The following is a 202,213-nucleotide window of genomic DNA, read 5'->3' on the forward strand; positions in this document are numbered from 1 at the left end:
CCTCCATTTTGCATTTAATCTTCCACAGACCTTCTCTGGGTCATTCAGTCTAGTCTGTGTCTTGCTAAGGGCAGGAATCCAGTCTGATAGTTTTTTTGTGTGGCCCACAGAATTTATCCAATATATTCTCATTGGCTGAAATTATTAACAAGTTGAGAGAACACTGGTTGCATCCTCAGCAGGAAGGTTGGTGGTTAGATAGCAAGGTAGACTTCCCACATGGAAGGGGTATTAAGAAAAGAAAATGGAAACCCCATAAAACATGGGAGAGAGGGTGGCGCCTGTGGCTCAGTGAGCAGGGCGCCGGCCCTATATACCGAGGGTGGCGGGTTCAAACCCAGCCCCGGCCAAACTGCAACCAAAAAATAGCCAGGCGTTGTGGCGGGCGCCTGTAGTCCCAGCTACTCGGGAGGCTGAGGCAGGAGAATCGCCTAAGCCCAGGATTTGGCGGTTGCTGTGAGCTGTGTGACGCCACGGCACTCTACCGAGGGCAATAAAGTGAAACTCTGTCTCTACAAAAAAAAAAAACATGGGAGAGAAGGCTCAGCTGACTAGGACAGATGGAGAAGGGATCCTCAAAGGAGATGGTGGAGATAACCTCTACAAGGACCAGCCTGCTTGATAGGGCACACTTAGTGGCAGCCTCCTGTGTCTCTCTTCCTATAGGCTCTGACCGCAGAGCTGTGGAGGAACTAATATTAGAGGTATGCCCCCATCCCCTGGTGATAAGAGGGCTAAGGATTGCTTGGGGGAGACACAGACAAGCACACAGTCCAGAGGATCCACCCCCCTCATCCCTCAGCCTCCATGTGAACCCTAGATTCGAGTGGGTTACCTTTCCTGCCCCAGAGCCAGGGCTGTGTGTGTGTACGCACTCAACAACTCAACAGGGTCCTTTGTTCCCCAGGTGTAAAACTAGGAGCCTGGCTCATTTGTGTGTGTGTGAGAGAGAGAGAAGTGAGAAAGAGAGATTCCAGTACCTAACAGGAATTATTTTTGGAATTATCTGCTGTCCATTTAGAATGATCTTATTTCAGCAAGTCAAGATCTGGAACTGACTTCAAGTGCCTCATGATGGGTCAGAATCTCCTCCAGTGCCTGGCACATCCCTTACAATGGGAAGTGGTTGGCTGAATGAATGAACATATAAATAAAAATTAATGAAGACTACAATCTGGCTAGAATCAACTGCACAGGGAGAGGAAATAACATTGCTTGAATGCTTAAGAAGAGCAGCCACTGTACTAAGGACTTGGCTTATTATCACCATCTTGGAGATGAGGAAATGGAGGCTCAGCAGTTAGTGACTGCCTAATGCAGTGGCACAAGGAGCATGTTTGTCTCCAGGGCCTGCTCCTTCCTCTTACACCATGAGTCTTTAAAATGTCATTGTAGGCCAGGGCGGTGGCTCATGTCTGTAATCCTAGCACTCCGTGAGGCCGAGGTGGGTAGATTGCCTGAGCTCACAGGTTCAAGACAAGCCTAAACCAGAGTGAGACCTCATCTCCGAAAAATAGCCGGATGTTGTGGCGGATGCCTGTAGCCCAGCTACTTGGGAGGCTGAGGCAAGAGAATCGCTTGAGCCCAAGAGTTTGAGGTTGCTATGAGCTATGACACCAAAGTACTCTATAGAGGGTGATAAAGTGAGACTCTGTCTCAGAAAGAAAGAAAGAGAGAGAGAGAGAGAGAGAGAGAGAGAAAGAAAGCAAGAAAGAAAGAGAAAATGCCATTGACTGAACATACCTTTACAGGTGTCAGCTCTGGGTAGGGCTTTGTGCTCAGCACTAGGCAGCTAGGGTGGGGGACAATGATAAAGGCAAGAGATGTAGTCCCAGCCTTCAAGGTCCTGAAGGGGAGAGATACGTCATCTATGCCATTCTGGTCATAGGCAGGGTGGGAAGTATTGTGTAAATAAGGCCTTCTGCTCTGGTAGTCATAATTCTAGATTTGGCGGGCAGGGGCAGCAGGGAAAAGGGGAACCCATGGACCTAAATCTGTAAAAAAGAATGACCTGTGAAAACCCCATCCTGAGAACCTAGTTCCTCAAGTTACCTGCTCTGGGCTCTTCTACACCTGGGCACTCCTCCACATGACCTCCAGGCACCTACTCCCATGTGTACACCATGCCACACACTCAAGCACACTCACACACACACCCTGCCCTCTGGGTGCTAGGTTCATATGCCTCTTCTGCCTTAGAGAGTGTTTGGAGTCCCAGTGCACTCTGAGGGTGGACATTAACTTACCCAGAGGACTGATTCACCCTTGTTACTGGATCAGTGATGTGGATGCAATAGGGACTCTGCCTCCTCCATCCAGCCTGCTCCCTCCCCACTCACACAGGCTGGTTTCTGCCCTTTGTTTTCTCCCCAGGCCAAATCCCCAAGGCTTCTTTGGTCATTAACCTCCTGCTTTAATTAGCTTGGTGAGGAGGGAGGAGGAGGCAGGGACAATTCAGGGTAGGTATCTGAAGAGGAATCTGATTTCAGTGGGGACAGGAAGGCTCAAACCAGCTAGTAGCTCCACAAAAATGCCTGGCACACAATAAATCCTATGCAACTGTTTGCTATTTCTGTTAATGTGAAAAATAGTCACCTGGTCCACAAAGTAGGAACCTTCCCCCAAAGAGAGCCACATGGTCCCTAGTACTACAGTTTCTCCAATCCAGGGTCCTGGGGCAGACGAAAGGGGACAAGAGGTAAGAAACGGCCCACTCTCCAGGGCCCTTTCTCTCCAGTTCTTTCTCTTCCACTCTTGCTTGATGGCAGGAGCACCCAATCCCACAATAATGTTTATTGTTAATCTTATGTTAAATCCCAACCCAGGAAGGCACCCCCCCAACTATGGGGCCTTCTGAGGCTTCTCAATCAAGGCTCTCTTTCCCAGAATCTTCAGCCTAGAAAAGGGGGAAGAGCCCTGCATTGTGCCATCAACCCTCTTCATCTCCCCCCATGCTCAACTTAGGTTGCAAATTCCCTCTTTCCAAGAATCAATTTAGGAAACTAGGCTCAATCATTCAGCCCTCTTGGCCTCACAGTGCTAGGTCTGGGAGGTCATCTCATCCATTCTCCTCTAAGCAGAACTTTACCTCACAAACTAGTTCAGATTTTCGGTCTCCAGGGCACTACAGAAAAAGACTGCTCACAACTGTGTTTCACCCACCCACTCTCACAAAGCTCTTTGGGGACTTTATTCTTTTATTTTTAAATAAATTTTTTGTTTAAACAATTCAAATTTAATTAGTTGATATATGTCTGTATTTAGACAAACACTAAAATTCTACAACAGGGACTTTATTCTTAAAGTCTAACCTCAAGCCTTCAGGTTGCAGTGCCATCCCGTCTTCTGGGAAAAACTCAGATATAAAATGGGTGACAAAAGAAATGCTGAAGGTGTGGTGTAAGGGGAGAAGAAAAGATTGCATTACACCACAACTTTCCCAAACTCCTTCTCAAAGTGCCTAACTGTCCAAGCTTTAAGAACTTATTTTCATTCTCACCAAACACACTTCCTGAGCCAAAGGTCTGAATTAATAATGGGTTTTCAATAGGAGAGGGGTGGGAGAAACAGAGGATGACGACGGGTACTAAAGAACAGAAGACCTCTTCCTGTATCCAACGCCCAGCCTGAAAGCAGTCTGGCTCCCCAGGCCATGCCCATCTCTCCTCCCTCCTTCTGTCACACCAAAGCTGAAGGCTCTCACCACAGACGCTCGAGTCACACCAGACCTTTAAGACTTTTCTTACCTCCCCATTCTCTGACCCCCACTCTCTCCACCTCCCCACCTCACCGCCCACGGCCTCCGCCCGCTTCACTGATCCGAAGACATAAACTCACCTCCCAGTCGGTGCCTCCGAGATCTCGAGACTGGAAGGCCAGGGAGTGAGGGGGATAGCTTGCCGTTTAGGGAAGAGGGGACCCCATCCTTTGCCGTGGGGTCCCACCCCCAGCCCAGTAACCCCTCCTGGCCCGTAAGCGGCGCCGCGCCGGGCTCTGCTCCCATCACGACTGCGGCTTTGTCTGCTCTGCGGAGCTCAGTCCCCGCCGCCCGCCGGATCTGGTGGTGGGGCGGTGGGCGGGGGGGAGCACAACGGGGAGGGGAAAGAGGAAAGCTAGCGCCGCAGTGAGGGAGCGGGGACCGCTGCCTGCCCCGGCCCCCTCATTACCATAAGAAAGCGGCCCCCAGGACCGCCGTGGCAGGAGGGGAGCCGGGCTTAGGAGGGGGAGCCCAGTGTTAGCTGTTTTCACGCGGGTTGAGTCTCTGCTCTTGGCCTCCTTTCCGGGAACCGCCCCTCAAAAAATTAGAGACCTCGACCTACATCCCACACCTAGCTTAGCCTCGGAGCTGCGGTAAACACCGCAGGGCACAGCCCTGTCCTCCTCGGGTCGCTGAATGCGACTCCGCGCCCGGAGAGCGAGAAACTACAACTCCCGGCATGCCCCGGGCGCCCGGCGCGCCCCCTCCCGTCAGTTCCATGCTGCTCCATCCAGTTCATTTAAAACAAAAGAGTTTGAGCGCTGGAAGGGGCTGGGCTCTACTGGGGGCCACTTAGCGCTGCTCCAGGACTGAGGCTTGGTGCGGGAGCCTGACGGGGGCGTCTGGACGGCGGGGGCTAGAGACTTCCAGGGCCGAGGCGGGAGGGTGAGGGCAGAGATCCCGCAGCCCCCCGCCCCCCGTCACCCCCGGAGAGGAGAAGAGATCTGCTTTCTTGGTTTTTCTTCTCTTTCCCCCCACCCCCACCCCGGGGGCTGGGGCGAGGGGAGTCAGGTTACAGGGTGTTTGGGGAGGGGGGCTTGGGGGAGGGTCTATCTTTCTATCTCGCTTTCTTCCCCCCTCCCCAGTTCTTTGTTCCCCCCTCCCCACACACACCCCTCCTCTCCTCTCCCCTCCCCTCCTCTCTCCTCTTTTCCCTTCCACCACCTCTCTCTCTCTCCCTCTCTCTCTCTCCCCCAGCTTTTGTTTCGCCATGCCTAGTCTAGTGGTATCTGGAATAATGGAAAGAAATGGGGGCTTTGGAGAACTAGGATGTTTCGGGGGAAGCGCTAAGGACCGAGGGCTGCTGGAAGACGAGCGCGCCCTTCAGCTGGCTCTCGATCAACTCTGCCTCCTGGGTTTGGGGGAGCCCCCCGCCCCCACGGCGGGCGAGGACGGGGGAGGTGGGGGGGGCGGCGCCCCCGCGCAGCCGGCCGCCCCCCCGCAGCCGGCCCCGCCGCCGCCGCCCGCGGCGCCCCCGGCAGCCCAGACGGCGGCCCCCGCGGCGCAGACGCCCCAGCCCCCCACCGCCCCCAAAGGGGCTAGCGACGCCAAGCTCTGCGCTCTGTACAAAGAGGCCGAGCTGCGCCTGAAGGGCAGCAGCAACACCACGGAGTGTGTACCCGTGCCCACCTCCGAGCACGTGGCCGAAATCGTGGGCAGGCAAGGTAAGCTGGCGCTGGGACCACTGAGAGGGACTGGAAGGGGGGGGCACCCTGTTCCCGGCGCGTAAAGTTCATTTCTTTCCTCCTTGTCGGCCTCCAGCTCTGTCCTTTCCCCACAAAGGGGGACCCGCCACCTATCCTGATTTCTTAAGTGCCACAAAGTTCCCTACTACCCCTTGTTGGGACGGTTGTCCAGATCCTTCCTCACCCAGGGCTCTATCCTTAGACAAAGAAATAACCCTGCTCTGGGAGAGGGGAAGGGAAGGAGGTTCGGTCTCTCAACCCTGGGAGGCTGTCCGGAGGGGGTGTCCGCTCCTAGTCAGAAAAACTGATGGAATTCCTTCTGGAGTTCCTCAGAAGCCGCTACTCCGTATCTGATCATGGGCTGGGGAGGGGGCACCCCTGGCACCCCCAGTTGCTTGGAGTTACAGACTTTGGGGGAGACCTGGCTGGCAAAGCCAGACTTGAGTATCTGTCTCTTTGTTGGGCTGAGTATAGGAATGGAAGGGGGTGTGGCCCAGGGGAGGGTCCCAGCCAGCTGGAAAGGTTGTGAGGGGGGCCACTGGGAGGAGGGGGTCCTGTGGTCACCCACACACCAAAGTTGGACTGTCTGTGGGGTTTTGGAAGGGGTGTCTCCAAGGAAGCCCAAAGTCCTGGCATGGACCTCTCCTCCTCCCTCTCTGGCTTTTGTTCTGGGCTGGCCACCGCCTGGGGCCAGAGGCCTAGAGAGGGGTCTGTGGCAGTGAAAGAGCAGGACTGGGCAGGAGGGGGCATGCCTGGGGGTGAGAAACTGCACCTGGAAATTCGGTGGAGGATGTGAGTCTGGGGGTGTTGGGGGAGTAGAATTAATCCAGTGTAGTATGTCTGATACCACACCCTCATTGGCTCTAGCATCCCCGGGTGGGTGGGTGGGAGTATTGGTAAGGGTCCAAATTGAGCAGATAGGATCTTGGGGACCCTTCCCTCTCTGTTTCCCAAGGGGAAGTGGGGGGGGGCTTTTGGAAATTACAAAGGGGCTGGGTTGGGGATGTGTGGGGTGGAAGAGGAGTGGGGGAGGAGCTGTCCCACGGTGGGGAACAATGGAGGAACTGCATTCCGGCTGGGAGGGAGGAGGCCAGCTCCTGTGGAGGAAAGGGGGAGGCAGGCTGGGGGCCTACTCCACATCACTCCACATCGCACCTCATCCACCCAGAGTGCTAGTGGTTAGGGGGTTTTGCCTGGAGATACAGAATGGAGGAAGGGAAGATGCCACTCCCCTGTGCAGCCCTCACCCCCTGGGGCACTCCATCTCTTGAGATTTTTGTTTTAGAAAGTTGGATTTCCTCTTGTTGTCGGAAACTGGGGCTCTAAAGCTCTGGAACTAGGCAATAACAGACATTGATATCTTCTCTTGGGTGTGGGGGTGGTCTTGGGAGGCCCCGGGATTTAATGGAGTCATTCTTTCCTCTTCTGCCTCCTCATCAGATTGGCCAGTCTCTCATAAAAGTAGGAAGATTTCTCCTGTTCAGAGAAGATACGCCTCCCCCTCATTCCTTAAGTATATGAAAGTCCTCCCTCTTGTCTAATCTCCCTCCTCCTGCTGTAGTGTTAGTACTCCTCTATTTGACCTCTAGGAAGGTGAAGCCCAGTGGGTCATCCCTTCAAGAGATGCTTCTTCACAGTTGCAGAACCCAGGAGGAGGTCTACCACCACTTCTGCATCCCCAGGCCTCTAGCTTTTCTCTTTACTCTTATGCCCTGGCCTGTCCTCCTCACCCCAACCTCCACAGATACCTAGCTCTCACTTAAGTTTATGGACCCAAAACTTAAGGCTAGATCCCAGGTGTCCATCAGATAACATGTCTGAGAGGGGACTTAACTGTTTCTCAATCTCCTGTGCCTCAGAAATACAATCATTTACCTTACCAACATTAAAGCAGCCAGGATGTGGGCCTGACAACAGGTAGGACTTCTTAAGTACCAAAAAGTTTGAAGGGGGGAGGAGCAAATTCTCCTTCCTGAGATTCTTTTTGTTGTTGAGACAGTTTCACTTTGTCACCCAGGTTAGGGTGCCATGGCATCAGCCTGGCTCACAGCAACATCAAATTTCTGGGCTCAAGCGACCCTCTTGCCTCAGCCTCCCAAGTAGCTGGGACTATAGGTTCCCCCTCCCCCCCCATGCCCAGCTATTTTTTAATATTTTTAGTAGACACAGGGGTCTGGCTCTTGCTCAGGCTGCTCTCTTAACTCCTGAGCTCAAGTGATCCTCCTGCCTTGGCCTCCCAGAGCTTCCAGAGGTTCCTTAAAGGTGAAGAGAGTGGACCCCTATCCTTTCTCACCCCTAAACCGGCTGAGGTTGCAGAAGAAGTCATCTGGAGTGGAGGAAGGAGGAAAAAAATGAATTCACCTCAGGCCTGTGGTTGGAAGGTTGGGGCAGAATTGTAAATATAGGACCACTGGATTTTGGAGAGGTAGTGTGTTAGGGAAGTTTGAAGGAACAGTGAGAGGGCTATGGATGCAGCTGTATGTGAACAGGGGCAGAAGTTGTGAGTATGTACAGGAGGGTGCCGTTTGTGTGCTGGGGAAAGTGTGGATGGAAAAGGGTGCATGGAAGACTATGTGAAAGAGGTGTATGGAAGTGTGCATGAGGCTAGTTCACAAGTATTGTACATCACAGCTCTTAGGTACGTGTGTGCAAACGTACGTGTGGCATGTGTGCTTGGAGAAGGGGTGTAAATCTCTGAGGCTCGGTGTGAAGCTAGGGGCTGACAGGAAAGGAGGAGTGGAGCTTGTCTAGTCACCCATCAAAGTGTGCAGCCTTTAGAGACTGTGTGGCCATCCCAGCCTCCTTCACTTTTCTATCTGCCCTTCTCCCTCTTTCTCTCTTTGTCTTGCTTTTCTTCTTTCTCTTCTTGCCTTTCTCCCCAATCTCCCAGCTTTCTTTAACCTACATTAGAGCAGGAGCAGGGGTCCAGAATACTGTCATCCTACTCAGTCCCTAGCCCATCTCAACTCTTCTGTCCCCAGGGGACAGGAGTGACATGGGGTTGGGTGCTGCTCCTTCACATGGCATTTTCTTTATCTTCATACTCCTTACTTCCCCTTCTGAGTCTCAGACCCTTCCAGTCTCCTATACTCCACTAGTCACTACAAACTTGTTCTGAATTTGGAGCTCACTGAGAGAGACTACTGGGTGGAAGACATGGGATAGACAAAGCAGGTGGAACCAGCAATCCCTGAGTAGTTTAGAGGACACTTTTTTTTTATTTTATTGTTGGAGATCCATTGAGTGTGCAAGAAACCAGGTTACACTGATTGCATTTGTTAGGTAAAGTCTCTCTAGAGGACACTTTTAATGATTTAGGGTCAAGTAAAGAGATTGTGAGGTTTCTGAGCACATTGGGGTTCTGTGGAAAGATTGGGGTTGGGGACAGATGGGGAGCAGTGGCTAATTTGGAAATTTGTGAGCAGTCTGGAATCAGTAGAGAAACTGAGAGAATAGCAAATGTATGGGGAGGAGTTTATACAGAACAGATTTGTGGTTAGCAGCTGTATGGGAGGGTCAGTAATTATTTGGGGGTTTCAAGGAGTGAATGAATTTAGAAGGTCCTGAATGAAACTCAAGAGAAAGTACATTTTAAAATCGGTGCTGGACAGAAACATGGGGTAGACCTGAGGTCCGATGAGTGGACCGTGCATGTAGTAGTGGTGGTGGTTTCTAAGGGTGCCCTGGAGGGTTCCCTGGAGGCCAGGAGTTTGGGTAAAGATTCGAGTTTGGGTAAAGATTCGGAGCTTATTGGTCCCAGCACATATCTTCTTGCCTGTGAGTTTCTTTCTCTCTCCTCCTCCCCAACCTATACCAGGCTGCAAGATTAAGGCTCTGAGGGCCAAGACCAACACATACATCAAGACACCAGTGCGGGGTGAGGAGCCAGTGTTCATGGTGACAGGGCGGCGGGAGGACGTGGCCACAGCCCGGCGGGAAATCATCTCAGCAGCTGAGCATTTCTCAATGATCCGCGCTTCACGAAACAAGTCAGGTGCTGCCTTTGGTGTGGCCCCTGCTTTGCCTGGTCAAGTGACCATCCGTGTGCGGGTTCCTTACCGAGTGGTGGGACTGGTGGTGGGCCCCAAAGGGGCAACCATCAAGCGCATCCAGCAGCAGACCAACACGTACATTATCACACCAAGCCGTGACCGTGACCCGGTGTTTGAGATCACAGGTGCCCCGGGCAACGTGGAGCGTGCGCGTGAGGAGATCGAGACGCACATCGCAGTGCGCACAGGCAAGATCCTCGAGTACAACAATGAAAATGACTTCTTGGCTGGGAGCCCCGACGCCGCACTTGACAGCCGCTACTCTGAGGCCTGGCGGGTGCACCCGCCGGGCTGCAAGCCCCTCTCCACCTTCCGGCAGAACAGCCTGGGCTGCATAGGCGAGTGCGGTGTGGACTCCGGCTTTGAGGCCCCACGTCTGGGAGAGCAGGGCGGGGATTTCGGCTATGGGGGGTACCTGTTTCCGGGCTACGGAGTGGGCAAGCAGGACATGTACTACGGCGTGGCCGAGACCAGCCCCCCGCTGTGGGCGGGCCAGGAGAACGCTACGCCCACCTCTGTGCTGTTCTCCTCCACTTCCTCCTCCTCCTCCTCTTCCGCCAAAGCCCGAGCAGGGCCTCCCGGCGCGCACCGCTCTCCTGCAGCTTCTGCGGGGTCAGAGCTGGCCGGACTCCCTAGGCGCCCGCCAGGAGAGCCGCTCCAGGGCTTCTCTAAACTTGGGGGCGGCGGCCTGCGCAGCCCCGGCGGCGGGCGGGATTGCATGGTGTGCTTTGAGAGCGAAGTTACTGCAGCCCTGGTGCCCTGTGGACACAACCTGTTCTGCATGGAGTGTGCAGTACGCATCTGTGAGAGGACGGACCCAGAGTGTCCCGTCTGCCACATCACAGCCACGCAAGCCATCCGAATATTCTCCTAAGACCCCTGCCCCATGCCTCCTAGGCCTGCACCCCAAGGGCCGGCCCTGGACCTGTTTTCCACAAGGGCCTTTTGGAAATCAGTGATTGGAGGGGCAAGGTGCTTAGAGATACTCGCTCTCTGGGGAGAGGGCAAGGGAGGCTGTGGTGGCTGAGAAATGGGCCATTTTCAGAGCCTCTGGTCACCTTGTCCTGGAAAAATTGGGAGGGGCCAGACTGAAAATACTAGAGTTACAACTCTGATACCTCAATACACCCTTAAATCTGGAAGCAGCTAAAAGAAACTTTTGTTTTGCCAGAGGTGGTCACTAAGGCATCGTGACCCCCTCTGCCCACCTCCCAACCGTGTCTCACTCTACCCCATCCTCTGTAGGGGGTAAGGCAAAGGGGGAGGGAAAATTACCACCTGTATCTAGAGGTGCTCTTTACAATCCCCAAGCCCTCTGGTCCTGACCTCTGACCTCCTAACTTGACCCTTTGGCTCCTCTACCCCCATGTCCTGTTTGGGAAACTGTTCCTGATTTCCCACAGTATAGGGGAGTTGGAGCTCTATCAGATACCTGTACAGATCTTCTGGGGACGGGGTGGGGAGCACGATGTTATTGGATAAAGGGCTCAGAATTCATCTGTCCCCACAAAGCTGGGCTGGAGGACTTTAGAGAGGGGTGCTTCTCTCTGTTCCCATCAGCATTTCCCTTCACTCCCTTCTCCCCATCTCTCCTCCCTTCGGGATTTCCTGATTCCTTTGCTCTTTACTTTTCTTCCAGTTCTTTGCTTTGCTTTCCCTTGGTGGCTGTCACTCCCTACCCTGTCTTGCTGTTTCTTTTAGTCTTTCTTCCCTTCTCCCCCATCACTCCTGCCTCTCCAGTCCAGCTTTGGGGACATCATCCCCCTGGGGAAAAGTAGGGGGAAGAACATTTTGATGGTCTCTCCCACTCCTCTTCAGGCATCTGGAGGCCCTCTCCCCACTCCTCCAAAGAAACATCTCAAATTGTTAATGGAATGTATCCCCATTCTTAGTGAAAATTTGAGGAGGAGGGGACTAATACTGGGGTACATAAAGGGTCAAACCCCCACCTTCATCATCTATGGGCATTATATTTAGGGAGCAGTTCTTGGGCTGGATTTTCCGGTTGTAGAAGAAGGGGAACCAGGGTAGTGTGTCTGCTATTTTAAGGAGCAGGAAAGGGCCTGAGGCAGGAGGAGAGAATGGTGGAGGGAACAGCTGCTGCCCCACACCCTGCACCCCTCTTTGGACTTGACCCAAACCTTAATTGAATCCTTATTAGTGTGCAAATCATGAAGTCTCTGTCCCACCTATTATGGTTGAGAAGAGGCCAGGTCTTCAGAGGGGTCAGCCCAGGGCAAAGCAGGACTGGGGCATAGCAGGGCCTGTTTGAGAATCACATATTGTTATAGGCCTTGCACCTGCTTTGCTGCTTCCCTACTGCTTGCTCACTAGAGGCTGCCACCAGCCTCCCACCCTCCTGGTTCCGCTGGCCGGACCAGGAGAGAATGGGGGATGGGAGTCCTAGGGAGTCCCAGGAAATCCTTGTATATAATGGGGTGGGATTGTTCTGAGTGATTGTGCTCAGGAGTCCTTCCTGGATGGAGAAGTGGTGCAGGGATGGAGGTGCAGAGGGGATTTACTCCTCTCCTTTCTCCTGCTAGTGAGTTAACTCACCTCTCCTCAGCCTTCCCCTCCAGACCACCAGCCAGGGAGGGGAGAGGAAGGAGATCACAGCCAAGCAAACTGGCTTGTGACAACTTCCCTCCTTCCCACCAATGTGAGCCATCCTGAGATGTCTGTACAATAGGAACCAAACCAAATGGGCACCCTTGGTGGGGAGGGGGGTGGGAAGAAAGGATGTCTGTCTGTTGATTCCCCCTCCCCCTCTCCACTCTTTACCCACAAAGGCGGAAGACTGTTAGCTAGGGGCTCAGCAAATTCAATCCCATCCATAACCAATTGAGCCAATCCTAGAAACAAACGCAAAACACACATACTGAGAGATAAAATAGAGGAGAGAAAGAGAGCATGAGAGGGAGCAAGACAGGCGACCAACACAGAGGAGAGAAAACAAAAATAGCAAAAAAAAAGCAGTTCTTTATAATTTAATATTCTATTTTAATAAAGGCATTTATTACCGTATAAATGTAGCAAAGAACCTGGGCTAATATGAAAAAAAGACTTTTTATTAGGTAATTTATTATATGAAAAGGATATTTTATTTTATGATAAAGTGATCCTTAAAAAAATAAAAAAACTTTAGAAGGTTTAGAATATATGTAGGGAGAGAAGAAGAAAAAATACATTTGTATTCAGAGTTAAATCTTAAAAAAAAAGTGTTTTTAATATATGTTCGGGTTTACATTGCTTTCTTTCCCCCACTTTTTTTTGGGGAGGAATGTCATTTGCTTTTCTTGGGGGAACATCCTAGGATGGATGGTGGAGAGAGGGGATGGTGGAGCCTGGTCCCTTCTGGGGCCCTGCAAGTAGATTGGATTTCACTCCCTGGGCTCCCCTCCCCCTCAGGGGAGTCAGCAGAGCCAAACAAAGAAAGGGATTAACAAGAAAGGGAGAAACTGTGGGACTAAGGACTGAGGATCCTGGGGTGTCCCCCCCTTTCCCTTGGCCTGTCCCAGGGGCAAGTAAGGAGGGGAAATCCAGAACTGAGGCTTAGCAGGCCTAGGGAACCCTCAGAGAGGTGTGAGATTTAAGAGAAATAGATTTTTTTTTTAACCAAAAAGAGAGAAAGAAGAAAAAGAAACCGAGGGGTTTAAAAGAAGAAAATACTACAAAATAATAATAATTATTAATAATAATTCAAATTTATTTCATATAATCCTAGAGAAAGAAAGAAAAGAATTACTAGTTAGTAGATGATATTCAGATAGCTTAAAGTTTAGTAGCATTGAGGGCCCCTGGGTCCAGTAGAATGTATAAAAGTTGTAAGGAAAAGATAAATAGAGGAGAGAAGTGGCTGAGTCCGCCCTGAATCGCCTCATCTTCAGATATCAGGGTTGGAGCAGGTTGATAGTTAAGATTGGGAGTATCCAGTCTGGTGGGGTTGATTCTGAGAATCCTTGGATTTTCAAGTTGTAGGACAAAAAGATGAGGGGCTCAGTTCCCGGGGTCTTTGAAAAGATGCACGCTGATCAGTGTAATCAAACTGGGGGTGGCAGAGAAGGCTGTGCACATCTGCCTGCACTCTTTCGGTGGGGGTAGGGGGGCTGGCCAACCCTCTTGTCTCTGTGGGGCAGCTCTCCCAGGGCTCTCAGGGAGGATGGAGGCTGCTCAGCTCAGGCCTCCTAAACCGGCGTCTCCCAGTCTAAATGAGGAAGTCCTTCTTGCAGTGTAACCTCAGTCCACTTAATTACAGATTGATTAATGAGCCTGGTAAGGTATTCCACAGATGCACACTTCTCATCTTCAGAGCTTCAAGGGCACTGAGGGGACCAGTCCCTCACCCCTGTTACCATCCCACATTCCATTTGCTTTTGACCTCCATGACAGCAGTGGTTGTAACGATCTCAATAATTGTTCCTTAAAACTGTGATGTGCTTTACAGATTTGCAAAGTGCTTTATTGTCTCATAGAACTTAAAATTCCAAGAAGGACTTCCCACCCAGGGGAGTGGAGTGGAAACACTGTCCTTGAAGGCCTGGGAGAAGGGGACCCCTAAGGGTATGGAGGCAAGGAAGGGTGCAGGGACCTTGGGTGACCCCCAGGAAGCTTTCTCTTCTCCAGTCCACTTTCATCTGTAAGTGTGCAGGTAGGGGTCATCCACTGTGCCCTGGCCTGGAGGCACATTGTCCTCCCCACAGAACATTGGCTAACCTGGTTTTGCATGTCAGAAATCAACATTTCTTAAGCACTTGCCTTCCACCAACCTCAGCTTGCAGCCAGGGTCAGTTTACAGCTGGCCTTTCCTCCCCCATCCAAGGGGTGAGGAGGCCCCTTGGCTCTCCTTTTGGCAAGAGGAACCTGCTCCATTACACCAATGACTCTGCCATGCCCCTCCCTGGCCCTAGACCCCAAACACGTCTCCCTCTCCCCAATTTACTCTTCTTGCCCCACCTAGGGAGAGATTTCCCCCTGCTCTTTTTGTCCTAGAAACCCCGCTAGTTTGGGATGGTAGAGTCTGGGGTGGGGAGGGCTTCCCCTTCCCCACTCGAGGGTGCGGGTGGGGTGGGGGGGGGTGGAGACAGCCCTGGGGCAGGGGGATGGTCTCGCCACTGTAGAAAGTAGAGTAGGATTGTGGTCAGACTTAATTTGAGGCATCTAGTGAAGACATGTACGAATCCACCGAGGAAAAAGATTTCAAAAGCAAAATAAAGGCGGGAAATAAAATGGACCCATGAATAATCCAGTCAAAGTGATATTGCACAAAATGCAGAGAAACCAAGAAGGGGGAGGGTTAATGTATTAAATGTGCTATTAAGAACTTAATTTTATTAAAAGTATTATTACTTAAGGCTCTGTCTTTTTTTTCTTTTTTTTTCTTTTTGAGACAGAGTCTTACTCTGTCACCCTGGGTAGAGTGCCATGGCATCATCATACCTCATAGCAACTCAAACTCTTGGGCTGAAGAGACCCACCTGCCTCAGGCTCCTGAGTATCTGGGACTACAGGCACCTGCCACAATGCCCAGCCAGTTTTTCTGTTTTTAGTAGAGACAGGGTCTCACTCTTGCTCAGGCTGGTCTTGAACTCCTGAGCTCAGGCAATCCATTGGTTATAGGCATGTGCCTCAGCACCCAGCCTTAAGGCTCTGTCTTCTTTCTCTGCATATAAGTCTGTATCATCTTGTGAGTGGGAGGATCTGGATGGGGACTGGACTGTAGCTTGGGGTTTTCTTTAGTGCCACTCTGAGTGCCCTTATATACCTTGTGGGAGGTAGATGTCGCCAGAGTTCCCTGCCACATTTGGACTCCCCTTCTCAGCTTTCCACAGCTCCCTGCTTGAGTCTCCAAGCTCTCGATCTCCTGATTTTTACTTTTTTTCCTTTTTTGGGGGGTCAGAGTACAGTGGCCTCATCATAGCTCACTGCACTCAAACTCGTGAACTCAAGAGATCCTCCTGCCTTAGTCTCCCTAGTACCTGAAACTACAGGTGCATGCCATTACACGTGGGTAATTTTTCTACTTTTTGTAAAGACAGGGTCTCAGTTCTTGCTCCGGCTGGTCTTGAACTCCTGACTTCAAGCAATCTTCCTGCCTCAGCCTCCCAAAGTTCTAGGATTACAGACATGAGACCCCAGAGTCACACCCCTGCTTTTTTCTTCCATTTACTCCCTTCACGTCTTTGGAAGTATGGTCAGGGCTTCTTCCACACTGCCCTGCAAAACAGGGGAAAGTGAGGCAGGGTGACAGAAACTCTGCCTAGGCAGCCATCTCCTAGGCTCCAGGGAGAAAGGGCAGAGAGCTAAGAGACAGACCCTCTCCACTCACTCCACCAGATTCAATCTATTCCTCTTTGGGGTAGGAAAGAAGCCTGGATGAAGAATTTGGACCTTCCACCTCCCAGGCTTAAAAACCCCTTCTCCAGCACTGGCCCTAACTTTTCCTTGTCCTTGCATCTCCCCTTGCCCCTGGCATTGGAGTGACCTCAGTTCTTGGCACCAGGGCCCTGGGCACCAGATGGTGCCCGCTGATGGTTTCCTTTGTCTTGCCTTCCAGATACCCCCTCCCCTCTATGATGTCTCTCCCTCCCCCACCTGCCTTGGGGTTTGGCAGGCACCTCCCACCCCCTTGGCACTGTCCCCAGACCATAGGACTCCAGAGACAGCTGGCCCTGCGGGGCAGTGAGTATGGTAGGGAGGACAGAGGAAGTGGGGGAAGGGCATCAGTGACTCAGATGAGGGGGCCAAAGGGGGAGGCACAGACAGCAGTATGGCCTGGCATTAATACAAAACACAGCTTTATTTGAGGGTCCTCAGTTGTGAAGGGTAGAAAGATCACAGAGATATGTATAGTGGGGCATGAAGGCCTCAGGTCTCTGGGGGCTATGAACAGGAAACCAGACACTCTATTATCTAGAAACAAAGGGCAGGGAAGGATCCAGGAGCTGGGGTGGGGATGAGAGGCACCAGAAAGCCAGTGCCGGCAGGGTTGGTGCTGGTCAAGGTTAGAGGCTGATGCAACAGGCCCTCTTCTCCCCAGGGCCAGGCTCCTGCCCAGTCTGGGCACTGCCCAAAGAGATGGCATTGCTTCGAGCGCTGTTCTGTCTCTGCTTGGACACCTTTGCAAAGATCTCTGAGGAGGCAGAGGGCAGTGATCAAACCAGGAGAAGATTTAGCACCCAAGTCCCCCTCCCCATGCCCCTTCTGAGCACTGGGGTAGCCACACCTGCTAGAGGAAGGAAGTGGCATGTTAATCCCTGGGTCCTTTCTACTTACTTGTGTGGAACAGGAACCAAGACTGAGTACCCCAGGAGGTATGGCTTGCTTCCTTCCCTAAGCTCCATGCTGAGTTGGGAAAGAACTGAGGGGGCTAAGGGGATAAGTAGGGGTGCCATGCCCCACAGAGGAGCTGGGGAATTGCTGGGGTGAGAGCTGGTGTCTGCATTCCTACAGTTGCCTGCAGAAGCCATAGGTATGGAATGGGAGTACCAAATGGAGACAGGCTCTAACCTTTGAGGACAGTCTCAAAGGCCAGCTCAACATTGGTGGAGTCCAAAGCTGAGGTTTCCAGGAAGAGCAATCCATTGTTTTCTGCCAAGAAAGGAAAGACATCATTAATTGTGGGGGGCATCAAAAGCAATACTAATAATATGTACTTAATGTTTACTACGTAAATTTGCTATGTGCTAAACCATTGGCATGTAATTGCTCATTTGATCCTTAAAACAACTTATAAGGTAGGTTTAGTTGGGAAACTGAAATCCAAAAACACAAAAAAGAACAAATAAGGAACTTATTTACTTATTTGAACCATGTTCTGCATCTAGTAACTGGCCAAGAGGAGATGGGAGGCTGGGGTGTGGGACTCCTAAACCTGTAGGCTTAGTCACCATATTGTGATGCCACTAAGCCCAGCAGACTCCTGGGGACAGTGTGACTGCAGAAGTTCACCCTCTACTTGGGATCTTTGAGCACCATGGGGTGTGGCTATCTTAAACTCAACAATGAATAATTAATTATTGATGAAGGCAATCTCAGGGCAAGTGGTAGGTTGGACATCTCCAGAGACACAAGGTCCCAGGGGGAAGAGCTAGGAAATCCTGAATAAGAGGGAATGGAAGAAGAGGACTGCATGGAGGAAGCCCAGGTTGGGAACACAGAGGTGGTGCAGGCACTGGGGAAGCTGGAGTTGGGGGCTGTGGGCAAGCTTGAAGGAGCCAGATTGGGTGATAACAGGCTCTCACCAGCGAACATGCGGGCCTCGTCAGTGGGCACCTCCCGAGCCTGGCCGAGGTCGCTCTTGTTACCCACAAGCATGACGACAATAGTGGCTTCAGCATGGTCATAGAGCTCCTTCAGCCAGCGCTCCACCACCGAATAGGTCTGGTGCTTGGTTAGGTCAAACACCAGGAGGGCCCCCACCGCACCACGGTAATACCTGGGTGAGGGTGGGAGGGATGGACAGAGACAAGGTCAGGGCCATTGGGCCCCACACTAGAGAAAAGCCAGCAAGCCAAAACACCCACTAATAGAGTAACAGAGATCTGGAAATCTGAGGTCCAGGAATCCAAAGCCCAACAGGGCAGCCCAAAGCTCCTGTGCCCTCCGGGGACATTGGTCTTGGAGCTTCTGAAGCCTCACCTCCCTGCTCTAAAACCTGCACTTCTCCCTTAGAGCCCCTCTGCTCCTCAGGGCGTTACTCCTGGGGTCAGCCCTGCCATCTGCCAACGTACATGGGGGCTCTGGCCAAGTCTGCCTCCTGGTGCCCTGCCTCTGAGACCTTCCTCAAGTGCTCCTCATGAGGCTCCTCCTCTCTTGTGGCCATCTCTCTAGGACAATCAGATGTTTGCTATTGCAGCAGTCCCTGGCCTGACCAGTCAAGGCATCCCTGCAAGCATGTGGCCTTCTATTGGAGTTGAAACAAGGTGTTACACACTGGTGATGTCTAATTATTCTCAATTTATTGATGAATCAACCAAAGATCATAAGAGGTCAAGTGACTAGGAGTGCTAAGTGTGTGTAACTGAAGCCCCAGATTCCCACTTCCTGTGCCTGGTCCCCACCCACAGGCCACCTTTCATATATTTGGGTCTCACACTAACGGGGAGACCCTTGGGATGGGGTGTCAGGGGATTCAACATCTTCTGAGTTCTCTTGAGTCCTCATAAAATGCTGAGGCCAGGTCTAGCCCTGGCATTTGTGGTCAGATGAAGGCTGCCACGTGCAGGGCCACAGACCTGTCTGTCCAAGCAGCCTGCTCTCTTGCCAGCTCCACCCATATCCAGCCAGGCCTATATTTAATCAGGCACTAATCACAGCAGGTGCTTCTACAGCACTTTAAGGGTTACATAAAATGCCAAAACTACAAAGTGCCTGCACCTTCCTGGGCACATGGCAAAGGCTTGGGGAGGCTCGGCATGCAACATGCTCCTTTAGTCCTCCTGGGTAGGGTCACTATATCCTGTTCACAGCTCTAGCGCTTCCCTCTCCAGTGACACGCCCCTCCATGTTTCCTGGTCCCCTGCCATCCGCCCTTCTCTTCAGGAGGCCCTCCCGAACTTCTCTGGGATTCCCACCACCCAGCAGCCCCCCAGGCCCGGGCTCACGCTGAGGTGATGGCTCGGTATCGCTCCAGGCCAGCAGTGTCCCAGATCTGAGCCTTGATGGCAGCGGTACCCAGCATCACAGTGCGGGTGGAGAACTCCACCCCGATGGTGGTACGGCTGTCGTGGCTGAACTCATTTCGCGTGAATCGGGACAACAGGTTGGTCTTCCCCACGCCTGATTCACCAATCAGCACCACTGAAGGAGAGACAAGGACTGAGTGGCAGAGTCCCAGCAGCCCTAACATAAGGGTCTGTTCCTCCGAAAAGGGGGACCAGGGGCAGGTGAGGTGGCTCATGCTTGTAATCCTAGCACTCTGGGAGGCTGAGGAGGGTAGATTGCCTGAGCTTACAAGTTCCAGTCCAGCCTGAGCCAGAGTTGGTTTTAGCCATCTCTAAAAATAGCTAGGTGTTGTGGCTGGTGCCTGTAGTTCCCACTATAGAGGCTGAAGCAAGAGAATTGCTTGAGCCCAGGAGTTTGAAGTTGCTGTGAGCTATGACGTCAAGTCACTCTACTGAGGGTGACAAAGTGAGACTCTGTCTCAAAAAAAAAAAAAAGAGAAAGAAAGAAAAGAAAAAGAAAAATAAAGAAAAGAAAAGGAGGACCAGATCCAGAAAGAGGGGGCCAGCACAGCTCAGGCCTGTAATCCTAGCACTCTGGGAGACTAAGGTGGGTGGATTGCCTGAGTTCAGGAGTTAGCAACCAGATTGAGCAACAGTGAGACCCTGTCTCTATTAAAAATAGAAAAATTAGCCAGGCATGTGGCAGGTACCTGTAGTCCCTGCCACTTGGGAGGGTGAGGCAAGAGGATCACTTGAACCTGAGAGTTTGAGGTTTCTGTGAGCCGTGACATCACTACTCTACCCAGGGCAACAGAGTTAATCCCTGTGGAAGGAGGAGGAGGAGCAGGAGAAGGAGAAGTAGTAGTTAGGTTCTAGTTCTCCCTACAGAGTAGCTGTCTTGCATGGTTAAAAAAGTTAAGTAATCTCCCTGAGTTTTCCTATGAAAAATGGGAAAATATTAGCATCTACTATATGGATTATTGTTTTTTTGTTTTTTTGCAGTCTGGCTGGGGCTGGGTTTGAACCCGCCACCCTCGGCATATGGGGCTGGCGCCCTACTCACTGAGCCACAGCCGCCGCCCCTGTATGGATTATTGTTAACAATAGAAGATGAAGGCTCTGACTTCACCACAATACAGTATATCAATGTACCAAAATTACACTTGCATCCCATAAGTACATATACAAATAAAAAATAAATTTTAGCACTCCGGGAGGCTAAGGTGGGTGGATTGCCTGAACTCACAGGTTCAAGACCAGTCTGAGCCAGAGAGAGGCCTCATCTCTAAAAATAGCTAGGCATTGTGGCAGGCACCTGTAGTCCCAGCTACTTGGGAGGCTGAGGCAAGAGAATCGATGAGCCCAAGAGTCTGAGGTTGCTGCGCTATGATGTTACAGCATTCTACCAAGGGCAACAAAGTGAGACTCTGTCTCCAAAAATAAATAAATAAGTAGATGAATAAATTTTTAAAAATGAAATTGAAGAGTTTGAAATAAAAAGGAGGAAATGAGATATTGCCCAGAACACTTACTGGTATGATTGTTGGCAGCCCAGTGCTTAGTTTTTGAGTTTTTAGCACAAGGATCACCAGAGGAGCCCTGAAGATGCTTCAGGCCAGTAGGCAGCATCTGGGGCCTGGCCTTAGCCACCAGGGTAAGCTGGAGGCTGAGGTAGAGTATGGGGAGCCCACGTAAGTACACCCCAAGTCTAAAGGAGGCGACCAGCATGGTTCTGGAAAGGAGAGCTAGCAATAAGGCCTGGGATCCACGTGTGTAGGGTATGGCCCCTGCTTAGCCTCAGACTAGCTGTGTGAAATTGAACAAGTGGCTCACTTTTCTGGGTCCTACTTTCCTTGTTTATACAATCTATAAAGAACTCTTCATGCTTTAAAAATTCCTTATTTGGGGCTCAGCACCTGTAGCTTAGTGGCTAGGGCACCGGCCACACACACTGGGGCTGGGGCCTGCCAAACAACAATGACAACTACTACAACAACAACAAAATAGCCGGGCATTGTGGTGGGCACCTGTAGTCCTAGCTACTTGCAAGGCTGAGGCAAGAGAATCACTTAAGCCCAAGAGTTGGAGGTTGCTGTGAGCTTTGATGCCATGGCACTCTACCAAGGGCAACATAGTAAAACTCTGTCTCCAAAAAAAAAAAAAAAAAAAAAATTCTTTATTTGTGTAGGGCAAAGTATGGGCACATGTGGGTAAGAGGATGTGCACGTGCACATGTGTATTCCTGGTTCTTTCCTATGGGGAGCATTCTCTGTCATCTCTTCCAGTGGGTGGACTTTCAGCCCTATCCTCAGACCCCAAAGGTGCTCAAGGAAAGAGTCTTGGAGTTTGGGAAACTTAGGTTTGAATACTACTGACTTTGTGACCTTTTCTAAGCTACTTACTCTATCTCTAAGCCTATTTCCTCATCTGTAAAAGGGAGATACTAATGGTTGATATTTACAATGTACTGAGTGCTCACTGTGTGCCAGCCATTGTCCTAAAGGCTTTAGATATATAACTCATTTAATCCTCATAACAATGCCATGAGGTATGCAACATTAATATTATCCCCATGTTGGAGTGGTGTCTGTGGCTCAACGGAGTAAGGCTCCCGCCCCATATGCTGGAGGTGGTGGGTTCAAACCCAGCCCTGGCCAAAAACTGCAAAAAAAAAAAATATATATATATATATAAATTAATATTAATATTAATTAATATATTAATATTAATATAATATATATAAAATATATATTAATATATTAATATAATATATATTATATTAATATATATATTATCCCCATGTTGATGCACTTGGGGGTGTCAAATGACTCACCGAAGATTACATGGCTAGTATGATAAACTAGAAATGTGCTGTCCAAAAAACCTTTTTTCTCATTTTTGTTTTATTAATCAATTTAATAATAATTATTTATTTTTTTTTAGAGACAGAGTTTCATTTTATCGCCCTCAGTAGAGCGCTATGGAATCACAGCTCACAGCAACTTCCAACTCCTGAGCTTAGGCAATTCTCTCGCCTCAGCATCCCAAGTAGATGGGACTACAGGCGCCCACCACAACGCCCAGCTACTTTTTTGTTGCAGTTTGGCTGGAGCCAGGTTCAAACTTGCTACCCTCGATATACAGGGCCAGTGCCCTAACCACTGAGCCACAAGCACTGACTAAATAATTTTTTTTTTGAGACAGAGTCTCACTCTGTTGCCCTTAGTAGAGTGACGTAGCATCACAGCTCACAGCAACCTCAAACTCTTGGGCTCAAGAGATCTTCTTGCCCCAGCCTCCAAAGTAGCTGGGACCACAGGCACCCAGCACAGCACCCGGCTATTTTTTGTTGCAATTTGGCCAGGGCCAGGTTTGAACTCGCCACCCACAGTATATGGGGTTAGCATCCTACTCACTGAGCCACAGGCGCCACCCACACCTGGCTATTTTTAGAGACAAGGTCTCACTCTGGCTCAGGCTGGTCAGGAACCTGTGAGCTCAGGCAATCCATCCACCTTGGCCTCCCAAAGTGCTAGGATTACAGGCGTGAGCCACATTGCCTGAACCCTAAACATTTTTTTATTTCAGATTAATATAAGGGTACAAATGATTACGTTACAATGTTTGAGTTAGGTGAGGTCCCTGTTGTAGTTGTCCTGCACCCAGGAGATGTGCCATATATCATTACATTGTGCCCATTAGGTGAGAACACACCAATCCTCCTCCCTCCTCTTCTCTCTCCACTTCCTCCAACCAGAATTAAATTGAGCTTTTCTTTTGTGTGGGTGTGTATTAATTCATCTATGGGCTTCATATTAGTATTGAGTACATTGGATATTTGCCTTTCCATTCTTGTGAAGTTTACTAAAGAGAATGTTCTCCAACTCTATCCAGGTTAATACAAAAAATGTAAAGTCTCCATCTTTTTATGGCTGAATAGTATCCCATAGTATACATATACCATAGTTTATTACCCCATTTATGGGTTGATGGGTACTTGGATTGCCACATCTCCATGATTGTATTTTCTTTTCTTTTTTTTTGGAGATAGAGTCTTAAGCTGTTGCCCTCGGTAGAGTGCTGTTGCATCATCACAGCTCACAGTGATCTCAAACTCTTGGGCTTAAGTGATCCTCTTGCCTCAGCCTCCCAAGTAGCTGGGTCTACAGGCACCTCCCACAATGCCCAGCTATTTTTTTGTTGCAGTTATCATTGTTGTTTTAGCTGGCCCAGGCTGGGTTTGAACCCTCCAGCCTCAGTGTATGTGGCCAGCCCTACCCAGTGAATTATGGGTGCCGCCCAAATCTTGATGATTGTAAATTGAGCTGCGATAAACAATCTAGTGCAAATGTCCCTATGACAAAATGATTTTTTCTCTTCTGGGTAGATGCCTAGCAATGGGATTGCAGGATCTAATGAAAAGTCTACTTTAAGTTCTTTGAGGATTCTCCATACTTCTTTCCAGAAAGGCTCTATTAGTTTGTAATCCCACTAGCAGTGCAAAAGTGATCCCGTGGCTGGGTGTGGTGGCTCACACCTGTAATCCCAGGACTCTGGGGGGCCGAGGTGGGTGGATTGCCTAATTTACAGGTTGGAGACCAGCATGAGCAAGAGCAAGACCCCATCTCTAAAAAAGCTGGGTGTTGTGGCAGGTGCCTGTAGTCCCAGCTACTCAGGAAGCTGAGGCAAGAGAATCTCTGGAGCCCAAGAGTTTGAGGTTGCCATGAGCTATGATGCTATGGCACTCTACCCAGGGCGACAAAGTGAGACTCTGTCTCAAAAAAAAAAAGGGTTCTCCCTTATCTCCACATCCATGCCAGCATCTGCAGCTTTGGGACTTTGTGATGTGGGCTTATTAATTTTTTTTTTTCTTTGAGACAGAGTCTCACTTTGTCACCCTCAGTAGAGTGCTGTGGCATCACAGCTCACAGCAACCTCAAACTCTGGGCTCAAGTGATTGTCTTGCCTCAGCCTCCCAAGTAGCTGAGACTATAGATGCCCACCATAATGCCTGGCTATTTTTACAGACCAGGTCTCACTCTAGCTCAGGTTGGTCTCAAACTTGTGAGCTCAGGCGATCTGCCCACCTCAGCCTCCCAGAGTGCTAGTATTACAGGCATGAGCCACGGCGCCCGGCCCTTTAATTTATTTTTAAATTGAAACAGGGTCTCACTGTTTGCCTAGGCATGAGGGCAGTGGTATGATTATAGCTCACTGCAACCTCAAACTCCTGGGCTCAAGTGATCCTCATGCCTTAACATCCAGAGTAGCTGAAACTACAGGTGGGCATCACCAACCCCAGTCCAGATCCACCTTTAAAGAAGGACTTGCCCCTCAACTGCATGGAGTGCAGACAACAGACAGGCTCCAGCTGTTAGCTTATATTCTGGTGCAGACAGTGGCCTCACTGGAAGTCATGTCTTTTCTGGGCAGCCCACATTCAGTGCCTCAGCAAGGTGAGGCTATGACAGAGCTCCCCACCCTTGACCCAGGCTTTGTTACGGCTCTGTCTGACTTCTCCTTCTGCCCAATTTAATTTCCGCCCTTTTCCTTTCGCAGGTGTTGATCCATAAAAAACATTGAACATCCCAAATTCTCATTGCCTGCTCTGGCAACCTCAATATGCAACAATTTGTAAATGGCAGAGCTGGTATCTGAACTCAGTCTAGCTCCTGACTACTTCTCAGAATGGAAGATAACTTTTCAGGGTTGTTATGGTAATTAAAGAGATAGTGACTGATACATGGTTAGGGTTCAATAAATGTAGGTAGTTACTAATATTATTCCCAAGACAGTTGCTAACCCTCTCTTTCCGGGGAAAGATACTGGGAGTACAGGTTCCTCAGCTCAAGGGCAGGTGCTTAAGTGAGAGTCCCAAGGAGGGTATGGCCCAGGCTGGGAGAGGTTGTGGGGTGGGGTGGCTGGGAGTGGGGGAATCATAGCTCTACCAGTCCACCCTGCCCTGAAGGAGGTACAGAGGTGGGGGTGGGCAACAACAGAGGGGACAAACATAGGGGGTGAGATAAAGAAGCAGGAAAGATACATAGACCCTCTGGGACAGCCTTGAATCTAGTGCCTAGATTCCAGGTCCAAGGAGTCTGCCAAGGGACTGGCAGACAACAATATAATCCCAGGAGTAACTGGATTCTGTCAGACCCTGCTCTAAATTAATCTTCCCTCTGTCTTCCCAGTATACTTATTACTCAGTCCTACAATGGGATAGGTGTCTCCTTTCTCTCCTGTCCTGTACACCTGACCAGAAAGATGACTTTCTTCTTAAATCTGTTTGTTTCTCCCTCTTCTCAGGAGAGAAGTCCTTTCTGAAGTCTGACCTCCATCTCTTATGCTGTAGTGGCTATTCCTAGGAATTTGAGCTTCTGTTAGAAACAGAAGGGAAGCCTGACTCTAAGCCCAGTTCTTAGCACTGTGAAGAGTACTCCTTGTCATTATTTACAGCAGTAGAGCCCTCAGTTGTTCCCAGACTCTTCCCTATAACCAGCGCCCTCTCCCCACTTTCTTCTTTAACCAGAAGGAATGATGAGCCCTGAGAGGTCATGTTAAAAGTTAAAAAACAGGAGGAGTCCTATCTGTCCCTGCCAGCCTTTCTGGGTCTTTCTCAGGCTTACTCTAACTTCAGGGACCCCAACTCACCCTTGAAGACAAAGTTATAATCTTCTTCAGTTCTATTCCCCATCTTGGCTCCGCATGGAGAGAGCAAGTGTCTTCCCGGGCAGAGGTGACAAGTAAGTACGTTGGTTCAATGGCCTCAACTCTTAGCTCTCAAGAGACCAGAACCCACACTTCCTCTCATTGGGGGTAAGGAGACTTCTGCAGCCAGAGGGATTGAGGGTCAACTTAAGGCAGGGCCTAAGGAGGCTAAGCGGAGTGCTATAAGGAAGCTGAGAGGATGGACGGAAGCTGAGAGGACGGACGGAAGCTGAGAACAGGAAGAACAGGCAGCTGGAGACCTGGGGCCCAGGTGGGTGGAGAGATGATGACGTCAGACAGGTTAGACAGGTTGGGTGTCTGCTCAGCCTGCGCTCTGGTAGGCATGAGAGTCAGCTCCAGGCAGGGGGATAGGGGGAGGGCTAGGACAACAGGGACAATAGGCCGAATGTGCAGTGCTGGGCTCCTGGGGTCTGTGGTGAGAGGTGTGGGCCTTGCCACTAGTGAGTAATAGCCCCTGAAAAACCCACTTGGCTTCCTGCTTTTTCTTTAGAGTCTCCAGTGTGGGGTATGCTGGGGGCACCACCACTCACCCTGCAACAATCAATCTGCTGCACTGCAGAGCTGTGGGAGCTGCATCTTGGCCACAGCTACTTCTACTCCCCAACAGCTCAGGGCCTGGGATGGGCAGCATTTCTCATCCTGGGTGGAGCTGGGACTCACAACCTACCAACCTCCTTGGGATGAGTTATTTTATTTAGTATTTTATTTTATTATTTTGAGACAGAGTCTCACTATGTGCTATGGCATCACAGGTCACAGCAATCTCAAACTCTTGGGCTGAAGTGATTCTCTTGCCTCAGCCTCCCAAGTAGTTGAGACTACGGGGGACCGCCAAAACACCCGGCTTTTTTTTTTTGAGACAGAGTCTTGCTTTGTCACCCTTGGGTAAGTGCCGTGGCATCACAGCTCACAGCAACCTCAAACTCTTGGGCTCAAGCAATTCTCTTGCCTCAGCCTCCCGAGTAAGTGGGATGACAGGCGCCCACCACAATGCCTGGCTGTTTTTCTGAGAGGAGGTCTCACTCTGGCTCAGTCTGGTCTCAAACCTGTGAGTTCAGGCAATCCACCCACCTGTCTCCCAAGTGCTGGGATTACAGGTGTGAGCCACTGCCACTGGCCCCGGTTACTATTATTTTTTTTTTTTGCTGTTGTCAATGTTTTAGCAGGCCCAGGCCAGGTTTGAACCCACCAGCCCCAGTGCATGTGGCTGGTGCCCTAACCACTGAGTTATGAGTGCCAAGCCAGTCCCTTCTTGTGGCACTGGGGACAGAGGCTGGTAGCTTCCTATATAGACCTGCTCTACGGACAACGGGAGACCTGAGGCAGAAAACAGCCAGAGGGATGGGTGGTCTAGAGAGAGAATCTGTAGATGAAGCCATCTGAGAGGCCTGGGTTTCTTCTACTCCCTGCCTAACATCTGCTGCCTCACAGCAAAGGGCTTCAAGATCTATAGAGGGTCCATACAAGTATATGAATAGAAAAAGCAGCACCTTTCCAATGCCTGGAGTCAAGGTCACTGAACTCCCACAGGCCTATATTCTCTTGGTCGAACATGGCCCTACTTGGTGGGGAATATTTTACGGAGTGGCAAGGGCTAAGGTGAGGCCACACCCCTGGAGGGGCTAAAGGAACTAGGGCATCACTACTAAGAACCATTTGGTGGTGGGAGGGTGTGGTGAAGAGGGTAGAAATCCGCTCTTGTAGAACACAGGATTCCTATGAGCAGTCCCTGTGCCTTCCTATTTCCTGATTCCTCTCATCCAACAAAGTACCCAAGACACAAGATAGGAGTTGAAGTTTATTCTGGGAAAAAATAAAGTCCCACCCTCCCCTCATAGTCCAAGAAGATTTTCCCAGGGGGCTCTGCCCCTCCAAATGGTTCTCTGTCTTCTGACCCCAGCTTTCACTAATGCCCATTAAGACGCTGCTACTTGGGTGAGGGGCTCCTCCAGGTACTGCACCAAGGCCTGGGCCTGTAAGAGGGAAAGGAGAAGTCAACCCCACACATGGCCTGCCAATAGAGGGACTCCAAACCCGTCTATTCTCAGTGCCATACTGAACAACCAGTCTCCAGGGCCCACCTGCTCTTAGGAATTAGCCCACACCAGACACAGACTAAGCAGACATGAGGATTCCAGAAACAGGGTATGAGTAGGAGCAGACACAGTCATGGAACATGAAGACTGGGCCCAGGACTGTATCAGGATGGGCACATACACACCTTGGCCTTGAGCATTCCGAAGCCCACGGTCTCCTTGGCATACATACACAGCAGAAGGTTGGCCACTCGGGTGATGGCTACACGGCCCTCCTGGTGGGGATGATACAATGGGGTGTGATGTTCTTTTTTATTTTTTTGGAGAGTCTCACTCAGTTGCCCTGGGGTTGAGTGCTATGGCGTCAATAGCTCACAGCAACCTCAAACTCTTTGGGCTCAAGCGATTCTCTTGCCTCAGCCTCCCCAGTAGCGGGGACTACAGGAGCCCACCACAGCACCTGGCTAGTTTTTAGAGATGAGGTCTCACTCTTGTTCAGGCTAGTCTCAAACTGCTGAGCTCAAGCAATCTATCTGCCTCAGACTTCTAGAGTGCTAAGATTACAGGTGCGAGCCACCACACCTGGCCTGGAGTGTGATGTTCTGCTTAGCACATTTAGCTCTGGAATCTCTCTGGCTCTTCTAGCCCCAGAGAGATTCCATCTTCTTTCTATACCCTTGGCATAGCAGTAGGTCCACAGCCCTGGAGATGAGGTTCTTTTTTTTTGAGACAGAGTCTCAAGCTGTCCCCTGGGTAGAGTGCTGTGGCATCATAGCTCACAACAAACTCCAATTCTTGGGTTCAATTAATCCTTTTGCCTCAGTTTTTCTTTTTCTTTTTTTTTCGTAGAGACAGTCTCACTTTACTGCCCTCAGTAGAGTGCCGTGGCGTCACAGCAACCTCCAGCTCTTGGGCTTACGTGATTCTTTTGCCTCAGCCTCCTGAGAAGCTGGGACTACAGACGCCCACCACAATGCCCGGCTATTTTTTTGTTGCAGTTTGCCTGGGGCTGGGTTTGAACCTGCCACCCTCGGTATATGGGGCCGGCGCCCTACTCACTGAGCCACAGGCGCCACCCCCCCTTTTTTTTAAATATTTATTTATTTATTTATTTTGAGACAGAGCCTCAAGCTGTCGCCCTGGGTAGAGTGCTGTGGCATCACAGCTCACAGCAACCTCCAACTCCTGGGCTCAAGTGATTCTCCTGCCTCCACCTCCCAAGTAGTTGGGACTACATGCACCCGCTACAGCACCTGGCTATTCTTTGGTTGCAGCTGTCATTGTTGTTCGGCAGGCCCAGGCTGGATTCGAACCCATCAGCTCAGGTGTATGTGGCTGGCGCCTTAGCTGCTTGAGCCACAGGTGCCGAGCCTATTTATTTTTTCTGACACAGAGTCTCACTATGTTGCCCTTGGTAGTGCTGTGGCATCACAGCTCACAGCAACCTCCAACTCCTGGGCTTAAGCAAGTCTCCTGCCTCCCCCTCCCAAGTAGCTGGCACCATAGGTGCCCACCACAACACCTGCCTATTTTTTGGTTGCAGCCATCATTGTTGTTTTGGCGGGAGGGGCTGGATTCAAACCTACCAGCTCAGGTGTATGTGGCTGGTGCCTTAGCCGCTTCAACCACAGGCGCTGAGCCTTTTTTTTTTTTTGAGACAGAGTTTGACTTTGTCGCCTTTGGTAGAGTGCTGTGCCATCACAGTTCACAGCAATCTCAAACTCTTGGGCTCAAGCAAGTCTCTTTGCCTCAACCTTGCAAGCAGCTGGGACTACAGGCGCCCGACACAATGCACAGCTAAGGTTTTCTATTTTTAGTGGAGACAGAGTCTTGCTTTTGTTCAGGCTGGTCTTGAACTCTTGAACTTAAGCAATCCACCTGCCTCAGCCTCCCAGAGTGCTAGGATTACAGGCATGAGCCACCATGTCTGGCCTGGACATGAGGTTCTGAGCCCAAGTTCCAGCCTCGGCATAGCCACCTACTAACCCAGTTATCCTAGGAAACTCCCAGAAATTTAGTTTCTCCTTCCATAAAACTTACCTCACCCCAGTCAGTGAGGGTGCTAATACACATAAGAGTTTTGTGTTTGGGGGGCACCTGTGGCACAGTGGGTAGGGCGCTGGCCCCCATATACCGAGGGTGATGGGTTTGACCTGACCCCGGCCAGCTAAAACAGCAGTGGCAACTGCAACAAAAATAGCCGGGTGTTGTGGCGGGCACCTGTAGTCCCAGGTCTCAGGAGACTGAGGCAGGAGAATCACCCTAGCCCAAGAGCTGGAGGTTGCTGTGATCTGTGACACCACGGCACCCTACTGAGGGCAACAACAAAAAAAAGTTTTGTGTTTGCCAAGGACTGTCCAAATAGGTGTTGTTATGGGTTAACCCCAAAGACACTGAGAAGGGTGAAGGAGCAACAACCCAATTAATTTCCCTTTTCCCATGGTAGTGTGAATTTGATCTCATGCCTAGGAGATAAATTCAGAAGGTTGATCAGTATTTTATTTTACTTTTTTTATTTTTGGAGACAGAGTCTTACTTTGTCACCCTTGGTAGAGTGCCATAGCATCATAGTTCATAGCAACTTCAAACTCTTGGACTCAAGTGATTTTGTTGCCTCAGCCTCCCAAGTAGCTGGGACTACAGGTGCCCGCCACAACGCCCGGCCATTTTGTTTTTAGAGACAGGAGTCTCACTCTGCCTCAGGCTGGTCTCAAACTCCTCGGCTCCATCAATCTACTTGCCTCAGTCTCCTAGAGTGCTACTTGGATTATAGGCATGAGTCACTGTGCCCGGCCTGATCAGTATTTTTTTTTTTTTTTTGAGATAGAGTCTCACTTTGTGGCCCTCAGTAGAGTACGATGGTGGGGGTCTGTAATCCCAAGTCCCAGCTACTTGGGAGGCTGAGGCAGGAGGATTGCTTGAGCCCAGGAGTTTGAGGTTGCTATGAGCTATGATGATGCCATGGCATTCTACCCAAGGCAACAGAGTAAGACACTGTCTCAAAGAGAAAAAGATAAAGAAGGGTGGCACCTGTGGCTCTGGCCCCATATACCGAGGGTGGCAGGTTCAAACCCAGCCCTGGCTGAACTGCAACAAAAAAATAGCTGGGCGTTGTGGCGGGCGCCTGTAGTCCCAGCTGCTCGGGAGGCTGAGGCAGGAGAATTGCAGAAGCCCGAGAGCTAGAGGTTGCTGTGAGTCCTACGACATCATGGCACTCTACCAAAGGCGGTAAAGTGAGACTCTGTCTCTACAAAAAAAAAAAAAAAAAAAATAGAAAAAGATAAAGAAGAAGAAGAAATGAAGACATTGCATGTAGCAGGGAAGTACTATTTCATGATACTTTTGTTTTGTGGGTGTATGTGTGTACTGGGCTCCAGCTTAAAATGAATGCCTAGCCTACAGTCTCAACTGCTGAGGCTAAGATGGGAGGATCATTTAACCCGAGGAGTTCAAAGCCAGCCTGGACAACACAGCATAGATCCCATCTCTAAAAATAAAAAAAGTATTTCTTTTTTTTTTTTCAAAGCTAAAAAACAAGATTTTTACTATGAATCAGTGCTACTATTACCCTTCTGAAAGTTATATTTTAATGTGATGTAAAGGCAACATTGAAAGTTCTTTAAATTAACCACCTAATTTATCCCTAAAATTACAAAGAATCAAAGTCTTTTACAGATCAAGTGCAGTAAACTAAAATGTTCTCTCAGCACAAAGCAGCACTAGAAAAAGTAACAGTTATAGATGGGAGTAAAAAAAGTATTTCTTATGGTTGGCTTGTGGTCAAAACGTGTGAAAGATATTGCCCCATAGCACCAACTCTAGGCTAGGACTCTAGTTAGGAGAATTATCTGTTGAACCAAAATGGCATTGGTTGGGTAGAGGGTAGAGAAGAATGGGTAGCTGAGCCACAGTGGACATCCTTCCTGCAAAGTCCACCCTGACAGCCTATTTGATCTGGTTTGGCAAACCTTTGTCAGGTAGCCATTGCATGCTGGGAACCAAGCACTGCCTCTCAGGCCTCCCCCATTTTCATATAACTCCAGCCATACTAATCATTTTCATCCTTGACCAGGCATCATTCTGCTTCAGGGCCTTTGTACTTGCTGTTCTCTCAGAAATGTTCTTCTTCCATATAGCCAAATGGCTTGCCCCAGATTTTTGATCAAATGTCACCTGCTCAGTGAGACTGTGCCTGACAGATGCCATCCCCTACCAACTCTCACTTCTCTATTTTTTTTCCTCTGTATTTTCAATACTTAAACATACTATGTATTTTACTTATTTTAAAACATGTAAGACTGTAAGCTTCATTAGGGCTGGGAGTTTTGTCTGTCCTGTTTGCTACTTTTTCCCTAGTCCTGAGAATATTACAGGGACCTAAATACTTGTTGACTGAAGAGACACAAAGGTGATACAGTCCCTGTTTCCACAGAGTTCACAGTCTACTTCCTCTTTTTGGACTTCATTTCCTTTGTAAACTGAAAGGGTCTGACTAGAGTCTGGAAATTCTGCTAAGATTCTGTGAGTCAGTGAAGTGGGAATGACAATATTCTGTGTTTGTACTTTACAGTTTATATCCATTCTTTCATTTGATCTTCACAGCAACCCTGTGAGGGGAAGGGTTAAGTTATTGCTTCCTCCTTAGAGAGGAGGCAAGGAAATTCAGAGATTAAGTGACTTACCCAAGGTTCTACATTGATAAGCGGGTGGCTGAGACCAGAACCCAAGGAGGGCCTAAGTCCTCAGCTCCAGGACTCCTTCCTCACCACCACTTGATATGTAAGGTCCTCGCCTATTACAAATGCTGCTGTAGCTCAACTTTTAGTACTCTTCTGCATCCTGTCCCTGCCCCTCCAACCAGGATGTGGTCCAATTTGCCCCTTGGGATTCCCTTGGAGGACAGGGGAAGTCTAGCTCCCTTCTCCATACCATGCAGTCCATGAGGATAAATTTGAGATTGTCTTCATTAAACGCTTGGTTCCCGTTCCTGTCGTAGGCAGCCCAGATGTTACTGGCGATGGCTGCGGTGACCCGAGCATCGGTGTCCCCATAACCCGAGTAGGCCAGCAGCGATCCCTCGTTATTCAGCAGCCTGGCGAGAGAACGGGAGGGAAATCAATGTTTTCAGGATAGGGGGTAAAACGCCTGGGTTCCATTCCAAATCCCGCCAGTGGCACTTCCAAGAAGGAAGGCTGACTGTGTCCTGAAACGTGCCCCGAACACCCAGCACGCTGGCTCCCAGGACTTCCCGTTGGGTTCACCCAGCAGCTGCCCCTTCCCTTCTTGGCGTTCCTTCTCCGTCTCCCGCCCGCCCCCCAGAGAGGCGCGCACCACCAAGCAGCAGAACTCGCCGTTCTGGTTCGCACTCACAAGGTGCTCTGGACGCCTCCGGTGTTAGCTTGGCTTAGCACCTGGGTCAAAGCCTTGGGACGCAGCATGCCTGTGACTCCTAACCCTGAACTGTTACACCCAGATCTTCCGAGCTGCCTCCTGCGGGCTGCTGTCAGCTGCTTGCTCCCAGTAGTCCAGCCAACCAGCTTCCGAGCGCCCTGGGAGTTGCGGTCCCGGGCCTGGCTGCTGTGGTTCCGACTCAGTCCCGCCCCGCCGCGGAGGGCGCTGGGAATTGTAGTTCCTGTGGCCCTCGCAAGGCACCCTGGGAACTGTAATTCGCCTTTCTAGTCCGCCCACGAGGCAATGGGGTGGAAAGAGCGGGAGAGGAAGGACAGTGACAGTGGTGGAACGACTTTTAACTCCTTCGTGGAGAGGAACGTCATCATGCCCGTTTGGCAGTCTACGATTCAATAAGAATTAAATTGCTCGAATTTGTCAGGCACATCTTTTGGGTGTTTTCAAAACTGTTTCTCGTTACGCACAATTCTGTGAGATGAAGCGGGAGGTGCTATTATTTTGAGAGACCACAGCTCAGAAAGGCCACGCGGGCAAACGCAGGGCTCTGGACCGCACTTACTAGACCAGGCCACGGCCCTCAAAGGAACCGGGTCAGTCCTAGAGGTGAGATCTGAAGTAGACGCAGGGCGGCGGGAAAACCCAACCTCTAAGTTCGGAGGGGCCGCGGACCTGGGAGCGACTTGGGCCTCCTAAGAAAGACCAAGTTATCACAGGCAGGCAGATAAAGCGGCAGCACAGAAAGTCCTTTGTCCCAGAGCCGGGAGTTAACAGAGGAGGGGGCGGGGAGGCTAGGCCCGAGGGGATAGCGGCTCCAGCCCACTAGGATGCTCCCGGCCCCCGCCACGAGGGACACACCCTCCCCGCGTAGGGCGCCTCGACAGCACCGCCCCGCGAGACCCCTAGGGGGCTCGGGACCCGGGCTCAGCCCTGGGCGGCCCCCGCTGCAGTGGCCCCCCCAGTCCGCCCGGGGCGCTGTGGCTGCGGCTGGTCCGGAGGGGGCGGCGAAGCCTAGGGAAGGGAGGGGGGGAGAAAGGGGAGTGTTGGAGGCGCCAGAGCCGAGCTGGGCCGGCTAGGCGGGCTGGGAGGAGGAGCCGGGCGGGCTGGCGGGCGGCCGGGTGGCGGCGGCATGGCGGAGCCGAGCGCGGCCGAGACGAGGCCCCCCATTCGGGTCACCGTCAAGACCCCCAAAGACAAGGAGGAGATTGTGATCTGTGACAGAGCCTCGGTCAAGGAGGTAGTACGACTGGCTGGGAGGCGGGGGTAGCGCGAAGGAGGGATGTATGAAGAAATGGGGGCCTCGGTGACGCTCTGGTGTCCCGGAGGGCCCCTGGGCAGGAGCGGGGGCCCGCTGGGACTCGGCGAAGCTGGAGGGGCGGACAGGCGGATGGGGGCCACCTTCCGAGGGTAGATCTGGGGAACATGGCGCGTGTTGGGGGGCGGGTTTTGCCTATCCGCCAGGGCTGGGGGCGTGGTGGAGCACAGGAGGGAACACCTTGTGCAGGGGAGCCGGGAGAACGGTGGGTTGGAGGGGAGCATGCAGAGTAGGGGTCCTGGGCAAGGTGCGGACCCGGAAAATGGTGTAGGGGTAGCGGGGGAGGATTCCCTTCAGCCTAGATCTGTAAACGAAGTGGTTACATTTGCGTCTCAGTTCTTGGGAGATCTACCGGTGTGCAGTAGGTGCTCAATAAAATTGTGTTGAATGAGTGAAGGAGGACTCTTGGTTGGGTTCTTCACTCACTCCCTGAGGCTGCTCCAGAATTTCACAGAGGCGAGGCTTGAGGTGGGGAATCTGGTTGGAAGATCTGGGGCTGCATTTGCTTAACAAGTGCGCTGTTTAATTAGAGTGTGCATTTCCTTTTGTTTTGTTTTGGAAGGGCTGATAGAATTCAAGGGCTCTAACTCTCCCCAAGCAAGCCCTTGGCGCCATTACTGCTCCCTCCTCAACCACAAAAAAATAACTAAATTTTAAAGTTTAAATTTAGTTATTTTAAACTTATTTTAAAGTACAGTGCAGGATACTCTGCGCTGTACTCTGCAAAGCTGAATTTGAAAACAGTTCTCATTGAGAGGCAGCATGCCTGGTTAAAAGCCTGGACTTTGGTGTTAAGACCTGTTACTTAACCTGTCTGTTCGACCATTTTCTCATCTTTATTTTATTTTATTTATGTTTTTTGAGACAGAGTCTCACTTTGTCACCTCCCAGTAGAGTGCTATGGCATCCCATTTCACAGCAACCTCAGACTCTTGGGCTCAAGAGTGGGGGGATTCTCTTGCCTCAGCCTCCCAAGTAACTGGGACTTCAGGCACCTGCCACAACACCTGGCTATTTTTAGAGATGAGGTCTTGCTCTGGCTCAGGCTGGTCTGGGATCTGTGAGCTCAGGCCATCCACCCACCTTGGCCTCCCAGAGTGCTAGGATTACAGGTGTGAGCCACCACTCTGGGTCCATTTTCTCATCTTTAAAAGGGAGATAATAATATACTAGACCCTTAACTAATGAATAGTGCTCAGTAACTAGGATCTTGCTTGAGGTGGTTGTTGTTATGAGAACACTGGGAATAGAGAGGAGAGAGATTTGGGTCTGAGAAGAGAAGGCTAAAGGGAGAGAGGGCCTGGGTCCAAGGTTGTTGATGGAGCTGGGATGTGGAGGGCTGCTGAGGCAGTACCCTTACAGGGAACTAGGTGGAGGAACTGAAGCTGGTGGCAGATAGCAGCAAGATATGTTTAAGGTGGGAGAATATTGGATGAAGCTGAAAGAAGAGCCTCATACTGGTCCATCTCCTTGGTTAAGAAAGGAGATGCTAGCTGGGCACTATATAGCTCAGTAGTTAGAGTTCCAGCCCTGCAAGCCAGGGGGGCAGCAAATTTGAACCTTGCCTGGGCCTGATTAAGATGGGGAAAAAAAGAAAGAAAGAAGAAAGGGGATGCTTATTGCATCTGGAGGGATAGAGTTGAGACTGCAGAAAGGTCTTCCATGACTAGAGATGGGAGCAAGAGAATGCTGAGGCTCTTAAAGAAGAGGCAGGGTCCCTGATGAATGGATACTAGCAGTCTCCACAGTGACCTCTGCCTCTTCATCACAGTTCAAAGAGGAAATCTCCCGGAAGTTTAAGGCTCAGCAGGATCAACTAGTCCTGATCTTCGCAGGCAAGATCCTCAAGGATGGGGACACACTGAATCAGCATGGAATCAAGGATGGGCTCACTGTCCATCTGGTTATCAAGACCCCTCAGAAGTAAGTTCAGGAGAGGAGAAGACCCAGCTCCCCCATGTGATGCTTTCTCACTCCTTGTTCCACTGTACCTAGAGGGCCTGCCTAGGTCCAAGTCCAGGGAGGTGGCTTCTGGGTGGATATGATATCATCTCCTGGGGTAGGGAACCTGACTTACCACTCCCAGAATAGCCTGAAGACATATGACCCTGGCTTCTTTCTCCCTCTCCCTGGATTACTGACTGCCCACCAGCATCACCCGACCCCAGCCTTGAGGTTGCTCAGGAGTGGCTTGGGTTAGCCAGTAGTTGCCCAGCACTTAGAAATCACTGTGGTATCTTCCCTTTTCTTGTGCTCATTCCAACTAAGATTCTTCTTTCTCTGTTCTCAGGGCTCAAGATCCAGCTATCGCCACTGCTTCTTCCCCCTCCACTCCTGACCCTGCCTCAGCACCCTGCACCACACCTGCTTCACCCACCACCCCTGCCCAGCCTTCCACCTCTGGCAGTGCTACTTCAGATGCTGGCAGTGGAAGCCGGAGGAGCAGTGGAGGAGGTCCCTCCCCTCCAGCTGCTGGGGAGGGACCTCCCAGTGCTACTGCATCCATACTCTGTAAGCCAGCAGGGAGAATAGCACAATCTTATATGGTGCTGGGCAGAGGGGGAGAGCCAAGAAGAGGGAGAAACATTGGCCCCTGCTCCTGGTCTGATGGGGACAGGGAACCTTTCCACATAAGGTTCCAGTCTTTGGTACTTGAGCAGAGCTGGGGAAGAAACCAGCCTGTGAGGACTCCCCAGAGAAGGGGAGTTAACATAGTTGTGTTAGGAGAGTGAGAGCAGAATTGGGGCTGGAGGTGTGGAGAACCCTGATTGAGTGAGGAGATTAGTAGACCTGTGAGTTGTAGCATAGTGGTTCTGGCACCAGCCACATACACTCAAGCTGGTGGGTTCAAACCTGGCCCGGGCCAGTTCAACAACAATGATAACTGCAACAAAAAATAGCCAGGTGTTGTGGTAGGCGCCTGTAGTCCCAGCTACTTGGGAGGCTGAGGCAAGAGAATTGCTTAAGCCCGAGAGTTTGAGGTTGCTGTGAGCTGTAATGCCATGGCACTCCGAGGATGACATACTGAAACTCTGTCTCAAAAGAAAAAAAAAAGACCTGTGAGTATAAGGAAAAGGTGATCCAACAGTAGGCAGATGGGAGCATTTACTCACTTAAATTAGTAAGGCCATCACTGTTGCCTTCTCTCTGCCTAGTTCTGCCTGGCTTACCCTCTGCCATCAGAGAAGTCTCAGTCTAATGGGCTCACATCTCTGCCAACAGCAGCTGTGGGAGTGATTGGAAGAGGGAGTAGTTGGGGCCATCTTGGATTCAGTGGCTCTGGCTAGGTGAGGGAAGTGCTCTTGTGGCAGACTGTGACCCTGCTCCCTCCTCACAGCTGGCTTTGGGGGCATCCTGGGGCTGGGCAGCCTGGGCCTGGGCTCTGCCAACTTCATGGAGCTGCAGCAGCAAATGCAGAGGCAGCTGATGTCCAACCCTGAGATGCTGTCACAGATCATGGAGAATCCCCTGGTCCAGGATATGATGTCTAACCCTGACCTGATGCGTCACATGATCATGGCTAACCCCCAGATGCAGCAGCTGATGGAGCGGAACCCTGAGATCAGCCACATGCTCAACAACCCTGAGCTCATGAGGCAGGTGGGTATGAGGGAAGGCTGGATGGGGGAGGATACCTGGCACCCAGCCTGGCCCTGCCCTTTGCTATCATATCCCACATTAATTTGCTCATTCATTTATTCATTCATTCAGTAGCTGTGTTTAGAACACTGGGCGTATAGTAATGAAAAGACTAGCTTTTCAGGAATTCCTGGTGTCAGAGGGAAGTGGGACAAGTAAATAGGCAACTAATTATAATACCATGCGTTCAGTGCTATCATAAGAGTAATCACAGGATCTGGGAGCATAAAGGCTCCTGCCCTACCCTGGGGCTTAGAGGATGCCTTCTGGAGGAAGTGTCATCAAACCGAGATCCAAAGAAAGAAGACAATGAGCCAGGAGGAGAAAAAGGAAATAGTGTTCAGGGCCAAGGGATGGCAAGTGCAAAGGCCTGGAAGTAGAAGTAAGGTATTTGGGGAGTGTTATGTCTCAGCAGGGCCCGGTGGGGGAGGGAGACCCATGGCAGACCATTTTGGTGTTAGTTTGCAAGCGCCATTTCAAGGTCCACTCCACCAATGGAAACAGATCAATGACCTCCCCAGCAAAGCTATGAGCACCAGTGCTGGCCTCACTGGAAGGATTCAATTTTGTAAGGGTAAGGACTTTTGAGCTTTTTGGTGACTGTCTCGAACAGTGCCTGGTACACAGTAGTGATGCCTGTAATCCTAGCACTCTGGGAAGCTGAGGCAAGGAGATTGCTTGAGTGAGGCCAGGGGTTTGAGACTAGCCTGAGCAACATAGCAAGACATTATCTCTACAAACAACAGACAAAATTAGCTGGGTATTGTGTTGGGTACCTGTAGTCCCAGGTACTTGGGAAGCTGACACAGGAGGATCACTTAAGGCCAGGAGTTTAAGGTTGCTGTGAGCTATGATGATGCCACAGCACTCTAGCCTGGGCAATAAAGTGAGATTTTATCTCCAAAACAAACAAACAAACAAAGAAGAAAGAAGACAAGAAAACAGATGAGAATCTTGTGAAACTGGGTGTATCTGTCTGTAAAGGTATCTTAGATGAGGGACATGTGGAGCAGATTTGGCAAGAAGGAGAGGGAAAGTGTTCCAGTTTGGGAGGGAACAAGTAGATACACTCATTTTTTTTTTTTTTTTTTTTTTTGTAGAGACAGAATCTCACTTTATGGCCCTCGATAGAGTGCCATGGCATCACACAGCTCACAGCAACCTCCAACTCCCGGGCTTAAGCGATTCTCTTGCCTCAGCCTCCCGAGTAGCTGGGACCACAGGTGCCCGCCACAACGCCCAGCTATTTTTTGGTTGCAGTTCAGCCGGGGCCAGGTTTGAACTCGCCACTCTGGGTATATGGGGCCGGCGCCCTACCAACTGAGCCACAGGCACCGCCCCACTCATTTTTTTCTATCATGAACTCCCCTGGGATTGACACAGATTACTCTTATTTTTTTTTCTATTCTTTTTTCACATTATCTAATTTTATTTTTTTTATTAGATCATAGCTGTGTACATTAATGCGATCATGGGGCACCATACACTGGTGATTACTCCTTATTGATAATGAATCATTGGCTCCAAAGAAGAAAGTACCCCTCCTCAGTGTTTCTCAAGATTTAGCCAGACTCAAGACCTGGAGGTGGCTGGTTGGAGGGTGTGGGTAGCATTGTTCCAGCTTGAGTCCTTTCCCTTCCCAATTCATACAGGTGTCCTCAGACTTTTTTTTTTTTATTGTTTTTTTTTGTAGAGACAGAGTCTCACTTTATGGCCCTCGGGTAGAGTGCCGTGGCCTCACACAGCTCACAGCAACCTCCAGCTCCTGGGCTTAAGCGATTCTCCTGGCTCAGCCTCCCGAGTAGCTGGGACTACAGGCGCCTGCCACAACACCCGGCTATTTTTTGGTTGCAGTTTAGCTGGGGCCGGGTTTGAACCCACCACCCTCGGTATATGGGGCCGGCGCCTTACCGACTGAGCCACAGGCACCGCCCGTCCTCAGACTTTTTAAACAAGGGGCCAGTTCACTGTTCCTCAGACCGTTGGAGGGCCGGACTATAGTTTTTAAAAAAAAAACTATGAACAAATTCCTATGCACACTGCACATATCTTATTTCGAAGTAAAAAAACGAAATGGGAACAAATACAATCACACCGCCTCATGTGGCCTGTGGGGTGCAGTTTGAGGACCCCTGAGTAGGATCCCAGTATGGTTTTGGTTAGACAGACCAACCTGGCCTTGAAACCTGTCTCTACCTCTAGCTGACTGTGTCCGAAGGCAGCAAGTCAACTAATACCTAGACCTATTAGAAAAATAGGGACAGAAATACCTACCTTGGATAGTTATGCGAATTACATGACTTGAGTTCTGTAATGAGTTGGCCCAATTTCCATATGTATTAGGTGCTCAGTAGGTGTTAATTTTTTTTTCTACCACCATTCTCCCGGGTCAATTTCTTTGTGCTCCCTGGTACTTCTTTGGACTGCCTGAACATTGTCCTCCACTAGAAGAAGACAACCAAATACCCATGGGAGGCAGGATTGGAGCCAATATTATAACAGAGCTAGGAAGGCCAGTTCACTCTATTCCTGGCCACTGACTCAGACACCCTCTCAGGGCCCACACCCTCTCAGGGCCCACCCTTTTCCCAGCTTGGTGCTCCCTCCAGGGCTCATCCTATCTCTCTCCCTTTATCAGACAATGGAGCTTGCTCGGAATCCAGCCATGATGCAAGAGATGATGCGGAACCAGGACCGAGCCCTGAGCAACCTCGAGAGCATCCCTGGAGGGTATAATGCCCTCCGCCGAATGTACACAGACATCCAGGAGCCCATGTTCAGTGCTGCCCGGGAACAGGTGGGGCCAGGGGCTGGAAGAGGAGTAGGGGCTGTCTGGGCTCAAGATTCCCTGCCCCAAACCCAGGCAACTATGGTCTACTCTTTTTCTTCCTCAGCACCCTCAGGGGTGGGCCTGGGCTTGAAGGTAATCCTCAGCAGTTATATCCAGGGTGGTCCAACTTGGCAGGGACAGAGGCATGAGGATGGGAAGTGGGTGGGATATAGTATCCAAGGGACTTGACATCATCCTTACAAACTTCTCACACTAGGGGCTTAAAGGTTATGTAGCAGGCCTGGGGTCAAACATCAACTCTAGTACAGCATGACTCAAATGTGGTCCATGGGTCACCTGCATCAGGATCACTTGGGAAGCTTGTTAATAATGAGAGTCCCGGGCAGCGCCTGTGGCTCAGTGAGTGGGGCGCCGGCCCCATATGCCAAGGGTGGCAGGTTCGGACCCAGCCCCGGCCAAACTGCAACGGAAAAATAGCCAGGCGTTGTGGCGCGCGCCTGTGGTCCCAGCTGCTCAGGAGGCTGAGGCAAGAGAATCACGTGAGCCCAGGAGTTAGAGGTTGCTGTGAGCCGTGTGACGCCACGGCACTCTGCCCGAGGGCGGTACAGTGAGACTCTGTCTCTACAAAAAAAAATAATAATAATAATGAGCGTCCCAATCCCCACCTTTGAGCTGCTTAATTTTTTTCTTTATTATTTATTTATTTATTCATTTATTTTATTTTTATTTATTTATTTATTTATTTATTTACTTGAGACAGAGTCTCACATATTAACCCTCGGTAGAGTGCTGTGGTGTCACAGCTCATAGAAACCTCCAAATTCTTGGACTTAGGCAATTCTCTTGCCTTAGCCTCCCAAGTAGCTGGGTATTTTTTATTATTTTTAGAGACAGAGTCTCACTTTGTTGCCCTCAGTAGAGTGCGGTGGTGTCACAGCTCACAGCAACCTCCAGCTCTTGGGCTTCGGTGATTCTCTTGTCTCAGCCTCCCACGTAGCTGGGACTACAGGTACCCACCACAACGCCTGGCTATTTTTTGTTGCAGTTTGGCCAGGGCCGGGTTCCAACCCACCACCCTCGGTATATGGGGCTGGCGCCTAACTCACTGAGCCACAGGTGCCACCCTGAGCTACTTACTGGGTCAATCTCTGGGGTCAGGCCCCAGGATTATGTACTTTTTAAAAAGCTTTATGAATTCTATCCCCATATACAAAAAATATAGATAAAAATATAGCATTCTCTTGGCTGGGTGGCCATATCTCAGTGGTTAGGGTGCTGGCTACATATACTGGAGCTGGTGAGTTCCAACCCGGCCCAGGCCTGTTAAACAACAATGACAACTACAACAAAAAAATAGCTGGGCATTGTGGTGGGTGCCTGTAGTCCTAGCTACATGGGAAGCTGAGGCAAGAGAATTGCTTAAGCCTAAGAGTTTGAGGTTGCTGTGAGCTATGATTCTACAGCACTCTACCGAGAGCAGATTCTGTCTCAAAAAAAAAAAAAATTTATATATAACATTTTCATGTATCTTTGTTGCCATGTATAATTTAAATGCTTTTTTACTGTTGTTGAGACAGAGTCTCAAGCTGTCGCCCTGGGTAGAATGCTGTGGCTTCATAACTCACAGCACCCTCCAACTCTTGGGCTTAAGTGATCCTCTTGCCTGAGTATTTTTATTTCTCTTTTTTTAGTAGAGGCAGGGTCTCCCTCTTGCTCAGGCTGGTCTCAAACACATGTACTCAAGCTGTCTACCCATCTCACCCTCCCCAAGTGCTAGGATTTCAGGCCTAGCCACCATGCCAGGCTTAAGTGCCTTTTTTAGTTCCTTTTTAAAATTTAATTTTATATTAAACACATTATACAAATATATGTTTCAAAATTCAGAAGTTACACAAAGCAGCCAGGCACCATGGCTCACACCTATAATCCTAGCATTCTAGGAGTCCGAGGTGGGTGGATCTCTTGAGCTCAGGGATTCAAAACTAGCCTGAGCAAGAGCCATCCACTGTCCCTACAAAAAATAAAAATTAGCCAGGTGTGGTGGTGCGCAACTATATTTCTAGCTTCTTAGGAGGCTGAAGCAGGAGGAATACTTGAGCCCAGGAATTCAAGGTTGCAATGAGCTATGATTATGCTATTACACTGTAGCCTGAGTCACAGAGCAAGACTCTCAAAAAAAAAAAAAAGTTGAAGAAGTATACAAAAAGGTTTCTAAAAACTATGGGAAAGTCAGCTACTCAGGAGGCCGAGGCAAGAGAATAGCTTAAGCCCAAGAGTTTGAGGGTACTGTAAGCTGTGATGCCACAGCACTCTACAGGGAGGGCGGCAAAGTTAGACTGTGTCTCTAAATAAATAAAATAAAATAAACTATGGGAAAGTAAGGTATATAATCACAAGAAGGTATATAAAAATGATCCCTCTATTTCCATCTCCCAACCACCTCTTCTATATCCCATTAGTAACTAATATTGCTAGTATTTACTATATTTTTCTCTTTCTTTCTTTTTTTATTTTTTATTTTAGAGACAGAGTCTCACTTTGTCACCCTTGGTAGAGTGCTGTGGTGTCACAGCTCACAGCAACTTCAAACTCTTGGGCTCAAGCAATTCTGTTGTCTCAGCCTCCCGAGTAGCTGGGACTACAAGCACCTGCCACAACGCAGGGGGGCTCTTGCTCTGGCTCAGGCTGGTCTCAAACTTGTGAGCTCAGGCAATCCACTGGCCTCGGCATCCCAGAGTGCTAGGATTACAGGGGTGTGAACCACCACACCCAGTTTTTTTCTTTTCCTTTCTTTTTTTTTAAGTATTATTGATTGATTTTTTCTTTCTAGATAGAATGAACAAATTTTTGTTTCTCTCTCAAAAGAGAAATTTTTGTTTCTCAAAAGAGAAACAAAAATTGTTTGTTTTTGAGGCAGAGTCTCACTTTGTCACCCTCAGTAGAATGCTGTGGCATCATAGCTCACAACAACCTCAAACTCTTGGGCACAAGGGAACCTCTTGCCTTAGCCTCCTGAGTAGCTGGGGGTACAGGCCCCCACCACAACACCTGGCTATTTTTAGAGATAGGGTCTCACTCTTGCTCAGGCTGGTCTTGAACTCTTAAGCTCAGCCTCCTAGAGTGCTAGGATTACAGATGCAAGCCACCAAGCTGGCCTCTTCTTTCTTTTTTGGGGGGTGGGGGAGGGGATAGAGTCTTCACTCTGTTGCCTGAGTAGAGTGCTATGGTGTCATAGCTTGCAGCAGTCTCAAACTCTTGGGCTCAAATAATCCTCCTGCGGCAGCTTCCGGAGTAGCTGGGACTACAAGCACCACAACACCAGGCTCATTTTTCTATATTTATTTATTTTTATTATTATTATTATTTTTTTGCAATTTTTGGCTGGGGCTGGGTTTGAACCCGCCACCTCCGGCATATGGGGCCTGCGCCTACTCCTTTGAGCAACAGGCACCTCCTCATTTTTCTATTTTTAGTAGAGACAGTCTTGCTCAGGCTAGTCTGGAACTCCTCAGCTCAAAAAAACCACCTGCCTCAGCCTCCCAGAGTGCTAGGATTATAGGCATGAGGCAATACTCTTGCCTAAGCCTCTGGACTAGCTGGGACTACAGGTATGTGGCTGCCCCCCCCCTTTTTTTTTTGACAGTCTCACCCTGTTGCACAGGTTAGAATACCATGTTATCAGCCTACCTCACAGCAGCCTCAAACACTTGGGCTCAAACAGTCTCCTGCCTCAGCCACCGAAGTAGGACTACAGGTGCCTGCTACCATGCCTGCTAATTTTTTTTTTTTTTTTTCTATTTTTAGTAGAGACAGGGTCTCACTCTTTTGCTCAGGCTGGTCTCAAACTCCTGAGCTTAAGTGCTTCCCCTTCATTGGCCTCCTAGAGTGCTAGGATTACAATTGTGAGCCAGTGCACCCAGCCAGTTTTTTCTTTTATTAATGATATTGGTGTCATGTCGAAGTAATCTTTGCCTAACCCAAGGTCACAAAGTTTGTTTTTTTTTTTGTAGAGACCGAGTTTCACTGTACCGCCCTCGGTAGAGTGCCGTGGCGCCACACGGCTCACAGCAACCTCTAACTCTTGGGCTTACACGATTCTCTTGCCTCAGACTCCCGAGCAGCTGGGACTACAGGCGCCCGCCACAACGCCCGGCTATTTTTTTGTTGCAGTTTGGCCAGGGCTGGGTTTGAACGCGCCACCCTCGGCATATGGGGCTGGCGCCCTACTCACTGAGCCACAGGCGCAGCCCCAAAATTTTGTTTTTAATTTCATAATATTATGGGGGTACATTTTGTGTATTTTTCTAGATATATAAGAGAGTTTTACCCTTCAAGTAACCCCTCTCAAATACTATTTTTCTTTCTCTTTCCAGAGGTAACTACTATCCTAAAGTTAGTGTTTATCATTCTGATTGTTTTATTTATTTGAGACAGGGTCTTGCTCTGTTGCCCAGGTTGGAGAATAGTGGTATTGTCATAGCTCACTGCAGCCTTAAACTTCTGGGCTCAAGCAATACTCTTGCCTAAGCCTCTGTACTAGCTGGGATTACAGGCACATTTTTTCTTTTTTAGACTCACTATGGCACCCTTGGTAGAATGCCATGGTGTCACAGCTCACAGCAACCTCAAACTCTTGGGCTTAAGTAATTATCTTGCCTCAGCCTCCCAGGTAGCTGGGATTACAGGTGCCCGCCACAACGCCGGGCTATTTCTTTTTTGTTGCAATTGTCATTGCTGTTTAGCTGGCCCAGGCTGGGTTTGAACCTGCCAGCCTTGGTGTATGTGGCCAGCGCCCTTCCCACTGAGTTATGGGGACTGCGCTAATTTTTTTATTTTTTATAGAGATGGGGTCTCACTGTGTTGCTCTGGCTGGTCTTAAACTCCTGAGCTGAAGCAGTCTCCTGCCTCAACCTCCCAGAGTGCTAGGATTATAACGTCTACTAGGCACTGTGCGAAGTTGAGATTCCTCTATTATCTATGTATATACCTATGAACATCTCTAGTAATGTTTTGCATATTTTTAAACCTTATAGAAGTGATACCATGCTATTCATATCATTTTAACCTCTCTTTTTTTTTTTTTTGAGACAGTGTCTCACTCGCCCTGGGTAGAGTTCCGTGGTATCAGAGCTTACAGCAACCTCCAACTCTTGGGCTTAAGCGATTCTCTTACCTCAGCCTCCTAAGTAGCTGAGACTACAGGCATCCACCATAACAGCCAGCCATTTTTGGGGGTTGTAGTTGTCATTGTTGTTTGCAGGCCCAGGCTGGATTCGAACCCACTAGCTTCATGTATGTGGCTGACGTCCTAGCTACTAGCTAACAGGTGCTGAGCCTAACCTGCATCTTTTAAACAACCTTTTAAAAATGTTTTATTGAAGAATAATGTAACTACCAAAAAGTGCCCAAATCATCACCGTACAGTTTTGGTATCTTGTAGAGTGACTCTTAACCTTATTCTTCAACATCATCATGGTGGTTATTAGCATTGTTTTTATAAATTGCTTGTAGGGATCAACTATGAATTTTTAAGGGAATTTTTGTATTTTAAGTATTTATTTGTTTTTTTTTATTTATTTATTTATTTATTTATTTGAGACAGTCTCACTTTGTTGCCCCTGATAGAGTGCCTTGGTGTCATAGCTCACTGCAACCTCAAATTCTTGGGCTCAAGTAATTCTCTTGCCTCAGCCTCCCAACTAACTGGGATTACAGATGCCTGCATGCGCTTGGCTATTTTTAGAGATGAGGTTTTGCTCTGGTTCAGGCTGGTCTCTAACTCCTAAGCTCAGGCAATCCACCTGCCTCGGCCTGCCAGAGTGCTGGGATTATAGGCATGAACCACCACATCTAGCCTTATTAAAGTATTTAATAGAAATTTTTTTATCCAAGTACTGTATGCATCTATTTAAAAAATTTAAATATGGGCTCGGCGCCTGTAGCTCAGCGGCTAGGGTGCCAGCTACATATACCAGAGCTGATGGGTTTGAATCCAGCCCGGGCCTGCCAAACAGCAGTGACAACCACAATCAAAAAATAGCCGGGTGTTGTGCCAGTCGCCTGTAGTCTCAGCTACTAGGGAGGCTGAGGCAAGAGAATTGCTTAAGCCCAAGAGTTGGAGGTTGCTATGAACTGTGATGCCACAGCACTCCACCCAGGGTGACATAGTGAGACTCTGTCTCAAAGAAAAAAAAAAAAATTTAAACATGGGCAGCGCCCGTAGCTCAGTGGGCAGGGCACCAGTCACATACACCCAGGCTGGCGGGTTTGAACCCTGCCCAGGACAGCTAAACAACAATGACAAGTGCAACAAAAAAATAGCCAGATGTTGTGACGGGCACCTGTAGTCCTAGCTACTTGGGAGGCTGAGGCAAGAGAATCACTTAAGCCCGAGAGTCTGAAATTGCTGTGAGCTGTGACACCATGGCACGGCACTCTACCCAGGACGACAACAGTGAGACTCTGTCTCAAAAAAAAAAAAAATTTAAATGTGAGCCAGACATGATGGCTCATGCCTATATTCCTGTTACTTTAGGAGCCAAGATGGGAGGATCACTCGAGACCAGGTGTTCGACAACAGCCTAAATAACATAGTAAGACCCCATCTTTGGCTCGGCACCTATAGCTCAAGTGGCTAAGGCGCCAGCCACATACATCAGAGCTGGTGGATCCAGCCCAGGTCTGCCAGACAGCAATGACAACTGCAACCAAAAAATAGCCGGGTGTTGTGGCGGGTACCTGTAGTCCCAGCTACTTGGGAGGCTGAGGCAAGAGAAGTGCTTAAGCCTGGGAGTTGGAGGTTGCTGTGAGCTGTGATGCCACAGCACACTACCCAGGGCAACAGCTTGAGGCTGTATCTCAGGGGTCCTCAAACTGCGGCCCGCAGGCCACATGAGGCGGTGTGATTGTATTTGTTCCCATTTTGTTTTTTTTACTTAAAATAAGATATGTGCAGTGTGCATAGGAATTTGTTCATAGTTTTTTTTTTAAACTATAGTCCAGCCCTCCAATGGTCTGAGGGACAGTGAAGTGGTCCCCTGTTTAAAAAGTTTGAGGACGCCTGCTCTCAAAAAAAAAAAAAAAAAGACCCCATCTCTATCACCACAAAAAAAAAAGTGTTTAAAAAAATTAGCTAGGCAGGGCGGCACCTGTGGCTCAGTGAGTAGGGCACCAGCCCCATATACCAAGGGTGGCGAGTTCAAACCTGTCCCTGGCCAAACTGCAACAAAAAATAGCCAGGCATTGTGGCGGGCATCTGTAGTCCCAGCTACTTGGGAGGCTGTGGCAAGAGAATCGCCTAAGCCCAAGAGCTGGAGGTTGCACGCAGTGGTACTCTACAGAGGGCAACAAAGTGAGACTCTTGTCTCAAAAAAGAAAAAAAAATTAGCTAGGCATCATTGCATGCACCTGTAGTCTTAGCTACTTAGGAAGCTGAGGTGGAAGGATAGCATTAGCCTAGGAATTGGAAACTGCAGTGAGCTATAATTGTACCACTGTATTCCAGCCTGGGTGACAGCAAAACACTTTCTCGATTAAAAAAAAAACAAACAAGGACAGTGCCTATGGCTCAGTGAGCGGGCGCCTGCCCCATATTCTGAGGGTGGTGGGTTCAAACCCGGCCCTGGCCAAACTGCCACAAAAATAGCTGGGCACTGTGGAGGGCACCTGTAGTCCCAGCTACTTGGGAGGCTGAGGCAAGAGAATCACTTAAGCCCAAGAGCTGGAGGTTACTGTGAGCTATGACGTTACAGCACTCTACCAAGGGCGACTAAAAACAAACAAACAAACAAAAAAACCAGTTGTATGAACCAAAGTACTCCAGCTAATTCTGATGCATACACAGATGTGATACCACTGGTTTAGCTAAAAATAATGTAGCACTTGGCATCAACAAACCTGGATTGAGATACCTGCTCTGGCATTTCCTAGTGGTGGGATTTTAAGTGAACTGCTTAACCCCTCTGAGTGTTAGTGTCCCTGTTTTCAAAAATGGAGGTAACATGGTAGTTGTTCTCAATCTTTTTGATCTCAGGACCCCTTTATACTCTTAAAGTTTAGGGAAGGTCCTAAAGAGCTTTTGTTTGTGTGGGTTACAGCTATCAGTCAGTATTCACTGTGTCAGAAATTGAAATGAGGGAGGCTGAGGCAAGAGAATCGCTTAAGCCCAAGAGTTTGAGGTTGCTGTGAGCTGTGACGCCACGGCACTCAACCAACGGCAACATAATAAGACTCCATCTCAAAAAAAAAAACATCCAGCCAGGCGCAGTGGCTCATGCCTGTAATTCTAGCACTTGGGAAGCCAAGGCTGGTGGATTGCCTGAGCTCACGAGTTCGAGACCAGCCTGAGCTAGAGCGAGACCTGGTCTCTACTGACAATAGAAAAACTAGCCAGGTGTCATGGCAGGCACTTGTAGTCTCTGCTATGGAGGAGGTGGAGGCAAGAGGATCGCCTGTGCCCAAGCGTGTGAGGTTGCTGTGAGCTAGGCCAATGCCATAGCACTCTACCTGTCTGAAAATAAATCAATGAAATTAAAAATCCATTACAAGTTTACATAAATAACGTTCTTTTGAGAAATAACTTCATATTCTAAACAACAAAATTTAGAGGAATATAGCCTTGTTTTACATTTCGCAGATCTCTTTAATGTCTGGCTTACTACAAGACAGATGGCTTCTCAGATCTGCATTCAGTTCATTTCAGTGTCACGTGTCATGTAGCCTTCGGGAAACTCCACTGTATCCTCATGAAGTACTAAGATAAGAGCAAATTAATGTCTTAGAATTATGAAAACAGTTTTAAACCTTGCATGGGTCATAGAACCACAGTTTGAGAACTGGTGTATTAGAGGCTATTAGAAGCATTAGAATAAATGTTCAGACACATAGTAGGTACTCAATATTATTATTGTAGGTAGTTTAGGAAATGAGATTTAGTCCTTAGGGCATACCGAGAAGAACAAAGCAGGGCCCCAAACTAGAGGGGGTGAAGTGCCATACAAGTCACCAGAACAGGAAATCTGACACAGAGACTGAAACCATGGTGTGTGGAACTATGAGCCCCATTATCTGAAGAGTTACCTACCTGGTAAGGGACAAGGGACTGTCCCCTGACCTACTTCAAATAAATAGGAAAAGTGACCAGATATGAAAACCTCATGTTAAGGAGGAGCCAAGGCTGCTCAGTTATCTCCTGCTGAGGTCAAGACCACCTGGGAGCTCAGAAGAGGAAGCTGGGAGCTCTAGGGCTCTGAGGAAGTCTGAGCAAGAGAAGGGAGGTCTGGGCCTCCTTTAGCAGGCTTGGCCTGGGTGTAGCTCTGACCTGGTGCTGAAAGGTCCAGAGGGAGGAGGTTCCAGTTTGCCTTTGGGCAGCATCCCATCTTACAGGGTACAGCCCTGAGATCCTGGTCCTTCTGGGGAGAGGGGGATGGCAGGGAACTCAGTCTTGTTCAGCTAAGTAGCCAGTGTGAGGAGGTAGGCTGTGGGGCAGGAGGGAAGGAGACCTAGAGAGGGTGACTCCATCCAGAAGTGTGCCCCATGGTGGTATGCCCAAATGAACAGAGAATACCCCTAGGGGACCTGAGGAGGGAGAAAGAGGGTCTGGGCACTTAGCACTAGACCAAGGAGGCTGGCAAAACATGCTGGGCTGGGCACAGTGGCTCACACCTGTAATCCTAGCACTCTGGAAGGCCAAAGCAGGTGGATTGCCTGAGCTCACAGGTTTGAGACCATCCTGAGCAAGAGCAAGACCCCCGTCTCTAAAAATACTCGGGCGTTATGGCTGATGCCTGCAGTCCCAGCAAGTTGGGAGGCTGAGGCAAGAGAATCTCTTGAGCCCAGGAGTTTGAGCTATGACTCCATGGCATTCTACCAAGGGTGACAAAGTGAGACACAGCCTTAAAGGAAAAAAAAATTTGCTGGGCTGAAGGAGACCCCCAGGCCAGAGTGCCCATACCCATCAAGCCATTAGTTACTTACTGAGCACTTAACTAGTGTGAGGGCTGGGTGTGCAGAGGCAAATCTGACATTGTCTCTGCCCTCAGAGCTACAGGAGGACAAATATGTCTCTGTACAATGGTAAAGGTATGTGTGAAGTGCTGTGGATCACAGAGGAAGCAGCGGTTAGAGACCAAAGATTTAGAGCTTTCAGGGGAGATGGGAAGTTTACAAGTTATCTGAAATGTTCATCAGCCAGCTCCCACCTGCTGTGTGAGGTGGAGCTGTCCCTTGGGGGCAGAGAGCTGCACTGGGTACCTCCAGTCTTAGATTGCTCTCCCTTTCCTGGGGAAGGGGAGGCTGTTAGGTGAGAAGAGAGAAAGGGCCTAGCCCTTGTCCCTGATTTGTTTCAGTCCTTAACCCAAAACCTTTCCCTCCTCCCAGTTTGGCAACAATCCATTCTCTTCCCTGGCCGGGAACTCCGACAGCTCGTCCTCCCAGCCTCTGCGGACTGAGAATCGAGAGCCCCTCCCTAACCCCTGGAGCCCCTCGCCCCCCACCTCCCAGGCCCCCGGGTCCGGTGGGGAGGGCACCGGAGGATCGGGGACCAGCCAGGTGCACCCGACAGTCTCGAACCCCTTTGGGATCAATGCGGCTAGCCTGGGGTCAGGTATGTCCTAGGGTGGAAGGAGCTTAGTTGGGTCACCAGGGAAGCCCCTCTGCCCCAGGACAGAATGGGGTTCACACTGCTCCAGGATATTGAAGACAGAGGTGAGACTATTGAAGCCACAGAGAGGCTGGAGTAGTAGCCTAACCCTTCAGAAGGGGCTGTTTCTGGCCATGTCCTGATGTCCCTAGGAGTGACCTAAGTAATGGCTCATGAATAAACCTCTTAATCTGTCCACAAGCACCTCTAGTACTATCTGGTATAAATAGGTCAGACTGGTGGGGTGGGGCAGGGCAGAGAGGACAGGCAAGAATGAGGCTGGGGAAGGGCTGTGGAGTCTGCCCCATGCAGAAGCGCAGGTGGTGCACTATGCAACTCTGGGGGATACCCCCTCATGTGGACTATAGCCACACACATGGCCTTGGGGACATGTACTCTGAGGAATGTATTGACTGGGAAAGTTCCTTCCCTTCTGTGAGCTTTAGTTTCCTTGTTTATAAAATAAGGACTAGGGTGGCACTTGTGGCTCAGTGGGTAGGACACCAGCCCCATATACCGAGGGTGGCGGGTTTGAACCCAGTCCTGGCCAAACTGCAATAAAAAATAGCTGGACGTTGTGGCGAGTGCCTGTAGTCCCAGCTACTTGGGAGACTGTGGCAAGAGAAATCGCCTAAGCCCTGGAGTTGGAGGCTGCCGTGAGCTGTGATGCCACAGCATTCTACCAAGGGCAACAAAGTGAGATTCTGTCTCCAAAAAAAAAAAAATATATATATATATATATATATGAAATAAGGACTAGAATTTGATCGATGGTTTTAAAGTTGTGCTGAGTCCTTGGTGGGGGGAGTCTTCATCTCCAGGATGAGGGAGTAGCAAATGAGAAAGGCTCCAGACTTCCTACCCCGTCTCCAATCAGACCATTGACATACTGGTGTCTGAGGGAGATTTGGCTTGAGGAAAGGGTCTCTTCTGCTAAGTTTGAAAACCATTGATCTAAGTGATATTTAATCAATCCTTTGCAATTCAGACATAATCTGAGCTTGTGGCAGGAACAGTCCAGAGGGGCATAAATCAGTCCCAGTTTCTAGCTGATTTGTCCTTAGCAGACTAGATGGGAAAGGGGCCAGGCCAGAGCAGGATGAGATGACCTTGTTTAGGAAAGACTTGGACCCATGTCACAGTACTTGGGTGCCCACTGGCCATGGGCTTTCTGAGTTTGTAAACACTTGGTGTCTAAGGTAGATTAAAGTGAGGCATCTGGTTTCCATCTGGACCCTTCTCTGTTTTGTTTTTTCCTCTTTATCCTAGGGGTGTTCAACAGCCCTGAAATGCAGGCCCTTCTGCAACAGATCTCGGAGAACCCCCAGCTAATGCAGAACGTGATCTCGGCACCCTATATGCGCAGCATGATGCAGACACTTGCTCAGAACCCTGATTTTGCTGCTCAGGTATGAAGCTGGCATAGGGGCATGTTATTGGAAAGAGAGTTCCCTATATATAGGAACAGTTTCTTGTGATGGTCAAACACTCTGGGTGGGACACAGTGGCTCACGCCTGTAATCCTAACACTCTGGGAGGCCAAGGCAGGTGGATTTCTGGAGCTCAGGAGTTCTAGACAAGCCTCAGCAAGAGCGAGACCCCTTCCTTAAAAAAAATGGCTAGGCGTTGTGGCGGCCACTTGGGAGGCTGAGGCAAGAGGATCACTTGAGCCCAAGAGTTTGAGGTTGCTTTGAGCTATGACGCCACAGCACTCTACCCAGGGAGACAAAGTGAGACTCTGTCTCTAAAAAAAAAAAAATGGCGAGGGCAGTGCCTGTGGCTAAAAGGAGTAGGGCGCCAGCCCCATATGCCAGAGGTGGCGGGTTCAAACCCAGCCCCTGCCAAAAACTGCAAAAAAAAAAAAAAAGTGGGGGGGGGTGGCACCTGTGGCTCAGTGAGTAGGGCGCCGGCCCCATATACAATGGTGGTGGGTTCAAACCTGGCCCTGGCCAAACTGCAACAACAAAAAAAAATAGCTGGGTGTTGTGGCAGGCACCTGTAGTCCCAGCTACTCGGGAGGCTAAGGCAAGAGAATCGCCTAAGCCCAGGAGTTGGAGGTTGCTATGAGCTGTGTGATGCCATGGCACTCTGCCAGGGCAATAGAGTGCGACTCTGTCTCTACAGAAAAAAAAAAAAAAAGATACTCTGAAGCCATTCTGCCTGGGTTTATGCCCCAAGCTCTGCTACTTCCCAGCTGGGTGAGCTATGAAAGTTATTTAACCTCCCAGTTTCCTCATCTGTAAATGATAATAACAATGGTTCCTTCATCACAGAGTTGTGAGGATTAAATGAGTTAATACAAATAAAATGTTTAGAACATAGCATGTCACAGATGGACTTGGAAATGTTAGCTTTTTTTTTTTGATATAGTCTCACTTATTAACCCCCGGTAGAGTGCCATGCTGTCACAGCTCACAGCAACCTCCAAATCCTTGGGCTTAGGTGATTCTCTTGCCTCAGCCTCCCGAGTAGCTGGGATTATAGGCACCCGCCATGATGCCCAGCTACTTTTTTGTTGCAGTTTGGCCAGGGCTGGGTTTGAACCCACCACCCTCGGTATATGGGGTTGGCACCTTATCCACTGAACTACAGGCGCTGCCCAAATCTTAGCTTTTCTTTTCTTTTCTTTATTTTGGGACTGCAAGCATAGAGCAGAAGTTAACTGTTGTTATGCTCATCGGAGCAGCCTAACTCCTAATAACCTTCACTGCCCAGAGCATAGTTCTATTTCTTCTGGCTATCTCTCTTAGGCCTTCAGGATGCTTTCAGATCTTTGGAGAAGCTGGCCAGATTTCCATAGTGGTAGGGTTGCTGAGGGTCTGAGGGGATTCTTAGGGTGGGAACGCTTAAGGCTCCTACTCCCTTCCCCCTGCAGATGATGGTGAACGTGCCGCTCTTTGCGGGGAACCCCCAGCTGCAGGAGCAGCTCCGCCTGCAGCTGCCTGTCTTCCTACAGCAGGTGAGTGAGGAACCTGGCAGGATGGGCCCTGGAGCCAGGTGGTGGACATTGAAGTGGGGGCGGGGCCGGACTCTGGACTGCAGGTTTAGGCTGCCCCTTCTCCTGCCACTCCCATTGCCTTTCCCCTCTTATTTCCCTCCAGATGCAGAACCCAGAGTCACTGTCTGTCCTGACCAACCCCCGGGCCATGCAGGCACTGCTGCAGATCCAGCAGGGACTGCAGACTTTGCAGACTGAAGCCCCTGGGCTGGTTCCCAGGTGAGAGTGGGGACAGATGGGCAGCAAGTTTGGGCCACTCCTCCCTGCAGCTTTTCTCTGCCGCTCTCTGAGCAGCCTTTGTGTCTCTGAGGGTGTTTTCCTCTTTCCTCCAACTGCTTTTCTTCGGGATCTCACACTGCTGTGCCTTTCTTGGACACCATCTCCCATATCCTGGTCTCTCCTGCCTACAGCCTTGGCTCCTTTGGGATGTCCCGGACTCCAGCACCTTCAGCAGGCAGCAATGCTGGGGCTATTCCTGAGGCTGCCACCTCCTCGCCAGCCACACCAGCCACATCCTCCCTAGCGGGGGCTCCCAGCGCCCAGCAGCAGCTTATGCAGCAAATGATCCAGCTTCTGGCTGGAAGTGGAAACTCCCAGGTGCGTGAGCATGGGGCATGGTGCTGGGACCACCATGAGTGCCCTGGGCAGTGTCAAGGGTAACAACAAAGTGGAAGCAGCAGGGCAGGCTTTGAAGATAGCTCCTGTTCTGCCAGTTAGTGCCCTAGGGCAGGTTACCAGTTCTCTCAGTTCAGTTTATATATAAAATGTAGATGAGGCCACTGATGCAGTTACCATGTGGTGGGTGCTGTTCTGAATGCTTCGTCTATGAGAGCTCACGTGCTTACTTCTCACAGCAAGCAGCCTTATGAGAGGCTGTTATTATCTCTGTGTTACAGGCAGGAAAACTAAGGCCCAGACAGAGAAAGGGGCTCACTCATTTACTGTAGCCAGTGGGGAGTGGAGCTAAGATTCAAACCAGGTGTTCTGCCTCCAGAATTTACAATTTACCCACCATGTTATATTGCTTACTTAAACCAAAGGATCCTTTTGATAAAACAGCCCCCATCTCTGAGACTCTGGGGAGGGAGATTCTGGGAGATGAGGTGACTAAGAGTCCTGGGCCACAGAATCAATACCAAAGGGTTGGGAGGAGCAGAGAAGACATCAGTTGAGTGTTTTGTTTTAATCTTTCTGGGACCTTCATGCCTTATCTGGAAAACCCATTCAACAAAAACATGCATGTACTCAGCCCTGTGAAAGGCATATGCAGAGCTGGCCCATGACTGCCAGCCTAGGCCCAGTCTAGCCTCAACCCTGGGGGCTGCCATGAGAAGCAGTGACGCAGGGGGAGCCTTTGCATGGCACTTTGGGGGACTTGGTGGCTGACTTGTCATGTGACTCTAAGTAAATTCTTTCTTTCTTTGGATTACACCAGTGCAAGGTAGACTGTGATGGCAGGACTCCTTCTAGCTGAGGCTTTTGTTCATGATCTAGGCTCACATTAGATGTTTGCCAAGCATACTTTGGGAAACGTTTCCAAGAGATGTTTATTGGAGTGTCAAGAATGAAAATCCTTTTCTCTTGGCTCAGCATCTGTAGCTCATCGGTTTGGGTGCCAGCCACATCCGCCAGAGCTGGCGGGTTCAAATCCTGCCCTGGCCTGCTGAACAACAATGACAACTACAACCAAAAAATAGCCAGGCATTGTGGCAGGCACCTGTAGTCCCAGCTAGTTGGGAGGCTGAGGCAAGAGAATTGCTTAAGCCCACAAGTTTGAGGTTGCTGTGAGCTGTGACGCCATGGCACTCTACCCAGGACAACGTAGAGAGACTGTCTCAAAAAAAAAAAAAAAGAAAGAAAATCCTTTTCTCTTATAAATAACTGTGTTTGGTGATCAGTTAAATAAAAGTAAAGAGTTTCTTTCCTGGGAACCTTCTCTGGCCTTTAATGTGGCTGTATGTGTGCTGAGTGTCAGAAGGGATGTGCAGTTCTGTTTCTAGTATGGATCTTATTTGACCAAAGAGCGTTTGGCTCTTGGAGTGCCTATTAAAATCTCCACTGTGTTAATAGAAAGCAGTTAGTTCCAACCTCAGCTGAATGATTTAAGGAAAAAAAAATAAAGTAGGAATTTAAGCTGGCCTAGGTTTGTGAAATTTGAAATTTTAAGAAAGCTGACCTCCCGCCCTACCTTATTATCACACAGTTACTGAGTGACTTGGGACCTGGGTTTCTTTTTTTTTTTAGAGACAGGTTTCACTTTATCGCCCTTGGTAGAGTGCTGTGGCATCACAGCTCACAGCCACCTCCAATTCCTGGGCTTAGGCAATTCTCTTGCCTCAGCCTTCCGAGTAGCTGGGACTACAGGGGCCCCCCACAATGCCTGGCTATTTTTTGTTGTTGTTGTTGCGGTTTGGCCGGGGCTGGGTTTGAACCCGCCACCCTTGGTGTATGGGGTCGGTGCCCTACCCACTGAGGCACAGGCGCTGCCTGGCACCTGGGTTTCATGGGCCCTACTTGCAGCTCTCTCCTCTTCCCCACCCCACTGATTGACTCTGAGGATAGTAAAGAAGACCCACTGGTTTGTTTTGTTTTTTTTTTTTTCGTAGAGACAGAGTCTCACTGTACGGCCCTCAGTAGAGTGCCGTGGCGTCACACGGCTCACAGCAACCTCTAACTCTTGGGCTTACGCGATTCTCTTGCCTCAGCCTCCCGAGTAGCTGGGACTACAGGCGCCCGCCACAACGCCCGGCTATTTTTTTGTTGCAATTTGGCCGGGGCTGGGTTTGAACCCGCCACCCTCGGCATATGGGGCCGGTACCCTACTCACTGAGTCACAGGCGCCGCCCGAAGACCCACTGGTTTTATAAACCCTAAAATTCAGATGGGCCCCCAGGGTTGGTCCTGTGTCCACTTCACAATACCTATCCCCCTCTAGGTGCAGACGCCAGAAGTGAGATTTCAGCAGCAGCTGGAGCAGCTCAATTCCATGGGCTTCATCAATCGTGAAGCCAACCTACAGGCCCTAATTGCCACGGGAGGGGACATCAACGCAGCCATAGAGAGACTCCTGGGCTCCCAGCTCTCCTGATCCTCAATCTGTGCCTCCTACCTCTCCCTCCCTGCTCCTTTGCAGCTTGAGGTCCCTTCTGCCTTCTTCCTTATCCTCTCCAAACAGCAAGTGACTTGAGAGGAGCTGCTACATCAATAACAGGGTGTTCCGTCCTCAAGCAGAGCTACTTAAGAAGTTTTCAAGGTTTAGTTGATTGGCCCCACCTCCTTGCCCCACACAACCATTTGCAGTCTTCAGATTCCTCAGTGGCAGTGCAGAGTTGAAGTGCAGATGTGACCAATACCCTATCCAGGTCACTGGAGTGGTCCTTCACCTGTGCCATGCGGGTTTACCTTGTCTGGTTTAGTTCTGGTAACTCTCTTCCTTCTTCTCCCTCTCCCTAGCTTCACCCCGACCAATGCTAGAATTTTACACTTAGAAGGAGAGGCAGGCAAAGAGGCTGTGGCCTTCCTCTTCAGCCTGTCTGGTCCCTTCATCCTGCACTTTTTCACAGACTCCGTTGGGACTTCCAGGGTAGAAGGAAGATGCCTGTTCTCTCTGTTGGATGGAGCAGAAAAGACACAGCCCTCTAGTCGGGAATTAACAAGTCCTAGGCAAGCCAGATGGAGACTGGTGTGGAAGAGAGAATGAGATTTTAGGGGGAAGGAAATGGGGACAATGGCATGAGTTAAAGGCTTGTGATTTTGAGTTGACAGCTGGGGAGTAGAAGCTCTGATAGCTCTTTGAGGTAGGAGAGGCCTAGCAGAGCAGACTGGGGGTCTAAAGGAATTTGAATTGAAGAAAGGCTCAGTGACAGTAAGCAGTATGAACCCCAAGGCTCGTTGACCCCATTTCCTCAAACACACATGCTTATGTGCACACACACATTTCCATGGACCCAGGATCAGCTTGTGTCCCCAGGTACCAGTAATTTGAGCCCCCTCAGAAGACAGGAAGGGGGATGAGGTCTGTCTGAGCAGTGAGTTGGGCAGGGAGTGGGTTCTTCGTTGGTTTCTTTTGGGAACTCTCTCCCCCAGAGACAGTCATGTAAAGTGAAGAATAGGTAGACACACCTGCAGGAGAGCTAGCGCCCTTGGGCTTCTGGATGCTGTACCCACAGGTAGTGTGGGTCCCCTTTTTGAAGCTGTCGGATGTGACCAATACCCTATTACACTTCACTGGGGGGAATAGTATAGAGGTTTTCCCTCCAGAGACCCTGGTTGTTGGCATTCTAGCCCCTGCCCTTTTAGTTCTTCACTATTTCCCTCCAGGCTAGAAAGTTCTATTTGAGAAAGAAGAGGGTGGCGATGAAGCCTTTGATCTGGAACTGGACACTCCTTTTTGATCTTCTCTGGAGCACAGAGGAGGCTCAAACCATCTCTTCCCTCTACTACTCGGTCGAGCTGCTTGGAGGACCCCATGGCTGAGAATGTGGAGGCAGAAGGAACAGATTCTGCTCCACATGGGAGGGTCCCAAACAGTCCAGATGACGTCTGAGTGGCTTTCCCTCCCTCCCTTCCCCAATTCCCACACTGGCCTTTGTAAATAAATGGTATGGTCTTTATTGTGAGAGTGTGTTGGTTTTTATTCTGAGGAAGAAGAGGCTGGTTGAAGATGACTTCTTGTTTTTAGAAGGCATAAGATAAGATCTAGAGAAATTTGAAGTTGGGTTCAGTTACCACAGGTGTGAGGAAATATTGCAGGTTAAGGAATAACTGGTCTGGCTCGGTGCCGGTGACTCAGTGGTTAGGGTACCAGCCACATACACCAAGACAGGCGGGTTCAAACCTGGCCTGGGCCTGCTAAACAATGACAACTGCAACAACAAGAACCAAAAAAAGGCTCGGTGCCCATAGCACAATGGTTACAGCGTCAGCCACAAGCACCGAGGCTGGTGGGTTTGACCCAGCTCCAGCCAGCTAAACAGCAATGACAACTGCAACCAAAAAATAGCTAGGCATTATGGCAGGTGTCTGTAGTCCCAGCTACTTGGGAGGCTGAGGCAAGAGAATCGCTTAGGCCCAAGAGTTTGAGGTTGCTGTGAGCTGTGACACCATGGCAGTCTACCAAGGGTGACATAGTGAAACTCTGTCTCAAAAAAAAAGGCATAATTGGTCATGGGGTATCAATAAAAAGTGGTTTAGGAATGGGGAGGACTGCATTGTTTCATTCTTATCCCTAAACCATAAAATATCCGAGATCTGAGCGGTGCCTGTGGCTCAAAGGAGTAGGACGCCAGCCCCATATGCCAGAGGTGGCGGGTTCAAACCCAGCCCTGGTGAAAAACTGCAAAAAAGAAAAAAAAAATCTTGAGATCTCATCTTCCTATAAGTCAGGTCTGGGAGAGGAGTGTGTGAGGTGCTGGGACAATGCCTAAGTCATTACTACCATCCTCTTATCTTTTGGCAAGACTGCCACTTCTTACCCTAGGTGAAAAAGTAAAACAAAATTAACCCTTGTATCTAGGTCATATACAAGTGAAGTTTAGTAGTTATTAGTCTTGAACTCTGAGATTAAACTTGGCTCTACCACTGAATATGAATGTAAGGAAGTCTCTCACCTATAAGGTTTTGTCTTTTTTTTTTTTAAGAAAGAGTCTCAAGCTATCGCTTGAGTGCCATGGTGTCATCATAGTTCATAACAACCTCCAACTCTGGGGCTCAAGTGATCATCTTGCCTCAGTTTCTCTGTTTTTAGTAGAGACATGGTCTCACTCTTGCTTAGGCTGGTCTTAAACTCATGAGCTCAAGAAATCCACCTGCCTCAGCCTCCCAGAGTGCTAGGATTACAGGCGTGAGCCACCACCACTGGCCACTAAGGTTTTTTTTGTTTTTTTTTGGTAGAGACAGAGTCTCACTTTACCACCCTCGGTAGAGTGCCATGACGTCACATGGCTCACAGCAACCTCCAGCTCTTGGGCTTACCCGATTCTCTTGCCTCAGCCTCCTGAGCAGCTGGGACTACAGGCGCCTGCCACAATGCCCAGCTATTTTTTTGTTGCAGTTTGGCTGGGGCTGGGTTTGAACCCACCACCCTCGGTATATGGGGCTGGCGCCCTACTCACTGAGCCACAGGTGCCGCCCTAAGGTTTTGTTTTTTATGCAGTTGTAGTTACAACTGTTGTGTACTACAGCTCTGTGATACATGAATAAACTGTGACTGGGACTCAGTGCCTGTGGCTCAAGTGGCTAAGGTGCCAGCCACATACCCCTGAGCTGACAGGTTTGAATCCAGCCTGGGCCCGCCAAACAACAATGACAGTTGCAACCAAAAAATAGCTGGGTATTGTGATGGGTGCCTGTAGTCCCAGCTTCTTGGAAGGCTGAGGCAAGAGAATGGCTTGAGCCCAGGAGTTGGAGATTGCTGCGAGCTGTGATGCTATGGCACTCTACCCAGGATGATAGCTTGAGGCTCTGTCTCAAAACAAAACAAAACAAACAAACAAAAAAAAAGCTGACTAAAGGTAGACTAGGGTGTCTCAGATCAATATACTCATTAGAAATTTTTTTTGGGGGGGGCGGCACCTGTGGCTCAACGAGTAGGGCACTGGCCCCATATGCCAGAGGTGGTGGGTTTGAACCCCACCCCAGCCCTGGCCAAAAAACTGCAAAAAAAAAGAAATTTCTTTTTTTTGGGAGGGGGCAGAGTCTCAAGCTGTTGCCCTGGGTAGAGTGCTATGGCATCATAGCTCACTGCAATCTTCTACTCTTGGGCTCAAGCAATCCTCTTGCCTCAATTTTTCTATTTTTAGTAGACATGGGGTCTTGCTTTTGCTCAGGCTGGTCTCGAACTTGTTAGCTCAAGCAATCCACCTTCTTCGGCCTCCCAGAGTACTAAGATTACAAGTGTGAGCCACTGCACCTAGCACCCCAAAATCCGCATTATGGCTTTCAAAAACAAAATCTCTCATTAGAAATTTTTAAAGCTGGGTGAAATATGAGAAAAATCTAAAAAGCATCAGAAGGCCAAAAAGATTGGTTGGGAACCCACAGGGGAAAGAAAGCTCTAAAGCAGTGTTTCTCAACCTTCCTAATGCCACAATGTATTTTCATTGTTAAAAAGGGATCCCGACCCACAGGTTTAGAACTACTGCCCCAAAGGCTGCCTTTGACCTGGAGGCTTTGACCAATTGTGGAATGGTTGTTGAGAAGCTCAGCTGCCTTTTTGTTTAGTGGGGGGGCTGGTGTTGTTTTGTTTTGTTTCGAGATGGTGTCTCACTCCCGTCATTCAGGCTAGAGTACAGTGGCACATGATCATAGCCCACTTCAGCCTGAACTCTTATGCCAAAACAGTCCTTCCTTCTTAGCTTCTGGAGTAGCTGGGACTCCAGGTATGAGCCACCTTACATTGCTGAGCTGTGATTTGGGGGGCTTTGAAGGAGCTACAGGGGCAAAAAGTTGGAATCTGGGGACATGTAAAGATAAGAACCTAAGTGACAGCCAGCCTTTGGGACAACTTAGGATAAATCTGGAGTAACCAGCATACTGGTTTATTCCCGCATGTCCTGCAGCCTAGCCTCCCACCACTTTGAGTAGTCCAGAAATTCTCAAGCCTCGAACTTGGAATAAGATAATAACAGATTGCTAGCATCTCTGGAAGCTCAGTAAAAGCACACAAAAAGTCTCTAGAGGATGGTAGCATCATCCTAGACCTAAAAGGATTATAATATTATTATTTTTTAATTTGAGACAGAATCTCAAGCTGTCACCCTTGGTAGAGTGCTGTGGTATCATAGCTCACAGCAACCTTAACTCTTGGGCTGAAGCAATCCTCTTGCCTCAGTTTTTCATTTTTAGTAGAGATGGGATCTCATGCTTGCTCAGGCTGGTCTTGAACTTGTGAACTCAAGCAATCCACCCGCCTTAGCCTCCCAGAGTGCTAGGATTACAGGCATGAGCCACCACGCCTGGCTATAATAATTTTTCAAATATGACATCCCACCAACACAGAACCTAGCCAAGCACTTACAGACATAAGGCAGCATAAGTGACACCAAACAGAAAAACAGCAGACAGACCTGCAGAAATTTGACGTGTTGGAATTGAACTTAGTACTGCAAGGGCATAAAAGCCAGTGTGGGAATTTCAGCAGAGATCTGAAATTACAGAAACAGACAAACCACAACTGGAAAAGGACTAAATAGGAATTTTAGTTGGAAAAATACAATAAATGAAATCAAGATTCCCAGCTGGGGGCAGAACAAGGTGACTCACGTCTATAATCCTAGCACTCTGGGAGGCTAAGGCGAGTGGATTGCCTGAGTTCACAAGTTCAAGACCAGCCTGAGCCAAAGCAAGACCTCTTCTCTAAAAATAAACGGGCATTGTAGTGGGTGCCTTTAGTCCCAGCCATTTGGGAGGCTGAGGCAAGAGAATCGCTTAAGCCCAAGAGTTGGAGGTTGCTGTGAGCTGTGACATCATAGCACTCTACCGAGGGTGACAAAGTGAGACTCTGTCTAAAAAAAAAATCCCGGGGCGGTGCCTGTGGCTCAGTCGGTAAGGCGCCGGCCCCGGCTGAACCGCAACCAAAAAATAGCCGGGCGTTGTGGCAGGCGCCTGTAGTCCCAGCTGCTTGGGAGGCTGAGGCAAGAGAATCGCCTAAGCCCAGGAGTTGGAGGTTGCTGTGAGCTGTGTGATGCCACAGCACTCTACCAAGGGCCATAAAGTGAGACTCTTGTCTCTACAAAAAAAAAAAAATCCCAAACTGTCTGAGGGTCCTCACACCTGTAATCCTTGTACTTTGAGATGCTGAGGAGGCAGCAGGAGTTAGAGATTAGACTCAGCAAGAGTGAGATCTCACTGCTACAAAAAATAGAAAAACTAGCTGGACATTCTGGCAGGTATCTATAGCCTCAGCTATTTGGGAGGTCGAGGCAGTAGGATCAGTTGAGGCCAGGAGTTTGAGTTTAATGCAAACTATGACACCACTGCCCTCTACCCAGGATAACAGAGTGAAACTCTATCTAAAAATAATAATAATAATAATTCCAATCAATCCACAGACTCATGAAACCCAAAGAATTGAGGGTTTCTGCAAAAAGGCAAAAGCAAAGAAAAATATTCTTAAAGCAACTAAAGAATAAAGACACTTTACCCTTAAAGGAGCAATAGACTGTCACATCTCATCAACAAAGCTGGAAGTCAGAAGAATAGGATGACATTTTTCCTGTGCTCACAGGTGATAAATGCCATTTCACCGGGCCCACTGAAAATAACTTTCAAAAATGAAGGTGAAATAGGACACAAAGAGATGTAAAGTTCATTGGAAATCAAGAAGTGGGAAGAGGGAGAGGAGAAGAGGGGGGAAAAAACCTAACTATTGAATATAGTGAACACTAGGTGGGTGATGGGTGCATCGAAGGTCCCAGTTTAGAATGAGTATTATAAAAGGTATCCATGTTAAAAAAAAACCCTCGGGTGGCGCCTGTGGCTCAAAGGGGTAGGGCGCCGGTCCTATATGCCGGAGGTGGTGGTTCAAACCCAGCCCTGGCCAAAACAAAACAAAACAAAAAAACCCCTCTAATATTTAAAAAAAAAAAAAAAAGGCTTAGCACCTAACTCAGAGGTTAGGGCACTGGCCACATACACCGAGTCTGGTGGGTTTGAACCCAGCCCAAGCCTGCCAAACAACGATGACAACAACAACAACAAAAAAAAAAAAAAAAAAATAGCTGGGCGTTGTGGTGGACACCTGTAGTCCCAGCTACTCCAGAGGCTGAGGCAAGAGAATCACTTAAACCCAAGAGTTTGAAGTTGCTGTGAGCTGTGATGTTATACAGCATTCTACTGAGGGCAACATAATGAGACTCAGTCTTGGGAAAAAAAAGCTAGACCCGCCCAGTGGGTGGTGAGTGGCTCACACCTGTAATCCTAGCCCTCTGGGAGGCCAAGGCAGGTAGATTGCCTGAGTTCACGAGTTAGAGACCAGCTCGAGCCAGAGTGAGACCACCATGTCTAAAAATAGCCCAGTATTGGGTGGCACCTGTGGCTCAAGGAGTAGGGCAGCGGCCCCATATACCAGGGGTGGCGGGTTCAAACCCAGCCCTGACCAAAAAAAGAAAAAGCCCAGTATTGTGTCAGATGCCTGTAGTCCCAGCTGCTTGTGAGGCTGAGGCAAGAGAATCACTTAAACCCAAGAGTTTGAGTTTGCTGAGAGCTAAGATGACAAGGAATTCTACCGAGGGTGACAAAGTGAGACTTTGACTAAAAAAAAAAAAACGTGGCCAAGAATCTAATAGACATTTCTCAAAAGAAGACAGACAAATCGCCATAGGTATATGAAAAATGCTGGCTGGGCATGGTGGCTTGTGCCTGTAATCCTAGCACTCTGGGAGGCCAAGGCAGGTGGATTGCCTGAGCTCACGAGTTCGAGACCAGCCTGAGCAAGTGCAAGACCCAGGCTCTAAAAATAGCAGGGCATTGTAGTGGGTGCCTATCGTTCCAGGTACTTGCGAGGCTGAGGCAAGAGAATCACTTGAACCCAAGAGTTTGAGGTTGCTGTGAGCTATGATGCCATAGCAGTTTACCAAGGGGAACAAGGTGAAACTCTGTCTCAAAAAAATAAAACAAAAAAAAATAGCCAGGCATTGTAGGAGGGTGAGACAAGAGGATCACTTGAGCCCAAGAGTCTGAGGCTGCTGTGAGCTGTGATGCCATAGCACTCTACCCAGGGTGACAGAGTAAAACTCTGTCTCAAAAAAAAAAAAGAAAATGAAGGTTGCTTTGAGCTGTGATACTACGGCACTCTACCCAGGGCAATAGCTTGAGGCTCTGTCTCTAAACAAATAAATAAATAAATAAAAATGCTGAACATCACTAATCATCAGGGAAATGTAAATCAAAACCACAATGAGTGGGTGTCTGTGGCTCAGTGGATAGGGCGCCAGCCCCATATACCGGGAGTGGCAGGTTCAAGCCCTGGCCAAACTGCAACAAAAAATAGCCAGGTGTTGTGGCGGGCCCCGGAAGTCCCAGCTAATCGAGAGGCTGAGGCAAGAGAATTGCCTAAGCCCCAGAGTTGGAGGTTGCTGTTAGCTGTGATGCTATGGCACTCTACCAAGGGTGACAAAATGGGATGCTGTCTCAAAAAAATAAAAAAATAAAAACCAAAACGAGATTATCATCTCACTCTCATTAGAACGGCTGCCATCAAAAAGATAAAAATAACAAATGTTGATAAGAATGTAGAGAAAGTGGAATTCTTTTTTTTTTTTTTGAGAAAGTGGAATTCTTACATACTAATAATGGGAATCTGAATTAGTATAGCCATCATAGATAACAGCACAGATATTCCCCCCACAACTAAAAAATGTGATGTCATGCACTTTACAAGTACATACAGGACATTTACAAACATTAAATATACTGGGAAAGACCAGTAATATCAGCGAATTCCACTAGCCACAGTTCTGGTGACTGCCCAGGCTCCCTGTACAACCTCGCTCTCACTGCTGTGAGATCCATCAGCTGCTCACATCTCATAGAGGGCCCCTTAATTGTAGAATTGGCTCAGCCAACAAGGAAGCTGCCTTACTGGGAAAGTTATGGGTATTCCCTAACCTTGGGCCACTTGCAGGCAATAATTAACTGATATGGTCTTACAAAAGACCTCAAAAGTAGGCCCTAGGATCAGGCCAAAGCAGGTTCTAACTGTGGCCACATCCCTCCTTACCTTCTTCCCCTGCCCTGACAAAATGGGACTCACTCCCCTTCTAGGAACATTCTCCCAATAAATTACTTGCATAAGCACCTCCATCTCAGGGTTGGCCTCTAGAAACCTGAGCCAAGACAATTATAGGTCCCAAGCTCCAAGATTCCTTCTGAATTATTAGTGGGGAGTGCAGTTGGGAAGGCTATGGGGGGCTTTTTTCTCCTTTATGAAGGATGAGGAATGAAATGAGATACTATAATATAAATTGAGGACCCCGTCCTTAAACTTTGTTGTTGGGCAACCACAATCTTAAATTGTGGCTTTTAAATTCACTCTGGTCCCGCAGCTCCCGTAGCTCAGTGGGTAGGGCGTCGTCGGCCACACACGAAGGCTGGCAAGTTTGAACCTGGCCCGGGTCAGCTGAAACAACAACCGCAACAACAAAACAATAGCCAGGCATTATGGTGTTAAGCCCTAGAGATTGAGGTTGCTGTGAGCTGTGACACCACCACACTCTACCCAGGGCAACAGACAGCTTGAGAAAAAAAAAATTAATAAATAAATAAATACATTCACTCTGGTCAAATAGTTTTTCTTCTTTTCTCACTGTTTGCTATAACTAGAAGCTAAAAAGTTTTGCTTTATTGTTGAGAGTTACTAGGAAGAAAATGAAGCAACTCAAATGGAAAACCTACTAAATTATGCCTCAAAGTCTCTCCCATTGGTTATCTCCAGATTCTTGCACTTAAGGTTGTTTTTCACTTTTGGGGGTTCCATGTCTCATGGGTTGAAAAAGCCTTCTTACCCCTCTCAAGGTCTTTTCACACGCTGGCCCATCTCCTGGAGATAGAGTTTTATGCAGAGCCAGAAAGCAGGAGAGGTTCAGAGGGGTAAGAACAGGCAAGGGGGAAATGAATACATCTAGAAAAAGAAACTCAAGAAAGACAGAAACTTGGAATCATCAGGCTCATATATAGTACAGGCCATTCACACACACACACAAAAAGAAATTGCTTTTTTTTTCTTTTAAGTGTAAAACGAAGTTTATTGAGGAAGCAAAAGAAAGGTTCACAGAGTAGAGCAAGATAGAGTTACAGAGCAAGATAACGTTCACCATAGACAGCCAACAGGCCCCCTTTGTGGCGTGTAAGGAAAAGGCCAAAATTTGCTTTATTTGCAAGCTGAACCATTACACGCTGTTATCCTGGCATCTGGCTTCCTCCCAAGACCTTGCCTTGGAGACCCTTGGAGCTCCGCACCATCTCTGTTACTGGAGCTCCTATCTGAGACTATCTTGCTCTGGCTCTTGCTTCCTCCTGAGCCTGATGGCTTGTTCTCCCCCACTGGCTTCTGCATCCTGCAGCAGCTACAGAAGTACTGAGAAAACATGGCCAACCTCCCACAGTACAACTTGGCCTCATCCCCGCTAGATGTGCTCAAGCTGCTCTCCAAGTCACTGGACTGCGGCTTGCTGTGCCAGAGTGAGGGGATCCTTGAGTACAGGAGTTGCCACTGTTTTGTCCTAGGTGGTTGCAAAGAGATAGGGGGCCCTTCTGGCTCATCCTCCTCATCCACTTCTTCTTTCAACTGATTTCTCCTCATCTGAAGAATGGAAATCTTGTTCCGCTTCTGCCTCCTGGACTGCACATGGCTGGGATCTTCTTCCTTGGGGAATCCGAGAGCAAGGAATGAAGTGTGCTCTCCACTGACCCATCCCATTACAGATGGGACTCACATCTGAAGTGGGGGGAGGGGAAGCGAGGCAGAGAAGGACTGAGGTCAGAGGGCAAGCATAAACACAGCACCCCACCTATGAAGACAGAGCAGGAAGCACAGATACAAAAGACTGACCTGACTCAGAAGAGATTTTCACTTACTATTATAAAGAGAAGTTACAAACCAGTATCTACAAAGAATCAGAGGCATATTCCTTTTATTTATTTATTTTTTTTTGAGACAGAGTCTCACTTTGTCACCCTTGGTAGAGTGCTGTGGCATTAGAGCTCACAGCAACCTCAAATTCATTGGCTCAAGTGATCCTCTTGTCTAAGCCTCCCAAGTAGCTGGGACCACAGGCACCCAACACAATGCCCAGCTTATTGTTCTATTTTAGTAGAGATGTGGTCCCGCTCTTGCCCAGGCTGGTCTAGAACTCATGAACTCACACAATCCACTTTACCTTAGTCTCCCAGAGTGCTAAGATTACAGGTGAGAGTCACTGTGCCTGGTGTCTCACAGGCATATTCTGAATACATTAGAAGAAAGCTCATTCTTTTTACGTTGGATAAAGACTCATTTTGGATAGCCAGGCGTTGTGGCAGGCGCCTGTAGTCCCAGCTGCTCGGGAGGCTGAGGCAAGAGAATCGCGTAAGCCCAAGAGTTAGAGGTTGCTGTGAGCTGTGTGATGCCACAGCACTCTACCTGAGGCGGTATGTGAGACTCTGTCTCTACAAAAAAAAAAAAGACTCATTTTGGAGGCAAATAATAACTCTCAAATTTATCTGTTTTAGAAATCCTGCTTGTGCATATTTAAAGGGTATCGGTATGTTTATTATTTTCATTGTGCTGAGAGTTTCATGAGTATTTACATGTCAAAGATGATCAAATTGTATATTTGAAATATGTACAGTTTATGTATATCTATTAGAGCTCAATAACAAAAACATAGCTATCTAGTGTTTAAATCATCTCTAGGCCAGGTGTGGTGACTCACACCTGTAATCCCAGAACTCTGGGAGACCGAGGCAGGTAGATCACTAGAGCTCAGGAGTTCCAGACCAGCCTGACCAATCTGTACTAAAACAGAAAAATTTGGAAGGCAGAAGTGGACAGATTGCTTGAACTCAGGAGTTCTAGACCAGCCTGAGCAAGAGTGAGACCCTATCTCTAAAAAAAAAAAAAAACTAGCCAGGCATTATGGCAGGCGTCTATAGTCCCAGCTACTTGGGAGGCTAAGGCAAGAGGATTGCTTGAGCCCAGGAGTTTGAGGTTGTTGCGAGCTATAATGCCAAGGCACTGAACCTCAGGGCAACTGAGTGAGACTCTGTCTTCAAAGATAAAAATAAATTAAAAAAAATAAAAATAGAAAAATTAGTGTGGCAGGCACCTGTAGTCCCAGCTACTTGGGAGGCTAAGGCAAGAGGATTGCTTGAGCCCAGGAGTTTGAGGTTGTTTCGAGCTATAATGCCAAGGCACTGAACCTCAGGGCAACTGAGTGAGACTCTGTCTTCAAAGATAAAAATAAATTAAAAATAATAAAAATAGAAAAATTAGTGTGGCAGGCACCTGTAGTCCCAGCTACTTGGGAGGCTGAGGCAGGAAGATCACTGGAACCCAGGAGTCTGAGGTTGCTGTGAGCTATGGCACCACAGCACTCTACCCAGGGCAACAGAGTGAGACTCTGTCTCAATTAAAAAAAAAAAGAAGGAGAGAAGAAAAAGGCTTGGAGCCTGTAGCTCAGCAGCTAGGGCTCCAGTCACATCACTGGGGCTGGTGGATTCAAACCTGGCCTGGGCCTGCCAAACAATAATGACAACTACAAAAAAAAAAAGCCATGTGTTGTGGTGGGCGCCTGTAGTTCCAGCTACTTGGGAGGCTGAGGCAAGAGAATCACTTAAGCCCAAGAGCTTGAGGTTGCTGTGAGCTGTGACACCATGGCACTTTTCCAAGGGTGACATAGTGAGACTCTGTCTCAAAAAAACAAAACAAAAAAAACTAAAACTTCTCTGAAATAGACAAATAAGAAATTCACATATCTAGTGTGTTTAATGGAAATATTTAAAGGATATAATGTGGACAGTGCCTGTGGCTCAAAGGAGTAGGGTGCCGGCCCCATATGCCAGAAGTGATGGGTTCAAACCCAGCCCTGGCCAAAAAAAAACTGCAAAAAGAAAACTGAGAGGCAGTTGTGTGTGAACTCTTGAGTCAGAGAAACTGACTCAAACTCTACACGTCTGCTTTCTTTCTTTCTTTCTTTTTTTTTTTTTTTTTTTTGCAGTTTTTGGCCGGGGTCGGGTTTGAACCAGCCTCCTCTGGCATATGGGGCCAGCACCCTACTCCTTTGAGCCAGAAGCGCCGCCCTTCACCTCTGCTTTCTACTTGTGTGATTTTGCAAGAGTTATTTAACCTGCTTGTGCCTCAAACTCTTCATAAGAAAAATGGGGATAATAATAGTATGTGTCTTATAGGGTTGTTAAGAGGTTTAAATGGAATATAAATTATCTTTTTTTTTTTTTTGAGACAGAGTCTCACTTTGTCGCCCTCGGTAGACTGCTATGGCATCATAGCTCACAGCAACCTCAAACTCTTGGGCTCAAGTGATTCTCTTGCTTCAGCCTCCCGAGTCTCTGGGACTACAGGCACCTGCTGCAATGCACGGCTATTTTTAGAGATGAGGTCTCACTCTGGTTCAGGCTGGTCTTAAACCTGTGAGCTCAGGCAACCCACCCGCCTCAGCCTCCCAGAGTCCTAGGATTATATATAAATATCTTTTTATAAATGCTTATAAAATAGCACACAGTAAGCTGTAATTACTATTAGTGTTGTTATTTTTTTCAAGAAGGAGTAAATTTGAGGATGTTTGATAAAATTATAAATTGGAAGGATGTAAAGAAGGCATGTAATGTTGCCACAGGAGGGTCTTAGTGAGCTAAAATGCCCAAATGGTGGTAGAGCAAGAGGTTCAAGGCCCTAGAAGCGGGAGGATGTTGGGTAGGACACTTACACTGGTCAGCTCCTGGCTCCCTTGGTAGTCTAAGTCATTAGTGAAGCTGGAGATGGTGGACGTTAAGGAGACATCAGTGGTGTTAAAGGACGGATTTTCTTCTGAAGTTCCCCAGCCTTCCTTGATCTCCTAAGGGAGAGAAGAAGGGGAGGTCAATTACGAGTGGACAGTTATGAGTTCCAGCAGAGCAGAACTTCAGGAATTACCCTGCCCTTGCCCCTGGCTGTGTCCCTTTTACTTTGACACTCGTTAAAGACCCTTTCTCCTTCCTCTTCATTATCATAAAGCTGTATAATCACTAATGGGAGCAGCTGGCATGCCCTCATCTCCCCACACACTCACAATTCCTAGTCCCCATGTCCTCACAAAAGTGGTTGTCATAGCAACAGGAGGATGTCCCAGGCCCAAGGTTTGAAGAGGGCTCCTCTGGAGGATGTCAGAGGGAAAGAAATATAGAGCCCATTCTCTCACTTTGCCCCCATGGATAAGTCCATTCCTGCAGGATCTGCTTCCAGACCCAAACACCTCCCTGCAGGCCCCACTTCTAAAATTAGGGATCAAATTTCAACAAGAAATTTGGAGTGGACAACAAACATTCAGACACGGCAGATACAGATTCCAGAATCCACTTTGGAATCCTTATCTATTGGGGAGAAAATTTTTTTTTTTGTAGAGACAGAGTCTCACTTTACTGCCCTCGGTAGAGTGCCGTGGCGTCACACGGCTCACAGCAACCTCCAGCTCTTGGGCTTATGTGATTCTCTTGCCTCAGCCTCCCGAGCAGCTGAGACTACAGGCGCCTGCCACAACACCCGGCTATTTTGTTGTTGTTGCAGTTTGGCCAGGGCTGGGTTTGAACCCACCACCCTCGGCATATGGGGCCGGCGCCCTACTCACTGAGCCACAGGCGCCGCCCTATTGGGGAGAAATTTGGCAAAAAACAGAAAACAATCCACCATCACCTTGGGGTGGCCAGGTCTGTCTGAGATTCTCAAGGACATAGAAGGGACCCTTCAGGGCTCAGCGCCTATAGCTCAGCGGCTAGGGCATTGGCCACGTACACCTGGGCTGGCAGGTTTGAACCCAGCCGGGCCTGCCAAATAACAGTGACAACTACAACCAAAACATAGTTGGGCATTGTGGCAGGTGCCTGTAATCCCAGCCAATTGGGAGGCTGAGGCAAGAGAATCGCTTAAGTCCAAGAGTTTGAGGCTGCTGTGAGCTATAACACCACAGCACTCTACTGAAAGCGACATAGTAAGAGAAGAAGAAAAGAAGAAGAAGAAGAAGAAGGAGAAGGAGAAGGAGAAGGAGAAGGAGAAGGAGAAGGAGAAGGACCTTCAGGATATGTCTCAGGAGCCTGAGTCCTGTATGCTCCCCTTTCTCTTCTTGACTTCTCAGGAGCCAATATTCTATCTTCCATATCTTTTTCTCTCCAAGTTCTTCCTAGGAGAAGCCCATTGGGTTTAATCTAAACATATTCATGTGTGTGTGTATGTATTTTTTTTTTTGAGACAGAGTCTCACTATGTCACCCTCTGTAGAATGCAGTAGCATCACAGCTCACAGCAACCTCAAACTCCTGGGCTTAAGCGATTCTCTTGCCTTAGCCTTCCAAGTAGCTGGGATTACAGGCACCTGCCACAATGCCCAGCTATTTTTTGGTTGCAGTTGTCATTGTTGTTTAGCTAGTCCGAGCTGGATTCGAACCCGCCAGCCTTGGTGTATGTGGCTGGCACACCATAATCACTGTGCTACAGGTGCCAAGCCTAAACATATGTATATATTTTTTGAGACAGAGTTTCAAGCTGTCTCTCTGGGTAAAGTGCTGTGGCATCACAGCTCACAGCAACCTCAAACTCTTGGGCTTAAGTGATTCTCTTGCCTCAGCCTCCGAAGTAGCTAGGACTACATGCGCCTGCCACACGCCCGGCTATTTTTTGGTTACAGTTGTCATTGTTGCTTAGCAGGCCCAGGCCGGGTTCGAACCTGCCACCCTAGGTGTATGTGGCCAGCAGCCTGACGACTGAGCTATAGGTGCTGCCAAAGCCTAAACATATTTATTAATGAAATGCAATGCTCCTTGATTGGACTCCTGGATTTTGTTTTTGAAAGCTATAATGCAGATTTTGGGGGTCCAGGTGCAGTGGCTCACACCTGTAATCCCAACACTGTGGGGTGCCAAGGCAGGTGGATTTCTTGTGCTCAGGAGTTCGAGAACAGCCTGAAAAAGAGTGAGACCCTGTCTCTAAAAATAGCCTGGCATCATGACAGGCGCCTGTAGTCTGCTTAAGAGGCTGAGGCAAGAGGATCGCTTGAGCCCAAGAGTTTGAGATTGTTTCAGAGGAAAAGCAGGGAAAAGGCTTTCTGAGTAACAAAACCCTAGGGTTTTAGATTTCAAAGTAAAAGGGCTAAAGAGGCGTCAGAATATACTAGCCATATGTGGCTATTCAAAGTGAAGTTCAAATGTATTAAAATGAAATAAAATTAACAATTCAATGTCTTGGGCAGCGCCTGTGGCTCAAAGGAGTAGGGCACCGACCCCATATGTGGGAGGTGGCGGGTTCAAACCGATCCCTGGCCAAAAACTGCAAAAAAAAAAAAAAAAAAAAAAAATTTGATATCTTAGTCTGACCAGTTATACTGGTCATGTAAAGTACTCAGTAGCCACACGTGGCTGGTGGCCGCCATAATGGATGGTGGAGACATTACAGAACATCTCATCACCACGAGTTCCACGGGACAGTGCTGCATTAGAAAGAAAGGCAGGGGTTTGTCTGTTTTGTCCACTACCCTCAGGCCTGGAACAGTGTCAAGTACGTGGAAGTGTCATCAGCAGATTTTTGCTGGATTAATACTAGAGAAGATAAAGCCAGCTTTCCACATATCTTCCTCCTTCACCCAATTGATTTCAAATGGATGAAGTTTGTCCAAAGTGAGGAAGAAGGAAAGAAAGAGGAGAGAATAGGAGAGAGGAAAACAATCCAAATAGGCTGATGAATCCAAGAACAAAGGCGTTTATGCCTGTTGCCAAAGAGGACAAACATCTCCCCATACCCTGACACGGGCACAGGGGCATAGAGTAGACCACACTGGAGGGTGCCCAGGTAGGGGTCTGAGACACATATTCTTTTTTTCCTGAAACGCTTTTTAAAATTTCTGCTCATGCCAGATCCCATCCTGGTTTACAGAATTGAGGAATGACTTTGAGTGGCATGTGCCATCACTCCCAGCTAATTTTCCTGTTTTTGTAGAGATGGGATTTCACTCTTGCTCAGGCTGGTCTGGAACTCCTGGCTTCAAGCAATCCTCCCACCTTGACTTCCCAAAGTGCTAGGATTACAGACATGAGCCATCACACCCCACTAGACATCTAAGTTTGCATTCTGATAATTAAATCCACCATATTGTTTGATTTTTTCAATGATAATATAAGCATGTATTATTTGTGTAAATGTAAATGAATTTATTGCATGATTCCATTTATATGAGGTGGAATCCACTTTCTTTTTTTTAAGACAGAGCCTCAAGCTGTTGCCCTGGGTAGAGTGGAGGTTGCTGTGAGCATCACAGCTCACAGCAACCTCCATCTCCTGGGCTTAGGCAATTCTCTTGCCTCAGCCTCCCAAGTAGCTGGGACCACAGGCACTCGCCACACCTGGCTATTTTTTTGGTTGCAGCCGTCATTGTTGTTTGGCGGGCCCAGGCTGGATTTGAACCCGCCAGCTCAGGTGTATGTGGCTAGTGCCTTAGCTGCTTGAGCCATAGGCACGGAGCCTGGAATCCACTTTCTACAGTAGTCAAATTCATGGAGACAGTAGTGTTGCTAGGAACTGGTAGAGAGGGTCATGGAGAGCTGTTTAATGGGTAGAGAGTTTCAGTTTAGCAAGATGAACACATTGTAGAAATGGGTGGTGGCAACGGCTGTTCAACAACGTGAATGTAACTAATACTACAGAGCTGTGCTCTTAAAAACCATTAAATTTGTGTTGTCTATATTTTATCACAATAATAAATCAATGTAAAAGAAAAAGAAAAATTCTTCATGCAATATTACTTCAATAGCTTTTTTTTTTTTTTTTTTTAGACAGAGTCTTACTTTGTCACCCTTGGTAGAGTGTTTTGGTGTCATAACTTACTGTCTCAATCTTGCTCAGGCTGGTCTCTCAACTCCTGACCTTAAGCAATCCACCCAATCCGCCTCCCAGAGTGCTAGGATTACAGGCATTAGCTACCCTCCCTTCCCTGGCCATTAACTGCTTATTAAAGGGATGTTAAAGGCAGAACTCTTCTTCATCAAAAAAACATAATTAAAATAACGGGGAAAAAACAACCAAAGAGTGGGAAACCACATAGTTCTGTCAAAGCACTTAGAACAGTGTCAAAATAATCTGTTTATGTATATTCCCCAGCAGATTATAAATTCTTCCAAATCAGGTGGTGTGTCTTATACCTATTTCTTTCCTTAGAAACTAGCATAGGGCTTGTAACAACATGTAGTCAACAAAGATTTTTTTTTGAACTTCAATAACTTGTCCTAATCAAAGATCTTAAAGTGAGAACGTGGGGAAAGGGAGTGGGTGGTTTGGCTGAAACAGAAGGGAATTAGGGAATACAGTGAAGGGTCTTAACTAACCCACAAAGGAATCAGATTTAATTCCATTGACAATGGGAAGCCACTGCATTGTTTTGTTTTGTTTTTTTTTAGTTTGTTTGTTTCGTTTTATTTTTGAGTTGGAGTCTCAACTTTGTCATCCTTGGTAGAGTGCAGTGACATCATAGCTCACAGCAACCTCAAATTCTTGGGCTTAAGTGATCCTCTTGCCTCAGCCTCCCAAGTGTTTTTTAAATTTTTGAGGAATGCTTGATATCTCCTTTGCCTTTTCATTATCATCAGGACTATCTCAACGCCATCACTAAGTTCTAACCCCCATGAGGGCAGACACCATATCCCATCTTGGTATTCCCACAGTGACTATCACGGGGCTTGAAACATAATAGGTGTTCCAAAAATGAATGATAAATGTACAGATAAAGGAACAAGTGACTCAGGAGATGGGTCAATGTGTAAGTGTGCAAAGCGAGGATGGAGATATATTTCTCTTCTGAATCCAGAAGTGGCTATTTTGTAGAGTGTTTGGACAGTATGTGCTGAAGGTATACCTGTTCTGGGTGCAATTGAGTCTGAAAAACAAGAACACTTACACTTTATATTTTTCCAATACCGGAGAAATTACTATAGAAAACAATCTTTGAGGCTCGTCATCCGTAGCACAGTGGTTATGGAACCAGCCACATACACCGAGGGTGGCAGGTTTGAACCCGGCCCAGAGCGTTGTGGCGGGTGCCTCCAAGCAGGGAGGCTGAGGCAGGAGAATCGCTTAAGCCCAGGAGTTGGAGGTTGCTGTGAGCTGTGACACCACAGCACTCTACCCAGGGCAACATGGTGAGACTCTGTCTCAAAAAAAAAATAAAATAAAGGTGGCATCTGTGGCTCAAGGAGTAGGGCACCAGCCCCATATGCTGGGGGTGGCGGGTTCAAGCCTGGCCCCAGCCAAACTGCAAAAAAAAAAAAAGAAAGAAAGAAAACAATCTTTGTAAAGAACATTCCTCCAGTCAGCAGGCATTTCTCCAGTGCCTCCTATGTGCTTAGCATTGCTGTAGAGCTTCTGGATAAGTGTGCACTAGTGAAATAGGACTTAATCTTTAAGATACGTTTTTTTTTTTTTTTTTTTTTTTTTTGGCCGGGGCTGGGTTTGAACCCGCCACCTCCAGCATATGGGACCGGCACCCTACTCCTTGAGCCACAGGTGCCGCCCTAAGATACGTTTTTTTCCCTCCCCTTCCCTCCCCTTTCTTCCCTTCTTTCTTTTTCCTTCTTTCCCTTTTCCTTTTCCCCTCCTTCCTTCCTTTCTTTCTTTTGATAGAGTCTGACTTTATCACCCTTGGTAGAGCGCTGTGACGTCACAGCTCACAGCAACCTCCAACTCCTGGGCTTAGGCGATTCTCTTGCCTCAGTCTCCTAAGCAGCTGGGACTACAGGCACCCACCACAATGCCTGACTATTTTTTTTCTTTTTTTTTTTTTTGTTTGGCTAGGGCCAGGTTCGAATCTGCCACCCTCCGTATATGGGGCCAGCGCCCTATCCACTGAGGCACAGGCGCCGCCCATTAAGGTACATTTTTCAAGCCAGAAACAAGTTGAAGAAAGCATGAAATTGTGATGCTGGAAAAGATCAAGCAAAGCCAAAGAAGAATTCCCAGAGGGAATGAGATTGGACAGGATCCTGAAGGTTGGTTGGATTTGGATAGGAAAGAGGGCCAATTGGGCATTCATTTCTTGGAAGCCAAACACAAAGCCTGAAGTAGGAGCAGCTTGGAGGTTGTATTCGGAGAAATCATTATTACTCATTCTTGGTCTGCCTCTTGTGTGCTCAGGCATGACACTAAGCAATGGAAAACAGACAAACTGGACAGTCTGTCCTCAAAAAGCTTCAGTCTCGGAGGTATAGAGTGAGGGTACAGATACTAAAACAAATACAGGTGATGTGTATTACTCCACAAGAATGTAAGCCCCCAGAAAATAGAAACCTCATCTGTCCTGTTCATCACTGAGTTCCCAGTACCGACAGCAGTTCCAGGTATAAAGTAGGTTTTTTTTTTTTTTTTTTTTAAGAGACAGAGTCTCACTTCATGGCCCTCGGTAGAGTGCCGTGGCCTCACACAGCTCACAGCAACCTCCAACTCCTGGGCTTAAGTGATTCTCTTGCCTCAGCCTCCCGAGCAGCTGGGACTACAGGCGCCCGCCACAACGCCCGGCTATTTTTTGGTTGCAGTTTTGGCCGGGGCCGGGCTTGAACCCATCACCCTCGGCATATGGGGCCGGCGCCTTACCGACTGAGCCACAGGCGCCGCCCCATAAAGTAGGTTTTTAATAAATGCATACTGAATGTAGGATGCTAGGATGGAGATATGGATAATAGTACTACTGATAGTTACCAATAACTTAGCCAGGCACTGTTCTAAGAGCTTTACTTACATAATCTTACTTGATTCTCCAACTTTTTGTTTTGTCGAGACAGAGTCTCATTCTGTCGCCCTGAATAGAGTGCTGTTGTGTCATAGCTCACAGCAATCTCAAACTTGGGCTCAAGTGATCCTCTTGCCTAAGCCTCCAGAGTAGCTGGGACTACAGGCCCCCACTACAACGGCTAGGCTATTTTGTAGAGACTGGGTCTCCCTCTTGCTCAGGCTGGTCTCCAACTCCTGAGCTGCAGCAGTGCTCTGGCCTGGGCCTCTCAGTAGGATTTTGGGGGTGAGCCACTTGGGCCCTGTTGTATTCTCCAACTTTTTGAAAGGACTATATAATGATCCCTACTTCACAGATTTGAGAACCAAGGTGTTAAAGGTAGTATAAGTGGCTCGGCGCCAGTAGCTCAGCAGTTAAGGTGCTGGCCACATGCACTGGGGCTGGTAGGTTCCAACCTGACCCAAGCCTGCTAAACAAACAAACAAACAAATAAACAAACGAACAAACAACAAAAATAGCCCAGCATTGTGGCAGGAGCCTGTAGTCCCAGCTACAAGGGAGGCTGTGGACCTTCAAGAGAATCACTTGAGCTCAAGAGTTTGAGGTTGCTGTGATCTGTGATGCCATCGCACTCTACTGAGGGTGACACAGTCTGCCTCAAAAAAAGAAAGATAGTATAAGCAACACCTGTTTCAAGTTTGCCTAACCAGTAAGCAGCAGCACGGGGGCTTTAATTTTTTTTTTTTTTTTTTTGAGACAGAGCCTCAAGCTGTTGCCCTGGTTAGAGTGTTGTGGCATCACAGCTCACAGCAAATTCCAATTCCTGGGCTCAAGCGAGTCTCCTGCCTCCACCTCCCAAGTAGCTGGGACAACAGGTGCCTGCCACAACGCCTGGCTATTTTTTGGTTGCAGCCGTCATTGTTGATTGGCAAGCCCAGGCTGAATTGGAACCCACTAGCTCAGGTGTATGTGGCTGGCGCCTTAGTCGCTTGAGCCACAGGCGCTGAGCCAGGAGGCTTTAATTCTTGACTGCGCACTTCAGAGCTCATCCTCTGAACCCAGGGCCTATGGTTGGGAATGCTGTTTGGAGAAGTTTGCCTAAGTCTCCTGAGTAGCTGGGACTACAGGCGCCCACCACAACGCCCAGCTATTTTTAGAGACGGCTATTTTTCCAATGATGGAAAGTGCGGGAAAAGACATAAAGAGGGAGACTGCTAGAGCAAAACCAACAAGCATAACGAACATGGTATCGTCGGAATGGAGAAGAAAAGACCTACTTTCTGGCACTTCTAAATGAAGCTCAGGGCTAGGTGACTGGATGGAGAGGATGATTGCGTTCCTCCTCTGGATGGAACAGAAAGAACGGTAAAAATAATTCTTCTTGGGGCCGGGTGCGGTGGTTCAGACCTATAATCCTTCCACTCTGGAAGGCCGAGGCAGGTGGATTGCCCTGAGCTCAGAGGTTCGAGGCCAGCCTGAGCAAGAGCAAGACCCCCTCCCCCTCTCTAAAAATAGCCGGGTGTTGTGGCAGGTGCCTGTAGTCCCAGCTATTTGGGAGGCTGAGGCAAGGGAATCGCTTGAGCCCAATAGTTGGAGTTTGCTGTGAGCTGTGACATCACAGCACTCTACGGAGGGTGACAAAGTGAGACTCTGTCTCCAAAAAAAAAATGACTTTTCTGAAATTCCCAGTTGGACAGTACGCTTGACTTCCTGACCAACTGCTAGGTTTGCTGGTTTGCCAGAGTGCTTGATCAGTGCGAGTCGTGCATGATAGTGACAAGCCAGCTTGAAGAGCTAGTGAGGTCCTGGAGCGCCCGCGCCTGGCGGCGGCACACGAAAACTACAACTCCCATAAGACACTAGGGCAACGCCGATTTCCGGCGGCATCTTGCTTCCGGTGTGTTGAGTGCTGACGCTTTCTTCCGGTCTCGGTGGTCCTCCGGGAGGCGTTGGGGATGTGCAGGGTGAGCCTGTGGGTTTAGCGCGTGTTAGCGGGAATGGCGTAGCCCAGTGGCCTGGGTGGCTCCGGGACGGCGGGAGGACGCGAAACCTGATGAGAGGGTGAGGGGCGTAGGGGACCGAGTCCTCGAGGAAACTAGAAAGGGAGGTGGGGTGAGGTTGCAGGCGGCCCCGGGGGATATGCTAGGAGGCTGGGTACGGGAACGTTGAGAGGACTCCGCGGGCGCGCGTGGGGTCCGTGATCGGCCGAAGTCAGCTACCCTAAGGAAGCCCTATTGGGCTCCATGGTGTCCTTTCGGGAGACCCCACCAGTTAAGAGAGAACCCAGAAGCCCCGACGGGAAGAGAAGATTAGGTTGGGGCTAGGGCTGAGTTTGTAAGGACCGCGGTGGGATAGCAGCAGAGTCTGCAGAAGGGTCTGGCTGGTGACTTAGGTATTGCTCTGTCGAAGGGGCTGCTGCTTTGATAGGATCAGAAGAGCTTTGCAGACTTGTTAAGGGAAGGTTGTCGTAGAAGGATTTTGGTGGTGTTTATATGCTTATGTTGACTGCTAACTTTGCTTTTTTCTCCAAAGATGAGGCTGTTGGAATTTGCGGTGTTGGCTCTATTTGCTGTCACTCAAGCAGAGGAAGGAGCCAGGCTTTTGGCCTCCAAATCACTGTTGAACAGATACGCTGTGGAGGGACGAGACCTGACCTTACAGTACAACATCTACAATGTTGGCTCAAGGTAAGGAGGCCTGGGAGTAACAGATTACGCCCTTTTCCGGATTCATTCTCGGATGGTACATAGTGATTCCTCCTTGGGGGACCTCCATCATCAGGTGTCTTGAGTGAGTGAATATACAACTGGACTTACTTTTGGAAGAGGAAGACAGTCATACCCAAGGTATTTACAAGAAGCCATCTAACACTTTTTGGATTGGAAGAATTTCTTTTTTTTTTTTTGTTTGTTTGTTTGTTTTGGCAGTTTTTGGCTGGGGCAGGGTTGAACCCACCACCTCCAGTATGTGGGGCTGGTGCCCTACTCATTGAGCCACAGGCTGGATTGGAAGCATTTCATAGTAGGGAAGAAGCAAGAATTGTGGAGAAACAAAGAGGTGAAGATGGAGACGGAAGATATACAATTCCTGGATCAGCACTTATAGCACAGTGGTTACAGCACCAGCCACTGGTGGAAGCAAGAGAATCACTTAAGCCAAGAGTTTGAGGTTGCTGTGAGCTGCGATGCCACGGCACTCTACCAACGGTGACATAGTAAAACTCTTGTCTCAAAAAAAAATAAAAATAAATAGAAAATGTGGGCGGCGCCTGTGGCTCAAGGAGCAGGGCGCCAGTCCCATATGCCAGAGGTGGTGGGTTCAAACCCAGCCCCCGCCAAAAAAATAATAATAATAATAATACTAAATAAATAAATAGAAAATGTATAATTCCTTGTTACCTCTAGGGTTTAAAATTTCAGCTTCCTTCTTTCATTAGCCTGGGAGCATTTTTGTTGCCTTTCTTTTTTTTTTTTTTTTGTAGAGACAGAGTCTTACTGTACCGCCCTCGGGTAGAGTGCCGTGGCATCACACAGCTTACAGCAACCTCTAACTCTTGGGCTTACGCGATTCTCTTGTCTCAGCCTCCCGAGCAGCTGGGACTACAGGCGCCCGCCACAACGCCCGGCTATTTTTCTGTTGCAGTTTGGCCGGGGCTGGGTCTGAACCCGCCACCCTCGGCATATGGGGCCTGCGCCCTACTCACTGAGCCACAGGCGCCGCCCTTTGTTGCCTTTCTTTTGAGTCCATTTTATTTTCTCTTCCATATTCCTCTTGCTTCTCTCCCCACTGCCTCCATACACATACACTCACATTCGCAAAGGCAAATTGAGGCAGGAATGGATTTGTGCCTGTTCCCTCCTAGGTACTTAATTATTTTGGTGCTTCTAAGCAATAGAACCCAGTCCTTGACCTGTATTCTTCAATGCAGTGGCCCTGAATTATATTTGACACACACCTCTCTTCTGCAGTTCTGGTTTTGTAGGACAAGCAGGCTGATTTGATTAATTTTATATCTCTTATGAACTAACCCTTTTTGTTTCTTCCATTTCCTAGTGCTGCATTAGATGTGGAATTATCTGATGATTCTTTCCCTCCAGAAGACTTTGGCATTGTCTCTGGAATGCTCAATGTCAAATGGGACCGGATTGCCCCGTATCCTCTTGGCAGTAAATGACAAAGGGTGGGAAGTTGGGGAGACTTGCCTGCAAAATACTAGGGGCACTTCAAGTAGGCTGTCTGCGCCTGACTGTTCTCCTACATCTCTCTGGATAAGGGCAAGAGCGAATAATAGAAACTATGTGACCATTATTAGAGTGGACTTGAAGAAGGAGGGTCCTGACGTTCATATTACAAGGCCCTGAGACATACTGTATTGAGAAGATGTAGACACTTAAAAAAGTATTTGCGACTGGGCGGCACCTGTGGCTCAGTCGGTAGGGCGCAGGCCCCATATACCGAGTGTGGCAGGTTCAAACCCGGCCCCGGACAAACTGCAACCAGAAAATAGCCGGGCGTTGAGGTGGGCGCCTGTACTTCCAGCTACTCGGGAGGCTGAGGCAAGAGAATCGTTTAAGCCCAGGAGTTGGAGGTTGCTGTGAGCTGGGTGAGGCCACGGCACTCTACCGAGGGCCATAAAGTGAGACTGTCTCTACAAAAAAAAAGTGTTTGCGACTAGGCAAGGATATTTTAAGGTGTTTTAAAAAGGAATTCAGTGGGATGGCTGGGCACCCGTAGCTCAGTGGGTAGGGTGCCGGCCACATGCTCCGGGGCTAGTGGGTTTGAACCCAGCCTGGGCCTACTAAATTAAAAAAAAAAAAAAAAATAGCCGGGCGTTGTGGCAGCTGCCTGTAGTCCCAGCTACTTGGGAGGCTGAGGCAAGAGAATCACTTAAGCCCAAGAGTTTGAAGTTGTAAGCTGTGACACCATGGCACTCTACCAAGGGTGACATACTGAGACTGTGTTTCAAAAAAAAAAAAAGAAAGGGCGGCGCCTGTGGCTCAGTGAGTAGGGCGCTGGCCCCATATACCAAGGGTAGCGGGTTTGGACCCAGCCCTGGCCAAACTGCAACAAAAAAATAGCTGGGCGTTGTGGCGGGCACCTGAAGTCCCAGCTGCTTGAGAGGCTGAGGCAAGAGAATCGCGTAAGCCCAAGAGCTGGAGGTTGCTGTGAGCTGTATAATGTCATGGCACTCTACCGAGGGTGGTAAAGTGAAACTCTATCTCAAAAAGAAAAAAAGAAAAAGAAATTCAGTGGGATGCTAGCATGGAAAGTCATAATGACCTTTTAAAGTTTCTTGTTCGATGAGTCTCCTGATCTATGGGTTATTTCTTGAGTATTGCATCAGACACTATTCTTTCTTTGTGAATTAAAGTATATTTAGATTTTCTGGTGAGGGTAAATGTTGTCTTTGTATTTTTTTTTTTTTTTTGTAGAGACAGAGTCTCACTTTATGGCCCTCGGTAGAGTGCCGTGGCCTCCCACAGCTCACAGCAACCTCCAACTCCTGGGCTTAAGCGATTCTCTTGCCTCAGCCTCCCAAGTAGCTGGGACTACAGGCGCCTGCCACAACACCTGGCTATTTTTTGGTTGCAGTTTGGCCAGGGCTGGGTTTGAACCCGCCACCTTCGGCATACGGGGCCAGCGCCTTACTGACTGAGCCACAGGTGCCGCCCCTCTTTGTATTTTTTTGTTATTTATTTTATTATTTTTTGTTGTTGTTGGAGACCAGAGTCTTACTTTGTCACCCTTGGTAGAGTGCCAGTGGTGTCACAGCTCACAGCAACCTCAAACTCTTGGGCTTAAGCAATTCTCCTGCCTCAGCCGCCCAAGTAGCTGGGACTACAGGCCCATACCACAATGCCCGGCTAATTTTTGGTTGTAGTTGTCGTTGTTTGGCAGGCCTGGGCTGGATTTGAACCCGCCAACTCTGGTGTATGTGGCTGGTGCCCTAGCTGCTGAGCTACAGGTGTCGAGCCTTTTTTGTTATTTTTTATTGTATTTTCAAGAACTTCCTTCAGTTATAGTCAGTAAAAAATTCTGTGAGCTTAAGTAATAAGATTTTTTACTCATAACGTATGTTGCAAAAAATACATATATATGTTGCTTAAAATTTTTGTTTTATATCTCTTATGAACTAACTGTTTTTTGTTTCGCTCTGAGAGGCCAAGGTGGATGTATTTACTGAGCTCAGGAGTTTGAGACCAGCCTAAGCAAGAATGAGACCCCTTCTCTACAAAAACATAGTTAAGCACTGTGGTGAGCGCCTGTAGTCCCAGCTAGTCGGAAGGCTGAGGCAAGAGGATCACTTGTGCCCAAGAGCTTGAGGTTGCTGTGACCTATGATGCCATGGCCCTCTACCCAGGGTGACAAAGTGAGACTCTGTATCAAAAAAAAGAAAAAGCCTATGTATCAAAAAAAAGAAAAAGCCTATGTATTGGCGGCACCTGTGGCTCAGTGAGTAGGGCGCAAGCCCCATATGCCGAGGGTGGCGGGTTCAAGCCCAGCCCCGGCCAAACTGCAACCAAAAAATAGCCGGGCGTTGTGGCGGGCGCCTGTAGTCCCAGCTGCTTGGGAGGCTGAGGCAAGAGAATCGCGTAAGCCCAAGAGTTAAGAGGTTGCTGTGAGCCGTGTGACGCCATGGCACTCTACCCAAGGGCGGTACAGTGAGACTCTGTCTCTACAAAAAAAAAAAAAAAAAAGAAAAAGCCTATGTATTTTTTTCATTCCAGCAGAGTATTGTACATACGAAATCAGCACAAGTTGGCAACTGTTTTGCACATGCTACAATTAGTCTACAATCTGAAGGGTTGTTAAAACTTAAAAGCTTGATCTTTTCCTTTCCTTAACTCTGGCCAGTGCTAGCAATGTCTCCCATACTGTGGTCCTGCGCCCTCTCAAGGCTGGATATTTCAACTTCACCTCAGCGACAATCACTTACCTGGCCCAGGAGGATGGGCCTGTTGTGGTAAGTTGCCCCAGCTCCTTAGCTAGATAGGGCTTGGATCTGCCTTTTCTTTTTTTTTTTTTTTTTTTTTGAGACAGTCTCACTATGTTGCCTCGGTAGAGTGCTGTGGTGTCACAGCTCACAGCAACCTCAAACTCCTGGGCTTAAGCAATTCTCTTGCTTCAGCCTCCCAAGTAGCTGGGACTACAGGTGCCCACCACAATGCCCGGCTATTTTTTTGTTGCAGTTGTTTAGCTGGCCCAGGCCAGGTTCAAACCTGCCACCCTTGGTGTATGTGGCTGGTGCCCTGCCCACTGAGCTATGGGTGCCACCTGGATCTGCCTTTTCATAAAAACTCTTAGGAAAGGGGGAAGGGAGGGATGAAGAAGTTTATTAATGGGTACTCTTATTTCACTCTTATTTGAAAGCTACTTGGGTTTAGTGATTACGGTGCCAACCTGCTTCTCCTGAAGCAGGAGAATCGCTTAAGTCCAACTCTTAGTGGAATAAGACCTAATGTTTGATACTTCAGTAGGGTGATTATAGTTAACAGTAATCTGCATATTTCAGAATAGCTAGAAGAAAAGAATTTTTTTTTTTTTTTTGAGACAGAGTCTCACTTTGTCACCCTTGGTAGAGTGCTGTGGTGTCATAGCTCACAGCAACTTCAAACTCTTGGGCTCAAGTGATTCTCTTGCCTCAGCCTCCTATGTTTTAAGATGATAGATTTTTCTAGTTGCCCACTTTGATCATTACACATTATATGAATGTATGCACCTCCAAAATATGTTCATCTATTATGTATCAATTTAAAAGTACAATTCTAGGCTCAGCGGCTATGGTGCCAGGCACATACATGGGAGCTGGTGGGTTTGAACCCAGCTCGGGCCTGCCAAACAACAGTGACAACTACAACCAAAATATAGCCGGGCATTGTGGTGGGCACATATAGTTCCAGCTACTTGGGAGGCTGAGGCAAGAGAATTGCTTAAGCCCAGGAGTTTGAGGTTGCTGTGAGCTGTGACACCACGGTACTCTACCCAGGGCAACAGCTTGAGACTCTTGTCTCAATAAAATAAAAATACAGATTCTAGGCTTGGCATGGTGACTCATGCTTATATAATCTTAGCACTGTGGGAGGCCAAGGCAGGAGAATCCCTTAAATCAGAATTTTGAGACCAACCTAAGAAGAGTGAGACCCTGTCTTTACTAAAAATAGAAAAACTAGCTGGGTGTTGTGATGAGTGCCTGTGGTTCTAGCTACTCTGGAGGTTGAGGCAGGAAGATCACTTGATTGTTTTGATCATTGCTGTGAGCTATGATGCCCTGGCACACTACCCAGGGTGATAGTGAGATTTGAAAAAAAAAAAAATAACTTTTTTTTTTTTTTTTTTTTTGCAGTTTTTGGGTAGGGCTGGGTTTGAACCTGCCACCTCTGGCATATGGGGCTGATGCCCTACCCATTTGAGCCACAGGCGCCACCCAAAATAAATAAATTGAAAATAAAAATAAAGGGGGCGGCACCTGTGGCTCAAAGTGGTAGGGCACCAATCCCATATGCTGGAGGTGGTGGGTTCAAACCCAGCCCTGGCCAAAAACCACACACACACACACACACACACACTAAATAAATAAATAAATAATCAATTTAAAAAATAATAATAAAAATAAAAATACAGGGCTGGGTGCGGTGGTAGATGCCTATAATGCTAATACTCTGGGAGACCAAGGTATGTGGATTGCCTGAGCTCATGGGTTTGAGATCAGCCTGAGCAAGAGCAAGACTCCGTCTCTAAAAATAGCCGGGCATTGTGGCAGATGTCTATAGTCCCAGCTATTTGGGAGGCTGAAGGTAAGAGAATCACTTGACCCCAAGAGTGTGAGATTGCTGTGAGCTATGACGCCAGGGCACTCTACTGAGGGTGACAAAGCAAAAGTCTATCTCAAAAAAAAAAATAGATATATAAAAATAAAATACAGATTTAGACTCAGCGCCTGTAACATAGTGATTTTGGTGCCAACCACATACACTGAGGCTGGCGGTTTTGAACCTGGCCCGGGCCAGCTAAACAACAATAACAAATGCAACAAAAAAATAGCCGGGCATTATGGCGGGCGCCTATCATCCCAGCTATTTGGGAGGCTGAGGTAAAAGAATGGCTTAAACCCAAGAGTTTGAGGTTGCTGTGAGCTGTGACACCAGGGCACTCTACCAAGGGTGACATAGTGAGACTCTGCCTCAAAAAAAAAGGACAGATTCTAGACTGGGTGCATTGGCTCACACCTGTAATCCTAGCACTTTGGGATGCTGAAGTGGGATGATAACTTGAGCCCAGCTATTTGAGACCATCCTGAGCAATATACAAGACCCATCTCTATAAAAGGTAGAAAAATTAGCCAGACTTGGTGGCACATACCTGTAGTCCCAGCTACTTAGAAGGCTGAGGCAGGAGAATTACTGAGTCTGTGAGTTTGAGGCGGCAGTGAACAAAGTGATACCCTCCCTATAAAAAAAAAGCAAAAATAGGGTGGCGCCTGTGGCTCAGTGAGTAGGGCCCCGGCCCCATATACCGAGGGTGGCGGGTTCAAACACAGCCCCGACCAAACTGCAATAAAAAAATAGCCAGGCATTGTGGCAGGCGCCTGTAGTCCCAGCTGCTCGGGAGGCTGAGGCAAGAGAATCACTTAAGGGCAGCGCCTGTGGCTCAGTCGGTAAGGCGCTGGCCCCATATACCGAGGGTGGCGGGTTCAAACCCGGCCCCGGCCAAAACTGCAACCAAAAAATAGCCGGACGTTGTGGCGGGCGCCTGTAGTCCCAGCTACTCGGGAGGCTGAGGCAAGAGAATCGCTTAAGCCCAGGAGTTGGAGGTTGCTGTGAGCTGTGTGACGCCACAGCACTCTACCGAGGGCCATAAAGTGAGACTCTGTCTCTACAAAAAAAAAGAGAATCACTTAAGCCCAAGAGCTGGAAGTTGCTGTGAGCTGTGTGACGTCATGGCACTCTACCGAGGGCGGTAAAGTAAAACTCTGTCTCTACAAAAAAAACAGACAAAAAACTTCTTGCAGAAAGTTTCCACGGTAGCCACTAAATTCTGAGGGAGATAAGATTGACCAGAAAGGGTGGTGCCTGTGGCTCAGTGAGTAAGGCACCGGCCCCATATACCAGAGGTGGTGGGTTCAAACCCGGCCCCAGCAATAAAAAAAAGATTGACCAGAAAACTGGGTATTGTCCTAAGGAAGGATGTTTCAAATTGTAAAGTTTCAGAATTGAACAGTTGAAATGGAGAGAGAGCAGCGTGGTAGCATTCTTTTCGTCTTCATTCCTTCCGCTTTCCTTTTAGTGTGGAATGTGTCATTTGCTGTCTGGTTTATTGCCATTCTTACCTTTCCAATCTACCTTCCATGTCACTGTTGATTATTCCCAGTCTCCACTCTGCCTTTCCCTTGTGTGCAATGCTCCTGCTCACCCCATCTAAGGCTGCGATTTTCTGCCTCTCATTGCACTTAGCTGTTCTCTGCCTCCCTGCATCCCCAGCCACTCCTGGCACTTACCTTTCCCCTTTGCTTTGGTCTCTGTCTGAAGCTCTGAGCTACCTCTTACTGTTTCTGTCTTCTGCAGTTCACATTGTTCTTTCCTATTCATTCTTTCAGTAAACATTGACCACATCAAAACTTCTATAGCTCTTACAATCTGTGCCACTTGAACTTTTTAAAAATTTTTTTTCTTATGTTTTTTTATTGACACAGAGTCTCACTTTGCTGCCCTCAGTAGAGTGCCGTGGCGCCCACCATAATGCCCGGCAGTTTTTTTGGTTTGTTTTAGCAGGTCTGGGCCAGGTCCAAACCCATCAGTCCTGGTGCATGTTACCAGCACCCTAACCCCTAAGCTATGGGCGCCCCTGAACTTTTTTCTTTTTGAGACAAAGTCTGACTGTCACCCTGGGTAGAGAGCCTTCACAGCTCACAGCAATCTCAGACACCTGTGTTCAGCCTATCCTGTGTCAGCCTCCTAAGTAGCGGGGACTACAGGTGCCCACCCCAATGCCAGGATAATTTTTTCTTTTTTTTTTTTTTTTGAGACAGAGCCTCAAGCTGTCACCCTGGGTAGAGTGCTGTGGCATCACAGCTCACAGCAACCTCCCAACTCCTGGGCTCAAGCAATTCTCCTGCCTTGGCCTCCAAGTAGCTGGGGCTACAGGCGCCTGCCACAATGCCTGGCTATTTTTTGGTTGCAACCGTCATTGTTTGGCAGGCCAGGGCTGGATTCGAACCCACCAGCTCAGGTATATGTGGCTGGTGCCTTAACCGCTTGAGCCACAGGTGCCGAGCCAATTTTTTTCTATTTTTAGTAGAGACATGTAAGTAGTAGAGACATGGTCTTATAGTCTCCCTCTTGTTCAGGTTGGTTTCAAACTCCTAATCTCAATGGATGCCCCTGTCTTGGCCTCCCAGAGGGCTGGGATTACAGGTGTGAGCTGGTGCCTGGGTCACTAAAATGTTTAATTACTTACTGTTTTCAGTAGTTTTTTTTTTTTTTTTTTTTTTTTTTTTTTTTTTTGAGACAGTCTCACTACTCCACCCTCAGTAGAGTGCTGTGGCATCATAGCTCACAGCAACCTTAAACTCTTAGGCTCAAGTGATTTTCTTGCCTCAGCCTCTGAATAGCTGGGACTACAGAAGCCCGCCATAACACCCTGCTATTTTTAGAGATGGAGTCTCTTGCTCAGGCTGGTCTGGAACCTGTGACCTCAGGGCAATCCACTGGCCTTGGCTTCCTAGAGTGCTGAGATTACAGGCATGACTCACTGTACCCAGTGTTACTTGGACTTATGTATGTGGCTGCAGTCATCTACAGGCTTGAATGGAGCTTACAATCAAGGATGGTCCTACACCTTTGGTAGAATGCCAATTGTAATATCTTAGTTTCTATCCACACATTCTGTCCAGGATGCTAGCTTAGCCTTGTTAAGATAGAAATAGTATTCCAAGTGGGCCAGAGTAGAGAGAGGTTTGAGTAGTTTGAGAGTTTCTTCTTTTTTTTTATTTTTTATTTTTTGAGAGTTTCTTCTTTTTATCTTCTTTCTTGAGACAGAGTCTCAAGGTGTCGCCCTGCGTGGAGTGCTGTGGTGTCACAGCTCACAGCAACCTCAAACTCTTGGGCCTAAGTGATTCTCTTGCTTCAGGCTCCCAAGTAGCTGGGGCTACAGGTACCCAACACAGCACTCGGCAATTTTTTGTTGCAGTTGTCATTGTTTAGCAGGTCCAGGTTGGGTTTGAACCCACTTGCCTCAGTGTATGTGGCTGGCGCCCTAACCACTGAGCTACGGGTGATGAACCAGTAGTTCTTTTTCTTATTGTAGGTCTTCCCTTCCCCAATCCTCTACCTCCCAATTTAATTATAAACTCCTTGAGGCTGAGGACTTTGTCTTAGATTTCTTTGTTTCCCATACAGTACCAAACAACCTACTAATTGATTGAGATAAAGGTCAGCAGACATTTATGGAGCCCCTACTATGTGCTAGACTCTGGGGAATAGAAGGAAGATTAAGATACTTTGCCAGCCCTCAAAAAGTTTAAGTCATAAATGCATAAAATTAGATAAATTTATAAAGCTAAAATGTCCGGCTCTCTGATAGGATCATATAATCAGCCTGTAGGCTAGTTAGTACACAGTAGGGAAGGGACTTGACACAGTCAACCACAGAACTAAAAGAAAACTAAGATTCTCTGTCACTCAATGTCCTTGGTAAATTTCCTTTCTTTATAAGCCACATGGAACTGTTTTCTTATAATCCCAGCTGTGTTTTCGCATCTTGTGTCATTTCTGCTTTCCAAACCAACCTCAGGACTCTTTGGTTCTACTTAGTACTCAATGAGTTAATACACAGAAAATCAAAGGCTCAGCTGCCACCTTAGAACTAAGTTGTTTGTAATGTGCTCCAAACTCTTTGGCTTCCTCTCCAAGACAAAGGAATGTGGGCCAGACTCATCCTCTCTAGTAATGTACACTTGGGTAGGGCATTCCACTTCTCCAAATCCTTCTCATTTCATTCGAGCCTCACGTTAACCCTGTGAAGTAGTGTTTTCTCTTAAGGACTGAGTAAATGATAACCAAGGGCAGTTGTTTCATTACAACTGGCTCTCTGAGGGACCACAGTTAGTGGACAAGTTCACTCTTTATAGAGTCTGAGGCTAAATGTCCATGATGTGGCATTTCTCAGGTCTCCTGGCTCCTAATTTACTCCTCTTTACAGCACACTAAGAGAATCATCCAACTCTCTTGAGTTCAAAAGCTTTGCCTCATTCAAAGCTCTTTTGGGCACTACGGAACTAAGAATCTAATGCTTAGAATTGGGTTGATTGGGACTGCTGCTCTTCCTCAGATGAGAGAAATTGGGTCGGGACTTGCCTTAATGGGATTTTTTTTCTTTTTTTCTTCTTCCTTTTTTTTTTAATGGGATTCTTTTCTTTGCAGATTGGCTCTACCAGTGCACCTGGACAGGGAGGAATCCTGGCTCAGCGAGAGTTTGATAGACGATTCTCCCCCCACTTTGTAAGCTTTCTGGGTTTTTTGCTCAACATTTTTCTGATATGAGAAATGCCATTTTGGTTCTGAAATCTCTTGGCCTCCATAGAAGATTTGTTCTGTTGGTTGGTTCATTTTTTTTTTCCTTAAGCTGTTGCCCCGGGTAGAGTGCTGTGGCATCATAGCTCAGAACAACCTCTAACTCTTGGGCTCAAGCGATCCTCTTGCCTCAGTTTTTCTATTTTAGTAGAGATAGGGGTCTCACTTTCGCTCAGGCTGGTCTCAAACTTGTGAGCTCAAGCTATGCACCCGCCTCAGCCTCCCAGAGTGCTAGGAGTACAGGCGTGAGCCACCGCACTCGGCCTATTGGTTGGTTCTTGCCTTATCTGTTTTTTTAGTTTCTGATATACATAGCCTTCTCATATATCCTCATTTAACCATGCCCAAAGAGTTTTGGCAATGAGATCACAATTGCCAGAACCCAAAACCAGCCTTGTTTCTCTATTCAGCCTCGAATAGAGGCCCATCTGAGAGTCCTAGGTCTATTTTGAGTTTTTAAAAAGTATCTGATTAGATTCAGAGGGTCATGGAGCATTGGGAAGGGTAAGTAGGAACTTTGTTGTGGTCTACTAAAAGAGAAAAAAAAAAAATTTTTTTTTTTTTTTTGTTTTTTTGCAGTTTTTGGCCGGGGCTGAGTTTGAACCCACCACCTCCAGTATATGGGGCCAGTGCCCTACTCCTTTGAGCCACAGGTGCCGCCCAAGAGAGAATTTCTTTAACATTTGTCTAAAGTACTGAATGAGAGAATTCATTCATTCAGTGAAAGTTCTGAATTATATGCTCATTCTGTGTTCTACTTTGGGAAAACAATGATGAATAAGACATTCCTTTTCATTAAAGATCTTCTGAGCTCATAGAGGACTCAGAACAAGTAAACGGATAAGATGTTGTGATGAGGTCATATACTGGGTGCTGGAGAAATATGAGTAGGAACATTCAATCTGTCTTCGAAAGTCAGAGAGTGTTTTCCGGATCCCAGCACTCTGGGAGGGCAAGCCAGGTGGATCACTTGAACTCATGAGTTCCAGACCAGCCTGAGCAAAACGAGACCCTGTCTCTAAAAAACTAGCTGGGCATTGTGGTGGGCGCCTGTAGTCCCATCTACTCGGGAGGCTGAGACAGAAGGATCACTTGAGTCCAAGAGTTTGAAGTTGCTGTGAGCTATGACACTACACCACTCTAGGGGCAACAAAGTGAGACTGTGTCTTAAAAAAAAGAGGGAGTGGGCAGTGCCGGCCCCATATGCCAGAGGTGACCAGTTCAAACCCAGCCATGGCCAAAAACTGCAAAAAAAAAAAAAAGAGTGTTTTCTGAAGGAGGCAAGGAAGACCAGGCATTCTAGGAAGGGACATGCGAAAAGGCATGATGTGATCCAGGAACTCAAGTGGCTCATCAGGCTGGAGTGCAGAACGTGAGGTGGAGGAACAGAAGCGAGGAGGCCTGAAGTGTAAGCAGGAGTTAGGCCATAGGCAGCTTAGCTATAGGGGCAAGACTTGGGCATCTGCATTGTCAAAGACTGCCTGGAAGAAAGAAGATTCTTTCCCAGTCTGGGTTGGGTCAAGTGAAGCCTTTTGCTTCACAGCTTGAAAGATGGATTAGTCTTTAGACAGCTGTTCTGTATCATGAGTTTTACTTAAAACTGGGCTGTACTGTTCCCTTTCTCAATAGATTCATTCCTTCCCTGTCTTCTCCTGAGCCTAATCCAGACTTCTAAGCAAGGCCTTTGTTTTCCTTGACAGCTGGACTGGGCAGCCTTTGGGGTCATGACACTTCCATCCATCGGCATCCCCCTGCTCTTGTGGTACTCCAGCAAGAGGAAGTATGACACCCCCAAAGTGAGGAAGAGCTGAGTGGGCGTTCCATGGCCTCCTTTCCCCTGAAATCCAGGTGCTTTCCAGACTCCAAAGGATATCTCAGATGCAGTCTCTTCTCCCTTAGCCCTTGGCCACCTTCTCCTGGATCCTGATCTCAGCCAGAGTGAAAGACCAGGTCCTGAAGTCCACAAGAGCCTCCTCGGTTACAGCATGAAGCCATACAAACAAGAACATCTTTGGCAACAGCCCTTGAACCTAGAGGCCCTCTGGTGCTCCAATGAGCTGCTGCTGTTAATATTGCTGGCAATGAATTCTCTCAGGGGTCCAGAGCATGGCGTGGGGGCACATAAGAGATTGCTTGACACTACCCCATCCCCCGCCTTCCCCTCTTAAAGAGGGTAGAAGATGAAATGAAAGCTATGGGACTCTCAGAGGCTACCCAGTCTCTGTTCGGGGTTGGGGAGGTACTTACTAATTGGGATTTTCTAATAAAAACAAATGCCATACAGACTTGTCTGTCTTCCTGGCACCTAGGTAAGCACAGGTTGTTGGAACACAGGCCTCAAGTGTCTGGGCCTCCTGGGCAAGTGAGCTGAGCTCTGGCCTTGGCTGTAGGAGTCATGAGTCCTGTTTCCCCCTTTTGAATCCTTTGCTGCCATCTTATTTCCCTCTCTGCTCTCTTCACTGCCTGTCAGTCCCTCTCACAGCTCAAGAAGATGGGCTGGGGAAAGACAGCTTGCAGAGGTGTAGCTATTCTCACGCCCTGGGAGTAATTCTGATGTTGTTTACTGACCTTTTTTTTTTTTCAAAAGTTGCCCTCGGTAGAGTGCTGTAGTGTCACAGCTCACAGCAACCTGCAGCTCTTGGACTTAGGCAATCCTCCTGCTTCAACCTCCCGAGCAGCTGGGGCCACAGGCACCTGTCACAACCCCCAGCTATTTTTTTGTTGCAGTTTGGCAGGGGCCGGGTCCGAACCCACCACCCTCGGTACGTGGGTCCAGCGCCCTACTCACTGAGCCACAGGCACTGCCCCTGACTGGGCATTGGAAAAGCTATATCTTCTCCCTGATTCTAGCCCTTTCTCTGATTAAGATCTACCTATGGACAACCACATTGATCCTAGCACTTTGGGAGGTTGAGGTATAGGAAGATCACTTGAAGCCAGGAGTTGGAGACCAGCCTGGGCAATAATAAGACCTTGTCTGTCCAAAACCTTAAAAAATTAGCCAAGTGTTCATGCCTGTGGTCCCAGGTACTTGGGAGGCTGAGGCAGGAGGATCATTAGATCTAGGAGTTTGAGGTTGAAGTGAGCTATGATGATGCCCTCCAGCCTGAGCAAAAGTAAGACCCTGTCTCAAAACAGGACTACCTTTTCTTGAGCTTGAGTTTACTTTTAAAAACACTGCTTTGAGCCCAGGCCAGGACGAAGTGCCTGGACCCTCCCCCCCACCAAATTGGACCCTAAGCATGGCCTATAGGGAGGCATTGACTTGGTGCTGCAGCAGAGGGGAGAAGCCAATCTGAGCTGACTGTGTCCAACCCAGGAATGCCGTGGTCCGAGAACAGCCTCCCTGGCAGCAGGGAAACCCAACAAACACCGCCTTTGTTCCTGCCACAAGTTTCCCTCTTTAGATTCTGCTCCCCCAGCTCCCCTGCTCAACTGGTTTAACCTTTCCTTCCAAGAGGCAGTTGGAGCCTCTGGGCCCAGGGGATGAAAAGGACATGGAGACAGAGGGAGGCTCCGAGTGGAGCAGCCCTCCACCAGCTCACATCTCTCTTTCAGGGACTACAGCTTGGACACCCCAGGACTGGCCAGGTCAGAGGCAAGGAGGATAAATTTATTTGCTTGTGTTGTGTTCCTGGTGGGAACCTGGGACTTGCTCAGAAGAACAGGGAGAACAGGGTGGAGGGTCCGAGGCCTGGGGTTGAGGACAAGCATAGGGATGGGAAAGGGAACTAGTTCGATACATGTCATCTTGTTCTCTGGGACTATGAAATCTGGAAGAGGAACACACTGTTCCATCTGTATAGTCTCCACTGAAAGTCTAATCTGTTAACTGTAGGAGGAGGGGTTCTGATTTAGAGGATAGGATAAACTTCATAAGTCTAGGAGATAATACAGATTCTCCTTGACTTACGATGAAGTTATATTCTAATATGTTTATATGATATAAATAATGCATCAGGATGTAACCTCGCTGTCAATTAAAAATGAGTTGAAGGTGGCAGCAACCTGTGGCTCAAGGAGTAAGGTGCTGGCCCCATATACCAGAGGTGGCGGGTTCAAACCCAGCCCTGGCCAAAAACTGCAAAAAATAATAAGTTGAAAATTCATTTTAGGGCGGCGCCTGTGGCTCAAGGAGTAGGGCGCTGGTCCCATATGCCAGAGGTGGCGGGTTCAAACCCAGCCCCGGTCAAAAACCAAAAAAAAAAAAAAAGAAAAGAAAATTCATTTTAATATACTTAACCTACCAAGCATCATAGCAGAGCCTAGCTTACCTTAAATGTGCTCAGAACACTTAACATTAGGTTATAATTGGGTAAAATTATTTAAAACAAGTATTTTATAATAAAGTGTTGAACATGTCATGTAATTTATTGAATACTGTACTGAAAGTAAAAACCAGAAGGGATATATAGATACTTGAAATATGGTTTCTATTGAATGTGTGTCATCTTTGTACATCAAAAAGTTGAAAAATCCTAAGTCAAACCATCAAAAATTGGGGACTGTCTGTATAAGAGATTTCTTCCTCAGTCTGAACTCTGGGAGGTGTTTCTTTCCCAGAAGCTGGGGGAGTCTTTACCTTTCCTTACACAACTGGGCACTTCTGTCCTGACTTTTGTTATGGGGAAGGAGCTACTAGCAGGGAAACCCAGGCCTGATAACAGATGGAAAGAGAAGCATCGTGAAGGCAGGTGGTATCCCAGGCACCCTGAGAAAAGGCTAAAGCCAGACACTTCATCTTTCAAGAGATCAACTTCTTTGGAGTAAGGATGGAACCCAAATCTCTCTTAAGTAGCAGTATTGGAGAAGGTAAGAGCTCCTAAATTCTTTTTTTTTTTTTTTTTTTTTTTGGCCGGAGCTAGGTTTGAACCCGCCACCTGCGGCATATGGGACCGGCGCCCTACTCCTTGAGCCACAGGTGCCGCCCAGAGCTCCTAAATTCTATAAACAGACTTAGCTGGAAGTCTTTTTTTTTTTTTAAAGACAGTCTCCATCTGTTGCCCAGGCTACAGTGCTGTGGCATCATAAGCACACAGCAACTTCAGACTCCTGGGTTCAAGTGATCCTTCTGCCTCGGCCTCCCGGGAAGCTGGGATTACAGGTACCCACAACAATGTCTAACTAGTTTTTCTATTTTTAGTAGAGATGGGGTCTCATTCTTGCCAGGCTGATCTCAAATTCCTGAGCTCAAGCAATCCACTCGCCTTGGCCTCCCAGAGTGTTGGGATTACAGGGGTGAGCCACTGGCCCCTGCCTAGGATTGAGCCCTCTTAACTTGAGATCATTTAACAGGAGGGGGAGTGGCAGACTGCACTCCTCCACTCTAAATGAAAGAGGGAGGTGTGGACCTGTGAAGGGTGAGAGAAAGTGGTCACTGACTCCTTATCCTTCCTGCAAGGTGGACACCCAAACCACAGCTCCACCCTAAAAATATACAGACAGTAAGCTGGCCACCAACATGTTCCAGTTCGCCCCGCCCACTGGGGACCAGCCCTCTAGCCTCCCTGGTCATCCAGACTTTCAGCTGGCATCTGCTCACTCACACTCCCAGCCCTGGTACCAGAAGGAGATAGCGGCCTTGATTTTCATTCCCTTTCCATCCTGGGTTTTGACACTCTTTTTGAAGCAAGTAAATGGGAAGTGAGTATAAGAATTTCCACAAAGCTGAAAGTCATGGAGTGATCCAGCAAAAGGCTGGGCAGTTGTCCAGTCTACATTCCTTGAGCCAGCAGATCAGGTGGGAGAAGCAGTAATGGCAGAGGTGGAGTGCTAGCCAGCCCAGCACAGCCTCACCGCCCGCATGACCTCAGGCAAATCACTCCCTTCCAGGAACACATTCTGAATCCCAACAATCCCGAGATTGCCTCATTAGAGGAATTCTGAGGACTCCTCACAGTAAGACAGGGCAGGCATCTCCACTGTATTCATATGAAGCAAGAAATAGCCACTGTCACTTCCTCATCGTGTGGTTTGGGACCCAGCCAGGTAGGGAAGGGGACACAGTTGTATACCTGGCAGCAGCTGCCTCCTCCTCTCACCCAGACAACAAATTTTAGAGCAAGAATAGACCATAGCTCATCCCATTCAATCCTTTCATTTAACAGATAAGGAAAGGCAAGGTGATGTGGCTTATCCAAAGTTACCAGCGAGTGGCAACTGGCAAGTTTATTAACCAGTGTGGCCCCAGCATCACCTATGGTCCACCATATGCACAAATCTCACTTAACACCCCAATTTTAGAGGGGAGGGGATGAGGCTAATAGGTAACTCCTCCACGGCCCCATTACTAGCAAGTTGTCAGAGCTATCCACCATCTTCCAATGCCAACAAGCCCTTTCTGCTGGACCTCAGGGGGAGCAGAGGGCTCCCCATTACCTCACAGGAAGTCCAATGTCTGTCCAAGCTGTTCCCTGCCCCAATGGAAGCAGTGAGCGTGAGTCAGCCCCCTTGAAAAGTTCTTATCAAAGAAGGTGGGGGCTGGTCGAATACCCTGCTGCCTGGTATCCACAACAAGCTGTGAGGCCTGTGTGTGCTGCGTTGCTTAGTCACCCTCCTCCTGTTGGCTAGAGAGGGCCCTCCTCAGATGCAGCTGCCCTTGTAGCTCCTCCCTTTTGATTACAAAAAAATATAATCTTTCTTCCTCTGCTGCTGTAACCTGCCTCTTAAAGGAACCCATAGCAGTTCTGAAGCCAAATTTGAGAAAGGGCAAGGGACTTTGCTGACCCCATGAGGACCCTGCTGTTAACTAGGTTTCCAGCTGTGGGCTCTTTCCCTGAGATGTCCTCTTTCTCCACTCCTTAGCTTCTTCCTGTCCTGTTTGGAGGGAGGATATAAGTTCCCTGGGATGTTAGGTTCCCACAAACTCTCCTTTCAGGGTGACTCCAGCTTGGCTTCTTGCACCTGTTTCCACATGAGCCTGAATCTGCGGCCACCTTTTGTTCAGGGAATGCTGAGGACAGAGGGACCCAAGAGTCCTCAGGATTAGTAGTGGCACTGAAGGGGTTAAAGGCCTGGGCACAGCACTGTCTGGGGTGTTTGAAGTAGGGCGGGGAAGGAAGGGCTATAGGAGTTCAAGAGGCAGCTGGTCTGGACTGGAATGAGTCCCCCTTGTCCCCTGTACAAACTTCTGGACCATGATCAGTTCCCTTGAAAGGACCAGGAGAGAAGACCCCAAGGAGGTGCTGGACTGGACTCTTACAGGGACCACCTGAAGCAGGACGTTTTCCTGCACTGAAGTCTCCAGCTGAGGGGAGGAACAGGTCACCTATCTTTGGGATATTTCCCAGGGCTGGTGAGTTTCCCTCTTCCCTTTCCTAGGTCCTTACCCTGTGAATGGGGATTCCCCAGAAGTAGAGATCTCCAGGAACCTCTCAGCACCCCAGGAAATAGAAGAAAAATTCAGAGTTTCTTCCAACCAGCCGTGTGTGTGAGAGTGTGTGTGTACATAGGCAAGTGCGTGTTGGTCACAATAATGACCAAAGTTAATTAACACAACTTGTTAATGATGCTAAACCCTGTTAATGTGTTCTTTCTTAACCCCACAATCCTATGGTGCTGACATACTATAATCCTTATATTAAAGATAAGGTTTAGTTGGGCGGCACCTGTGGCTCAAGGAGTAGGGTGCCGGTCCCACATGCTGGAGGTGGCGGGTTCAAACCCAGCCCCGGCCAAAAAAAAAAAAAAAAGATAAGGTTTAGAAAACTAGAATAACTAACGCATGTTACTTAAGAGGTAAATTATAGACTGAAGTTCAGACTCAAGTTCATCTGACACCAAAGTCCATTGTGTTGTCTTTTGATTTTTTTCTTCCTCAGGATATATAGGCACCAAGAATGAGTCTGGGTTCTTAAAACCTTGACATCGGCTGAGTGCAGTGGCTCATGTCTGTGATCCCAATAAGATTGGCCTGAGCAAGAGCCAGACCCCATCTCTACTAAAAATAGAAATAATTAGCAGGCCATGATGATGGACGCCTGTTATCCCAGCTACTTGGGAGGCTGAGGCAGGAAAATTGCTTGAGCCCAAGATTTTGAGGTTGCTATGAGCTAAGCTGAGGCCACAGCACTTTAGCCCAGGCAACAGAGGGAGACTCTGTCTGAAAAAAGAAAAAAAAAAGAAAAAAAAGAGGGCTTAATCCTAAAGCCAACTATTTCAGCTAAGTCTGTCTATAGATTTTATTTGTTTATTTATTTGTATTGAGACAGAGTCTCACTTTGTCACCCTCAGTAGAGTGCCGTGGTGTCACAGCTCATAGCAACCTCAAACTCTTGGGCTCGAGTGATTCTCATGCCTCAGCCTCCCAAGTAGCTGGGACTACAGGCACCTGCCACAATGCCAGCCATATTTTTTTTTCTTTTGTTTTGTTTTGTTTTGTTTTAGCAGGCCCAAGCTGGTTCGAACCCACCAGCCCTGGTGCATGTGGCCGGCACCCTACCCACTGAGCTATGGGCACTGCCCATGTCTATAAATTTTTGAGGTACTCTAGTCCAGATGATACAACTTGACTCCACTTTAAAAAAAAAAAAAAAAGAAAGAAAGGTGGCGCCTGTAGCTCAAGCGGCTAAGGTGCCAGCCACATACACCAGAGCTGGCAGGTTCAAATCTGGCCCAGGCCTGCCAAACAACCATGACAACTACAACCAAAAAATAGCCAGGCGTTGTGGCAGACGCCTATAGTCCCAGCTACTTGGGAGGCTGAGACAAGAGAATCACTTAAGCCTGGGAGTTTGAGGTTGCTATGAGCTGTGACGTCACAGCACTCTACCCAGGGTGATAGCTTGAGGCTCTGTCTCAAAAAAAAAAACAAATAAATAAATAAAATCTTGACATACTAATTCACCCAAGATCTCCTTTCTCTTATGCCTAACATTGTTTCTCTTATTCTAAAGGATTAATTGTGAGATTTAAAGGGGTACCAATTCATACCTGAGAGCCAAGGACTTTCAGAGTTTGGATTACCCCATCCATCAGATTAGGGGTTCCCTGCTCCCCCCAACTATTTTTAGCTATTCCCTGGGATCCAATGGGTTAATTCCCTGGGCCACAGTGGCCAAAGTCTTCTTAGGTGTGTCCCTCTAAACCTCAGCCCCTCTCTTGCCCCACCCTCTGGCATAACACCCAGAACTCATGCCAAGACACTGGCTGGAGGAAGAAGAGGACTGGTTGTCATGCACCTTTTGTTCCCTGTCCCCCACAGATAATGGACTAGTCTGGGCCTCCAGTCCCTGGTAGAATAAGCATACAGTTACAATCCCAGTGAAGAGGAAAGGGGCAGGATCGCTAAATTCAGTGTGCCAACTAATTAAAAAAAACAGGTGATTGCAGTTGGAAGAACAAAGCAGCAAAATCCCTGACTGTGGAGCCCAGTACACCTAGGAGGTGGGGACTGCAGAGCTGGTCTAGGTGTACAAGGGGTCCATGGCTGCAGAGCAGAGAGGGTTGTGGCTAGATTAGGGTGCTGGGGATGCTTGATAGTCTTCCCAGAACTTCCAGAACTAAGTACTGTCGATAAAATTGGTACCTCTGCCCATGGTCCCTGGAGGGAAGTGGATGCCTCTCAGGAGTCAGCCCAGAAGCTGATGGGAAAGCTGAGGGCTTCTGCCCATCCTGACCCATGCCCCACTAGGAGACAGTAACACCTCAGAAGGAGTGTACTGTTCTTGTCACTGAATAGGCGCTAAAGGAATGTTTGCTGAATAAATGAGTCCTCTGTCCTTTATCTTCCTTTTCCTTTTTGGAATTGTGGTACTGCTCTCTGGCAGTTGACAGGGAAGTCAGGGAAAGAGAGTGAGTTTCAGGGTGCCATGTTCAGCCAAGTATGGCTGATGCGAAGCAGGGCAGTATTAGAGATGTGGGTGCTCCTGCATAGAAAGGGGTGTCCAGGGAGCAGACTGAGCAGGGGCTGTGGTTATTGGGGCCTTCTCTGTCTGAGACTGACAGTACTTGAATTAGCCTTCTTTGCGTGGCACTGGATTAATGGTTTACTTTCCATGGGAGAAGAAGTAGGTTAAATTTTGAACCATCAAAGGGATTCCTGTGACCCTGTTCCCCAGTGTCAGGAGATAGGAAGGGGAGGCCAGCAGACTGTCATCTGGCCCTTCCCACTTCTGTCTTTATTATCTGGTTCTTTTGTGTCATCTCCATTATTGCCCACCTCGGTAGATTTAGGGCCCCACAGCCAAACTCAGGAAGCCTCCCAGACTGCCTAGGAGCTGCCCAGGTACCCCAGTCCCTGAGCATGGCTGTCAGCAGTCCCTGCCCCAGTATTTGCTGGCCCCACCCGCTCATTCAGACTTCTAAGGCAATAAAGGGAGTAGAAAGGACAAATCTAACTTCTTTGGAACCCCCATGTAATTTTTTTTTTTTGGAAGCTGCTTTTTTTTTTTTTTGCAGTTTTTGGCCAGGGCTGTGGAACCCACCACCCCTGGTATATGGGGCCAGTGCCCTACTCCTTGAGCCACAGGCACTGCCCAAGGAAGCTGCTTCATTTCTTCGGTCAGGGAGGTGGAGGCAAGGAGGGCTGAATAACAGTGTTGTCAGATTTCCCACAAAGTTAGCCTCTTGCTGTCTTTGGGAGCTTACTTTCTGATTTCAGAGAAGAGCTCAGGCTCCATAGTGTGACAGGTCACTTTGAAGCTCCTCTCTACCTTCTGTTACCCTGTGACCTCCAGCAAATTACTTAAGTTCTCTGTCCTGCCTGTTTCTTCACATGTAAAGTAAAGACAATGATGCCTATTTTAAGAAATGGTTGTGAGGGGCGGCGCCTGTGGCTCAGTGAGCAGGGCGCCGGCCCCATATGCCGAGGGTGGCGGGTTCAAACCCAGCCCCAGGCAAACTGCAACAAAAAAATAGCCGGGCGTTGTGGCGGGCGCCTGTAGTCCCAGCTGCTCGGGAGGTTGAGGCAAGAGAATCGCGTAAGCCCAAGAGTTAGAGGTTGCTGTGAGCCGTGTGACGCCACGGCACTCTACCGAGGGCGGTACACTGAGACTCCGTCTCTACAAAAAAAAAAAAAAAGAAATGGTCGTGAGGGGCGGCGCCTGTGGCTCAGTGAGCAGGGCGCCGGCCCCATATGCCGAGGGTGGTGGGTTCAAACCCAGCCCCGGCCAAACTGCAACAAAAAAATAGCCGGGCCTTGTGGCGGGCGTCTGTAGTCCCAGCTACTCGGGAGGCTGAGGCAGGAGAATTGCCTAAGCCCAAGGAGTTGGAGGTTGCGTGAGCTGTGTGATGCCACGGCACTCTACTGAGGGCAATAAAGTGAAACTCTGTCTCTACAAAACAAAAAAGAAATGGTGTGAGGATCACTCTCCTCCTGTAAGCTGCAGATGACATTTAGGAGATGGGTATGGTGGGTCTCAGTGTCTCCTCCCTCAAACTTGCTGCAGAGTGCCTGGCTCCTGCACAGTGCACCTTAATGCCCCTCTTTGATCTCTTTTCTCCTCCTCCCTGAGATTTTGAGACCTAGTTTCTGGCCAGATCAAGTCTGCAAACTCTTTCTGTGAAGACCTACATAATAAATGTTTTAGACTTTCTGGGCCATGCAGTCTCTGTTGCAGCCACCAACTTTGCTGTCATTATGTAAAAACATCCATAGACAAGTATGTAAATGAATAAGGATCTCTGTGTTCCCCCCAAAATTGTATTTATGGGCACTGAAATTTGAATTTCATATAATGTTTTTGTGTTTCAAAGTATTTTCTTTTCTTTTTTTTTTTTTTTTGTAGAGACAGAGTCTCACTTTATGGCCCTTGGTAGAGTGCCGTGGCATCACACAGCTCACAGCAACCTCCAGCACCTGGGCTTAAGCGATTCTCTTGCCTCAGCCTCCCGAGTAGCTGGGACTACAGGTGCCCGCCACAGCACCCGGCTATTTTTTTTTGTTGCAGTTTGGCCGGGGCTGGGTTTGAACCCGCCACCCTTCGGCATATGGGGCCGGCGCCCTACTCACTGAGCCACAGGCGCCGCCCCAAAGTATTTTCTTTTCAACCATTAAAACAAAAACGACAGCACCCGTGGCTCAGTGAGTAGGGCACCGGCCCCATATACCGAGGGTGGTGTGTTCAAACCTGGCCCCAGCCAAACTGCAACAAAAAAATAGCCGGGTGTTGTGGCAGGTGCCTGTAGTCCCAGCTACTGGGGAGGCTGAGGCAAGAGAATTGCTTAAGCCCAGCAGTTTGAGGTTGCTATGAGCTGTGTGAGGCCACGGCACTCTACCGAGGGCAACAAAGTAAGACTCTGTCTCTGAAAAAAAAAAAAAAAAAAAAAAATAGCATGACAGGCCCAAGGGCAGTGGCTCAAGCCTGTAATCTCACTTGAGGCCAGGAATTCAAGACTAGTCTGAGCAACACAGCAAGATCCTGTCTCATCTTTTCCTTCTTTCCTTCCTCCCTTCCCTCTTTCCTTCCTTCCCTCCCTCCCTCTCTTTCTTTCTTTCTCCCTCATCCCTTAAAAATAAAAATAATAATGAAAAAAGATACTTGGGAGGCTGAGGTGTGTGGATTGCCTGAACTCATAGGTTCGAGACCCGCTCGAGCTACAGCGAGACCTCATCTCTAAAAAAAAAAATAGCCGAGTGTTGTAGTAGGTGCCTGTAGTCCCAGAGGTTGCTATGAGCTATGACGCCACTGCACTCTATCAAGGGTAACAAAGTGAGACTCTGTCTAAAAAAGAAAAGAAAGAAAGAAAGAAAGGAAAGAAAAAGAAAAAGGCCCTCTCTAAAAAAATAATAATAAAATTAGTCAAGCATAGGGCCGCGCTTATGGCTCAAGGAGTAGGGCGCCAGTCCCATATACGGAGGGTGGTGGGTTCAAACCCAGCCCTGGCCAAAAACTGCAAAAAAAAAAAAAACTTAGCCAAGCATAGTGGCACATGACTATCATCCAGTTGAGACAGCAGGGTCACCTAAGCCTAGAATTGAGAGGTTACAATAAGATACAGCTGAGCTGCTGCACTCCAGCCTAGCTAATAGAACAAAACCTTATCTCAAAACAAACAAACAAACAAACAAAAACAGAAAAAAAAGAAACAGATAGCAGGAGGACAGATTTGGCCCATAGGCTATAGTTTGCCAACCCCACCTCTAAATTACTAGAGGCCATTCTATCCCCTTCTTCTCTTCAAAGAGATAAGGCTGTCAAGAGCTCATCAGGGTCCCAAAAGACAGAAAACTATTTCTTTCATTTGTATGTTTGCTTGTTTGTTTGTTTGTTTGTGACAGAGTCTCACTGTCACCCTGGCAAGAGTGCAATGGTGTCAGCCTAACTCACAGCAACCTCAGACTCCTAGGCTCAAGCAATACTTCCTTAGCCTCCCAGAGTGGTAGGATTACAGATGTCAGTCACTCTGCCCGGCCAAAAGATATTTCTTTTTTTTTTCTTTTTATTAAATCATAGCTGTGTACATTAATGCAGTCATGGGGTACAATGTGCTGGTTTTATATACAGGTTGAAATATTTTCTTTTTTTTTTTTTTGTAGAGACAGAATCTCACTGTACCGCCCTCTGGTAGAGTGCCCTGGTGTCACACGGCTCACAGCAACCTCTAACTCTTGGGCTTACGAGATTCTCTTGCCTCAGCCTCCCGAGTAGCTGGGACTACAGGCGCCCGCCACAACACCCGGCTATTTTTTTGTTGCAGTTTGCCCGGGGCTGGGTTTGAACCCGACACCCTCGGCATATGGGGCTGGCGCCCTACTCACTGAGCCACAGGCGCCGCCCAAGGTTGAAATATTTTCATCACACTGGTTAGCCTTCATGGCATTTTCTTAGTTATTGTGTTAAGACATTTATATTCTACATTTAGTAAGTTTCACATGTACCCTTGTAAGATGCACCATTGGTGTGGTCCCATCAATTACCCTCCCTCAAAAATATATTTCTTATTTCCTTTTTGGTTCTCATTACATACATGCTTCTCTGTCAGAATTTGTTTATGATAATAGCTCCCATCACAGTTGTATTAGTGTCAATCTATGGATTAATTATTCTCTCTTTTTAAGATAAAACAACAATCACCATCATATAATGCCTGTTTCTGCTTTGGTCTTGGACCTTTCTCTAACTGTTTCTTTTTCTTTTTTTTTTTTTTTTGTAGAGACAGAGTCTCACTTTATGGCCCTCGGTAGAGTGCCATGGCATCACACAGCTCACAGCAACCTCCAACTCCTGGGCTTAAGTGATTCTCTTGCTTCAGCCTCCCGAGTAGCTGGGACTACAGGCGCCCACCACAATGTCCAGCTATTTTTTTTGGTTGTAGTTCAGCCGGGGCCGGGTTTGCGGGTTTGAACCTGCCACCCTCGGTATATGGGGCCAGCGCCTTACCGACTGAGCCACAGGCGCCGCCCTTAACTCTCTGTTTCAATATGTCCTGCCTTCTCTTTGCCTCTAAATAACAACGAGAACAATAATATTATTTATTGAACACTTAATATGTACCAAGAGCAATGTTAGTTGCATTGTGTATATTATCATCCAGTCTCTTAATATCCTTACAATGTAGGTAATATCATTCTCATTTTACAGATGATTCTGAGGCTCAAAAGTGTTAAGCAAGTTCCCAAGGTCATGTGGCTTATGAAAGTGGCTAGTGGCTCAGTGCTCATAGCTCAGTGGTTAGGGCACCAGCAAGGAAGGTGGGTTCGAACCTGGCCCGGGCCTGCTGAACAATGACAACTGCAACAAAAAAATAGCTGGGCATTGTGGTGGATGCCTGTAGTCCCAGTTACTTGGGGGCTGAGGCAAGAGAATCGGTTAAGCCCATGAGTCTAAGGTTGCTGTGAACTGTGACGTGACGGCCCTCTACCAGGGGCGACATAGTGAGATTCTGCCTCAAAAAAAAAATTAAAAAAATATAAAATATTACATGTTCCTGGCCAAGCACAGTGGCTCATGCCTGTAATCTTAGAACACTGGGAGGCCAAGGCAGGAGGACCCCTTGACCTCAGGAGGTCGAGACCAGCCTAAGCAAGAGTGAGACCCCATCTCTACTACAATAGAAAAACTAACCAGGCATTGTAGAGGGCGCCTGTTGTGCCCAAGAGTTTGAGGTTGCTGTGAACTAGTAGTGTAAGGCCACAGTACTCAAGCCTGGGCAATAAAGAGAGACTCTGTCTCAAGAAAAAAAAACAAAAATTACATGTTCCTGTCTCAGTTCCCAGCAGAGTCTAACAAATCTTGGATGATTAGTACAACCTGTGAAGGTTACATACTCAGAGAGAAGGGGACAGGAGACGCTGATGGTCTGTGATGGTGGGAAAACCATCTGAGGCAGGAGAAGAAAAATGACTTCTTAGAGCCCCTTCCTGCTTCCCCCAGCCGCTGTCTCAAGCATCTGATCCCAGACCTATTTCAGAATCTCCTATCTCTCTGCTCAGGAAACAGTGATATGACATGGTGTGATCTCATTCAGGAGCTAAATAAAGCCCTTGTGTGAGCCCCAGCCCTGGCCGCTCCCTTGTACCATTTCCTGAGCTCAGAAGGCTTTGGAAGGTGGGGGTGGGGGAGAACTAAGGGAAGTAGAAGCACGAAAGATGTCCAATGATAGGAGCCCCAGCTCCATTTTCAGAAAATGGAGGAGGGGAGGGGAGTTGAGGAAGCCTTGCTAAGCCTTATTATTTATTTATTTATTTATTTTTCGAGACAGAGTCTCTCTCTATTGCCCTGGGTAGAGTGCTGTGGCATCATAGCTCACAGTAACCTCAAACCCTTGGGCTCAAGCCATTCTCTTGCCTCAGCCTCCAGAGTAGCTGGGACTACTGGCACTTGTCACATGCCCAGCTAGTTTTTCTATTTTTAGTAGACAGGGGGTCTCACTCTTGCTCAGGCTGGTCTCGAATTCCTGAGCTGAAACGATCCTCTTGCCTCAGCCTCCCAGAGTGCTAGGATTACAGGTGTGAGCCACCCTACCCAGCCAGCCTCCTCTTTTTGAGGGACAGACTAAAAATTATTGGCATTGTAACACGGGGAAAAAGACGGGGGAAGAAGATATGCGAGACAACTTACCAGACAGATTCCATTTTCACAGGGGGCAGGGAACATAAATGAAATGGCAAAGATGGCTCAGCACCTGTGGCAGGTGCCTGTAATCCCAGCTACTTGGGAGGTGGAGGCAGGAGAATCACTTGAGCCCAGGAGTTGGAGGTTGCTGTGAGTTGTGATGCTACGGCACTCTACCCAGGGTGACAGCTTGAGGCTCTGTCTCAAAAAAAAAAAAAAGAAAGAAAGAAAAGAAATGGCAGAGATGCTGGGAAAAGGGCAGATCTTTGAGATGAGGTCAGAGTCCAGCTGGTCTGAGCTTGAGGAAGAAGGTGGGGCACAGAAAGATCTCAAGATCAGAGGTGTCTGTCGGTGGGGCAGGGTGGCAGGATACTCTTTCCAGCTGGCTGTCTCCAGGGAGGGGGGAAAGGCAAAGCTTTGTGCTCACTGCATTTCATTTATCTTGACAGGTTCAGCCCTGCAGGCCCAGCTGGGGTAGGATAGCAGGTGGGAGTGGGAGGTCACTGGATGACAGAGCACCCAGAGGGACCCGTGCCCTGCCTCCACTGCTGCCACTCTGTTTCTGTCCGGTGTCTAGAGTCCTCTCCTTTCCTAGCATGAGTCTCTAGCTGCTTCTGTCCTCTCCACACTGGCTTTTCACAATGAATTTGTCAATACCCCGCTGCCCTCAGATCTTGGCTCTGAAGGTTACTGGTTGGCAGGGACCATGCCCAGGCCCGCAGGCTCTGACTTGCCCTCTGGGGCTCTGCCCACCTTGTTGACAGCCCACACACTTGCTTAAAGGTGCAGGACCCAAGCTGTAGGCTGGGAGGGAGAGGGTCTCTCCTGGTGAAATCCATGAGTCAATGAGCATGGACAGGCACAGGGCTAAGGCCAGTTTCCTAGGCCTCTCTTTTCTCTGCTTAGATTCACCTGAGAGGGAGCAGCATGTCACCTGAAGGGGCTGGAGCATCTGTCTTCCTTCCTTCTCTGTGGTGAACCAGGACAGTCACCCCAGGCAGGAATGCTTCTCTTTGGTAGCTCTGGGTGGGGAGGGCACAGTGGGCAGATTGCAATGAGAGGCGAAAGTGCATTGAGGAGACAACTGTCTGACAACCTGGGCTTTTCTGGGGCAACTAAGACAATATGGAGATGTGACACCCCTACAGAAAGTCCAGGAGGAGGGAAGCTTCTGGTTCATTCTTCCCAGTCATCCTGACCACTCCTCACTAGGAGTGCTAGGAGCTGGGGTGGCCTGAAAGAGGGAGCCTAGAAGAGTCCTTGTAGCTGAAGGTCCAGAGAGACACACTCAGCAGTGCCCTCACAGAGGTATGCAGTCAACATTGCTTCCCTTCCTTCCCCTCCGCCAGCCTGTGTTCTGGTACTGGCACTTCTTTCTGGAGTGAGGCTTATCGTTTTCAACTTTAAGGGCGCGCCTGAGTGTTCTTAAGTCTGGGACATACTGAAGCAAGCCCTATGCCAGCCCAGAGGGTTGAGCAGTGGAAACAATGCCCATTTGAGAGAGTAAAGGAAATGTGTGCTATGTGTGGTGCTCAGAACCCTTCTCTCTGCATTATGGCAGAGGTCAAACCGGCTGTCACACCCCACGTGACCAGAGCCTTAGAAGGAAGGAACTGTAGCACTTTTCACTCCCGCACCCCTCCGCTGCTGCTTGCCTGGAGTTCTCCCCTCCACTTCGGCCAAATCCTAACCACTTCACCCCTCCAGGTCCCCAGCTTGGCGCCTGGAGCTTAGTGAGTAGGGTGCTGGCCACATACACCAAGGCTGGCAGGTTCAAGCCCGGCTGGGGCCTGCTAAACAATAGTGGCAATTGCAACAAAAAACAGCCAGGTATTGTGGCAGGCGCCCATAGTCCCAGCTACTCATGAGGATGAGGCAAGCGAATTACTTAAGCCCAAGAGTTTGAGGTTGCTGTGAGTTGTGATGCCATGGCACTCTATCGAGGGCAACTTAGTGAGACTCTATCTCCCCCACCCCCAAAGGCTAATTCCTTCTTCTTTTCTTTTTTTTTTTCTGAGACAGAGTCTCACTATGTCACCCTTGGTAGAGTACCATAGCATCACAGCTCACAGCAACCTCAAACTCTTGGGTTTAAGCAATTCTCTTGCCTTAGCTTCCTGGGTAGCTGGGACTACAGGCACCCGCCACAACACCCAGCTATTTTTGTTGTTGTTACTGTAATTGCAGTTGTCATTGTTGGTTAGCTAGCCTGGGCTGGGCTCAAACCCGCTAACCTAAGTGAATGTGGCTGACACCGTAACCACTGTGCTATGGGTGCAGAGCCCTTTTTTTTCTTTTAGACAGAGTCTCACCCTTGGTAGAATGCTGTGGTGTCACAGCTCACAGCAACCTCAAACTCTTGTGCTTAAGCGATTCTCTTGCCTCAGCTTCCTGAGTAGCTGGGACTACTAATTTCTTCTTTTATAAAATGTATTTATTTTTGGAAGGCTGAGGCAAGAGGATCTCTTGAGTCTGGGACTCTACCCAAGACAACACAGTGAGACTCTGTCTCAAAAAAAAATTATTTATTTTTGCTTTTTGTCTATTTTTTAAATTTCTATTTTTAGAGACAAGGTCTTACTCTGCCTAGTCTGAAGTACAGTGGTTAGATCACAGCTCACTGCAGCCTTTAATTCCTGGACTCAAATGATCCTCTTGCCTCCACCTCCCAAGTAGCTGGGACTACAGGTGTACACCACCAAACCCAGCTAATTTTTTCAATTTTTGTAGAGATGGAGGTCTTGCCCAAGTTGCAAGTGATCCTTCCACCTTGGTGTCCCAAAGCACTGGGATTAGAGGTGTGAGCCACTGTACCTGGTTCTACTTTTGTTGTTGTTGTTATTGTTTGGTATCTCTGGGTGAGTGCAGACCACCCAGTTCTACTTTTTTTTTGGAGACAGAATCTCACTTCAATACCTTCAGTAGTGTGCTGTGGCATCATAGCTCACAGCAACCTCAAACTCTTGGGCCCAAGTGATTCTCTTGCCTCAGCCTCCTGAGTAGCTGGGACTACAGGCACTGCCAGATGGCTGGCTATTTTTAGAGACAGGGTCTCACTTTTGCTCAGGCTGGTCTCGAACTCCTGAGCTCAAGCCATTCACCCACCTCAGCCTCCCAGAGTGTTAGGATTATAGGTGTGAGCCACCGCGCCCAGCTGGTTCTACTTTTATTATTAAAGTTAGAGTCTCACAGTGTTGCTCAGGCTGGAATGCAGTGGCTTGGGCACAGCTCACTATGGCCTTGAACTCCTGTGCTCAAATGATCCTCCTCTCTCAGCCTCCATAGTAGTTAGAACCACAGACAGAGCCCCTGCACTTGGCTCTACTTCCTTTGTTTCCCTTTTGTGAGTCTTCCAATTGGTCACAAGCACTCACTCCTTTGATTGGCCAAAGTCTTTTGTTGAAACTTGTATTGTGGCATTGGTATACTCTAGCCAGTTATTTAGACATTTATGACTTGTGCTTTTTTTTTTTTTTTAGAGACAGAGTCTCACTTTATTGTTTCAGTAGAGTGCTTTGGCGTTACAGCTCACAACAACCTCCAGCTCTTAGGCTTAGGTGATTCTCTTGCCTCAACCTCCCGAGTAGCCACAGGCACCTGCCACAATGCCCTGCTATTTTTTTGTTGCAGTTGGGCTGGGGCTGGGTTTGAACCCTCCATCCTTGGTATATGGGGCCAGCGCCCTACCCACTGAGCCACAGGCGCTGCCCATCACTGTGCTTTTGCTGATGTACACACATACAGACTCAATAGACTATGAATTTCTTTCTTTTTTTTTTTCTAATCAACTTCTCACTCTTTTTTTTTATAGAGTGGAAGCCACTTTTTTTTTTTTTCCAGTTTTTGGCCAGGGCCGGGTTTGAACCCGCCACCTCCAGCATATGGAGGTGCTGCCCCTTCTTTCTTTTTTTTTTTTTTTTGAAACAGAGTCTCAAGCTGTCGCCCTGGGTAGAGTGCTGTGGTATCACAGCTCACAGCAACCTCAAACTCTTGGGCTTAAGCAATTCTCTTGCCTCAGCCTCACAATCAGCTGGGACTATAGGCACCCGCCACAACGCCCAGCTGGACTGTGAATTTCTTTTTTTTTTTTTTTTTTTTTGGTAGAGACAGAGTCTCACTTTATGGCCCTCGGTAGAGTGCCGTGGCCTCACACAGCTCACAGCAACCTCCAACTCCTGGGCTTAAGTGATTCTTTTGCCTCAGTCTCCCAAGTAGCTGGGACTACAGGTGCCCGCCACAACGCCCGGCTATGTTTTGGTTGCAGTTTGGCTGGGGCCGGGTTTGAACCTGCCACCCTCGGTATATGGGGCCGGCGTCTTACCGACTGAGCCACAGGCGCCGCCCAACTGAATTTCTTGAAGACAGGACGGAAACAATATCTGTTTGTTTTTTTCTTTACTTATTTATTTTTCTAGATAGAGTCTCACTTTGCTGTCCTTGGTAGACTGCCATGGCATCATAGCTCACAGCAACCTCAAATTCTTGGGCTCAAGCGATTCTCTTGCCTCAGCCTCCTGGGTAGCTGGGACTGCAGGCACATACCACAATGCCCAGCTCTATTTTAGAGACCTCATCTTGCTCTTGCTCAGGCTGGTCTGGAACTTGTGACCTCAGGTGATCTGCCCGCCTCAGCCTCCCAGAGTGCTGGGATTACAGATGTGAGCCACCATGCCCAACCTTAGTTTTTCTACTTTTAGTAAACATGGGGTCTTGCTCTTGTTTAGACTGATCTCAAAATACTGAGCTCAGGGACCCTTCTGCCTAGGTCTCCCAGAGTGCTAGGATCACAGGCATGAGCACTGTGCCTGGCCTAAAATGGTTTTTAGAAACAGGGCCTCCCGGAGGTGCCTGTGGCTCAGTGAGTAGGGTGCCAGCCCCATACACCGAGGGTGGCAGGTTTGAACCTGGCCCTGGCCAAGCTGCAACAAAAAATAGCGGAGCATTGTGGTGGGTGCTGGTAGTCCCAGCTACTTGGGAGGCTGAGGCAAGAGAATCACCTAAGTCCAAGAGCTGGAGGTTGCTGTGAGCTATAACGCCACGGCACTCTACCAAGGGCGACAGAGTGAGACTCTGCCTCTAAAAAAGAAAAAAATAGGATCTCCCTATATTGCCCAGGGTAGAGTTGAACTCCTGGGCTCAAGTGATCTCAGCCTCCTGAGTAGCTAGAACTGCAGGTATGCACCACCTCCCTAAATGGAACAATATTTATTTATCTTTGCTTGGCTTTTTGTCATATAAGTGCTCAGCAAATGGAATAATAATGAGTGGATGAGGTTCTCTATGGACTTGAAAGGACACTGGACTGTGAGCCAGAAAATATAAGTTCTAGACTGGACTGGAAGTTAACTTACAGTATGACCCTAAACCAGCTATTATTCAATTCTGTGCCTCAGTGAAGTAAGGGTGTCTGGATGCCCTGAAGCCCAGATGACTATGACACCCTTCTAGTTCTCAGGTTCCAGAGTTCTAGAACTCTGCTCTCCCTCTTCTTCTTTACCCAGACGGGCCTGCGTGTGCCCTCCATGAATGGAGCTATCCCAGAGGTGTTCCTCGCGGGTGGAGACCTGATACCCCAAGGCCACATTCGCCGCTGCCTGTCTGCAGTGGAGTCCAGAGAGCAGCTAGAGGAAGAGAAGGAGGATGAGAGGAAAAAGAAGGAGGGGAACAGCTCCCATGCTGTACCCCTCCGAAGATCAGGCGCTTTCCGGGCGCATGGTCACAACTATGACTCCTTTAAAAGACATAGTTGGGGGCCTGACAGGGAGCCTCGGGACTCACTGAGCAGGTAAGCCCCCAGGGGACCTCCTTTCCTCCTTCCCTCAGGCTGAGACCTTGGAGAACATGGCTGACGGATTTCTCTGGTGTTCTTGCCCCTCCGATAATTGTCTCTCTAGACGTGGCTGCAGAGTGATAGGAGCTGAGGAGACCTGGGCCCTTAGTCCTTCCTCTAGAGAATCAGAACCCAGGCCTGTAGTGGCCCTTGGGGAGGATGGACTGCACCTTTCTTTTTTTTTTTGTAGAGACAGAGTTTCACTTTATGGCCCTCGGTAGAGTGCCGTGGCATCACACAGCTCACAGCAACCTCCAACTCCTGGGCTTCTGTGATTCTCCTGCCTCAGCCTCCCAAGTAGCTGGGACTACAGGCGCCCGCCACAACGCCCAGCTATTTTTTGGTTGCAGTTCAGCCGGGGCTGGGTTTGAACCCACCACCCTCGGTATATGGGGCCGGTGCCTTACTGACTGAGCCACAGGCACTGCCCTGGACTACACCTTTCAAATGTGGCTCTTCCCACTGGCCCCTCCTTCCTCAGTGTGATCTCAGGGCAGATTCAGGGTGGGAGTGGGAAGGAGGTGTGGGACTGGGTGAGGTCAGGACACTGCCTTCTCCTCTCACTCCTGCTTTCATAGAACCATACAATGGTATTGGTGCAGGAAGTAACTCAGAAATCATATGGCCAATCTCCTCATTTTATAAGTAAGGAAACTGAGGCCCAGGGAACTTCTGGAGGTTTCTTGAGAGAAACGGTCCCCAGATTGGGGCATTGAGCTTTCCCTGTCCTAGATTCCTGCCAACATTTTGGTTCCAGGCTGAGGCAGATCGAAATGTCTTGGATTAATTCATAGCACAGCGCTGATATGGGGGTCAGCTGTTCTTGCTCAGAGTTCTGCCTATGCTCGGTAGACTGGGGCAGAGGGACCCATGTCTTCCCTCTCCCCTGGAAAATCCCTGACCACTTCCCCAAAGACAGAGGAAGTCAGAAAGAGAAGGTCCAGGGGATCAGCATGAAGAATTCAGTGTCATCACAGGGGCCTGCCAGCCATGGAAAGGCAGTGTCCCTCTGTTATGACAGTGGTCCCCATGGACAAGTGCTGTCAGCTCTGGTGAGTGAACCAACCTTCTCTAGCTCCTGGGCAGGGCTGACTGGATTGACTGAGGGGAGGGATCTTGTCCTTGAACTGGCTTGGGCTGGAACTTGGGTAAGGATCAAGGCCTATAGGGCTTGCCAGGGCTGGCTGTCCCTTCCCAAGAGCAGCTGGTTAAAGGCAAAGATACCAGATGCCTAGGTACCCCTTGTGTGGTACCATCTATACCTCAGGGTCTTTCGAGTGTCACCAATATTTCACAACCAGGCATTAATTCTGCTCCTTAGAAAGGTAAGGGTGCCCTGAGCGAACCATTGAGCTAAGTAGAGATGACAGCTGGCATCCCCAATCAGAGAAGTAAAAGTCCAGCCATTCTTCCCCAGGAGCCCTGGCTTTCTTCTGGAGGGCAGTAGTGTCCTTTGACCAGCAGGGGCCGCCCTTACCCGCAGCCCTCTTTGTAGCTACCCAGCAGAGCTCCCAAAGGGAAGCCAGTTGGGTCTGGGCTACACCTATGCCAACAGGAAGGGTCGGGCTGGGGGCAAGAAACAGAACTGGGCTGAGGTGGTGTCCCTCCCCTGCGCCTGTCCCTGGCCACTGGATCCAGACGGCAGCCGTGGCAATGTGTGTTTCAGGAGGAGACTGCAGTCATTGGGATGCCCAAGCCCCGAAGAGGCTCCCTTACTGCAGAACCAAGAGGAACTGGACACCTATCTGGAACTGCAGCACCAGGGTGGCCAACCCTCCTGCCTGGTAAGGACAGACAAATCCCCATAGAGGTCACTGCCTTGCTCCCACCTCCTGCCCCTGGCCTCTCTCAGCCCGTATTCTATGTCTTTTCTGTTCTACCAGCTGCCGGGTCTCTCTGCACCCAGGCATTGCTTTGACTCCTAATCAAATCTGAATTTGTCATCTGTACCTGCTGTCTGTTCCCCTGGGTCTGTGTGCCCGATGCTTGGTATCCTGCGTCAGTTCTTTTTCTGAGACCCTCTGTCTCTTCTCTATATTTGTGTCCCTGTGTTGTTGTGGATGTATTTGTTCCTCTCCCACTAAAAGGCCCCTGCTCCCCTAGTACTTACAACCACTTCTTTCTGTAAACCTCATAGCTCCCACAGGGGAGCTGAACTTACTATTTGTGAGGCCCTGAAAGACAACAGTTCTCTAGTGAGATGATCATACTGCCTAAGAAAGGGTGGAGAGATCACCCAGGCTCTGGCTTAAGGGAAACTAATTTGGGATCTCAAACCAGGCTCTAAGGTCCACTAAGGATGCCTGAGGGTTTTGAAGACACCACTGGGTACACTGATATGTCTCAAACCAGGTGGAAAGGTCATCCTCCCTCCAGCTCACCCTCTAGCTGGCCTATAGTTCCAACACTGGTCTTTAGTGTGCCTAAAGGAAGGGCTGTGTACATTCAGCTCCTCACCCCCTTACCTGCCTTCTCCATCAGCAAGTCCACATGCCACCCCCTCCAGCATTTCTTTTTTTTTTTTTTTTTGCCGGGGCTGGGTTTGAACCCACCACCTCCAGCATATGGGACCGGCGCCCTACTCCTTGAGCCACAGGAGCCACCCCCCCTCCAGCATTTCAATGTGGTACAGTAGAAAGAACAGGATTTGAGAGTCAAACTGACTTCTAGACCCTTTATCAGCGGAGATATTTATTTCATCATCCTAAAATCAGAATAATAAAGCTATCTATTGGGCGGCGCCTGTGGCTCAGTCGGTAAGGCGCCGGCCCCATATACCGAGGGTGCGGGTTCAAACCCGGCCCTGGCTAAACTGCAACCAAAAAATAGCCGGGCGCTGTGGCAGGCGCCTGTAGTCCCAGCTACTCGGGAGGCTGAGGCAAGAGAATCACTTAAGCCCAGGAGTTGGAGGTTGCTGTGAGCTGTGTGAGGCCACGGCACTCTACCGAGGGCCATAAAGTGAGAATCTGTCTCTACAAAAAAAAAAAAAAGCTATCTATTAAGGGTACAATTATTGTAGCACTCTGGGAGGCTGAGGCCAGTGGATTGCCTGAACTCACAGGTTTGAGACCAGCCTGAGCCATAGCAAGATCTTGTCTCTAAAAATAGCCAGGCATTTGTGGAGGGTGCCTGTAGTCCCAGCTACTTGGGAGGCTGAGGCAAGAGAATCGCTTGAGTCCAAGAGTTGGAGGTTGCTGTGAGCTATGACGCCACAGCACTCTACCAGAGATGACAAAGTGAGACTCTGTCTCAAAAAAAAAAAAAAAAGTTATAATTATTGGCCAGGTGCAGTGGCTTACACCTGTAATCCTAGCATTCTGGGAGGCCAAGGCTGGTGGATTGCCTGAGCAAGAGCAAGACCTCATCTCTAAAAATAGCCAAGTATTGTGGTGGGCACCTATTGTCCCAGCTACCTGGGAGGCTGAGGCAAGAGAATTGCTTGAGCCTAAGAGTTTGAGGTTGCTGTGAGCTGTGATGTCACAGCACTCTACCTAAGGTGACAAAGTGAGACTGTCTCAAAAAAAAAAAAAAAACGTTACAATTATTGGCCAGGCGCAGTGGCTCACACCTGTAATCCTAGCACTCAGAGTGGCCAAGGCAGGAGAATTGCTTGAGCTCAGGAATCGGAGAGCAGCCTGAGCAAGAAAAAATGAGACCTCATCTCAACTAAAAATGGAAAAATTAACCAGGCGTTTGGCAGGTGCCTGTAGTCCCAGCTACACCAGCGTCTGAGGTAGGAGAATCACTTGAACCTAGGAGTTCCAGGTCGCTGTGAGTTATGATGATGCCATGGCACTCTACCCAGGGAACCAGAGTAAGACTCTATCTCAAAAATAAATAAATTAATTAATTAAATATATTTAAAAGGTTATAGTTATTAAATGTAGAACAGGCATGAAAGTGCTCAGCACAGAGGCTGGTACACAAGATGAGCTGAATCAATGTTACCTTCCTCCTCCCCCCCCATTGTCTTTTACTTTCCTTCTCCCAGCTCTCCCCCTTGTTGGTAGTAGTGTTCTAACTTCCCCCTTTTCCTGTTTTTCCCTTTTATTATGCCTTCCTGCTTTGATTCCTTTCCTCTCTTTACCTAATCTTTCAGCCCTCCTTTTAATATTCTTTTTGTGTCTGCGTTTGGGGTTTTTTGGGTTTTTATGTTTTCTTCCCGGAGCAAATGTCTGCAGACCAAAGGCCCGAAGGAGACTCCTTAAGCTAGACTGGGGGTTGCTGACTCACAGTCCCTGAGCCAACTCCTGCTCCAAAATTTATTGTGTTTGGCCAGAAGGGTGTTTTTTAAAATTCAGATGTTCTTAAGTGGGCCTGTGCTCTTCAATTTGCTATAGTTGCTAATACTCTCTGTTATAGGTTTTTTTTCTTTTTTTCTTAAACATAACATTTAAATGAATGTTCAATAAATCAACAACCTAACAAGTAGAGTATCACCAATACATTTATTTTTACGTATGTGTTCCACCTTTCTTTTATTCCCTTATCCGACCAGAAGTATCTTGAATTCATGAACTCGAATTTTGTTTATTGTTTTTTTTTTTAAGAGACAGGTCTCACTTTGTCACTCAGGCTAGAGTGACATGTAACAATCATGGCTCATGGTAGCCTCCAGCTCCTGGGTGATCCTCCCCACTTGACATCCTGAGTAGCTGGGACTATAGGCACGTGCAACTGTGCCTGGCTAAGCTTTTATTTGTTTGTAGAGATACAGGGTCTCACTCTATTGCCCATGCTCAAACTCTTGGCCTCTTATTTAATTTACCTTTTTAAAAGTAGTTTTAAGGCCAGGTGTGGTATGGCTCATGCCCATAATCCAAGTATTTTTTTTTTTTTTTTTTGAGACAGAGTCTCACCAACAGGCCTGAGCTGGATTCAAACCCGCCAGCTCTGGTGTATGTGGCTGGCGCTCTAGCCACTTCAGCTACAGGCGCCAAGCCAATCCAAGTACTTTGAGAGGTCAAGACTGGAGGATCACTTGAGGCCAGAGTTTAAGACCAGCCTGGACAACATAGCGAGACTTTGCCTCTACCAAAAAATTTTTCTTTTCTTTTTTTTTTTTTTTAGAGACAGAGTCTTACTTTGTCACCCTTGGTAGAGTGCTGTGGCATCATACAAAAAAATTTTTTTTTTTTTTTGTAGAGACAGAGTCTCACTGTACCGCCCTCGGGTAGAGTGCCGTGGCGTCACACGGCTCACAGCAACCTCTAACTCCTGGGCTTCCGCGATTCTCTTGCCTCAGCCTCCCTAGTAGCTGGGACTACAGGCGCCCGCCACAACGCCCAGCTATTTTTTTTTTTTTTTTTTTGTTGTTGCAGTTTGACCGGGGCTGGGTTTGAACCCGCCACCCTCGGCATGTGGGGCCGGCGCCCTACTCGCTGAGCCACAGGCTTTTTTAATTTTTTAAACTATTTTTCAAAAATATTTTTAATTAGGGCGGCTCCTGTGGCTCAGTGAGTAGGACGCCGGCCCCATATGCCGAGGGTGGCGGGTTCGGGCCCAGCCCCGGCCAAACTGCAACAAAAAAATAGCCGGGCGTTGTGGCGGGCGCCTGTAGTCCCAGCTGCTCGGGAGGCTGAGGCAAGAGAATCGCTTAAGCCCAGGAGTTGGAGGTTGCTGTGAGCCGTGTGACACCACGGCACTCTACCCGAGGCGGTATAGTGAGACTCTGTCTCTACAAAAAAAAAAAAAAAAAAAAATATTTTTAATTAGCCTCTTTTTTTTGTTTCTGAGTTTTTTTTTTTTTTTTGTAGAGACAGAGTCTCACTGTACCGCCCTCGGGTAGAGTGCCGTGGCGTCACACGGCTCACAGCAACCTCCAACTCCTGGGCTTAAGCGATTCTCTTGCCTCAGCCTCCCGAGTAGCTGGGACTACAGGCGCCCGCCGCAACGCCCGGCTATTTTTTGGTTGCAGTTTGGCCGGGGCTGGGCTTGAACCCGCCACCCTCGGCATATGGGGCCGGCGCCCTACTCACTGAGCCACAGGCGGCGCCCTCTGAGTTTGTTTTTTTTTTGTTTGTTTGTTTGTTTGTTTGTTTGTTTTGTAGAGACAGAGTGTCACTGTACCGCCCTCGGGTAGAGTGTCGTGGCGTCACACGGCTCACAGCAACCTCTAACTCTTGGGCTTACGCGATTCTCTTGCCTCAGCCTCCCGAGCAGCTGGGACTACAGGCGCCCGCCACAGCGCCCGGCTATTTTGTTGTTGTTGCAGTTTGGCCGGGGCTGGGTTTGAACCTGCCACCCTCGGCATATGGGGCTGGCGCCCTACTCACTGAGCCACAGGCGCCACCCTGTTTCTGAGTTTTAAAATGATGATGTCATATTATACACAATGTTTATTTATTTATTTATTTTTGAGACAGAGTCTTATTCTGTCACCCCATGCAGAGTGCCATGGCCTCATTATAGCTTACAGCAACCTCAAACTCCTGGGCTCAAGGGATCCTCCTACCTCAGGCTCCCAAGTAGCTGGGAGTATAGGTGCCCACCTTGAAACCTGGCTAGTTTTTCTATTTTTAGCAGAGACAGGCCTCCCTCTTGCTCAGGCTGTTCTTCAACTCCTGAACTTAGTTGATTCACCCACCTCAGCCTCTCTGAGTGCTGGGATTATAGGCATGAGCCACTGTGTGCTACAGATCATTTACTTTCTTTGCTTTCTTTGCATGAAGAGTGGCCTATGAACAGAACTTTTATTCATCTTTTGCCAGCATTTCTTTAGGTTATATACTTTGAACTGGAATCCTTGTATCCTGCACAGTATAGATGTTCATTTTTATAAGAGAAAATAGAGGAGTTCTCACTGGCTCACATTTTCTCCAACATTTCGTGTCATCAGACTTCTTAAATTTGCCAATCTAGTGGTTATAAATCTCATTGTGTTCTTAATATGATTTATACTTATTACAAATACAGTTGAATACCTTTTCATGTGCATTGGTCATTTGTATTTCATCTTCTGTTAAATTTCTGTTCACATCTTCTGCCCAAGTTTCTACTGAGTTCTTTGGGTTCTTTTTTCCTTATTGTTTTGAATGTGTTCTTTATATATTCTGAATAGTAATCCTTTGTTTTTCATGTAATGCAATGATCTTATCTCAATTTGTGGTTTGTCTTTTCCCTCTCCTATGATGCCTTTAAACAAAGAGAATTTTTTTTTTTAAGAAACTTCCTTTATTTTTATTTATTTATTTTTGCTGTTTTTGCAGTTTTTGGCCAAGGCCAGGTTTGAACCCACCACCTCCAGTATATGAGGCCGGTGCCCTACTCCTTGAGCCACAGGCACCGCCCCAAAGAGAATTTTTTTTAAGACACGGTCTCGGGTGGCGCCTGTGGCTCAAGGAGTAGGGTGCCAGTCCCACATGCCGGAGGTGGCGGGTTCAAACCCAGCCCCGGCCAAAAAAAAAAAAAGACACGGTCTCGCTCTGTTGCCTGGATGGAGTACAGTGGTGTCATCATAGTTCACTGTAATCTCAGACTCCTGGGCTTAAGTCTCTGTCTTAGCCTCCCAAGTAGATGGGACTACAGGCACATGCCACCATGCCTGGCTAATTTTTTTTTTTTTTTTGAGACAGAGTCTCACTTTATCGCCCTGGGTAGAGTTCTGTGGTATCACAGCTCACAGTAACCTCCAACTCCTGGGCTTAGGCAATTCTCTTGCCTCAGCTTCCCGAGTAGCTGGGACTACAGGTGCCCACCACAACACCCACCTATTTTTTTGTTGCAGTTTAGCCAGAGCAGGGTTTGAATCCACCACCTTCAGTATATGGGGCCGGCGCTCTACTCACTGAGCCAAAGGCACTGCCCTTATTTATTTATTTTTTTTGCAGTTTTTGGCCAGAGCTGGGTTTGAACCCACCACCTCTGGCTTATGGGGCCAGCGCCCTACTCCTTTGAGCCACAGGTGCCGCCAAGGCACCGCCCTTATTTTATTTTTTTTGAGACAAAGTCTCACAATGTTGCCCTCAGTAGAGTGATGTGGCGTTACAGCTCATAGCAACCTCAAAATCTTGAGCTCAAGCAATTCTCTTGCCTCAGCCTACCTTGGAGCTGGGACTATAGCAGCCTGCCACAACACCTGGCTGTTTTTAGAGACAGGGTCTCACTCTTACTGAGGCTGATATGGAACCTGTGACCTCCGGGCAATCTACCTGCCTTGGCCTCCCAGAGTGTAGGATTACAGGCATGACCCACTGTTCCCCGCTTTACCTGGACTCATGTATGTGGCTGCAGTTGTGAGGCTTGAATGGAGCTTATGATCAAGGATGGTCTTATACCTTTGGTAGAATTCCAGTTGTAATACCTTAGTTCCTATCCACATGTTCTCTCCAGGATGCTAGCTTAGCCCTGTTTAGATGGAAATAGCATTTCAAATGGGCCAGAATAAAGGCTTTAAGGCAGGACGGCGCCTGTGGCTCAGTCGGTAAGGCGCCGGCCCCATATACCGAGGGTGGCAGGTTCAAACCTGGCCCCGGCCAAACTGCAACCAAAAAATAGCCGGGCGTTGTGGCGGGTGCCTGTAGTCCCAGCTACTCGGGAGGCTGAGGCAAGAGAATTGCTTAAGCCCAGGAGCTGGAGGTTGCTGTGAGCTGTGTGAGGCCACGGCACTCTACTGAGGGCCATAAAGTGAGACTCTGTCTCTACAAAAAAAAAAAAAAAAAGGCTTTAAGGCAGTGGTTCTCAATCTTCCTAATGCCACGACCCTTTAATACAGTTCATCATGTTGTGGTGACCCCCAACCATAAAATTATTTTCGTTGCTACTTCATAACTATAATTTTGCTACTGTTATGAATCGTAATGTAAATATCTGATATGCAGGATTTTTTTTTTTTTTTTTCAGTTTTTGGCCAGGGCTGGGTTTGAACCCACCACCTCTGCCATATGGGGCCAGCGCCCTACTCCTTGAGCCACAGGCGCCACCCCAGGATGTATTTTTCATTGTTACAAAGGTGTTGCGACCTGCAGGTTGAGAACAGCTGCTTTAAGGTTTTTGACTGTTAGGCTCAAAAATCACATAATATCACTTCTGCAACAGTTTATTTATCAGAGGCAGTCACAGGCCAGCCCAGATTCAAAGAGTGAAGAAATAGACTCCTTCTTTTTTTTTTTTTTTGTAGAGACAGAGTCTCACTTTATGGCCCTCGGTAGAGTGCTGTGGCCTCACACAGCTCACAGCAACCTCCAACTCCTGGGCTTAAGCGATTCTCTTGCCTCAGCCTCCCAAGTAGCTGGGACTACAGGCGCCCGCCACAATGCCCGGCTATTTTTTGGTTGCAGTTTGGCCGGGGCCGGGCTTGAACCCGTCACCCTCAGTATATGGGGCTGGTGCCCTACCAACTGAGCCACAGGCGCCGCCTGAAATAGACTCCTTCTTAATGGAAGGTGTTGTAAATAATTTGTGCCCACTTAAAATCTACTACAAGGCCAGGCATGGTGACTGGTACCTGTAATCCTAGCACTCTGGGAGGCCGAGGCATGTAACATTGCCTGAGTTCAGGAGATAGAGACCAGCCCATCTAAAACTAGATGGGCGTTGTGGTGAGTGCCTATAGTCCCAGCTACTTGGGAGGCTGAGGCAAGAGAATCACCATGACACTCTATCCAGGGTGACAAAGTGAGACTCTATCTCAAAAAAATATGAAATAAAGTAAAATAAAATCTACTACAGTTTGCTAATAGTTTGTTTAGGACTTTTGTACTTACATTCATAATTCTCCTCTGTCTTATTGTATTTTTAGAATCAAGGTTCTATTTGCCTCATAGAAAGAGTTAGAAGAGTTTTGTTATCTATTATTTGGAACAGGCTGTATAAGATTTTAGTGATAGCTTTTTTTAAAGATCTGTTCCTTGCCTATAAAACTGTTTTGGCCTGTAGTTTTTGTTTTGTTTGAAAGATTAACTACTGATTCCATTTCTTTAATAGGACCATTCAGACTTTCTATTTCTTCTTGATTCAGTTTTGGTAAGTTTTTTTTTTTTTAATTTGTCTATTTTGTTTGCATTTCAAAATCATTGTGATGAAGTTGTAGGTAGCATTCTCTTATCTTTTTAATCACTGTAGTTAGATCTCCTTTTTCATTTTAATTTTACTTGTGCTCTCTCCCTTTTTCTTTATCACTCTTTATTTTGTTTTGTTTTGTTTTTTTTGAGACAGAGTCTAAAACTGTTGCCCTGGACAGAGTACCATGGCAACACAGCTCACAGCAACCTCAAACTCTTGGGCTTAAGCGATTCTCTTGCCTCAGCCTCCCAAGTAGCTGGGACTACAGGTGCCTGCTACAATGCCCGGCTATTTGGGGTTGTAGTTATTGTTGTTTGGCAGGCCTGGGCTGGATTCAAACCTGCCAGCTCTGGTGTATGTGGCTGGCACCTTGCTGAGCCTTCTTTATCACTCTTATCAGAGGTTTGTCTTTTTTTTTTTTTTGAGACAGAGTCTCACTTTGTCACCCTCAGTAGAATGCCAAGGCATTGGGTGACACCTGTGGCTCAAGGAGTAGAGGGTTCAAACCCGGCCCCGGCCAAAAACTGCAAAAAAAAAAAAAAAAAAAAAATGCCATGGCATTATAGCTCACAACAACCTCAAACTCTGGGGCACAAGTGATCCTCTTGCCTCAGCCTCCCAAGTACCTGAGACTACAGGCATCTTCCACTACACTTGGCTATTTTTAGAGAGGAGAGTCTTGCCCTCGCTCAGGCTGGGCTCAAACTCCTGAGCTCAATCAATCCACCTGCTTTGGCCTTGCAGAATGCTAGGATTACAAGCATGAACCATCAGGCCTGGCCCTAGGGGTTTGTCTTTTTTTTTTTTTTCTTTAAGAGACAGTCTTGCTCTATTTGCCCTAGCTGAAGTGTAGTAGCACAGTCATAACTCACTGCAGACTACAAAACCTGGCCTCAAGTAGTGGTCCTCCCATGTAGCTAGTTTTTAGCCAGGGCTGGGTTTGAATCCACCACCTCTGGCATATGGGGCCAGCGACCAACTCTGTTGAGCCACAGGTGCTGCCCATGGATACGTTTTAAATTTTGTTTTGTAGAGACAGGATCTCACCAGGTTTCCCAGGCTGGTCTAGAACCAGTGGCCTCAAGTGATTGTACCACCTCAGCTTCTTTTTTTTTTTTTTTGTAGAGACAGAGTCTCACTTTATGGCCCTCGGTAGAGTGCCGTGGCCTCGCACAGCTCACAGCAACCTCCAACTCCTGGGGCTTAAGCGATTCTCTTGCCTCAGCCTCCCGAGTAGCTGGGACTACAGGCGCCCGCCACAACGCCCGGCTATTTTTTGGTTGCAGTTTGGCCGGGGCTGGGTTTGAACCCGCCACCCTCGGTATATGGGGCCGGTGCCCTACCGACAGAGCCACAGGCGCCGCCCCCACCTCAGCTTCTTAAAGTGCTCAGATTATAGGCTTGAGCCACAGTGCCCAATCTTCTCTATTTTATTTTATTTTCGTTTATTTTTTTTTACTTCCTCCCAATGACTAGAAATTCAATCTTCTCTCTATTTTAAATTTGTTTACTAACTCATTGATTTCTGCTTTTATTTATTTATTTATTTATTTATTTATTTTTAGAGACAGAGTCTCATTTTGTTGCCCTTGGTAGAGTGCCATGGCATCACAGCTCACAGCAACCTCCAGCTCTTGGGCTTAGGTGATTCTCTTTCCTCAGCCTCCTGAGTGGCAGGGACTACAGGTGTCCGCCACAATAGCTGGCTATTTTTTGGTTGCAGTTTGGCCGGGCCGGGTTTGAACGCAACACCCTCGGTATATGGGGCCAGCGCCCTACTCACTGAGCCACGGGTGCTGCCCTGATTTCTGCTTTTATCTTTGTTATATTCTTCCTTCTGTTTTCTTTAGATTTCTCCCATTGTGCTTTTTCAAAGTTAGCATTGTTCATTAATTTTCAGTTTTAAAAATTTCTCAGAGGCCAGTGTGGTGGCTCACGCCTGTAGTCCTAGCACTCTGGGAGGCCAACGTGTGGGTTGCTTGAACTCAGGAGTTGTAGACTATCCTGAGCAAGAGTGAGACCCCTTTTCTAAAAACTAGCCCCACATTGTGACAGGTGCCTGTAGTACCAGCTACTTGGGGGGCTGAGGCAAGAGTTTGAGATTGCTGTGAGCTATGACTCCAAGGCACTATACCCAGGGTGACAGACTGAGACTTTCTCAAAAAAAAAAAAAACATAAATAAAAATAAATAATAAATAAATTTTCTTTTTTTTTTTTGTAGAGACAGAGTCTCACTGTACCGCCCTCGGTAGAGTGCTGTGGCGTCACACGACTCACAGCAACCTCTAACTCTTGGGCTTACGAGATTCTCTTGCCTCAGCCACCCGAGCAGCTGGGACTACAGGCGCCCGCCACAACGCCCGGCTATTTTTTTTTTTTGTTGTTGCAGTTTGGCCGGGGCTGGGTTTGAACCCGCCACCCTCGGCATATGGGGCCGGCGCCCTACTCACTGAGCCACAGGCGCCGCCCATAATAAATAAATTTTCAATATAAGCATTTTAAGCCTACAATTTGCTCTTGAAATAGCACTTTGGGGGTGGTGCCTGTGGCTCAGTGGGTAGGGCGCCGGCCCCATATACCAAGTTTGGCAGGTTTGAACCCGGTCCCAGCCAGTTAAAACAGTAATGGCAACTGCAACAAAAAATAGCCAGGTGTTGTGGCAGGCGCCTGTAGCCTCAGCTACTTGGGAGGCTAAGACAAGAGAATCGCTTAAGCCCAAGAGTTGGAGGTTGCTGTGAACTGTGATGCCACAGCATTCTACTGAGGGCGACAGAGTGAGACTGTCTCTCAAAAAAAAAAACCACTTTGGCCATCTCCCACAAGTTTTGCTCTATATTTTCCTTATTGTTCAGTTATAAAATGTCTTTAAATTTCTATTATAATTCCTTCTTTTATCAATATATTTATTTTTTGGCTTGGCGCCTGTGGCTCAAGCGGCTAAGGCGCCAGCCACATACACCTGAGCTGGTAGGTTCGAATCCAACCCGAGCTCACCAAACAATAATGACAGCTGCAACCAACAAATAGCCAGGTGTTGTGCCAGGCGCCTGTAGTCCCAGCTACTTGGGAGGTAGAGGCAGAATAGCTTGAGCCCAGGAGTTGGAAGTTGCTGTGAGCTGTGATGCCACATCAACCTACTCAGGATGACAACTTGAGGCTCTGTCTCAAAAAGAAAACAAAAAAATATATATGTATATGTGTATATGTATTTATTTATTTATTTAATTTAGAAGAGTTTTTTTTTTTTTTTTTTTTTTGAGACAGAATCCCACTATGTTGCCCTGGGTAGAATGCCATGGCATCACAGCTCACAGCAACCTCTTGGGCTTAAGTGATTCTCTTCCCTCCTCCTCCCAAGTAGCTGGGACTTCCCACAACACCTGGCTATTTTTTTTTTTTTGCAGTTGTCATTATTGTTTAGCAGGCCCGGGCTGGGTTCAAACCTGCCTGCCAGCTCTGGTGTATGTGGCTGGCGCCTCACTCACTGAGCTATGAGCGCCAAGCATATTTAGAAGAGTATTTTATTTTTTATTTATTTATTTTTGTTTAGCAGGCCCGGGCTGGGTTCAAACCCACCAGCCCCAGAGCATGTGACTGGTGCCCTAATCACTGAGCACAGGCACCCAGCCAGAAGAGTATTTTAAAATTTATGTATCTATATGTCTATATATTTTTTTTTTCTTTGAGACAGAGTCTCCCTCACCCTGGGTATAGTGCCATGGCATCATATTAGCTTACAGCAACCTCAGTTTGTTGGGCTCAAGCTATCCTCCCGCCTCATCCTCCTAAGTAGCTGGGACTATAGGTGCCTGCCATAATACCTGGGCAGTTTTTCTATTTTTTTTTTTTTCTCCTTGATAAGATAAGATGAGAATGGCACTTGACCTTTGTGGTTTCTTCTCAAAATTTATAACCACAGTCTAATGTTGAGAAAAACGTCAGATAAATACCAACTGGGAAAGACCCTACAGGATGCCTGACTTCATGCCTATAATCTTAGCACTCAGGGAGGCTGAGGTAGGAGGATCACTTTAGGCCAGAAGTTGAAGACCCACCTAAGCAATACAGTAAGCCTTCGTCTCTACAAAAAACAAAAATCAGCCAGGTGTGGTGGCGTGCACCTATAGTCCCAGCTACTAGGAAGGCTGAGGCATGAGGATGGCTTGAGCCTAGGAATTTGAGGTTGCAGTGAGAGAGCTATGATGACACCACTGCACTCCAGCCAGGACAGCAGAGTTGAGACCCTGTCTCCAAAAAAATAGAAAAAAAAATAATAATAAGAAACCTGAAAAACTACAGCCAAGAGGAGCCTAAAGAGGTATGACAATTAAAGGTAACATGATACCCTGGATGAGATCCTGGAACAGAAAAAGGAGAATAAGTAAAAACTAAGAAAATCTGGATAAAATATGTACTTTAGTTAATTTTTAAAAATGAATACCTACATACTGGCTACATGCTTTTTTCCCTACATGCATTTCTCTCATTGCCTTCTTTGCCTCAAAACTGCCTCCTAATCTCCTCCCTAGGTCACACATTCCTTGGGAGCAAGCACTGTGTCTGCCTTGTTCCCTGTTGCGTCAGCACTTACCACAGTGATACCTGGCCCTCAGCAGGGGCTCAACAAACATTTAGTAAATACAAATGAATTCTAAAAATCTTTCATTCTTTACCCTTCTAGCTAGTATCCAGTCTCTCCTCCCTTGCTCATCCAGACTTTTAAAAGAATAATTTGCAATTGCTCTCTATACTTTCCCAATTTCCATTCTCTTTTCAAGCCACTAAAATTGAACTTCTTTTTTTTTTTTTTTTTTTGCAGTTTTTTGGCCACGGCTGGGTTTGAACCTGCCACCTCTGTCATATGGGACCAGCGCCCTACCCTTTTGAGCCATAGGGGCTGCCCTAAAATTGAACTTCTACTTCCTATCACCACTCTTTTGAAATTGCTCCCCGCTGGATCACCAATGACCTATAGATATCAATGGACTTTTCAAAGGTTCCCCCTTATCTGCATTGCTGGGTCCTACACTATCTATTGATCATAAAATTATCCCTTTATGTGTCTGTTTTTTTCCACCACATTGAGATTACTTTAAAGGCAGGTATTGTGTCTTGTTTATTCATCTGTGTATCCTCAGCACTTGAAATAGTTCCCAGTTGCAGTTTTTGGCCATGGCTGGGTTTGAACCCACCACCTTCAGCATATGGGTGGAGGGCCCTACTCCTTTGAGCCACAAGCGCTGCCCTGTTTTTTTTTTTAGACAGAGCCTCAAGCTGTCACCCTGGGTAGAGTGATGTGGCATCACAGCTCACAGCAACCTCCAACTCCTGGGCTTAAGTGGTTCTCTTGTGTCAGCCTCCCAAGTAGGTGGGACTACAGGCGCCCGCCACAATGCTCAGCTTTTTTTTTTTTTTTTTTTTTTTGTAGAGACAGAGTCTCACTGTACCGCCCTCCGGTAGAGTGCCGTGGCGTCACACGGCTCACAGCAACCTCTTAACTCTTGGGCTTACGCAATTCTCTTGCCTCAGCCTCCCGAGCAGCTGGGACTACAGGCGCCCGCCACAACGCCTGGCTATTTTTTGGTTGCAGTTTGGCCGGGGCTGGGTTTGAACCTGCCACCCTCGGCATATGGGGCTGGCGCCCTACTCACTGAGCCACAGGCGCCGCCCAATGCTCAGCTTTTTTTTGGTTACAGTTGGCATTGTCTTTTGGAAGGCAGCTATGCTCACCACTATACCACCAACGCTGACATTGTTGTTTGGCGGGCCCAGGCTGGATTTGAACCTGCCAGCTCTGGCGTATGTGGCTGGCGCCTTAGCTGCTTGAGCTACAGGCGCGGAGCCAATTTTTCTGTTTTTTTTTTTTTTTTTTTTTTTTTTTTGCGGGGGGCTGTGTTTGAACCCACCACCTCCAGCATATGGGGCTGGCGCCCTACGCCTTTGAGCCATAGGCACCACCCAATTTTTCTGGTTTTTTTTTTTGTAGAGACAGAGTCTCACCGTACTGCACTCGGGTAGAGTGCCGTGGCGTCACAAGGCTCACAGCAACCTCTAACTCTTGGGCTTACGCGATTCTCTTGCCTCAGCCTCCTGAGCAGCTAGGACTACAGGCGCCCGGCACACGTCTGGCTATTTTTTTGTGGCAGTTTGGCCGGGGCTGGGTTTGAACCCGCCACCCTCGGCATATGGGGCCGGCGCCCTACTCACTGAGCCACAGGCGCCGCCCAATTTTTCTGTTCTTTAATAGGGACAGGGTCTCACTTGTACTCATGCTGAGTTCAAGCTATCTACGGGCCTTGGTCTCCTAGTGTGCTAGGATTACAGGTATGAGCCATATCACCCAGCCTATAGACCTATACATATATATATATATATATTTTTTTTTTTTTTGCCGTTTTTGGCCAAGGATGGGTTTGAACCACCACCTCTGGCTTATGGGGCCAGTGCCCTACTCCTTTGAGGCACAGGCTCCACCATATACCTATATATATATTTTTTTTCTTTTTTTTTTTCTATACCTATATATTTTTTAACTTCAAAAATTTTTCATGGTGGTTTACACCTGTAATCCTAGCCCTCTGGGAGGCCGAGGTGGGTGGATTGCTTGAGCTCACGAGTTCGAGACCAGATGAGCAAAAAGCAAGACCCCGTTTCTACTAAAACCAGAGAAACTGAGGCAAGAGGATCCCTTGAGCCCAAGAATTAGAGGTTGCTATGAGCTATGATGCCAGGGCACCCTACCCAGGACAACAGCTTGAGACTCTATCTCAAAAAACAAAACAAAACAAACAACAAAAGAAAACAGGTTCGGCGCCTGTAGCTCAGCAGCTAGGGTGCTGGCCACATACACCAAGGCTGGCGGATTTGAACAAAAAACAATGACAACAACAACCAAAGAATAGCCGGGCATTATGGTGGGCGCCTGTAGTCCCAGCTACTTGGGAGGCTAAGGCAAGAGAATCGCTTAAGCCGAAGAGTTTGAGGTTGCTGTGAGCTGTGATGCCATGGCACTCTACCCAGGGTGACATAGTGAGACTCTGTCACAAAAAAAAAATTGTTTTCAAATGCTCACAGAGGAAAATATATATTAATAAAACTTACATATGTACAATGTAAGGAATAATTAGGAAGGAAATATCCATGCAACCACCCATCACCAAAACCCAGAAGCTCTGTTGTTTATTCTTATTCATAACCCTCTTTCTGACAGAGTTGGCCACTTTCTTGACTTTTTTTTTTTTTTTTTTGGCCAGGGTTGGGTTTTGAACCCACCACCTCTGGCATATGGGACCGGCGCTCTACTCCTTGAGCCACAGGCGCTGCCCGACTTTTTTTTTTTTTGAGACAGAGTCTCACTATGTTGCCCTTGGTAGAGTGCTGTAGCATCACAGCTCACAGCAACCTCAAACTCTTGGGCTTAAGTGATTCTCTTGCCTCAGCCTCCCAAGTAGCTGGGAGTACAGGTACCTGCCACAAAGCCTGGCTATTTTTTGTTGCAGTTGTCATTGTTGTTTAGCTGGTCTGGGCCTGGCAGCCTTGGTATATGTGGCTAGTGCTGTAACCACTGTGCTACAGGTGCCAAGTCCACTTTCTTGACTTTTCAGATTGATTTTCTTTACAGGTGTACCAATTATGTATGCGTCTCTAAACGATATCAATTATTTTTGCCTGTTTTCAACTTTATGTGAATGTATTCATACCAGTATAGGCAGTCCCTGGCTTATAAATGAGATGGGTTCCAGAATTTATTTTTTTTTGCAGTTTTTGGCCAGAGCCAGGTTTGAACCTGCCACCTCTGGTATATGGGGCCGGCGCCCTACTCCTTTTAGCCACAGGCACCACTCTTTTTTTTTGAGACAGAGCCTCAAGCTGTCGCCCTGGGTAGAGTGCTGTAGTATCACAGTTCACAGCAACCTCCAATTCCTGGGCTCAAGCGATTCTCCTGCCTCTGCCTCCCAAGTAGCTGGGACTACAGGCCACAATGCCAGGCTATTTTTTGGTTGCAGCCATCATTGTGTTTGGCGGGCCCAGGCTGGATTTGAACCTGCCAGCTCAGGTGTATGTGGCTAAGGCCTTAGCTGCTTGAGCCACAGGTGCCAAGCCTTTTTTTTTTTTTTTTTAATTGAGACAGAGTCTCACTTTGTCACCCTTGGTAGAGTGCTGTAGCGTCAGAGCTTACAGCAACCTTAAACTCTTGGGCTTATGTGATTCTCTTGCCTCAGCCTCCTGAGTAGCTGGGACTACAGGTGTCTGCCACAATGCCTGGCTATTTTTTGTTTTGTTTAGCAGGCCCTGGCTGGGTTCGAACCCATCAGTCTGGGAGCATGTAGCCAGCGCCCTAACCACTGAGCACTGGTGGCCAGCCTGTCCTATTTTTCTTGAAACAGAGTCTCATTCTGTGCCCTGGATAGAGTGCTATGGCATCTTAGCTCAAAGCAACCTCAAACTCTCGGGCTCTAGAGATCTTCCTGCCTTAGGCTCCTGAGTAGCTGGGACTATGGGCACCTGTTACAATACCCAGCTAGTTGTTCTATTTTTAGTAGAGAGGAGGGCCTCATTCTTGTTCAGGCTGGTCTTGAACTCCTGAGTTCACTCACCTACGCTCAGTGTTAGGATTACATGTGTGAGCCAATGTGCCTGGCTTTGTAAGTTTATTTTTTGTTTGTTTTTGAGACTGAGTCTCAAGCTGTCGCCCAGGGTAGAGTGCCGTGGCAACACACCCCACAGCAACCTCAAACTCTTGGGCTTAAATGATTCTCTTGCATCAGCCTCCCAAGTAGCCTCCCTACAGGTGCCTGCCACAATGCCCAGTTATTTTTTTGTTGCAGTTGTCGTTGTTTTAGCTGGCCCAGGCTGGGTTCAAACCTGCCAGCCTCAAAGTGTATGTGGTCAGCGCCCTACCCACTGTGCTACAAGTGCCACCCTGTAAGTTTGTTCTTAAGTGGAATTTGTTTGTAAGTTGGATCAGGTACATTTACTTATTACCTACAATAGCCTCAGTTTGTAAATATAAGTCATATATCATAACCCGGGGACTTATTTTAATGGCCTCCATTGGCAACTGTGAATTGTACGTAAGTTGGATGTTTCTAACTCAAGGATCTATATTGCGTGTATATAGATCTTTTGTGTCTTTTTGGTTTTTTTGAGACGGAGTCTCATTCTGTCACCTTGAGTAGAGTGGTATGGCATCATAGCTCACAGAAACCTCAAACTGGCATCAAGCAATCTTGCCTGGCACTACAGTCATCTGCCACCATGACCGGCTAGTTTTTCTATGTTTTTTAAAATTAAGTTTTTTTTTTAATTTTTTTTTTTTTATTGTTGCAGTTTGGCCAGGGTTGGGTTTGAACTCACCACCCTCAGTATATGGGGCCAGCACCCTACTCACTGAGCCACAGGCACTACCCAAATGAGTTATAGTTGGTTTTTTTTTTTTTTTTTTTGTGGTTTTTGGCCAGGGCTGGGTTTGAACCCGCCACCTCTGGCATATGGGACTGGCGCCCTACTCCTTGAGCCACAGGCGTCACCCTGTTTTTTAATTTAATTTATTTATTTATTCATGTTTTGAGACAGGGTCTCACTTCGTAGCCTTTAGTAGAGTACTATCACAGTCACAGCAACCTCGAACAGTTGGGCTCAAGCGATCCTCTTGCCTCAGCTTCCCAAGTACCTGGGACTACAGGTGCGCACCACAATGCCTAGCTAGGGTCTCACTCTGGCTCAGACTGGTCTCGAACTTGTGAGCTCAGGCAATCCACACGCCTTGGCCTCCCAAGTGCTGGAATTATAGGTGTGAGCCACTGCGCCCAGTCTAGTTTTTCTTTTTTTTTTTTTGTAGAGATGGGGTCTCTCTCTTGCTTAGAATGGTCTTGAACTTGTGAGCTCAAGCTATCCACCCGCCTCAGCTTTGCAGAGTGCTAGGATTACAGGTGTAAGCCACTGGGCCTGGCTATCTTTTGTGTCTTGATTCTTTCATTCATCGTTATTTTTGAAAGATTAATTCACAATGGTAAGTGAACTGTGGTTTATTCATTTTTATTGAATAGTATTTCAATGTTTAAATTGATTACAGTTACTTTATCTCATCTACTGAAGAGGAACTTCTAGGTTATTTGCTATGATATCTATAATATAGATCATTTGAAATGTGTTGATATTTGCCTTATAGCCAAATATGTGGCCAGTTTTTTTTTTTTTTTTTTTTTGGTAGAGACAGAGTCTCACTGTACCGCCCTCGGGTAGAGTGCCATGGCATCACACGGCTCACAGCAACCTCTAACTCCTGGGCTTACACGATTCTCTTGCCTCAGCCTCCCGAGCAGCTGGGACTACAGGCGCCCGCCACAACGCCCGGCTATTTTTTTGTTGCAGTTTGGCCGGGGCTGGGTTTGAACCTGCCACCCTCGGCATATGGGGCCGGCGCCCTACTCACTGAGCCACAGGAGCCGCCCGTGGCCAGTTTTTGTAATGTTCCATGTAGGCTTGAGACAAAGTCATTCTCTAAAGCAGCGGTTCTCAACCTATGGATCGCGACCTCTTTCCCCTTTGGCAGGGATTACCTAAGACCATCGGAAAACACATATTTCCGATGGTCTTAGGAACTGAGACACCGCTCCTCGTGTGTGGGGGTCACTACAATATGAGGGACTGTATTAAAGGGTCACGGCATTAGGAAGGTTGAGAACCACTGCTCTATTTTTTTTTTTTTCAGTTTTTGTCCGGGGCTGGCTTTGAACCTGCCACCTCCAGCATATGGGACCGGTGCCCTACTCCTTTGAGCCACAGGTGCCGCCCCAGAACCACTGCTCTAAAGGCTAGGCATGGTCTATGATTATTTCCACTCCCTGTTGTCTTAAACCCAGACTGCCTCCTCTTTTATCATTACCTATCTGGCTTTTATAGAGTTGAGTTTGTTATCTCTGAAGGCCATTCAGGGTAAATCTTTTCTTTTCAAGTATATTTTCTTTTCTTTTTTTGAGACAGAGTCTCACTATGTCACCCTTGGTAGCGTGCTGTGGCATCACAGCTCACAGCAACCTCAAACTCTTGGGCTCAACTGATTCGCTTGCCTCAGCTTCTCCAGTAGCTGGGACTACAGGTGTCACCACAACGTCTGGCTATTTTTTGGTTGCAGTTGTCGTTGTTTAGCAGGCCCCTGCCAGGCTTGAACCTGCCAGCTTCAGTGTTTGTGGCTGGCGCCCTACTCACTGAGCTACTAGCGCTGAGCCTCAAGTATATTTTCTATATTAAGAAGGCGTGTGGGTGGTGCCTGTGGCTCAAAGGGGTAGGGCACCTGTTCCATATGCGGGAGGTGTGGGTTCAAACCCAGCCTCAAACCCAGCCCCAGCCAAAAACTGCAAAAAAAAAAAAGAAAGCAAGCCTGGGTTGGCTCGGCACCTGTTGCTCAGTGAGTAGGGAGCCAGCCACATACACCAAGGCTGGTGGGTTCAAGCCTGCCCAGGCCTGTTAAACAACAATTGCAACCAAAAAATAGCCGGGTTTTATAGTGGGCACCTGTAGTCCCAGCTACTTGGGAGTCTGAAGCAAGAGAATTGCTTAAATCCAAGAATTTGAGATTGCTGTGAGCTCTGATGCCACAGCACTCTGTTGAGGGCAACAGCTTGAGACTCAGTCTCAAAAAATATAATAATAAGAATAAATAAATAAAATAAGAAAGCCTGGGCTGGCTCGGCGCCCATAGCACAGTGGTTAAGACACCAGCCACGTACACTGAGGGGGGGGGGTTCAAACCTGGTCAGCGCTGGCTAAACAACTGCAAAAAATATATAGCCAGGCTTTGTGGCGGGTGCCTGTAGTCCAGCTACTTGGGAGGCTGAGGCAAGAGAATCACTTAAGCCCAAGAGTTGGAGGTTGCTGTGAACACTGTTGTTGGAGTTGGAGCACTCTACCCAGGGTGACATAGACTCTGTTGCCAAAAAAAAAAAAAGAAAGCCTGGGCTTGAACTGAAGCAGATTAATGAAGGCTAAATAGCAGGAATAATGTCCCAACTGCTTCAAGTTCAATATCCCAGATATGGGTAGTGGAGAGGGGTTAGGAGGCCTGGATTTGAAGAGGAACCAAACTGTGAGAAAGCAAAGACCATGGTGGTAGATGGGTGAAGCTTGCTATTTGAGGCCTTTTTGGCATAATTCTAGGGTCAGGATTCCTGTTATCCACCTGCTGGCCCTTTGGCGCACTCAGCCACTGGTATGCTTTCTAAGTCTGTATCCCTGAGTGGCATCAACTCCCTCTTGGACTGCTCTGATTCAGATGGTGAGTAAACGTGGAGAGCAAAATAGGGGTGGCCTCTTCCCCTATCCATCTCATCAGCCCAGAGCTAGCTGTTTAGCGTCCAGATGTCCTGGATTATGTCTAGCCACATGCCCTTGGAGACCCCAAAATGCCTTTATTCAATGAGAGATCTGAATTCATGACTTCAGCATTCTGAGTTTCTTACCAATGAAGGATGACACAGGACACAGTGAGGTTCTCTAGCCTCCCCTGTTGCCAGAGATGGGGGACAGTTACCTGCAATGGACCTTGCCCTCAAGGTGAAGTATGGGGAGTTCAGTGTAAACCTCTGCCCTCCCCATTCACCAGAAACAGAACTGAAACCTGTGTCATTCTCCACATAACCCTGGTGCTCTGCTCCTAGGGATTTGAAGTTCTTCAGCTCTGCTCCGTTCAGACCCCGCCCTCTTCCCCTACCCGCCAGTGCCCTCCCTCCCTCAGGAATGGCTGTCACATGCACCTGCAGCTTGGGAACCTGATCCAGGTGGAGGGGGTGGGGAAAGAAAGCCCTGAGCGCCTTTGTCTGGTTTTAGCTAGACACTTCTCCTCTCCTTTTGTGTTGGCAGGGTATTTATCCCAGTCCTCTGCCACTGACCTCAGGAAAAGGTGAGTTTGGGGAATTTGTAGCCCTTCAAAGGCCTAGCTAGGGAAGAAGTGATGGGTCTGGGCCATGATTTTGTAGCCCCATGTGCCTCACTGCTTCCTGAATCATTGCTTTCCTTAATATTTCTGGTTAAAGGCCTCCAAATATCCTTCCCTGAGCTGTACAGAATTCATTCTCTTTGGCAAGGGAGGGCTCACCCAGTTTCTCATAACCCTGTGGAATGGGGGAAAAAATTAGGGAAAGAAAAGGGCTATCCAGGCCACAGGGTGTCCTTTGAAAAAAAGAAAGAGGGAGTAGCTTGCTGCAGTCAATGACTCACAGGCGAGAGGGCAGCTGGGCTATTGATGGTCTTGGTGAAGTCCAGAGACCAGGTCAGCGCTGGATGGCTCAGATAATAACTTGATGTGAGAGGCCCTAAGAAGAGCTGGGCAATGGCTGGAGAACTCCCAGTGAGAGGGCAGGGCCTGAAAGGCACAGCTCAGGAATCTAGGTGGAGGCCGAGATTTCCATGACCACATAAATAAGCACACAGAATCTGCACCTGTTGGTCTGGCTCCCATGGCTTAAGGCTGATTAGAGCATGTCAGCCCTCTCATGAGGGTGGTATGAGCATGTAGTGGCCCCTTTAAGATATCAGGCTCTGATTTGTGGTCCTGAAAATCTTCAGCTGACACATCCTCCTGGCTCTGGGTTTGGGATTAGCTCATGGGATGGGGCTGATGAAATCCCAGGAAATTCAGTCCTTACTGGCTTTAGGCCCAGAGGCCCTTTCCAAACTCCGAGAGGGTCCTTCCTACACAGGGCTGTTATTCTTTCAGAGAGAAGAAAATGCCCCCCTAGAGAGCCCCGCCCCATACCACTTCCGCTGGGGAGCAGGAGAGGAGATTGGGCCCTCCCATCCTGAGGCTGGATTAGGTAGGAAGGAGGAGTCTGCATTTATCTGGGAGGAGCTTGCAGTTTTCCTCCTAAATAGAGGGGCCTGGGAAACTAAAGTGTCCACATCCAGGAAGTCCTAGGAGGTTGTGGTGAGGCTTGCCTTTCTCTCTCCTTCTTCCTCGCCCTCTTAGCCCCTTCTCCATACTTGCTCTGATGGTGATGCCACCTTCACTTACCATTTCTTGAAGAGTATCTTTTTCTTTTCCAGTTGTCTCCATCTCCTCACCTCTTCTTTTTCTCTCTACAGCTCTAGCCAGCTGGAAGGGCACTCAGGTTCCTGGGCAGGCTCCTCCCTGCGACGCACCTTCAGCTTCCTCTTGGGCATGACCGGAAAGGCCAAGGTAGGAGTCAGGAGAGGAAGCAGGAGGCCTAGGACTCACTGCCCTCCTCAATTCCTTCTTCCCATCCCCCCATAACCTCCCCTATCCCTTGCCCCAACTCTCCCTATTAAGAGACTCAAGGCAGGCTGGAGTGGGGTGGCTCACGCCTCTGAGCCTAGCACTCAATCCTAGCACTCTGAGAGGCTGAGGTGGGTGGATCACCTGAGCTCAGGAGATTGAGACCAGCCTGAGCAATAGTAAGACCTGTCCCTACTAAATATAGAAAAATTAGCTGAGTATTGTGGCGCCCATAGTCTCAGCTGGGAGGCCTCAGGCATGAAGATGGATTGAGCTTAAGAGTTTGAAGTTGCTGTGAGCTATGATGTCACAGCGCTACCCTCCCCTCCCAAAAAAAAAATAAACAGAAACTCAGGGCAATGGTTCGAATGTTAGGCGACACATGCTCTCACTCAGTCTCTGTCTCTGTGTCCCAGCAAATTACTTTTTCTCTGTTTTCTCCAAGCCTCTGGCTTCACTGCCAGCTGTGAACAGCTGGAGGGGGATAAGGGCCCAGAGCCTGAGAAGCTGAGGAATAGCCTAGAGCCCTTCCTCTCTTTAGGCCTCACATAGCTAAGAAGTAGGCAGCAGAAATCTTAAACCACTGGCCATAATAATGACAATCATTACAGCAATACTTCTTTTTTTTTTTGAGATAGTCTCGCTATGTGGCCCTCAATAGAGTGCCATGGCATCACAACTCACAGCAACCTCAAACTCTTGGGCTTAAGTGATTCTCTTGCCTCAGCCTCCCAAATAGCTGGGACTGCAGGTGCCCACCACAACACCTGGCTGTTTTTTTGCTGCAGTTGTCTTTGTTGTTTAGCTGGCCTGGGCCGGGTTTGAACCCACCATTGGTATATGTGGCCAGCACCCTGCCCACTGAGCTATGGGTGCCGCCATTACAGCAATACTTTTTACTTTTTCATAGAGTATTAGAGTTTGCAAAGTGCTCTCCCACTCATAATTTTATGGGTAGATAAGGCAGCTAAAGGAGTTGAAATCAGACCACAGCAGAATGGAAGCTAGGAAAATTATGATTATGGGAACACATGCTCCCTCATGTGTATTGCCTGTTCTGGCCCCAAGAAGAGAAGGCCTGCTACTCTCATACTTTATTATTATTATTATTATTCAGGCTCTGTTGAAACTAGGACTGTCTGCCACTTGAATCCATTTCCACTTTTTGCATTTACTGGCAGAATGGGCCACCCCATGTTACCTCTCATGACCTTTCCAAGTGTACTTACCTTCCAACTTGGGGCTTGGGGTGGCTTCTGAGCATTGAGAAAAACTCCAGGAAGATATCAGCATATTCACCTAGAAGAGGGAAGGATTCTCACCCAGTAAGTTTACTTGGCCTCCACCCATAGCACCAAGGCCTTCCCTCTGCCAGCCTTTCAGCTGGGTGGGCTGGGAAAGTGGAGATGAAACCAGGGCATTTTTGTGGCACCTTCTCACCATGGCCATGGGTGGGGAGTTGAGGCTGGTGGAAGCATGAAACTACTAGGCAATTCTCAGGAGGGTAGCAGTTGGAGAATCTAAAAGCTAGCAGAGGGGGGGACAGGGGGGGCAGTGAGGATTCTACTCTCCCTTGGGAGAGCAGAGATCTCTAGAGCACAAAGCAAATACAGAGACCTTGGGGTCTGGTTCCCAGGTCCCCACAGATTCTCTCAGTTCAGGGCAGGAGAGCCAGGTGGGATCATCCTCACTTCCTGTAATGGGAATGGCAGGGCAAGTCACTTCCTCCCAGGGGCCATCCAGCTCACAGTTGGTCTGTTTGCCCACCCTTGCCTAACAGTCTGTGGAGGACTGAGTAACCTGGCGAAGGGGAATGTGGGCAGAGCCTCTGGATCCCAGACTGGGAGTAGGAAAGAGCCAGAGTAACTCAGGACTGACCTTGGTTGAAGGTTTCAGACCTCCCCAAGGTCTGTGGTCCCAACTTTCTGTTTCCCTCTCTGCCATCTCTTTGTCCATCTTCCTTCTTCTCTTTTTTTTTTTGGCCGGGGCTGGGTTTGAACCCACCACCTCTGGCATATGGGACTGGCGCCCTACTCCTTGAGCCACAGGCGCCACCCATGTCCATCTTCCTTCTACCTTCATGAATGTGTAGGCCTGCTTCAATTAATCTCTTCCTCCCCCACTCTCAGTATAGGATGAGGAGGCATAACCAGGTAAGCATCAGAGGTGGGGCTGGAGAGAGGCTCAGCCAAGCAGTGGAGAGAAGGAAGTGGCTTACTCCTTCCTACTTGACGAGCATTGCACAACTGACGAACACTTTCTAGAGGTCATCACATTTAATTCTTATAACAACAACTCTGGCAAAGATAAGCATTTTAATCTCCACTTCACAGACAAGATAAGTTGTTGTTGTAGTTTGGCTAGGGCTGGGTTTGAACCCACCACCCTCAGTATATGGGATTGGCGCCCTACTCACTGAGCCACAGCGCTGCCCCAGACAAGATAAGTTAAAGGTTAAGTTACGCGTCCAAGATCCCACAACTAGTAAGAGGTGGCACTATCTTACAAACCCAGAGCTTTGGCTATATGTTGCCACTGCTTCTGCTCAGTAAACCTAACACAACAGTTTATCCCCTCTCATCCTTCCCTTCTAACACCAGCTTCTGCAAACAGAATCCTTTATGCTGGGACTCTCTGTGCTTCTGAGAAATGGGATGGCCACTGGAGGCAATTAGGGCTTAATCATCCCTTTCCAGAGAGTCCAGGATCCAAAGTAATAAGAAGAAAAACAAACTACCTCCTGGACAGTGTAGAATGTAGGCATAGATAACTCCAGGAGGTTCATTCCTTTATCAACTAGCCAAGACTCTTAACAACCATGTTTCTCCCTGGGGCCTCCTCCCTTTTCCTAAAATTTTGTCAGGTTAAATGGGCTCAACAAGGTGGTGCCTAGATTCTGGCAGGAATTTTTGTTTTTTTGTAATCTAAAAAAATAATTTCTGAAAATCTGAAAGATATCACTGGATAAAAGTGTGTTGGGGGGGTTGGAATGAAGGGTTTGGAAAAAGGGGTGGGAGATGCCAAGGAGAAAGGATAAGTGTTCAGTGTTTGAAAGGCTGTAGAAAATGGAAATTGAGCCAAGCTGCAGGCCAAGCTCACTAAACACAGGTTTGTTTGTTTTTTTGAGATGGAGTCTCAGTTTGTCGCCCTCAGTAGAGTGTCATAGTGTCATAGCTCACAGCAACCTCAAACTCTTGGGCTTAAGCGATTCTCTTGTCTCAGCCTCTCGAGTAGCTAAGACTACAGGGTCTGGAACTTCCTTAGGCTGGTCTCGAACCTGTGAGCTCCAGCAATCCACCTACCTTGGCCAGAGTGCTAGTAGGATTATAGGTGTGAGCCACTGCACCTGCCACCATGCCTGGCCCAACACAGGTGTTTTTAAAGGTAGAGTTTCTCTCTACCCTTCTACTTCCATACCACACCTTCAACTCCCCTCCTTGTATTCATCTCCTAGGAGAAAGAAAAGGGTATAAGATAAGAGGTAGGGTAACAAACAGCAAATGGTATGGAAACTGGACTGAAGTTTGAAGTGGGAGACAGAAATGTGTTGGAGGGGTAGTCCTTTTCTTTTATAGAGACCTTCTAAGTTGGGTTTGGGGACTGAGAGGTCCCTAGACAAACCCCAATTCAGGTTCAAGTCTTAGGTTTATTGGTACCTAAGCTGGAGTTGAGCCCTTTAAGATTCTATCTTTAGCTTCCAGCACTCTCCCAGGCCTGGGAGAAAAGCTGAAGTCCCAGCCCAGCCCTAGTCTCTAGGCCCCTAGTGGGTGGAACTTGAGGCCAGGATTCTGCCCTCTAGTTGTTTTTAAATTTAGTACATTCCTCATCCTTGGCTATGGGGGTGGGGTAAGTCCGGAGTTCTGGGGTCAGAAGCCTCAGACCAGTTTTGGGGGAGTTCCTGAAGCTTTCCTATAGGTGTCCCCTGCAAGTGCAAGCTGGAGGAGCCAGATCTGGTCTTGGGAAAGCTCCTTCGGCTTGCTTTTTTTTTTTTTTTTGAGACAGAGTCCTTGGTAGAGTGCTGTGGCATCACAGCTCATAGCAACCTCAAACTCTTGCACTCAGGTGATTCTCTTGCCTCAGCCTCCCAAGTACCTGGGACTACAGGTGCCCACCACAACACCCGGCTTTAGAGATGGGGTCTGGCTCTTGCTCAAGCTGGTCTCTAACCTGTGAGCTCAGGCAATCCACCCGCTTAGGCCTCCCAAAGTGCTAGGATCCTTCTGCTTTCTAATTTCCATCCAGCCTGTACTGGACATGGTGTATTTCCTTTCCTTTTTTTCTGGCCTTTGCTATAGGATTCTAAACAGGGTAATGGATGAAAAAGGAGGTGAAGGAGTTGCTAGGCAGGAGGGGAAGCAGAGGGGCAGTGTGGGTGCTGGTGCTGGGGGTGAGGAGATCAACCAGCCCAGTCAGTGGTGAGGCAGTGAAGCCCAAAATAGAGACAGAAGCTAAAATTGGCACTTAGGAGAGTGCTGCATTGAGCTTCAAACCTGCAGCCTGGCCCCGCTGAGCAGGGCAGAATGGCTAGATCTGGGTTGGATTTCCTCTCCCTCCTCCACACTTTTTGGGACCAGAATCTGGCAGGATTCTGCAAACAGAATGCTCCATGCTGGGGCTCTCCACGCTTCTGAGAAATGGGAGACCCTGAGAAGCAGAAACGAACGAACTGCAGTGTTGAGTCATTACAGTTACTGTGGGAGAGAAATTTCCCAGTAGCACTAAACCCAAAGTGGAGGATGGCTCTGGTTAGGGCAAAGGCTACAGAGACACGAATGGCCTGCCTCGGCCACCTTCCTGTGTACAAACTGGCAGAGCCCTCCCTGCCGCGATAGAACAGGCTGGTTTCTAGTCTTTCAGTTTCCGCTTAACTTGCAACAGAACGAACTGGGGTTAGACACGTGGACGGACTTCCTCTGCTCCTTAGCTTTTAGAAAAGGTGGCAAGTCCAGCCCCCTCCATCAAGTGGCTGGCAGAGGCGGAGCTGAGGGGGTGAGCAGCATGTGGCCGGGAAGGCCCCAAAGGTTTGGGGGAACCCTCTCCTCACACTTTCTCACTTCCCAGCCAGCAGACCGAAATCCCAGCCTGTATTTCCCCTGTTGTTCCCATCCTCTCGCCACCCCTGCCCCCAATCGGAAAAGGGATCTGTGGGCTTAGCCCTGTTTTGTGGGCCCGGGTTAGCCAGGAAGGAACTGGTCCCAGGCTCCCTGGAGAGCCGGGGTGGAGGCGTCCGGCCTTCCAGCCTTTTGAATTGCTGAAGGGAGGCAGTGGGGGCAGGGAGGGAAGGGGGAGACCCGGCCCAGTGGGGCCTGAGCTGGGTTTGGGAGACGCGGGGCTGCGGGGCGGTCGTGGGGCGAAGGGCACCCCAGGCGCGGGAAGGGAGACAGGCAGAGGGGCCCCAGACGAGTCTGGGGACCTTTGCCTAGTCCCAGCGGCCTGACGCGAACCCAGCACCGGGTCTGGAGCGAGCGCCCGCACCCGTACCCCGCCTCCCGGCGCCCCGCCTCCCCTTCCTGAGCCGGCGGGGGAGGAGACTCGGGTTTGAGGAACTGGCGCCGGTGCCCGCGAGGGGAGTAGAGCTTCCTGTCCCCGAGGCCCGAGCGCGCGGACCCCTCCCCCAGCCGTCCCGACAATAGCCGGACACCAGGGTCCGAGGCCACCATGTCCCGGATCGAGTCCCTCACGCGGGCGCGGATCGACCGGAGTAAGGAGCCGGCGAGCAAGGTGGGCTCCGGGCCCCGCCCCGCGCCCAGCCTCGGAGCGCCAGAACCGGGCGGAGCGGCGGTCGAGGGGCGGCGGGACGGTGGGTGGGACTGTGAGTAGAGGGGGACCACAGACCGACCTGCGCCTCTCCGCTGTGCGGAGACCCTGGGAGAGCGGGCCTGGGCTCTGGTCGCCTCTGAGCTGGCTGGACCGAGCGGTTCAATCCGTTCAAAACAAAGTTGCTTCAGTAAGAGACACAGCAGGGAGCGGGAGGGGAGCTGTGCGGCGGGTGGAGGTGGGGAGGCGCTGTGCACCCCGACTCCGACAGGGTCCAGCCCGGCTGCCCTCGGCGGCACCCCTCAAGCCCCAGTCCACGGCTTCGTTGTTCCCCTTTGTCCCCGCCACCCGGCGGAGGGTGCGGGAGGGGTGGTTTCCTGGCTCCCCCCCACCCCTCCCAGACAAAAGTCAGCTCCTCCGCGCCTGCAGATGGACTTTCCAGCTGTGATTCAGTTTTCCCCTTGGGTGGGCGGGCGGCTGGGGTCGGGATGGCCCAGGGATGTCTTACTTCCCCCAAGTCATCACCCTTGGTTGAAGGGAGCAGAGGTCTTTGTGTATCTGGGATCTTCTCTGCATCCTGAGCACTTGTGCCTGGAATACAGGGTCTGTCTTTACCAGACTCATCGTCCCCCTAGCACCTTGTGCCCCTAACCTGAAACAACCCGCGCGCCTTAGGCTGACCACCCATCCCTGTTAAATGTGTTCCTCTCCCCCTGACCATTATTTTCTTCTCTTCTCATCTTGGGCACCGACCCATCACCTGTCATTTCATGAGTGGGGTATATAGTTATCTGTCCCTCTCATCGTGACTTCCTGGTCTCTTCTTTCCAAGTATCCCTTATCCCTGTCTTTGTATCCAGGCCCAATCCCAACTGCCATGACCTCTCACACCCCAAACCCCAGAAAATTATGAAGCTGACTTGTAGTTGAATACTGGAGAGCTGAGAGATGAAGGTGGTGGTCCTCACACTGTATCCATTATAGAAAGGCCTGGACCCAGCCCTGAGGTGGTTTAATCTGTAGCTTCTTTCCTATCCGGAGCCAGACCCGACCCTGTACCCAGCCAGGCATCTTAGGGCAAGGGAGCAATACACTTTTGGAGTCCTCAAGGGTGGTGGGAAGTCCTCTTCTCCACTTCCCAGCCAATTCCTAGCCAGGCCTCTGTCTTGATGCTAGGTTAGGAGAGGCTCCATCCTGGAGTTGCAGTGGGGAGCTGGGGAGGAGGCCTTAAAACTTTCCTTAGGGGGTTGGGATTAGATTCTGCTAACCGGAAAGCAGCCAAGGATTTGAGTAGGGCCTAAGACAAACAGAGGGCTAGGGTGAGGTGGCTGAAGTGTGGTGAAACAGTGGGGTGGCAGACAGGCCAGGCCCCAGCTCAAAAAGTCTGTTTATTTTTTCAACCGTTTGAGCTGAGACCTTGGAGTAGAGCCAATGGGGGCGGGAGAGGTTTTTTGAAACCACGGAAATTTGGTTCCACCCTAAAAAGGAAAGCCATGTGGGAGTCAGTGGGGCCAGCAGACCTGGGTGTAGAGAGATGTTCTGAGGGGGTAGATACCGGGGTCCTTTTTCCATTATTGGGCTATCTGTGTCCTCATGCTCTGGGGTTGTTTTTGTTGTTGTTAGTTTGTTTTTTGGTAGTCATTGGGGAGGGGCTGGGAATCCACAAGCCTTCTTTCAATCCTGGGGCTGGCCATGGGGGGTGAGAATTTGGGAATCTGGCTGGGAGTGGGAGTGGGGTCTGAGTGAGTGGATGGAGAGGGCAAAGAGGCCACAGGAGGAGGTGGTTGTCAGTTTGGTCTGGTCGGAAGGGGAGGGCCACCTCCGTGAAGCTGTGGTTACAAAAGGGGGGAGTTGGTTCTTAGCCAATGAGCCCTGGATCCCCTCTCCCCCTCCCCCAAGCACACCAGCTGTCTCCTTTCTTTTTATATTGTGGTGGGAAGTAAAGGGGCTCCGCTGGAAAAGGAATTATCTGAGGAGTATGTCTCCACAGCTGCCTCCTGGGGGAGGGGTCAAAGCCAAGCACTGACACCTCACCCTTGCCACCCTCCCTTGGACCTCCTCATGGGAGGAGGAATTTAAGTATAACCTGCTGCTCTTCCCATCCCATCCTCATAGGACCCTTCCTTGTAGCTTCCCCACGCCATGCTTCCTTTTTCTTTTCACTCCATTTCTGTCCTTCCAGGCTGTCTTCAGTTTTCGCCCCCTCAATTCTCTGCTCCACTTCCTACCTTCACAAGCCCCAAACCGCTCAATCCCCTTCCTCTCTTTAGCCCCTTGTTCTTCCCTCCCCTCTTCCCAAGCCCTAACCTTCATGTCCCTCAGAACAAAGGGTCCTCTTTTGCCAAGGAGGATCCAGAGAGCTGGGGATGACTCAGGAGGCTGGGCGGGGGATCCCTTGGAATCTCTCAGACCCCAGCATGGGAGCCTGGTGGGCAGGTGGAGAGCGGCAGCGGTTCTTTGTTCTGAGTAATGGAGAGGCTGTCTTTGTGTGCAGGACTGGAGTGTAGCAGACAGGAGGGCTGGGTGAGCCCAGGAGGGAGCTGAGAGGGCTGCCTGTTTTGGAGTGGAGGAATTGGGGGGCTGCTGGACGGCTAAGACTTTTGGGGGGCATGGAAAAAAGACTCTAGGAGTCATGGAGGTTAGGGACAGAGCTGAGGGGGAGGGGAGAAGTGAAGATGGGGGAAGGAAGCTGAAGCTTAGGAAGTCACTGGGTGACTGGGGGAGGGGAGAGGGTTAGACGGCACCTACAGAAGGGCCTGCTGAGGCCAACCAGAACAGTTACACAGGGATCTGACTTCAGTCCCTCTGGCTCTGGAGGTGGGACCTTAGAATCAGGGAGGGGACAGACCTGAATGTGTGGATCTGTGTGTTCCTGTTATCAGTGTGTCAGAGTTTATGTGGATCTGCCTGCTTGCCTGCCTGCCTCCTTGTCTGTCCCCAGATGCCCTGCGTCACTGTTTCAAACGGTGGTCTCTAAGTAGAGGGCTCATTGTCTTTGAACAGGAGGAAGGAGCTCTATTCTTAGCTGTAGCCTCTGATTTGAAGTATCACCTAGGAGCCGAGTGAACAGATTGGGTCAGTGTCTCTAAAGCTGGTAAGAGAACTGGCTAAGAAAAGCTGGTTGGATCTTTCTGGGTTGGTTTGTTTATGTTTCCTTGGGGGAGGGTGGGGGTGAGGCTGCAGGCAGCAGCTGTCCCCCTCCCAACTCCTCCGGCCTGCCCTGTGCCAGGAGGGCAGGGAGTCCTGGCATAGCTATTGTTCATTCGCACAAATGCCCGTCTGTTTGCATAGTTCTCCTCCCTGGCTTTCTGCTTGTCTCTCTTGCTCCTGGCCTGACAGGTGTGGCTGGGTGGGGGGCAGGCTGGTGTCCAGGATGCCTGGGTCTCAGGGTCCCCAGCCTGATCTTGTTTCCCATGGCTCTTAGCACCCCTCTTCTGTTTCACCAGCATGCCTCCCCCATTGCCTCTGTCTCATATTCACTCATTAAGCAAGCAGTTATTAAGTGTGTTCAGCCATGTCTTTCTGTGTTGGTGTTAGTGTCTCCATTTGGCCACCTTCCTGCACAGCCTTCTATCTTCACCTCATCCCGGTAAGCTCATAAAGGAACAGGATCTTTCTGAGACCATCCCAAGCCCTCTTCTTGGTTCCAGAGCCAGGACCCTCTACCCCCTCATTTCTTAGCCCTATAGTTCATCCCCCAGATCACAGTGCTCTGCATATCCAATAACTCTGCACCCTGGCCGGGGCTGAGCCACAGGTGACTTGAATCCCAGCAGAACCTTCCAGGGGCCCTCTGGTCACTGTACAGTCTAGACAGTGGTATCACCATCTTGGGGAAGGGGCTGCTGCCATTGCAGCTGGAACAGAGATGACTCTGAGTACCCCAGACTCGCTCAGAGGTCTTGGTTTGGACATACCTGATGGCAGCTGAGAGCTCAAGACTTGCTCGGCCAGGCCCTGCTGCTGCTGGGAGCACGGGGAGCCACAGATCAGGCTTTGACATCACCGCGTCCTTCGTGTACATCACTCATTTCCTCATCTTTCAGCCTGGAGACAAAGTGGAGAGGAGGGGAGACTGTATCTGCCTTTGAGCTTTTTAGTGGCAGCCACATGCCCTCAGCTATGGGCTCCATCTTTCTGTCCCAAAAGTGACTGAGATCTGGGTTGACTGACAATGAAGGGAAGGTTTGGGTTGACCTTCTGACCTCCAGAGGAGACCTTCATGGTCTAAGCTCAAATTAAAAGAAAACCTCTTCCATCCAGGAAGAGGAGAGAGGGAGAAAGAAACAACAGATTGAAGCTTCTAAGGCTCTGACAAGGAACAAAGTGGCAAGGGTCCTTCCTTTTCCCTCATTTTCAAATATGTATTGAGTGCCTGTTGTATACCAGGCCTTGTAGTAGGGGCTTTTATGTTGTTTATTCACTTAATCCTTGGTGTGCAGTAGTATGGTTGAAGGTTGTATAGCAAGGACTCCCTGTGGGTTTGTGAGAGACAGAGAGAATGACTCTAGAGGTGGGACAGCAGAGGACTGAACCAAGCAGGAGGGGTCTCTGGGCACTGGGTGGGTGTTCTGGATTGTGGAGGAATGGGCCTTTTTCTTGGTGGATAGATTGGGGCATGGGGAGGAAGGGCTGTCCTGCTTGAGGATGGGTAAATGGGAGACCAGTGTAATTATCTTAAGAATACCTGAAATAGCCCAGTATGGTGATTTGCGCTTATAGTCACCTACCTGGAAGACGGAGGCAGAGGGATCCTTTGAGCTCAGAGATTTGAGGCTAGCCTGGGTAACATAGCAAGACCCTGTCCCTCAAAAAAAAAAAAAAAAAAAAAAAAACTGGGGAAAGAATAGGACAAGGAAATAAGCCCACTCATCTCATCTCTGGTGCAGTTGCCTCCTAGTAAGCAGGCCCCATGTCCTTCCATCCTCACCAGCCTAAGGCCTGGGGCGGGCACAAGCCACCTCTGGAACAATAGCAATAGGCAGTGCCAGGGCTGCTTGCTGCTGGACAGTGCCTGGCTGGGATGTGCTGCCGCTGCAGCGGTTGCTGCCCGCTACTGGCCTACCTGGAGAGGGGGCCACTTCACAGGAGGGTGAGTTCTCTGAGGTGGGGGAGGCAGGGCCTGGAGTACTATGGCTGCCTGTTGGTACCAGTGCCAGAGAGGAGAAGGGCCACAGAGACACTGCCCTCTCTCTTTGCCACTTCATGAGAGCTGGTCAGGCAGGTGAGTGCTTGTGGAGGCTGGAGGGTAGAGGAAGAGGGCAGAGGTCAGGTGTGGGAGCATAGGCAGCACTGCCCATTCTGGAGTGACCCTGGGCCAGGCAGGGTTTTTTTTTTTTTTAACACCATTTTCATGCTTGCTTGCTTTCAGTACAGTCACAGACCAAAAGGGGCATCAGAGACATGCAAAAATAAACTGTCCCTGACCCCCCCAAGCATAGTAATTGCTCAAACTTTTCATCTGTGTTACAGGGAATGCTGGGACAGCAAAAGAGAATAGCAGTGGGAGGAGATACTTGGACTTGGTTTTTTTTTGTTTTTTTTTTTTGTGGTTTTTGGCCAGGGCTGGGTTTGAACCTGCCACCTCTGGCATATGGGACTGCGCCCTACTCCTTGAGCCACAGGCGTCACCCTTGGACTTGGTTTTTGAGGTCCTGTGAGGTTATTGTTCAGAGGCAAATTTGAACTTCCAAAGAGCTATACTTTGGAGCAAGGTGGATAGAGGCCAGAGGGAAGATTTTTTTTTTTTTTTTAGTGATTCAGGCAGGCAGGTAGCTGAGCAGAAACAAGGAGACTGGAACAGGTTAGAGGCCAGAGGTGCTCAGCTTCCTGGATAAACTCCAGGTAAAGTGGGTGGGCATGGGTAGAGAGGAGAAACTAAGCTGAAAAGGGAGGGGAGCCCAGGTAGGAGATCCTGAGAGGAGAAGAGAGAACAGGAGAGACCAAGAGATAGAAAGAGGGTGGAGGAGGAGGAAAGAATAGATGATTGGAGAAGGGAGGGTTCATCAGGAAGAAGAGATTAGGGAATGGCCTCTAGACCTCTGGGCTCTGCTTATATCATCAGGCAAACTTCAGGCAGGAGAGAGAAGGGCACCCGCCAGGAAGCCCTGAGACTTAGGGCCCTGCAGCCAAGTGCCCTCTAGCTCTGCACTGTTGACTCAGCCCCTCTACACTTCCCTTTTCTGCTGTTTTCTGCCTAAAACACCAGGGCTGTGTGTCTCTTCAGCTGCCTTGTCTCATAACTGCCAATAGGACTGAAGCCGAGTCAGGTCTCCTAAGGTCCACCCCAAAGGCTCCCCACCAAATTGTGTCTGCTCCCAGCCTGGGTCGCCTATACTCTCAGCCCCAGCAGTCCAGGTCCTGCATGTGCATTTCTGAGAGGCTGGAAACCTAGGGGGTGGTCTTGCCAGCTCTGCTCCTTCTCTGTGTCTTGCTGGCATGGAGGGAAAATTCAGAGATCTGAAGTGACAACTGAGGAAGGTCCTAGAATAGGTGGGGAGAAGGATATCCCTATCTTTTCACCTTCTCAAGCTTTTTGGGATGCATAGAGGCTTGAAGAGGGACAAATCAGAGATGAGGGAGAAGGGCTTGCCTTGCAGAGGGTGGGGAAGCAGAAGGAAAGATGGGAAATGGAGGTTCTGAGGAAGACTGTGTGCCCCATCTCTGTCCCACTTCTGTTTAGACCACAGGGTGGGTGGGAGGTCAGGCTGGGGGTGAGTGTCAGAAAGGACAGGGGAGACCAGTGGGTAAGGAGCAGCAGAGGGAGCTGTCCTAGGTTATGTCCCTGGAGGGTTGTGTAAAAGGCAGAGAGGTTAGACTGCAAAAGAGATTTTTTCTGAGAGCAGCTGAGCCAGCTGACTGAGTATCCTTATTTAAGGACCCTCAGAGAGGAGGCATGACCCCAAACCGGCTCCCCTTGACCCCAGGTTACATACATAGGACACAGCTGCCCCCAGAGAGAGGGCTGAGTGCTGTGGCTGAGTATAGGTGGGAGTTAGAGGTTTGGGATCATGACTTCTGGGTTGGGGGTGGTAATGGAGACATTCTGCCCCCTCAGCCAATCTAATCAGGGGATGTCCTGCCCCCTCCCCCCCACTGTGGCTGCCACAGAGACAGCTCTAACACTGGTTGTCATGGTTATAGAGGAGCTAACTCCCCTAGATTGGAGAGCGCTGGTGAGCTGGCACCCTCCGCTTCACCCTCCTCCTCCCCTCTTCTCTGCGCATCTCCCCCTGGCACGGAGAGGAGCATACAGCAGCTCCGTGGCAAGCAGAGCAGGCAGGAGGTGCAGTAAGGACACGGGTCCCCAGAGCTAGCGAGATGAGCGGCAACAGGAGGCAACCTAGCCGCAGGGGCCAGGTAGGCCAGGGACCCAGAGCTTAGGTGCTCACTGCTGGACAACTGCCGCTGATACCCTGTGGCGGGCTGTGCTCTGGAAGTTGATGTCTTTCCAGCATCTCTAGGCAGGCTTCTCTCCCTTGCCTCTGCCCTCAGCCTGTCTCTGGACTCCAGGCACCCTGGCGTTTTCCAGTCTCACTTCTTGTCTCTCTCACTTCCCTGCAGACCCGAGAGAAGGAGAAAATGAGGGAAGCCAAGGATGCCCGCTACACCAATGGGCACCTCTTCACCACCATCTCGGTTTCAGGCATGACCATGTGCTACGCCTGCAACAAGAGCATCACTGCCAAGGAAGCCCTCATCTGCCCAAGTAAGTTGTCAGGATCCTAAATGTCACTCACTGACCCTAATGTTTCATCTGCACTTTTGCTCTGGATATATAAGGGTCGCTGTCCTCTTTGAGCTTAGCTGGGCCCAAGGGCTGGGGGCAGACACTTGATCCTTTGCTCTCTGTCCTCACCCTGAGGGGTGGCAGTTGTTGGAACACAGCATGAGCAGGACTATCTGGGAATGTGGGGAGGGGAAGCTGGGGGGGCTCCCTTTGCAGCTGTCATCTGCTGGGCATCCCCCTTGCTCCCTGAACAGCTGCTGAGGGTGAGGGGAGCTGAGGGGAGAAGGAGCAGGAATGTGGTGTGTGTGGAGGGGCAGGGTGGGGGTAATGGAGGAACTGCAAGACTTGCAGCTGGTTCTGTCCATCTTCCTGAGCAGAACTGGACATTTGGGACTTCAGAGTCCCCTTGCCCCTTCTTTTCTATTGACTATGGGTGGAGCTTAAAATCCTTGCTGTTTCAAACAGAGGATGAGATTAAGAGCCTTCATCTCAAATTTCTAGTTTGATTACACAGTGAGAAAGAGGGAATACAGCAGGGATGTGTGTTGGGTATAGTTAGAACTCCTGACTTTTACCCACATCTGAGGGGAGCCCTGTATTTAGGGAGTATAAGCAAGAAATGCCTTTCTTTCCCAGGAAGACTTCCCTTTCTCCCCCACTTCCTCCTGAATCTATGGCAGAGATGCTTCTGATTAGCAGAATTGAAGGGATTGTGACTGGCTGCTGAGCAGCAGGACAAAAGCTCTAGCCTCTAAATTCCTATGGAACTTGGTGAAGGAACCCCCAGAAAGAACCAAGGAGGCCTCCCTACTTCCTCACTGCTCAAATTTATGAGAATGAGGAGGGAACCCCAATCTAGGTCCCTCTAGAGACCTGACAAAATTCCCAATCCAGAAGCTTGTTACCACGGGAACAGGGGAGGCGGCAACGCTATTTTGAGAGCAGGTGGAAAGCGGAGGTTCCATCCAGAGACACTGGGTGTTGGGGGTAGGAGAAGGGAGCTCCAGGGGATGGGGGGCAGCTGTAGCCTCCACTTTTGTTTGCCCCTCTGCCCCACCCTCCGCCTTGTATTTGTGGAAGTGAGCATGGTGCTGGGTATTGTCTGAAGGAGTTAGCAGAGTTTCCGGTGTTGTTGGACAGGGGAGTGGGAGAGGAAGCTGGAGAGGGCCAAGGGCTGAGGACATGTCTGGGAAGGGGATAGCCGGTAGTCCCCCTGCCTAAGTTGGCTGATCCTCCTTGCCTTTTCTCTTCTTTTTCTATCCCATGGCTAGGTGGGGCGGAGGATGGGGGAGAAGCAGATGGAGTGTGGGAGCTGTGGATGTGCCTTGGGAGGGGAACAGGACTCTCTAGGCCTGGAAGGGAAAAGGCAGGCATGCTTAGTGGGGAAGGGCAGGGCATAGGCTGGGGCACCTATCCTCTGGACTGGCTCCATCAGCCTTCCCACTGCCTAGACCGAGTCTGTGGGTATACATACCGCACCACAGAAACATCGTGGCCTTTGGACTCATGCATGCCCAAATTTAAATCCCAGCTGTACCACTAACTGTGTGACCACTGACAGACAATTTAACCTTTCCAGGATAGGTTTCTCATCTGTAAAATAAGGATAATTGAATCTACCACAAAGTTCTTAGGATTAAATGAATGTGAAGCATTTACTAAAAGCCCCCCTGTCCCTAGCTCCACCCCAGCTGCCTCTGTGCCACCTTTTCCTCTGTGGAGTCTTCTCTTCCATCTCCATTCTTAACCTCTTTGGTGCTTCCTGAGTTGTCTCTGGCAGCCAGCAACCCCTTTTTCCCTCTCGTCCAGGGGTTCTCAACCTTCCTAATGCCGTGGCCCTTTAATACAGTTCCTGTGAGTCACGACCCACAGGTTGAGAACCGCTGCTCTAGTCCACCCCTCAGGCCATCTTTGGGTCAGGTTGCCCATCTTTGCTGAGTGCTTATTTCTGCCAGAACCCATACCTCCTTTCACTTCATTTCTTGCCTGAAAGAGGGAGGTGGGAGGAGAGGGGCTGGGTATGGCCATGGCCGAGATGTCCTGGAAGGGGGGAGAATCTCTGAGGACTGTGTGGCAGGAGGAGGTGGGTGTCTGCATGTGGGTCTGTCCCCTCCTGTACCACCCGGCCCTCCCTTCACCCTCTCTACCCCACCCTCCCAGCCTGCAATGTGACTATCCACAACCGCTGTAAAGACACCCTCGCCAACTGTACCAAGGTCAAGCAGAAGGTGAGACAGCAGGGAGGGCAGAGGGCTGGGGAGAGGGTAGTGAGCATTGATGCCCTCATGCCTTTTCCATTCATTCCCTACCCTGTGTTCCTCAAACCCCCTCCTCACTGTGGGGCAGCCCAGACCCTCACCCCAAGGCCCACCGGGGGTGGGCCAGGCCTGCTGCTGTAGATACATTCCCACAGCACTGGGCTCAGCCGCCCTAATGCCCTTACCCACAGTGCCAGCTTTCTTACAAGAGGGCCAGCCACCCATCTTGTGCCAAGCCTATGGGGGTGATTTTGGGGTGATGGCTGTTCTTAGTGTCTCTCTTGCTCTGTCTCACAGCAACAGAAAGCTGCTCTGCTGAAGAACAACACTGCCTTGCAGTCTGTTTCCCTCCGAAGTAAGAGTGAGTAGTGGGCAAATGGAAGAGCCTGCAGGAGACCCTGGCCCTGAGGCTCGCAGCCCTGGGCTCTGCTGCCCCCCTGAGGTTGTTCCCAGGCACAGCGCCTTCCTCTTTTTTTTTTTTTTTTTTTCAGGCAAACAGCGACTTTATTTCTTCCACCAAAGATTATATAGGCACATGCAGCGCCTTCCTCTTAAGGAAGTGACAGTGGGACAGAAGGGAGCATCCAACTCTTGGGCTTAGAGGCAGGACAGAAGAGTCCAGATGGGATGAGGGCTTGGGATGGCTGGTCATCCAAGCCTCGTCACATCCTGTTTGTCTATTAAAAAAAAAAAAAAGTCTCACACTGTTGCCCTCAGTAGAGTGCTGTGGCGTTACAGCTCATAGCAACCTCCAGCTCTTGGGCTTAGGCGATTCTCTTGCCTCAGCCTCCTAGTAGCTGGGACTACAGGTGCCCACCACAATGTCCGGCTATTTTTTTGTTGCAGCTTGGCCAGGGCTGGGTTCAAACCCACCACCCTCAGTATATGGGGCTGGCATCCTACTCACTGAGCCACAGGCACTGCTCAACACATCCTGTATTTTTATTATCAGTCATTTACACCATTTTGGGGAGTGCTGCTGGCATAGACAACTTTGGTTCAATAGGGAGAACAGGGCACTTGGGCAGAAAGAGCAGTGTTCGAGTCCTTATTCATTAGCTGAGTCAGCCTGGACACGTCTTTAACTGCTCTGAGCTTCAGTCTGCTCATAGGCTTGTTTGAGGAAGAGATAAGGCAAGAAAAAGCTCCCTGAACATTTAAGGCTTGCACAAACGTAAGGTGATGTCATCATTACCCTCTCTCTTGACTAGAGAGGGGCTTAGGGTGGGAGGAGAGGAGCCTTGAACTCAAGGAAGAGCCAGAGTCTGATGTTCATCTGCTTCGTGTCTCTGCCCCATAGCAACCATCCGGGAGCGGCCCAGCTCTGCCATCTATCCCTCCGACAGCTTCCGGCAGTCCCTCCTTGGCTCCCGCCGTGGCCGCTCCTCCCTGTCATTAGCCAAGAGTGTTTCTACCACCAATATTGCTGGGTGAGCCTCCGCACAGGGAAGGACAGCGGGGCAGATGGAGAGGGTGGTAGTGGGTTGGGGGCCCTTTTCCATCCCTAAGTTCAGAGGCAAAGGAGAGCTCAGGGTGACTGCCTCTCAGCTCCCGACCTTGGGTCCCCATGTGGGAAGGGACCTTCTATCCGGCAGGGTGGTGTAGACAGCTTCCACCTCCTTCAGACACTTCAACGATGAGTCTCCCCTGGGGTTGCGCCGGATCCTCTCACAGTCCACAGATTCCCTCAACATGCGGAACCGAGCCCTGTCTGTGGAGTCTCTCATTGATGAAGGTGAGCATGTGGAACCTGGGGAAGACTGAGTGGGCTGAGTGGCTGGTGGAAGGGGTGGGGCAAGAAGGTATCTAAAGAAAGGCCCAGACCTCTGGTCAGAGAATTCAGCTCTGAGTTGCTTCCCCCACCAATGTGCAGGTGCAGAGGTGATCTACAATGAGCTGATGAGTGACTTTGAGATGGATGAGAAGGACTTCACAGCTGATTCCTGGAGCCTGGCTGTGGATGGCAGCTTCCTACAGCAGCATAAAAAGGAGGTGATGAAGCAGCAGGATGTCATCTATGGTGAGCCGAGACCATCCTAGTCTTGATCATCTCTCACCAGGTTGTGTGTGTCTGTGTCCCTCTCTGTCAGCCCTGCCACTCAAGACCATTTCCCTTCTAATCTTCATGGCCTCTTTAAGACCCTGCTAGCATCCCAGGGGCTGTCCACTGGGCCCTACCAATGTGTTCTTGCTCTCCAAGGCCCTATCCCATCTCTTCTTCAACTTAGTCCTAGGTCTTTACTTTGTGTTTATTCCATGTTCCACACTGCGTTGGGGACAGTGGTAAGCTAAAGGGGTGTAAGACGTGATTCTTGTCCTAAAATAGCCTACAGCTTGAGGTGATAAGATGTGAAGACAAAAAATGACTACAAGGCGTCTAAGATCATAATAATGCAAAATAATAACCTAGAAGAGATCTTGAAAGCCTCGTCAGAGCCCTGAGGTTCCTAGCCTAAGGGCTCTACTAACTGTGGCCAGGTCAGTGGAGAGGTCAAATGTTCCACTGCCCCCACAGAGCTGATCCAGACAGAGCTGCACCACGTGAGGACGTTGAAGATCATGACCCGCCTCTTCCGAGCGGGGATGCTGGAAGAGCTGCAGCTGGAGCCAGGAGTGGTCCAGGGCCTATTCCCTTGTGTGGACGAGCTCAGCGACATCCACACCCGCTTCCTTAGCCAGCTCTTAGAGCGCCGGCGCCAGGCCCTGTCCCCTGGCAGTACCCGGAACTTTGTCATCCACCGCTTAGGTGACCTGCTCATCAGCCAGGTGGGGAAAGGCAAAGATCCCTAAGATAATGTTCACAGAGGGATGTGACTGGGGTAGGCATTTCTTGCCTCCAACCTCCCCTGTAAGGGGAACTAGGGAGAGCTGGAGAGGTAGGAAGCCAGGGGAGGGGGGATTGTCTGGGGACACCGTGTGACTCTGAGGAAAATGTCAACCTGTATTTGTTCCCCCAACGTCCAGTTCTCAGGGCCCAGCGCAGAGCAGATGCGTAAGACCTACTCTGAGTTCTGCAGCCGCCACACCAAGGCCTTAAAGGTCTATAAGGAGCTGTACGCCCGAGACAAACGCTTCCAACAATTCATCCGGGTGAGCAGACCTCTCAGAGCCTCATCTCCTGGCCCCAACCCAGCTCCCCATCTGAGGGGGAGTGTGCATGTAAGCTTCCTCACTCCCCACCCTGTGACAGCCAGGCACTCACTCACCCACCCCATGGGCCACCCCACACATGGGCTTGGCACGGCACAGTGGTTTCCCTAGTTATTTTCGCTACTTTGGTTGGTCCTTACAACACAAGTAATGTTATCTCCACTTTCCAGATGTGGCCATCTAGGCCAGTGCAAGGTAACTGGCCGGGGTGGGGCCAGCAACAGACCTTAGGTGCTGAGCCTTTCTGTTGCCCTAGTCCTGAGCCGTGCTTCTCTTCTTGTAGAAAGTGACACGCTCAGCTGTGCTGAAGCGACATGGGGTGCAGGAGTGCATCCTGCTGGTGACACAGCGCATCACCAAGTACCCAGTGCTTATCGGCCGCATCCTGCAGTACTGCCATGGTGAGTGGGAGGCCCGGGGGGAAGAAGCCTGGAGGGAGGGTTCGCGGTGACCAAGGGAAGGGGTGGGGTCAGATGTGGAACTCTATGCAGCCTCTAAAGTTGGAATTAAGACCCCGTGGGAATTGGAGCTGGAATAAAGCTGGCTCGAGCCGCCTTCCATGCCAACCTCTTGGTGCCAGGGAGCGAGGAGGAGCACCAAGACCTAACAACAGCACTAGGGCTGGTGAAGGAGTTGCTGTCCAATGTGGACCAAGACGTGCACGAGCTGGAGAAGGGGGCCCGTCTGCAGGAGATCTACAACCGCATGGATCCCCGGGCCCAGACCCCGGTGCCTGGCAAGGGCCCCTTTGGCCGAGAGGAACTTCTCCGGCGCAAGCTCATCCATGATGGCTGCCTGCTCTGGAAGACAGCCACTGGGCGCTTCAAAGGTCAGTGACCCACTTGGCAGACCAGGCAGGCATCCAGAGTCAGGGGTAGAATTGGAAATACATCCAGCCCTTGGCACTAACTTCTTTATGCAGCCCGCATGACAGTGAGTCTCCAAGGGAGAAAACATGGTCTGAATTTTCTGAATTTCAGAAAAGTCTGAATTCTGGGTGAGCACAGTGGCTCCCACCTGTAACCCCAGCATTTTGGGAGGATCATTTGAGGCTATAGTGAGCTATGGATGACACTGCTGCTGTCTAGAGCAAGACCTCCTCTTAAAAGTAAAACCAAAGGCTGACGTCTGCATTTAGCTTTATGAACTACTTAGGGACTCTCTCATTAATATTTATTCATCTCTTTGGTCTTTACATCATGCCTAGAGAGCTACTGGTTTTATTGGGGAAGACAGACTCTCAGACCAGAGGACAGGATTAGGGTGGTTGCTTCTCCCTAGCAGGAATCCTTACTACAGGGCTGGAGAATGATCAGGAGCTTTGTGAATACCACAGGGAAGGCCCAGAGGAGGGGACTGAGCCTAGTGGAGGATGGGCAGGGCAGAGAAGAGAGAACAGAGCAAAGGGAGTGCCTTGGGGGCCAGGGCACACTTTCCTAGGCTCCTGCTTAAATCAAAACAAGAGGGGCGGCGCCTGTGGCTCAGTCGGTAAGGCGCCGGCCCCATATACCGAGGGTGACGGGTTCAAACCTGGCCCCGGCCAAACTGCAACCAAAAAGTAGCCAGGCGTTGTGGCGGGCACCTGTAGTCCCAGCTACTCGGGAGGCTGAGGCAAGAGAATCGCTTAAGCCCAGGAGTTGGAGGTTGCTGTGAGCTGTGTGAGGCCACGGCACTCTACCGAGGGCCATAAAGTGAGACTCTGTCTCTACAAAAAAAAAAAAATCAAAACGAGAAGAACAGGTCTCTGGTTCTGGAGTAAGGAATGAAGGACAAAAGTAAATTGTGATACCTGAGGCTAGAGCCTACCTGAGCCTCAGAACGCACATCATGAAATCACTACTTCCTGGGCTTGGATATTGTCAGTCTTCACCAGCCTCTTTCCTTCATCCTTTTCTCTTCCTCCCATCCCTCCTACGCATCAGCTAAGAATATAAACCATGGGTGATTAAAAATAGCAAGGCTGGAGAGCTTTATTTCTGAAGCATTTAGCAAAAGCCCTCCCTTTCTGTATGTTCATAGTTTAGTAAGATCCCCAAGGGCAAAGGGTGAGTGTGTGTTTTCTTGACCATGACATCCAAGTTTTACAGAATTGACCTTTGTTTCCTTCCTTGGTCTCAGAGTACAGGACCTCATAGAAACGAGAGCACAGGGCGGAAGGAACATGAGGCAAGGGCCTCCCAGGGCTGGTGGAAAGGGATGGAGGATGGTCTTTCAGGCCTTCTCTAAAGGAAGGAAACTGACTACCTCTGTCCCTGTGGAGCACAAAATGAGAAGTGAGAATATGCCAGGCAGGGAAGATTGAGGTCACATATCCAGAAATGTTTTACATTAGTTAGATGTTAGATATGGAACTTAAAGGCTGAGAAAGTATGGCCCCTCTTGCTCTGGGAATTCTTTTTTTTTTTTTTTTTTTGTAGAGACAGAGTCTCACTGTACCACCCTCGGTAGAGTGCCGTGGCGTCACACGGCTCACAGCAACCTCTAACTCTTGGGCTTACGTGATTCTCTTGCCTCAGCCTCCCGAGTAGCTGGGACTACAGGCGCCCGCTTCAACGCCCGGCTATTTTTTTGTTGCAGTTTGGCCGGGGCTGGGTTTGAACCTGCCACCCTCGGCATATGGGGCCGGCGCCCTACTCACTGAGCCACAGGCGCCGCCCAGCTCTGGGAATTCTTTTTTTTTTTTTTTTTTTTTTTTGTAGAGACAGAGTCTCACTTTATGGCCCTCGGTAGAGTGCCGTGGCCTCACGCAGCTCACAGCAACCTCCAACTCCTGGGCTTAAGCGATTCTCTTGCCTCAGCCTCCCCAGTAGCTGGGACTACAGGCGCCCTCCACAACGCCCGGCTATTTTTTGGTTGCAGTTTGGCCGGGGCCGGGTTTGAACCCGCCACCCTCTGTATATGGGGCCGGCGCCTTACCGACTGAGCCACAGGCGCCGCCCAGCTCTGGGAATTCTTAAGAGTCTCACAAAAATCTCATACCCTTCCACCCAGAAAAATATGCATACATGTTATGTTTTTTTTTATTTTTTATTTTTTTTTATTTTTGGCCGGGGCTGGGCTTGAACCCGCCACTTCCGGCATATGGGACCGGCGCCCTACCCGTTGAGCCACAGGCGCCGCCCACATACATGTTATGTTAATATGTAAAAATTGTTTACGCAACTTCAGAGGAAATACAGGGCCAGTGAATAATCTGGGGGTCTGTAGACCCACAGGATGAGAAACCCTAATCAGTCGGTTGAAGAGTGTTTTCTCCAAAGCTTTGATTGATGCCTCATGGTCCCCACTAACCTGCCACTTCTGAGCTATGAGAATGGGAAGGTGGGAGATCTGAAAAGGTGGAGGACCAAAGGGGCCAGGAAGAGGGGAACCAGATGCTCTAACTTGACAGGGTGAGTGTAGTCCTTGGGAAAGAGGGGAACAGCTGCTCAGACCCACTAGGGCTGACTGTTTTCTGGCCTTTACCCTTGCCAGATGTGCTAATGCTGCTGATGACAGATGTGCTGGTGTTTTTGCAGGAGAAGGACCAGAAGTACATCTTTCCCACGCTGGTGAGACTTCTATCATTCTTTCTCAGCACAGACAAGCATTTCACACCTTCTTACTTTCCTAAGTCCAGAAGAGCCCAGACTCTTCCAAACAGCTATCATTGTAATTATTATAATATAATAAAAACTGCTAACAGGTATTGTTACTTTGCACAGTCATTTTATACCTATGAAAAAGGCCTACAATTACCCTCATTTTATAGATGATGAAAGTAAATCTTAAAGTTAGTTAAATAATGTGTCAAATCATTTATATTTTAAACTAAAAGGCTTTTCTGGCTGGTACCAAAGCCTGGGCTCTTAACTTTTATTGTAGGATGACTTTTCAACCCTTTGAGAATTCCAGAAGGATTGAAGACCCAATATCCAAGGGTCTGGATTCCCAGGCTTAATCCTTCCTTTCCCGACTGGCAGGACAAGCCCTCAGTGGTATCACTGCAGAATTTAATCGTGCGGGACATTGCTAACCAGGAGAAAGGGATGTTTCTGATCAGTGCGGCCCCGCCCGAGATGTATGAGGTGCACACAGCCTCCCGGGATGACCGGAGCACCTGGATCCGCGTCATTCAGCGGAGTGTATGCGTGTGAGTGTGCTGCTGCCTGTGTGTGGCATTGGGGGTCCCCGTAGCATCAGATGCCATGCCAGAGCATTCCTTGGGAATAGAACACATTTTTCAGAGGTCGGGGCAGAGGCTGAGAGAGAGACAAGATGGCCCAAGACAGGAAATGTCACCTATGTTTCTTATGTTCCATAAAGTTATATTTAAAAAAAAAATTGAATTTCATATACTATCAACTTCAGCTACCTCTTAAATGCACCAAGAGCTGACAAGCAAAGGCATACTTTGATCTGTCACCTGGAGACATACCTAGCCAACAGTGTAGTTTCAGTTATATTAACATCCTGGTCAGTAGACAGAGGGCTGTTACTTGGGTTGGATTGGATTTGACCTGTATTTCCTAAAAATGAATGAAAAAGAGGACAATGAAAGCATCGATAGAAGAGATGAGGAACAAGCCTCATAAATGTAACATAATGGAAGCAAGAAGGAAAGCAGTGTGCTAAGGCTGCAGACCTTCAGCTTCTCTTGGACATACATTAGATTTTTGAGGCCATCAACTAAGTGTCTAATTGTGGTGAAAAATGGCAAGTAAAGCACAGGTAAATTTTTATTTTTTTAATTAATTTATTTATTTTTGCAATTTTTGGCCGGGGCTGGGTTTGAACCTGCCACCTCTGGCATATGGGGCCGGTGCCCTACCCCTTTGAGCTACAGGCGCCACCCTACAGGTAAATGTTTTAAATTCATTATTTTATTTATTTATTTATTTATTTATTTTTTCCCGCAGAGACAGAGTCTCACCTTGTTGCCCCTGGTAGAGTGCCATGGCCTCAAACTGCTCACAGCAACCTCCAAATCCTGAGCTTAGGCGATTCTCCTAACTCAGCCTCCCAAGTAGCTGGGACCACAGGCACTTGCCACAACGCCTGGCTATTTTTTTGTTTGCAGTTCTGCCGGGCTGGGTTTGAACCCGCCACCCACGGCATATGGGGCCGGCGTCCTAACCACTGAGCCACAAGCGCCGCCCTTTAAATTCATTCTTAAAGATAATGCCTAAAAATGTACTCTGGGATTTTTAAAAAATTTTTTGCCTTTCAGAGGATAGATTATTCTCCTCTGGGCTTTTTTTATTTCTGCAATTTGGACTTTTGAACAAGTTTTTCAGAAGTACATACAAAAGTATGAAATTGTCTATTCTAAGAAAACAATTCAAAATACTTGTCCCACTGACACTAGATCCATAGTAAATTCTTTTGTTTTTTTGTGACAGAGTCTCACTATGTCACCTTGGGTAGAGTGCCGTGGAGTCATGGCTCACAGCAACCTCATACTCTTGGGCTTAAGCGATTATCTTGCCTCAGTGTCTCAAGTAGCTGGGACTATAGGCGCCTGCCACAACGCCCCGCTATTTTTTTTGTTATAGTTGTCATTGTTGTTTGGCAGGACCAGGCTGGATTCAAACCACCAGCTCCGGTGTATGTGGCTGGTGCCCTAGCCACCAAGCTACAGGCGCCGAGCCATTACTATTAATAATATTAATAATATTATTAATAGTAATATTATAATATTACTATTACTATTACTATTGCCTATTACTATTACTATTACTATAGTAATATTATAATATTATTAATAGTAATGTAACTATAGTAATGTAACTATAGTAATATTATAATATTATTAATAGTAATGTATTAATAATACTCCTTATTAATAGTATTATTGGCCAGGCTCAGTGGCTTTCGCTTGTAATCCTAGCACTCTGGGAGGCCGAGGCAGAAAGATTCCTTGAGCTCAGGAGTTCAAGATTAGCCTGAGCAAGAGCAAGATCCTGTCTCTACTAAAAATAGAAAAACTAGCTGGATATGGTGGTGGCACCTGTAGTCCCACCTTGGGAGGTTAAGGCAGGAGGATCTCTTCAGCCTAGGGGTTTGAGGTTGCTGTGAGCTATGACGCCATGGCACTCTACCCAGAATGACATAGTAAGACACTGTCTCGAAAGAACAAGAAGTATTGGGCGGCGCCTGTGGCTCAGTCGGTAAGGCGCCGGCCCCATATACCGAGGGTGGTGGGTTCAAACCCGGCCCCGGCTGAACTGCAACCAAAAAATAGCTGGGTGTTGTGGCGGGTGCCTATAATCCCAGCTACTCGGGAGGCTGAGGCAAGAGAATTGCTTAAGCCCAGGAGTTGGAGGTTGCTGTGAGCTGTGTGACGCCATGGCACTCTACCGAGGGCCATAAAGTGAGACTCTGTCTCTACAAAAAAAAAAAAGTATTAATATTTGTAATTGTATAAATTATAATTATTAATATTAATTATAATTAATAACATTAATATAATTTATTGAGCTTCTCTCATGTTCATGAGCACTGTAACATTTCATTTAATCTTTTTTTTTTTTTTTTTGAGACGGACTCTCACTTTGTCACTTAGGGTAGTGCCATGGCATCACAGCTCATAGCAACCTCTAACTCCTGGGCTTACATGATTCTCTTGCCTTAGCCTTCCAAGTAACTGGCACTACAGGCGCCTGCCACAACACCCGGCTATTTGTTGTTGTTGTTGCAATTGTCATTGCTTAGCAGGCCTGAGCTGGGTTCGAACCCACCAGCCTTGGTATACATCGCTGGTGCCCTAACGGGCACTGAGCCCATCTCATTTAATCTTAACAAAAAACCTGTAAGGAAGATACCACCCTCATTTCTCATTGATGAAAGATAGAGGTTACCCCTGGTAAATAGAGCCAGGATTCGAACCCAGTGTGCTTGATGCCAAAGCCTGTACTGACCCTCTGCACTGTGTTGCCTTATCTTTTTTTATTTTCCTTTTTTTGAGACAGAATCTCAAGCTGTCACCCTGGGTAGAGTGCCGTGGTGTTATAGCTAATAGCAACCTCTAATTCTTGGGCTAAAACCGTCCTCTTGCCTCAGTTATTTTATTTTATGTATTTATTTATTTATTTTTTGAGACAGTCTGACTATGTCCCTCTTGGTAGAGTGCCATGGCATTACAGCTGACAGCAACCTCAAACTCTTGGGCTTAAGTGATTCTGTTGCCTCAACCTCCCAAGTAGCTGGGACTAAAGGCACCCGCCACAATGCCTGGCTATTTTTTTCTTGTATTTGTCATTGTTGTTTAGCAGGCACCGGCTGGGTTCAAATCCACCAGCCCCAGTGTATGTGGCTGGAGCCCTAGCCTCTGAGCTATAGGCGCTAAGCCTTTGCCTCAGTTTTTTTATTTATTTTTTTTTTTGTAGAGACAGAGTCTCACTTTATCACCCTCGGTAGAGTGCCGTGGCATCACACAGCTCACAGCAACCTCCAACTCCTGGGCTTAAGCGATTCTCTTGCCTCAGCCTCCCGAGTAGCTGGGACTACAGGCGCCCGCCACAACGCCCAGCTATTTTTTTTTGGTTTGCAGTTCAGCCGGGGCCGGGTTTGAACCCGCCACCCTTGGTATATGGGGCTGGCGCCTTACCGACTGAGCCACAGGCGCCGCCCCAGTTTTTTTATTTTTAATAGAGACAGGGTCTCGATTTTGCTCAGGCTACTCTCAAACTCATGAGCTCAAGCAATCTACCCACCTTGGCCTGCTAGAGTGCTAGGGTTATAAGTGTGAGCCACTGTGCCTGGCCATCGTGCTGCCTTTTCAAGCCATCTTTGGAGAGATACATACCAGCACATTCAGAAGAAAAGGAGAGGGTCAAGAGTGAAAGGAGCAAAAAAAAAAAAAAAAAAAAAAAAGGGCGGCGCCTGTGGCTCAACGTGTAGGGCGCCGGTCCCATATGCCGGAGGTGGCGGGTTCAAGCCCAGCCCCGGCCAAAAAAAAAAAAAAAAAGAGTGAAAGGAGCTCTGCTGTGAGGCCAGGGAATCTTTTTTTTTTTTAATTTGGCCAGGGCTGGGTTTAAACCCGCCACCTCCGGCTTATGGGACCGGCGCCCTACCCGCTGAGCCACAGGCGCCGCCCAAGGCCAGGGAATCTTACCAGAAGAGGGGCACACAGGAAACATTGGGAAGGAATGCGGGCTCATTACTAGACTATAACCCAGCTTCTGTCTCCTAACCCCTCCAGGTGCCCATCCAGGGAAGACTTCCCCCTGATTGAGACAGAGGATGAGGCTTACCTGCGGCGAATCAAGAGTAAGACGGTCTATGGGGAGCTTGTTAAATAATTTATGTTATGTCCACACTTTCGAATACTACGCAACTATTAAAAATATGAGATGGCTGTAGGATCCATAATCAAAATCTATTAAATAAAAAAGTGGGGTTTATTAGGCCAGTCACGGTGGCTCATGCTTGTAATCCCAGCACTCTGAAAGGCTGAAGCAGGAGGATCATTTGTGGTCAGGAGCTCAAGACCAAGCTGAACAAGAGGGAGACCCTCTTCTCTACCCAAAACAGGAAAAAAAATAGCTTATTGTGAGGCTTGGCACCTGTAGGCCAGTGGTTACGGTGCCAGCCATGTAGGTTTGAACCTGGCTGGGGCCAGCTAAACAGAAATGACAACTGCAACAAAAAATAGCCAGGCGTTGTGGTGTGTGCCTGTAGTCCCAGCTACTTGGGAGGCTGAGGCAAGACAATCTCTTAAGCCCAAGAGTTTGAAGTTGCCTTGAGCTGTGATGCTACAGCACTCTATGGAGGGCAACATAGTGAGACTCTGTCTCAAAAAAAAAGCTAGTTGTGGTGGCATTTGCCTATAGTCCCAGCTACTTGGGAGGCCGAGGCAGGAGGATTGCTTAAGCCCAGGAGTGTGAGGTTGCTGGGGGCTATGATGACACCATGGCACTCTAGCCTGGGCAACAGAACAAGACCCTGTCTGCAAGAAAAAAAGAAAACAAAATACTGTAAAGTGTATGCTCCTATTTGTATAAAAATAATATAGAAAACAAGGTGAGAAGAGTAACTTGTTTTCACTACAAGGCCTTGTATTATTTAGGCTAGGATTTAACTGCTATAAAAAAAGACCAATAAAAATAAATTGCTTAAAAACGTAGAAAATTGGCTCGGTGCCTGTGGCTCAAGTGGCTAAGGCACCAGCCACATACACCTGAGCTGGCAGGTTCGAATCCAGTCCTGTTGGCCAAACAACAATGATGGCTGCAACCAAAAGATAGCCAGGCGTTGTGGCGGGCGCCTGTGGTCCCAGCTACTTGGGAGTCAGAGGCAGGAGACTCGCTTGGGCCCAGGAGTTGGAGGTTGCCACAGCACTCTACCCAGGAGGACAGCTTGAGGCTCTGTCTCCAAAAATAAAAGAAAAATCAGCTTGGCACCCACAGCACAGTAGTTATGGTGCCAGCCACATACCCCGAGGTTGGCGGGTTCAAACCTAGCCCGGGGCAGCTAAAACAACAATGACAACTACAATAACAACAACAAAAAGATAGAAAATTATTGCTTTTTATATAATAATCCAAAGTGGGAAGTTCGGAACTGCAGTTCTGCCATCTTCAATGGGAAGCTTCTATGTCCAGGTCCAAAGTAGCTACTCGAACACCCATTGTCACATGTGCATGCCATCTCTTGGGGAGGCACAGAGGGATAAAGAGAATTTACACTCGTTTCTTTTTCCTTTTTTTTTTTTTAAGACAGTGTCTCATTATCTCACCCTCGGTAGAGTGCTGTGGCATCACAGCTCACAGCAACCTCAAACTCTTGGGCTTAAGTGATTCTCTTGCCTCAGCCTCCCAAGTAGCTGGGACTACAGGCGCCCACCATAACGCCTGCTATTTTTGTTGTTATTGTTGTCGTTGTCATTGTCTTTTGGCAGGCCTAGGCTGGGTTCAAACCCGCCAGCTGTGGTGTATGTGTCTTGGCACCCTAGCCACTGATACAGGTGCTGAGCCACCTACACTCATTTGTTTAAAGGGCAGGTCTGGAAGACGCTCACATTCATTGGCCAGATTTTAGTCATGTGACAATATCTAACTGCAAGTTAGGCTGGAAAAAGTTGTCATTTACCTGGGCAGCCACCACCCAGGTGAAGCCTGTGTGCATTGTCTGATTAAAGGAAGATGGGAGAATGAACACTGGTGGACAGCTTACAACCCCCGTCATGAATCTTTTTTACTTTTGTTTTATTTATTTTTCTTTGACACAGAGTCTCACTTTGTGGCCCTCAGTAAAGTGCTGTGGTATCACAGCTCACAGCAACCTCTGGTCTCAGCCTCCCAAGTAGCTGGGACTACGGGTGCCCGCCACAACACCACCTATTTATTATTTTTTTTTTTGTAGAGACAGAGTCTCACTGTACTGCCCTCCGGTAGAGTGCCATGGCGTCACACGGCTCACAGCAACCTCTAACTCTCGGGCTTACGCGATTCTCTTGCCTCAGCCTCCTGAGTAGATGAGACTACAGTTGCCCGCCACAACGCCCGGCTATTTTTTGTTGCAGTTTGGCCGGGGCCGGGTTTGAACCTGCCACCCTCGGCATATGGGGCCAGCGCCCTACTCACTGAGCCACAGGCGCCGCCCCAACACCCATCTATTTTTAAGAGATGAAGTCTCTCTCTTGCTCAGACTGGTCTCAAACTCCTGAGCTCAAGCAATCCACCCATCTTGGCTATCCAGAGTGCTAGGATTACAGGCATGAGCCACCACATCCGGCCTTTTTACTTTTGTTTTAAAAGCAAAAGTACATGTGTTATTTTTACCCCTGAAAAGGTTATTTTCTTTTTAATATATGCAAATAAACCAGAATTAAGTCCTGCCACTCTCCTCAGCCCTCCCCCTCTACAGCAGGACTGCCCCTCCATTGGCTTTTCTGGGTCTCAGGCCCTCCACATGCTCACCTGTCTTTTTTTTTTGGCCGGGGCTGGGTTTGAACCTGCCACCTCCGGTATATGGGACCAGCGCCCTACTCCTTGAGCTACAGGCGCCACTCAACATGCTCACCTGTCTTTATCCACAGTGGAGCTGCGGCAGAAGGACCAGGCACTGGTGGAACTGCTGCAAGAGAAAGTCGGGCTGTTTGCTGAGATGACTCATTTCCAGGCAGAAGAGGATGGCAGCAGTGGGATGCCCCTGCCCACCCTGCCCCGGGGCCTTTTCCGCTCAGAGTCTCTTGAGTCCCCTCGTGGCGAGCGCCTGCTGCAGGATGCTATCCGTGAGGGTGAGGGAGCTCCCAGGGAGGGCATCACAGAACATGGACATGTGGCTAGACCTGACCACACAGAAAAGGATGACACCAACCCCAGAGGCCATATACACCTCCAGCGCCTGTTCCATGCTGGTTCCTGGAAAAGGCAGGGGAGGAGCATGGTTCTTGCTACTGTTTGACACCACTTATGCTACATGTGATTTTGCTGCCCCTTGAACTTCCTTTTTTTTTTGAGATGGATGTGAAGGGGTCTCACTGTGTTGCCCAGGCTGGCCTTGAACTCTTAGGCTCAGGTGATCCTCCCACCTTAGCCTCCCTAGTAGGACTACAGGTGCCTGCCATTGTGCCCAGCTCTCCCCTCAAGTGTCTTTAATGCCTTTTGCCTGCTACACAGGCACATGAGTGAATCCCTACAGCTACATTTGGAAACCTGAGTGTCCCTGGCATGGGGGGCAAATAGAGTTCCCACAGTGGGTCCTACATCACTCCTGTCCTTACCTCTTCCTCTTTCTTCACAGTGGAGAGCCTGAAAGACCTACTGGTGGGTCCTGGGGTGGAATTGCTCTTGATGCCCCGAGAACCAGCCTTGCCCTTGGAACTAGACAGCGGTGGTAACACGAGTCCTGGGGTCACTGCCAGTGAGTGCCAGGGCAGGGAACCAAAATAGTAGGTGGGCTGGAGAGCTAAAACTAGTGGGCTGGTACCAGGGAACGAGTGGTGTCAGTGCTCCAGGAAAATGAGCCCAGCCCATCTTTTTCCCCTTATCAACAGATGGTGAGGCCAGAACCTTCAATGGCTCCATTGAGCTTTGCAGAGCCGACTCAGACTCCAGCCAGAAGGTGGGTCCTGAACAGGTTCCAAGAAGGCTGGGCATGGTGGCTCACACCTATAATCCTAGCACTCTGTGAGGCTGAGGCAAGTAAATACCTGAGTTCAGGAGTTTAAGACCAGCCTAAGCTAGAGCGAAACCCCGTCTCTAAAAACTAGCCAGGTGTTGTGGCAGACGCCTGTAGTCCGAGCTACCTGGGAGGCTGAGGCAGGAGGATCCCTTGAGCCCAAGAGTTTGAGGTTGCTGTGAGCTATGACACTACCTCCCTCAACTGAGAGCAACAAAGTGAGACTGTCACAAAATAAACAAACAAAAAAAAGGTTCCAAGACTTGGCTAGAGGATGGGAAAGGGACAGTTGGCCAGTAGATCCTCTACAGAAAGCTGTTTGGGGCAGGCAGCAGAGATTTGCCTACCTGCTGACTCTCCATCCTTGCCTATTTCTATAGGATCGAAATGGAAATCAGCTGAGATCTCCCCAGGAGGTAAGATGGGAACTTTAGGGAATGTATTCTCAGTCTGAGAAATTCTGACCCAACTTGGAGTGGCAAGGCGGAGGGTCTATACTTCAGTCTTTCCAGTTACCGTTGTCCCCATACCCATAATTACTCAACTTCTGGGCAGTTCTCACATCCTTAAGCTTGGCCCCCGTTTCCACCCTCTCCTCTGTCCTTAGGAGGCGTTACAGCGATTGGTCAATCTCTATGGACTTCTGCATGGCCTACAGGTCAGTAGGGCAAGGGCTAGAATGGGGAAGAGAAAGGCCAGGCCAAACATGTCCATTTAGGTGGGGCATGACCATCCTGACAGCCTTTCTAAATATTCCCACAATCCAGGCTCACCAAAGATTGATGACTTTAGCCTTGGGCTGGGGGGAGAAAAAAACAGGGGTTTCTAATGCACCCTTTACCTGTGGTCCACCCCCAGGCGGCTGTGGCCCAACAGGACACTTTGATGGAAGCCCGGTTCCCTGAAGGCCCTGAAAGGAGGGAGAAGTTGTCCCGAGCTAACTCCCGGGATGGAGAGGCTGGCAGATCTGGGGCTGTGCCTACGGCTCCTGAAAAGCAGGCCACTGAGCTGGCCCTGCTGCAGCGGCAGCATGCGCTGCTGCAGGAGGAGCTGCGGCGTTGCCGGCGGCTGGGTGAGGAGCGGGCTACTGAAGCCAGCAGCCTGGAAGCCCGCCTCCGGGAGAGCGAGCAGGCCCGGGCTGTGCTGGAGCGGGAAGCTGAAGAGGCACGCAGGCAACTGGCTGCCCTGGGCCAGACAGAGCCACTCCCAGCCGAGGCCCCCTGGGCCCGCAGGCCTGTGGACCCAAGGCGGCGCAGCCTCCCTGCAGGCGATGCCCTGTACCTGAGTTTCAACCCACCACAGGTGAGGCAGCTGGGAGTTGTTAACTGACCTGGGGTGGACATATGGGTCATAGAATCTGAAAGAAATCAGGCATTGGGGATTTAAGCCCAGACAAAATCAGGCAACAGACTTGAAGGGTTTTAAGATCCTGGCTAGAGAACTAAAAAGAAATTTAGGGACTTGGCGTCTGTAGCTCAGCAACTGGTGTGTCAGCCACATACACCAGAGCTGACAGGTTCAAACCCAGTCAGGGCCTGCCAAACAGCAATGACAACTACAACCTAAAAAAAACGATATATATATATATAGCCAGGCAATGTGGCAGGCACCTGTAGTCCCAGCTACTTGGGAAGCTGAGGCAAAAGGATCGCTTAAGCCCAAGAGTTTGAGGTTGCTATGAGCTGTGATATCACGGCATTCTACCTACTGAGGGCAACATAGTGAGACTCTGTCTCAAAAAAGAAAGAAATTTAGGGCGGCACCTGTAGTTCAGTGAGTAGGGTGCCAGTCACATACACCTAGGCTAACCCAGCCCAGGCCAGCTAAAATCAACAATGACAACTGCAACCGAAAAATAGCCGGGTGTTGTGGCAGATGCCTGTAGTCCCAGCTACTTGGGAGGCTGAGGCAAAAGAATAGCTTAAGCCCAAGAGTTTGAAGTTGCTGTGAACTGTTGCGTCTATGGCCACTCTACGGAGGGCAACAGAGTGAGACTCTGTCTAAAAAAAATTTAGATGGGTACAGCAGAAGGTATTGAAGGAAAATAACCCAGGTGGTGATGCTGAGAGAGATCAGTTGGTGATAGATTTACTGAGGCAGAGTCATGGTTGAGCTTTGATGGGGAGCAGGACCCACTGCCTCCACTAAGCAGAGCTGGCCTGCTTTTCCTGCCTGCTGTCCACAGCCCAGCCGAGGCCCTGACCGCCTGGATCTGCCTGTGACTGTTCGCTCCAGCCATCGACCCTTTGAGGATCGGGAGAGGCAGGACCTGGGTAGCCCTGAGGAACGGCTTCAAGACAGCAGTGACCCTGACACTGGCAGCGAGGAGGAAGGTAGCAGCCGTCCGTCTCCGCCCCACAGTCCTCGAGGTGAGACCCTGGCGGAGACATGGACTAGAGGTAGAGTGCGGCCTGAGTACAGGCCTTTTGGCTGTGGCTTTCAAATGGGCCCCAACTGACCCCTGCAGCCTGCAGTTAAATCTAGGGAGGGACATAGAAAGGACTTCCTGTTTTTTTAGGTGATGAGTGGGTGGTAGGACTCCAGGGAGCAAAGTGTGTGGGAGCCTCTCCTCCAACAGATGGGTGATTCCCAGTCTTTTAAAGCAAACATAGAGTTTGTTGTAAGAGACAGGGTATAACTGTGTTCCCCAGACTGGACTCAAACTCCAGGGCTTAAGCCTCTTATGTAGTTGTGGCAGTAGGTGTGTGCCACTGTGCCTAGTGAGAAATAGACTTTTTTTTTTTTTTTGAATTTTTTTTTTTTTTTGTAGAGACAGAGTCTCACTTTACCACCTTCAGTAGAGTGCCATGATGTCATAGGACTCACAGCAACCTCTAGCTCTTGGGCTTCCGCGATTCTCCTGCCTCCGCCTTCCGAGCAGCTGGGATTACAGGCTCCCACCACAACGCCCAGCTAGAGATAGACTTTTAAAGTAAAAAAATTGGGGGCCAGGCGTGGTAGCTCACACCTATAATCCTAGCACTTGAGAGGCCGAGGCTGGTGGCTTGCCTGAACTCACAGGTTTGAGAGTAGCCTGAGCAAGAGCGAGACCCCATCTCTAACATATAGCTTGGCGTTGTGGTGGGTGCCTGTAGTCCTAGCTACTTGGGAGGCTGAGGCAAGAAAATCGCTTGAGTCCAAGAGTTTGAAGTTGCCATGAGGTGTGACACTTTACTGAGGGGCAACAAAGTAAGACTCTTATCTCCCAAAAAAAAAAAAAAAAAAAAAAATTGTTTTTTTTTTTTGAAAGGCCTGTGAGTTCTAGTGGATGCAGAAAATAGTAATCAAAAGCTACTGTGATTTCATATTATAATCTTTAAAGTTGGTTGGTTTTTTTGTTTGTTTGTTTGTTTTGAGACAGAGTCTCTGTCACTCTGGGTAGAATGGCATGGTGTCATAGCTCACAGCAACCTCAAACTCTTGGGTTCAAGCGATCCTCTTGCCTCACCCTTCTGAGTAGCTGGGACTACAGGAACCTGTCACAATGCCCAGTTAGTTTTTTTTTCTATTTTTAGTGGAGATGGGGTCTCATTCTTGCTCAGGCTGGTCTCAAACTCCTGAGCTCAAGGGATCCTCCCACCTCAGCCTCTCAGAGTGCTAGGATTACAGGTGAGAGCCACCTCACCAGGCCAGTATTTTGTATTTTATTAATCAGATTGTATCTTTGTGTACTTACAAAGTGTATCCAGTGTGTACCTACGTGTGGGTACGTGCTTATGTTTTGTTTTTTTTTTAAGACAGAGCCTCCCTCTGTCACCTTGGGTAGAGTGCCCTGGTCACTTTGTCAACTGGTTTTCCCCTCCTCCCAGGACTCACAACCTGTCGAACCCCTGACCCATAGATAGAGAGGCATTAGTGCAGGGTGCAGTCCTCACAGGAGGCCCTGCTAACTAACTATTTTGCTCTGTCCCCTTCAGATTTCACCCGAATGCAGGACATCCCGGAGGAGACAGAGAGCCGTGATGGGGAGCCTATACCCTCCGAAACCTAAGGGGGCCCCTCCCTGTGCCTGTGCCCCACTGAAGAACATTACTGAGGGGGCAAACCTTGGGGACTCCATTTGCCAATGATGAGGGAACATTTGAATGAACTGCTGATTGTCCTTGCCAGCTCTTGGGATCCTTGGATACCTGGGGCCATTTAAAATGCTGGGGGAATTAGGTCACAATACCCCCAGGTGGCTGGCATCCAAAAGCTGCACCACAAATGCCAGTTTCTCATGCCTTCTTCCCTATACTTTAGGAAAAATTATTTATTTATTGTTTATTAGTTACAGGGGGAGAGGAGGGATTTATAGGACCAGGGACATTGGAACCAAGCCATAGGGATCAGGGGGCCTGTCCTTTAACACTACTGGGGTATATCAGGCTTAACCATCCAGCTGCCGGGTTCTAGCCCTACACTCCTCCCTAGCACCCCCATCTCAGAGGAGAGGCTGCAGCTATAAGGCTCCACTGCCCTTGAAGGAGGGCTGGGGCGGGGCCATGTCCCTCTGCCCTCTCCCCTCCACCACTTACCACTGTCCTCCCTTCTATCCTACATGGGAGCCCTAGAGAGACAACCTGGCTTCCTAGAATTGATAGGATAGAAGTGGGTATCATGGTGGTTTGTTAGGATGAAGGGGAAAAACTCCACAGGGACCAGAATGTTTTGTGTGTGTTTTTTTTTTTTCCTTTTTTGTACCAAAGCCAATTGCACGTGTTTTATATTTTTAAGAAAAGATTGTAGGTAATTAGAGATCGCAGCCTTCTATCTCCACATCTCTGAGCAGGTTGAGGGGTGAGAGAGAAAATGACTTCTCCCTTCATCTATAGCAGTGGGGGACCTATACTGACTGACCTCTTTCCCAGCCATTGGGAAAATGTTCTAGGATGGTCTGGGAAATCTCTAGGAACCCTAACCTTGCCTTCCACCTCAGCAACCATGACCTGAAACCTCAGTGTGAATTTTGGGAACTTCTCAATGGACCACCCCATGCCCAGTAGCCCCAGCCATTTTTCTGCCAATTTGGTTGTTTAAAAACAAAACAAAAAAAGATCAAGCAGGGAAAATTAAAGACCTAGAACCCCACAAGGTGCTATCTTTTCCTAGTGTCTGTCAGTTCTAAGGGTGATGGTGAGGGGAGAGCAGGGCAGTGACTGTCGTCCTTCTCCCAAAGGCCCTTTCCTCTCCAAAAGGGCAGTCCCTGCCTCACTGAAGAGAAGGCCACCAACAAAAGTAGCTGCTGCACATCTTTTTTTTTAATTCACAAATCCAAGGATAAAAGTGAAGGGGTACTGGGTTAGTTTCCATTGTTGGGGATTCCAGTCTTCATCTTATTTGCATGCTGTGCTCAGAAGTCAACACAGCCTGTTGTCCCCTTTTGGTGCAGTCCTGTCCTCCTGTCCCTGTTGTCGGTTTGCAGATGCAGCCCTGGCCCTGCCCCTGTTCTCCGTAATGTCAGAGCCCTGGGGTGACCATCATAGGACACCCTCTTGGAGAGGCAGTAAGGGGTTAGCTGGTTTCAGTTCTTGGCTTGATTTTACTTCCTGTTCGTGGTTGATAACCCAGCTTCAGGGCTGAGAGGGAAGGGAGGAGGGGGCATCTGGGGTTATGAAAATGGAGGCACATGTGTAAGTCCTTGCTGGAGCTTGTGGGTAAGATGAGAAGAATGGGGTGCAGAGCCTCAGCAGGAAAGAGGAATTGGAGTCTCACGGCTTGGGGAGCAGCCCGCACCTTCCACTCTGTAACCCTGACCACCATATGGCCTTTACAAGGTGCTTTCACATCCATTATGGGAATCAACTGTTACCATTTTACAGCAGGGAAACTAGAGTGCAGAAAGGTTGCCAGGCCAGGAAGGGGCCAGCCTTCCTAATTTAGTCCTCCACTGTGCCCCTCTTGGCTACTCTGCCTAAAAATACCAGAGTTTCGAATCTCAGATACGCTGACTCCCTGCTTGGCAGCTGTCTCCCTGTAAGCTGAAATAGCTGGACCCCAAAGCTTTAAGGGCGGAGTGGGGACAGCATGGGAAGTCCACCAAGAAAGGGGAGTGTAGGTTTTATCAACACCCTTGTGCACCCAGTGAAGGGTGCCAGTCAGGAGAGAAACTGCAAAGCCTGAGGCAGATCCCACACTGGGCGTAGAGAAGCCTACAGCTCTCTTTAGAGCAGTGGTTCTCAACCTTCCTAATGCCGCGACCCTTTAATAACAGTTCTTCATGTTGTGGTGACCCCAATCATAAAATTATTTTCCCTGCTACTTCATAACTGTAATTTTGCTACTGTTACAAATCATGATGTAAATATCTGATATGCAGGATGTATTTAGGTGACCCCTGTGAAAGGGTCATTCGACCCCCAAAACCGCTGCTGTAGAGCAATACTGCCTTTTTGTCAGCACTGCTGTGCCTTCTGCCTTCCCTTTGCTAAAACCCTCTCATCTTCAGTCCCCAAACATGGTGTCAAAGCATTTCTTTTTGGGTTCCTGACAGCCCGGTCCTCTTCCATTTTTGATCATTCTGCCCTTTGTCTTCTCCATAATCCCATATTTGGGAACTCAGTCTTAACTTCTGTCCCTTCTGCTGCAGTTGCAAAGCTCTCTGGCTTTGTGCTTCAGGGAGCCAGGACCCAGCTTCTCACTAAAAAAATAACCTGTTTTCTAATCGGAGAGGAATGCCACGCCTTCTGCTGTGCCCAGCCCTCCCTTCTTCCTCCATTGCTGCACCCTTCCCTCCTATTCCTCCAAGGGTAGGTTTATGTGCATTCACTCTCCTCTGACTTGGACCTGTGTGAACTTTGTCAATATTTACCTCCAGGTCCCATAAAGCAGAGGTACCCCCAGAGGAGCCAATATCCGGATCCCAGCAAGGCTGTTAGAGGAGCTGCTGGGGGGTGTGAGGAGGGGAGCTTAGGTGGGGGAAGATTTTCCATCCTCCCAAATTGGCTGAGAGCAGACCTGGGGCTTTGGAACCAGTTTAAACGTTATCAAAAAGGAAATTAAACATCAAGCGGCTAATTAAATCTCTTTCATACTGCTTTAATATGTTGTGAATTGGGTGGCTCTTTAGAGCCTCTTAGCAATAAAACTGGGCAGGAGGCTTCATACTCACTGCTCCCAGCTACTGCTCCATAATCTTGAGCAGCCAGTTACATACAAGATAGGTTAGGGAGCTTGGTGAGGTGGGAAGCAAAGATAATGGAAGTGGAAGCACCATCCCATATTTCCTCTGCCGCCTCCTTTTTCCCCCCAGAAAGTCCCTTCTGATGACTTTTTATCATGGATGGGTCATAATGAACATGAAAACCAAAAGGGAGGGCAGCACCTGTGGCTCAGTAGGTAGGGCGCCGGCCCCATATACCAAGAGTGGCAGGTTTGATCCTGGTCCCGGCCAAAATGCAACAACAACAACAAAAAATACAGCCAGGCATTGTGGCAGGCGCCTGTGGTCCCAGCTGCTCGGGAGGCTGAGACAAGAGAATCGCCTAAGCCCAGGAGTTGGAGATTTCTGTGAGCTGTAATGCCACAGCACTCTACCGAAGGTGATAAAGTGAGACTCTGTCTCTTAGAAAAAAAAAAAAAAAAGAGCCCCCTTCCCTGGAGAACACACCTTTAAGAGGGGCTAACCCCTCAGTTCTTTGTGTCAGACTTTGATTATACTCCACACAGAGTGTGTAGAAACATTCCAAACAAGATCTTCATGGTTCCCTGTGCCCATCTCCCAGCTATCCTTCGTTTCCATTATAAGGTGTCAGAATAATAGCTAACAGTATGTGTTAGGCAGTCAAATCCTTAATAGCCCATTTTACGGTAAGAAAACAGATACAGAGAAACAGTAATTTGCCCAAGGTAAAGGTTCAAATCCAGGTGCTCTGACACCCAAGCTGACAGCACCACTTTCTGTGATTTCTGCTTCTCTGGCCCTACTTTCAGCCTGATTTACCAATTGTTTTCTGTATTTGCCCCACCCACATCTTTGTCTGTCATTGTCTTCACTTGTGCCTTCAAATCCTGATTTAAAGAGAGATGCTATGAGCTCGGTGAGGTGGCTCATGCCTGTAATCCCAGCACTTGGGAGGCCAAGACAAGTGGATTGCCTGAGCTCACAGGTTTGAGACCAGCCTGAGCCAGAGCAAGACCCCATTTCAAAAAAATAGACGTGTTGTGGCAGGCACCTGTAGTCCCAGCTAATCTATTTAGGAGTCTAAGGCAAGAGAATCTCTTAAGCCCAAGAGTTTGGGGTTGCTGTGAGCTATGATGTCATAGTACTTTATCAAGGGCAACAAAGTGAGATTCTGTCTCAAAAAGAAATAAATTAAAAAATGGAGATACTGTAGGTAGCACTAGGGTTTATACCTAGAGCTTGTCAGGGGCCAGAAATTCCAGCAAGACCTCACACCTGGCATCCCTGCCGGGGAACTACATCTTTGCAGTTGAGGCCTCTGCAAGCAGTATCTGTGGGCACCACTGATACGGTAAGATGACAGGAATGGCCAGAGAAAGGGCATTTTTGGCCTTGGTACCAGAGAATGACAAGAGAAACGCTGTTTTGAGGTGAGTGAGGGTGGAGGGGTAGAGAGGACAGATAGATGGTCACTGACCTCTGATCCATTAGCCTAGAAGGCTTAGGGGAAATCTGGGAATTCCTACAAAAGGCAGAAATAGGGCAACAAATCCTTTTGTCTGTCCCACAGTGAATTGAAGGTGGGACTGGGATAAAAGTTCAGGACAATTTGTGGATAATCCAGAGATTTATTCTCAGATCCTCCTCTTCCCCACCTCCAAATAGAGACTTAAGCTTTGTCACACACAGTCCTGATCTGGGCCCCCATCTTCTCCACATCTTGGGGATCAAAGATCAGACTTTTCCCTGTGAGTGTTGCAGCCTGGCAGAGAGGGCAGCCTCTTCTTGGGATGTGAGGACTCTACACCTGCGAGATCTCAGGAGAGCGGTCAGCTTGTACCCGTCACCTGGGTGTCCCTTTGTCCAGGTTGGTGAGTAGGGTAGATGGGCCACTCTCTGGGGGAGTGCTCACCACCCACGGCCTTCCTACCTCCTTTAGGGCCACTGGTTCCACTCAGCCTCGGCCCTGGGGCCATAGCCTGGATCGCAGATCCCGGAAGGTGTCTGTCAGAGCCTGCCGGGGCTCCCGCCTTAGGAGACAGTACAGCACAGGGTTGAGGCAGCTGTTGCTGTGTGCCAGGCAAGTGGTGACAGGGAAGACATAGGTGTGGATGGTGTAGAAAGTGCTGTCCCAGGGTACCAGGTCAAACTTTACCAGGACACCCCAGAGAGTGACCACATGGTTTGGGAACCAGCAGAGGAAGAAAGAGGCCACCAGGATACGGACAGAACGGGCCACGATCCTGCTGTCCTGCCGTCGCCGTTGCCGCCGCCGCAGGAAAGCCAGCAGCAGCAGGTAGCTGGTTGTGGTAACACCCAAGGGCACCATGAAGGCCAGCACCACCCTTTGCAGCTGGTAGGCCCCGAGCCAGTACCTGCTGGGGAAGCGTAGCAGGCAGAGTCGCACATCCCACACCTCACCTTCAGCTCCAAAAACAGCTGTTGGCACTGTCACTAGGGCAGCCACTACCCACACTGCCAGGGTGGCCACGCGGGCCCAGAAGAGTGAGAGGTGGGTGCCTGGCCCTGCAGCCATGGCCACCACCCAGTATCGGGCAACACTCAGCACCGTGATCAGGAAGATGCTAGCGTAGACATTGAGGACAGTGGCGGTCAAGACCATCTTGCAGAGGGCACCTCCAAAGGGCCAGTGGAAGTCCAGTGCTGACTCAGCTGCCCAGAAGGGGAGAGTAAGTGCCAGCCCCAGGTCTGCCAGCGCCAGGTTGAAGACAAAGGTGTCTGAAGGTGGGCCAGGGTCTCGCCGAGCACAGTTACCCAGTACCCACAGGACGGCCAGATTTCCCAGCAAGCCGATGGCCCCCACAAGCCCATAGACCAGGGCAACTGTGACCCTCAGGGCTAGGAATTGGACAGGCATGGCAGCATCGTCAGCATTCAGTATGCTGCCTCCAGAGGTGTTGACCCAGAAGAAGCTGGGTGGAAAGGCAGAGATGTTGGACATCGCAGGGTTCAGAGGTTGGTGTTGAGCAGAGAGGTCCACAGGTGCCTGCCAGACTGGCAGAGGCCGCCGCAGCTCTCTGAAGAAGGCTCTATATCCAAGTGCTTCTCGGTAGCCTCTAGTTGCCAGGAGTCCTGGCCCACGCCCACAGAGGGAGCGGTAGCATGGGTGGGAGAACCCACCCTCCCCTGTTGGTCCAGATGGGTGGTGGGCGGGGCAGGGAAGGGAAGAGCCCGAACTGGGATGAGAGAGAGAGAGAGACAGTGTGTGTGTGTGTGTGTTAGCGAGAAGGCCTCTGGCACAGGGATTTATCCCGCTGTGGAGGGCAACCGCAAGTCTCCACCCCAGGGAGAGAACTGGACATTCCCTGTCCCAGGGATGACAGGAGCCAGACCATAGCCTCCTCTGCTCCTAGCAGTGCTGAGGCCACCTCCTCTGCAGCAAATGCTTCTTTGGGGCCCAGGGGAAGGGGCTGGAAACGGGCACAGAGGCAGGCGTCTGACTGAGTTTGGGAGGAAAGAGCTGAGGCTCTGGAGGCCACAGCCTACTACACACCAGCTGTGTCTGGGTGAGCTATTTCCTCCCCCTGAGCCTGTTTCCATATTTAAAACTTCCAGAGAAGTCTCTGCTTCACAGGATTGGTGCGGCAAATGAGATGAAACATGTGAAACAGCTCTTTCCATGTGAAACAGCTCTCCCCGTGAATGATGAATATTTCAAATAAGTTTGGGGCATCTGCGGTGGAAGAGAGCAGGATACCGTGGAACAATGCCAACTAACACAGGTTCATCTTGGCTGCAAGTGACCTTGAAGCTCAGAGCAGGGAAAGGAAGGAGAGAGGAAGTTACGGCTTCCTGTTTCCTCCCCACTGGGAATACTGTCCCTGAGTGGACCTGGGCATGCCCAGCTCTGTTCCTGCAGTCCTGCTAACCTCTGCCACCCCATTGCCCTTTCCTACTCCAATTTGTGGAGCCAGAGCTGGATGGTACCCCCACTCTGATCCCATCCCCAACCACCACCACCACCCCCACCCCACCACCCCACCCCCGCTTTCAGAGCTATGGGTGCTGGAATAGGCCCTCACCATACTTACTCCTGTCTCTCCATGATCTCAATCTTTTTTTTTTTTTTTTGAGACAAGAGTCTCACTTTATTGCCCTCGGTAGAGTGCTGTAGCATCACAGCTCACAGCAACTTCCAACTCCTAGGCTTAGGTGATTCTCTTGCCTCAGCCTCCCAAGTAGCTGGAACTACAGGCGCCCGCCACAACGCCCGGCTATTTTTTATTGCAGTTTGGTCAGGGCCGAGTTTGAACCCACCACCCTTGGTATATGGGGCCGGCGCCCTACCCACTAAGCCACAGGCACTGCCCCACGATCTCAGTCTTAACTGAGAAAACACCATATTGGGTCCTCCCGTTCGTCACCTCCATCTCTACCCACTGCAGCAACTGTGACAGGAAGAAGAGAGGGTGGAATGTGTGTAGGCAAAGGAGTGTGGCTTTTTCAAGGATTCCAACATACTCAATGCCTTTTTGCCCTCTGTCAGGTAGTTAAGATGATGTTTGCTGTTCATTTCCTTGAGTGCTGGGGGAGAAGAGGGGCTCTTCAGAACAGTCCATCGGCCTGAGGAACCCACAGGAGAAACCCAGAGGTGAGAGCGATCCAGGTGGGGTGCAGGATGTTTGGGCTTTGGAGGCAGAGAGGAGTGTGAAGGGGAAGGTGTGAGGAAGGGAGCAGCCGAGGTCAGGTGAATCCTCACAGCTGCTCCCTGTCCTCACAGGCTGCTCTGGTGTGGATTTGTACAGTCAATCAGTCTCCTAGAGTCAAGTCTGCTTTTCTGCCCACCCAAAACCACTTTGCCAATATGGTAGTTGAGATAACGGCTTAATTCATTGGAACAGTTTTCTCTTGGCTTGGAGAAAAGAGGCTGAGCCAGAATTGTAGGATTCTGTTGTCTGTTTAGAGCAGGTATCCTCAAACTTTTTAAACAGGGGGCCAATTCACTGTCCCTCAGACTGTTGGAGGGCCGGACTATAGTTTAAAAAAAAAAAACTATGAACAAATTCCTATGTACACTGCACATATCTTATTTTGAAGTAAAAAACAAAACGGGAACAAATACAATTCACACGGCTTCATGTGGCTGCAGTTTGAGGACGCCTGGTTTAAGAGTGTGTGGTCCACCGATTATTTCTTTATTTCCCTTTGTTCTAGTTTGAAGCCTCCCCAGGGTAGGGAACCTGCAGCCTCAAGGCCACATGTGGCTTTTTGGATCCTTGAGTGTGGCCTTTTGACTGAATCGAAATTTTACAGAACAAACCCTTTTTTTTTTTTTTTTTTGTAGAGACAGAGTCTCACTTTATGGCCCTCGGTAGAGTGCCGTGGCCTCACACAGCTCACAGCAACCTCCAACTCCTGGGCTTAAGCGATTCTCCTGCCTCAGCCTCCCAAAGAACAAACCCTTTTAATGTCTGGCCATGTCTAAAAACTTTGTTTTTCTGGGTGACGCCTATGGCTCAGTGGTTAGGGCGCCGGCCCCATATACTGAGGATTGCGGGTTTGAACCCGGCCCCAGCCAAACTGCAACAAAAAGCCAGGCATGTGGCTGGCGCCTGTAGTCCCAGCTACTCGGGAGGCTGAGGCAAGAGAATCGCCTGACCCCAGGAGTTGGAGGTTGCTGTGAGCTGTGATGCCATGGCACTCTACCAAGGGTGATAAAATGAGACTCTGTCTCTAAAAAAAAAAACACTTCATTTTTCTAGCATTTTGCTGTTCATTCACTTATTTATTTAACTCTCTAACTGTAGCATTTCCCAAAGCCTCACCATGTGCATATGCCAGGCACTGTGTAGATGCTGGGGAGACCAACACAAATAAAATATGGTCGCCCTCCGGGCAGCGCCTATGGCTCAAGGAGTTGGGCGCCGGTCCCATATGCCAGAGGTGGCAGGTTCAAACCCAGCCCTGGCCAAAAACCACACACACACACACAAAAAAAATATGGTCACCCTCCTTATGTACAATGAACTTTGAAAGATGGAAGTGATCTCTAAGATTATCTAGCTCAACTTCTCCTTTTATAGGGAGTGAAAATGACTTGCCCCAGGTCACTCAGGAAGTGATGGCAGAGTCATGACTGGAGATAAAATTCTCTTGACTTCTAGGAGACTACACCACTACATCATGGAACTCTACGTCTGTGATTTTCTTTCTTTCTTTTTTTTTTTTTTGAGACAGAGCCTCAAGCTGTCACCCTGGGTAGGGTGCCGTGGCATCACAGCTCACAGCAACCTCCAACTCCTGGGCTCAAGCAATTCTCCTGCCACCGCCTCCCAAGTAACTGGGACTACAGGCGCCCGCCACAACACCCGGCTATTTTTTGGTTGCAGCCGTCATTGTTTGGTGGGCCCGGGCTGGATTTGAACCTGCCAGCTCAGGTGTATGTGGCTGTGGCCTTAGCCGCTTGAGCCACAGGTGCCGAGCTAGATCTGTGATTTTCAACCAGTGTGCCACAGCATATATTATGCCATGAGAGGATCGTAGGTGTGCTGAGAAAATTTTTAAAAATCATTAATTAAATTATTTTTTGAAAGAAATTCAAAGCACAGTAAGTCTATTCTTCTTTTACTCTTTTTTTTTTTTTTCCTTTTTTTTTGAGACAGAGTCTTCCTCTGATGCCTGGGCATCATAGCTCACAGCAACCTCAAACTCCTGGGTTCAAGCAATCCTCTTTGCCTCAGCCTCCCGACCAGCTGGGACTACAGGTGCCTGCCACAACGCCCAACAAGTTTTTTCTATTTTTAATAGAGATGGGTCTCACTCTTACTCAGGCTGGTCGAGAATGCTGTGTTTTTAATAGAGATGGGTCTCACTCTTACTCAGGCTGGTCGAGAATACTGTGTTTTTAATAGAGATGGGTCTCACTCTTACTCAGGCTGGTCGAGAATGCTGTGTTCAGGCATTCTACCTGCCTCGGGATTACAGACATGAGCCACTGAACCCAGCTTTCCCTCTCTCTCTCTCTCTTTTTTTTTTGATTAACATAGGTTTAAGTACGTTATCATATATTTTTTTAATATGCTCTAGGTGTTTCTATCCATTATCCTTTCTCCATTTCTGAGTGCCAGAAGTGCAGGTCTCTGCCCCTTGGGAAGCTCCAAAGCTCTGAGGGAAACAAGACAAGGATGTGGACAAAGGAACAATGACAACTGCTTTCTATATGGTTCTTCATTCACAGCTGCTGGGAGAGGAGGAGGAACTAATTCAACAGAAAAGGTTCTGCTCACCATCGTGTTCACCTTACCCTCCAGACCAGTGCTCTCAACCTTTCTTATTTCATAGCATACTTTTCTTAACTCATGGCACTCTTGAACTTATAGTTAAACTTCTGTGGCACACTTAAAGTAAGTTGATTAAAAAAAAATGGTGGCACCTGTGGCTCAGTGAGTAGGGCTCCAGCCCCATATACTAAGGGTAGCAGGTTCAAACCTGGCCCTGGCCAAACTGCAAAAAAAAAAAAAAAAAAAAGAATATACTTACTATGGTTTGAAATTCTTTCTTTTTTTCTTTTGGAGACAGAGTCTCAGCTCACAGCAACCTCAAACTCTTGGGCTTAAGCGATTCTCTTGCCTCAGCCTTCCAAGTAGCTGAGACTACAGGCACCTGCCACAATGCCAGGCTATTTTTTTGCTTGTAGTTGTCATTGTTGTTTGGCAGCCCGGGCTGGATTCGAATCTGCCAGCTCCAGTGTATGTGGCTGGTGCCCTAGCTGCTTGAGCTACAGGCAGCAAGTCTGGTTTGAAATTCTTTAAAAAATTTTTTTTTCTTTTTTGAGACAGAGTCTCACTTTGTCACCCTGGGTAGAGTGCGCTGGCATCATAGCTCACATCAACCTCAAACTCCTTGGCTCAAGAGATCCGCTTGCCTCAGCCTCCCGAGTAGCTGGGACTACAGGCGCCCGCCACAACACCGGGCTGTTTTTACAGATAGAGTCTCACTCTTGCTCAGTCTGGTTTCGAACTCTTGAGTTCAAGCAATCCACCTGCCACCTCCTCCCAGAGTGCTAAGATTACAGGTGTGAATCACCATGCCTGGCCTCAAAAATAATTTAATTGATGATCTTTAAAAATTTTTGTGCATACCAGTTGAAAATCACTGCTCTAGACCTGCACTTGCATCATTTTCTGTTTCAGAGTCCAAGGACCTGTAGTGGTAGGTTATGGTGTCTGCTTGACCTAAAAAGGATTTCTAAGGGCTGGACCTTAGAAGCCATTAGATATCCACCCCTCTCTGAGCCTGCATGTCTCTCCAGCCCTGCACCCCTATCCCTACACTCCAGGGTTTGGGCTATGGAGTCTCCACAGGGGATCTGGGAGAGGAGGCAGGACTGAGTCACCACTCTGCAGAGCATAAAGAGAAGAAAGTTTTGCATTTGAACTTGTAGTACAGATGACAGAGACGAGACCCTTGAGAGACCTACAAATGGCAAGAGTAGGAAACCTGCCCCTAACCCAAATCCCTCATCTTAATCACCCCATTCTCTAGTCCTTCATATGTCTGCCAAGATTTACTAGAGAAAATTCTCCAGTTTGGGTAATCAGTATGGGCAGCTCCAAAGCTCAGGAACAAGTTCTGAATGTTTTAGAATAAGTTTAGATTTACAGAAAAAATTGCAAAGGCATTGAGAACAATACATCTCTTTTATTTTCCAAAGTAAAACTGGTAGGGCACAAAAAAAAAAAAAAAAGAAAGAAAGAAAGAAACTTTTAGGGATAAATCTTACACAGAAGTGCAATACCAGCACACTGAAAACTAGAAAGTGTCACTAACATTAAAGAGGACCTACAGGCTCGGTGCCTGTGGCTCAAGCGGCTAAGGCGCCAGCCACATACACCTGAGCTGGTGGGTTCAAATCCAGCCTGGCCCTCCAAACAACAATGACGGCTGCAACCAAAAAAAAAAAAAAAAATAGCATGTGTTGTAGCGGGCACCTGTAGTCCCAGCTACTCAGGAGGCAGAGGCAGGAGAATCGCTTGAGCCCAAGAGTTGGAAGTTGCTGTGAGGGTGGCACCTGTGGCTCAGTGAGTAGGGCGCTGGCCCCATATACTGAGGGTGGTGGGTTCAAACCCAGCCCTGGTCTAACTGCAACAAAATAATAGCCGGGCGTTGTGGCAGGCACCTGTAGTCCCAGGTACTCGGGAGGCTGAGGCAAGAGAATCGCCTAAGCCCAGGAGTTGGAGGTTGCTGTGAGCTGTATAATGCCACAGCACTCTACCCAAGTTGACAGCTTGAAGCTCTGTCTAAAAAAAGGGGACCTCCAGGCGGCGCCTGTGGCTCAGTGAGCAGGGCGCCGGCCCCACATACCGAGGGTGGCGGGTTCAAACCTGGCCCCGGCCAAACTGCAACAAAAAAATAGCTGGGTGTTGTGGCGGGCGCCTGTAGTCCCAGCTACTTGGGAGGCTGAGACAGGAGAATTGCCTAAGCCCAGGAGTTGGAGGTTTCTGTGAGCTGTGTGACGCCACAGCACTCTACCCAGGGCGATAAAGTGAAACTCTGTCTCTACGAAAAAAAAAAAAAAAAGGGGACCTCCAGATAGACAAGTGTATGTGTTCAGGGGTTGGAAGACTCAATAATTTTCTTAAGACATCAGTTCTCATAACTGACCTATGGATTCACATGATCCTAATCGAAATTCTAATAGGCTTTTTTTTTTTTGAGACAGTCTCACCATGTTGCCCTGGGTAAAGTGCTATAGTGTCATAGCTCACAGCAAACTCTTGGGCTTAAGTGATTCTCTTGCCTCAGCCTCCCAAATAGCTGGGACTACAGGTGCCCACCACAACACGAGGCTATTTGTTGTTGTTGTTATAGTTGTTGTTGTTTAGCAGGTCTGGGCCGGGTTCGAACCCACCAGCCCCCGTGCATGTGGCTGGTGCCCTGTGGGTGGTGAGCCAGGTTTTTAAAAAATATATATATAACCTACAAGCCGATCCTAAAATTATGCAAAAATACAAATATCTAAACAAGTTCATAAAACTTGTAAAAAAGAATTTTATAAAAAGATAGGAAGGAGGGCAGCACCTGGGCTCAGAGGGTAGGGTGCCGGCCCATATACTGAGGGTGGCGGGTTCAAACCCAGCCCCAGCCAAACTGCAACAAAAAAATAGCAGAGCGTTGTGGCAGTTGCCTGTAGTCCCAGCTACTGGGGAGTCTGAGGCAAGAGAATTGCCTAAGCCCAGGAGTTGGAGGTTGCTGTGAGCTGTGACACCACGGCACTCTACCGAGGGCAATAAAATGAGACTCTGTCTCTAAAAAAAAAAAAAAGGTAGGAAGGAGAGGTACTCATGCTACATGCTACCTGATTTAAAAACTTACTTACTATGAAGTCAAAACAGTGTGGTGTTGACAAAAGAATAGACATGTAAATCAATGGAAGAGACTTAAGAGTCCTGAAACAGACCTACCTACACATTTATAATTAATTGATATTTACAAGGGTACAAAGACAATTCACTGAAGAATGAATGCTTTTTTCATTTTTTTTTTTTTTTTCTTTTTTGTAGAGACAGAGTCTCACTTTATGGCCCTCGGTAGAGTGCCGTGGCCTCACACAGCTCACAGCAACCTCCAACTCCCGGGCTCAAGCGATTCTCCTGCCTCAGTCTCCCGAGTAGCCGGGACTACAGGCGCCCGCCACAATGCCCAGCCATTTTCTGGTTTCAATTCAGCCGGGGCCGGGTTTGAACCCGCCACCCTCGGTATATGGGGCCGGCGCCCCACCTACTGAGCCACAGGTGCCGCCCAAATGAATGTTTTTTTCAACAAATGATTTGATTCTATAACAGTTGAATATCTACATTTAAAAAAACAATGTGTACAGGGCCGTGCCTGTGGCTTAAAGGAGTAGGGCGCCGGCCCCATATACTGGAGGTGGCAAGTTCAAACCCAGCCTCGGCCAAAAAATGCAAAAAAAAAAAATGTGTACAATAGAGAACCTCAATCCTTACCCCACACCACACACAAAATTAAAAGTAAATTATAAATCTAAAAACCTAAAACTCAAAAACTTCTAGAAGAAAACAAAGGTGAAAAAATTTGTGACCTTTGGTTAGACAAAGATTTCTTAGGTACAACATCAAAAGCAAAATGCATAAATGCAAAAACCGATAAATTGAACTTCATTGAAATTACTCTTTGAAAAACTGTTAAGAGCATGAAAAGACAAGCTACAGACAGAAAAATATTTGCAAATCACAAATCTCATAGAGATGTTCATCTAGAATATTGATATAACTCACAAAATTTGGTAATAAGAAAACAACCCTGATTTTTAAATAGACAAAGGATTTGAACAGATAATTCACCAAAGAAGATACATGTTGGGGAATAAGCACATGAGAAGATGCTCAACAGTGTTAGCCATTAGGAAAATGCAAATTAAAACACATAATACTACATTCCTAATAGAGTGTCTAAATTAGAGTGGCGCCTGTGGCTCAGTGGGTAGGGCGCCGGCCCCATATACTGAGAGTGGTGGGTTCAAACCCAGCCCCTGCTGAACTGCAACAAAAAAATAGCTGGGGGTTCTGGTGGGCGCCTGTGGTCCCAGCTACTCGGGAGGCTGAGGCACGAGAATCACCTAAGCCCAGGAATTGGAGGTTGCTGTGAGCAGTGTGATGCCACGGCACTCTACCAAGGGCGATAAAGTGAGACTCTGTCTCTACAAAAAGGAAAAAAAATGTCTGAATTAAAAAGACTAACCAGGCTGCTCCCAGTAATCTGTAATCCCGACACTCTGCGAGTCCAAGGTGGGTGGATCACTTGAGCTTAGGAATTCAAGACCAACCTGAGCAAGAGCAAGACCCATTTCTACCAAAAATAAAAAAACTAGCTGGGTGTTGTGGTGGGCAACTATAGTCCCAGCTATTCGGGAGGCTGAGGCAGGAGGATCACTTGAGCCCAGGAGTTTGAGGTTGCTATGAGCTATGATGCTACGGCATACTACCCAGGGTAACAGAGTCAGACTTTGTCTCAATTAAAAAAAAAAAAAAAAGAGGCTGGGTGTGGTGGCTTATACCTGTTATCCTAGCACTTGGGAGGCCAAGGCAGTCTTGAGCTCACGAGTTCAAGATCAGTCTGAGTAAAAGCGAGACTCCTGTCTCTATTAACAATACTAAAAATAGAAAAACTGAGGCTAGAGAATCACTTGAGCCCAAGAGTTGTGGGCTCAACTTGAGCCCATAGCTGTGAGCTATGATACCACCACTCTCTACCCAGGGTGACAGCTTGAGATTCTGTCTCTCCAAATAAAAAGACTGACCGGGCGGCGCCTGTGGCTCAGTGAGTAGGGCGCCGGCCTCATATGCCGAGGGTGGCGGGTTCGGACCCAGCCCCGGCTGAACTGCAACAGAAAATAGCTGGGCGCTGTGGCGCGTGCCTGTAGTCCCAGCTGCTCGGGAGGCTGAGGCAAGAGAATCGCGTAAGCCCAAGAGTTAGAGTTGCTGTGAGCCGTGTGACGCCACGGCACTCTACCCGAGGGCGGTACAGTGAGACTCTGTCTCTACAAAAATAAATAAATAAATAAATAAAAATAAAAAGACTGACCATAATAATTGTTGGTGAGGATGTGTGGTGACTAGAACTTTGTACACTGCTGGTAGTAATGCAACATGCTGTAAAAACTTCAGAAAACAATTGGCAGTTTCTTTTCTTTTCTTTTTTTTTTTTGAAACAGAGTATCACTATGTCACTTTTGGTAGAATGCTATGGCATCATAGCTCATAGCAACCTCAAACTCTTGGGCTAAGAGATTCTCTTGCCTCAGCCTCCCAAGTAGCTGGGACTACAGGCGCCCGCCACAACACCCAGCTGTTATTTCTGTTGCAGTTGTCGTCGTTTAGCAGGCCAGGGCTGGGTTTGAACCCTCTACCCTTGGTGCATGTGGCTGGTGCTGTAACCACTGTGCCACAGGTGCCGAGCCAATTGGCAGTTTCTTAAGAAGATAAACATACGGGGCAGTGCCTGTAACTCAGTTAGTAGGACGCCCGCCCCATATACCTGAGGGTGGTGGGTTCAAACCCGGCCCCGGCCAAACTGCAACAAAAATAGCCAGGCATTTGTGGCAGGCACCTGTAGTCCCAGCTACTCAGGTGCCTGAGGCAAGAGAATCACCTAAGCCCAAGAGCTGGAGGTTGCTGTGAGCTGTGACACCATGGCACTCTACCGAGGGTGATAAAGTGAGACTCTGTCTCTAAAAAAAAAAAAAGAAGAAGTTGAACATACGGTTACTATATGTCCTACCATTTCTACTCCTAGGCATTTACTCAAGAAAAATCAAAATATATGTATGTCCATGTAGAGACTTATACACTGGCTGGGCACAGTGGCTCATGCTTGTAATCTCAGCATTCTGGGAGTCCAAGGCAGGAGGATCTCTTGAGGTCAGAAGTTCAAGACCAGGCTGAGCAAGAGCCAGACCCTGTCTCTATCTAAAGTAGAAAAAGCCAGGCAAGGTGGTTCACAGCTATAATCTCAGCACTTGGGAGGCCAATGAGGGTGGATTGCTTGAGCTCAGGAGTTCAAGACAAGCCTGAGAAAGAGTGAGACCCCCCATCTCTAAAAAACAGCTGCAAGTTGTGTAGTCCCAGCTACTTGGGAGGCTGAGGCAAGAGAATCTCTTGAGCCCAAGAGTTTGAGGTTTCTGTGAGCTATGATGCCACAGCACTCTACCAGGGGCAACAAGTGAGATTCTGTCTCAAAAAGAAAAAAAAAAGTAGAAAAAAATTAGCTGGGCATGGTGGTGCATGTCCATAGACCCAGCTACTTAGGAGGCCAAGGCAGGAGGATCACTTGAGCCCAAGAATTTGAAGTTGTAGTGAGCTATGATGATGCTACTGTACTCTAGCCTGGGCAACAGAGTGAGACTGTGTCTAAAAGACTCATACACAAATATTCACAGCAGCAGTAGCTTTATTAGAAGTAGCTTAAAATTGGGAACAATTCAAATGGATAACCTACTTATCCATCAACAGGTCAATGGATAAACAAATTGTGGTACATTCATGCAATGGAATCCTTGCAATGAACAAGGAAAAGGAGAGAATTCCTTTCAACAATGAAAGGGAGAGAATTATTGCTTCTACACCACAAGAAGCATGGGCGATGGAGCCATGGTTGATGTCCCTTCCCATTTCCTCGCTGACATATCTGTTCCTCCTGCAGCATTGCTGGCCCATCCTCACTACAGCCAAGTCCTGCGTTCACCAGCCCCTAGTCCTGGCATCCGCTCCTGGGAAACAGAATAACTTCAATGCCTTTTCCTCTAGACCAGATTCCCTGTAGGGGGCCCCCCACCGGGCATCCCAGGCCCTGGCTATGAGCATCCTAGCTTTTCTGTACTCTACACCCTTCACCCTTGAAGTCCTATACCTGAGTAGCTTTCCATTTTAGATGCCAGGTGTTCATTCTCTCCTCAGGGGTGGGGCAGATGGCTCACCACATTGGGCGATGAGAAGAGGCTCTTCTCAGGGAGACTCTTCTAAAAGCAAACGCAAGAGAAGTCTTCAGTAATTGACAGTACTAGGTAAGTCCTTGACAGAATGCTTGGCTATACTCTACACTCTAACAATGGGGCCAGCACTACAACTTCAGGTTTCTGGTCAGTCTAATCATTCATATCTTTATCTAAAAGGCATTCACCAGCCAGGTGTGGTGGCTTGTACCTGTAATCCCAGCTACTTGGGAAGTGAAGAGTGAGGGTCTGGCTTTTTTTTTTTTTCAGAGACAGGGTTCTCACTCTGTTGCTAAGGCTGGAATGAATCATAGCTCATTATAACTTCCTGGGCTCAAGTGATCCTCCTGCCTCAATCTCCTAAATAGCTAGCACTACAGGCACATGCTACAACGCTCAGCTAATTTTTAAATTTTTGGTAACAATAGGGTCTGACTATATTACACAGGCTAGTCTTGAACTCCTAGCCTCAAGCCATCCTCTTGCCTCAGCCTCCCAAAGTGCTGAGATTACAGGTGTGAGCCACTGCACCCAGCCTGGCAGGATCTCTTGACCCAAGTGTTCAAGACCAGCATGGATAATATAGTGAAACTCTGTCTTAAAAAAATTAAAATGGGCAGGGTATGGGCATCTCTAGCTTGGAGTAACAGAGTGAGACTCTGTTTAAAAAAAAAAAATTAAAAATGGTTAAAAACAAAAGGCACTTGGTAAGTGACAAGGACCATGCAGGCATGGGATACACAACGATGAATAAGACATAGTTCCTTACCTAGAAGAACTCACTCTTAGCAAGGGCAAACAAAAGCACAGATGATACTTGTAAATACTGCATTGAACGACATTATGCTAAAGATTCAATAGAGAGATCAGAGGGTACACAAAAAATGAAGTGTTTCATTTTACTTGAGATAGTTAACAGAGATGATTTTTAACTGAATCTTGAAAAATCAGTAGACATGTGTTTGTTCAGGGAGCATTTTAGGTGGAAGAAACAGTTCCATCAGAGACATGGTGGCATGCAACTGCATGCAGCATGAAATTCAAGCATTTCAGCAGGGTTTGTACAACTGTGTGTGTATACCCAGGAAAAGACTAGGAGTTATGAATGGGAGAGGCAGGCATGAGAACCTCATGAAGAACCTTAGGCCAAGCAAATAAACTTGGATTTTATTCCATAAGATAAGAAGCCACTAAAAGTTTGTAATCTAGGGGCGCCTATGGATAGGGTGGATAGGGCTCTGGCCAAGTGCACTGGGGCTTGTGGGTTTGAACCCGGCCCAGACCTGCTAAACAACAATAACAATAACAACAACAAATAGTTGGGCATTGTGGCAGGCGCCTGTAGTCCCAGCTACTAGGGAGGTTAAGACAAGAGTTTCAACCCAAGAGTTTGAGGTTGCTATGAGCTGTGACACCACTGCGCTCTACAGAGGGCAACAAAGTGCGACTCTGTCTCAATTAAAAAAAAAAAGTTTGTAATCTAAGCAGTGGCAGAATCAGAATTTTTTTTTGGGGCCTGGGCTGGGTTTGAACCTGCCATCTCCGGTATAGGGGGCCGGCATCCTACTCCTTTGAGCCACAGGCACCGCCCCAGAATTTTTTTTTTTTTTTGAGACAGAGTCACCCTCGGTAGAGTGATGTAGCATCATAGCTCACAGCAACCTCCAGCTCTTGGGCTTAGGGGATCCTCTTGCCTAAGCCTCCCGAGTAGCTGGGATTACAGGCGCCTGCCACAGCACCCAGCTATTTTTTGTTGTTGTTGTTGTTGTTGCAGTTTGGCCGGGGCCAGGTTTGAGCCTGCCACCCTCGGTATATGGAGTCGGTGCCCTACTCACTGAGCCACAGGCACCGCCCCAGAATTTTTTTTTTAATCCTCCTGCCTCAGCTTCCTGAATAGCTAGGACTATAGGCACACATCACCACATGGCTAATTTTGTCTACTTTTCTGTTTTGTTTTGTTTTTGTAGAGACAGAGTCTCACTTTATGGCCCTCGGTAGAGTGCCGTGGCCTCACACAGCTCACAGCAACCTCCAACTCCTGGGCTTAGGCGATTCTCTTGCCTCAGCCTCCCGAGTAGCTGGGACTACAGGCGCCCGCCACAACGCCCGGCTATTTTTTTTGGTTGCAGTTTGGCCGGGGCTGGGTTTGAACCCACCACCCTCGGTATATGGGGCCGGTGCCCTACCGATTGAGCCACAGGCGCCACCCTACTTTTCTGTTTTTTTAGACAGAGTCTCATTCTATCACCCTCAGTAGAATGCCGCGATGTCATAGCTCACAACAACCTCAAACTCTTGGGCTTAAGTGGTTCTCTTGCCTCAGCCTCCTGAGTAACGGAGACTATAGGCACCTACCACAATGCCCAGCTACTTTTATAGAGAGGGGTTCTTGCTCTAGCTCAGGCTGGTTTCGAACTCCTGAGGTCAGGTAATCCACCCACCTTGGCCTCCCAGAGTGCTAGTAATACAGGTGTGAGCCACTGAACCCAGCTAATTCTATTTTTTTTTTTTTGAGATAGAGTCTCACATTGTCACCCTCGATAGAGCGCCATGGCGTCACAGCTCACAGCAGCCTCAAACTCTTGGGCTTAAGCAATTCTCTTGCCTCAGCCCCTCAAGTAGCTGGAGCTACAGGCACCTGACACAATGTCCAGCTATTTTTTTTATGTTGTTGCAGTTGTTATTATTGTTTAGCAGGCTTGGGCCAGGTTCAAACCCACCAGCACCAGTATGTGTGACCAGTGCCATAACCACTGAGTAACAGGCACTGAGTCTCTGTGTATTTTTGGTAGACATGGGTCTCTTGATCTCAAGTGATCCTCCAGCCTCAGCCTCTCAGAATGCTGGGATTACAGATGTGACCCACTGTGCCCAGCCAGAATCAGATTTATTTTTTAGAAGCATCCATCTTTTGACAGTGTGAAGGACCATTCAAGGGGATTGATAATGGCAGGAGAAATACCAATTAGGAGGTTTTTGTAAATGGAGGCTAGGTTAGTCAGAAAGTAGAAGAGGATAGGGATGCTGATTATATTTATGAAGTAGAAAGACTGTAAAAGGATTATGAAAAGGGAGGACTTATGAATGACCACCATTTTATTGGCTTGAGGAATTAAGTACATGGAGGTCACATTCATCGATGCATGGATGGATGGATGGTAGGACAATGAACAGCATTGGAAAATACAAGCAGAGAAGCAGTTGATGTGTTTGTGAAGCATCTGGCTATAGAAATCTAATATGCACACAAGAATGGAGAAGCAGGAATCCTATGTACTCAATTTTGATATGAGGACAATTAATGACAATTATGGTTATGGGGGGGGAACAGAAAGAGGGAAGGAGGGAGGAGGGTGGGGCCTTGGTGTGTGTCACACTTTATGGGGGCAAGACATGATTGCAAGAGGGACTTTACCTAACAATTGCAATCAGTGTAACCTGGCTTATTGTACCCTCAATGAATCCCCAACAATAAAAAAGAAAAAAAAAAAAAAGAAAATTACAGTGAAAATATTAAAAAAAAAAAAAAAGAAATCTAATATGCAGTTGACCACGTTGTCTGGAAGGAGACCTGCTCTTTCAAAGATTGGGATTTAGGAGTTTTCATGGGAAGATGATGGTAGGCAAATAAAATACATGGAAGAAAAGAACTAGTTAGTAGTTCTGAAGCTTGTTGGTTGCTTTTACAACACCCATTTCTCATTTTCCCCTTCTTCCTTAAAAAAAAAAAATTCTTTTATTGATGTTGTCTTGCTATGTTGCCCAGACTGGTATTTCAAACTCCTGGGCTCAAGTGATCCTCCTATTGTAGCTTCCCAAGTAGCTGGGACTACAGGCACAGCCACAGTGCCAATACCTAACTTTGTTCCAGTCGCCACTCTTCTCCTATAGAGTCCCAGATGACTTGGAAGAAGTTAATTCCATCTCCTGCTCTAGGGTGGATCCTGATTAATTTAGCCCAACCACCATATAACCATCCTCTTGACAATAAGTGGTTCAAGAGCCAAGGCTTTGGTTCGGCTCCTATAGCACAGTGGTTACGGCACCAGCCACATACACTGAGGCTGGCAGGTTCAAACCCAGCCCAGGCCAGCTAAACAACAATGACAACTATAACAAAAAAATAGCTGGGCGTTGTGGCAGGTGCCTGTAGTCCCAGTCAAATGGGAGGCTGAGGCAAGAGAATTGCTTAAGTCCAAGAGTTGGAGGTTGCTGTGAGCTGTGACAACACAGCACTCTTGACAATAGTGAGACTCTGATTCAAAAAAAAAAAAAAGTCAAGGCTTAGGCTAATCAATTCATGACATTGAATTGATCCAATTAAACTGAAGTGGGGAAGGATTTTTACTTTGAGGTGCAGAGAGGATTTCGTTCTCCTGTTGGACCTAAGCATAGAAGTATAGGGCACACATGCTCTAGCTGGTGCTGTCATGCTGACACCACAAACGAAGTCAGTCTCAGGAGAAAGACTTCCCATGGAGGCAAACAAAATAGAGAAACTGAGCATAGGCCATCTTTGAACTTCTAATTATGAGATATGATACAATTTGTTACTTTTTTAAAACGTTGGGACAGAGTCTTACTCTGTCACCCCAAGTAGAATGCCCTGGCATCAGCCCAACTCACAGCAAACTCAAACTTTTGGGTTCAAGTGATCCTCCTGCCTCAGCCTCCTGAGCAGCTGTGACTATAGGTACAAGCCACAAATCCTGACTACTTTTTCTATTTTCAGTAGAGACAGGGTCTCACTCTTGCTCAGTCTGGTCTTGAACTCCTCAGCTCAGAGGATCCATCTCCCTTGGCCTCCTAGAATGCTAGGATTACAGAGGCAAGAGCTACCATGCCTGGCCTGTTTAAGCCATCCTGAGTTGGGTTTCCAGTTACTTGTAATTAGAAGCACTCAGGCAGGACAAGGTGGCTCATGCCTGTAATCCTAGCATTCTGGGAGGCTGAGGTGGGTAGATTGCCTAGCTCACAGGTTTGGGACCAGCCTGAGCAAGAGTGAGACACCCATCTTTAAAAATAGCCGGGCAATGGTGCGGCGCCTGTGGCTCAGTCGGTAAGGCGCCAGCCCCATATACCGAGGGTGGCGGGTTCAAACCCGGCCCCAGACAAACTGCAACAAAAAAATAGCCGGGCGTTGTGGCAGGCGCCTGTAGTCTCATCTACTCGGGAGGCTGAGGCAAGAGAATTGCTTAAGCCCAGGAGTTGGAGGTTGCTGTGAGCTGTGTGAGGCCACGGCACTCTACCGAGGGCCATAAAGTGAGACTCTGTCTCTACAAAAAAAAAAAAAAAAAAATAGCCGGGCATTATGGCAGGTGCCTGTAGTCCCAGCTGCTCAGGAGGCTGAGACAAGAGAATCACTTGAGCCCAAGAGTTTGAGGTTGCTGTGAGCTGTGATACCAGAGCACTCTATCAGGGGCAAGAAAGCGGGACTTGGTCTCAAAAAAAAAAGCAGCAGCACCCTGGTTCAAACCAGAAGGGATGCAGGATTAATGAATTATATATATATATATATATTTTTTTTTTTTTTTTTTTTTTGTAGAGACAAGAGTCTCACTTTACCGCCCTTGGTAGAGTGCCATGATGTCACAGGACTCACGGCAACCTCCAGCTCTTGGACTTCCGCGATTCTCCTGCCTCAGCCTCCCAAGCAGCTGGGACCACAGGCACCCGCCACAATGCCTGACCTTTTTTTGGTTGCAGTTCGGCGAGGCTGGGTTTCAACCCGCCACCCTCGGTATATGGGGCTGGCGCCCCACTCACTGAGCCACAGGCACCACCCTTTTTTTTTCAGACAGAGCCTCAAGCTGTTGCCCTGGATAGAGTGCCGTGGCATCCCAGCTCACAACAACCTCCAACTCCTAGGCTCAAGAGATTCTTCTGCCTCTACCTCCCAAGTAGCTGGGACTACAGGCGCCCGCCACAGTGCCCAGCTATTTTTTGATTGCAGCCGTCAAAATTGTTTGGCAAGCCCGGGCTGGGTTCGAACCTGCCAGCTCAGGCGTATGTGGCTGGTGCCTTAGCCGCTTGAGCCACAGGCACCAAGCCAATGAATACTATTTTTAGGGCAGAAGAGACCATTTGCCCTCAGTAGAGTGCTCTAGCATCATAGCTCACAGCAACCTCAAACTCTTGGGCTCAAGTGATCCTTTTATCTCAACTTTCCCTAGTAGCTGGGACTACAGGCACCCAACACATTACCCACTTAGTTTTTCTATTATTTTTAATAGAGATGGGGTCTCTCTTTGCTCAGGTTGGTCTCAAACACCCGAGCTCAAGCAATCCACCCACCTCGGCCATCCAGAGTACTAGGATTAAAGGCATGAACCACCAGGGCCAGCCCAGATTATGTTTATTAAATGTATTGCTTAGGGCCAGGCGCAATGGTGCTCACCTGTGACCCTTAGCACTCTGGGAGGTCGAGGCAGGTGAATTGAGCTCACAGGTTTGAGACCAGCCTAAGCAAGAGTGAAACCCCATCTCTAAACATAGCTGGGTGTTGTGGTGGGCACCTGTAGTCCCAGTTACTCAGAAGGCTGAGGCAAGAGAATCGCTTGAGCCCAAGAGTTTAAGGTTGCTGTGAGCTATGATGCCACAGCACTCTACCGAGGGAGACAACATGAGACTCTGTCTCTAAATAAATAAACAAACAAATAAATACATTGCTTACTCTAGAGAGAGGTATGCTGGGCAAACCCATCTCTCCAAGCACAGCAGCCTGCAAATTTTCTACCTATAGGATTTTATTTTTTTTTTGAGGAGGGACAGAGTCTCACTTCATTGCCCTCGGTAGAGTGCTATGGCATCATAGCTCACAGCAACTTCAAACTCTTGGGTTCAAACGATTCTCTTGCCTCAGCCTCCTGAGTACCTGGGACTACAGGCATCCACCAAAACACCTGGCTATTTTTTAGAGACAAGGTCTCGCTCTTACTCAGGCTGGTCTCAAAATCATGCCTGCCTCGGCCTCCCAGAGAGCTAGGATTACAGGTATGAGCCACTCCGCCCACCTTACCTATAGGATTTTGAGGAAGTTGGAATTCAAAAGTTGCCAAATTTACAAATATAGTAAGTAGAGAGACTATCTGTAGAAGACGATTAGACTACAGATGACTGACTGGCACTTGGAGGCCAGTTTACTGAAGATTGTCTGAGAACCGAGGGGATGATGTCGATTGGACAATGTTCACTCCGGTGAGTGATGATTGAATCAAGTTTAAGACAGGTTCTGACAGCTACGTGTTACCATGGATACAGAATAATCAAATTAGTCTTTTTGTAAGTTTGTGAAACTTTTCTATTTTCAGGATTAAGTATCCATCTTCCCGTCTAAGGCCAATCCCTCCACCTGTGTTCTTAAATGCTTTTCTTCCAGGATCTTGCTCCAATCAGTCACTTGCTTCCTTTTGGATTTGCCATAATGCCTCTTTTAGGTCAGTAACAGAAATCGCTTTCAGCTGCCTCTGGGGATGACGTGGATATCCAAGGACAGGGTGATGTTGATTATCCAGAGTCCTTGAAAAGCTCTCACCCACCTCTCCCCACTTCCTGTTTTATCTTTCACTGTAGTAGGTGAGAATGTTGGCCTGAAACGGTAGGCTCAGAATGCATTTTTGTAGTTTCAGTAGATATAAATGAATTCAGTCAAAATAATGCAAAAAGATAACAGTACAGCTCTCGGGAAAGTATGCCTATTCCTTTCTGCTTCTCACTAGGTTTCTGCTTCTCTCGCCATGTCTGCTCCATTCTCCTGCTTCTCTACACAGATGGGATCTTCTGCCTGCTCATCCTGGGCACCCCCAAGAGGGCCAATACCCCAGTTTGGCCTCCTAGGACCAGTGACTACTACTGAGCAACCATACTTCTTTGGTTCTGAAAATCATAAAGAAAAAGTATCTTTTCAGTCCTTTGACTCCTTGAGAAAGTATCCTTCATTTATTCATCTGTGGTCATTAAGTAATGAAGCATGCAGGACTGTCCTTCCCAGAGCCTGTTGAGGGGCAAGAGCTGTAGAAGGGGCCACATGTGGGGCAACCTATGAAATATAGCTAGCACACACCACTCCTTTGTCTACCTTGCTCCTGTGTACAGTTCTAACGATGCCTCTTCCACTATGTGATCCAGTTGTTATAGACAACCATGAATACAGCCATTCCTCACCAAATAAAAACTATCCAAAGCCCAGTCCAACTGCTGCATCCAGAGACCATGTAACAGGGCCCCTTAAATCATTCTACCATCTGTAGCTGATGTCTATTCTTCTCTAGTTCTATTGTGGAGGCTTTTTTTTTTTTTTTTTTTGTAGTTTTTGGCCGGGGCTGGGTTTGAACCCGCCACCTCCGGCATATGGGGCCGGCGCCCTACTCCCTTGAGCCACAGGCACCGCCCCGTCTTCTCTAGTTCTATCGTAATCAGTTCCAAATACAATCTTGTGATATACATTCCTAAGAAAATAAGGACACAGACATTTTATGTTCACTACTAGATAAAAACATAAGATGATTACATAATATTTTGAAATTTTTTCTTTTTTGGTTGGCACCTGTAGCTCAAAAAGCTAGGTCGCCAGCTGCATACACTGGAGCTGGCAGGTTCGAATCCAGTCTAGGCCTGCCAAACAACACTGACAAATACAGCCAAAAAATAGCCGGCCATTGTGGTGGGCACCTAGTCCCAGCTACTTGGGAGGCTGAGGCAAGAGAAGCACTTAAGCCCAAGAGTTGGAGGTTGCTGTGAGCTGTGATGCCACAGCACTCTACCGAGGGCAACATAGTGAAACTCTGTCTCAAAAAAATTTTTTTTTCTTTTTTAAATCTTTTTTTTATTTCAGATTAATATGAGGGTACAAACTAATAGATAATATAATTTACAAAAAAACCCCCAGAGTTGTGGCTGGGTGCGGTGGCTCACGCCTGTAATCCTAGCACACTCTGGGATGCTGAGGCAGGTGGATTGCTTGACCTCAGGAGTTCGAGACCAGCCCGAGCCAGAGCAAAACCCCCTGTCTAAAAAAAGTAGCTGGGTGTTGTAGCAGGCACCTGTAGTCTCAGCTACCTGGGAGGCTGAGATAAGAGAATTGCTTGAGACCAAGAGTTTGAGGTTGCTGTGAACCGTGACACCACAGCACTCTACTGAGGGAGACAAAATGAGACTGTCTGAAAACAAAAACAACAGAATGGTGGCTGTGTTCTACACCCAGGGAGTGGGACCTATATCCATGCATTGTACCCACAGGGTGGGAAGCTGCTAAACTCCCTTCCCTTCTACCTCTCCTTGAGGTTATTTGAGATTTTCTCTTGTGGGGGTATGCGATTGTTAATCTCCTAGTCTCAAATTGGTATTGAGCACGTGATGCTTGTTTTTCCCAATCTTGTACTACTTAGTAGAACATTCTCCAAATCCAACGAGGTCATTACAAAGGATACAAAATTTCCATCTTTTCTTTTTTTTTTGTAGAGACAGAGTCTCACTTTATGGCCCTCAGTAGAGTGCTGTGGCCTCACACAGCTCACAGCAACCTCCAACTCCTGGGCTTAAGCGATTCTCTTGCCTCAGCCTCCCGAATGGCTGGGACTACAGGCGCCCGCCACAATGCCCGGCTATTTTTTGGTTGCAGTTTGGCCAGGGCCGGGTTTGAACCCGCCACCCTCGGTATATGGGGCCGGCACCTTACCGACTGAGCCACAGGAGCCGCCCTCCATCTTTTCTTAAAGATGAATAGTACACAGACCACAAGTTTATTATGCATTCATGTGTTGATGGGCACTTGGGCTGTCTCCACATCTTTGCAATTATGAACTAAGCAGCTATGAACATTCTAGTGCAAATGTCCCTGTGGTGAAATTTCTTTTGTTTGAGTAAATGCCTAGTGGTAGAATCACAGGGTCAAATGGTAGCTCTGCTTGCAGCTCCTCTTTGAGGAATATCCATACTTTCCACAGAAGCTGAGGTAGTTTGCAGTCCCACCATTGTCTATTAGTGCTCCCTTCTCTCCACACCCATGCTACCAACTGCTGCATTGTGACCTTTGTGATATGGCCATTCTCACTGGGTTAGGTGAGCTCTCAGAGTGGTTTTTATTTGCATTTCTCTGATAATAGGGATGATGAGCATTTTAAAAATGTGTTTATTAGCCATTCCTCTGTCTTCATGAGAAAAGTTTCTATTCTCAAGCAGCTAGGTCGCCAGCTGCATACACCGGAGCTTGTCCTCCGGAGCCTCTTGTCCATTTTTTTTTTTTTTTTTTTTTTGAGACAGAGTCTCACTCTGTCACCCTGGGTAGAGTGCCGTGGTATGGTGTCATACTTCACAGCAACCTCCAACTCTTGGGCTCAAACAATCCTCTTGCCTTAGCTTCCCAAGTAGCTGGGACTATGGGCACGTGCCATTTTGCCCAGCTATTTTTAGAGATGGGGATCTTGCCCTTAGACTGGTTTCAAACTCCCACATCAAGCAATCCACCTGCCTCAGCCTCCCAGAGTGCGAGAGTGCCAGGCTTACACCACTGCACCTGGTCTTTACTTCCCCAATTTTTAATGGAGTTGTTTGCTCTTTTCTTGTTGATGCCCTTGAGTTCATTGTAGATTCTGGTGATTCAGTTGGTGATTAGCTCTTTGGCAGATTCATAGCATAACATGCAGATATCTTCTCCCATTCTGAAGGCTGTCTTTTTGCTTTGTCAATTTTATTTATTTAGACAGAGTCTCACTCTATCTCTCTGGGTAGAGTGCTGTGGTGTTATAGCTCACAACAATCTCAAACTCTTGGGTTCAAGTGAACCTCTTGTCTCAGCCTCCTGAGTAGCTGGGACTACAGGCACCCACTACCACACCTGGGTAGTTTTTCTATTTTTCTTTTTTTTTTTTGAAACAGAGTCTCACTATGTCACCCTTGGTAGAGTGCTGTGGCGTCACAGCTCACAGCAACATCAAACTCCTGGGCTTAAGCAATTCTCTTGCCTCAGCATCCCAGTAGCTGGGACTACAGGCGCCCACCACAATGCCTAGCTATTTTTTGTGCAGTTGTCATTGCTGTTTAGCTGGTTTGGGCCAGGTTCTAACCCACCAGCTTTGGTGTACATGGCTGGCTCCATGGCTGTGCTATGGATGTCGTGCCTAGTTTTTCTATTTTTAATAGAGACCAAGTCTCACTGTTGCTCAGGCTGGTCTGATACTCCTGTGATCAAGCAATCCACCACCTTGGACTCCCAGAGTGCTAGAATTACAGGTGTGAGCCACTGCACCCAGACTTGCTTTGTGGATTGAGTCCTTAGCTGTCAAAACCCTTTTTAACTTCTGCAAGTCTCATTTATTTATTTTTGTTGCTGCTACAATTGCGAGTAGGGTCTTCTTCGTAAATTCGTTCCCTAGGCCAATACGATCAAGAGTTTTTCCCACCAAACTGGCCAAGGGTTCCCTTTTCCACATCTTCATCAACACTTTTTGTTCTTTTTGTCTTTTTGATAGTAGCCGTACTGAGAGGTGTGAGGTGATATCTCATTGTGGTTTTAATTTGTAATTCCCTAATGATTAGGAATGTTGAGCATCTTTTCATGTATTTGGTGACTATTTGTATGTCTTCTTTTGAGAAATGTCTATTCAGATCCTTTGTCCTAGGCCTGACCCAAGGGCTCACACCGGTAATAGTTCAGGAGTCCAAGACCAGCCTGAGCAAGAGAGAGACTTTGTCTCTACTGTAGCTGGGCATAGTGGCAGATTCCTATAGCTTCAAGAGGCTGAAGCAGGAGGATTGCTGGAGCCCAGCCTAGGAGGTTGTTTTTTGGCCGGGACTGGGTTTGAACCTGAACCCACCACCTCCAGCATACAGGACTGGTGCCCTAGTCCTTTGAGCCA

The 202,213-nt window shown here is 48.6% G+C and overlaps 7 protein-coding genes across 15 annotated transcripts; 4 read left to right on the top strand and 3 right to left on the bottom strand.

Moving 5' to 3' along the window:
- Positions 1-4,503: 4,503 nt before the first annotated feature.
- MEX3A (mex-3 RNA binding family member A) lies at positions 4,504-14,844 on the top strand. Its single transcript, XM_053604974.1, has 2 exons — positions 4,504-5,421; positions 9,260-14,844. Exons 1-2 carry the CDS (start codon positions 4,968-4,970, stop codon positions 10,366-10,368), a joined length of 1,563 nt encoding a protein of 520 aa, XP_053460949.1. The 5' UTR covers positions 4,504-4,967; the 3' UTR covers positions 10,369-14,844.
- Positions 14,845-16,274: 1,430 nt separating this feature from the next.
- RAB25 (RAB25, member RAS oncogene family) lies at positions 16,275-26,098 on the bottom strand. The gene is made up of 5 exons (XM_053604975.1): positions 25,808-26,098; positions 19,097-19,292; positions 17,735-17,928; positions 17,001-17,081; positions 16,275-16,623 (listed from the first exon to the last, which is right to left on the bottom strand). Exons 1-5 carry the CDS (start codon positions 25,848-25,850, stop codon positions 16,496-16,498), a joined length of 642 nt encoding a protein of 213 aa, XP_053460950.1. The 5' UTR covers positions 25,851-26,098; the 3' UTR covers positions 16,275-16,495.
- A 1,570-nt stretch (positions 26,099-27,668) lies between these two features.
- LAMTOR2 (late endosomal/lysosomal adaptor, MAPK and MTOR activator 2) lies at positions 27,669-33,522 on the bottom strand. Its single transcript, XM_053604977.1, has 4 exons — positions 33,292-33,522; positions 32,851-33,013; positions 28,107-28,196; positions 27,669-27,858 (listed from the first exon to the last, which is right to left on the bottom strand). The coding sequence occupies exons 1-4, from the start codon at positions 33,357-33,359 to the stop codon at positions 27,802-27,804; spliced, it is 378 nt and encodes a 125-aa protein (XP_053460952.1). The 5' UTR covers positions 33,360-33,522; the 3' UTR covers positions 27,669-27,801.
- An 839-nt stretch (positions 33,523-34,361) lies between these two features.
- Positions 34,362-59,328, top strand: UBQLN4 (ubiquilin 4). The gene is made up of 11 exons (XM_053604976.1): positions 34,362-34,564; positions 36,414-36,565; positions 36,933-37,153; positions 37,980-38,242; positions 40,920-41,078; positions 51,450-51,675; positions 52,981-53,120; positions 54,587-54,670; positions 54,813-54,928; positions 55,120-55,306; positions 57,645-59,328. Exons 1-11 carry the CDS (start codon positions 34,457-34,459, stop codon positions 57,795-57,797), a joined length of 1,809 nt encoding a protein of 602 aa, XP_053460951.1. The 5' UTR covers positions 34,362-34,456; the 3' UTR covers positions 57,798-59,328.
- A 20,720-nt stretch (positions 59,329-80,048) lies between these two features.
- Positions 80,049-94,005, top strand: SSR2 (signal sequence receptor subunit 2). Of its 2 annotated transcripts, none has more exons than XM_053604590.1 (6): positions 80,049-80,122; positions 80,691-80,845; positions 82,212-82,310; positions 85,014-85,122; positions 91,577-91,654; positions 93,427-94,005. In XM_053604590.1, exons 1-6 carry the CDS (start codon positions 80,114-80,116, stop codon positions 93,535-93,537), a joined length of 561 nt encoding a protein of 186 aa, XP_053460565.1. In that variant the 5' UTR covers positions 80,049-80,113; the 3' UTR covers positions 93,538-94,005. The 2 variants fall into 2 exon arrangements, with proteins under 2 accessions (XP_053460565.1, XP_053460567.1); XM_053604592.1 differs by having other exon boundaries at positions 80,100-80,219.
- Positions 94,006-98,803: 4,798 nt separating this feature from the next.
- ARHGEF2 (Rho/Rac guanine nucleotide exchange factor 2) lies at positions 98,804-176,616 on the top strand. Of its 8 annotated transcripts, none has more exons than XM_053604593.1 (28): positions 98,804-99,020; positions 113,223-113,506; positions 115,218-115,335; positions 123,476-123,514; positions 135,714-135,831; positions 136,416-136,455; positions 137,637-137,730; positions 151,108-151,252; positions 153,434-153,501; positions 153,829-153,892; positions 154,832-154,961; positions 155,157-155,266; positions 155,405-155,551; positions 156,047-156,297; positions 156,496-156,621; positions 156,965-157,082; positions 157,262-157,510; positions 160,156-160,232; positions 160,644-160,813; positions 164,864-164,931; positions 167,702-167,902; positions 168,409-168,528; positions 168,662-168,729; positions 169,167-169,202; positions 169,394-169,444; positions 169,645-170,088; positions 170,972-171,185; positions 172,704-176,614. In XM_053604593.1, exons 2-28 carry the CDS (start codon positions 113,244-113,246, stop codon positions 172,775-172,777), a joined length of 3,603 nt encoding a protein of 1,200 aa, XP_053460568.1. In that variant the 5' UTR covers positions 98,804-99,020; positions 113,223-113,243; the 3' UTR covers positions 172,778-176,614. The 8 variants fall into 8 exon arrangements, with proteins under 8 accessions (XP_053460568.1, XP_053460569.1, XP_053460571.1 ...); XM_053604594.1 differs by having other exon boundaries at positions 170,972-171,155; XM_053604596.1 differs by lacking the exon at positions 167,702-167,902 and having other exon boundaries at positions 172,704-176,616.
- A 941-nt stretch (positions 176,617-177,557) lies between these two features.
- On the bottom strand, positions 177,558-178,766 carry RXFP4 (relaxin family peptide/INSL5 receptor 4). Its single transcript, XM_053604602.1, has one exon. The coding sequence runs from the start codon at positions 178,764-178,766 to the stop codon at positions 177,843-177,845; it is 924 nt and encodes a 307-aa protein (XP_053460577.1). The 3' UTR covers positions 177,558-177,842.
- Positions 178,767-202,213: the final 23,447 nt, after the last annotated feature.

This window comes from Nycticebus coucang, chromosome 10 (assembly GCF_027406575.1).
Source record: "Nycticebus coucang isolate mNycCou1 chromosome 10, mNycCou1.pri, whole genome shotgun sequence".
Lineage (NCBI taxonomy): Eukaryota > Metazoa > Chordata > Mammalia > Primates > Lorisidae > Nycticebus > Nycticebus coucang.

Excerpts from the sequence above, each read along its gene's own strand:
- MEX3A (XM_053604974.1), top strand. The coding sequence starts at position 4,968 with ATGCCTAGTCTAGTGGTATCTGGAATAATGGAAAGAAATGGGGGCTTT. Across the intron at positions 5,422-9,259 it reads CGAAATCGTGGGCAGGCAAG|GCTGCAAGATTAAGGCTCTG; the intron begins GTAAGCTGGCGC and ends AACCTATACCAG.
- RAB25 (XM_053604975.1), bottom strand. The coding sequence starts at position 25,850 with ATGGGGAATAGAACTGAAGAAGATTATAACTTTGTCTTCAAGG. Across the intron at positions 17,929-19,096 it reads TACCGAGCCATCACCTCAGC|GTATTACCGTGGTGCGGTGG; the intron begins GTGAGCCCGGGC and ends ACCCTCACCCAG. Across the intron at positions 17,082-17,734 it reads CGAGGCCCGCATGTTCGCTG|AAAACAATGGATTGCTCTTC; the intron begins GTGAGAGCCTGT and ends CTTTCTTGGCAG.
- LAMTOR2 (XM_053604977.1), bottom strand. The coding sequence starts at position 33,359 with ATGCTGCGTCCCAAGGCTTTGACCCAGGTGCTAAGCCAAGCTAACACC. Across the intron at positions 28,197-32,850 it reads TTATCCTCATGGACTGCATG|GAGGGCCGTGTAGCCATCAC; the intron begins GTATGGAGAAGG and ends CATCCCCACCAG. Across the intron at positions 27,859-28,106 it reads TCGGAATGCTCAAGGCCAAG|GCCCAGGCCTTGGTGCAGTA; the intron begins GTGTGTATGTGC and ends TCCCTCTTACAG.
- UBQLN4 (XM_053604976.1), top strand. The coding sequence starts at position 34,457 with ATGGCGGAGCCGAGCGCGGCCGAGACGAGGCCCCCCATTCGGGTCACC. Across the intron at positions 54,929-55,119 it reads GCCCCTGGGCTGGTTCCCAG|CCTTGGCTCCTTTGGGATGT; the intron begins GTGAGAGTGGGG and ends TCCTGCCTACAG. Across the intron at positions 55,307-57,644 it reads CTGGAAGTGGAAACTCCCAG|GTGCAGACGCCAGAAGTGAG; the intron begins GTGCGTGAGCAT and ends ATCCCCCTCTAG.
- SSR2 (XM_053604590.1), top strand. Across the intron at positions 85,123-91,576 it reads AGGAGGATGGGCCTGTTGTG|ATTGGCTCTACCAGTGCACC; the intron begins GTAAGTTGCCCC and ends TTTTCTTTGCAG. Across the intron at positions 91,655-93,426 it reads GACGATTCTCCCCCCACTTT|CTGGACTGGGCAGCCTTTGG; the intron begins GTAAGCTTTCTG and ends TTTCCTTGACAG.
- ARHGEF2 (XM_053604593.1), top strand. The coding sequence starts at position 113,244 with ATGAATGGAGCTATCCCAGAGGTGTTCCTCGCGGGTGGAGACCTGATA. Across the intron at positions 123,515-135,713 it reads TTCTTCTTGATTCAGTTTTG|GGTCAGGATTCCTGTTATCC; the intron begins GTAAGTTTTTTT and ends GCATAATTCTAG. Across the intron at positions 153,502-153,828 it reads GTACCAAGGTCAAGCAGAAG|CAACAGAAAGCTGCTCTGCT; the intron begins GTGAGACAGCAG and ends TCTGTCTCACAG.
- RXFP4 (XM_053604602.1), bottom strand. The coding sequence starts at position 178,766 with ATGCCTGTCCAATTCCTAGCCCTGAGGGTCACAGTTGCCCTGGTCTAT.